The sequence below is a fragment of the Hypomesus nipponensis genome, chromosome 14, assembly GCF_054491055.1.
Source record: "Hypomesus nipponensis isolate SF chromosome 14, ASM5449105v1, whole genome shotgun sequence".
Classification (NCBI taxonomy): domain Eukaryota; kingdom Metazoa; phylum Chordata; class Actinopteri; order Osmeriformes; family Osmeridae; genus Hypomesus; species Hypomesus nipponensis.
Window position 1 is genome coordinate 10515112 of NC_140374.1, and position 282060 is coordinate 10797171.

Genomic DNA, 282060 nt, shown 5'->3' on the forward strand with positions numbered 1-282060 from the left:
TTTCAGACACTTTATACAGGCTCATATACTATGTTGCCAGCGGAATAATTTAGAATGGTGAAAAGACAGTTTTGCTGCAATGACGCAGTAGGTGTCCGTTATCACCCGATAATGGACACCCCTGCAGCCAATCAGAATAGAGTATTCAAAAGGGCGTAACCATGGTTTAGACATTGGGGGGGTCCAAATGAATACCCTTTAGTATAATTTTTTGGGGATAAATGGATTGCCTACAATTCTATATTTTTATGACAATTCGCACATTCAGAACATAGTTTCGAGGACTACATTGACCGTTTGAATTCACATCTAAAGGAATAGTGCAATTTCTCTAAGACAGTGACTGCCTGCATTGTGACCATGCCATTTTATCAGAAAAACAGCAACTCATGCTTTCATGAGGCTACTCGTTTTATTTGCTTTACACATTGAGCTCAGTATCAAGTTACTGTCTAAAAAAAAACGCATTGGCTTGGCTGCTGGTCCAGTTTTCTCCGCTATTTAGGTAACCTCAAATCCTCCTCTCCAACAAGTTAACTAACGTTAGCTACTTTCTTTGCACTCAACTGACTGACAAAAAAAAAAAAGTGTTTGGTAACGGCAAAACGGCAAAGGTGGATTCAAACGAAATCACACAGAGGGGGGATTCACACACTTATGTTTTTCTTAACAAATGGAAATAAACTGAAAATAAATAAGACATAACAAGAGACCGATCCGTTGACAGGGTTCATAAAAGGAGAACATATATTTTACATATCTTCTGCTGTATATTGGGGGGGACAGATTGTTATTTTCTCAACATTGGGGGACACACAACCCCTCCAAAGAATTAGTGGTTACGCCCTTGAGTATTCACCCGGACCATGGTATAAGGATTATTATTGCCCTCCTCTGACATCATCTTCAAAATGAGCAATATTGAAGAGTCGGCTGAATTTTACTATCCCGACGATAGGCTACTGAAGACATCTACAGCGACAACGAAATTGTTAACTTTCTAAAAGAGTCGTTATTTGTCTTGGAATTAAAGCCATTTTAGCAGAACCGTGTTGTCCGCTTTGTATCAAAAGCAATTGGGTGCTAGGCAACACCTGAAACACACTGTGAGAAGACTTGAGAGCTAGCTACAATTAGCCTACCATTTATTTTCATTTACAAAATGAAAATTGCTAAAAATGGCATATAATAAACAACTTACTAACCTTGACCGTTTCCCGGTCAATACGTTCAAGCCTCGGTTTGATATTTCCAGGCATGACCACACTCTCAGTTAGTAAGTAGTTAATATTCCCCTGAGCTGTAACACAGGAGTAAACATTTACAGCAGAGACAGCAGACAGTGAGCTCTCCAACTACTTCTAGCACATTAGCTACCATTTCACCAAAATACCATCATTCTACTAGGGATGGGCGTGGTTAATCGAATATCCGGATATCCTAAATTAAGTTAGTATTCGAATACTTTTTTCGAATACTTATGAGCGTAGTTTAATTTAAAAAAAAAACATTTTATTGAAAAACCGTCGCGTCGTGTTGTGAATTCTAATAGTTGTGATGTTAGAAAATGATGAAAACCATCAAAAAAGGTATAGGCTACGCCTGTGTTCTGCTGCAAGTCTCCTTTAATTTCATTTGGCGCTACAAGAAGCATAGTGTCCTGGCTAAGCAGTACCTCGCAGCAACCTCAGGTCCTGCAGTCTTTTCTACGCCGGCCTGCTTGTAAATCGACTCCGTACTCGCCTCTTCCCTGAGCATGTTTACATGCTAATTCTCCTGAATAAAAATGCGTATGGCTAATGCAGTTGTGGTTTATTTATTTTCTTACCAGTAGACATGTAGAGCTAGTGTAATCGGCTGTTTATGTTTGCATTGTGTGGTGGCGCACCGTATCCTATAGGATTCCGGTTCCAAGTTAATATCCAAGTTAATATGCAATAGTTCTCCGTGTGTGTCTTTCGTTTTTATCGAGGATAGCCTACCCAATGTGTTTAATTTAGTCCAATGTAGCCTACTTTTTATTTCACATAATAATAGGCTAATCGCTTCTCCGCCAAATTAAGAGCCTACGTCTGAAGACGCAGCGTTTTTTCAAGTTCATTGTCTTTTCGTCATGTTAATAAATTTATCTTTCATTTGTTTTCTTTATTCAACCCTTATTTAATCTAATAGCTTAACAGTCCCAATTATTGCCAGTATGTGTGGTGGTTTAGGCCTGTGTTTACTGTATGCTTTGCGTCACGTCAGGCTAATTACATAACGGAACCACATTAACAAAATAGATTATCCGGATATTCGAAAATAATTTTGGATACTATTCGAATAGTGAAATCAGTTAAAATCTCCATCCCTACATTCTACACCGAGTTCCCTAATATCAAGTTAGCAGTTTGAGATACCTCTGGAAAAGTTATCTGGTATAATTATAACAGTGGAGAACCTTCAGGGCCTTCTATGTCTTCAGAGAAGGCCTAAAAAATACATTTAAGGCTAATAATACTCATAATAAAGTATTCAATATATATTTTTTCTATCTCATTTAATTTCATACAATACATTTTTCTCTCACCTAGACATGTTATCCAATCAGAATCGTCCGTCTCTATTAAGGCACAGTTAGCTAGCTCATTCATTGGTTAGGACTTCACGAATCCCGGGGAAGGCCAAGCATTGTGTTTTGGGGTGAAGAGAAGGCCTAACGGGCAAATCGACCGATCATGCTTTGATTTCAAGTGAGCGGAAAAAAACGAAAGATCGTAGGCCTTCATGAAGTCCAAATCTCTTGCAGAGTGGTGAGAGCGGTTGAGAGACAGAGGCCCTGTCCACACTAGCACGGGTAAATTTAGAAACGCATACATATGTCTGCGTTTGCACCTCCCATCCACACTAATACAGCGTATTCGGACACTGAAAACTGAGTATAATGGCAGAAAACGAGAGTGACGTTGTTGCTAGCTGGATAGCATCGCCTTTTTCAAGGCGGCCTTTAAAAAGAAAACATTGAAATAATAAAAAACGGAAGACCACCTCCAGAACTGGAATTAAAAGAAAAGGTTAAGAAAGTGGAAAGGCATTTCAAGACCGACAATTATCAGAGATATCCATGGATGACTGGCTGTGAGAAAACAAACAAGCTGTACTGCTGGAGTTGTTTACTTTTTACAAATGACAAGTCATTCACCTGGGTCAGCAACGGATTTTGTCAGCCTTACAAATCTGACAAAGTCAGCCCACCGACATCAAGATTCTGTGGCACACCTGCAAGCTACGGTCAATTTGAAAACTTTTGGGGACACAAGAGTTGATCTTCAGCTAGATGAGCAGCCCCGTAATCATGGGCGTCGTCGCAATGTAACTTGGGGGAGTCACGTCCCCCCCAGTTAAAATAAAAAGTTGTTGTGTGCTGGAGCAGGGAAACATCTAACACATGCAGGACAGCGGCCCTCGAGGACCGGATTGTGACACCCCTGGTCTACTAGTACAGCGATCTTTCCATTGCTTCACAATTAAATCCGTTCCACTTTATCAGTAGGGAGAATACCCATAGCAATAGAATTCCACTCCACGTTTTCGAGACAAACCGCATCACGCACGCAGATTCAACTCCCATACTCTTTGATCGAGGCATCGCGCTTGCAGCTAGCACTTCAGACATGACTGTTCCACAGACGAGATGGACATAAGGTTTTTTTTGTCGAGGAAGAGGAAAGTAAGCCAGAGTTGACCAAGTTTTCCCTTCAGTGGCCAAAGCACCCTTAAGAGACATTCTCTGACTATAATAGAATTAGTTAGCGTTAAGTCACAAATATCCTTCTGCAAACATTAGGCTTATACAGTAGCTAGCTAGATAAGCAAGCTTGCAAACATTAGGCTTATAGCTAGCTAGATAAGCAAGCTTTTTTACCTACATCTAGCACTAGGCAATAGCATACTTTATTTACCCATTAGGCCCTACAAGTGGAACAGCATTTGATGATTTCTTAATCTGGGTCTGAAATATGTTGTGCTTTTGGCCGTGTTCAGACCAAGGCGTCTGTTTCAGGCAGAAAGAGATGACAGGGATGTTTTTTCCAAATAGCTACAAAATAAATTGCTTGTGTTTTTTTTATTGCCATAACAACCGTGAGCTAATCAGGAGTTAACCTTAGCTAACATGCTAGTTTTTCTAACAACTAGAAAAAAAGGAAGAAAAACCCTTTATTTCAGAATTGTCTTCCAAATTTAACAAGGTTTTTCAACTTGTAATTTTGGCAATTTGTAGCATTTCATTACATGTTAGTCTGTAACATCAAGGCAAAACTGATTCAACCATTAAAACCATATATCCTCTGAAAGCTTATAGCCTACCCTCAGGATGTTATCTAATGAGACAAGAGACTTGTCCTTCTCTCCATATTAGTATGCTGCCCATGCATAATAAATTTGGTATTGATAAATATGGAGTATATGGCTGATACTTTTTTGGGCTGTGCCATTTAGGGAAACGGATTCAACCACCTAACCCATGTATTTTCTGAAAGCTTACATCCTAAGGATGTGATCTGTGGAAAAGACTACAGGTTTGAACACACATCTGATCATTTCTGAACTGTCCAGTCATGCTTTAGGGAGATGCACATTTTTTATGTAGCCTACATAATTATTAGGCTTCTAAACTTACCAATTGGGAATTTGACACGCTGATAACATGATTTACATCTCAGAAATCTTCATATGAACAATCTACATTAAGCTTATGTCAATTATTAATATGGAAGAATGCTCAATGCATCTCCATGTCTCCTGATATAGCCTCGGTGGTTGAGATTGAGAGTGAGTCAGAGGCAGCATGCAGGGGCAGTGGAGACAGCTCTGTTGCTGAGGTGAGTGCTGAAAGGTGACAGGTAGTTAAAATGTCCCCTTGCTTATTGGGAAGTTTAGTTTTCAAAATATTTAAATGTCCAGCCCCTCAGTATATGTATAAAAATTATGGTAGTAATAGTTGTGGTAAATGCACCAGAATGCGGGAAATTGCATCTACATCTTTAAAAAAATTCTGGGGGAGAACCCCCGGCAAAATGTGTCCCCCCCCACTTTCAAAATGCTGCTGACGCCCATCATACCACGGCCCACAACAACAAGGTCAGGCAGAACAGTGAGATTAGGTGCGTTCGACATGGACTGCGGCTGCATGAAACAACCGGCGAGAGTAGCCGCTAGCAGTCGGGGAGGAGTTGAAAACGGCTCTGTGAAGTCGGACATTTCAGCTTCTCGTGGTTTGCTGCATTGACGTCAGTCACAGCCGATTAAGCGCTGTTTGCTTACTTTACTTTATTTATAATTAAACGTAGTCTTTCCGTTAGTGAAGAGGCGGAGTAAAACCCTTCAATAAATTTTTAATGCAATTAAACAGTTTGGTCCAGATTTGAGCATTGGCTAAACTGAAGGTGTCAGAATAATGACAAAACATTAAACAGTTTGGTCCAGATTTGAGCATTGGCTAAACTGAAGGTGTCAGAATAATGACAAAACACGCGTCAAAGTTGTCGTGTGTGAGTCTGGCCAATCATGAAATAGTTGTGTCGTCACTAGAACCCGTGCAGTTGCTCTTGAGAAAATGCGCTCGGCTACAGCCGTCAGTTCTCGAATCGATCTCACAGTACTTTGATGGCGACGTCACAGTGACCTATCCTCGGCACCGTCTCAAGTCGGACAAAAAGTCTAACCAGAATTCACTGTTTCAAGTCAGCCGCCTGCAGCCGGCTAGCCTGGCTCTTCCGTCCTACGTACTTCTGCTCAATTTTGATTTTGCTTCTGTACTCGGTCTGGCCATTTAGTACATAAGTCCGATTTTTCAAGTTAATTTTTAACCGGCCAATCAGCAAACAGAGGGATTGGCTGAGAACGATGATGTTGATGTTGTGCGCTAGTTTGTGTTGTAGTTCCGTAATGGCAGCGGAGAAAGATGCGAGCGAAGCCATTCGGTCCATTGAGCAAGAACAAGTTATGCTGAGTTTTGTTGGTGGCCATGATGTTGTGGCCCTCCTCCCCACGGTGTTCGGGAAAAGTTTGATTTTCCAGCTACTGCAGCAAGCTTTGTTACAGTAGTGGTGAAGGAATTGGCTAAGGCAAATGCTAGCGATTGGTTATGGCAGATCAGAGTGGCTCTGGGCAGATCCAATAGTTTTAAACTTCAACAGAGTACCCGCCTACAAGGAAGTGAACGCTTGTCAATGGAGCGAGGCCAGACTGTACAAATTAAATGTAGAGAGTCTGGTTAGGACCAGGCTAGCAGCTGGCTGCAGCGCTGCATGAAGTCAGTCCATTACGAACGCACCTATTGTCTGTGTCAGCATCACGGGGTGACATTCTGGGTGACTCCATTTTATATTTCCAGATTTGGGCTTTAGAGTATGTTTATTTAATTTCATCTAAGTAGCCTAAATGGTCTCACGTTTTCTGAAGTTAATGTCGAGAATGTTTCTTTTTGCGGAGAATGTTATTGACGTTATGGTCTACATCCTTGTCATCGTTAAATGATTGCACTTGCTCTTTCAATTAATCGCATTGTTGCTTTTATCCTCGATAATTTTTTTTCTTGGCGGTGATGGCCGAGGTGAAGGCCCAGCTGTAGTACTCACGGTTCTCCACTGAATTGTAACAAGCACACAGAACTGAGTGATGAGCTGCTGGCGGCGGAGGACGGTCCAGGTGCTACCGGAGGATGAACGGTACGGCTCTGCAAGAGAAGCCGTGTGTTGGTGAACCCCGTCTGTCTCTGATCCATGTTAAAACTGTCCGCCGTGAAATGGTCAGTGGTGCAGGCGGCTGTTGGAGTTTATCCAAAGCTTTCCATGAGCGTGGCTCTTCACAAAATCTATCCACCTATTTTTCCTTTCATTATCAATAGGGAACTTAAAGTTATAGTTACTTATAGTTCTTGCATCCAGGGAAGATGCAGTTGCGGGTGGTGGGAGACATCCTCAACCGTTTTAAGCACTCATTTGTTCCAACTTCTATAAAACTTCTAAATGCTGCTTGAGGCTGAAATCTATGTTTTTTTTGTTTTTTTTTATAGTGCCTTTACTACGGTATGTATGTGTTATGTTATGGGATATGTGCAATACTGTTATGTAACTGTTGATAATGTTTGGCTGAGGATGTAGGCTTTTGTTTGTTGTTACTGTGACTGTCAAGGCATTTATGATGACACACCACAGAGACCAAGACAAATTTTCCTGAGCGGGACAATAAAGTTCATCGTTGTGTATCGTATCCGGAAGCTAGCTAGCTAGCTGATGAAAGCTACAATGACAGTATGGCAGGAAGAGCCATTTAGTGATCCAACGTAGATGGGCGAAATGACGTAGATAGGGCATTTTTTTGGCTCCGCCCATTAAAACCTGATCTGAAAACGGAAGAGAAACAGTTCTTCGGTATAACTCCACATTTCAGTGCGACAAAGTTTTAGCGCTTTGCACATGCTTTCAGGAACTCGAGTCATTTCACAGTATATAATGTACTTAGAAGCAAAACATGGAATTTACTTTACAGGATCTCTAATTTATTTCAACAGATAAAATCAGAAGAATTGTTGCATGTTTATTTTGTTGTTGTGTATATTAGAAACAAAATAGTCAAAGCTCTTATATATTATATGGTTACATCTTTGTGGTACTCTCCACAGTGTAGTTTATAGTTAAGCATATTCAATTGATATACTTATTTTTCTTTGATTTAATAATCAAGTATTTGTTGATTTAAGTCCAAAAACATTAATTACTACAAAACCTTTAAACAAATCTTTACCATCATTTAAAATACTTTGTCTTTTAAGGGGCCTTGCTTGGAACCTTAAAAATCCTATGGAATTTTATAGCAGAAGCCTTCAAATGTTTGTATGTACTGTAGCTCGAGTCAAATCAACTGAATTTCCCTGTACAGTTTTGCAATGACAATAACATTTATAGATGGATTGAAGAATCACTGCCTTCATTTGAACTACTATTACTTCTTCTCACTTGCTGCTTTCCGTGACACCGTTTTGCTTATGTTTGCGTATTTATGCCGATCATTCCTGTGAATAAAAAAATGGGACAGTTCAAATTCTAAACATATAGATTGTGTAAACATGCCAAGCTTATGTGTGTGCGTGGAAGCCTTGCATTTGTGCTTGTCCATCTATGACACAGTACCTGTTCATCTTAACTTTGTTCCTGCAGCCCAGTCCTCCCTCCCAGTAGCTGGTGCAGGCCCCTCTGGTCATCATGCCTCCACAGCACATACAGGGCTTCCCATTGCTGTATGGCTGCAAAGGACAGATTCAAGGAAGTTCAAACTCTGGCTATCTCTGCCCGTAGGCAGCTCATAGGGCAGATCCAGTACATGACATAAGGTCATGAATGAGAACATAATGGGAGTGGTGACCTTGACAGAAGCATGACCCCTTACAACGGTGCTTTATTTGCCTAACCTGTTCTTTGGCACAGTGGCCACAGATCATCCTGCTAGCCAGCTCCATGAGGTGATCCTGGTCTTCATCATGGCACACATCACAGGGGTAGGCCCGACCGCAGCATGGGAACCTGGCAACACACGCAGAGGTGTCAGCTGGAACCAATTTCCCTGTAAAAAATAATGTTTAAAACACAACCAGTGCTGCTATGGAAATCAGCATCCCGGACCTTAGCCATCGATGACTCTGTTTGTAGTGTTTGCAGGATCCCTTTCCAGGCAGTGGTTTTCCCAGCTGTACTGCCGGGTCTCTTATACTCTGCCGATAGTTCAGTGAAGTGTTGCCCTGCCCTGCGAACCGCAGACAACAAGAATACCAGCCTTCAGATACCATATATTTGGACAAAGGAGAAAAACCAGAATACTCTCGGGTTAACCATCAATTGGCCCCTATAAAGTGTGCTCTGACCTAATTTGTCCTTAGAACATGGTGGAATGTACTGGAACCTTGTACTGTCAACTAAGACGCTCAGTTTGCTGTAGCAGTGCTGGCAGTTGATGGCCATACTCTGACCATACGAAAGGTTCTGAGAAGATAAAAGATTTCAACACATTCAACACATTAAGGTCCTTCAAAAATGCATGTTTTTCAGTTGACCTCACATACACAATTAGTATTGTAATTAGTATTTGTAATTTGTAACATGTAAGCTAGCTCACCTCCAGAGGGCCCTCCTGGGAGCAGCTAAGGCAGCCTATGATGAGTGCACAGTCCTGGAGGATCAGGTCCACAGGAACAGCATTGCTCAGGTCCAGGTATCCTAGCACGTCACTGTAATGGTGCAGCATGCTGGGTCTGAACGCGGCGCTGATCCCCGAGCTGCATTTCTCACACTGGGCCGTGCAGGGGCTCTTTGCACTCAACGTTAGATCTGCCGTTACCTTACACCTGACAGTAACACAGACCAGGGTAGTCAGATATGCTTGTACACCTACGGCATGGGATATGTGCCACTGTTGCATCAGTGGGGAAAGGCTGGTCTCACCTGTTGCACTGCAGACACAAGGTGATCTGTCTGGCAACCACAGTGGCTGTCTGCTCCCCCAGCGTCAGACCCAGCAGCTTGACCTCAGTGCCTCTCCGAGGATTACTGGTTTTGATATTCTCCACTGGGCCACCAGCTTCCTCCTCCTGGTCATCACATCCAGGGTCATCTTGGACCCCCTCTTCCTCAGTCCCCTCCTTCTCCTCTCCCTCAGCAATTGCAGTACAGGTGACAGGGTCAGCAGTGTCACTGCCGCCCTGCTCCTTGCACACCGCTGCCTGAAGCTGCTGGAAGGGCACAAACTCCAGGCCTGCTCTCGCTACGTCAAGGTCTTTTTTCAGCTACAGAGATTAAGACAGAGAAGGCAAATGAATACAGAGAAGACAAATGTTTGAAATCCCCCTTGAGTATAAAAATGGCGGATGGTAGTGCAAGGAATCCATGAGGTCATCATAAACATAAATCCATCATGGAGAGTATTGGGAGGGAAGCACAAGCCAGCCACTTGCTGTGTATAATGTTACTACATTGGCTCCATTAGAGCACACTAGACTTAAAGGCAAGGTAGGCAATGTTGTTGAGACTGCAATGATTGGACAGGATACTTGTCTATCTGTCTACCTACCTACCTCCTAGCAGTAGTCAAGCAGGCGTTCATGTGTTTTGGGGGTGTGGCTTTGAAGGAGGGGGTGGGATATTTATCCTTTCCCAACTCAAGCTAAAATGACTAGGTCTGCAAAACTTGCCTATCCTGCCTTTAAGTAATAGTTCATGTAGAGTAGAGGTAGAATAGAGTAGAAGTGTCTCACCAGCCTGGCTCCCTCCGTAAACAGTCTCTCTAAACTCCGGTCCAACCAACGAAGGAATGGCCGGAAGAGCAGCTCCACTTTCCCCATCAGCTGATTGGTGGCCTGCTTAGCCTGCAGCCACTCCAAGGAGGCCCGCTGCACATGCCTGTATGGACACAAAACAAATGTAAGAGAACTGACATCAAAGTTGTGTGTAATAACAGTATTCCTGCATTAGTTCCACCTACTGTCCCATAACTGAAGGCAAATCCTGGTCCTGGGGTATATCTATGGTGAAAATCTATGAAAAGATGATCAAATCTGTCTTAAAATGACTGTTGCATGAGATTATGACTGAAGTAATGATGAGGTAGAAATGTGTGTACCTCTTGAGGATATTTCTCTGGGAAGCTGACCATAACATCAACTTCTTTGAGGTCAAAAGGCTGTGAAACATAGTTAGACAGTTTGACAAAGGCCGAAACTTGGTCGGCCAAGTTTTACAAAGGCCGAAACTTGGTCAGCCAAGTTTTACAAAAGGGTTAAAAACAAAAAACATGTTTAAGTTGCTTTGTGAAGCATTAGGGAAATGCCATTATTACCCAGTCTGGATCTGTGGCCTCAATTGAAAACCTGTAGAAAGTAACTTGGCCATCGTCCCGTTCCTGGACAATAAGCTGTTCTTTGGGAAAACGCTTCGTCATCTGCTTAATCTCAGTGTCCCGCAGTTGTTTGGAAAGATCGTCTGTCAGATCACTGAGTCTGACTTCATGAGGGGTACAAGGAGCAGGTAGGCTTGGCCTGGCTCTGGCTACATCTCTTTGTACAGACTGGACCTCAAACTTGGAGAAATGCTCCGGATGCCAGAAACGGCACTTATCCTCCATGGAACAGAAGCCAGAGAGGAAATATCGACAGGGCCGGTGATTAGCTCTCTCATGTTTGGCTGGCCCAGGCCTGTGACCTACTTCTCCAGAGCTAGTTTCCTTGGCCTGTGTGACCTCCACAATTGGGCTTCCCTGATCTGTTTGCCTATTTGTACTGTTTTTTAACTCACCCTTTGCAGATCTAACATCTCTTTTTTGATGGAGGAAGTGACACTTGCTCCCAAAATTACAGTGGCGTCCCTGTGCGAAGAACCTGCAAACCGGTTGAGGGCCACCACGGGCTGGGTCTGTCTGACCCTTGTTCTCTTTCTCCTTATGAGACAAGGAAGTCGATAACCCATGGATGTGCAATGCTGATGCCTGTGTACAATGTACAAAAATCAAAGTTTCCTACTATTTATTTTACAAATAACATACACAATTACGTTACCGGTATTTGAACATGAAATGTATGATCTTTTTGCTACAAAGCAAGCGGACTTCATTTGGTTGAATAGCCTAAGCCATTGGTATAGAAACATCACTTCACGTCGACACTATTAGGACGCTGCTTAGACACAATGACCGTTGACAGCAACATAAGTGGCACACGTACCTCAAAGTTGCTCATGGTGGACTCTTCCTAATAATTTCGTACAATGTCGCATGCGAAAACGATTAAAATGTGTTACACGTTGTGATATATAGTAACAGGCTAGAAGGCTAAAGTACGATACAACACCTGACTCGTGCAAAACTGTGGTGTTTGTTTATTGGTTTCAGACCGGGGAGGTTTGTGCGTACGCCCCCTGTTGCAGTGGAGGAAAAGGACACTCAAGGATCTACACATAATGTCTAAAACAACCTTTTTCCTCCTCAGAGACGCTTCAGATCATCCCTCTTAGGCACAATGGAAATGATCACTGCAAAACAATAAATGGATCAGCTACTATGAAATCAGCTGTTCCTTTACTTACTTTTATTCACCACAGGAAATAATGCAAAGGACGTTTTTTGAAAAATAAAGCATTTTAAAGCATTTGGCTTATTAGACAAGTGTCCAATTGGAAACACAAATCTAGTAGCTGTGCATGCAATAGAGATTCATAGTGTGTACACTACGCATTGTATAATTCATTGTTAATTGATAGCCTATATTACACATTCTTACAGTTTCTTATGCAACAGTCTGTTCATACCGCTCAAAGGGTATTTTCTTGTTTTGAAACCAAGATTAAAAGCTTAAATCAAATTAAATTCTGAAGGACTACTTAAATGAACTTGCAGGCTCTTGTCAAACTTCCAACTTCATTGGTAATGAAGAGGTCGGTCATTAACCACTGTAGCACTGATTAACAATATAAAGATTACGAATAATAATGATTATATAACTTTTATACTGTTTTGAATGTTCTGAATATAATTAACAATGTTTGATCTATACCCTGCTATATTATCTCACGCTTGGTCATGTCCAGGAGAGAAATATGTAGAAATATCTATGAATTATGTTGCTTGAAGTATTGATAAACTTTCATTATGCTGTTTGCTAAAGCTTTTGCCTGCATATCCATAAGTTAGTTCTTTGTAAGATGCAACTAGGAAATCTTTGACACTAGATTGTAGGTCAGAGATCACAATGTCACCAAAGTGTATAATGCCATGCAACTTTGAACAAGGAAAATAGGAAGAACGTCAAAGCCATTTCTGGTATCCGTATCTAAAGACAAAAAAAAAGTTATCTAGCCCCATGAATGCGCCACGTCTTTTTGTGCTTGCATAGCTATGGTGACTGTCACCCCCCTCCCGTATTGTGATACTATTTAACCACCCTTTATTCCTGTATTCTTTGCGCAGTCCTTTGAGATGCTCAGCTTGAGTGTCAGACACCTGCACCTTACATATATGTAAAAAAATATTTTTATTTGGTCTTGAAATTGTACTTGGCAACTGACTTTGTTGACTTGGTACTTTCACAGCAATAGGGTAGAATAAGAGACTTCTTCAATAATAAACACCTAAAATATATCCAAGTTAATTTAGACATATTATAAGGGCAACCAGCCACTCTGTTGTCTTGTGTATACTTCACATTCAGATACCCTTGCTTTTAGTAAATGATTTATTGAACAGGAAATGGAAAACCCCTACAAGTGTCAGCGCACTCGGAAATACATTTCCATCAACATCTATGTTTAGTCAGAAGGGTTGATGGAGCATAAAGGTTGATTCCTTCTAAGCCTTAAGGACATCCAAAGACAAGGCCCAAAGCATTTACTGACAGTTGACAATAAGTACAGGATTCCATGAGTATCAACTGCCCTCATACAGAAGCTCAATGGGTCTTGCAGTTCTGGTGCATTTGAACAGAAAACCTAGGCACTGAATTCACAAGCCCTAACAAATCCTTATTACAATGTCAAATATTTTGAACTGAGGTTTAACACATGAAAAGCTGCTTTTGCTTTTTGAAGTCAAGCCAGGGGCCTGTGCAAAAAAAACTGCCATTCAACACACTGACTGAAGTGAGCAGAATAAAGCCAATTTAAATGTGAACATGTGCACTGGATGTACTGGAGCTGAAGCTTCTTAGTTCAGAGGCTCCAAAACCATTGTTCAAATATCTATATAAACAAAGAAAGAAACCAAAGAACTACAGAGCAATATTGAATCATGCAACAGTATCGATTAAGATATGTGCCTAACAACAAATGTATTTGTCTCAAACAGTATAAAGAAAAACACTGACAGAAGCTACATGTCTCACTCTGAACAAAAGGCTTTTCTGTTCATCGAGACATCAATTAATACTTTTGTTTAGATACTGTACAAACATGTTAGCAATGTGTCCAATGTTCTCAGTCGGGTGTGTTTTGGTGTAACTGATGAACTGGCGACGTAGCTTCCGGAGTTCAACCATGTTGAGACTTCGAGTGAGTTCTATGTTTGAAATCAGGTTAAAGGAAACACCAGGGAAAATCATTCTGAGCTGAAAAATACAGTAAGTGATCGTTATAATTACATATTGCTACATCAAACAACAATATCAAAAAGGGAAGTTTAAAGTGAGCCAGAGGAACAAAGTATCCAGCTAAATTCTCCTTTCCAACATCCCACACGCTTAAAGGCAAGCCCTTTCAGACGATTCCATTGATCTGCTGCTATCTGGAATGAACTTAATGATGGTGTTTGACATAGCCACGCAAACATATTTTATCAGGGGGGTGCTGGGGGGGGGGGGCTTAATGTAGCGGGGCAGTGCCGCATGGTGGATTTTCAAGTCATATAATTTTTTATTCTCATGCTGTCAGCAGGGGGTGCTGCACCCTCAGAACCCCTAGTTTCCACGGCCATGGTCTTTGATGCACATACATTCATCCACTACCCATGGCAAAATATTCTAAGAAGTCTGAGTATTTAATGTAGGCTGGCTAACTCAAGTCAGTTTCAGACATATGGTTAGTCATATGGTGGCAATACAATTAAACATGGCCAGTAACTGAACAATTATACATGGTTGGCATTTCTATCTATATCCTCGTAGGTGAACAACTTTAAATGGATTACATATATTACTGGAATGCCACCAGTAAAGGATATCTTTTCTGTAGCACCTGGTACTGCAATGAGATCCCCAGGAACACTTGTCTTCTGTGAGTTCAGAATAGCCTGAAATATGTCAGACTGCAGGGGTTAAAAGAGCAATTCAAGACCAGACAGAAATTCTGAACAAAGGGATTCAAAAGGAAAATCAGGGACACTTTTGGATAGAAATCCTCACCATCAATACATCTTGTGTGACCTTGTCCAGCTCATACAAAAAGTTTGTTGATGACAGTGGTTGCTGTAATTTACAGACAAAATAAATATATAATTGAATATAAAAGAGGCCATATTAAACCATGTGCATCATACCTCAACCATAGTTAACAATCAGCACAGATGATTTGACCCTGTTGAAATTGAATATGCAAAGATATATAGTCGCCTATTGTTTTTTATTTGATTGGAAGTGAGAATGAAAAAGACAGAAAGAGAAGAGAAAGAGTGACAGTGATCGAGTATGCCAAAGTGATCCATTTCTCACACTCTGTGTAGACTGGTTAGGAGGCGGGGCTTTTCTTTTGAAGATGGCATCTGAGATGGCTTCAAACTGAAGTGTGTCTTCTTTCTGAATAGTGAAAAGTGGGCTGTCCCATCTGTTTCTGGAGTCTGGTGCCTCAAACCTCAAAACTAATGCATCCAAGCTGCAAAAACAAAACAAATCTACATCATACATACACTAAATCATAACTCTGAGTGAGTCAAATGAACCACAACATACTTACATCTCCTGAGTGTACTGCTCATCAACATCCCTGTGTGTATTCCATGCCGAACTCACTTCCGCTGATGTCAAACAGTACACCTACGATACATAAAATGAGTTACTAATAATATACAGTACATTTTGAACAGGCTATACGTGTTGTGCAAACACTGATTGGAAATATTAATAATACGTTTTAAAAGGGGTTTATTTCTGCAAAACCCTGTAACTACTATACCCCTTTTTGTAAATATCATAATGCTGTAGGAGTGCATCTGTACTCACCAGACAGTGAGGCGTCTGTGTGTGTTTAATAAGACAGAAAAGTTCATATCTGTAACCTAAAGGATGAACAGGTGCAACAGTACATTTGAACTTAAGTGCTGTCAAAGTGAAACACATTTACCCTTAAACAAAGTGTGACATAAACCATAAAATATCAAGGGTTTCAACTATTAAATATGTACCTTTTATGTAATTCAATGAATCCAGAATGACAATATCATCCTTACTGACCTTCCTATTAATATAAATGAACACGATGACATTAACAGGCCTGTCAAGAAAACTAATTCGGAAACAACTTTGTTATTACATAAATATTTTTTATAAATGCCACGTGAACAAAAGTGTAATTTTAGCATCTCATACCTAGTTTGTGTAGCCGAATTTTAGACTAATTAACTCACCGCTCCACCTCAGCTCTTAAAGCTCCTCTCACACTTTTCTCACTCTGTGAATCTGTAAAACATTTCATCCAGGGGTATGATGACTGCACGAGCATATCAGACTAATGCTACAAAATACTCACTGCCCCATTTGGAAGCTCATTGGTATCTAAACATTAGCGTTACCTGCATACATGGCATTTCTCTCGATCCCCAACGTTCCATCTCCTACAACATAAACTTTTCTTTCTGTGTTCTGTTCAAAATAATCTTTTAATTCTACTGCCCTTCGTGTTTTCCCACTACAAGGGAAACCACACATTATGATAAGTGGCATGTTGTCTCATGTAGGCTACACTCTGTAGTATTGACTGTGAAACAACATGCAGCTAGCAGTCTGACTAACCTGAAACGGAAGTACTGTGATAGGAAGTAGGAAGTGTTTTTGAATCACGTGAAATGTAGCCTGAAACTAAAGAGTAAAACTGGGTTCTATACGTTGTCCCAGAAGTCTAGCAATTTTTTTTTTTTTTACGATTTTAGCTTTAGTCCGATTTAAAACGCAGTAACAAAATAGATTTGTTTACATTATTATTATTTATGAGTGGGCTTTCAGCATTTTTTTAGGAGAGCATAGCTGCATGAAGATCTCGACGAAATGCGCCCCATCGTTCGAAAATGTGTTTGCCTAATGGGGTGGCCTACTGTAAAATATTGTTTCCAAGGAACAACACGAAGTAACACTTAAGATAATAAATTTGAGGGAATTTTGGCTTAAAGTAGACTGTTGTGCCATTAGTGAAACATATGGCACGGACATATCGGTTCGGATGTGTAGCCTACAATCAATAAGGAGAATATTTTACATTGGTTAAGAAGTGAATTATAGAAGCCTAATAATAAACACATAATCTGAGAACATGTGAAAAACCTATCGAACACACGGACAATGGAAATTACTGTAGCCTAATATGTCAGTGCACAAGTGCATCAAGACGCACAAAGGAGACCAGGGAATTGTTTTGAATTTGTGTATTGCAATTCAAACATTAAACATATAATGTTTTTCGTATTGGTATTTAATAGCTTATGTATATAATTGTTCGCATTTGTACAGAAACCATATAAATTAAACGTTTTTTGTTGATAAATATAAACAATCAGCCATCAACATAGCCTACTGATGACGAAAACAGAATAAATGCTAAATATACGAATGAGATATTTTCCAAAGCAGAACAACTTCATCTGTTTTTGGTTGCATTAAATTGGATGATGGACGATGGCGTTTCTCAGTAATTTCACAGGAAGACCTGTCATCTAAAAAGTTAAAAGAATGCTGTAAATGTTTCCGAATATATTGCAAGAACAATTTATTGTTTGTAATGCATGTATGCATCCTCAACCAATCATTTTATAGCTTACCTGGGGCCTGTACTACGAATCAAGATCAACATGCTCTGGATTACTTTCAGTTACCCGGCTACGCGAAGCCTAACAATCGCAGTCACGATAAGCGGTACTACGACGGCAGTTATCAATTCTCTAACTCAACCCAGATCTTTCCAATCTAGAGACGTGCGCGTTCACATAAAGGGGCGGTGTTTGCACCGTTTGTCCAATCGCAAACATGGACGAAACAAGAGCCGCATATTTCACGAAGGAGGAGCAGACAATCTTACAAACTTTGTCTGCTCCTCTTGCGTGAAATATTGTAATACGATCATATCAGGAATACAGACATATAATATAGGCAAAATTCAACAAAGTCGCTGCAGCCAATCTGGCAGAAAATAGCAGCTGTAAATGCGTAAGATACATGACTTATTGAAGATGTGATCATACTTACATGTGTGCATTCCACAACGTTAAACTTTTGTTGCTGTATTATTTCAGTTGCAACCCTGCAGTGGCAACCCTGCAGTGGCAAACGATTGTGGGAGCAAATAAAAAATAAAACCATAATTAAAAACGGTAAGCCAATACTTGTACATATTTTAAGGCCAACAAGTACAAGGCTGAATTGCCTGAATTCGTCCCTTTTTTAGGATATCTATCAGGGTCACCCCATGATGGAAGGGGGCATTTCTTCAGACCCTGGTGGCAGCAGGTTGGAAGCCCAGGCATGTGTGTTTCAAGTAGCCTAATCTATGTGACCATGTTCATTCAACAATTATTTATGAATATTGTAGGAGTGAAATGTATTACTGTTCTCTGCAGTGACTGTCGTCCCACTGTGCCATACAGAGGTAACAGTGAAACTAATAGTCATACGCCAGTATGTATGCCATATGTGGTTGCTAAATATTGATACAATATACCATTTACTTTCTCATCCAGGTCCTAGATGATCAGGAAACTGTGTCTACTTGCTCATTTTGGGGGTACACTTTTGAGTTGTGTTTACCACATGCAACACAGATGATAAGAGTGTGTCTGTAATGACTTACTAATTGTGGTGGTCTCAACATAAGACACAAGTCCTTAAAGTGCTCATTTCAAATATAACTCAATTGATTACATTTCTATGGTGTTGAACTCAGCAGGAAGAGGAACTTCTTCCTCCCCCTGAGCCTAGGGCCTCCACTTCAAGGCCAAGACAAAGACACAAGGTATAAGCAAAAAACCACAGTAGTCAAATGGACACCTTCAACTTTCTCCAAGTGTGCCTTGCAAAGGGACAATGTTCTTCATTTGTTTCAGGTTGGAGCAGACAGTGTGAGGGCCCTGTATAAAAGAACCCTGGAGCTCGATTATAAGGTTTTTAATTAAAAAAACAAGGCTGGAGACAGAAAAACTGGAATATGAGAAGAGATCGTACACGACTGAACGACACTAAACTTAGTTACACTGACATATTTTTCCTGTTCCGAGGGGAGGGAGAACACATGAGGATGTATTTGTTAAACTTTTGTCTACGTTTTGATATTTTTATACCTTTTTGTGGCTTTTTTATTGTGCCTTTTGAATCTTTTGTGGGGGTTTTCACCACTTCTCTCTTTCAATGTCCTATTTATTATTTTTGAAAAATGCTATAAAAGTGAATGAAACATCAAAAATCCATGAAAGTAGTGAAATGATCATTTATGTATCACTTGTGAAGAGCTTTGTACAGATACCCATTGTTCTTTTTGGTTTGAAAGGTTTTGGTTGAAAGAAACCCCAATTTCTGATATGGAAATGATTAGAAAATGGGTCAAAGCAACCCAAGGACAAAAGGGTTAAGGGGAGACACAGTGAATAGGGATAACATACAACATGAAACCTCCCAAGTTGATAACTAATAGTATGTCAAATAATGTTTTCATTACTAGTTTCCTGTAAATGTAGGCCTATGTTTAAATGAGCAAATGATGACTTTGTAAAATATGATATTATTTGCCTACATTTCCAGAACAGAAATCAGAACATTGACTGAAAAATCTCCTTTCATTTTATCAACATATTAGGAGTCCAAAGTTTTTACAAAGGGCACTTTGAATATATATTTTTCATCATAAAATCCGTTCAAAATTAAACATTGCTCAGGTTCTCCGCATTACCCACACTATAAAACTAGCTACCCGTAGCGAAATAACGAAACGCTATGCATTCAGTCTGTGGGACTGAGTGCACAGCTTCAATGCGTCGCATTGGCAACATACGGCTCAAGAAGCTGGCAATATACGTAATTCCCTCTGCTAAGAATCTATATCTTTCAGAAAGATACTCATGAGGGAATGCAAAAGGGTTTTGTCGGTCTCTAAATGTTTTGGCTCTTCTGAACGCACCTCTCACTACAGTATCAGCGCACCAAGCTGCACAGGATCTACTATGAACGGTGACGACATTATCGTCAAGAATTAGTTAATGGGCGGGGTTTTCATACCGGTTGATCTCTGATCTCCAACTTATCCTGCTCCCGACCAGGTTAGCCGTTCAGCATATGTTACCATGGTGATCTACCCCGGTAACAAGTAATCCACCGTCGTAGTACAGAAAACCCTGGGTTGAACCTGAAGTTACCTCGCTAACGCCAAATCTTGATTCGTAGTACAGGCCCCTGGTCCGCACAACTCAGTTTGGGATTCAGCGCCATTTTCAGCAACTGTTGATGCGCCCTCAGGTTCTCCACTTTTGCGCAGGACCAGGGGCGCCCCCAGGAATTTCGGGCGTCATGAAAAAGGAAATATATATAGGGCCTATATATTATTTGATCGTTTCTATTAGTTTTTCAATTTTTTCGGGCCTCTGTCAGTCAGGGGCCCTTAGAATCGTCCTAACTTTCCCCCCCTATACGGCGCCCCTGCGCAAGACTGATAAACTGAGGGGATGATTTGGAGAAAACGCCATCCATACTTTTCTTACCCTTAAAATGGCCTGCGAGGTCACAGAATTGCCCAGAATTTATAACAATCTTAAAATTTTCACAATGGGCTACATTTCTTTAGGCTACCTAAAGCAAATGAACTCACCTGATGCCTAGATTGCCCCTTGGATTTACTTTAACCTTTGAAACTTTATTTCTTAGTTCAGTTAAATCGAGAGTCAATAAAGATGTCATAGTTATAAATGAGATTGCTACAAAAGAAGACACAAGTCCAGGGGCGGATCTACCGGGGTGGCATGGGGTGGCAACTGCCACCCTAAAAATAGCCTAGCCACCCCAGCTGCCACCCCAGTTGGTAGCTTTGAAAACAAAGAAAAGTTGTGGCTCATCTGACATTTGCGAGAGCAAATTTTAATATCTGACTGCAAGCGAATGCAGCATGAGACGACTCCACCCCCCTTCCCCACTCCGCCGAGTTGGACATTTGCCACAGCAAATTTCTAATATCCCACTGCAAGTGAATGCAGCACAACACGACTCAACCCCCCCTTACCCACTCGCGAGAGCGAATTTCTAAGCCCAAAAAAATCTGCTGATTTTTTAACATTTTCTGCGGTTATTCAGACTAAAAAACTGCAGAATTATGATAGTCTTCCTGTTCTTTTGTCGGAGCGACCGAAGATGTCCCACAACAGTTTGCCTTGGAATAGGCTATGGTCGATTGAATGTTGACGGACTTTGCAGTATTGCAGTATTGATCCATCCCTATAGAGATCGCCTGAACACTCACTGTCCCTGTCTATTCCTGTAATTTTGGTTGATAAGAGTTTCCGTGTCAATTCTTCAGGGCTGAATTTTACTTACGTTTTAATATTGGCTTTAGTCTAAAGCCGCTTGCACACTGCTCAGACAATCCCCAACTAGCCCCAACATTCTAAGTTGGCAGTAGTTGGTTGAAGTCTTTAGAATGTTCAGAAAACCAACTGCCAGTTCCACACTGCCCAGACTGTATCCAATTGTAAACAACAAGACACTTTTGTTGCCAATTTTTTTTTAAGACAAGTTAACAGGTTGCCTTGTTTGACATGGACGAAGTAGAGGGATTAATCAATGTTGTTAAAGTAGTCATGGTCTACCTGACTTTCAAAGCTGTTGGGCGTGTACAGGAGAGACAGCGATCAAGACGAGCCAGGAGGAGACTGTGGAGTAAACCATGGCTAATGCGACGTGAAAAACAGGGGGCATATCCTAATTTATGCAAAGAGCTCAACTCAGAAGATGCCCCAGCTTTTGCAAACTTTGCCCGTTTTGCGCCTCCAGCTTTTAAGCATCTACTAACCATGGTTACTCCACTCATTGCTAGAAATACACATTTCAGAGACTGCATTTCTCCTGGTGAACGCCTTATGGTTACTTTAAGATTCTTGGCAACAGGTGAGGGGCTACAAAGTGTCAATATAGGCTAATTTATTTGTACAAATTACAATACACTTTAAATGGGAAAAAATGAATGCCTAACATGGCTTTGTTTTACAAGGTGAAACCTTCCAGAGCCTTTCATACCAATTTCGTATTGGTTGCTCAACAATTTGTTTGTTTGTTCCTGAAACCTGTGTGGCCATCTATCAAGTTCTCTGTGAAAAATATCTCAAGGTAAGCATTAACAATTTTTCATATTATTATCTCATATACTAAGTCTGATAACTGCTTATTCATTTGAATCAGGTGTGTTGGAAGAGTGAAACAACTACAAAATGCAGAGCAGTTGGTCACCAGGACCAGGGTTGAGAAACACTGGCTTACAGGCACCGTTCAGCAAAATATGTAATCAAAATAATGTAAATGATGCATAAACACACAAAGCCATGAAAATATACTTGACAGTGTCAGTTTAATAAACAGAAAAAGGTTATGAATAAATATATTAACATATGAATGGTAGCCTATAATTTATAGAGTAAGCAGATATTATTGCAAGAAGAAAGGATTAATTAAATGCAAAAGGGTTGTCATGCTGCGACAAATGGTTTTGAGGGCTTGGCACATTATAGATGAGCTGACCTATCTGAGCTTGTACATATCTAAAATAACGTGGGTCGGACTCTTGAATGGCTCTAAATTCATGCTCTAAGTATTGACAGTATGCTGTTATGTTGACAGAACGTTTGGCAACTGCACTCCCAGTAAGTGTGTGCAGAGTAGCATTAACCATCTCCAGCACTTGGATATCTTTATCTTGCGCTTGTGTGTCTGGGGACTTCCTCTTGCGCATAATCAATGGCGGTGTCTTGTCACATGGGGCTGGTTCCTCCTCTCCCCTGTTTGTCATATCATCACTGTTGGCAGAATCGTTAGAACGGTTGTCCTCTTCATTCTCATTTTCTGTTTCTGTGTTAGATGAAGTGTCCAGTTAAAAAAATATTAATGTTAATATACTTTTTCCATTTAGTGCCCAAACACAACATCTGAATGGCTGGAGGTTGCTGATGGGTTCCAGAAAAAGTGGAAGTTCCCCCACTGTCTGGGTGCTTTGGATGGAAAACATGTGGCAATTCGACCCCCACCAAATAGTGGCTCAGTTTTTTATAATTGCAAGCAATTTAACTCGATAGTACTCATGGCCCTGGTCGACAGCAACTATAAATTTATATATGTGGACATTGGATGCAATGGCAGAGTGTCAGACGGAGGAGTGTTCAAGGGATGCACACTTCAAGAGTCCCTGGAGCGGCAAACAGCCAACATCCCCCTACCTGCTCCTCTGCTTGAAACAGAAAAGGAGTTACCATACTACATGGTAGCAGACGAAGCATTCCCCCTGAAACCATACATCATGAAGCCATACGCTAGGAGAGGTCTTTCTAAAGAACAGAGAGTCTTCAATTACAGACTGTCAAGAGCACGTAGAGTGGTAGAAAATGCCTTTGGCATACTGTCCAACAGGTGGCGTGTATTACTGTCACCCATCAACCAACGACCAGATGTGGTGGAAAATATGGTCCTTGCCTGCTGTGCCATGCACAACTTCCTCAGAGAGGAATACAGTGCAGTATATGATGGACCAGAAACAAACTCTTCTTTGCAGCAGGCTGTTCTGTCTGGGTCTACCAATCCTACTCAACAGGCTAAGATCACTAGAGAAGTCCTAACTGAGTATTTTAACTCAGATAATGGTGCTGTTGCATGGCAGTGGGACAGTATCTAGATATGTCCAGATGATCTTAGCCTGTTGAGTAGGTTTGGTAGATATTGCATACGTAAAATAAATAAACTCACGTTTTGATGGATGTTTGATTTCGACTGCCTTTTTTTCATGTGGATCTCAAGGAACTTCAGTTTCTGCAAGATCCAGGACTGGCGTGCTGTGACAAAGCCATCACTGCCTGATGGCTTTGCCTTAAGGTATCGACTGTATTGAGTCCTCATGGTCTCCATCTTTGCTTTTGCCATTGTCTCTGTAAAACAAGCAGGAGATCCAGCCACCATTAGTAAACTAAATGTTTATAATTGTAGATAATATGACAGAAGATAATGTCTTTTTTCTTTACTTTCTATCAGTAGTTAGTAGCTAGTATATCAAATATAGCCAGGTACATAGCTACATTTTGACCATTAAATATTCAACTGAATTTCCAAGTAGCCTGGGTGTGAATGTTACAAATAACCATCTGGGATCGGATACAGTTTAGACTAGGCCGAGCTACATCTCAGAGCGCCCCCCCCCCCCCCTCCTCCCTCCCGTGACTAAAATAAACTTAATTACATATTAATTGAGACATTCGTAACGCTAATTAAATCGTAAACTATTTTACAATACAATGTTGTTAGCCCTAGCTAGCTAAGATAACAGCTGTTACTTTAGATGACTTTAGCTACTCACCAGAGGTCCAGGTCTTACAATTTAATAAATAAATGCACTTCAGTTTCTGCCGCCAAACTGTCTTTTACGTAGGCCTACACTCTAGTGTTATGTCTCCATGACAACTAGCCGAGCTTGTGCACCTAACGTAAGCTAACAGCTAATTTCATTCAGTAACAGTACCTAACATTAATGCAATTATGCTAAAGTATCTTAAATCGGGGAAACTGACAGAAGGGACATCTGAACCTATCAGTAATAAAAAAGGAGACAGACAGAGAGAGAGTGAAGAATCGGAGGCGAGAGAAACGGAGAGATGTGCTGTGGAGAGACCGGGCTCCTCCTCTCTCTCTCGCCCACTCCCCAGCAGCATTAGCGGGAGAAGATATCGAGCGGGAGTCAGAGAAAAATGAGACGGAGCACACCAAAAAGGAGGAGGGGATAGCAAAGACAAATCGGGAGCACATAGCCAATCACGGAGTCAAGGTGAAAAAACAGGAAACGAGAATGAGCATCAGACTGGGAAAAAAGAGGAAACACGATGAAAATTATCTGGGTCCAGGATGCACATTGCCCAAAACCACACAGTGCGTTGTGTGTAGTAGTGCAAGCCCCCCACCCCTCGCCACTCAACGGCCCCAGTGGATGTAGGTGGTATTGCATTTACGGTTAGGTTCCCGTGTCTTCCGGTCGTTTATATTCTACTACCTCCAGTCAACATTTACAAAACAACCCCTAATCATTTTTGTTCGATTCTCCAACTTGGCTCATACTACTAGCTTTTTCATAGAATCATTTTTCCTGATTTTTGCTAAGATTGAAACCAATCCGAAATGGGTAAACTAGCAGCCCATTTATTTGCTTACGTCAAGAGAAGTTGCCTGCAAATGTGCCTGCGGATACTACGAGCACAAAAGTTCACATTGGCCGATAGCCGATTTACATTAGCTGAATGAGCCATAGACTTATATTGAATGAGCACAGGGAGAAATGGCTTGAGTTGCCTGCCTTGTTGTAGCAAGTTTAGCAAATCGTTGTCACACATAGGCCTACATGAAATGTTGTTAATATAGTTTATTCCCATTATTTTCAAACAGATTAGATTTTTCGTAAAAACGTTCATGACATTATGGCAAATATATTATGTTAAGCGCGAGCATAGATTGTTGACATGTCTATCTGGAGCAAAGACGAAGATTAATACTTTAACTGTTAACCACAATAGGAAATTATATATATATATTTAAATAATATAAGTCTTGCCTTCAGAAGCTTTTGTTAAACACACCCATTATTCTTTTTTTTGATTGTGTCATCAAGCTAGCAAGCAAGCCATCCGATACAATGCGTTGTAAATCATACTCATATCACGAAGAAAAAAAGCAACATATGTGATGAGTTTCATCTAGAATAGCCCTATATTTAGCCATATAGCCTAAAAAACAAGTGAAAGGAATACTATACAGTGACAGAATACATTTCCGTAAAATTTGCATCATGTGTCTGATTCTTATCGGACTTGTAGCCCATTCTGCCCATAGATTCTGCAACTGCAATGCCCACACGCTCGTAACCATATAAATCTATGCTCGCGACTGGTTATCGCAAAGTATGACGTGTACAGCTAGTTGTAAGCGTGCACGAGGTCTCGGAGCTAGGGAAAAAAGGAGCCACTGCAGAACCTGTTTAAGGAGAGCCTTGCCACTCTCTATTAAGCCCCATTGTACCGAATTTGGTTGCAGTTCCACCAGAGTTCCACTGGGAGTGATCGCGAGCGAGTGCATGTTGAATGGCAGTCTATGGAGCTAAACGGCTAAATTAGTCTCTTTTGCCTGATTGTCGTTGAGAAATCTCCGATTTGATTGTAGTTTTTGCATGTTCAACATGGATTATAGGTCGAAAGTAATGAACGAGTACTTATGTCCTTTTGATTTCTTACAGGGTGAGTCGATGTTGCCTATAACACGCTAGCATTCTGCTAATGAATGCTGATTGGTTAGTGAAGGACTGATACGACCAGAGCTCTTGCTTGATGGCATCCGAAGCAGAATCAGAATGTCAGAGCATTAGCAACATTAGCAACAACATTAGCAAGCCAAAACTCTTTCTAGCATGTGTATTGACAGGAAGAGCCTAACCTGTCAGCTGTGTTATCGATGCCCTGAGAGAAAAAAGTAAGTGACCAGAGCTTGCCGTAAAGCAGTAGCTCTGGTCGTACGATGTGTATGACTTCAATTACATTTTCAAAAGCTTTTTAGAACAAAAAGGCGACTTTAAAGAAATCTAACAGCTAGCAGTGTGTATTTTTTTTTGCCTCCCCTTTCGAATTCAGAATTCAAATTACTAGACAAAAATTTATATCCTGAGAAAAGTGGATTTTGAGGGGTATAGCTCCATAGACCTCCATTTATTCTGCACTCGCTCGTTAGCACCCTCACGAGGAACTTCAACCAGTTCAGAACCCGGAAGTTTCCCGAGAGTGGTAGTTCTCTCTATATTAGACATTCTCTGGCCACTGTTTAAAGCTAGACTGGCAGACACGGAAGTGGAAAGATGGCTGCGTCCAGTCTCGTGCTCTCGCATGCCTCACTGCGCCACTGAGCACTTTTCATAAAAATGAATGGGGACGCCATCTTGGAAGACAAAAGTAGCTTACTCTAGGTATATTAACTCTATGGTGCAGTGAGGTTCTGGCTAACAGCTGTCTGAAGCCCTCTTATTTACGTCGCCACCTGAACACCAAGCATGCCAGTGAAAGTCAAAAGCCCCTTACATTTTTTTAATCAAATCAAATTTTTTATGCGCTGTTTAGGCACTTTTTTACGTGTGTCTGTGTCGAATATCTGTTAAATATCGAACTTCAAACCAACTTTACCACGGTCATTCACAAGCCTAAAATACAATCAAATTATCTATGTCCATGACTGCACCTTTAGCTTGGGCTGGGTAGCCTATGTGCCCCACACATAACTGAACTGCCCGCAATAAAGGTAGGCTCGGTCGTTATCCCCAAAATAGCATTTTGTGGCCACGAATTAGCATTTTGTGACCATAAATTTCGGATGTCATGTCTGGGGCTCTGAGAGTTACAGACCTGAAGGCTCGAAATAAAAAGCATCATTGACATTGTTGACAAACAACAAGCTTGAAAAAATATTCATGACAGCTTGCTATCGCAGACTAGTAGGCTATACTTGGAGGACCCCCCCCCCCCACACACACACACACACACAAATATTTTTATTGCAGATCTACACGAATTACACAAATGAACTATGTTGGGAAAAAAAATGCGAATTTCGCCGAAAGGTGATGAGTTTGCACCCCTGAGAATGTCTAATATGGGATCATCTAACAATCTAATATGGGTTCTAATATCCTTCAACAGGCTCCATAGATCTCCATTCATTCTGCATTTGCCCGTGAGTGCACTCATATGGAACCAAAGTGGAACTGCAAACAGTTCAGAAGCCTGAAGTTTTCCCGAGAGTGGAAGTTCTCCCGTTATTAGACATTGGCCGCGTTGAAGGCTCTTAAGAAGGGTTCGGCTAAGAAGGAGCGCTATGATAGGGGTGTTTCCCAGACGCGTTCTTAACTGCCTTCTTAAAATCCCGCCAAAGAAGCATCTTAAGAAGCTCTTCGTGGGAGCTGTACACCGCCGTGGTGTTGAAACTAAATCAATCGATGCCAGGAAAATCGATCACCCTCCACTTTATCAGCGCATGAATCATGCACAACACTGTGATATATTGATATGAAAATATAAATGTGCTACGCTACGACGGGCAACGCACGCTGTCCGAAATTATCACAAAAAATGTAATTTGTCCCTCCAATGTTGACTCCATGGCTACGGCCTTGAGCCCTATACATGATAGTTGATATGGGTTGTGTGATGGTAGTGGTAGTGGGTTTATTGTTGGGAGTAGGGTGGTGCTGATATCAGTGCTTAGTTACTGGTGGTGACGGGGTGGGGCTGATAGACATCAAAAGAGATTGACAAGCTCCTCTCTGGTCTGGACACCAGCTTGGTGGAGTGCTGCTCGGGATTCGCGGGGGGCGAGGTTGGGGGCTTCATCTTCCGATGATTCCCCATCTTCATCCTCGGAGGCCGCTCATCTGCTCCAACGCGCACTGCTTTGTTGTGCAGCATGGCTGTGACAACAATCAAGCGGCAACATTTTACAGGTGACAAGCGCAGCCCCCCCGACGAACGATGGATACATCGGAAACGACACTTCCAGCGGCCGAACACCCGTTCAATGTGGGTCCTGGTGTGTGTGTGGGCCTCATTGAACTTCTCCTCCTGTGGTGTTGCTTGGTTGATCATCGGTGTCACAAGGTAACTCCAGAGAGGGTAGCCACTGTCCCCGAGGAAGGTGAACCTGCCGAACTCTCCTCTGCCAGCCTTCTGCCCTACAGCTGATTTGGCCCACACGAAGCTGTCGTGTGTCTCCTGGCCACCTGGCAACGATGTCCGTGATGAGGCCATCGTGGTCCACTGCCACCTGGGTGTTGATGGCAGCGTAATGTTTCCTCCCAATCCAGCACGGATCCACCAGGGAGGGATCGTGGATTGGGATCAGTGTGCCACTGCCATCGACGACACCGATTACCCGGGGGATCCCAGCCATGACATGAAATCATAGCAATGATTGGAGAAAACGCCATCCATACTTTTCTTACCCTTAAAATGGCCTGCGAGGGCACAGAATTGCACAGAAGTGATAATAATCTTCACATTTTCACAATAGGCTACATTTCTTTAGGCTACCTAAAGCAAATGAACTCACCTGATGCCTAGATTGCCCCTTGGATTTACTTTAACCTTTGAAACTTTATTTCTTAGTTCAGTTAAATTGAGAGTCATTAAAGATGTCATAATTATAAATGAGATTGCTACAAAAGAAGACACAAGTCCAGGGGCGGATCTACCGGGGTGGCATGGGGTGGCAACTGCCACCCTAAAAATAGCCAATGTGGTGGGCATTTGGATGTATGTCCGGGCATGGCGCAGGAGGATCGGTGTCACGGCCTCACTCCGTGAAACCGATGCCTTGCTGAGGATGGTGCCGTCCCCCACCACCTCCAGGAAGCTCCCTACTGCGTAAAAACGCAGCGCGGCCAGGAGCTGTACCTCCGGGCTTAGGGCAAAATTGCAGCGGGTTGCCCTCCGGATGTGTGGTGACACTAGCGTGACAAGGCGTTGGATCTCCAGACGGGGCTGTACTTGGACTGGACAGCCCGGTCCGACAGCACATTCAGTTAGGAGGAGTGCTTGACGCACATAGGCATTTATATAAACTATCTGGCTTCGCGCACGGCGACGCTGTTGATTAGCAGTGAGAATATGCTATATTGCAGCCATGGTGTCTCACTCGCGTGGACTTCAGCAACGCCTTTATATATATAGGGTGAATTCAGGTATATTGGGACATTTTTTGTAATTCTATCTTCTGAGTTTAAGTTTGTCATCAAGTTCCAAACATAACCCAATAAATGAGACATTTCTGAATTCCTCAAGGTATCCACATTATTTAAGTGTAAAAAATAAGTCTTCATAATATTTTAGAAATGCATGGCTCACTATTTTAGTGGAGTTGGCAAAAACAAATTTTAAGCAACTTGTTTGGTAATTTGGGACAGTGTGTTTGGTAATTTGGCACACAGACTCATGGGTGTAGATGGCTGTATTGAACAATAATTAAACAAATTAAAAAACATTTTAATGGATTGTTAACCATAAATATAACTCCTTGAACTCTTGCAATGCTCCCTTCATTCTGTTCCCCTTCCACAAAACACTTGTATTTGCCCTTTACTTTTCCGTTTGTTCACTCTCCCTTGCACTTCACTATCCCTTGGTCTGTCTGTCTCTTTCCTAGGTGCCATTATATTCCGCAAAATGAATTTGTTTCATAAATGAGAACAATTTGTAGATTAGACAAAGTGCAGAAGAGTCTACACCTACATACATTAAAAGTAAGCTCGGTTTAATGCTTGATAGCTCACTTAATATGTATTGTGACTACCACACAAGGCCTAAATATGTTTTTACTTCAAGGTTTAATAACATGGCCTTTATTAATACTAATTTTTCAGGATATAATTCACATAAAATAATCTGACCCAAATTACAAGGCCCACTACACACAACTGTGATGGTTATCAACCTTAGCGTCTAATTCCTTCTGCAAAAGTTGCCTAGGATACATCACTTCGGTTTTGTTGTGTTATAAATGTGACTTTTTCACTTTTAATCAGGTTATTTATGGCTAAACTATTGACACATTTCATTTTATACCCTAAAAATGTTGTCCCAAATTACCTGAAACATGCTGTCCCAATTTACCACACCATGTTTGGTAATTTGCATGGCGCAGGAGGATCGGTGTCACGGCCTCACTCCGGGTTGCCCTCCGGATGTGTGGTGACACTAGCGTGACAAGGCGTTGGATCTCCAGACGGGGCTGTACTTGGACTGGACAGCCTGGTCCGACAGCACATTCAGTGAGGAGGAGTGCTGACGCACATAGGCATTTATATAAACTATCTGGCTTCGCGCACGGCGACGCTGTTGATTAGCAGTGAGAATATGCTATATTGCAGCCATGGTGTCTTACTCGCGTGGACTTCAGCAACGCCTTTATATATATAGGGTGAATTCAGGTATATTGGGACATTTTTTGTAATTCTATCTTCTGAGTTTAAGTTTGTCATCAAGTTCCAAACATAACCCAATAAATGAGACATTTCTGAATTCCTCAAGGTATCCACATTATTTAAGTGTAAAAAATAAGTCTTCATAATATTTTAGAAATGCATGGCTCACTATTTTAGTGGAGTTGGCAAAAACAAATTTTAAGCAACTTGTTTGGTAATTTGGGACAGTGTGTTTGGTAATTTGGCACACAGACTCATGGGTGTAGATGGCTGTATTGAACAATAATTAAACAAATTAAAAAACATTTTAATGGATTGTTAACCATAAATATAACTCCTTGAACTCTTGCAATGCTCCCTTCATTCTGTTCCCCTTCCACAAAACACTTGTATTTGCCCTTTACTTTTCCGTTTGTTCACTCTCCCTTGCACTTCACTATCCCTTGGTCTGTCTGTCTCTTTCCTAGGTGCCATTATATTCCGCAAAATGAAGTTGTTTCATAAATGAGAACAATTTGTAGATTAGACAAAGTGCAGAAGAGTCTACACCTACATACATTAAAAGTAGGCTCGGTTTAATGCTTGATAGCTCACTTAATATGTATCGTGGCCTAAATATGCTTTTACTTCAAGGTTTAATAACATGGCCTTTATTAATACAAATTTTTCAGGATATTATTCACATAAAATAATCTGACCCAAATTACAAGGCCCACTACACACAGCTCTGATGGTTATCAACCTTAGCCTCTAATTCCTTCTGCAAAAGTTGCCTAGGATACATCACTTCGGTTTTGTTTTGTTATAAATGTGACTTTTTCACTTCTTAATCAGGTTATTTATGACTAAACTATTGACACATTTCATTTTATACCCTAAAAATGTTGTCCCAAATTACCTGAAACATGCTGTCCCAATTTACCACACCATGTTTGGTAATTTGGGACACCAAGAAAATGTTCAAATTAAATAAATATAAACATAATTTCAAAAATGTTTATTTTTATTTTAGTACACTATTACATCACACATATTGCTCAACATTGGTGTGCACATTAAATTGGGCCTATAAATTTTACAGCCTTATATTAAAATCCTCATAAAGCACATGTCATTCTTCCATAGAGTTAATATAACTAAAGACAGCTACTTCTGCCTTCCAAGATGGCGTCCCCATTCATTTCTATGAAAAGTGCTCAGTGGCGCAGTGAGGCAAGCGAGAGCACGAGACTGGACGCAGCCATCTTTCCACTTCCGTGTCTTCCGGTCTAGCATTAAACAGTGGCTCTTTTTTTCCCTAGCTCCGAGACCTTGTGCACGCTTGCAACTAGCTGTACACGTCATACTTTGCGACAACCAGTCGCGAACATAGATTGATATGGTTACGAGCCTATGTTACGAGCGTGTGAGCTAAGGCATTGCAGTGGCAGAATGGGGTACAAGTCCGATAAGAATCAGACACATGATGCAAACTTAACGGAAATGTATTCTGTCACTGTATAGTATTCCTTTCACTTGTTTTTTAGAAAGGCTATAGGGCTAAATATAGGGCTATTCTAGATGGAACTCATCACATAGGTTGCTTTTTTTCTTTGTGATATAAGTATGATTTCCAACGCAATGTATCGGATGAAATAAACTGTTAGCATGAACAGCTGCGTCTTTGTTCTCGCCAGGCAAAGAAAGCTTTATAGTTATTTTGGTAACCGAAATCTTCCATAATGCAAACTTAGCATAGCTTACTTTCTTCACACTGCCTTCAATGTAATATCAGTGTAGAAATATGGCCATGTGTTTTATATGTTCATCCTAACCAAACGCCTATTAATGGATATAACTTGATCTAACAAGACTTGGTAATAATGTAATAAATAAAAGCTTGAGAACTGTGTCTAAAATATACTTTATTGGACATTTGCCTTTGAAAGGGGAATATTCGAAGAACCATATAGGCTACACGACGTTTCCATCAGATGTAAGTGGGGGTGAAACATTTAGTCACCGAGGACCCATTGTCCCACAAAAGCAGTCTGGCTTGATGACACGATCAACAAAAGAATAATGGGTGTGTTTAACAAAAGCTTCTGAAGGCAAGACTAAAATTATTTAAATATAGGCCTATATAATTTCCTATTGTGGTTACCGGTTAAAGTATTAATCTTAGTCTTTACTCCAGATAGACGTCAACAATCTATGCTCGCGCTTAACATAATATATTTGCCATCATGTCATGAACGTTTTTACGAAAAATCAAATCTGTTTTAAAATAACGGGAATAAACTATATTAACAACATGTCATGTATGTGTGACATTTGCTTAACTTGCTGCAACAGGGCAGGCAACTCAAGCCAGTTCTCCCTGTGCTCATTCAATATAAGTCTATGGCTCATTCAGCTCCATGTAAATCGGCTATCGGCCAATGTGAACTATTGTGCTCGTGCCCTGTTAGTATCCGCAAGCACATTTGCAGGCAACTTTTATTGACAAGGCAAATAAATGGGGTGCTAGTTTACACATTTCGGATTGGTCTCAAACTTAGCAAAAATCGGGATAAATTATTCTATGAAAAAGCTAGGAGTATGAGCCAGGTTCGAGAATCGAACAAAAATTATTGGGGGAGATAGTTTTGTAAATGTTGACTGGAGTTAATAGAATAAAAACGACCGGAAGAGTCGGAAACCTAACCGTAATGCAATACCACCTACATCCACCGGGGCCGTTGCTTCAAGCCGAGGGGCGAAGGGTGGGGGCTTGCATTCTTCTCACGTCTTGATTTTCAGGGTCAACTTCCTGTTTGATGCTGACCCCCCCCCCCCCCCTGTGTGATGTCACCTACGTTATATCATGTGACTTTAGTTATATGCTTCCTAAGCAATGTATTAGCACCCCTAACTTTACCATAGCCTGTTCAAGGCAGAAGTAAAATACTTATTCCTTATGCTGTCCCAAATTACCTGATGTCCCAATATACCTTAATTCACCCTACTGGCAGGTGGAGCCTCTCTTGATGAGGTTCCAGCCGAGTTCAATTAGACCTGTCAGTTTCCCTGATATCTGTGAAATACCACAGGGTTGTTGATGTTTTTATATCTAATGTAAACTCATGCAGATGCCAAATGTTTGTGAAAACGTAATGAGTGATAGTAATAATGATTCATTTTATTTATGTAGCTAGAGGAACACATGGGCAATTATTTAATTTTATATCGTTATTTTTCTTCTTATGCTATTAGTTTTCTTGCGTCAGTGTTCTGCAACTGTGGGCGCACATTTATTATCACGCATGGTTTTAGTATTCCTTTGTGTCAGATATAACTTTCCCTGACGCGGCTGCAGAGAGCGTTTGGTCGCTAAGAAGGCTGTTAAGAGTGGGTCAGGCTGATCTTACATTTCCTTCTTAGTGAAAGATCTTCTTAAGCTAAGAACGACTATGGGAAACACGTCCTTCTTTCACAGCGCTCTTAAAGGGGCAATTGACTGGGTTTTGGGGGGTATTTCACACTGTTCCTCAAGAAGCTCTTAGCGCTTAAGAGCTTAAGGAACGAATCTGGGAAACGCGGCCATTCTCTATTCGTACAGACACTTCCTCCACACAGATTCTTGACATTTTTAGATAGATAGAGCGGTCCTAGGGTCCACCTAAACTCAAGAGCATGTGACATATGCATTGGAATGATCCAATGTTCCATATTGATCCCCAAAGCAATGCCACAAATCAATGAGCTATTTTATTGCAGTAAACATACCAGCAAGGCACAACGTCCTATACTGTACAAAGTTAAACTTATGTATTGGCTAAAGATGTGTTGCTAATATAGGGCTCATAGCTAATGAGGTGGTAAGTTAACTATGGTTACTGTATAGAATATCCAAAGTACAAAGTTATTTCTACAGGCAATACGAAAACAGTCAGATGTGAAAAGTATACATTTATACAAGTATACATCACTGAGGTTTAATAGCGTATGTGATGTTTAAATGACAAACACTGTTGTAACTTGAAATATAACAGTTCATACAATTGAATAGAAAATTCATAGCTAAATAGGTCAATGTGACCATTAATATGTAAATCCCCAATATCATTCATAAAATTCAATGAAGTGAGAGAATCACTTTTACATAACTAAGACACGGTAAAAATCTCAGAAGCTATATCATGTTGAACGTCACTGGCATAGCTTTGGAGGTAGGAATATGCACACTGGTCATTTTGCAGCTTCTGATATTTCACATGCACTCAAACTTTCCCCATTTGAACAACATACCTGTGCAATTTATCCTGGTTCCTGCTCTTTCAATTGACTCAAATAAATATCACACAAATATTACGTTCATTAGCAACACTGCCATTCCATGTTATTGTTGACTCTAAATACAAAATGTACAAATGAAGACAATGTCATCTTACATGCAACAACTACTTATTTACAATACTTGTGAGATTAAATTATGCTTAAAACACTTGGAAAATGATCATATTCATGGTATAATGTATTCCTTTTAAAAATTAACTCTCCTTTTTGTTTTTGGACAAATAACTCACTTGTAGACGACAAAATAAAAGTATTTTAGTCCGCTCGGTACAGCACTGCCACAACCTACAATAAACTGAATCAGCTGTGGTTTAAAGCCTTAGGTGAGATACTGCATGGAAAGTCAGCATAGAATGGCTGCTCATACCTAAAGCATGGCCCATTTCCTTTTTTTGTTCTGATAGATTTGACACAGCCTGAGAGACAAATCAACATCCCTGAGTCGGAGGAGTTGGGGTGTGAAGAATTCTAAACAATACTGTTACGTAGATTTGTTTACTTCATGCACCAGGACCTGATAAAACAGATAATACTATGCTAAGGCTGTAATGCAAACATGCTAGTAATTTAAAATAACAGATTAAAAATGTTTGGCTACATGTTAGTTCACACACATTAATTGAATCCTCCTAATTGTAACTAACCCGTCCCCTAGACTGAATAGATGGAACAACTTGGAATCGTAAGTGAAGGATTTGTTTGAGATGCATGCCTTCAAAAGACCAAAGTTAAGCTACTTATTACTGAAAACAATTGATACACTAGCAGCTTTCAAGAGGTTCAAAGTCATTTCTCATCTTATATCTGTTGTTGCTGGGAAACTGTTTCTGTTGACTCGAGGTGAGAGCTGTATGTGGAATTAGAGTCATTGGTGTTCTCCAAGTGCAACCTTGTAGTGTCTCTGCTCTGTGAAAGGACAGTGTCAACAGTCAGTGGCAGCAAGTTCTTCGTTTCATTCCCCATTGCCAATTTCAGCTTATCTCCTCGTTCCTCCTCTTCTTGCTCCTCCTCTCTGACCGCTGGCCTCTTCACCTTCTCTCTCCACACTTCCTCAGACTCTTTGACTTTGTGCACGATGAAAAGGTGTCGGTTGAGCGACATTTGAGATGCAAAACACAGTCCACAGTGAAGGCACTGAGGAGTGTTATCGTCCAGTTTGTGCTGAGGTATGTGCTGCAGGAATTGTGTCCCGTCATCTGTGACAAAGCCACACTTGGAGCAACGAAATTGCTTTTTCAGACGCTTGGCTGAGAAGCTTCCTGGATAAGTAACACATTCTTGTTGCTCTTTCTGGGTGTCCATGGCAGGCCTTTTGGAGATAAGCTCCTGCAAGTCAAACAGGACCCATAATTATTACTGGAACAACCTAGTTCAAAGTACAGTCTAACCTGTTAGATGTTTGTGAACTCACCTCTCCCAAGGTCTTACAAGCATCCTGTGTAGCTGTGTCTGGCATTAGGCTAAAGTCAGGGTTTTTGATACCATGCATCAAACTGATATGGTTTCTCAACATCACACTTGAGTTGAATATTGTCTTCTCATTTGTGCAATACCTTTAAAACGCAGAGCACAACAAGGAACAATAACATCTTCATACAAAAAAACTACACAGTAAGCACCAAATGTTTACACAACAGCCTAATGAGATGCAGCTGTGTGGTGTCAATATAACAAATAATTGTGCCCTAAAATAAGCTAAAGTTCTAAATAAATCATCTGAAACTGAATAGAAATACACATGCAATAGAATAGAATACACATGAAAGTAAACTATAAGCTCTTTGACTTATAGCTATTTTGGTGCTCACTGTATATAGGCTATGCAGATGCTTGAAGCAGGATAAGGTTAGAGGGTGTCCAACCACGGTGCAACACAACTACTTAAGCAGTCCCTACACATCAGCTACAGCGCTGGGGTAATTGGGGGCTACAGTACTTCATCCACCACTAACGAGTCATGCCCACCTGGGTACTGCTTGAATGCCAATATGCTCTTAGGATATCCCACCAGGTAACATTTCAGTGGAGAGATAAGGGACATGCCAGTAAAAAATGGTTTTTCATTCTGAATTCTTTGATCAATAACACAGAGCAGTTTGAACATAACAATAATTAATTTACCAGCAGATGTAAGTTTTCTTCTGTACATCATGGTCATTGCGTATGTGTCTTCTCAAACTTGTTGAAGAATTGAAAGATCTATCACACTTTCGACATGGATACCTCTTCAATGACTGTAAAAAAGACAACAATCTAAAGCTGCACTAAAAATATTAGAGCTGATCATGGACTTGGCCAGCTATTTTTATTTATCAAAGGCTTTATTTTATTATTACTACTGTTTCAGGCTACTAATAAATCTGCTGTGGACAATAAAGATGGCAAAATGTGGAAAATAGTAAGCTTTTTCATTCAATAATACTTCTAAGGTTATACTTCTAACAATTAATTAAATGCAATGATTGTAACTCCTCACCCTTCCATGGCTGTTCTTCATGTGGGATAGATATGCGTCACGGTCAGGTAGCCAGAGCAGGCACTCTCCACACGTCCAACCAGCACTCTTCACACTAGGCTTACTGACTCGAGCTGTCAAGTTGGCCTTCTTTCTGGTCACATCAGAGGGATCCTTCTGCTGACTGGGTGCTAAAGTAACATCTTTGTGTTTAGACGTCCTTTCAGTTGCTTTGGTATTTTTTCCAGGTTCCTCCCTGAAGATTCCACCATGTACACTCTAGAGAACAGAGACAAGAGCTCTCAAAGCAAAATCACGCTTTTGCACTTTAATGGACAAGGATTTTATGTCATTTGTTTAGTGAAACTAAAACTAAATGTTAAGTTAATTGTATCGTGACGGTACAAATGATTCATACAATAATGCCAACCTTAAAATGCTGCATTAACAGTAGCTTGTGGGTGAATACTGATGTGCACTCAGGACACTTAAATACACAAGTGGCAAACATTTTGGCATTTTGATGGAAGTGCTGAAACAACAACTGTTTCTTCTTGAAAACCTTTTCACAACAACACTTAAAGATTGACCTGTAACAGAAAAACCTAAATTAGAACACTCATTTTTTGTAAAAAGTGTTAGCAATTTCCTGGCAGAGCAAGTGACAACACTTACTGAGGAGACAATTTGCTGGCACTGTGCTTATTTTTCATATGCATTTTACAACCTTCAGAAGACTTGAAAGCAACTGGACAGATGAAGCACTTGTGGAAAACTTCACAATGTTTATCTTCTATGTGCCTCTTGTGCACATTAAATGATGTGAAAACCCTCTCACAGTGGAGACACCTGGAAGCAAAGTTTACATGTGAATGTAACAAATCCAATTGTAACACAATTGTATGACAAACTGACACACAATATTTAGACTATACAGTATGTAATGAAATCCAAGGCGAGATATAGAATCAGAATAAAGTTGAATCGCCAAGTAGTTTACACAAAAAGGAATTTACTTTGATGGGCAGGTACATACAGTAAACATAGAATAGTCTTAAAATCTTTAAAAAGTCTTAAAAGGTCATTTTTATATGTCTATACAAGTAAGAAATGAAAAACATTTACAACAAAATACTAACAATACTGTACAATATCAAATATGATGTGAAAGAGTGCATTCAGGCTGTGTGCCAGAGGAGCTTTAATATACCTGCGTTCTTAGATAAAGAGGAGAGGGGGTTAACTCACTTGTAGCCAGCCTTGCGTGCATAGTGTAGGCAGTTCTCCTTCACATGCTTCTGTATGTCCACAGAGCGACTGAGGGCACCACACTCGGGGCAGCAGTAAGGAGACTTGTGTGCATGGATGCGTTGGTGGGCTTTGTAGCTACACTTGTTGGGCAACAGCATTGAGCACACCTTGCACATCTATAAGACAGTGATTTCTTTATGATTATACACAGAGCATTTCTGAGCTAAATTCATATTTACTATATTTGTTATATCCTTCCCTGTCCGAATTGAAAATTGTGTTTGTTCAAGCACAATCAAATGGGTGCATGCATTGATCAAGTGTTGATCAGATGTCAGACAGCTTTTTGGCTTTTCAGCACCTAAAATGGGGTTTGGAATTGAACTTCAATGAAACAAGTATGGGATCATGCAATTTGAATTAGAACTTCTATCACCATACAGTAAATTATTTTCTTAATTTGGTTTCTAGACTGTTTAACCAAAGGAAGCCTATTGATGCATTATGGCTGTATTAAAGGATGGAACACACCAATGCTATTTCAGTAGGACAGTTACAGTATGGAGTATGCAGCCCACTCCACTGCAACATTATAACACCATGAATTATGATGACGGAAAAATAAAAATATTCCTACTAACCAGTCCATCCTTCTCATCTGAAAGCCTCTGGTAATGGCCTGCCAATGCTCTGTAGTCAGACAACTGTTCGTTACACTCCAGGCAACGCAGTCTGTGTCTGATGACTTTATCAGGATATAAGGGCATGACCGGTTGCCCTTTAGCTGAGCAAGACAGGGGCATGTGAGAGCCCACATCTAGCGACGACTCAGTCCTCAAGGGCACAAACATCTGTCGTTCAGCGATAGGCTTCATAACAAGCTGAGAGCACTGCATCACCATCCCTTTGTTTTTGTGTTCCCGTGCGTGTGCCAACAGGGCACACTTGTTGAAGAACACCAGCGACTTTGCACAGTGGGTGCAGGCAACCTCAATGTGAACACTTCTCCTGCTATAGTGATAGGCAAGACTCTTCTCCACGCCAAACGAGTCGCCGCACTCGAGGCAGCAATACCCACGTGGCGGCAAGCTAATGTTGCTCTCAGGTGGAGGATTCAGGTTGGGCACGTACGTTGGCACAGGGTTGGTATTGTTCAAGAGCCTGTTTAGGGTTCCTGCTGCCGAGCTGGGGATTGCAGTGCGTGGAGTAGGGGTCGCTTTCTTCACTTGGTGAACAAGAGGGACAGTGTTGCACACCACAGAAGAGATTGCATGTTGTTGGTTTTGTTGATGTGTGGACCGTGCAGTGACTGAGGCTGCGACACTGTGAGGGACCAGGTTAAGATTAGCTAAGTGCATTGCTTTGGGAAGGAAGTTTGTGTTGGTAGCATTCCCTGCTTGACAGAATGTACTTCTCTTCTGTTTCTGCCTCTGTTGAGCACCAGGTACAGATCTTGTTGCATGGCCACCTATATTATGAAAAATTGTTGGGGATGGTGTTATTCCTGTCTTTTTAGAGTTCCCCTCTGATTTCACAGGGGAAACTGCTGCTGATGTGGTAACCACCAACGCACCTCTGATGGGGACACCAATAGGATCATCGCTCGCATTGTGAGAGTGACAGGGAGATATACTAGAGTAGGGCTCGGTAATCATACTCTGGGACGGAGAGGAATCACAGGTTGACTGGACTTCCTCTGTTTCCGAATCAGGCAGCACACTGGTAACTGTGCGTTTGATTTCCCCTGTGGTGGTTTTGATGGTTTTAATTCTAACCCTTGGTATGGCTGGTGGTGAGCCAGACACCAGTGCAGGTGGAGAGGCTTTGTCACTGCTGTCACTACCAAGGCTTACAGGGCTGCCGGATTGTCTCATCATTAGCTTCACTGCCTCCAGAGGACTGCGGGGGCTTAGTGGAGAGAGAGTTACCTTCTGACTTATGGCAGTGGCATTATGAGCCAATGGTGAATCTCTCGGCTTTGTTTGCTCACTGGAATCCTTCCTGGCATTCAGAGCCACTAGTGCCTCTAGACATGAGGACAGTTTGGATGATTTGACAGACGGATTAGAGGAGGGCACTACTGGCTCTGCTCTTGTATTACAGTTCATCCCAACACTATGTTGATTATGTGTGGCATTTACAGCACTGCTTTGACAATCTGTTGTATGTTGATGTTCTGTGACATAGCTGTCAGGCTTCTTTTCTGCTTTGGTGGATTTTCCACTACATTCCATATTGTCCCCATGTGCATCACAGTTTTCTTTATGCCACCTGTCAGGCATGTACTGCTGTTTTTTCTGATTATCAGACGATGGTGGTTTGACAGATTTAGAGACAGAAACATCTGGGAAGAAAGGTTGCTCTTGTTTTGGACATACATCTTGACAATTCCTTTGTGTGTCTTCCGATTCAGGACTAGAAATGGGACTAAACTGGTTACAGGACTGGGAAAAGAATGGTGTTCCTTCTGGCTTGTGCTGGACGGGGGCCTTTCCTAAAAGTCCCCCAGAACTGTTACCATTTAATGTGGACATGAACGACTTTGAGGAGCCACAATGAGATAACTGATGAGACTCCATGAAGGTACCTGGTCCTTTGAACCCATTTTGTAGTGGTGGACCCAAGTGTTGTCCTTCTCTCTCTGCAAGACTATCTAGTGACTCCTGGCGACTTGTGTTTTTCACAATAACACTAACAGCAGGAACATCAGATGTACCCACAGTTTGGTGAAGACGTAATCCATTGTCCACACACATGCCTGTATGTTTCAGCTGGCCCTCCGCCTCGTCTTGACTATGCGGAAGGGTCTCTTTGGCATCCAAACTGGTGGCATCCGGGATGTCAAATGCAGCCAAAAGATCATCAAAGTCTGGTGTCTTCATGTCACCCATGTTTGGCTGCTTCCAAATACCTGAGGATGCATGACAAATATAAACATGATTTGCTGGCATAAATGCTGACATGTTAGCTAGTCCATAATGTAAAGAATAATATCAGTGAACTACGATGGGACGTCTGACCAAGAAAGACAAGAATGGTTTGCTGGATGATAAACTATGACTCAATTTTATTAACTAGCACTATAAAGCTATCACAATCTTACAACCGAAGTTACGGACTCAGCCTAATGTGTTAATTGAAGCATATTATGAGGACTTATTTGCGTATGGAATGTTAGACCAATTTACAAGCTAACAGTCTAATTGCTGTCATTTCTGACAGCTGTCTAGGTCGCTAGCAAACTAACGTAGTCTAACCAGCTAACCTAGGTATGCCCTAGCTAAGCTTTCGTTTAGTGACATTATGGGTCATTCGGAAGGTTAGCTAGGCTAATAACGTGCAGTTAAACAGACGTCACCTATTTCATGACAACCGCTTTGAACCCATTGTGTTTTCACTCCAACCTAGCCTCCTTCTCGGTTAGCCCTAGCTCTACGTTTGAAGCAGCACTGGCAACAAAACAGGCTAGCCTAGCAACTGCTAGCTAACGTAACATTAGCCTAAAATAGGTAGCAATAATCGCAGGTCAGGTGACAACCAACAGCTATCTTAGCTAACTAGATTATACTAGGTAACATAGGATAGCTAGCTAGATAGCATACGAACGTCAATAAGACTGATACATCACTAAGCAACCAGAACACTATCATTATACACCTACTAATTGCGTAATACGGCATGGGTGTAAAATTCGTAGCCAGCTAACATAGCTTAGCTATGCTAATCATTTTCAATACGTAGCTAGCTAGCTAGCCTCTGTGGTGTTTCGTGACAGTGTGCTTCTAGTCCAACTAGTTTAGCTCCTCCTTCCTTCCTCAAATCTACTACAGTAGAGATTTGTCCAGTGTTATGTGCGCAGGTCCGCCCCCACCCATGAGAGAAGTTCTTGAATGTGTTGTGTTCATAATAAGCTGTGTACTTTACTCACAGTTTGCTGTAGTGAAACTGACTTAATTGCGGTACAGACTCAAGTCAAGGGCGTAACCACGTATTCTTTGGAGGGGTCGTGTCCCCCCCAATATTGAGAAAATACCAATTTGTCCCCCCCCCAATATACAGCAGAATATATGTACTATATGTACTATATGTTTTCCTTTTATGAACCTTGTCAATGGATCGGTCTCTTGTTATGTCTTATTTATTATCAGTTTATTTCCATTTGTTAAGAAAAACATAAGTGTGTGAATTAGGGCTGCACGATTAATCGAATTTTAATCAGGATCTCGATTTCGGCTTCCCACGATCAAATTCGCGTGATTGAGCGATATTTAAAATGCGTCATTCCGTTCATAGAAAGCTCCGTATCATTTTTTTTTTTTTGCAAAGCCAATCTAGCGTTCCGTAAACCAATAGCGTTCGACATCGGCTGTGGCTGCATGAAACGGACAGCGAGAGTTGCCGCTTGCTGGAGGAGTTATAAACGTCTCCTTAAGTCGGAAAATTTGTCATTTTATGTATTGGGCTATGTTAAACTCTTTCTCCAATCTGCAGGCTGCAGCCGGCTGCGGCGCTGCATTGGGTCGAATACACCTAAAGTCTGATCACGTGCCTCTATGAGCCAGTCAGAGTCGTTCCCTGCACCATGCAGCTCAGTTTCTAGATGTAGACGGTTACAGACAAGAGTTACGTGAGGAAAATTCTGCAACAGATAGCGGTCATAAGGCTGCTATCTTAACAAAGAAAACAAAAAAAACTACCTGTGACCTGCCTTCGCTAATCCCTATAGCTTATTTTAGATACAGTATGAGTTTAGATAGCAAATACAGAGGATAGATCGAAGTTGAGTTAGCCAATGTCGTTAGCGATGCTAGCTAACGTTAGTTTGCTAGCTGTATAACATTTAACTGGGTCTTGCAGCGCTGTTTGATTTACTGAAATTATTCTGAAATGTTATGTTCTACTAGCCATTAGCCTACTTGAGCTAGGCACAGTTTTCCAATTCCTCTTTCAAGTAATAAGCCCCCGTTCAATTGTTGAGCATTAAATTAGATGCAAGGTCTGTAGAGATCTTGGGACTAAGCCACTCGAGCGAATACAGATCTGTGTTTTGCTAATGCAGAATTCGGTCTAATAAAATCGGTAAAATAAACGTATTGAGTGGAACATAACATGAAGTAACGTGGCATTTTAATTTGTGTGAGTTTTAAATTGTCTAGTGGGGCAAGTACATTTCTCTTCCACTTGCCCTACAAAAAAATCCACTTGTCCCGGACAAGCGAACAAGCCTTAATATCGAGCCCTATGTATTTGTTTTTTATTGATGGTATATTTTGAGTTTTATTCACATCCATTATGCAGGTACAATGCATTGTGACAATAACATTTGATAAGGTTAAAATCAACAAATAATCGTGATAATTAATCGTGATCTCAATATTGATCAAAATAATCGTGATTACCATTTTGGCCATAATCGTGCAGCCTTAGTGTGAATCCCCCCTCTGTGTGATTTTGTTTGAATCCACTTTGGCCGTTCTGCGTTGTCATGGTTACCAAACACTTTTTTTGTCAGTCAGTTGTAGCAGAGAATGTCTAATATAGAGAGAACTTTATGAACCGCCACTCTCGGGAAACTTCCGGGTTCTGAACTGGTTGAAGTTCCATGTGAGGGCGCTAACGAGCGAGTGCAGAATGAATGGAGGTCTATGGAGCTATACCCCTCAAAATCCACTTTTCTCAGGATATAATTTTTTGTCTAGTGATTTGAATTCTGAATTCGAAAGGGGAGGCAAAAAAAATACACACTGCTGGCTGTTAGATTTTTTTTCAGTCGCCTTTCTGTTCTAAAAAGCTTTTGAAAATGTAATTGACGTCAAACAAATCGTACGACCAGAGCTACTGCTTTACGGCAAGCTCTGGTCACTTACTTTTTTCTCTCAGGGCATCGACAACACAGCTGACAGGTTAGGCTCTTCCTGTCAATACACATGCTATAAAGAGTTTTGGCTTGCTAATGTTGTTGCTAATGTTGCTAATGCTCTGACATTCTGATTCCGCTTCGGATGCCATCAAGCAAGAACTCTGGTCGTATCAGTCCTTCACTAACCAATCAGCATTCATTAGCAGAATGCTAGCGTGTTATAGGCAACAACGACTCACCCTGTATGAAATCATAAGGACATAAGTACTCGTTCATTCAACTTTCGACCTATAATCCATGTTGAACATGCAAAAACTACAATCAAATCGGAGATTTCTCTACGACAATCAGGCAAAAGAGACAAATTTAGCCGTTAAGCTCCATAGACTCCCATTCAACATGCACTCGCTCGCGATCACCCCCAGTGGAACTCTGGTGGAACGGCAACCAAATTCGGTACAATGGGGCTTAATAGGGAGTGGCAAGGCTCTCCTTAAACAGGCTCTGGTTGTAGTGATGGGAAGTTTGGTTCATTTGACTGATTCGGTTCTTTGAATCTCGTTCAGTAAAATGAACGAATCTTTTTTCGAGTCATTCGTTAATTTCAATAGCCTTCCAGGCTATTGCATTTTGTACTTCTGTCGATCAATTTCATATGTCCTGTTAGTTAGCCTACTGCATCCAATCAGCGCTAAAGTGTAGTACCTACCCTTTCCGTTCAGAGTTAATGTAATGTGTTTTTGAGTTAATGTAATGTCGTTTTTCATTTGGGGGAGCGTGTTTTTGTATTGGGGGGACTTGACTCGTATTGGGGGCAGGGGCGCAGATGGAATTTTTGAACTGGGGGGTACCAAGCTGTCAGCAAATGATTCCAACTCCATTTGTTTTTTTGTGTAATATACATGTACATATATACAATGTTTATTGCAGCTTCAGTATATATAGGCCTACTGAAGTGCAATACTGAGGTAACAAAAGTGAGAACGATACTGCAATCCCCCGACCCTGTAGGGGGGTCCATGCTCCCCCGGAAGAAAATTTCGTAAAATGTAAAGTTAAACGCATCAATCTCGTGCACTTTGAGAGCAAAATTAAGAGGCTAGATCAATGTAAAATCTGTGCTCTTCTTAACAATATCATGTTATTTTAACCAACCCCAGCTGTGAGGTTTAGGCATTAGGTGAGGAGTTTGCATGCATGCAACATATTATTGATATATAGTATAGCAATAGTCCATATTTCATTTCAATTTCGCAAAACAAAGAAGACATTCTCAATTTTAAAATGAAATATAACGTAACTCATTTGAACCAGACCAGCAATATTTACCTTCATAAATTCTTCTTCAGGTCCTCTGCCTCGGTAGAGCTAGTCGCCTGGCTAGAACTAGCTTGCTAGTGCCATATATTCTGATTCTAAATCTGCATGTAGTTCATCCCGTAGTAGCCTATAATTTAATTTAACGTTTTTAATGGTAAGAGACCGCGGCGCACAGGGATGAGCGTTGTTTCAGATCAAAATTACAACGCAACATACGTCAGACACCTTAGATATGAGAGACCCTCTCAGATTTTTGACTTTGTTGCTTTCATGGGAGCTAGTCCTCACTCTATGGGAGCTCGGCTCCCTCTGGCTACCACGTAATTCAAGCACTGAATGAAAAGGAGTGAGCTAAACATTAGGCTACAATTTTAAGCAGCCAAAAGAACGGGCCTACTAACGTCATCTCCATGACAACCAGGAAGACGCCAAGCCTAAAAGCACTACTTTAATACTTTAAAATAAGCATAGTACACTTTTTCTTTTCAAGTGTTATAGTACTTTTGTGTGGCCAACGTCACACACGCTCACATCGCCTAATCAGCTGTTCAGTTATAACTGATGCTTGTCGCCTTACGTAGGGAGAGTGGTGGGGACGGATCGGGGTCGCTAGGAATCTGGGGGGGACATTTCCCCCACGTCCCCAGTGCCATCTGCGTGCATGATTGGGGGGGAGTGTTTTCATTTGGGGGATGTACTCATATCAGGGGGTGTTTTGCACTTCAGGGCCATCGTACTTAACCCCAAAAAATGATACTAAAAAGGTATTCATTTGGACCCCCCCCCCCCCAATGTCTAAACCATGGTTACGCCCTTCTACAGACTAAACATTTCATTAGTTCATTAATCTACTACCCACAACAAGTCGTAGCCTACAGTATATTTGTTGGGTCTTGCTTTCAAAGTGGAGAAAATGTTGTTTGAACTGTGAACAATGTCAACATTTTGCAGACCTGTGTCCTTTTTAGCAGGCCTGGGGCCTGTACTACAAATCAAGATTTGGCATTAGCGAGGTAAGTTAAGGTTGAACCAAGGGTTTCCTGTACTACGACGGTGGATCACTTGTTACTGGGGTAGATCGCCATGGCAACACATGCTGAACGCCTAATCTGGTCGGGAGCAGGTTAAGTTGGAGATCAGAGATCAAGCGGTATAAAAGCCCCGCCCACTAACTCATTCTTGACAATAATGGACGGATTTCCTAGCCTGACGTTGTCATACTCATAATTCTAGTCAGAATATGAGTCTGAAAACTCTCCGTTGGGCTGTGACTACGGGGCATGTCTCAACCGAACTCGTAAAACAAATGCCTCTACGCTCAATTGGATAGAGCTACAACCAATCAGAGCAACGTAATATGTTGTTTGTTGAAAACGAATTCAACCCAAGGGCTCTTTCATGACGTTGTTGATTACGTTACTGTTGATCATCTGTCCATCATCGTATAAAGCCCGCCCTGGCAATTTCATTGGTCCGCCCAGATCCTGGTTTTATGTAGTTGTTCCCAATACGAGACCCTCCAGACCCAACTTCCTGACCATATTTTTTGTGGGCGGGGAGAAGTTGGGCTGGCAGCCAGGCTACGGGTTTCCCAGATTTGTTAAGAAGCTCTTAACGCTAAGAGCTTAGGAGCGTACTAAGGGCGTTCTAGAGTGTTATTACAACGTTAAGAGCAGAGAATATCTAATATGCACCTGTTTCTCCCGTAGAGTTAATATAACTAGAGTAAGCTACTTTTGTCTTCCAAGATGGCCATTCATTTCTATGAAAAGTGCTCAGTGCCGCAGTGAGGCAAGCGAGAGCGCGAGACTGGACGCGGCCATCTTTCCACTTCCGTGTCTTCCGGTCTAGCTTTAAACAGTGGCTCCAGAGAATGTCTAATATAGAGAGAACTCCCACTCTCGGGAAACTTCCGGGTTCTGAACTGGTTGCAGTTCCACTGAAGTTCGAGTGCAGAATGAATGGAGGTCTATGGAGCTATACCCTTCAAAATCCACTTTTCTCAGGATATAATTTTTTGTCTAGTAATTTGAATTCTGAAATCGAAAGGGGAGGCAAAAAAAATACACACCACTGGGTGTTAGATTTTTTTTAAGTCACCTTTCTGTTCTAAAAAGTCTTTGAAAATGGCATTGACATCATACAAATTGTTCGACCAGAGCAACTGCTTGACGTTAACAGAGCCTGTTTAAGGAGAGCCTTGCCACTCCCTATTAAGCCCCATTGTACCGAATTTGGTTGCAGTTCCACCAGAGTTCCACTGGGGGTGACCGCGAGCGAGTGCATGTTGAATGGGAGTCTATGGAGCTAAACGGCTAAATTTGTCTCTTTTGCCTGATTGTCATTGAGAAATCTCCGATTTGATTGTAGTTTTTGCATGTTCAACATGGAATGTCAGAGAATGTCTAATATAGAGAGAACTGCCACTCTCGGGAAACTTCCGGGTTCTGAACTCGTTCTGAATCCACTTTTCTCAGGATATAATTTTTTGTCTAGTAATTTGAATTCTGAATTCGAAAGGCGAGGCAAAACAAATACACACTGCCGGCTGTACTCGTTCGTTCAACTTTCGACCTATAATCCATGTTGAACATGCAAAAACTACAATCAAATCGGAGATTTCTCTACGACAATCAAGCAAAAGAGACAAATTTAGCCGTTTAGCTCCATAGACTCCCATTCAACATGCACTCGATTGCGATCACCCCCAGTGGAACTCTGGTGGAAATTCGGTACAATGGGGCTTGATAGGTAGTGGCAAGGCTCTCCTTAAACAGGCTGGGTCTCTATATTAGACATTCTCTGACGTTAAGCTCTGGTTACTTCCACTTTTCTCTCGAGGCATCGACAACACAGCTGGCAGGTTCTCCCTGTCAATACACATGCTAGAAAGAGTTTTGGCTCGCTAATGTTGTTACAAATGTTGCTAATACTCTGACATTCTGTTTCTGCTTCGGATGCCATCAAGCGGGATCTGTTGTCGTAGTCAGTCCTTCACTAACCAATCAGCATTCTTTAGCAGAATGCTAGCATGTTATGGGCAACGACGACTTACCCTGTAAGAAATTGAAAGGAAATAAATACTCGTTCATTCAACTTTTGACCTGTAATCTATGTTGAACATGCGAAAACTACAATCAAATCAGAGATTTATCAACGACAATCAGGCAAAAGAGACAAATTTAGCCGTTTAGCTCCATAGACTCCCATTCATTTTGCACTCGACCGCGATCACTCCCAGTGGAACTCTGGTGGAACTGCAACAACATTCGGTACAATTGGGCTTAATAGGGAGTGGGCAGGCTCTCCTTAAACAGGCTCTGGCTAAGGTCTTTCGTGCTTAAGGGATTCCTTAAGTATAGACGAAGTTAAGGAGAAAACCTTAAATACTTAAGGGAACATTTAAGGAAACCTTAAGGAAAATACTTAAGGGTGCTTCGTGCAACCGATTATATTTTAAGGAAACCTAAACTCTGTCTTTAAGGAAAATCGTAATTTCAGGTGCTTTGTGCAACCGGCCCCAGGCACTTGTGTTTGAGAAAGGGAGCATGCGCGACAACTGAAAACGGCACTTTTTAATGCACGGTGTGATAATGTGCTTATTTAGATTAAAACCTACTGTAGCCATAACATAACAAATTTAACACACATCCTTTCAATCGGTGTGTGAAAAAAAACTCTGATAAAGCACATGTCATTCTTCTCACCTCTTGATTTGCGGGGTCAACTTCCTGTTTGATGCTGACCACCCCCCCTGTGTGATGTCACCTACGTTATATCAGATGACTTTAGTTATATGCTTTCTAAGCAATGTATTAGCACCCCTAACTTTACCATCGCCTGTTCAAGGCAGAAGTAAAATGCTTTTTACTTATGCTGTCCCAAATTATATAAAATCTCTCTCTCTCCCTATATATATATATATAGGGAGAGAGAGACTATTGACTATTGACTGACTATTGTTAAAATGTTTATTGGGCAGGTGAGAATAACTGACACCATAATTGAGACATGTTTGCGAATTGATCGGACTGGATCATATGTTAACCTTTCTGTGATTTGCGCAGAGCGAGGGGCCCGGTCAGTTCTTCAGGTAGAGTTCTCACTTGAGATCGAGGACGGGCCCCCTTTCGCCACGGGCCCTAGTGCAGCTGCACTCCCTGCACTCCCTATAGTTACGCCACTGACTCTTGCACTTTTGGGGTTTTATGTTGTTTAATTGTACTTGCACTTCTTGAGTTTCATGTTGTTTAATTGTAACTTGTTTAACTGCATGCTCTTATGGTTCTTCGCTTTGGAACTTATTTGGTTTTTCACAATGTATGCTTAATGTTTTGGCTGCTGGCAATGTTTGGGGCTACCTTGTTGTTATGATCAGTGACCAATGCTCTTTTGTAAAGCTCTCTCTTGGAAGTCACTTTGGATAAAAGCGTCTGCTAAATGCAAAAATGTAAATGTAAGTTGTAAATAATTTAATACACATTTTAATTTACCTATTAAAATATTTTAGCTACATTAGGCATAGTGCTGGCCGAGAACATAGGGGCAGAAAGAAAAGTTTTTCCCTTGAATGCTGTTTTCTTGTAGACTACATAAAAATACTATCAGTAATCAGTGAACTGTGCCCCTCTAAATGATTTGCAATGCTGCTCAAGTCATAAAAGTGTCCATTAACTATGTTATTCTCCAATGATGACTCATTACTCAATGAACAGAGACAAATGATAGCACTTTTGATTTTTATGGCACCCAGGAAGATCATTTGTATTTCTGTATTTCCTGGAGCTTTGAGGCTCTTAGTTTTTAAATTATTTTTTATTATATCATGTCCACTCACGTCTGTAGTGAATATAATCAACTTTTATCTGCTGTAAATGCAGTAACACTATTTCTATTGCTTTTTTATGTGCTTTTTTGATTGCTTATTAATGGCACATGCATGTGTTTGTATTTGATCAGCCTAAATTTACATTTAGTCATTTAGCAGACACTCTTATCCATAGCGACTTACAGTAAGTACAGGGACATTCTCCCAGAGGCAAGTAGGGTGAAGTGCCTTGCCCAAGGACACAACATCATTTGGCACAATCAGGAATCTAACTAGCAACCTCCTGATTAATAGCCTGACTCCCTAACCGCTCAGCCATCTGACTTCCAACAGCCTATTCGGCTACATGTTCAAAAAAGGGGTTATCCCCCAGAATGCATACATGCTAGCTCATTACTGACATCTAGTGTACAAAAGTTTAATTGCACTCCTGTTTAAACCATGGTAGTCTTGATATTTTTTCCTTTTATATATACTTGTATCTGTCCCAAAGCTATCCCTTGACACCTTACAGTCGTTCTCTGAGTGTATTAATATCGGCAGAAGTTGATAGTGAACCGAGGGTGATTGTTTTATGTTACTTATGATGTAACAGTGGTGGAGTGGCTTAACCTTTGACTGGTTGTGTTGGATTAATCTTCTGTATGTTCGTTCATTTCCCTTGTGCACATACAGTAACTCTCTATGACAAAGTGTGCTCATGTTAAACATTTTTCTAGTTTGCCTCATATTTGTTTTGAAAAATCAATATGTCAGCTATATTCCGTTTTGCTGAATACACTTTTGGAATATGTATCTAATTTCTAAATAGTTTTGGTGTGCAGGTAGCCTCCTATCTGTTATTCCATGTATATGGCAATTCAATAAATCAATTCTGACATTAGTCATGTGTGCCTCCTCTTACCTGTTACCTATGGGATAGTACCTGACTGATCACAGCTTCTCTTCAACTTGTCTGTTAATTAATAATAAGGTTTTCCAAGGAGGGTAGATAATATTTCTATGCACAGTATTTGTCCAACACAGAGAAACTTCTGTCCCTCAGAGAAACAGGACGCACAATGAGTAAGCCATTAGCTCTCCTTTTCTTGAATAGATTTTTTATTTAAAACTTTCTTACAAATGTTTCAGGTGTTATGTTTTGCTACATTCTTTACAAGTTAACCAGGAAGATAGTGAGGGAATATTTACTAGTGTAGATAGTGAGAAATGGCATGGGAAGAAATACCGGTTTTGCTCCCTGTGTTGTAGCTGAAATAGTTTATACTTTTTTATTTTTATTAACAAATAAGGAAACTTTGACTTTATTTTCAGCGGAACCTAGTGGTACACAGCTAAAGGTTGTCTCTCCTGCCAATGGAAATGGGGTTGAGAACCTCGGTTTTGAAATACAGGTATGTGTCAAGAATCATTCCTGTTTTCTGTGCAGTGCATTACAGCAGATGCTCTGAATATGAAAACGTTATTGTTTCTTTTAGGAAGACAACCTTTCAATTGCTAGCACTATCAAAGAGGAGGAGTCTGGAAAAGGATTGGGATCATTTTTGAGGTACAATCATTAAACAAAAGGATTTAAGACTGTAACTATGGGATTACTATGTGTGATTTATCATGCACACTTATTCATCAAAGTATATTTCTAACGTAGGGTAGGACATAATCTATCATCACATTATTGCAGAAAATTAAAATGTGATAATTTTCCACACATTTTAATGATTTCTATATAATCTGTTTTATACGGTAAGCATTTAATATGAATGCAATATTCCATATGGTTCAAATATGTACAGATTTGTTTACTGGAATTTCAGTTTGAACTGAGATAGATTGTATTCAGCTATGTTTGGTAACCAGTTCAGAGTTCTGGAACAACTTCCAAATATTATCTGCCCCTTCTGTCATGTCACATTTAATGAAATCGTTGTGTACAGGCTTCATATTTAGAACAATTTTTCAAATCAAGGTGCTTTTGTTTAGTAATGAAAGGACTAGCTGTTAGAACTGGACTGGCGTGTAGTGGGATCGGAAAACTAACCTCCTTCATTTGTACTTTAGCAAGATTTCCAAGCCGATTAATGCTGCAGAGGATTACTTAACAGCTCACTCAAAAACCATCAAGTACATTGTTCTGGGCATACTCGGAGCAGGTAAAGTAATGTTTATAGTGAGACTGGAAAAATCATTTTACCTATGAAATGCTTACATCAAGGACAGATTTTCATGTTTAGAAAAGACAGTAGTACTTATATCCCACTTTTTCAGATCTTCTCATATCAGCCTTTTATACTATCTAATTACCTACTCAACACTTTATGTATTACTAAAGTGTTCTTTTCTCTCATCCCAGTTTATGTGGCGTTTTTCATCACTGCCTGTGTACTAGACTTTCAGAGGGCTATTGCTCTGGTGGTCCTCACCAGTTTGGCAGTTGTCTCGAAAACCTACGATTTACTTAAAACTTACCAGGGAGACAATTTTGTAAAGTGTTTGAAACCTGCTTTGAGATGCTTCAAAGCCAACCAGAGATGGATCACATGGTAAGCAACTACAGTAATGTACCTAAGGAGTAACGCAATAACATTTATTGGTGGTTTCAGTGTCTCTGTTAACACCATCTGTTCTGGCTAATCCAGGGTGTTTGTTCTTGTGGTGGTGGGCCTGCTGGTGACCTGGCTGGCAATGGACACAAGCAAACGCCCAGAACAGCTCATCTCATTTGGGGGTGTCTGCATGTTCGTTCTGGTTATATTTATCTTTTCAGCACATAGGACAGCAGTAAGTACAAAAAGACAGTAGATTGTTTCCGAGGCTATGTAGCCACGTGTTAACTTGTTGTAACCTGTCATTTATTACAGTTTATTGCAGACTTTGGATATCCTTTATGCTTGTGGAATTGTTTTCGTTAGGTTGTAAGAAGTGATTCATGTTTCAATGACTTGGTATTTTCCAAGTCATCAGTTTTTAAAGTATTACAGGTATATGCTTTTCCTGCCATTGTATTAAACAATGTGTATTGTTTTTATTTTTAGGTGGCATGGAGAACTGTGTTTTGGGGTCTTGGCTTACAATTCTGCATTGGGCTGTTTGTCATAAGGACAGAACCAGGTTTTATAGCTTTCGAATGGCTGGGGAAACAAGTGCAGGTAAAAATGGACAACTAATCATGATAATACCATGACTGATTTGAAGTCACATGTTTATCTATATTTACCTTTTTTATGGTGTCCAACCTCTGGGTAGTAGTCCATTTAACAATAAAATCAGTGGCAAATATGCACAAACACAGACATCCTGTGATAAACCTTAAGACATACAACCTTAACATATAGATGTCAAGATACGTAATTATGATTTTGGCTATCTTTGCATGCAATACCTAAATAACATGCTTACAGTTCCACAAGGTTATTTTATGGGCATGCATTACATGGTTGAGACCTTTCTAAAATAGTTTGCTCTTCTTATGGGTTTCCCTTTCAGATATTCCTGAACTACACGATATCTGGATCTAAGTTTGTGTTCGGAGAGGATCTGATACTAGGCATCTTTGCATTTCAAGTGAGTGAACAATTTATCTCCATGCAGTTAACATACTGTACCATACGTAAACACCAGTTCATCATAAATACTTGCCTGATAAGAACACATTTTAATAACCCACTGTATGTGATATCCAAATATTTCTAGGCTTTGCCCATCATAGTGTTCTTTAGCAGTGTGATGTCAGTCCTTTACTTCTTGGGAATAATGCAGTGGATCATTATTAAGGTAAAAGTCCATTAAACAACAAACGCAAACTGCTAAGTAAGGTTTGGGCGCGTCTTAACTGTGTTTACGTACATACAGATCTCATGGGTCATGCAGATAACGATGGGAACCTCACCCACTGAGACCTTGAGCGTTGCAGGCAACATATTTGTTGGACAGGTACTTTGAACCAGACAGTCTCAACATGTCTGCCTTTGGTCTAAATGATGATCATCGTCATAACATTGAATACTGTAGATACACATTGATAAGACTTATTCTGATGTTTTTCCAAGTTGATCAGATTTTCCAGACAATCCTCATTATTTCTTTCTCCATCAGACAGAAGCGCCACTGCTTATTCGCCCCTACCTGAAGGACATGACCCAGTCTGAGATCCATGCTGTCATGACTGGTGGTTTTGCCACTATTGCAGGAAGTGTGATGGGCGCCTTTATCCTATTTGGGGTACGACCACTGCTTTGTTGTGCTATTATGGTTCATGTTTTCATAGAATACAATATCACAGAATAGAATATTACAAATAGATAATGTCGCTGAGGACTCAAACCACAAGGGTAGTTTTTGTACATCTTGGCAGAGCAGGGTGTCTGTAACTGGTGTAGTGAGAGGTTGGAGTCCCAGCTGTTTCTGATAGAAATGTAGTAATATCCATAGTAGCAGACTGTGTCACAGCAGGTTTGGAATGTGATTATTCGTTTTTCCATAGAATTACATAATACCATTTCTCTTTAAAACACAGATTGATGCCTCCTCTCTGATATCTGCCTCAGTGATGGCTGCCCCATGTGCTTTGGCTTTCTCCAAGCTTTCTTACCCAGAGACAGAAGAGTCCAAGTTCCGATCAAAAAAAAGTATCAAAGTGGATTGTGGGTAAGTGTTCATCATTTGTTCAGTGGAATTTCTTTGAAAACTACTCACAGTAATTCTTCATCGGATCTACTTTTATCTCTAGTGGTGAAAAGAACGTTTTGGAGGCTGCTAGCAGTGGGGCATCAGCATCAATAGGCCTTGTTGCTAACATTGCTGCCAACTTAATAGCATTCCTGGCTATTCTTGCTTTTATTAACTCTACTCTGGGTTGGCTGGGGGGCATGGTGGGATATCCTACTCTTACATTTGAGGTATGTGAATTTATGTTGATTTCTTGATGCATATCCATCCAAATTGACTTCATTTACAGTACACATGTTTTCATTCCATTGTATATATTACACTTTCTCGCCTGCAGGAGATCTGCTCTTATGTGTTCATGCCTGTGGCCTTCATGATGGGAATACCGTTTGATGAGACTACTAAAGTAGCAGAACTTATTGGTACAAAGCTTTTCCTCAACGAGTTTCTGGCCTACGAGAAGCTAGCTGAGCTGAAGAAAAACCGACTTGATGGACTTGAAGAAATCATTAATTCAGAGAGGATGTGGATCTCTGTAAGTGTATTTTTGTCTCTGTCTACTTGCATCAAATTTTGCTACTCTTCGAGGGTTCACACCTGCACTTACTATGGTAACTAATGTCACAAATTTGTCACAAATCTCATTTTGCGCTGTCATTTTTTTCTCTTTACACCTTTAAGGTGAGATCAGAAATCATCTGCACCTATGCTCTTTGTGGATTTGCCAATTTCAGCTCCCTGGGGATTGTGATTGGAGGCCTATGTAAGTACGACCCTGCTTGCTCCAGGGACTTGATGACATGTTCATTTACTTCCTATGTTAATAAAATCTGACAAAAGCCAATATTTTCTGTTAAAGCATCAATCTGCCCTTCCAGAAGAGGAGACATTTCCTCTTTAGTGTTGAGAGCCCTTTTCACAGGGACCTGTGTATCTTTAGTTAACGCTTGCATTGCAGGTAAGCAATTAGGCCTCTCTCCTGCCATGGTGTTCCACATTGTAACCTCCGTTGGATCTTAGACTGAGCAATATTCCCAAAGTTCAGAAGTATCTTGTTTGATTTGGTTTTCTTTATCGTGACTTCTGCTGTCTTTCAGGGATCCTCTTTGTACCTCCTCTCGACTGTCTGGATGTTTTCAGGAATTATGCGTTCAACGCCTCTACTACGAACTTGAACACTTGTTGTGACGATCTCTTTGCAAAGTAAGTCACAATTGTGAAATTGATCTACTGTAACAGCAAATATCAGAAGCAGGCCATTAATACATTTCACAAAATCTTTACAGAAAATATTATCAAATTAGTATGACTTTGCTAATTTCAGTTATCTTTTGCAGCACTAACAATGGGACCTCATTTGAGGGCTCTTGGAACACAGTGGCGAATGCCACTCTCTATTTTATGAAGTGTTGTGGTGTCTTTGATGCACCTAATTGTAGGTAGGTTGTTGTTGTTTGTAGAACAATAGTAGTTTATGTTGATTTCTGATAGATTTAAATATGCACCTACATACTGTATATATGTTTATGTATGTAAATATACACAATATACAGAATATTTATATTTATGTATGCAGTCAAAATACACCATTTTCTAATCTTACCTAAAGGTGAATGTAAACAATGTATAGATTAAAGCAACTATGCCAAGTGTACTGGCAAATATATACAGTATACATACATATTTGTATTATATTTTATTTGAGTCTGAGGATTCTTGTTGGTTACAAAATTCGCAATGTAAAAAAAAAATTGTAGCAAGCTTGATAATTAATTATTGCTGAAAATTTGATGTAATTAAGAATCATTTATGGGTTTGCATGCAAACAACTTGAGCTGAATAGCCAACATTTTAAAAATTCCACATCAGGCTATATGGAATGAACTCTGTGTCAAAATGGTTTACTAGAGATACTCTTTAATATTTTATAGTAGCTTTCACCTTCCACATTTAACCACAATGTGATTTATAATGATACAATACTGAGTCAAAAAAAGGATGAAAAGGGAATTGTTTGATATCACAGATAATCCATTACCTCTTTGCTTTACTGTATTTAGTATTGAAAATGATATTCAATCTTAATTAAGAGGATGAGAGGACATATTTTGGAAGTTACTAAAATGTACATGTAGAGTGGCATATCTATACTACATTCATGTTTATAAATTGCATTTACTGTAGTAAATCTGCACAGAAATGTATGGTATTACAACATGATTGAATAATCTCTGAAGAGTATCTATTGGATGTTTTACTATTTTATTTTACAAAATTGTCTGTCAAATAACATACTCAATAAAAGTTTTCACACAGTACACACCTTCTAACATGATCGCTCTCAGGCTCAGCACTCACACTTTCACGTATACACTACTGGCTTTGTCTACACCTCAACAGAATTATAAACAAACCACTTTTTTCTACAATATTTGAAGAATGCCATAAACATCTAAATACATGAGGCACTATAAATAAAACTGTAATGTGATACATGCAATGCAGATCAGCTGGAGGTAAGTGATTCTAAATCTTAACAATGGATCATTCCAACAGTCTGTACATCAGTCTCATACTTATGTCTTAGTTCTGAAAGCTTGATCATGTGCCTACATGATATAATCTGTGTTTCTGTGAACCAATTTCTACTCAACACTGTAAAGACTTTGTCAGTACATTTTCACAACATTACAACAACCAATAAAGGAAGTAGGCCAATGGGATTGGTGGATTGTACTTTGAGTTCCACGTGTGACCCTGTTGTTTTCCAATTAAATCTACAGGAATTCAAATAGTTAATCCAAAAGCTACCAAAAGACATGTTGGCAAAGATTACACAACTATTTGTTCAAGACACAAAATGTATGCAGTTCCCTAGCACATGCAGGTATGTGCAGAGATTTTAGAAATACAATGCTACAGAAAAAAAACTCAGTGCACATGTAATGCATGCTGCCTTGATTCAGACAGGTTTAACAGTTGGTTGACATCATGAGTAAATAAGACCACATGTTACCAAGGCACATAGAGTACATGCCAGTTGTACAGTACATGGTTGTTGGTGCTTTTTTACTTGTTCCTGCATCAGCAGTAAATAGTGTGTTTATTTAGCACCACTGTTTTGAATACAACCTCAAATGTCAATCAGAGGTCAGAATATGGACTCTGGAGACCTGTTCCTCAGTGCTGTAAACTCCACCTATAAACTCCATTCAGTTGAGAAGTTATCTTTAAGCTGGAAAAGGGGCAATTGTGTAACAGTAAAGTCAGCAATTAGGTATTTCACAGTAAAGTTACACAACAACACGATTGGTCATTGACCTATTCCCTGTTTTACACATAAAAGATTCAATACTTATTGCTTTTGTTTTGATGGTTGCTCGGGTATATGAGCTTTTACATCTTCGTAATGTGGAAGCCCCAAGGTAACCTACAATCCTCTGTGTTTCAAAATCAAATGAAAGTTGGGTTCCTGTTTCTGTCCTGTTTCTACCTTATGGTGACATCCTTGGAAATCTCAACCGTCTTGGGATTGTCTTCTGTCTCCTCCATCTTTCGAACAACTTTTGGGCTAGAGTTGTTCTCTCTGACCATCTGTGGACTCGAAGTGGCTTTTTTGGCTGTTTGAGGACTGCCCAGTCCCTTTCTCTGGATCTGGGGACTGGAGCCTTGGCCTAACTTGCGGTGGAGCAGGGGGCTCCTGGAGCCTTTTATCTTAAGGGGTTGCTGCAGGCTGTCCATGACTTTCAGGCTTCGTAGACCAAGAAGCCCACAGTAATAGTTACACTGATGCTGAGTCAAGAACTGTTCAAATACATTAGGAGAGCCATTGTCTGTAAGACCTTGATACCTGCAATACAGACATACTTCAGAAAATAGTATAATATGAGATGGACTATGAGCAATGTTTCACATAATAACAATCATCATACAGTTATAAAAAGACCTCAACGAGTACAATTCAAAGAACAGTAATACAGTTATAGATACAAACCCTTTAGACTTGGTAGCCACTCTAACATTAGTGATTTTCATTCCAACTCCTAAAAAACAGAACATATAGATTATTTTCTTATAACAGTACCTCAACACTGTTTACCAAATACATAATTAATCTTGATTCAAAACCACTAACATTGTGAGTCTTACCTTCTAGTTGAGTGATCAGTAAGTTGCCATGTGTCCACTGGTGGATCCAGTGCTGGAAAGTGCAGCATTTCTGTTCCACCTCAGAAATGGTTCTTGTGATCAGTCTGCCTTTTGCATCCATCAGACAGTACTTCAAGTAAACTCCGTTTACGTCAGCCTCCACTGTGGCATACGGCACTGAGTTTGCAGGGCGGTACATCAGATACTGAGGAATCACTCTGTTGGGATTCACAAAAATAAGTAATTTGTACAAGCGCAAATAAAATGTACAGTAGGTAAAAGGTGGAGATATAATCTCTTAGAAATATTCCTAATTTGCTTGTATAATTAGCTTGCTGGATATTTGAAGATAGACAAGAAAAACTTTTTTTTAACCATATGAAAGAAGTAATATTAGTGGCTTGTAGTATTTGCTTACTCGAGTGCAAAGCCAAACGTTTCAATCACCCTTGCCTCAGCAGCAAAGATTTTACAATATTCCCGAACCAAGTTTTGGATTCTGCACTCCTAGAGAGACAAAATGTACAGAGAAACATGTTTTTTCAATCAAAACCCTACATTTGCCATATTTGCTGCATAGATTTGTACATTTTGGGGACTGCATTAATAGTTGTAGTCTGCAAATAATCAAGAATATGCAACAAGTAAGCTCCAGTATGTGGACTTGCAGTCATAGTCTTTAGACATTTATACAAACCACCAGACGGTCCCACTATACAAACTACCAGACAATAACTTTGGTGACTGGGACCGTCTACTAAAAGGACAATGATTCATCTTACAGTTTCACTTAACCCTTCTGTTATGTTCAACCTTATGGAACAGCAATAATGTTCCCAGGTCAAATTGAGTTGGCGCCTGTTTTAACCATCCCAAAGTACAAAAACATTTTCACCATAAATATTATCTTTAGCTCAACTACTATCAATTTAGTCAATATTTAGTTTAATGAAAATGTTCACCCCTAACAGACCATGGTTTACCTGAGATTTTTCACTCGTTTTTATTGTTTCTATACTTTGGCAAAACCAAGACATTCAACATTTGTTTTCATTTATTATTATTTTAATAGGGCCTTTACATAAAATGTTGTATCTCCCAATTTCAAACTTATGAATTAGGCATATTTTGTACTGTAGTTTCTTTCCTCGCCTGAATGCTTGATTGTGGTGGATTTTCTAAAATCTAGCACAGAGGCCACTATAAATCCATGTAAAACCAGACAGCCTATTGCCTATAACCAATGAATAGTTCATTATGTGTCTAATGACTGATGAAAAGTCTGTCAGCTTCCTTAAGATTGACAATAATGATAAGTAGGTTTTGAAACACTTGAAATATACATTGAGGATGGGTACAGTGGCACTCACTTGCTTGGTAATCTCTAGGTTTCTCTCCATAAGGTTGCTCTCCTCTTTGGTCCCATAGGCGATGGGGTTTTGCACTTTTATGATGCAGGTACTTCCAGACTCAAACACAGGGTCCAGGCCGTAGATTACCTTGACCCTGCTGGCCTTGTGTTTGCAGCCTTCACCCAGATGTGCCTCTTCAGTCATTATACGGCCAAAGAATTTATCACCCCAGAGGCCTGAGTCTGCCAGACCTTTGGAGAATGTCAGTGGGGTCATCTCTATCTCCTCTCCCACTGTAAATGAAGAGAATATCTATGACTATCTTAGATACTAATATATTGCCATTGCAGCAATATTGTAAAATGGTTCAAATAATGCAAGCCACAGAGGACAATCCTGAATAATTAATTTCTAATTGACTGAGAGGCCTACCTTCGGAGTCATCACGCAAGAGAAGCTCTGAGAGAACTGAAAGATAAGAGTAAGACACATTCAGTAATCCTATAGAATATTTTGATAATTTGGATTTCAAAGTTCCTTTCATTTGGTACAATTTACTGTCAACGCTGAGTAGGAAGTCAGTGGAGTCTGTGCCATATTCATTCTTGATTGTGCAGCCGTACACTCCACAATCTCGGCTTGATGCCTGGACAATAGCCAAAGCAACTTGGCTTTCATCTCCCCCGCTAGGAAAGAGAGAGGGATAAACATGCTAGCTTAATGATGGTTTATTGACTCTGCATCATCTTAAAGGTTTAGGGCCCACAAGAGGTCGCTTTGAAACAGACAGTGATGTTGCATGTGAGCGTGAGTGGGTTCTGCTGAGTCTGCAGTCAGAAGCACAGATATAGACTTTATTGCCCCCTGGTGATGGTGAAATAGTGTCAGTTTACACTGTTGCTGTCTAGTCAAAGATTCACCTCCCTATGCTATAGGTGTGGGGTTCAAGCTCCAATTAGCTCTCCAGGAAAAACAATAGCATATGGGATATGCTTTGACTCTGCAGTTCCATCAGAGCTGGTCTTTATCAGACTGGATATAATGGGGTTATTCACAATTTGATTGATAGTATTATATAAGAAGCTGTTATAAAAGTTGTCACATTGACATGGGATTTACCTTCTCTGAACCTCCACTATCTCCTCCTCATCCCTGTACCATTTAATAGTGGAGTCACTGAGTACATTAAAGAACTGGCACCACAACTTCAAGTGTCCCGAGACATCTGTAAAGAGCTCTCCTCTGATCTTGCGGATAACCTGAGGAGCTAATTGGTGAGAGAGAGGTGACTGCCAGGGATCCAAGGTAAACATATACTGTAAACATTCTTATGTTTCCACTTCCTTTAGCCCATGCCTACCAACATGCAGCATCTATGACCCCAGACACACACAATACTCTCACAGTGATTATTTACAATGCAAACTACTTAATATAATAGATTTACATTTTAGTCATTTACATTTAGTCTGATTGAAGAAGTCACTAAAACATCATGGTGGAAATATACTTTTAGAATGGTGTACTGCTTGGCAAGTGGTTTTGCATACCTTTGAATGGGTTTAGTTTCTCCTTCTCCACAGGTTTGGTTTCGTTAGCTGGATTTTCTGGCTCCTCAACTGTGGTTTCCTCCAGGACTCTAGGGACGTCCAAAGTGGTCTTCCTGCGCGCTAACAGAGGGGAGCGCCTCTCCAGTGGTGGGGTTTGAGAACCAGCAGAGGCCTGCAGAAATGCTGCCCTGCGAGCCTGGCTGGGGGACATGTAGGGGGTCTCCTTCTTACACTGGACATCCAGCACGCCTGGCCCGACCATGGCACTCTCTCCCTCCACTCCTTGAGTTTTGGGGATAAAGATCTTGCGGCGAGCTCCAGAGGCCAGTTCCTCAGGTGTGGCAGATCGGATCTGGGACAGACTGTCCCTGCGTTTCAGTCTTGGGCTGCTCTCACAGGACAGGGAGGATGTCGGCGTAGATCCGCCACTGAGCTCATCCCCTGTTTTGTCACTCTGAGAGGAGTCACCCACGGTGATGGAAGGGATGGCCATCCCCCCTGTACTGTCTGTTGTGGGAGCAGCCTTGGCCAGGAACCTGCGCAGGCTGGCAGGACTCATCATAGGGGGGGTTGGGTTCTTAAAGCCAAGCCCATCAATTTCAGGTTCAGTCTTGGTCTCTCTAGTTGGTTTGACCCTATCAGATGCTGTAATACTGACTCTATCTGTTGCTTTGCTTAATGAGGGTTTGATGGATACCACTTCTGCTGTTACGCAGGAAAAAGAGGGAATGTTGTTTGATATTCTCTCTTTCTCTGTTTCTGTGTCCTGTTTCTGATCACCATGGCATTTGTCAGTGTCAATGGTAGTAATTTTTTCAAGATCACTCTCGACCCCCCACAACATTTCAAGCAACGATTCTGATTCGGTATTCTCAATTGTAGGGGGCAGTTTTGTTTCACTAGGACTGTCCTCACAAACAGAAACAGAAATAGGAGGCACCACAAACAAAGGGCTTTTGGGTCCTTCATGCGGCAGTGGTCCATCAAAGGCAGATGGCTTTGCAAGGGAATGATCATCATCATCTGTGAGTTTAAAACCATCAGTACAGGAGATATTTATTGTAGGAATCCACTGATTCATAACAGAGAGACTTGCACTTTGTAGATTATTTGGCTTTTCTCCGATGAGTGTTAGTGTTTTCTCATCTTGTTGCGCAACTTTCTGTACATTCTTTGCGGCTGGGAAGAGATCATTATCCTGCATCCTTTCTTCAGTGGGTGAAACACCTACAATTACAGGGGATATGGCTGTAGTTTTAACTTCCATCTCTGATGCATCTCTTTCCTCTTTAATTAGGAAAATGGCATGCTCTGATTCCGAATCAGTGAGCCAGAAAGGTTTCGATGGTATTGGCTCTCCAACTTCTGATTTTATTATTTCAATTGATGGTATTGCAATGTATTCATTTGGCTTGAATTCAGATAGATCTTCCATAACAGAATCAAATATTCTTATTTCTGGAACATTCTCTGTGAATCCTCCCAGGTGAGAGGTGTTGTCAGCTGGCCTGCTGACAGAGGAAGACAAACTAATTTCATCATGCATGCTAACATTGTCTCTTTCTGGCTGTGTCTCTAAATGGTTGCTTGACTTATATTGAACATCCAACTTTGTCTGTCCTTCCAACTGTTCACTTTCAACCGCATTCTCATTATTAAAGGTAAATACTTCATTCATGCCTTGTATATTCACATTCTTCATATACAATTCATTAGCCTTCTCCTCTGCCTTGGTAACAACCGGCACTTGGGTTTCTGCTTTCAAGATAGTTTCTTCTTCACTTTCCCTCAAAACTGGAGTAGCATCTTCTATGAAATTGTAATCACCATTCCCTATGCATTCCTCAAAGATTGATGTTTCCTCTAGAGTCTTCTGTGAAACTGAGATAGACTCATCTGTTTTTGAACAATGGTTTTTGCTTTTCTCTGTAATACACTCCTCTTGTGACTGAATCAACACATTTTGTCCCAGAACAAGAAGAAGCTGTTCTGGTTCAATTGATTCAATTGTTGGTTCTCTTTCTATTAAAGCAGGTGTTTCTGAATCAATCATTTGTATGCCGTCTTCTACATGTGGCCATGGCTGAATCTCTTCCATGACCTTCTCTCCTTTATCCTGTATACTTTGATAATGATTCTCTCGTATGTCATAGTCACTTACAATAATGTTTTCATCAACGTGCATTTCTTTAACTTCCATTTCAATGGTTTCATGGTTGTCTATCTCAGTGGTTTCATGGCTGTCTGTGAAAAAGACAGAACAGTCCGGAAGGCTGCCACTGAGAGCCACAGTGGTAGGATTCGAGATGTGCCAGCCTGATTCCTGGGTTGACTCTGGGCTGGGTGTATATTCACATGGATCCTGTTTGGGTGCAGCTTGAGTTTCACCTCTTTCCACCTTATGATCCAGCTCCAGTGACAACACTTGGATGTTGACCTCATGAGGGTTTGGGACAACAACCTTGGTGACTGGGACCGTCTGGTAGTTTGTATTGGCAACCTTCAGATGAAGCAAACAGACCTTTTTAGTACAGAATACCTCAGTAATCTATACAAACTTTGTAATAAACTCCATAGAACATACAGCTACAGTACACTGCTGTATCTACATACATCATAAGCCTGGGCAGTTAAATATAATTCCCTTACAACTGAGAATCAAATTATAGTAATTTGTGTAAATGCATTTCATGACGTTTCCTCATTCACTCAGGTTACATCACTTTTGGAAGGTAAATGGTTTCTATTTTGTCCTCACAAGGAAACATCTTAGCATTTGGTCATGAAATGAATAGTCATCATCAACAACAAAGAATGTAAACAACAAAGTGTTTAAACAAATGACAATACAATCACATTACGTTCTGCACATCATGCAGCTACCGTACATTGGAACATTTGTAATGTTGAAGGACAATATTTAAAGGGACTATTTGTGATACTTTCCAAGGTTGTTTGGAGATTATGAGAGTAAGATATTGATTGACGGGGAATTCCCCAATATTTAAACAGGTGTAATTTCAACACAAAGACCATAAACTCACCTCACTTACTAATGTCACATGCTGAGCACATATTCATATACTTTATTGCCTCATCCTTCAAGCAATGTTTATATTAATGTTCCCTGAGTGGAAGCGCAGTATTATACAACAATGTAACATCCTCTCAGAATGTAAATAAGAATCAGTGTCAGATTACACACGGAAGCTAGCCATGAGCAGTTCCTTGAAAAAAATAGGGAACTGAGGTCACATTCAGGATTTTTTGGAGCTCTTAGAATGGTTGATACAACAAAAGTTGAATCAACTTTTGTTGTTTCACATCTATCGTTGACAAGATGTGCTCGAAAAGGGGAGTTGCAGTTCCACATTATAGAGAAATCTGTCTGCAAAACCACTGCTTGGCAGGTGCTAAGTGTTTTTGATACAATTTCTGCAAATGTAATTTTTATTGAACATTAACACAGTAGAAAGCAGAGTAAATTTAATAAGCTGCTAAGAGACATAATAAAGTTAATGCCAAAAATTGTCCCTCTAGAATGGACATGTGAATTTCAGTTTACATTTCAAAAATGAACTTGCTACTTTTAGTTTATATACGAGAATATAATTTCAACGTAACTGCCCATTAACAACATTAAAATACTGTAAAAGCAGAGTTGTTCACTGCTCAGTCACTCTACAGATTGAAAGGGCTGCTTTCCTCCCTCCCAGATAAGAAAGATTTATTTTAAGGCATGGGGGACTGGGGGGTGTATGGAATTTGGTCAATGTGAAGAGGTTCAACGTCCATGCTGGAACCTGCCTCAGACTAGCTCTATGCTCCTTTAAATACTGACTGTTAGGTCCTGTGTCTGCACACGGTTCGCAATGTTGTCCTGGGTTGGACGTTGGTTTTATCATTGTGACACACAAAACTAAACTAATGATTTGTCTCCAGGCCAGGCCGCTCACACTTTTGCACATAGTATGTGGTTTTATACACTCTCCTTCCCCCAGCTGACATGTTTGTGTTGGTGGGTTCATTGATTTCCCCACTATATCGTGCAAAATGTTGCTCTCTCTCTCGAGTGATTGTCACACATTGAAACCCACACTCTCTTCTGTGCAGATAGTGTAATAGAGTATGGCTGATTCACTTGCCCTCTCACTCCTGATACTTCCCTTCGAGGGCTAGTGTGCTCTCTCTGACCCACACCCAAGGAGATAGCTGACTACAAAAATAGCTTACTTATCACTTATCAGATTTGGCATTTAAACACTGTAGCAAAGTTTAGTACTGTGGGCCCCTGTTACAGTTTGTTTGCACCCAACATGTTCTTAGGATCTGTGCTCAATACTTTGTCTAGCTTTGGCTATCGGCCCAGATAAAACTAAAATCTTGTAACATTAATGTAGAACGTATAAATAGCCTTTAGCTGGCTGTGTATGGCAGTGCTGAGCTCTATTCAGCAACCAATAGTGCTGGGTCTTACACTGACAGCAATATGGCGAAACTCACCTCAATGGAGCTTGGAAGAACAGACAAGGATACATTCTGTGGTCTGTCACTGCCAACTTCCAAACACATGTCAAGAATGTTTTTCTCTTCAGAATCAGCTACATCCTCTAGCGGTATTTCAAAAGTTTTAGGCTCATCCTCTGTATGTGGAATAGTAATCATGTGATTGTGCTCATCTGGTGTCAACTGTTCCAGTGACACTGGCTGTGTGTCTGACACCACAATTCTTGGAGCCTTCTGAGGCTCATTGACCTCCAATGGTACAGCCTCCTCTTTTGGAGGAACATACACTTCTGGTTTAACAAACAGTTCCTGTGGATGATGTGGAGGAGGGCTGGGGTAAGGTTGTTTAGGCACTACAGGAAAATCTCTCTCTTTCTCCTCACTGCTCTCCTCATCATGAGAATGACCTTTCTTGTTCTTACCAAAGAAGAAGTCTTTGACACTGTGGAGCACCGAGGAGAGGGATGCCTGGATGTTGTGGTGATCTGACTCCTTGTGTGCCTTGGTCTCCATCTTTGCCCCTGAGGGGAGTGCTCGTGTTGTTCTCTGTAACATTTCTCTCTGCCTTGCGCACTCTTTTTCTTTTTCTCTCCGTTTCTCCATTTCTAGGTCTCTTTCTTTTATTCTCTTACGTTCTTGTTCTTCTGCTAGTGCCCTTTCTTTCTCTTGCTTCTCCTTCTGTATCTCGCTTTCTTTTTCCATATCGACAGCTGCTGAAGAGTTATCCACTTGGACAGTCTTTTCTAACCGTGCAAGATTGTGTTTATCTTCAGCAACCTGAGAGTGAAGAGTCTCTGCCATGAACTGAGCCAAACTAAGTCCTCCATCATAGGAGTTTTCCCCCCCGTTGCCCTGTACTGTATGGTTGCTGCTGAAAGCCCCAGGATCTATACCATTTGAGACCTTACTCTTCTTCTTTGCTAAGGTCTCTATGGTTGAGTTCTTGGTCTCAACCTTTTCTGAATCAAGGTCAAGGTCCTTTTTGGAGGCCTCAGCACTGACTCCATTGGGTTCTACAGAAATAGCTGTAGGCCGTTCCACAACATCTGCAACCTGGGCCTCCTCCTGTGGTGCTCTGGGAGCCTTGGGGGGCTCGGCCTCTTCTGGAGACCTACGCTTCCTTTGAGAACGGTCAGGGCTGCTCCTGACATTCTCTTTGCCCCTCTTCCTACTCTCTTCCAGCTCTCGCTTCTTGTTCTCTGCTTTCTGTTTCAGCTTGGCAAAGAATCGCTGGTGAATCTTGTACTCGCTCATTGTACCCACTTCTAGAACTCCAGAACAGGAGACAATTCCCTTACTGTTGCAGGCTGAGGCCTGGTATATTGCCGCATCATCCACAGTGCAACTGGTAAGCAAAAGAGAGAGAGAGACGTTTCTCATAATTGTGAAAAACAAATGTGACACATTTTTTTTATATTTAAGTAATTGTGACATACTTGTAAATATGAAGTGTGTGGGTTTTTCCATTCTTCCCAATTTCATATTTTGGAAGACCACAATATCTGTCCATCTCCATGTCATCTTTGTACCAAGTCAGTTCTGGAGCAGGGTAACCTGAATATAGAAAGGCATTGCAGATAATGAATTGCAGACAGACAGTGCAACTGTGGAGTAATCCGTTTTCACCTTATGTTGGATCTCAACCCCTAAGACCCATAACTTCAAACTCAGTAATAACCAACTACTGTAGCAACAGAAAATCTGGTTGTGTTTGTTATTCAACCTTGTTTGACAAAGAAAAACACATAATAAAAGAGTTTCTTAATAAACGTCTGCTACGGGTGTGTTTCAGACGGTTGCATCATCTCTGACATGTGCAAACACATTCTGCTGTTGAGGTTGAAAATAGCACCAATGCTTGTGCCTGCATAAAACAGTCTTAAAACATATCTTTTTTTCTTTTTATATCTGGTTTTATACATAGAAATGTTGAAAACATGAACATTCAGGGGAATATCAAATCAGGGTACCTGAAACCACGCAAGTAAACTTGACATTACAGGTCTCTGACACGGCCTTAGATTTCAGTGTGATATCAAATGAAGGCTGGATATCGTCAGTCAGCTGAGCCATGACAGAACATAATGTACTCCTGTAGAAAAAAAGAGTATTGCTTTAGTGTGGGTTTCAGGTATCTGCTATCATTTGCTCTTTCAGGTGAAAGAGCTTGACAGATCTGAATAACGTTATCCTCTGAATAGCCTGTTTATTGTAAACATAAAGTCCTTATTCATTCAATTGTTAAGATGGAAAGGGAAAATAATGTTAATGACAGTTACAGATTGTGAGAAAAAGTTGAAATAACATTCAAGTTTTGTATTAAATTTAAAGAGTTACATCCAGTACAAAGGGAGTCACAAACAAAAAACACAACCACCATAATAGATGCTTACTTAAGTCAACATGTTCATTTACAGCATTGTTAAAAAGAGACATTGTTTCATACTTGGGGTTAACCAGGACGTTGTGGTTAAGAACATGTTAGTGGGAATAGGTGCTTTAAGAGAATGGTTTACCTCGAAGGTCTGTAGTGAGAACCTGTGTACCTCTGACTTGAGTAGCTATTTAGACATAAGGCAAATACAGGCAGCTTAGCTTATCAGTCATGTCTGTTGGGTCTGTCTGAGTGTTCGACAGCCAACTCGCTCTTGCTACAGTAAATGACATGATAGCTATTCTAAAAAGCATGGTGTAATAAAGTGTAGATCCACCTAGGCTCGGGTTGCAGGCTATTGGTTATAGGCATGAAAACCAGGAAGATGAGATTGTACACAGTACCTGTTTTCTGGCCTGACGTTGGAAAGGTAAGGATTACGGCTCTCTGAGCGGCCATTGGAAGAGCTGATCTCGTCCTCATTATTAAAGCTGCTGGACCTCCCGTTGCCAGAAAAGGAGCGGGTCATTGGTCTTCTGGAAGTCATTGTCCAATGGCAGGATTTGCCAAAATGTTAAGTCCAATGTAAAAAAATATCTACCACCAATGGCTAATCCTTTGACTCACAAAAGTTAGGCTTGATTAGGTTGCCCCAGTTTAAAGTTGCCGGGTTTTACCAGTGAAGTAGCAACTAGAAAAGAAGGGGGAAAACCTCAATGATTATGTGGAGTAAGAGGATCCTCTGAATAGTAAATTGAGTCTGCAGACATCTCTAACAAAACAACATGATAGTTACTATAAAACCCAATGTTTTTGGCTACTACTGTGCTTTGAACAAGCCGTTGCTTTGGATGAAGTTATATATAGGAACAGCCATCAGCATGTAGAGGATAGTCAGTAGTGAAACTTAATCTTGAAAAACGTTCTCACTTCCAATATAATTAATTCCAGTGGTAAGATTAACGTTTTGAAGTCAAACTAAATAGAATTTTGAACTCACTATTGATGTTTTCCAGTGTCCTTTGGTGCCGGAGTCCCAAAAGCAAAGCTCTCAAATTGTCAATCATGGAAGGGCAAATGGTGCCAGCATGGCCCTATTTATAGCAGGCCTACAAATAGGTGCAAGTGCACATCACATTTTCCGAAACTAGCCATAGACAAGTAGGTAGGAAGCCTAAAGTGAAAAGGCAGTATTTCCCCAAACTAAAAACTGTTACTATCAAAAATTATATAAATCCTTTCAGGTGTCCACCACATTATGATAGTCCATAATAGTCAGTATGAAACCAATGTTTAAAACCACTCTTTGAATGTTTAGCCATATACCTACAGATCGGTGATGCTGTCACTGGGATGGAGGTGCAAAGCGTTGTAATGTGTTCTACCATTCTGAGTGTACTTTTTAATGTTGGGGAAATTGTTTTATGACGACGCCTTTCATCCTATGTATTCTCTGGTGTTAGGGAGAGTCCATATTTGATACGGTCTCTCTGTCCCAAAACATCCTCTCCTGCGTAGAGGTTGTAAATTCAGTCATGTGACATTGCTTCATCTCCAAAAGTAAAGTTACTCCAACATCGATTTAGATTAGATTATAAGAGGTGGTGTTTTAAATTCCTTCAAGTTACACATACTTGAGACATATGAAAGTGAAGTAAAAGAAAGTGAGCTCAAGTTCCTTTTGAATTTTAAGTGTCCTTAATTTTTATTGTGTGCACATATCACAAGGAATAATCGCCCCTTATAAGCGGCAAATGCTGTGCTTCACACTAAACACTTTCAATAATATTACAAATACGGCCAAGCAAACAGTTAATGCGTTTCTACTAAATTAGCTTACATTGATTTCGAATTTAAAAAAATTATGGATTTATTCATTCTGTGTAATAAAACCGACGCATGTCAATGACTATTTTTTTTCTGAAGAAAAACGTCACAGTACCGTAATGGTAATAATATAATGCTCATTCTTCTTAACTCTTTCTTGTGGGTATATTTACAGCTGATGGACCATTGCACTTCTATAAAATGCTATTTAATAGTGAAGCGAGATAGAGATGGTGAAGCGTTCACATAACTTCAAATGCAACACAAATGATTGATTTTAACCCCTTTATTTTGATATTGTTAAAGAAAAGAGTACATATTATGTGTATGACGGTATAGCCCTACCCATTCTTCCGGGAAAAGATCACGTCATGCTTTTTTTCTAAACAAAGTTTTGTTCATTTTTCTCATTGGGGAAATATCTTCAGATTAGATTTGAGATCATCGAAAAGTCTAGAAGTTCGGTCTGTTCTTTCATTGTGTCAGACACAATGTGTCGTAGGTCAGGTATGTAGAAACACATATTCACTCAACTAAGACCTCTATGTTGCAGGTTTGAGTTTCCCTCATTATTTTTGTCTACTGTTATGTAGGACATTGAGGCGTTCAGTATAATACATACTTTACGATTTCTGTGATGGGGAGGGCAGCTATTGTTTCTTAATAATGTATGTTTAATAATGTATATAAATATAATGTCTTTCATTCTATGTACAGTCAGAATAAAGTTTAGATATTTGTAGGCTATAACTTTATGTTTTAGACAGGTTATAACCTCTCTAAAACATAAAGTTATAGCCTACCTGTCTAAAACATAAAGTTATAGCCTACAAATATACCTTTGTTTGAGATGCTAGGGTCTTGATTACTGTGGTAACATATATGCAGTGATGTCACGTGAATTCAAAATAGGAAGTGATTTAAAAAGCTCTTTCTGTTTGACCTGTTTGATTTATATGCATGACATTTGTCAACAGAACCAAACAATTCCAATCATGTTTTTTCTCTACAGCAAAGGCAATTCAATAATGACTGATGACATTGATTCAGACTAACGACTAGTAGCAACTGTTCACTGGAGTGCTGGAAATCATGATCAGAGGTGTGTAACTACTGAAGCAAATACGCTTGTTATTTATGATCAATGCTATCATGTTGTCCAATGGAACAAATGTTGTCCACTTTCAGACATTGTCATTGTGCAGCATCCTGTAGCTGTCTGTGTACCAGTAAACTACAAGGTGACTCTCCGTGTTCGGGCAGAAGGAAAAGGAATCCTGAAGTACCAGTGGTTCAAATCGGATGTGGAGGAGGTATGTAGTGGTTCATTTTCATTTCCAGGTTGTTTCTTTTGTCTCATTTAGTCTGGCTGTATATTTAGCAAACATATTCAGAGAACAACCAATTACATTTTAACGGTTTTGAAGGTACTTGGTGGGACTGAAGCAGATCTGACAATCAAAGCTGTGAAAACTCAATTATACGTGTGTCGTGTGAACGACCATGACTCCAACTGCGTGTTCAGTGATTGGGTCAAAGTTAAAGTTTTGGACATCGATGAACCAGGTACATGGTTATTTACCATCAAAACATGCTGTTAAAAGTCTCTACATCATTTTCTGAAAACATTTCCAGTCAGGCATATGTGGTTACTTTACCTAAATAGAAAGATAGAGATAAATACAGTTCACAGAAATGTACATAGATTATACAAATGGACAGACTTGTAGTGCACATTTAAAATGTCTATTTTACATTTAGTAGGATTACAAATGTTTTTTTAATTACTTTTTATAATCCTAGGTCTTCCAAAAGCATGGAAAGGAGAGCCCCATATTGCTGTTCACCCAAAACCCAAGACATTACTTCAGGGGGAGAGACTGACGCTTCTTTGCTCTGCATTTGGTATACCCATGCCACAGTACCAGTGGTACAGAAATGGACATCCTCTGCACGACAAGACCACTGACACACTACAGGTAGGTCAGGTGGTTGACACAAGCTACTGCTTATTTACTCCTGTGCTGAAGTGTCAATTCTATCATCTTACAACCAAGTACCAAGTAAGTTTTAATTGTGACTCTTTTAGATAGAGAATGCAACAGCAGACCATGCAGGATCCTACCTGTGCTCTGTCTCTAATATTGAAGAGGAGAAATGGACCGAAGCAGTAGATGTGACAATAGGTAAATTGACACAATATTGCTCATAAAATGTAACTACTTTCTGCAAAGTCATCAAATAGGTCTTTCCATTTAGCAGTATTCAAGGTACTTTCCCATTTCCAAGATTGTTTTAGAAGGAAGTTGTTTGATTCTATAAGCAGCATGCCTCTGTAGACATACAATGAAAACACGACAAAGTGAAACTAACCCTTGTATATGGTTCCCCTTTTACAATTTGGCATAGATACAGCCAACAGAATTCTACATGAATAGTTGTTTGTGAATGAGCCTAAATGGTATCTGAACATCCTCACGTTGTGTTTGTTAATTATTGAAATAGGATCATATTGATTTATATTTAGCTTTTGTCTGTTGATTTCCTATCGTGCAGTAGGGCCAGCTGAACAACCTCCTGCTACAACGCTTACAGGTATGGGTTGAATAAAATTCAGGTTTAGCTATTTTTAGATGACAATTGAAGCTGTGCGTTTATTTGGTATTTCCCTTTTATTTGTGGTTTCATGATACTATAATTAGGTTCCTGTAAAGATGTATCCTTACAACCTGTTAATTTTTTCCTCCAGCAACTGACAAAGTGGCTTTGTTGATTGGCAACCTGAATTACTTCCATCACCCCGGCTTGATGGCCCCCACCATGGATGTCCATGAGCTGGCCAATCTCCTGCAGCAGTTGGACTTCCGAGTCGTGTCCCTACTGGACCTCACCAGGGAGGAGATGCTGGCTGCCATCAAGAAGTTCCTGCAGCTTCTGGACAGGGGGGTGTACGGTAAGCATCTAGAGGAGGGGATTGCAGCTCTGTGGAATCTCCAGGTTTCTCTTACATTCTAGCTAAATGTTTATCTATTTACTCTCGGTGTAGTACACACTTCTTTTTGCTAGTGTCAAGTGTCAGAAAACTATGCTCCTGGCCAAATAATGTATTGTATGTGGTGGGGTTTAAATGTGTGGTTGAGGGGGAAGATGAGGTGGAAAGCAGAAGTGTGCACTGTAATGTTGTGAACTGCATGCCTTGCTATGTATAGCTATTTACAAAGACACGTAGGACTTTGAGATGGAAGATTTATTTAGGGCCTGTAAATACTTTTTAGCAACCTTCCAAGATGTCAGCTTATCTACTTTTTATTTTTGAGCCTGCTAACAAGTTCTGAAATGTCATTAGGGTAACTGAGCACTAAGTACACATTATGTTACGAGGCTTGGTAACATTTAGAAAATTCACAATTTAGTTTGACTTGACTGTCTGTCGGCTCTTATGTGTCTCTTTAGTAATACTATCTCAAGTAGTCCTGTTCACCTTTTCCACTGTCTAATCCTGTGTTGAGTATACTGTTGTTGGTTATCTATATTCATTATTCTTAAGAGACATGTAAGCATGGGAGTCAGGTGGCTGGGCGGGCAGAGCATCGGGCTAGTAATCTGAAGGTTGCTAGTTCGATTCCCGGCTGGTGCACATGTTGTTGTGTCCTTGAGGAAGGCACTTCACCCTACTTGCCTCGGGGAGAGTGTCCCTGTACTTACTGTAAATTGCTCTGGATAAGAGTGGCTGCTAAATGTAAATGTAAGCGTTACAGGAATAAACACAATCTTTTCATACTACATGTCCCACCCCAGCACTCTTCTACTATGCTGGCCATGGGTATGAGTGCTCAGGAAGGAACTACCTGGTGCCAATTGATGCTCCACAACCCTACCGGCAGGATAACTGTGTCTGTGTGCAGAGGGTCATGCATAACATGCAGGAAAGACGAACAGCTCTGAATGTGGTACTACTGGACACCTGCAGAAAATGGTAAGGCTTCTGATGTTTCAGTATATTTGTTGTGCGAGACAGCCGCATATGTATTTAAAAAAAGGAGGATGATATTAATCTTGTATCTTGCCTTTGTAAACTAGGTACAACCAGGATTGTAAGGTGTCTGAAATCAGGCCTTTAATTCCCATGGGAAACACAGTGTATGGATATGGCACGTAAGTATTCATCTAACACCAAACAATGATGGCCAAACTATTTAAGAATCTGACCGAAGCAGCCATGCAATACTGTTTGACTGAGAACTGATGGAGGAACTAACACCTTTACAGGTGTGAAGACGCTGAGGCTTATGAGGTCCAGGATGGAGGGAAGAGTACTGGGATCTTTACCAAGTACCTGAACAAACACATCCTGAAGCCAGAGAAAGTCACCCATGTCCTAGAGCAGGTGTCTGAGGGTCAGTGTTTGCCGAAAAGGCTGTGGTCTTAGTACTTTCCTTTAGGAGCTTACTTAGTGCTGTACTGCATAGTTAGTACTGTAACCCTTTTCAAAGAGAGTGACAGAAAAAGTTCAATTCAACTCTTTCTAAGGCTAATCACAAGCCAGTCATTTAAAATCCTTAAGAAAATGAAAATAGGTTGGTGTTGGATGTGTTAGTAAACAGAATGACTATGGAATGTGTTGTTCGTTCTTATGGTTGTAGGGAACATATGTTGACATTCACTCTGTCACTGGCTGCTAGCCTGGCTGTTTACACTGCCCCTCTGGAGTAGTTGGGAGTTGGTGGGTGTCATGCTGTCCCCCTGTTGGGTGCTTGTTTAGTTGTTTGATGGGTCTCTCTGGTAACATGACTTTGTGAGACAGTGCCACATCAGCATGTGACCTCATTCTCTGGAAATTCACATTGCTGGCTGGAGAGCAACAGGAAACCCGAGAGCTGTAGAGTTGAACACAGCTGTTCAGCTGTGTGCCTATGCCCCCTTCCACTGCTATCATCCTCTGCTCACACAGTCACTAGTAAACCAGGCTGTTGGCTGCGTTTTAGAACACTGCCAGTGTGTGATATACAGACAGATGAAGAAATGAGAGAGAGATATATTGCTAAATGAACCATACCTATCTTTAAACGTCACCATACAACCATGCCAAGAGCAGGTCCAGCATTTCCAGGGAGAAAATGCCTTTGTTCATGTTGCCTCAGACCTATCAGACCAGGAAAAGGGTTTGCATGATGACTGGAGTTGGCTGTCTTCTCATCCCTAATGGGAACAAGGTGAAGACAGCTTACCTAAAATACTACTGAATTCAAATCCTCTAAAATGCTCAGAGTATGCCAGTATCCAAGGCCTTTAGGACAGTTGCCTGTCTGTCCTCACAGGTTGATATGAATTCCACCTTGATGTTTCACATTTTGTGGGTTTTTGATTTTACTCAGAAATGATCTGTCAAATGAAATGTGTGATTTTCAGTTCCTCTTAAATTGTACCAAAATGGGAAACTGTTCTTTTTCTCTTCCTCTCTCCTCCCCAGATCTGGGTAGAGACCCTCTTGTGATGGGAAAGCAGGCTGTAGAGATCAAGCACATGCTGAGGGAGCCTCGTTCCCTCACAGACCCTATCAGGACCACAGGCCATACAGGAGAGCTACACCTGAGAAACATCTGCTGGAGACAGGCCAACGGTGAGCTCTAAGAAACAGCCCACCTCTACATTAATTTATTCTGGCCTTTTAGACAGATCAGTAGACTATTCCTAACAAGTCAAATAATTGTTCATCAAATCATTTAAAAAACATCTATGACCAACAGGTTTGTGTTTTCAATTTAATCTGTCTTTCCCTTATCTAGCCTTGCTCTCAGAGATTTTCTCAGGCATAATACCAATGCTGCATTAGGTCATTGTCTTGCTGTGTGATATCATCCCTCTCAGAGCTACCATGTCAAAGGCTGCTGGTGTTTCCTTGTGGAGCTGAGATAGAGATCAGCTTCTCTGCCTTGTTTTCAAATGTCATGGTGGTCTTTGCCAAGGTGAAGACCACCGGTGCCGTAGCCGTGGACTGCACTGTTAACCTCAGAAGCACACCAGTAAGTAACGTCATAAATCTTAACTACTGTCGATTCTGTCACACAACTGTGTTTAAAAGGCAATATGGACACAAATGACGTCAAGTGTGATGTTTTCAGGAGAAAAAGACTACACTCTTTCCTGTTGCTTTTACAGCCCTTGGGTTGATACATTCTAGCTGTGTAGATACATAAAGATTGCATGCTCTAAGACTTTTGTAGGTATGCAAAATACATGGACATCTTTGTTTGACTTTATTGCACAGACTTGATTGCACCACATAGTATTTCCGAGTTTTATTCAGAAATAAATCTCGATGCATCTCTTTTTACCATACTCTTTCAAAAGATAGTAGGAAAACGGAAATTAACTTCTTATCCTCAAACCAATTATTTCCTTGTACATCCTGACACCTAGTGGCTGAATGTTAGTGTTCTTGGTGAGGATCTTAAAGATGCTGTAAAGCAGAACTGAAAATTAGTTTTAAATTCATCATACCTCAGAAGAATGTGTTTTCTAAAACTGGTTGTTCCCATCCTTGATTGTGATTGGCTATATCGCGTTCCATGCCGTTGTAAAATCCAGCATAACCTCACAGGTTGTCCTCATAACATTCTTTAACATTCCATATTACTGCGCATCGAATATTTCAAATTGAAAAAGACGGCAAGATGTCCATCTGGCTGTTGCGTGGCAACGATTTATGTAGGAACTATACTTTGTAGTAGCGGAAGAATGACGGTTTATTATTAAACTATTTTGTTTCTAATTGTTTTTATTGATGAAACCATATCAAATATTTGTAGTAACAGTTTTAGAAAAGCAATAAGCCCCGCGAGTCCGTGGTTTACGCTGATTTTAGAACAGGTAAGGGGGTTTTCGGCACTCCGCTTCGCGTCGTGCCTAACAACTCCCCTTACCTGTTCTAAAATCAGCGTAAACCACGGCCTCTTGGGGCTTATTGCTTAAGTTAACTACCCTTTCAAATTCGAAGAAAAAAAAAGACAAGTATGTTAAATTAGGCTTTGAAATCGTGAGAAAATCCAATAGTATGAACCTGCAGATCCGCAGACCCGGAGAGTTGCAGTTTCAGGACTGCAGTTTCAGGACCGCAGTTCTAGGACCCTGACAGCGCCACCTAACGATGTCACTAGATCGCAACAATATATTTGATTGGTTTGTGAGAGGCAAAGAACAAGGAAAACTGGCATATGTGATGTTTGATGAGACAATTATATAGAAATGTATAATATTTGAAAATATGTTCAAATAATATAGAAAGGTATAATATTTGAAAATATGTTCAAATAATATAGAAAGGTATAATATTTGAAGATATGTTCAAATAATAAACATAGTATAATTAAAGAAATTATAATCACATAAAATTAGAAACAAATGTACATATTCCATAGGTGTCAAGATCCAGTGTAATTTGATAAAATGAAGTTAGCAAATTAAGGAAGATAAAATAGCTTAAAGAAAAGGTGGAAATATATCAACGTGGACAGGTGTGATGCCTGGAGTGACTTTAAAACGTTTTCTGGGACTACAGAGGACCAATGTACACCCTGCAACATGGGCCTTAAGGATTGGGGCACATTTGCAGATACTCTGAACTCGTTCTAGAGTTGCTTAACTTCGCCAAAGTCAAAGTAACCACATCTGTTGGGAATACAACTACTAAACATGAGTAAATCCTTGATTCACACTGCAGATAATTAAATCCCACACACACACAGGGTCCTGTCTTCTCCCCGGTCAAAATACTTGTGCAATGTACGTATTGTACGTATGTAATTCATTTCATTTTTTTAGTCTATGCTCTATTATACATAGATATCAAAGTTATCTGAAGAAATTTCAGTTAAACTCTAATAAGTTATACTTTATTTTATTTCATGTCATCATCACACAAAAAAATCATTGTGTAATGTGGGATGGATGGGGCTGCGGAGGATCCACTGCTTCTTTCTCTTCTGCTGCTGGTGGTGAACCTCTATGGTGGATGGATGGGCTGCATGAGGATGCTTCCTTTGGTGTGGATGGGCATGCTAGGACGAACTGTTTTGTATTGGACATGACTCAAAACATTGACCACATGTTAGTGGATCAGATCATCTTTCATATACCTGTAAATACTGCACTTGGCTGTGTGCATGCTACATTTTGTATGTGTCTGACACCACAAAGTTCTGGAAAAGTGAAGTTATATTCTATTCTATTTGCTATGGCTTTTGCAGTCACTCAATCTCAACCACAAATGTGTAATGTTAGAGAGGCAAGACACAAGGTTGACTCTCAGGGCAGATTCAAGATACACATTGTCATTTTTGACAATTGTTCAAAATAAACATTCACCACTCCATCCCCCCTCCATATCACTCCATCTAAACCTCCATATCAACATCCATACATCTTCATACTTCAATGAGAGACAGAAGCAAGAACAAACAACAAACAAATATTTTTAAAAAAACATTGTGGATATTTGAGTTTTCCTGACCCTTCAATATTTAAACCCCAGATTGTGAAGTCGGTAACTAGTTGAATGGTCTCCCTTTTGTGCACAATTGTTTAGATATCCCCCTATCAAACTCCTCCACTTTACTGAAATAGTACAGACAATATTACTTCTAGGTGAGCTTAAATATCAGTTACACTAACAAAGTAGTGTACATTAATTAGCATTATTTAAGTGGTTGATAAAAAAGGTATTAATAGTAGATGATAAAGTTGTATGGCATTGTGCAGAAAATGTACATTCTCTACTTACCTCCGATGATAAACTGGTCCAGAGATTAAGACCTTTTCCTGCATCCCACAGGGACAGATTCCTCAGCATACTGTATTCAGGCCGTATATGATGGCCTACACAAATTATATGGTAAATTTTTAAGACTGTAGGCTGCAGATTTCATTTAGCTGACAGATCAAATCCACTTGCTTTTGTAATTTTTTAACGTTTTATTAATGTGCTGGCTTTATCATATAAGACAGTTTACAGTAGTTGGGCTTGCCAAAATCGCACTATGGTTTCAATATAACAAAACAAATAGTCTAAAAATTCCTATTGCATATACTCATAAACTAATTCCGCATAGCACAAGGTGCAAACAACCTTAGTCTTGTCGACGTTTCCATCGGGAAGCTTCTTAAAAATAAATGTTCCCTGAAGCAAACCAGGCGGCTTCATAGCTGGATCCATGTTGGCACGTCACGTTTGATGTGATAATTTAATACACAAGGCATACACACAGGTTCGAAGACTCGTTTTCGCCCCCTGTAGTGCAATTTGGCTAGATATACATCCGCGCTAAAATATCAAGGTGAAAGTCATCATAGCTTGCGTAGTATAGACCCAGCTCCCAACCCAACTTTGAGAATAGATTAACGGCGATATTTTTTTTATCGCCCGATAAGAGTCTCACATTAACACAGCACGTTAACGCCGATAACGGCCCACCACTAATTTTATTGGGAAACCACAAAGACTGTGGCTCGAGATACCGCAAAGACTTGAGGCCTGTGTTCAGAAGGGTTTTATTACTTTTATTGCTTGTATTATTGTTTTTATTGATTTTATGTAAAGCACCTTGAGCTGCAAATCTTGTATGAAATGTGCTATACAAATAAAGTCTCATTATTATTGTTATTATTAATATTATTATATTATTCACACACAATTTACCCTTTCCCCAAAACCTTTAGGCAATGGAAGACATATTTTCTGGTCCTAACAGATCAGATGAGATGGACTCTATGCTGCTTAACAACTCTGAGAATTCCGACTGTAGTCTTAGACTTTGTGGTCTTCAAAAGCTCCAGGTATGAATACATTCCACAAACCTTGTATTCCAGTATGCTATTTGCCACTAACATTTTCAGTACACTACTGTTTATGTAAGGAATAAACTATATTTTACTATATTATTTTGTGTAAGTCACATTGTGACTTATGCCATATCTACTGATCTATCTTCTTAGGAATCCCTGATGATAAATGTGGAACTACACTATACTCATAAAGACAACAAGCTACGACAGAAAGAAACCAAAGAACTGGACACTGGAAGACCTTTGGTGGCATCCTGCAAGCTTTACAAGAAAAAGCATGCAGGGATGGCTAAAAATCAAGAGGGTGTCCCTGCTCAAAATGTTGGCCATATTTCATGTAGTATGCAGCCCCCCTGTCAGGTGCTAGGACGTGCTAGGCCCTTTACCAGGAAGGCAGAGTGTGCTGTCAGCGTTCCTGCTGCAAGAAGCAATGAACCAGAGGAGAATGATGAGAATGAGCTACAAGACTTTACCTTTTGACACTTCCTCTACCTTGAACATACTACACAAGCGTAATCAATACATTTTATTTGTTGTGTGTGCGTTTGTGCATGTGTGTATGATGTTTATGAAAGTATGTGTGTGTGCCCAAGCATGACACTCAATGAACCATTATTTATTCTAATCTTTAAAAAGAAGGGATTTAGTTAAGTATACAGACAAAATGAGCCTACAACCTTTGATTGTTTTCATAAAAACCTGTGTTTTACATAACATTATGTTTTACATAACTATCTGTAAAATATTTATGACCCACCCACCAGTCGTTATATTGTGTTATTCGTGAATCTGGCGGATTGAGGCATAGGCGAAATGGGCAGCCGCCAAGGGCGGCATCTTGACGGAGGCGGCCGCACCAAAAATAATATCGGAATTGGGAAATTTGGGCAATCAGTTTTCTATCGCTCATTTGCACGTCACGTCAATAATGTCACCGTGTGGGACTGTTGGACAGGCTGGGGCTGGTTGTTTGCCCAGGGAGCCATACAAGCTAAAACCGCCACAGAAGGCTCTGATCAAATAATTCGAAAATGTGTAGCCTAACTACCCTTGTTGATGATCGTTTTTGGACTTGGCTATACTTTAACTAGTCGTTAGTTTAGTTAGATAGCTATAATAAAACGTTTTAAAAAGGGATCTAGTTATCGAAATCATACTACAAGTGGTCATAAGCGCTGATTTATGTTTTCCTCCGTGGGTGCTCATGGGTAGCCTGGCTCTGCCCTCCTACGTACTTCCGCTCAATTGTCATTTTGCTTCTGTACTGCGTCTGGGCTTGAGGTATATTGGTCAGATGTCTTTGGTAAACTTTTTAACGGTCCAATCAGCGAACAGAGGGAGTGGCTGAGAACGATAACGTTGATGTCGTGCGCTAGTTTGAGTTGTAGTTCCGTAATGGCGGCGGAGAAAGATGCGAGCGAAGCCATTCGGTCCGTTGTGGCAACGCTGCCGAATATCCAGAAGTTAAAGCAAGAACAATCTTTGATCTCCACGGGTTTGTTTGATTTTACAGCTAGATCCGTTAGTAGTAAAGGAGGTGGCTAAGGCGAACGCTAGCAATTGGTTACGCCAGATCCAGAGTGGCTCTGGGAAGATCCAATAGTTTTAAACTTCAACAGAGTACCCGCCTTCAGGGAAGTTTAGGGGCGCACGCCCGTATGAACATATAAATGTAGCCTACTATCAGTCTGGCACACATGGGTGCTCAGTATTTTCCGTGGTATCGGCGCCTATGTATCCTGTGTTCAATTGAAAAAATATTATTGGGAAAGAGGAGCCAAATTCCAAAAAGGAAATTCAATGGCCTATAACTCACTGAGGATCTGCGGGTGGGGGGCTTGGCTAAACACAATAATTGCAATATGTCGACTATTATTACATGTAGTCAACACGAGGGGGCTGCTGTTTATGAAAACCCACGGTGTAGTTTCTGAACATCCGAGGGTCTTCGCCGCAGTCAAGAATGCAGAATGAGGCGGGGTTGGATAAATGGCGGAGTAGGGTGTCCGGAAGGCAGTCACCAGACAGGGTGTGTCTGGTGCATAGACTTATATACAGTAGACACAGCAAGCCTGCTCTTTCAAGATAGCGTCCCCATTCATTTCTATGAAAAGTGCTCAGTGAGGCCAAGGACGTAATTATATGGGGGGACAGGGGGATACGTCCCCTCCAATATTTAAAGAAGGACAATTTGTCCCCCCCAATATTTGTTCATACTGTATGAATATGCGGGCAATTCGATGACTGCTAGTAGCCTACGTCTTTCTTTCCAGCTCCGAAAATATCAAATCCAGGCCAGTCCCTTTCCCAAATCCATTCGACTTGCCTTGCACGAAACCCATTTCTCCTGAAACCCATGTCTTGTTTTCCCTATAGCTTATACACCGTCAATGAGTGAGTTAGCAGCGCGACATCCGACAGACATTTGGCACATATTTATGGATGGTAAATATCCAGTATGTGGCTAACATAATCCCTGAGATAACAACGAGGTGAATTACACTACAATTTTGAATTAGTGCGCATTTAAATTGCAATACTATACAGCTTGTATGGGACTTTTGACAAGCTAGCCGACAGCAACCTATACAGAATAGCATGTGGCCTGGCTTTACAGCAAACTGGGATAGCAGCTTTGACAGCTTTTGGGCTACCTGTTCTCTGAATTGGGCTATCTAGCAAGTTATGCCATTCCTGCCATTTGTTCTTTTTAGCCTTCGTAATTTTCTTCCCTATGGAATTGCGTTGCTGTTGTATTTCGCAGTATAGTGGCCAAAAATGAACAAGAGAGACTTCGTCAGCTGACATCCGTAATTTTTTTGGGAAAGAAAAATAAATTAAGTTTCTGGAGATTTAAGACATTATAAACAGAGTAGTAGTTAATTTAACATGTTTTAAGGTACAGGACACCAGACTGACATTGATAGCTCTTAACTGACATTGGCCGGGTTTCCCAGATTTTTTAAGAAGCTCTAGAACGCCCCTAAGAAGCTCTTAGCGTCAAGAGCTTCTTAACGAATCTGGGAAACCCGGCCATTGTGAGTGAATGTATATGGGTAAGATGGGGTAATAAATAACACAGAAAGTCCCACAGCTGTCCCCCCCAATGTTTGATTGACTATTTCGCCCTTGAGTGAGGCGATGAGAGTGCGAAACGGACCGCGCCATCTTTCCAGTTCCTGCTCGTCCGGTCTTGCGCAGAACAGTGGCTCGTCTTCTTCCAAGCTCCGAGACTCGTGCACGCTTGCAACTAGCTGTACACGTCATACTTTACGACATCCAGTCGTGAGCTTGTGAGCTAAGGCATTGCAGTGGAGTTAGAAAACTGGCAGAATGGGGTCCGCTCAAGAAGCAGATACATCATGTGAACCTTCAATGCTATTTCAATGCTAAATCAATGCTATTAGTACTGTATAGAATTCAGTATTCACTTTCAGGCCTATTCTAGATGGAACATATGTTCCACGTGGTGTCTTAAAAAGTCTACAATTCGGAACTTTAAATTTAAGGCCTTAAAATGTCTTAAAACCTGCCAGATTTTCATCCGAGGTCTTGCATTTCTTTAGTCAGGTCTAAAAAAAGTTTTACCCTTGTTCATTTCCAGATACGCTGGCCGCAGAAAGTTATAACAAAGAAGCAAAAAAGTATTGAGTTGTAGCCTACAAAGCAAAGCTTTAGTCTGTGCTGCAAACAAAACGAGCAGAACGCTGCCTTCAGAATGTTGGTTCGGTGTGTTGTAGTTATTTCTTGGGGATATTGGTGTTGGTAGCCTAGGCCTACGTACGCGGTGATAAAACTACAAATCCTGTGATAAATGTAATACCTCCCCGCGAAATACGTCTGCGTCCCCCCAGAGTTTGTTAAAGTTCGGGCAGAGAATGTCTAATATGGGGAGCACTGCCACTCTCGGGAAATGGCGCTCACCAGTGAGGGCAGAATGAATGGAGGTCTGACTCATTTCTAGTTCATTCGGTTCCATAAAGCTAGCTCAACGTCGTTCAAACTCGGTTACTATGGTAACTTATGCTTCGAAACTAGCCTGGTCCGGGGCAGGCCGTGTTGTTGCTTAACCAGACGTTCCTGTAACACTGACCCAACGAGAAAACGATGATTTACCACAAACATTCTCATTTTCTTTTTCTAATAAGTTCAACATGTAGGCTACATTTATAGAATATCAACTTACATAGCATACATAGGCTACAACATTTAGCCTAATGCATTAAACAATTTGATACACAATATAGCCACATTAAACATATGGCTATAGTGGTAGTTTGTGATTTCAAAGGTTAAGGCATCAGGCATAGGCCTATCTCAATCTAAATGATCAGAGTAAAATTATCATAGCGATATAATTGCTAACAGTATCCTACAATTGCAAAACAAACCTAAATCTATAGGCTACATCTATCCTCCATTTTCCTGACACAGCAACCATGTTAAAAAGTTAGGCTGCTGGGGAATCTATTGATCAATAGTAGGCTATTTATTAATTTTTTTGTCAAAAAAGTCAATTTAGATGAGTTGAAAGGGTGTCTGTTTTTTAATCAACGAAGTAAAGGTTTAAAAAAGGACCTCGACCTACGTAGCCTATAGTGACGTGTCATTTTAGTTTGAGCCGTTAATGTATGGATGTTAGTTTGTGATTTCAAATGTTTAGGCATCAGGCATAGGCCTATATCTCTATCTAAATTATCAGAGTATAATTATCATAGCAATATAATTGTTAACAGTAGCCTAAAAACCTAACAGTAGCCTACTACGAACCTAAATCCGCCCTCCATTTCCCTGACACAAAAACCATGTTAAAAAGTTAGGCTACTGGATGTATTGATTAATAGTAGGCTTTTAGTTTGAAACAATGTCAAAAAAGCCAATTCAGATTAGTTTAGAGGGTGTTTTTTAATCAACGAAGTAAAGGTCTAAAAAGGTCCTTGACCTACGTAGCCTATCGTTCACAACGTCAATCATGGCGTGTCATTTTATTTTGATTGAAGCGGTGGATGAGGGAGCTGTCATTGTACACGATTTAAAGGGAACGTTCTTTCTGGAAGAAGTCATGTAGCCGTGGGTATTGCTTTTGCCGCGGTGGATTGTATGATCCATGTTTTACCTCTCGAGCTGCTTAAGAATAGGGTGCACGCGTAATTAGTTTGACTACTTAAATATGACTTGAATTAGTAGGACTGTTAATTTTGACAAATTAAACTTATTCAAGTCTTGTTTAGGACTTTAAGTCTATTTTTTTTTTGAGCGGCCTTTATGGAACAGGCCCCAGGTCTCTACTTTTAACCATAAACTGCAAATGTGTGAGTGACAAATAACACAATTTATGCTGTAATAATAAATAGTAACAACTTTTTAATCGAGGGTCTTTGGTACAAGCTTTATGCAACGTGTTAAAACTAGGGCTGTCAAAGTTAACGCGTTAACGCAATCGCACTTTAACTCCATCCATCCATCATCTGCCGCTTGTCCGGGGATCGGGTCGCAGGGGCAGCGACCTAAGCAGGGAGGCCCAGACTTCCCTCTCCCCGGCCACTTCCACCAGCTCTTCCTGGGGGACCCCGAGGCGTTCCCAGGCCAGCCGAGAGACATAGTCCCTCCAGCGTGTGCTGGGTCTTCCCCGGGGCCTCTTCCCAGTGGGACGTGCCCGGAACACCTCACCAGGGAGGCGTCCAGGAGGCATCCTAATCAAATGCCCGAGCCACTTCAGCTGGCTCCTCTCGACGCGGAGGAGCAGTAGTTCTACTCTGAGCCCCTCCCGGATGACCGAGCTTCTCACCCTATCTCTAAGGGAGAGCCCGGACACCCTGCGGAGAAAGCTAATTTTGGCCGCTTGTATTCGCGATCTCGTTCTTTCGGTCACTACCCATAGTTTGTGACCATAGGTGAGGGTAGGAAAGTAGATCGACTGGTAAATAGAGAGCTTCGCCTTTCGACTCAGCTCCTTCTTCACCACGACGGACCGATGCAGAGCCTGTATCACTGCGGACGCCGCACCGATCCGCCTGTCAACCTCGCACCCCATTCTTCCCTCACTCGTGAACAAGACCCCGAGATACTTGAACTCCTCCGCTTGGTTCAGGATCTCCTCCCCGAGCCGGAGATGGCACTCCACCCTTTTCCGGTCGATTACCATGGCCTCAGATTTGGAGGTGCTCATTCGCATCCCAGCCGCTTCACATTCGGTTGCGAACCGCTCCAGTGAGAGCTGAAGGTCGCGGCCCGATGAAGCCAACAGGACCACATCATGTGCAAACAGCAGTGACCCGATCCTGAGGTCACCAAACCGGACCCCCTCAACACCCTGGCTGCGCCTAGAAATTCTGTCCATATAGGTAATGAACAGAATCGGTGACATAGGGCAGCCCTGGCGGAGTCCAACCCTCACCGGAAACAAGTTCGACTTACTACCGGCAATGCGGACCAAACTCTGGCACCGGTCGTACAGGGACCGGACAGCCCCGATCAGGGAATCCGGTACCCTGTACTCTCGGAGCACCTCCCACATGAGCCCCCGAGGGACACGGTCAAACGCCTTTTCCAAATACATTACATACATTACATTTTGTCATTTAGCAGACGCTCTTATCCAGAGCGACTTACAGTAAGTACAGGGACATTCCCCCCGAGGCAAGTAGGGTAAAGTGCCTTGCCCAAGGACACAACATTTGGCATGGCGGGGAATCGATCCGGCGAAATCCACAAAACATGTGTAGACTGGTTGGGCAAACTCCCATGTACCCTCTAGGACTCCGCGGAGGGTATAGAGCTGGTCCACTGTTCCACGGCCAGGACGAAAACCACATTGCTCCTCCTGAATCCGAGGTTCGACAATCCGACGGACCCTCCTCTCCAGGACCCCTGAATAGACTTTCCCAGGGAGGCTGAGGAGTGTGATCCCCCTAAAGTTGGAGCACACCCTCCGGTCCCCCTTTTTAAAGAGGGGAACCACCACCCCGGTCTGCCAGTCCAGAGGCACTGTTCCCGATGTCCACGCAATGTTGCAGAGTTGTGTCAACCAAGACAGCCCGACAACATCCAGAGCCTTAAGGAACTCCGGGCGGACCTCATCCACCCCAGGGGCCCTGCCACCGCAGAGCTTTTTAACCAACTCGGCGACCTCAACCCCAGAGATAGAAGGGCCCCCCCCCGATGTCCCCAGACTCAGCCTCCACGTCGGAAAGCGTGTTGGTGGAATTAAGGAGGTCTTCGAAGTATTCCTTCCACAGATCCAGGACGTCCCCCGTCGAGGTCAGCAGTGCACCATTCGCACCGTATGCAGTGTTGACAGAGCACTGCTTCCCCCTCCTGAGCCGCCGGATGGTGGTCCAGAACCTTTTTGAAGCCGTTCGGAAGACATTCTCCATGGCCTCGCCAAACTCCTCCCATGCCCGGGTTTTTGCCTCCGCGACCGCCAAAGCCGTGTACCGCTTGGCCTGCCGGTACACATCAGCTGCCTCAGGAGTCCTACCAGCCAATAAAGTCCGATAGTCCTCCTTCTTCAGCTTGACGGCATCCCTCACCTCCGGTCCACCACCGGGTACGAGGGTTACCTCGGACCGCCTTGCGGCCGCAGCTCCGGTCAGTTGCTTCAACAATGGAGGCCCGGAACATGGCCCATTTGGACCCAATGTCCCCGGCTCCCCCCGAGGCATGATCGAAGCTCTCCCGGAGGTGGGAGTTGAAGTTCACTGTCATTGCCCACATGAGCATTGAAGTCCCCCAGGAGGACGAGGGAATCCCCGGGAGGAGCGCTTTCCAGCACCCCCCCCAGAGACTCCAAAAAGGGTGGGTACTCTGAGCTGCCGCTTGGTGCATAAGCACAAACGACAGTGAGGACCCGTATTTTTTTTTCCAGTTTTTTTTCAGTTTCAGACTTTTGGCCCCGATTTTGCGTAGGGCGCGTGGCTTAATTTAGTAAGTTTCACATTTCATGTTTTCAGATTCAAAACGTATTTTTTACGGCTTCATTTTTTTTTTTGAGTTTCAGTTTTTATTTTATTTTTTCAGTTAATTTTTTCAGTTTCAGTTTTTTGTTTTCAGTTTCAGACTTTTGGCCCCGATTTTGCGTAGGGCGCGTGGCTTCAACTCAGAGGCGGGAATTATGAGTGACAGCCTAACAAAGAGGCAGAAGACTCGGCAGTCGGCATGGCGTCCGCTCGCCAACACAGTCTCATACCCCTGCGCAGGGCCGATGCTAGGAATTCTGGGCCCCCTGAATTCTGCCCCCCTTCCATAGCTGCAGGAACATATTTTATCAGGGGGCCTTAATGTTGTGGGGCAGCAGGGATGGACTGGGAGTAAAAATAGGCCCTGGACTTTGATCCAGACCGGCCCACCAGAACAGGTTGTATACACCACCACAGTGCCCTACTAATGCATGCACATATTTTTTGATGTGTGTTATAAGCCTATGCCTGTAACAGAGGGAACCTGACCCCTGCCACAGCTCGGGGACTCTCAAAGGCCAGGGAAGGGTGCGCAGAGCAAGGAGTGCGAATGAGGACACAAACAAATGGTACCAGCGGAATACTAAGGCTTTATTTTGTGCCACCATGGTAGAGTAAATAATAATGGTAATGGGGAAAATAATAAACAGGGACAAGCGGAGGGCTGGACAGGACCAAAGAAAAGAAATCAACATAAAGTTCCCAAAGCTAAACACAAAGCAACTGACACACAAATTAGGTTTCCTATCCAAAAATACAGCAGTGGTCTGCCCAGGTCTAGCTGGTTTATATAGACAGTAAGTAAGTCCTACGGGTGATGTATACCCCGGGCAGCTCTAAACTACTCCCCAGCCCCAGAACAAAAGAACAAGAAAACTGTTCTGGACAACACTTAACACTACAAACAAAGCAACTCAACACAACTGGACAAAGAAAACAAGTCAAAAGGACAACGGTCAGCACAGAGGGTAATCCAAAAAACTAAACACAAAAGTAGGCCTTACCCACACACAACACTGCTACAGTAAGCCAGCGACTTATTCCCCCCCCCCAAACAAACACAGAGTGGCACAATATATACTGGTGGAGGGATGGTTGATGACAGGAACCAGGTAAACCGGATTATGGAGAGGAGGAGTCATGCATACTGTAGGTGTTGATGGATTGATTTTCGCCACCTATGGGGAACAGACAGCACAGCAGGGAACACACACAAATACAACACAGAACACCACAGACTGGGGGTCGTAACAATGTGACGCTAGTTTGGTAGTTCTATCCTTAATCCTTAAACTAAATGAAGACAAAACTGAAGTCCTACTATGTGGCCCCAAATCTAAAAGAGAGATGCTTACTAAGAATCTAGGAGGTTTAACCCCCTGGCTTAAACCAGAGGTGACAAGTCTCAGTGTAATCCTGGACTCAGATTTGAATTTCAACTCTCACTTTAATAAAGTGACCAAAACTGCTTTCTTTCACCTGAGGAAGATAGCAAAGGTACGACCATTCATAAACCAAAATGATGCAGAGAAGTTAATTCATGCTTTTATATCCAGCCGGCTGGACTACTGTAACGCACTTTTTGCTGGTCTTCCGAAGAAAACCATTGAAAGACTACAGCTCAATCAAAATTCTGCAGCTAGATTATTAACCAAAACTAAAAAGAGAGAACACATAAGTCCTCTCTTAGCTACATTACCCTGTTACCTTCAGAATTGACTTTAAGGTCCTATTCCTCACGTATAAGCTCTTCACGGACAAGGACCTAGCTACATTGCTAACTCTCTTATAAACTACACACCAGCTAGAACACTGCAATCATCAAATGCAGGCCTATTAGAGGTCACCGGAAGCAGTCATAAGAAGATTGGTGATGCAGCCTTTGCCAATTACGCCCCAAAACTATGGAACAAATTACCCATAAATATTAGGGAAGCAAATACGCTGGACATTTTTAAAAGACAGCTTAAAACTTACCTTTTTACCAAAGCATTTAACTTATTTTTTATCTCAGAAGGGTTTTACAACTTTTAGTAGTTATATTATTGTTTTTATAGATTTGCTTTGTATTCCCGCAAAGATTGCGGCTTCTGTTTGACTTGCACTATTGCTTATGTGTTACATTTTATCTATTTTGTTGAGTTATTGTATTTTGTTATTTTCTAGTTTTTATTATTATTATTAAAATTGTACTTTATTTTCCTTTTTTATTTTATTTTAATTGGGAAACCACAAAGACTGTGCGAGAGTGCATGTGTTTTGTGTTTCATGTGTACATGTTTCACTTGTATTATTGTTTTGTTGATTTTATGTAAAGCACCTTGAGCTGCAATTCCTGTATGAAATGTGCTGTATAAATAAAGTCTTACTTACTTACTTAATTAATGCGAGCGTGCGCAACGTGCGAGCCAAATTTTTTGGCCTTTATTTGAGTGCAAAATAGTTGAGCTTTATGTAAAATACACATAACCGTTTTTCAATCGGTAAAACCTTGTCTAGTGAAGGTGATGTCTTTTTTTCTCTTACTTTTTCACTTAAGTCATATCATTTTGAATTCTCGTGCTGTCAGGGGGTGCTGCAGTAGCCTGACATTGTCATACTCATAATTCTAGTCAGAATATGAGTCTGAAAACTCAGTTGGGCTTTGGCAATGTGAATAAGTTAACACTGTTGGTTATTCAAATATAATGAATCATTATTTGATTATTAATGTCCAAATAACACTGTATACAATATGGTAGGAGGGTTAAACTTGCTAGCCATATAGGCTACAAAATGAATGAACCATTCTCTATGCAGGAAAGACAGCATGAAAACACTCAATATGTAGAGCAGGCTGAGGAAACATCATCAGGGCTTCAGATGAGGTTTATGATAATAAAACATTTTGTTGTTCAGCATTACAGTCTCATCATCACAGTCTCTTTTTTGGAGAGTGCATTTTTTAAATTATACAGTTATACTAGCTTTTTAGGGATAGTATACAGAATGGCATCTCGATTTGCGCTCCGGGGGGAGGGGGGAGGGGGGAGGGGTTGATTGGTGGATGTCCCCACCAAGTCTGAGACCAAACCTAAGCCCTTGCTCTGTAGACAGCAAGGACAGTCAGTGACTTAAGTAGACTATAAATACTTAATATATTATTTAATTTCATATTGATTTTGTACACATTCATGATTATATTTTATGGAACAACTGATGAAGAACTAGCATTAACATTAAAAAATCTAAATTGGCTTATCAATGCCATAGCTCCCTAGAGAAACAGTTTCTCTTCATTATTGTATGAGGACGGCAAGCTGTAAGATCAGCCCCTGCTTAACATTAATGTTCCCGCTATCCCCCCCCTTTCTGAATAAAGTTCGACTAATCAGATTTGTTGATTTCTGTTGCTATGAAAACCAGTTTAGCCAAGCTAACCAACATTGTTTTAGCTAGCTTACATTACCATTCAATCGCAAAACATTAGGAAAAATAGCTTGCTAATCGGGCAGAACTTGTTAAATGCATGCATAGCCTGAGTCTCACTGCAAAAGTACAAGACTTGAGAACACTGTAGGTGTAAAGAGTTTATAATGGCAATTTCCACATGGCCATCACCAGCCCTGGTAGCTCGCCGTGATCGTATAGTGGTTAGTACTCTGCGTTGTGGCCGCAGCAACCCCGGTTCGAATCCGGGTCACGGCATTGCGAAACAATGTCACGGCACAAGGGTTGTCTTTTTCTCCCCGGACATATTATTTATTTTCTCCCCTATAAAAGAGAAAGAGAATAGTCAGTAGATATAAAATAAGCCCGTAGAAATTCATAGTTTTACCAAAGATTGGGTCATAACACCAGGGGGAGCACGATACCTTCAAAAGTATGTTGGGCGATTTTGAAATTGTAATAATTTCTAAGGGCTAAGACAACATTAACCTCTATAAGGCTTACCTGTTAAAATCTTTTTTTTTGCACCATGAACTGAATCAATTGCATTTACCAGAGTGCCAATTTCATATAGGTTCTTATTGACGTCAGTCTGGTCGAAGGATCCACCCCCTAGCTGAAGTTGCATCTGTGAATGGTGAATGGTCATCCGTCGCTCGACTACAGAATACTTGTGTGAATAATCGTTGATCTGGATGCGGCCATCCTTTTATTCCTTTCCGCACTGGAGTGGCCGCGGTGTGTCCACTTCATGGGATAACAATGTGCTGCTTTCTGGCAGTAAGATTTTCAGCAGCTTTTCGGTTGAGTGATTGGAAAATGTGGTTTATATGACATTACTTACACGCTGTGTTCAGTGTATTGTTCTGGTCCTAAACGCATACCAGCAATTCTGTGAGAAGATGTTGAGCCGATTTATGAGTGGCAGCATCAGGAATCTTGAGAGAGAATACAACTGCACCGTCAGACTACTGGATGATACGGAATATACATGCACAATTCAGGTCAGTCACCTGTACCTACCCTTCAACTGTTTTTATTCATGCCTCAAAGGTTACAAATATGCCGGTGATCTGATGCGCTTGGCTCCCCTATGAAGAAGGTCTGGTCCCGCCGTTGTAGCCCCGTATTAGGCTGCCTGCATCTTTTGTTAGGTAGTCCATGTAGGCTATGTTTCTACGTGTTCGGTAACAACATGAATATCATTTGATGCTATGAACTCTAACTCACTGCTAAATTATCTAGTAATTCAGCGTAATTGAGTTAGAAAAGTGCTACGTGGAATTGGATTAGTTACTTTGAGGAAGAAAAAATAGCCTGCGGTAGCATTGCGATTATTTTACAACCTACATCCAAAGCCTTAGCCTATAAAACGACGGGTTGTTCAAAAGGTATAGTCAGTGTGGTTTTACCTTCTAACTTGATTCTTCAGGAAAATGGTTGTTTAACCTTCCAACAGGCTGGAGCTAAATGCTGTGACCGACTGAAATGTAGAAGATGATCAATAATGATAGGCTACACAGGTTTCTAACCCTAGATGACACAACATAAAGAAGTAAAATAAGTAGAATGTTTCACATTTCAAACCATAGCTAGATGTTTAAAAATCAATTGCATTAACCAAACATCCATAGATTGTTATTATGAGAAAGCAAAAGCAAATATTTTGACAAAATCTGTTTCCTATAAGTGGAGACAGCAGGTCTACAGAAGTCACAGGTTACTTTTTCTTTAGTCTGTTGCAAGTCTGGCTTTGATGGTTGCTTCGTTTTATGTTCAGTCTGAAGTACAGGCAGGGGAGAGGGCTGTTCAAAATCAATTACAGTACATTTGTAATTTTTGACGGGAAGCTCTGAAGTTATGGGTTTGAAACAAGTAAATCCCAGGAGGACCTTTACAATGATCAAAATGCTTGGAGACATCCCACCAATCAATCCCCTTGATAACTTACCAAAGAAACATTTGTACGGTTCCGGCACTATGTTGGTTACATTATAAGTTAAAACAACATCAGTTGTTACTTTGTAGTTTATTTTTTATTACATTGTGGTAGAGCACAAACACCAGGTATTTAACCAATAGTCACATGTCTAAACTGGTGCTTGAGCTGGGAAGGTGTACCGTTTGCAGCATTGCTGTGGGATTTGGGTGGGTGACGTCATAGGGACGAAGGAAGGGAGTGATGAAGCAGAAAGCTCTTTCTCTACCCTGGCCGATTGGTGTCCTCTCCTCTTTTGGCCATCTTTAACATGGAGGAGGTGCCAAGTGAACAGTCCATCTGAGCAGCCATGTCAGTACAGGGCCAGAGAGCACGTTCCTCATTTAGTTCTCACTCTGCCCTACCTCCAAGCTTGCCAGCTTGCCAAATACACCCAGGATTCCAGGACACCTAGGCATGGGTGGGAGCAGTGAGAGGCGTAACTGGGTCATTCTCTTTCTCTTTTCTTTCTCTCTTTCTCTTTTTACTCTTTATCTTTCTTTCACGCATATCTGTTCCCACTGTGCTGAGATTTAATTCCCTTTGGACCTGTTTTCATTACACTCTGATCTCGTCCCTAAACAGTTTAATGGCTTTATATTCTGATCTGCCTCTGGTGCAGGCTGGCCTCTTTCATCTGACGTCAAACCAACTCAGGTCACCCTATGAAACTATGTGTTATTTTCATGATAGGATTGATGTTCTGTTTCCATGGATGGCCATCATATTATTTTCAGACCAAGGCGATGAATAGACAGTATCTATCAGTATACCGTCCTCATACCAAACCAGAGGTTTCTAGTCCTAAATTAAGAAGTAAAAGGTCTTTGGGAAGCGTTGGCAGCCATAATGCATGACTTTAAGTTTTACTCTGATAAATTATGGATCCTTACTCTATGTTGGGCTGAGATATGATGAGTGCACACCATCATACAGCTCTGCAGATGTAGCTCTTGCAGCAGTTAGATAGAAGTCCCACTATGTAACCGCTAACCTCTCTTATTCCCTGAAGCAACATCCAAGAGCCAGTGATGGTTAGGATTTAAAGGCTTTAGCATCTAATTGGCACAGAGAAGTAAAGAGACACTATGAGTCAACACCTTTGTTTATAAATGGATTTTCAACTCTTCATGCATAAAATGTAAGTTCAGATTTTTTTTAACATCAAATAACAAGACGCACAAGTGCAGATAAAATGTACTTCACCAAACTTTAATAAAAGTATGTCCTAAAGCAAAACTAAGTAAACTAACTAAAACTTTTTTAGGTTTGTCAAATGTCAAATTAAAGTGACTGAGAGGGATATCTTCTCTCAGGTTGTTGGCCTATGTTGTGTATCCAACTGATATACGTGGGCAGAGGCAAGTGCAGCCTGGGAATCCCCTAAAGTCTAGAAACTTCACTTACTTTTTATTAAAAGATAGACTTTATATCCTCTACTCCTTGTTGCAGCAAGTGTAGCATCTTTTTGAAAATCATGCCCCATGTCAGATACATAAAGGATTAATGTCCAGGGTTTATACTAATCTGTTTGTGAAGTGGTCAATAGACTCTGTAAACATTGTTTCATAGCAAAGACTTGCATACATACAGTAGGTAGCATAGTACTTTTGTGTGTCGGTGATGTGATTGTTGATTTTATTGGAACTGTATTTATTGTGTGCTTCTGTGTGCTGCAGTTTTACCATATTTAATTCTAGAACATTCTGCTTCAGACAAGGACTAAGAAGCCCAAGCTCACCCTAAAGCTACGACAAGAGGGAATAGTTTGGGACAATGATCTCTGGAGTGTTTCCTTGCCTCTCCAGAGGCCTGTGTCCGTGGTGACAAGACAGGGGTTTGGGGGTCTTACATTTTAAAATGGTGCCAGGGTCTCAACTGTTGCTATGGTGACTCCCCAGTTACACTACCATAATGTGAGATCGCTCAAGACATATCCCATGACAACATCCCCAACCATGGCCAAACAGTAGGTGACCATCATAATCATAGATATTTAATAACTTATTCACTGGATGCTATTGGAATGGCTACAGTAACCAACACCACTTTCTCTTTGAGCACTACCCCCAAGCCTGTCCCAATGTTTTTCTAACCCACTTTCCCTCTTCCCTACAATAGTGTTCTTATGTGGAAACATCCAAGGCTGGTGTGTACACTACCTTTACCCTAGACAGCTGTGTACTGTCTTTCCCCTAGACACAATGGTGCCTTGCTGGGACACAACTTTGAAAGGCTAAACAACTACTCATGGTCTTAAACTTGAATTGTCTTATCTTTGTCCTCGTAGGTTTGTCTTTTTACTGACTTCTTGTGTGAATTACATTTCAAAGTCGGTGCTTGAATTTTCTGGTCACTAGAATTTCCTCTGCTTAGTCTGGCAACCTAGACTAACCTATTTTAACCGCCTATTTTGGCGATCTGAAACGCAAGTATCAAAACGCAAAGCGCAAGTAACTTTGTGGGCGGGACTCCGCCGCTGTTGCTATTATACCGGCGGGATAAATGACTTTGCGCCTGGCGCAAATCTAAAATGGGTTGGTCCGAAGTAGCTACATTACTAATTGGTGTGGTTTGGGCGTAACGTGCAATAAACCAATCAGAGCGTCAGCTCACATTCCCTTTAAGAGCAGCGCTTGATCCATGGGATTGATATTATAACGGCGGGTTTGCCAGGCGCACGCCAGGAGCAGTTCACAGCCGAGGAGACCGACGTTCTCGTCAGGGCTGCAAAAGATAGAGAAATGACATTGTATGGGAAAGGCAGAGCAGTTTTCTCATTGCACTAAAATGCCCGCTCATGCTGTTCATTCAAATTCTTATTTTTATATATATTATTTTTTTAATTGTTGAGCAAAATACATAGATATTTCTCATGAAAATCTTTTTACAATCATTGAAGAAATGTAACATGCCATTAATCAAAACAATGTAATGTAGCTTTGCAGAAAGAAGACCCTGGCCTCGCCAGCAGTGCGCACTGACCAAGCTTGCGCCCTTAAAATAGCATCTGAATAATACGCCATTGACTTTTGACCATGTTTTTCCTGGTCAGTGGCGGAATTGTTTTTCGGAAACTGCAAAATAGCACCAGGGAACGTTTGCGCCAGAATCCGCCTCCTTTTTCGCTGAACCGCCCACGGGAGCGCAAAGTACTTTTGACGTGCGTCTGTGGAGGGGAAAGTCGGCTTTGCGTCGAGTGCAAACTAGGAATGACACTTGCGGCGTTGATTAATTCAATTGCGCTGGCTGCAAGATAGGGCCCTTAATGTAGTCCTGCATATAAATATGAAATAGAGGGTTTTCACCGACGTCACGTTCTGGGCGATAACCCGTCCCGGATGCGCGGCCATATTGGAGGCACTCGATGTAAACAACTGAACGGAGTACAACCAAAGAACGTATATTCTATACTCTTTGGTACAACTGTAGCCATGTCTAAACTACCGAAATGGTCATCAAAACGCGTCCAAGATCCAAAGGCATATAGGGAAGGACTTGGACCACAAGAAAAGGGTCGATATTTTGAGAAATTAGGATTTATTGGCGGTGCAGATCCCTACCAGTTAACCTAACTCCCTCTACTTGGATTCGTGACGACCCGGTGATTCTGCCTTCAGTTGGATATCCGGATATTGTTAACTACCTTTCTCGCCGAACCCATACACATGCAGTAGTTTAATATGAATTATATTATGTCAGTGTCAGCTTTACAGTAAAATAAGCACAGTAAATACAATAAAAGCAGTAATTGTTTTTACTATTTACTATTACAAATATTATCAAGAAATTATCAAGACTATTTACTATTAAAAATATTATCAAGAAATGTGCCGAACAGATGTTGTCCAGATTTTCCCCTCGTAGATCTTGGTTGAGCTTTGCCAACCACAAGCGCCTCCTATACTCAGATAATCTCTGGCATTCCTCTTCCTGGTTTTTAACAACTTTTGGAAGTCGATACTATACCAAATGTTTTTCTCGATCTGTCCTATTGGTACAACCTGAATCACGGCAATAATTCAACATTTTCCTTGACGACGTTCGGGATATACTTCAGTGCCAGTGCTTTGTTGTGATGCGGAGTGCCTCCAAGATGGCGACTTCCGGTCTGATGACACGTCGTGAAAACCCTCTATAATAACCCATATTGCTATACACATATTCAGAACATTCTCAAGTTAGGACCTTCACAAAGTTTATGGACTGATAAAAGTACACAGCAGAGGTCTGTCTGCATACAACCCTCTCCAGTAGTGGAATTAGAGATGGCCTCTTCTCTGAATGCTTGTGGTGTCCTGCTCTCTTTCTCTCTCTCTCTCTCTCTCTCTCTCTCTCTCTCTCTCTCTCTCTCTCTCTCTCTCTCTATCTCACTTTATCGCTCTCCTCCCTTCTGCGTGAAAGTGTTCCTGTCTAGACTCCAGTAGCCACAGACATGGTCATGTGTCTGCCAGTGCTGCAGGACCAGCCGTGTGTGTTTATGTGCATTTCGGTGATCATGCTCGCTGCCACACTGTTGCTATACTGTGTATTAAAAATTAAAATGTGTGCTAGGTCTGAATGTTTGATAAGGAGTAACCTCCGGAGTGCATTGCTAGTGTTTACCAATGTCATGGTGCAGCCGTGCTGGGATTGGCTGGCTGAGTGGTTGGTTGAGCGCTGAATGGCTAAAGGATTACGTTGATGGCATGCCAGAGGAAAGACATGGATGAGAGCATGCCATGCCAAGTCTACGGTATCCACATCTCTCATGTGTTTCATCTGGGATAACAGACACTTTTCATGCACACTCAAAGGCATTACTGGCAGATCACAAAACAGTCTTTTGATGTCTTGCAAGGTTAAGAGGCATTCCGTTTCACTACTCTCTTTGAATCTCACAAATCCGCAGTGCTCTAATAAAGTACTATTGGGACTGCCTTGCACTGTTGGTATGCATGTGTTTTTGTGTTAGGGCTGTCTTCTTCCAATCCCCTGTGCCTCTTTCTGTATATTTATGCGGGCTGGTCAAGATAGATGACAGCCTAATGTTGTTTCTGTCAGAGTATCGATTCCATAGAGCAGCCTGCTGTGATCTCCATACAGAGTTGATGTTTCAGTTGGAGACATGAATACCAAATCTAACATATCCATCAGTACAATGAATAGATAATAGAATAGAGAGAGAGATTAGAGAGCATGGGGCGGCTACCACCATAGAGCCCCACCCAGACAAAGTGCAGTGAGAGCCCCCAACCATCACAGCACAAAAAGATTGCACAGCTTATTGGTGCTGTTTAAATCCTTTAGTGGCGTTGTAAATTACATGACACAGTGGACTGGAACCCTTGGAGGGTGGAGGGAGAGCCAAATCAGACTCCTTTAGGACCAAATCTCTGTTTTCAGTTCTGGTTGGGTATTCATACTCTGGGAGGTTTGGACACACAAATGTCTGTGATAATTTTGTTCACATTATGAACAAAACATTTGTGAACTGAACAGCCTCTCTCATATCAAACAATTATTACTGAGATGTTATTGAATTGTATAGTACAGTTGATGATGATGTTCATCAATTGTTCTCCCATTGTGTTTGCTGCAGTTTATGGATATCTTCCTTATTTGTAGTTAGATTGGGACAATGATAAAAATAAAATGCATTTTATTTATAGTGAAGCATTCATTGATGAGGCAATCTCAAGCGTGTTACTAATTTTTATGAGTGCTGATAAAAAAGTGTTTTAAAACAGCTCTAAAGACATCTATTGATTGGGTCCTCTTCGATATTCATTCTTCGAGTTCCACAGTCATGGGGCAGTGGAACAGAAGGCCTGGTCCCCAGGCTTGTTATGGGAGGAGGAAACTTGTTTCTTGACCTGTGGACTGGTGGGAGGCACTTTACATTTAGTGGTCTTCTCATGTGAGATGGCAGTGGCTTTGACATGGGTATACGTTATTGTACAGTATGCGTGTTGGCAGTCTATACAGTAAAGATATAATGTGAATACCCATGCCACCCAAAGCCAGGCCCTACCTCCCCTCCACTGCCCTGCGTTCCTGCTGCTCAGTGGGCTTTGGGGCTCTCTACTGCAGGGGAGAATCCAGCCTTTGTCTGGGTCTCCCTCCAGGACCCTGTGCGTCTGCAGACTAATGAGGGAAAGCAGTGATGCACTGCTACCATGGAACTCACCATGGCAGACAGCAATTCTCTCAGTATCCAGTTTGCATGGCTGCTTTGGGTTCTGTCTGCAAGCTCCTGTTTGACTCAGGTTCCGGTCAAAATATATGATACATGTGGAGGGTTGGATTCTAGATTTGAGGTTTGGGTGGATTTTTGGGGGGAGTTTGATTTCTTTCCTTTCTGTCAAGCACATGCACTTAGAAGACATTGTAGGAGTGGCAATAGAAATTACCCCCTCCCCTGATGTCGTAATCCTCCTGGGGGTGTGTGAGAAGGTTGCTTGACTGGAGGTTAAGGACCATCAACACACAGGCCAGTCAGGCATACAGACAGGGGTGGGTGGATGTCATGAAATCAGACCTGCCCTGAAAGCACAGCGTTGACACTCTCAGGCAGAGCAGCAGAGCCATGGATCAGAGCGAAGCTGAAAGGTGAATAAGACGACCCTAGTCATGTGAGCTCAGCCTAGAAAACAGCTAGACACGGCCACAGACATCACTGACTGGCTCTTCTACTCTTCCTCCTCTCCTCATCTCTGTCAATCTCCGTGTCATATTCGAGTTAGCGTTTGCCCAGCGGGCGGCTTCTCTCCTCAACATCATCAGTCTCGTTCTGCCTATTTCCTCTCCTCTGCAGGGTTTCTTAAGCTAATGATTTCATTTTCTCTACTTTGCCCTCTCGCTTTTCCTCCTTTTCTGGGCAGCCTCGGTTGCTCTTGTTCATCGCTGTCCTCTGTATGATTCAGTTTCTCCCTGTCTCTCAGCAGAGGCTAAGGTTTTGAATGTGTCCACTGTTGCACTGAGTGGGGGAGTAAAACAAGCAGGACTTTCTCCTGCTTGTTTGTGTATGTCTGGCCTGTCCAGGTGCTGATGTGTATTGATAGAAACCATTATCTCTCTGTCATCTGTGGCTGTCAGGAAGCTTCTCACACCTCACCCCACCCTGCTGGGAAGACCCTGTTACATATACAGACACACACACACGCTTGCTTGCTTGCTTGTAGTTGTCCATCGAGGCCGATGATGACGTCCACTTCTGATTTCACCGGTGGATTCTCTGATGACTGTACAGTCCTATTCTGGATCCACAGACTTTGCCACATGTGGGACATGTGTATGTGCTAGTGGTGGTACTGGCAACCTTGGCTGGGTTTCCTCTACGCCTTCTTTCCCGCCTGTCCTGTCTCCTGGCTGTCCTGTCCTCCTCCAGCGCTTCTGTCCCGTCCCGGCACACCTGGCGCCAGGTGTTACGGTCAGCAGCCAAGCCCTCCAGGTCCCCAGGTCTGATTTTACACCTCTTCAGTGCTGTTTTTATCTGATCTTTATAGCGCTTCATCTGCCCCCCAGCAGAGCGTTGGCCTTGGGCGAGCTGGCCATACATAACTTTGTGAGGCAGCCGATTGAGGGGCATCCTTATAACGTCATTGTAGTTGATGGTGGGTGATGGTGGCCTCAATGCTTTTACAGCCTTCTCTCCTGAGGATCTCAGTGTGTGGTACTCGGTCACGCCAAGTGGTTCCTAGCATGCGCTGGAGACAGTGGATGTGAAAATGCTCCAGGAACTTCACATGACGGCTGTAAGTGACCCAGGCTTCACAACTGTAGATGACGGTGGTGATGCAAACGGCTTGATACACAGAGATTTTTGTATGGAGATATAAGTTCTTGTTTTGAAAGACCCGGCGCCTGAGTCTCCCAAAGGCAGCTGATGTTGACACACACACACACACACACACACACACTAATTGTTACACTATCTCATCATAATGTAATTACTTTTCATTCTTTCACCCAATAGTCCAGCATGTTACATTCCAACTGGCTAAAGCTAAAAGAGTAGTGTGTGTCTGACAAACTGAGAAGCTCCAAAATGTGAATGGCTGCCTGTTCAGGTGTCTAAAGCAAAATAACATACAGTATTTTGTCATTGTCCAAAATATAGATTGAGTTACAGTTTTTAGACACCTAATTTTCTCATACGAAATGATGGAACATCACCGAACAGTACTAAATAATTTAGCGTGGCCAGTGGAAGTGGGCACAGAAGGGAGATTTTAAACAGTGCCACTTGCAAACTGTGCTGTTTGGGCTCTGTGCTCTGTCTGGTGTGTCATGGTGGTGAAGAAAATATTTTCATATAGTTTTTTTTGTTGTTGTCAAGAATCAGCAGGATCAGTTGTCCAGGCCTGTGTTTACTGTTTACTGTGGAGGAGGAGGGTTGATGTCTAGCAGTCTGCTTAGAGTGGCCAGGGAGGCAAGCCATCTGCACTCCTCCAAATGAGTGTCTAGCTCTCAGAGAAACATACAGTAAAGAGCTTGATGTAATTGTGGAGATGTGGCTGGGAAGCCGCAAAGAGCTGCCTTGAGAGTATGGCATCACTTCTTCTCTCTGTGGATCCAGCTCTCTCTTTCTCCTCTCCCTCTCCCCCTTTCTCTCTTTGTCACTGTCTTTTATCTTGGAGTTGAAAGGACTGACAAAGCTCTCATTCTCTCAGGTGTGTCATGGCTCACAGTTGAACAGATAGCTCTTCTGAAAACAAGGAATCTAAAGGCATAGGAAGAGAGGGGGAGAGAGAGCTTGGGAAAATGTGTGTTTTGGTTCAGCACAGCACACAAGCTGGTTTGTTATTGTTTTTCTGAGTTTTTAAATCTCCCATTGACTGTTTTAATGTTTTAAGTCACAGCTACTGAACAGCTGGTAATTTTCCACAGCGGCGCAGATTTGGTTTTCCGCTGGTTGAATGAACGGCACACAGTTACTTTGTTAATGTCTGTGTTTGTGTGTGTGTGCGTGTTTGTCTGTATGTGTGTGTTTTACCTTAGCCATGAGTCTGCATGACTAAATGTTATTTATTATTCCATGTCACTCTCAAATGTAGCCTCCTGGGGTGATTGGTGATTGGATACCTCCTGTAGTCACGCATGTGACTGGGTCTACAGATTGCACCGGCAGCAATTCATTCATGCAATCAGCCCCTCTCTTTGTGTGTGTGTCAGCGCAGCAGTCAGAGGAGATGAGTGTCTCTGGAGAGTCTAGGCAAAAGCACAAGGTGGAAACAAAGAGGCAGGCTACAACAAGGACCAACCAGGCTACATTACCACTAACAGCAAAAACAGACATTATTATAGCCATTATACTGTATATTCTGTGAACTGGAAATAAATATCAGGTTACTATATATTAGCTGCGCTGTATACAATACAATTCAGCATATCAGTGAGGCCTGCCTGTGTAAAGTCCATCAACATACTAGACACATTTGCTTGAGTAACATCACACACACACAACTGAGGTTTGCACAAGGAAAACACCTGAGTTGTCCCACCAATGACACTCCCACGCGAACAAAACATTCATCAATGGGCCCCCTTAAATGTTTAATTATTTAACTGGGACAACATTTCATGAAGTTCACAGAACGTTTCTAATAAAACAAACACAATTTAAACATGAATGCAAACAAGGATAAGAAAAAACTATTAAATCAAATCACACCAGCTACACTTGCTTCACACATTTTGCATATCATAACATAACTGCAGAAATTAGCCTAGATACTGTTCACCTGCTGCTTCATCATGTGTGAGGCTGGAAGGAGCATGGCTACGTCTGGATATGCGGCCAGGGTGTCCCTACTGTCTGCCCTGCTTCCCCTGCCCCTGGTCTCGGTGCTGTTCATGCTGTCCCTCCCACTGCCCCTCCCTGGCGAGGTTGACAGTGTGTGTCTGACCATGTCTAAGAGGAACACGAGCAGTCAGTAGAACAGGCCTGTTGTCTGGCTCACACCCCTCCTGTCCCTTCCCAACCTGCCTTCCAGTCTCTGTCTGCAGTCTTTGTTCTCAGGGAGGAAAGATTGGGGGGGCTGAGAAAGCGCACAGAAAGGTGGGGGAGAGAGAGAAAGAGAGGGGGACAGAGAAGGAGGGGGGAAGAGAGAGGGAGGGGATAAGGAAGTACCCTCTGATTGCACCACATGCGGTACTGGTTATTATGTAGTAGAGTGAGAGCATGGAGGGCTCTATCCCATGGCAAATCTACTTCTTTCATTGTGTCCACCTACCTTTATCTGTTACACTGTTTTTCAGGGATGTTGAGGATGTAAAAATCAACACAGCACACAAACAGGAGGACCAGAAATTGTACTTTGCAACTGCTAAGCTTTGAACAAATTGATTGATATCACAGCAGAAATTGCTGATTCAATGACAGTCCTCTAATGAGCTATACTTCCATTCTTGATAGCCCAGTGGCTAATATAATGTATTTTGTGCTCAGACCTGGACCAAGATGTTACAGATGAAAAGGAGAATGTATGTGTGTGTGTGGTCTCTGAGGGTGTTAGTCCTCTGACTGACTGCACAGGCCATCTGACATCCATGTCAGCCAGCTGTGTTACCCCCTATCCTTCTGCCAAAAATAAACAACTAAATTAAAGAGTAGAAATGTCATTATTGATCTGTAACTCTAACACTGTTTCTTGCTTAAGGGTACTGCATTTATTACACTGTTTTTCAGCAAAGCTCACATGGAATGCTTGTAGTATCTGATGAAATCCATCAATAATCTGTCTAACTGTATATAGTTGCTGTTTCCAGACAAAAATATCAAATATCAGGCTGTACTGTACAGATGTGTTTGAGTGGAAGTGCCCTTTAGAATGCATTGATTCAGGGCGACTTCTGTGTACTTGACCCTGTCTCAGAGAGTAAGGGTGTGCATGAAAAACTGACCGACCTACTGTGGATGTACAAAGGTTTTGTGCGGTAACATGCTTAAGCACATGGTGTATGTTCACCAACAGTCACTGGCAGACTTCAGCCCCTGCACGGTCCGCAGTCCGAGGTGGGCCATATGGCAGGAGAATGGGAGTCAAAGGGATTGTTCCAGCAGCTTTTTCCCTCGCTCCAAGTGAATAGAGTTCCCCCAGGCCTGGAGACAGGTGCCACAGGGGAAAATAAAAGGCTGTTTGCACAGCTACCGCAGCATGCCAATCCCTCAGCATCATTTGTAGAAGAGCATGATTATTTGTCTCAGGGCCCTGCTGTTGGCTCTACATTCAGCCCAGAGGGAAAGGAAATAAAGGGATGGGGGGAATAGTGAGAAGACGGTGTCTGCTTTGCATTATTGTGTAGATTCACTTTCTGTTTCAAATGTTTCAAACGGTTTTTGGTCTCAACAGTTGACAAAATTCCTTTAAAAAGAAGCAGATTATCTCATATTTTACAAGGATTGACTTAAAATAGAATATATTTTAAAGAGGCTGAATATTAGATTGATGATTTATTATTAACTAAGTAGAAAGTCTAGGGATTTAAATTGCAAGTTGAGCTTGTTTTCCAATACTACTAAACAATGATCTCGTAGGCTGTTGTTGATGTTCTAATCGGAATTCAATTGGAGTAGAAGAGTCCTATCAATACAGAGATCAATAATTCCAGTGCAGGCAGCGTGGTATCTGATGGTGTGCTGCGGTCAAGCCTGGAGTGAGCAGAGCTATTTTTAGCCTTAGCATCCCTCCAGTGCAGGTAGATAGATTAAACTCTCGCCAGACAAGATTGTCTTCTACATCATTGTCACACTGCCTCAAGCACTATATGGATAGTATAGTTATATAGCTATTCTATATAGCTAAATTAATCACATTAGGTACCCACGCTTCTGTGTGTATGGTGTGTGTGGTGTCTTTCTGTTTTTCTTTTCTTTCTCTTTTCTTTTACATACACACAACCTCTCGCCTCCATAGAGGCTGACTCACATTCGCACACACCTTCTCTGACACTGCCCTAACACATTTTCAGAAGTGATGCTCTAGCTAAGGGCCGACCCGCTGTGTTATTTTGAACCATGCTAGTGGGAGCCAGTTTAGCAAGGCAGGGCTGCGCTACCTAGCGTATTCTGTCAGGTGTGCTGGGGCGATGGAGGGATGAAAGGAACTCTGGCATGCTCCTACCCTAGCCTGAGGGAGGCCAGCCGGGAGAGGAAGAGTGGAGAAGAGCAGAAGGAGGATGACTCACACACACCCGGACCTTATTCTGACTCATGGACTCCAGGAATCAGGCGCAATGCCCCTTCGCAGTGTTTACACTCCCATCATACTTTGTCACTTTGACTTTATCGACAAAACATACTGAGGCTTTGCTTTATTTTGGTTCCCTGTTTCTGTGTCTAGTTGTTAGGTCAATACATACAGTTGCTGCAGTGTCCCACCACTCTTTACAGCCTCTAGCTGCAGTTCAGAGGCCCACGAATCCCTGCTGCTCTACTGTAATGTGAACTGTGGCCTACCATGACTGAACTGTTGCACGTCTCCTTGACCAGTACTCTGCTTTCGTACCTCCGGTGGGCTATGCTAAGAGACTTCTCACACAGAAGGCATTAACTGGCCTCCATTATTAATGAGAGTGGCTAACAGAAGAGTGGCAGGCCAGATTTGTGGAAAAGCCCCCAGGAGTGCCCTTAAGGATCTTTCAGACATCCCCATTACTCGTCCACCTCAGGTAGTACCAGCCCCTGCCTGCCTATAGCCATGCTAGTGTCACTCGAAGAGAAATGGGGTTGACCTAATCTGCATGCGCTGTGAATGTCTTGAAGAGGATGAAGGCCCAGATTATTTACAACAATAATGTCTATCTTTTTATGTAGCCTCGTAATTAGAACCAATATCATGTGGTGTTTGACCTCTCAATTAGCACTTGGCTTTGAGTGCAGATCTAATAATACTGGTAAGTTTTCCCTTCCTTCCTACATAGTCTGGAATGCTAATTGAACAGCTTACTCTTGGAGCTGAAGGCTTGAGTGTAGCAACATACCCAGAGGCAAACTGAGAACATTAAAGGGGAATAACAAGTCTGCTGGTGCCACAGTCCCCATATAGTGCCAGAACAGGAAGTGGGAAGGGAACAGGAGGCACCATTATATCAGCCTAATTACAATATTGCCTTGTCTTTTTTTTCAGAAAGTTTTATCTAACTTTCCTAAATTATAAATAAGTGAAAATTATGAATTATGCATTTGCTATGACTAAGCGATGCTGTTTAGATATCTGAGAATAGATACTGGGAAGTTTAGGATGAATTACTTATACAAGAAAGGTATTCACCATTTGCTGATCCAGTGTTGATAATTGCACATTAAAACATAAAATCGGCACATTGCAAAGCACTTGACCTTTAATCCACCTTATCAAAAGATCACTGAAAATGATTGTGAACAATATACAAGCCTTTAGGTTGTGTCCAAAACTGTGTCCTTTCTACTAGTTTTATGCAGTTATTATCATTCTGTTGTCAGGGCCTATCTGGACTCTGACTCTGGGAGACAGGTGATCTCAGCCAGTACCTTACCATCCAGTGCACTCAGGCCATCTGATTTATCGTCATGGTCCCCTCAACCAGATATCAGCCACATGTCCATAGATCTATCCTTCTATTTCTTCACACACGATGAAGGTCGGTTGTTGTGTGTTGCTTATCTAGTAACAGCCCAAATGTCTCGCAGAGGTGCTGTGTTCCTTTGTTGAAACTTCAGTCATGCCCTCTGATGTTCAAGGTGTAGGACAGCCTTACTAGAATTCTAATAGCTCGGTACGTGAGCTCTATGCGTCTCCATTACAGACGAGGCAGGATAATACATATTTCCCTGATTTGGGGCGTGCTTAGCAAAGCTCACAAAATGATCATTATAAACACAATGTTAATAAACCGGATCCTATGTGTTTTACTTATTAATGTTTACTTACATTCAATGCTATGTTTATCAGTAATAGCTAAAAACTTTGTGTCATTTTAGCATTACATATGTAACATCCCCAAAATAGATTTTCCCTGTAGACCTTGTGTTAAATTTGACACCAAAATGTTTCCTCACTCCCGTTTATGGAGGCAAAGATGAGTTTCCTGTTCTTATAGCCCTGCTGAACATAGCATCTCTCCCCCAGGACAGAGCTTGGCAGATTGCTCTGCTCTACTTTCCCTTGTTGCGTAGTTGTGGCTGCCATGGCTGGTGTTGTTTTTCATCCTGACTGACACTGATCCACCGTTCAACTTAAGCAAATGTAAACAAACTGGATCTGATGCCCTCCCCAAATGGCCATGGATATCTGCTAGAGTAGAGGCAAATCGAATAAGGCAGGTACATGTCTGTCTAATAAACATTATTCAATCCAATATTTAGTGATTTAGCAATATTATGTTGTTTTTGAATCAGCTAAATGAATAAAATGGCAACATAAAGTTGTAGAGAGGTAGATCCAGCTGTACATGTACTGTAAAAGACAAATTACAGGCCGAGTTTGAGATGAAAAAGGGTCTTGGAATCTCCTCTGTCTAGCCATCTGGGCCATACTGGACCATCAAAGTCATTCATCAAGGTTAGGACCTATAATTCTCTATTTGCACTGGGTGAAACATGGGGTTGGGTGTTCATCAAATCGAACTCAAGCACTCTCTGGCTATGTAACAAATACTCTATGTCTGTGTTTCAACAACAAAACAGATGCAGCTGACAATTTAGGATAGATATTGGCTTTTCAGGTCCAACTAATAGAAGACATTGTCACACTAACAAGGAAATGTCAGTACTCTATATCTTGGCTTTGTTCCTGTCCCTCAGTTATATACTGTAGTAGCCAACTTTATATTTTTTGATTCATGGCGAACATGCAGGTCTATTCCAATCTGACCCCATGTTATTATGCTGTAGTGGATTACTGGATCATCACTCAATCAGCATGTTTTATGTAACCACTGTCCAGAGGATTATGGGAATGCATCATTCCGGGTCTTTAAATTACAGCATTAATGAAATGCTACTTACGTATTACTCCTTCCTTTCCTTGAAAAGGAAGTTTGTTTTTGGGTAGTGTGAGGTGTAACGTTATTAATGATGTCCCACTGCAATCCTCTGGAAATCTTGAAAAGATTGTGTACTTTTACACATCAGAAGCTCTAAAAGCAACTCAAATGAGCATACAATGTTTTTATGAAAATCCCTCTCCTGGGGTAAGTCTTCTCTTTTATCTGTAAAGGCCCAAACATCAGCCTTTTGAGATAACATTACCACCGTCCTTGGATTGCTGGGATGCTGTGCCCCCTTATCACCATGGTAACCGTTGGTTTCATCACAGTTCCCCAGCTGTGCCGTGTAATGCATGCCTAAACTCTCGGCTCCGGGCTACGTGCCTCACCGCCAACACCTATGTGACTGCAACTATTCACCTCCGACTGCACCCAATGAGACTGCAACACACTGCGGCACAATTCCGCTCAGAACTTTTTCAATACCTTCCTCTTATGAGTCATCCTATGAGTTAAGATGCAGATGGAGAGGGCTCGAAGTGAGACGCTGAAGCATTCTCACTCTGACCACTTCTTCTGCAATTGTTATCAGATATGTCACATCTAATGCTCTCTACTCATATCCCTGGGCAGGCTGCAAAGATGCCTCACTGCCTGTATTTACAACATAGAGAGCATCAATAAACACTGAAGAACCACAAGTGTCATGCACCCCATTGGGAGCAATGACGCCTGCGGATGAAAGCACTTATGTTCCTCCTGTAATTACTGACTGAAGATCACTGCTCTAGCACTTCCTAGGGTACCAGGGCCCTAGCTGGCCCTGCACTGTTGCTAATCCTGGAAGAGCAGGGCGGCAGTTTTCCCAGTGTGCCAGAAGGGTGACATTAACCCAAGCAGGCTTAAAAGAGGAGAAAATCATTTCAAAGGGCAGATTGCACGCCCCTAATGGGATCAGTGTTTTGGGCTCAAGGTTGGTGGTTTGCTCTCTGGTACCAGGACTGGTTGGGATTTGCAATGAAGCTTAAAAGGTTCTTGAAAGTCAAATATACTGTCTAGTGACACTTATTGAGGGGTGTTTAGTGTATATCCCCAGGAAAGGTCTAAAAAACATCTAGTTATCCTTCAAATGTCATTGCCACTTGATTAATGGCTACTTATAAAAGGTTTGAAGGGGGTTTGGCATTATCAAATCAGTAGAGAATAGCTTCAGTATGAAGATGTGTCTTTAACCTAGTTGGGCTCTAGCCTAAGGGAAGGTGAGAGCTTAAATGATCTACACTTTAATCACTGTCAGTGGGCCAATGTTGCTCCTCCTCCCTACAGATGGACAGTGTGTGTATGTATATTTGTATGTCTGTTCTGATCAACCATCTCTGCTGCTCCAGTCGACCAAACACACCCATATGGACCATACCCCTTTAGCCTGTCACAATTTACAATGTACTAGCACATGCACCATAAACATTATGTATGTAGGCCTATGCTGGTAAAGAACTGCTGAGTATGTCTAAAAGATTTTTACTCTCGGGAAAAAAAAATTGTTACTTGGTTTCTTACAATGAAACAAAGCCCATTAAAGATAAGTGCCTCAACTCAATTTTAGATTACTCTAAGACCTTCAGAAGACTCAGACAAGGTCTTCAGTTTTCCGTTCACTGTGTGCAGGGATTACGTTTTGATGAGGCATATTCGTCGATGATGGGCTGTAAAAGGAAAAATAAATCCGTAATTTGGCTGGATTAAGCCAGATGTACTCATAGCCCTTCTGTGGTTTGAACTACACTGGGCACAGAGGGCTTCCTTTGAACACCTCCATCTTTCGTCATGGGTCCACCACCCGTTCATCTGTCCTCCATTAGCACCAGTGCAGTAGTGGCCGGTCAGTCCATTTGACCGCAGCATGATAAAACCCCTGGAATGTGACACGACAACCTTGAAGTGCAGAAGCTACTGTGTGTAATGGCTCTCAGCAATGCGAGGTGACTAAGGAGACTGCAGTGTTTGAAGCCACTCTCTAAACACAGAGCTGAGCAACACAGATGTTCATCTAAACCCTAACCTTCTACTTAGAGGCAGTGAGGGACTAGGCACCCTGGAGGCTAGCCCTAGCCCGCTCCCTGTTACGTAAGATGGAATCTGTTGTCTGTGCAAAAGCTAAAATAAAAACGGCAGTGTCAGCAGGCACTGGTACATGCAGCTTTGAAAGGTATACAAATTAAACATTTACAAATTGAGTGTATTAAAAGTAGTGAAGGCTGTCTCCCCCACAGGGACTAGTCACCGCCTACTCCTCTGTCAGGATCAGCAACGTGTGGACTGTTTGTTTTCCAAAAATAAAAAGATGGAGCATTTTTTATGTTTGAAAATACTGTCTCTAAAATACTTCCCAATGATTTCACCCATTTTGGGTTTGTCATGTGATTTTCTGTCCTTATTGTTGTCATTTAGAGACGAATATGGCATAAAATAAAAATCTTCGAAAATACATTTTGTGGCTTGCCAGGATTGTTTTGATGATCGAATTCCCTGCTATTGCTAGATTTTGCTGAGTGTGTCCGTTTTGCTCCTAGCTGGAAACGGCATTTTTATTTTACGATCTTTCATCCCTCTTGTACTTGGTGGCAGTTAGTAAAGAGGAGATGATACCGGGTTCACACTTCCTTATGGGACCTCCCTTTCCAGGTTTTTGTCGTAGTTGATGGATAGCCTCCACTAAACCCGCCATATAGCTTCATGCTTTGCTCAGAATACATGTTCTTTCACACGTAGTATAGTCATATCTTTTAAGTCTTGTACTTTGTAGACTTGAAACCATTTACCACAAGGTTGGATTGATAAAATAATACTCTCTCCCTGCAGAATTTGGGGTGATGAATATATTTTTTGTATCTTCAGTTAATTGACTCCTGTGGGTGACGATTGGTGACAATGCAAGTCTAGTACACATACATGTACATAAGAAACACCAAGGACCTGCAGGAAGCAGAACGTGAATTAGATAAATGATTATAGTGTATGACCAAATGTGATGCTGGGACAAGTTCCTAAGCACTGATATTTTTGACTTGGCTGAGTAGTCAAGTCAGCTTTCTCTCCTAAATCTCTGAACTCTCATCTACTCCCTCCCTTTGGAGGCTTCCTACTGGCTCCCTGCAGTGCAGCATGATGTCACAGCTTGGCTCCCAGCGCAAAGCAGAGACAGAGGAGACTGGGAAGATAGACTAGAGGGCCTGCAGCGAAAAGCACATCCTGCCATGCCACCATAGTCTCAGTCTGACCACATGCCACCCTGTGCAGCCAAGCCAGGGAACACTATCTTCCCCCGGGGGCAAACAAAGACCCCTTTCAGGCCAGTCCCCACTGTGGCCACCCAGAGCAGAAGCAATCTGTTCCTCTCGACTGCTCTCTGTGAAGTGACCTGGCCTCTCCGCGCTACAACGCTGCTGCTTTGTGTAATGCCTGAGCAGCCAGGCTGATTTTGTCCTATGATTTCCTGCTCTGACCATCTCAGAAAAGGGCACATGCTGTCCAGCTGAGAGGAACAATTCTCTATGCTTCTGCAGCATCGCATCTGGAATATTCTACACAGGCATTTACTTGAGAGAGGTGTGTGCCCTATACTCTGGAGAACCAAACTAGCTAGCAAAGTTACTTCATTACTATTCTAGCTTGTGGAAAAAAACAAGACTTAGACAGTTTACTGTCCTTGTTTGTGAGGAGTTTTCCATAGCGTCTCAGTAAAAGTTTGTTGATGCGTTCAGAGAGCAGGCCTGACTGCAGAGCAGGGCTGGAGAACTCTGTGCTAGTTTTTGCATGCCAATGCTAACCCTGTCTACCATCCCAGGCAGCTTCAAGACCGGGTAGCCTTGTGCGTGACTGACGAGGTCCAACAAGGGATGCTTACACCTGCACTCCCCTAAGCCCGCTAGGCAGATGCCACATCCCCTGTCTGTCAGCCAACCACCTCCCTGCCCTGCCTACAGCACATTCTTCATCGACCTGATTCAGTCACTTCTGTCACCTGCTCAGGTGATCAGATGATCTCTTCCCCGTAAACAAGAAACCCAGTCTGTCAGCACCCCAGTTCTTCAAATCAGCACTCAAAGGAATAATGAAGGGATCCATCTGTTGTTTTTATATATGTGCAAATGTGCACACAACTGCTCCTCCAGAAAAGAATAAAAGACATTTAGGCAAAGCATTTCATTTAAAGTGACGCTCAGGCATTTATTTGTGCTGGTCTGACAGGTTTTGTAATTTGAGAACGAGTCTCTAGCGTAATAGGATGTATCAGCATGTTAACTGGTTGGCCTTCAACGACCACTCTTCTCTTCTCTTTATCAATACTGACTTGGTTTCCTAACTGCTAAAAACAGAGAAAGCTCTGACTTAGCCCTAATCTAATTTTAACCTCTGCTGTATTCTGAGTGTTGATAAAGATGAAATGAGGCACATTTAAGTGACGAAAACAGGACGGATGCTTCTATGAATTAGTTATAGCATCTTTGCAATTTGTATGAATGGGTGTAGCTTATTCCTCCACAGCGTCTAAATAAAGTGTATGGAGTTCAAGGTATTAGCTTCTAACTCATCCTTCTCTGCATCGCTTTTCTTTGGGACTGTATATCCACATCCTGTCATTACATCCATGTAGTGGAGGAGGCACTTCGACCATTCATCCCCTGAAGGAGCTGACACAGCCATCTTAATTAGAAATGTTAGATTAGGCATGCTCTAAGGAAAATGAGTGAATCGAAACTCATTTGGAGGGGAATTGGATCGTTTGTCTGTGGAAATGCTGCAGTCATTGTTGGCTATTCAGCTTAGGGCTTTAGAATTGTTCATTTAATACAGTGATGGAATGGCAGGCGGGCGGGCAGGAAAGGGGAGATACGACAAATTGTCCAGAATTTCTCCTAAACATTTTGAATGTTCTCCAAACTAAAATCACAGCTGGAAAGCAACTCCTTAAGCAAACTCCCAGTGAGAGACAGGTGTCTAGGAGCATCCTCTGCTCCAGGCGCTGTGCTAAACTTGTGTAGTGTGTGTGCTTTGGGAAGGCCCTGTGTTGGCAGGGTTTGCTTTTATGAGTGAAAATGTGTGACTCTTTGAAGATTCTCCACCAGCAGGACTGAGAGCAGAACATCTCTCTTTTTGTCTCTCTTTTGCCTTTTGCTCTCCTTTTTTTCTCTCTCATTTTCACTCTCTCTCCTCGTACTCTTCTCTACACAGAAACAGATTCATGTATCCATTTGTGGAAACATGAATACTGTTAACTGTGTGCTGTACAATGGTATGTTTGTGACTGAATTAACATCCCTTTAAATGTCACTGTTAAATAGAAGAGCAAATGAAGTCCCAGTAAGGAAAAATTACTGAAATAGTTGATAAAATTCAAGTTCTGTTTTTTTTAAGCCCCTTTTTGGGTTCTATAAAATAAAAATTAAAAATGTTAGCTCCACTATCAGATTCGACTCAAAATAGCCTCTTTTAATTAAGTGCTCCAACCAATTAAGAAGCACTGTTCTGTTCTGTTGAGCCCGTCGATTTTTCCCTGTGGTTAACTTCAACCAAGGTTAGCCCTAGAACAGCAGTGAGCTCAGATCTCCCTCTCAGGTTTACAACATGCTTTTGGTTTGTTTACCTCAGATTGGTAAAACAATACATTCTGCTCTGGTTATTTTACTGTAAACTCCTGTGTCTTACAGACTATACAGACTAGTGAGCATGAGTAGATGCAAGAGCAGTGACCATGATCCATGGCAGGGGGGTAGACAACTATACCCAATTATAGACAAATGACCAAGTTTTTCACTCAAGAAAAAATATCACGCTGGGTGCTCATTTTACAGAGATCAGTGTGTTTTGTGGATTTCAACAGCTTTCAGTGCAGAAACCCCCATACGGGGAAGGAGCTAAGGATGTTCTATGCGAATGTACACTGTAGACTATCAGTATATGCAAATAAAATATTGAAGAGGGTATATTCTGTGTCTATGCAGAGGACCACTCTCTGATCATTCTTACATACAGTAATGTTTATTTTTGTTTCCTAGGGAAAGACATATCTTAAGAGCTCAGTTATGTAGACACTTTATTCAAAGTTTCCTCATTTTGCTGTTGCAATCTGCCCCTTCAGTTTACAGTGGGAGTATTTGTAGTCAGGGATCAAGCAGTAGAGCTGTAAATAAGTGACATCACAGGAAATCTCTCAAATAGTCTGTCATTTCAATCCTGGACAACCATCTCACCAACTCTGTTAATCTTGCCCTGCCTGGCTATTTGATTATAAAGTACAGAGATGCAGGGCATTCATGCATGGCACTCGCTTATCCCCCTCGCCTCCTTACATGGCTGTCATACTACATCAACTAGAGGGATGGGATAGTCTAGAAATCATTCTACTCACTCACGTCCTTCAAGCTCTCAGGGAACAGATCACTGGAACAGCATGCAGCAATGTTACCTCAATCCATAGAGCTGGCCAAAAGTGATGACACAGGAATTATGAAGGAAAAGTTCCATGCATTTTGCTCATAGATTACAATTGAGAGGCTTCATGAGAAGATGCTGTGATTGTGATGTTATCTAGGTAAGTGGGGGGGGGGGGCTATGGGGGGTTGTTCACCCCCAATCATTCCAATGTGTCCAAAAATACTGCCTTGCACAGAGGTTACATTTATTTGGCAAATTGTAGCCTCAGACTTAGCCTTTTCCATTGTTGTTGAAACATCTTCTCTCCAATCGTTTGATAGTGTCCAACCATTCCTTGGGAACTGTGACTTCCAAGTAGTTTTGCCATTTTATGTTCCAAAACTGAGGCTGCATGTTAAGTTGATGGGACTGGTGATGTGGGGAAGACTTAACGTTATAGAGCAGGTGACAAATCGTGTTGTGTTTTCACTGGGCCACCCTGCCTCTTATCATTTAGAGACTCACCACAAATGTCCTTTGGTGACTATCAAAGAGGGCACAGTGTTGGAGGGCACTGAAAAGTCTTGGAGGCATTCAAGTGGTTCTTTGTTTCCCAGTAGACCATCCATATGTGTGTGACCAGACTCTTGTGCTGTAATTCCCCATCTTACTGGTGGTGATGAACTTGTGTATACATCTCCAAAAATAGAGGCTGCCATGCTAAACATTGCATCTCAAAATAATCCCAGAAAATCCAGAAGCCATAATTAACCTTTGCAGTTATATTGACAGCACAGAATACATAAGAACATAGATGAGCATTTAAATTTCAACCTTTAAGTCCCAGTACGGTATCACAGAGACACACATTTGAATTCTGCACCGATCCACAGGTAACGCATGTCTGAAATGTCCCTTGTGTTTTTGTTTACCTGTTATTGCAGTCTACAGGGAAATTCGCTCTGTGGATGTTTGACATCTCATTAAATTTAGCAATGGCTTGTATCAAAGGTTTTTATCTTTGAAGGAAAGCAGCATGTGTTTGTATGTGAGTGAATTTCTAACAGAAAACGTCCAATCAATTGTCATTGTACTTGAAAGTGTCATGACACTGGTTATTTTCAAAATTATTTTCTAAATATCGATGTTTGTGTCCCTTTTACTGGTAGTTCCAACTGGGTCTCTGTATGCAATCTACTGATAGTCGAGTTTTTCCATCCAAGTGTAGCCTAATCCTGTCCTTCCCTCAATCTCACCCATGGAGAGATAGTGGGAGGCAAGCTTTAAAATGACTTCCTCCTTCAATGTGATAGACAAATCTCATTAATGAGAGGACACCCTGTCAAGGCAATTGGCAGCCTGGGCGTTTAAGTGTAGATCTGTGTATCTGAGCTGCGCAGTATGTGCTGTTGATATATGCATCATACAAAGAACCATTCCAGTTACTATATATCATGGTTACTGCCTAGACCAATAACTCTGTCAACTTTCATGATAACTGTTTACAACAGTAACGAGAATAAATTCAAAGATTGTTATAGATTGCAATTACATTGGTTCTGAGGTGTTGTAGCATATTGGTTGATGCACGGTGAAATTAAATCAAAATAGCGCCTACTGTAAACAAACATCTCGCATTGATTACAAGGATTAATATCAGACATGTAAATGTTGATCCAAGTTGTTCCAAGTCCCATAGCGACACCACAATACAGAACTGCAACACAGCAGCATGTCGCACACACAGCGATGTCATGTTAGTGGGATGTGTCCGGATAACTCTCTTTTGTGAGTCTTGTGTTTTCCAGATGTGCTGTAAGGCACCGGCAAATGAAAACGTTTCCCAGACAGGACTCCTGAGTCATGAACTCCAGGTGCCAGCTGTGATGGATCTCTCCACCTACTCTGCCCTAACAGCCTTTCTGCTCTCCGAGCATTGTGGGAAAGGGATACTTGTGAATAGACGACCAGGAGAATGTCTTGTAGACCAGTATTTGTAACTGTCTTTATAGAAGATAGAGGTGCTGAACAATGTTAATGGTTAAAATATTTGTTGGTAGCACTCTGAGCCCCGACTGATGCTTGCTAATGTCTCCTCTCTCAAGGAAGCGCATGGCTCCTGTCATTTGGTGGCCTTTTCTACAGTGTTTTTACTGACTACTAAACTCAACCATACTAAATGCATTAGTTGGGCTTGGGGTAGTTCTGCCGCTGTATAATAGTTAATTGTGCTCACTGAGAAAGTGTAGTAAATGGCCTTAGAACACAACCCATTCTGCACAATTGGTGTCATTCTTAGGATTAGCATAGACACAATAACTAATTCTTTGGCATCTGTGCAGCCCCGATAGTCATGCATCGGAATAGTCTCTCACATGGTGTGTACGGTGTCAGGCTGGGGGGCTATGACTCAATGTCTCTAATCCAGACTGCATCAGCCCCCCAAAACTGACATGTTCTCTCAGATGCTGCTGCCTGTCTGCCTGTCTCCCTGCCTGCCTGTCTCTTTGTCTCAGTGCCTGCCTGTCTGTGTCCCTCTCTCCCTGCTTGTCTGTCTGCCTGTCTCCCTGTCTGTCTGCTTTCCTGACTGTCTGTCTCTCTGCCTGCCCATCTGTGTCCCTGTGTCCCTATCTCCCTGTCTGTCTCCCTACCTGTCTCCCTGCCGGTCTCCTTGTCTCCTTGCCTGTCTGTCTCCGCCTCTTTGCCTTTCTCCCTGTCTGTCTCCATATCTCCCTATCTGTCTCCCTGCCTGTCTCCCTGTCTTCCTGCCTATCTCTGCATCTCACATGCAAACTGTTCAATCAGGGGGCTCATAGTATTATCAGAAGCATGACTCATACAAGTTTTTTTCTTTGCCTGACCTTAGTAGTATGATCATTAGTATGGTTGGCATTATCATTTTCATAGTAGACTACTCCTTATGGAACAGGGTAATCTTTCCAGTTCATAATGACTATTAAGAACATTCCCCCTTAACAGGAGATAAAGGTTTGCTATGTACAAGGTATGGTGAGCAGTGAAGGGTCTGCAGATGGTCACTAGTTACACATTAAGCCTGTAGTCTGTCTCAGCCCTCGGCCCTTTTTAAACAATGAACCTCCTGCAAGGCTAGGCACCACCCCTCTCCTCATCCACCACGTCTAACCATGCCAAAGCAGCTGTAGACTAGCCTTCCATTTGCCCTTTGAATCTGGCCTCTTGTTTGTAAAATATGCGTAGACACCCACTGTGGCTAATTGTTCCAGTTCCATTGCACCGTTAGTTTTGCATAATTGGTGCTTTTACAGAACCGCACTGACCCCCTCCTAACAGCACTACACCCCCCCCCCCACCCAACAGCACTAACCCCTATGAACAGTACTAACCTCTTCTAACAGTACTAACCCCTCATAACAGCACTAACCTTTCCTAACAGCACTAACCATCTCCTAACAGCACGGAACCCCTCCTAGCAGCACTAACCCCTCCTAACAGCACTGACCCCTTCCTAACAGCAAGGCTGCATGCTCTTCAGTTCTCCTGCCTCCACACTCCCTGGCTATTGTGACGATGGCTTGATTAACAAGTACCAGTATCTGCAGATTTCATTTGTTATTGTCTTGACATTTTAAATGATCTTCCTTGAATTTTTTCTATCCATATTGTTTCTCTTACAAAACTGTCCTTTAGGCTGCCACTTAAAGAATACGCTGAAGCAAATACAACAGATAGTGATGGTATTGTGTGTCTCCTTCTATAAACCTAAGACGTCAGATCTGGGGATGAAAAGAGAGAGCGTGCGAAAAGCAGGGCAGTGGAAAGTCAGCTTTCCAAAGAAAGAGGGCATTTGTTGTTATCTTTTGCCTGTCAAACTGTAATTTCCCACCTGAATATAACAGGTCTTTCTGTTGAAGAAAATACCTCCCAAACTGCTTGATTGTTTGAATCCAAGCCACTGGAGAATTAGCTCTGTGTAGTGGGTCCTAAGAGTCTCTTCACTGTTAGCAGAAAATGGAAATCAGTGCAAGACTGTTTGCAATATAAACTGGATGATAAGCTATGTGTTTTCCAAGGTCAGGTCCTTCATACATTTTTGTCTAGTTTCTTCAGACCTCTGTGACTCAGATCTCTAGGATCTCTTCTCTGTTACAAAATATTAGTTACCAAAAAAAGTTTTAACATTCAGCTGTCCAAGGCCTGATTTTGCCTAGAGAGATGATGACAGACACATCTCTTAGTGTCTATTCTGTCTAAAGAGTGGCTGCAACCGAGTGTACTTAAGTTGAGGCGAGATCACTATCTTCTATAGCACAACTGTATTGAGTCTATTTCTGTGTCCAAGTGTGTCTGTGTGTGTGTGTGTCTGGAACAGGCTGGAGGGTCACTCAATGGAAATATTTGTCTTTATTTAAGTGACGTCGCTGCATGCTGTCATTTTTCTCTTGGTGTAGGTGAAAATGGATAGCTAGTGGTGGGTAGCATGACACAAGTCTCTACTGCTCACTTGGTCAGAGCAGGAGGGAAGGCTCTCTTCCTTTTTGCATAATTGAGAGCTTTTTTGAGCTGCCCTGGCTATTTTAATACCTCTGTGGGTGCCATGCCAATGCATGGTTCCTAGAGTGGAATTTAAATATTTTTTTTCCCCAGCTCATCCATATGTATAAGCTTGATTCTCAAATGCACATGAGCTTCTTCTTCTCCACTTTGCAGCAGTTTTCTTTTTGAAACGTGCATTTGCAGCATGTTGGATGATACAGCTAGATTTCCAATAGTAACACACTCAGGTAGCCCTGCTGATTTCTCCTGTTTAAACGTCTCGCAATTCAGTGCATGCGTTGCTGTCTACCAAGCCCCTGTCCAACAGAGTCCATCTCCCATCACATAAAACCAGCCCAGTATACATTCAGCTTTGCTGCTAAAGCTGTTTCTTATGAAGGAAACATCATCATTAATGTAGCCAGACAATAGAAACCCCCTCTAATGTGAGTTGGAAGATCCAGTAGGCTTGTTGATTAGATAAAACTGAACAGTGAGTGGGTGGAATACTTGATTTTACATTTACATTACATTTAGTCATTTAGCAGACGCTCTTATCCAGAGTGACGTACAGTAAGTACAGGGACATTTCCCCAAGGCAAGTAGGGGTGAAGTACCTTGCCCAAGCACACAACATAATTTGGCATGGTCCGGGAATCTAACTGGTAGCCTTCAGATTACTAGTCCGATTCCCTAACCACCCCTAACCGCTCAGCCACCTGACTCCCTACTGATTTGTCTTACAGTGCTGTTTAAAGGCTTAAATTCTTTGTTATCTTGTTAGGTAGACTTCTCTGCCCATGGGTGGCGTAACAGTTGCAGTTCCATATGTGTTTAAAGAAGGATGCTTGGCTGGAACTGGGAAGCAGGAGGGAGTGGAGAGCCTCTGGCTACCTCAGCTCATCATGCAAAAAGGAGAAGGGGGTCCATGGTAACACTTTACCCCCTCCATTGTTTCCACAGCCCCAGGACAGATCACTTACCACTGGTGAATTCAGCCATGAAAATGCAGAAAGCTGTTTGGCCTTGGAGACTGGCTCCCTGAGCATACAGGCGTGAGAGACCTACCTCAGCAGTCCCCAGCCCCAACCCCAGCCCCTGCCTTTGCCTCAGTGCCAGTCACAGTTCTGCGTGTCAACGTTATAATGGAAACCCCAGGGAGATGCAATCTCCTCAATAAATGATTCAGAGAGACCAGGCTATTCACAGAAGTCAGACATGTCTTGCTATGACAAGGGCAAATCTGGACCGGGACAGGTCAAGGCTCCTCCCCCACTTACTGCTCCTCCGGCCTTTTTTGATGACTCGTCTCAAAACTGACACAGAGTGGAATATAGATGTGGTGTTAAAAACTATGTCTGGAGATGTCCCTACAGTATCTACAGAATGGTTAATCTGGTTGGAAGTAAGCATTGATCCTTTACTCCATGGAATAATGCATGTTTTCTTTGCTTGTTAACACTGTATGCAATGTGTGAGATTAATTACCTAATAACAGATTGCTAATGATAAACTTTACAATCCTTTAAATAAATGACTGTGTAATTAGAAGTATTGACCTTGAAGCACTCAAACACTTGTTATTCTAAGGGACACTTATTGTTAAAAATCTCAATAGCCTGATTTCCTCCTCATCTGCCAATTTATCATGCAAAAATTTTTTTTTGTAAGATATTCATCCTAAATATTTTGTGGTAACAAGGGTACATGAAATGTCTGTTGCTTTCAGTCTACTCCAGCTCTGTTGCTCTCCTCGTTCAGCTTCCTGTTTCTGGGGCAAATTCCGACCAACTCTGCTTTATACCCGCCGTGTTTTGATGGCCCACTTTCTGCCTGCATGAGGTCTGAACAGCTTGCTGTTTCTCTAATGGTTGGCAACATGCTGGAGGTGGTAGGTTGAGTCTCCAGATGCACAGTAACAGACAGTAACTGTTTTGTCAAACAAAGGTTTCTTCCAATTCATGTTAAGACAGTAAGACTTTCAGGCAGATTCACGGTTTTACAGGGTTTTGTTTTAGTGTGTCAATGAAAAGTTTCAATAAATATTGCTGCTTTATTTTGTATTGTAGTAGAAATACATGAGCATATTGTGTAATGGATCTTTACCTTGTTGCCATGATTGATGTGGGTGTAATTTGGATATGGTGAATCTGTCTGATCACAGACACGTCCTAACCCTCCTGCTCAAGCGGACTGCTTATTTCCCTGCTTTGGTGAAAGAAGGAGTACTGCCACAATGACTTAGTGAAATGTGGCTATTCACAACATACTAATGACACATTTAGTGTACAGTACATAGACCTCTGGTGCTTTTAGCTCACTTTGCTCTCTGCACTTTTGTAGTATCTGAGTTTATTTGGGGGTCTCTATCTCAAAGAGCGAATCACCAAAAACGTTTTTAATTAGCCACTGTCTCTGACCTCACAGACCCTAACTTGTCTTTCTTGACTCAAGCTCTGTGTTCAGCTCATCCAACCTCTCTGCAACCAGCGCTAATTTGTGTTCTCCATGGTACAGGCAGCAGTGTGTGTCATCCCCCAGGTGGAAGGTTCTCTAATTGGGCTAGAGGGACAGTCCTGGGCAGAGGGCTACTGGTGTGGTTATGTTTGGAAATTTAACTACAGCTTGCTTTTTCTGAGAATTGGTACATGAGATGAGCACTATGGCTTCTAACAACAAATACTATGTGAGTATTCTTGAATGTTTGCAAACATGGAAGACACGCTTGATAATAAGTTTGAGGTGTGTCGCTCAAAGTAACAATGTTCATGCTTTCATGCTTTCATAGACCCACTGTAGCTCCTTGTCAGCGGACTTAAACAGTTCCACATGTCAACTCAGAAACGGCTGCATACGAAAAGTCATCGTACATTAGTGCCATAATATAATCACATCAATAGCAACAGTGGTCAAAACAGATTGATGACGGTGTCAAAGTACAAAGTTGTCAAGTCATTGACCTATCCACAGAGCAACTCCTCAAACAGCCACAACAGTTACTACTGTAGGAGTCAAAATGCAATGAGAATGGGCTCTGTGTTCTATCGTGCCTTACATCCCCATTAAAGCCAGACAATGGAAATCTCTAAGGGCTCTCTCATAGATCAATAAAGCTTAACCGCTTGATAAATGTGTTGAGTGCTTGAGAATTCATTTCATAAATCTATCTGGTAACGATCCCCTCCTTACGACCACATAATTTTAAGGGCTCTGTTTCAAGGAATCTATAGATTCCTGTTGTTGTGGTGGAATTAGACTAGGCCCCAGGCCTTTCTAAACTATCAGGCCACTAGGCCCCCAAACCCCCATACCACTGGACCTCCAGACCTTCAAGCCCCCAGATCCCCAGTTCACCGTGCCCCCAGCCCTCCAGGACCCCTGACACCAGGCCAATAAGCCCTGGGCTAAGCAGGCACATTTTGTCTGGCTGAGTTGGCAGAGCCAGGGCTTGAACCCTCCATTAGCTTTACATGACATTAACCACAGCAGTCACTAACCCACCTTGAGCACAAGCAACAATGGAATCAGTTAAGGATAAAATTGGGGAATTATTTAGGGCTCTACTGTTCAAGCCTGCATGTGCACACTCACTTGAACACCTACACAAGTACTCATAGCCAATTGCATCAGGTTTACTTGCCCCTCTTAGCATCAAGTGATAACATCATTTATTAATGGTCTGTGTTCCTGTTGTGACATGGAAACCATTTTAATGATTAATCTGGAAGGAAAGTGGCCATTGTACCCATGGGGACCCTGTGGAATAAAGGACCATTCTGAATGGAATGATATTACTGGTCATTGATATGCAAAGAGAAGGACATTTGATAATTAAGCATGGCCACAAAACTGATGCCTATGTATTATAGTTTATGTCTTTGTTTGTATTGTATGTTTTGTATTTTATGTTTGTGGTCGCGGTGTGGACCTGCGGCACAATGGACACTCCAAATATAAATAAGTGAAATATAAAAAAGATTTGCTTTCTAAATTAATGCAGGCCTTCAGGCTGAGTCATACCAGTGATATGAGGGTGATATGTTTCTGTTGGCACAGAATCCCCCTCTGGGTGAGCCATTGTTCACTAAATTACAGTTTAATGACAAAATTAAGACTACTGCCAACAGAGGGTTTACCTCTAAACAGCAGGAGAGGAAATCAGCTTATACAGTACAGCGGTTTGAAATGGAATAGCCACCTTCACACTCATGACACAGCAGAGTATGGAGTATGGAGGCTTATTGCTCTAGAAGTACATTCGGATATCTGCCAAGGATAAATCAACTCTCTGGACAGCTGTACAGTACTATACAATCGAGGAATTGTCATACAGTTTAAATGTTATCTCTTTTTTGACTCCTCAAATGCAGTAGGAAGATAGCAGGCCAGACTGCAGCCTTCACCGGTGGGTTCTAATGATGGTTCAGTCAGGCCTCTGCTGTTGTCGTCTTTATCACTGACTTGCCAGCCCAGCTGAGAGGTGCTCCATTAGTTTTAATTAGGAATTCACCAGCGTCCTTCATTACACCCTTTCTTCCCCACCACACAATCATACAGATCCTGCAATTAGAGAGAGTGTTGGGTGGGAATAATGCAGCTGTACGCTGTGTGGTGTAGAGACACAGAGAGGGGTGGCGATGGGTTGGGGCAGGTGTTGGGGCGGGTATCCACTCTAATTCTACATGCAATGGTTCTCCTAAGTGTTCGATACAGTTTTTCTTTTTTCTTCTTGTTGTCTCCTTGCCAGGATTCTCTGGTGATTTTGGTGGACAGAGCATCACAGATCAGACCATTTCCTGTTCTTTGTTCTCAAAATGTCAGTCCGTTGGACTAAGTTTATCTCGACATTGTTCCGTTGCATGTTGTGCATTTGTCGTGCAATAGCAAAACACAGAAATCTGTGTTTCTGTTTGGGTCAAATATACAGGCTTTGATGTCACTGTGAAGAAGTCACATGGGGGAGAGAGTCGGGTGTTTTGTGAGGGCATCCCTGTGCTGAGGTCTTGATGGCTGGCGATAGGTTGGACCCCCTGGGCGGTGCCTCCATTGCCACGGCTTGTCAACCAGTCAGTTCCCACTGACAGGCCTTTCTCCTAATGAAGTGTCTGTCAGCCAGAGTAATGTCATGAAAGACAGTGCTGCCACTTACTGCTCCTCTGCTGCTGCAAAGTCAATCACAGCAGATCAACTGGAGACAATGCCGAGTTGCTCTGAAGGATGACCTTGACTGTCCAAGCGACCTTGACCTCAAGTGACCTGCTCAGGGGTGAGCCTGCTCTGTCAGGGGGACGGCCAGGTTTTGGCCAGCGTGTTAGTCACGGATGGACAGAGAGGTCACCACCTCCTCCCTCTGTGGGGGGGTTCATTCAGGGAATCCTTCTCTCTCCCATCCTCCGCTGCTCAGTGTGCTTGGCAAGCATCAAGTGTACTGTACCGTACGCTTTCAAGGTCCACTACCCTCCATCTGTCAGACAGACAAAAATAGACTAACAAAACTCGGCCGTCAAAGAAAGCGGGATTCATTTAGTCTTTTTTGTGTCGTCTCTCAGATCACGAAAGAACGTTAAGATATCACTTCCACACAACTGAGATTCAACAGTATGCATGCATGAGACACACCAGTAGCGGCCCAATCCGTCACACAGTCTATCGAATTGACCTTGAAGTTCAGACCCCTGGCACTGACAAGTGAAAGGCTAGAGAGCAGAATGTGATGTTGTGGACAGTTGTGCCTTGATTGACCCTGTTACAGATCTCCATTCAGTCATTCCTTTTACTTCAGTTGGAAAATATTGGTGGATTTCAATTGTGTTTTCGGTGGCTTAGAACTGTAGCATACTGACTACTGAAGAGGGGCTATGGGACTGACTAGTCCTGACTGCTGTAGTCTAGAAGCTCTTCCAGGTGTCTCAGTTGTGGGCCTTAAGCCGTGTGTCAGATTGCCCCTATGTTTCTCTGCATTTTAATCATCCCTGGGTCTGCTGCTTATTTAAATAACATCAGAAGCCCTCGCAAAGCTCACCCAGCAGAAAAACAAGAATTTGAAAGTGGGAACATTTTGTGTGAGTATTTGTTAGAATATTATTATGGGTAAACGTTTGCCTGAGTGATATTTCAAACATTCGTCAGTACTTGGATAGGGCTTTCAGGCCAGTGAGAGAGGGAGGGCCACTGGTTTAGCAGGTGGGCTGAATCTGCTTTCCCCATATCCCCTCTCTCTCATCTGCCTTTCTTTAGCTTTGATCTCCTTGTAACACATTTAAATCTCCTTATACATGATCTTCAGTTTGCCATCAACCAGACGCACATCTCCTCGGAGAAGGATTATGTGTTTGACCAATCATCCCTACTTATAGTGTTGATCATGGCAGTGGATGTGCAGGGTTTTTATCTGGCAGCTACTGTCCATGAAACCACATCGTACCACACATACTGTATCCTACTGCCATGGTTAGTCTTCTGTTCAGTCATTTCATAATATCCTGTAGCATTGCAGGAAAACTTTCTCTGATACAGATATGTGTATGATTTAAAATGTTAGTGAGAGACGACCATCTGTTTGCCTGATAGATAAAGATCTTATCTAGGGAGAGTACTGGTTGCCACCTGTAGCTGTGTGATACTGGGCATGGCTGTGCGGTTGGTAAAGCAGGACATGGATTGGGAAGTGGTGGCAGAAACCAGCTTCCAGTGACCAGGCCTCCCTCTGTGATGCTGTGTGCCCGCCAGACTGCTGCTCTGAAGGCAGTGTGCCCACATGGCAACGAGTAGGGGAGGGTCACCATAGGGGGCCAGTGCGGCAGTCAGACCCTGCCTGATCTCAGCACTCTTAATCCACTCCCTATCCTGCCCTAGCTAAGAAAGGACTTGGGCCCAGACTTTACTGATTACTTTTACTGGCTGAGTTCACGTTAAATTAATTTAAAAAATTGTTGAGAACATAAGAGCCAAAGTTGCTAATCAGTAATTAACAACCTTGTTTCTCCACTCTTTCGTTTGCTGAATCTCTTACCCTAGCTTTTTTATTTACGGGGACAAACATTTTGTTTGTGTGTGTGTATGTTTCTACCAATCAATTCTACTGTGCTGACTGAATGCCCCTGTCGTAGTTTTTCTCAGAGCTCCTTGATGACTGTGTTTCTTTTCTCCTGCAGCGGGACGCAAAGGGACAGTATCTGTTCGACCTCATCTGCCACCACCTAAATCTGCTGGAGAAAGACTACTTTGGCATCAGATATGTTGACCCGGACAAGCAGAGGGTGAGTGTGTGTCTTGTTTGTGAGACAGAGACTCAAAGACAGCGAGAAAGACAGACAGGTAGAGAGAGTTACACAGGTTCAGATTGATGATATATGCTCTCCTTTTGCTTTCTCACAGCAGTTCTTAGAGCAACCCTCCTTCCATCAGCCCTCAGCCCAGCATTGGTGTTATTACTGCTCTCTCTGAGATGACTTGTCTCTCCCCTCCACTGCTTGATTCATGAAGAATTCACCCTTCCTTTAAATCCTGCTTTAGTCATGCAGAGTGGAGACAGGAGCCAGGCCCTGCTGATCCCCCCTCTCCTGGGCTGTCACTCACTGCTATTTTAGTGTCTGTTGTTGAGGAAGGGATGGAGAGAGAGAGAAAGAGAGAGATTAAGAGAAGACGCCAGGGTGAAAGACCCTTTGTTGTGGTGGAGGTGGGGATTGATGGAGCAATCCTTTCCAGAAGGACAGCAGGATAAATTGGAGGTGTGATGTACAGATGACAGAGCAGGCGTAACCTTCACCACTTTGGGGAAACCAAACCCTTCCATGGGGGGGGTGTCTGTATTACCTGGAGCCTTACCGTACAGACTGCTCAATTAAGCTTGATGCATTCAGACACTCTGGTAGATTTCCATTTGCTGATGATATCACGACATACAAGCTAGAACTGTGACGTGAAGAGATGTGATTTATCTGACGATTTAATTGACGATTTCAATTAGTTGGAGGCTGAGCAAACCCTGGCTTCCCAGCATATCTATCATTCCTGGATGGAATGTACCTGCCTTATCTCATATAAATACATATTTTTATACACCTGTCTTCTTGTGGTTGCAGCATTGGTTGGAGTTTACAAAGTGTATTGCCAAACAAATGAAATGTAAGTATTTTTGGCGACTTTTTGTTCTTTGCTATGATATTTCAGTAAATTGAGCAATTATTATCATTATCTCCATGGGGCTCTGATTATGCATGTATTTTTGAATAATGAATGCATTTGAATACAGATGGTAGGACCTGTATTGTGATTTCACAGATCAAGATCCTCCCTTTGACTGTGATTATGGACAGATGATCTGCCCTTAAAATGACTCTAATAGAGCATATGAATACACCTCAAAGGTCTTTCACTACTATCTACCTAAGTGTACTACTGTGTAAATGACGTACTACACAAATATTGAAACTAATCTGTTTAGAACTATTTGTCAGTCTTGATCCAAAGCTTTGTTAGTTTTGTTTAGTATGTCAAACATACAGAATCAATCATGTCTACAATGTCTAAATCCCACTGTTTTAACATTCACACTGTTACAATAACAGTCCTTTTTGCTAAGTCTCTCAGACCTCAGTACATCTCCCCAAGCCTCCAATGCTAAATGCCCTCTTTTCTCCCTCCAGCCCAACCTCCCTTCACCATGTGTCTGAGAGTCAAGTTCTACCCCCCTGACCCTGCGGCTCTGAAGGAGGAAATCACCAGGTAGGCCTAACTGCATACCTCCACCCTGTCTGTTGCTCTGGTCAGCTGTCGTGTTATTCACTACTTTTCCCTCTACCTATATTGTATTGTGAGTGTACTGGGAGGCACGTGAATGGAAGCATAACATCTCTGTGAACAGAAGCTTTCAATCATGCATAATTCTTGTTGTTTTTACCTCTCCCATTGGTCTTTGTTCTCTGGAAAGATACTGGGCTGAATGCACACAAAGCTACTTCAATACACTATTGATATTATTGAAGGGGCTTCATAATTAAAAACCTGAGAGTACTAGGTCTAAAAACAATGTGATAAATATTCAACTATGTTACACAGTTCGAAGGAGGACTCTCAAAGTTGGGAAGTGTGTAAAAGCCTTTCACAGTACACCCTCTTAAGTAAGCTGGCTGCCTGGTCTCTGAGATGGATTTAGCCATTCTACTAGCTGGGATCTGAGTTGATATGGCTGGCTGGTGAGAGGAGGATGGAGGACAGAGGGTCAGTGCCTTTTACTTTAGCAGCTTACTCTAAATGATACATGATTAGCCCCAAGCTAGCTCATACTGGGATCACTTTTTTCTCATCTCTGCGCATCGTCAGTGCAGTCTGCAATGAGGTCACCCAGAAAACCCAGCCCTCAATAGAGACCTAAAGCACCCTCTGATCAGCCCAGATTTTCCCCACCTGATGTTGACAATGTGTAGATGGGGTGTGAGTATGCTTGTGAATGTGTGCTCTTTTAGAACAGGTGGGATTGTGTCTCTGTAGGTTTGTCAGGGCTTATGTTTCTCCAAACCAAGAGGTGCATGTGGCCAGTCTACACAAAGAGGTTCAGCTGCTTGTATTCATTATGCTTCTGAGAGAACAGCCAGTTCACTCATTTAGGGTTGAGACAAAAACAGACTTCAGAGCACATAACGTTATTATATCGTAATGAATAGTGTGGATCATAGATGAGTGACAGGGTGCTGATGGATGAAAATTTGAAAAGCTAAGAGAGAGAGAGAGAGAGAGAGAGAGAGAGAGAGAGAGAGAGAGAGAGAGAGAGAGAGAGAGAGAGAGAGGGGGGAGAGAGACACAGAGAAGAGAGAGAGAGAGAGAGAGAAAGAGAGAGAGAGAGAGAGAGGGGGGGGGAGAGAGACACAGAGAAGAGAGAGAGAGCTGGTGAGATTGGAAGAAGGAGATCAGACAGAGGAAGTGTTGTTGTTTCTGGTTGAGGGTGTTTTGGACAATGTTGCCACTCCACTTTCAAGTGAGTGTTACGGTTTATCTCCACCTATTACATTTCCATCATAATAACCATAATTCCAGGTGGGTCAGTGTTCCAGCGTGATTGATTTGAAACATTGAAGATTTCAATTAGTTGGAGGCTAAGCAAACCTTGGCTTCCCAGCACAGCTATCATTAGCCCTAATTCCAGGTGGTTCAGTGCTCCAGCCATAGCAATGGGAGATGGCTGGAGCTGCTGCTGCTGTGGGTTGGGAGCCACTCACCATCTGGGTTCCAGGCTGGAGGACAGAAGAGAAAAACTGTTGACAACAGCAGTTTTTATCTTCAGGGCCTGAGTAGGATACTCAACCTCAGTGAAGGCTCTGTTCCCAGAAACAAAAAGCTAATTTCACCTAAATGAAAAAGAAATATTCAAAACGCCCACAGGGAAATCTCAAATCAACATCCTTTTGATATTTCCGTGTTGAGAGAAGTTCCATTTTTATGGAGGGCTTTTATTTTCTGAAAGTATATCTGCCTAGAAATACGTATGCTTCTTTCTCGTAATAATTGTCATGCTGCTCTGACCCGAGTCTCTCCGGCCACAGATATCTAGTGTTCCTGCAGATCAAAAGAGATCTCTACCATGGCCGCCTCCTGTGCAAGACGTCGGACGCTGCCTTGCTGGCTGCTTACATCCTTCAGGGTAATGGGGGCTGACAGGTGGAAATGGCCCACACCACTCACAGCACTGCACTTTTCACATGACCCTTACCCCCATCCACCCCCTATCCACCCGACTCATCCAAGCATCCAGCATGAAGAATAATCTCACTGGGGGAAAAAACCAATGAACGACATGATTTAGTTCCACAAGATAAAGTTGGTTTCTTATCGGTTTGCATCCCAAAAATGCCCACTGGTTATCTTTTCAAACCGATCACTGCTGTTTATTTTAATGCATGAAAATAAGTATGTGTGTGTCCCATGCCCCCAAATCATGCAGCTCCACACTATACCTAGATTGTATTGTTAAACAATCCCTATAAAATGTTACAGCCAAGCATTCAAAACGAACTTGTGAATGTATTATGTTCTACAAGATTCCAGTTAATCAGACCAGTTTATCAGTTGCTATGAGCTTTATCTTCTGGCTCTGTAGAGGTACAGAATGGTAATCAAACACAGGCATGTGTGTTCACGCACATACTGTCCTGTAAGTCTGCTTAAGGCCACAGAAGATGCAGTGGTAGAGGGCAAGCAGTCTTCTGTCAGGTGCCCTGTCAGTATCTGCTGAATTAAAAGATCTCCCGATTGGTCAGAAGAATTGTCAAGGGAACTTGATGCTGCTCTTGAAGTCACTGATATAACTGCGGCTGTTCAAGCTATCGCATTTAACGAGCTCTGCTCACACGCAGGCTGCTTGTTTCATCGCAAACACACAAAGTGTCATGGCACTTTGCTCTCAGTAGAAATTGTGTGTAAACCCTCCCCATAATGGTCAATAACTATCTCCCTATGAGGACATGTCAAAATCTTCAAGATTCATGAGTTACTGTGTAAACGCGTGTTTCTTTCCTCCTCCAGCTGAGATCGGGGACTATGACCCAGGGAAACACCCGGAAGGATACAGCTCCAAGTTCCAGTTCTTTCCCAAACACTCGGAGAAGCTGGAGCGAAGGATTGCAGAGATACACAAGACGGAGCTGATGTAAGGACCAGCCACTATTTCCTCAGTATGGCTTCTTGTAACAAAACACATTGTCACACAAGCTTTAGTTTCTACCATCGTGCTCCCGCTCATTACAGTAGGGAATGGGTCATTTGTTACTTCAACTATTTGATTGGCTGTAGATCGAAAACCTTGACGAACCATTGTCTGGGTGGACAAGCCAGGTCAATTGTCTACTGCTGCTGCAGAGAGCAGGGCTGAGTTAGCTGAATGACATCAGCAAATACACCTCTTCCACAGTCATTAGTGTCAGGATCACCATGCTAACTTTGACAGAAAATGTAGTGTAATACAGACATACATGGTGACTATGTGTAGACACAAAACACACTCGTTCTAGTCAACCCTTATGCTATCTGATGAAGCACATCTTAGGTGATTGCACGGACAGTGCAACTGATCCTTTTAGATCGGCCTCAGAAATACTAGTGAGTCCACACACATAATAGTTTAACCATAATGGTTCAGCTATTTATCTTAGCAAAGTGCTTTTCCTTTGTTTGAACTGCCACTAGCCTGCACAGAAATGAGAGCCATTGTTGGGCTGATGAAAAGCAGCAGCAGTGGGTACATTAGCTCAGGGTTTTATCAAGGTTGATGTTATCCTTACAGACTGAAGGAGAGGAGGTCACAGGCTAATAGAGAAGCTAATCTGCCCAGTAACACTGCTCAGCAACCTGGTCAATGGATATGTAGAACATAAGTCATGTCCACACCACAGGGACATGATTACACCAACCAAGCCTGAAGAGTAGAGGCAGAGCATGCTGACAGAGATATTTGGGGGTTGGGGATAAGCATTTTAAGTATCTGGAAAAGAGCAAGACAAATGTTATGTATTATTATTATTACTACTCTGCTGCCCTCTAGTGCAACATTTGTTCCTCACCCTCAGGGAAGTATATACCTTCATTCTTTGTTTAGTAGGGAATGTATTGGGATATTAGGGACGCTGAATCAAGGGCGCAAGTGATTCAGAGATACCGTTTCAAATGTTTTACTGTTGGTTTCGCTGCTTCTCCTGTTACTGTACACAGCTAGCTGTGGAACAATGAATAGTTATAGAGTGGTTCATTGTTAATTAGCATTGTTAATTAGTAAAGGTATCAAGGTGGCATACTTGGTCTGTACAATCAAAGAGGCTTGCTTGGAGGGGCATTGCTTACTGGCACGCACTACTGCAGTACATTTACATGTTAGTCATTTAACCGACATTTTATCAAATGCAACTTTGAAAAAGTACATTTGTCAATAGTATGTAAAGTGACTGTTTGGCATAACCCTTACACTGGAAGTACAGAAGTGTTTGGTGCAGTTGTACACTATGTATTTCTCACCAAACACTGATGTCCAGATGTTGTGTGTGTTGATGCTCTATCCCAGCGGACAGACCCCTGAAACGTCAGAGCTGAATTTCCTGCAGAAAGCCCAGATGCTAGAGACATACGGTGTGGACCCGCATCCATGCAAGGTCAGATCCTTTTGTAAACAAACACCATGCTGCTCACTCACAAGTAATGTGAATTGCCTGTCCAGGTTAATCACACCAGCTCTGTGTTGTGTGCCCCAGGATGTTTCTGGAAACCCAGCCTTCCTTGCCTTCACACCGTTTGGATTTGTCGTGCTACAGGGGAACAAGAGGGTTCACTTTCTCGAATGGTGAGTGTCGGCAGTGTTGTCTTATACACCGATGTATCTCCATATGCAACTTGTCTACATCCTCGTATACTGCCCATAGGCAGGTTACTATGGAGAAGGACCGGAGACTCGAAGGATGAGCTGACTTAATCTATGTACAATATTCACAATGAGAAACATCCTATTACATGCCTACCAGCATGTATGTTTTCGCCATAGCTGGTTAGATTGTCGTAACAACAGAGGGCAATATATGTCTGTGTCCTTGTGGCCAGCACAAGGGGCACCACAGACATACACACACCGGGATACAAGTGGCTAATTACCTCAGCAAGCCACTGCCAGTTTGCACTCACTATGCCAACAAGCTGGCAGGCTAAACCTCAACTGAGGTCTACTGGTGTTCACAATAGCCACAGAGAAACACTCAACTATGCAGCGAGTCGATACAAACACAGGTCTGCACCACATGTATTCATGGTTAAGCTCTATGACAGCGGTCATATTGGAAATCATACCGGTCAGGTAAACAATATTTCTGGTCATTGATTTCTATGTTTTGTTTTTGTTTACTTTTAGCAGCCAAGCGCTGGGTTTTTCTTTCAGTGTCCCCTGTGTGTTGTCAGCAAAACCAGATATGTTCCGTTATCCGAACACAGCTCTTTTGCTGAGACCTGTCTGTGGTTGGGATTAATATTTAAACAGCATCTCTGGCTTTCTGTGCCGCTTGCGTAAACGACTCTCGTTTCTTTGTGGTTAGGAACGAGGTGACCAAACTCAAGTTTGAAGGGAAGACGTTCCATACATATGCATCGCAGAGAGAGGTGAGATTGAATTCAGGAATTATTGGGAGGGGGGTGTGTTGTGTTTCGGAACACCGACCGTGTCCATCCTTTGACCTTTATGTCTTGACAACACTGTCACATTGAAATACCATGTTCTAGTCACATCCCAGCATGCACTTCACATTTAGTCTTTGCAATGATAACAGGACGTTCTGCTGCTCTGGTTTGCTAGTCAGATTTTTATATTTTCCTGCATGCCCTCTTACATGCAGGATCAAAAGTTCATCTTGACCTACTTTGCACCATCACCTGAGGCCTGCAAGCACCTGTGGAAGTGTGGAGTAGAGAACCAAGCCTTTTACAAGTGAGTCTGACTATTTAACTGTGCTTTCGTATCTGCCCTGCAAGATGTGTTCTATGCCGTCACCCTGAGGTGATTTGAGAGTTTCTGGTGGCTTGTCAGGGACGTGTGCCACAGCAGACCTTTAGTGAGTTAGTGGGCTCTGGGGCAATATCTCCATCCTTACCTCCCCCCATGATATAAGGGCTGCTGCTCTCTTCTCTGTCTCAGCCGTGACGAATGATGACTATGTCTGTCCTCTGTCTGTCTCCCTCACCTTGTGTGAGATGATAGAAACCCCCACTCAACTCCCATACCCCCATCCTGTCCACAGCACCAGCACCGCAGAGGGTGTGCTAATGGATGGGCTTGCCATTCGCCTTGGTCGCCTGGAAAGGTCAACCGTGTGGGGGGTTGAGAGGGGGAGTGGTGGGGTGATTTAGGGGCAGGGGGGGTGGGGTGGGTGGAGAGGGCAAACCAAGGGCAGCCCCCAGCACCATCTGGTACAGAGTTAGTATGATGGGATGATCTCATGGATGAGCAGAAGGGCTAATGCACTGTAGCTTTGCATGATGTTGGCAGAAGAAAAATATCCATCACAACAGACAAATAGGAAACAAGATCATGGAGCTCCTCTAAGAAATATAACATCATATCACACATATAATGCAGAGAATTGCTTTTCATAACCAGTAATATCATTTACGCATTTGTGACTTATTCAATATGTCTTTACACATTGTCTGCACATTATATATATGTATTCAGCTCTGGAAGGGATCCAAAAAATGCTATGCTATAGATAAGTAGACAGGCAGTGTCTTTGGTTCTCATCTTAGTGTCGAGAAAACGGCAACACTCTAGGTAACCTTCAGTCAGTGCTTACTGAAAAGAACTATATGCTTAGCAATCAGAGCTTTGTGGTCCATAGGGAAATTATTAATATTTTCACCTTGCCTGCTAGAAGATTTTTTTCTTGAATGCTCACATTTTCATATAGTCTAATTTCCTTTATAACCTCACTAAAAGTCCTTCTTATCTTATCTCTTTCCTACCTTGTTTTCTCCATCAGACTGGACAAGTCGAGTCAGGTGCGGACGGTGTCCAGCAGCAACCTGTTCTTCAAGGGCAGTCGCTTCCGTTACAGGTACGCTCCAGTTTGACGGGTGACGTGTTGGGGAGGGTAAGGAAGGGCAATGCAGACAGGTCACAGCTGGGCTAGGGTAGGCTCTCCTGGGAAAGCAGCACACCTTCTGGACCTGAGCTGACACCACGCACACAAGAAGACAAAAGTGGCATGAAGGAGATGTGTGTGTGACAGGATATTGAACTGTGTAAAACAATTATACATTGAGTTTTTTCAAGGTTAAACTACCTGTTTGGGGATGAGTTTAACCTGGTGGGCAGTGATTTGGCTCAGTTTAGCAGGTACATTTGATGACATTGCTCATAGCACTTGTCAGAGGTGTGTGTGTGGGGGGGGGGAAATCTATTTGTCTATCTGTCTTGAGTTTGGTTTTGTTTTCATGTTTTACAGTGGACGAGTGGCAAAAGAAGTGATGGAGCAGAGCGCCAAAATCAAACGAGAGCCTCCAGAGATACACAGGTAAAACAAGAGGAGGCGAAACACCATACACTTGAGTTTCTCACGTCTTTATCGTGGTCCCATGATGATTCTCTTCTTGTTATGCCCTGATGGAGTGTGTCGCTCATCTCTCGCCCTCTGACGTGTGTTTACTGTATGTGTGTGTGTTTGTGGGTCCTGTCAATGCCTCCACAGGGCTGGACTGGTTCCGAGCAGAAGTTGTCCATCCATCACTCACGGCCCTCGCCTCACTAGTGTACCGAGGACTCGCAGGAGAGCCGTTCACATATCTATCATGGAGGGTAAGATCTCATCCTCCCCCCAGCCCTCAGCACGACCACCGCCATTCAGCAGACACCCCAGAAAAACCTTTCCAGGCTACCACAGTGTTGGTGTCAAAGGTCATATTGTTTACCAGAAGAGGCTTTAGGAATATGGCTCCATCGTGATTTTTTGATTGGCTTGATCGGATTAAACTCTCCTCCGCTGGACAGTGTACACATACAGCATCGGTGCCTTTGTATTCATCTGGGGGGTTTAGAACAAAGCTGTGCATAATGAATTAGGGCACTATGAGAGGTGAGTGTGAAATCCAAAGAGTTTTAAATGGATCAGGGTTTTGAGTCTATTTGAGACGCAGTCGCCCTCCCTTCTGAAAATATGCAGATGGACACACACACATACACACACACACACACACACACACACACACACTGTAACCTGAGCTCAGCCCTGTCCATACTTGTGGTAGGGGAAGGCCAAGTCACAGGTGTGGGTGTCAGTCAGACTGCTCTATTTCAATGCCAGCTCTATCAGTGTGTGTGTGTGTGTGTGTGTGTGTGTGTGTGTGTGTGTGTGTGTGTGTGTGTGTGTGTGTGTGTGTGTGTGTGCGTGTGAGTTAGAGAGAGAGAGAGAAAGAGAGAGAGAAAGAGCCAGCCAGACCCCCTACAGTCCCAGGGTTCAGCCCTCATGGGCAGGTGGTCTCTCTCAGACTGTATTCTGTGCTCTCCTCCCCAAGACTAACCTTGCAGGCTCACACTGCAGTGCAGGCCGGGGTGGATAGGAGCACCGTGACACTTAGAGGTGCTCTGCCATGTATCCTTTTCACAGCTGATCTCCTGCCTCTCATCCATACTCTACTGGGACTACAATAAAAGTACACCTGTCTGCCGACAGCCTGGCTGAGTCCTGCTGCTGTGGGAGGGAGAAAGTGAGAGAGAGAGAGAGAGAGAGAGAGAGAGAGAGAGAGAGAGAGAGAGAGAGAGAGAGAGAGAGAGAGAGACAGAGATAACTGCTGTGTGTTCTTGCCAGCTCTCTTACGAACACACCCACTGTGTGTGCTGACGGGGTGTCTTAACAGAGTATTAATACCCCAGGCTGCCGTAAATAGCCCGGGCCTTCCTCTCCATGTATGTCACTGTCCTGGGTGGAGCTTGGACAAGCGCCGGCCAGCGCTGACCCCTGCAAACATTGCTGCTGAAACAGTCTCTGAGCACCTTGCAACACGGGCAACTGGGGGACTACCTATCGGGCCTACCAAAAGTTCCACGCACAGCGAGAGAGCGTTCAAGACAGGAGGGGGAGCAGAGGGACGCGTGTGCTCTAGCTGTAGAAGCCACTAGCGTCAGCCAATATGGTGAAGTGTCTGATCCGCATCACCACCCGGGTGAATGTCCACCTGCGCATGATCAACCACTGCTACAGGGATGTGAAGGTGCGCGTGCTGAGCCTGGGGCCACGCATGCTGGGCAAGGCCCTGGGCGTGCTGCCCTTGTACCCTATCCTGACCGGGCTGCCTGAGTCTGCCAGCGCCTCACCCCTGCCCCGATCGACCACACCTCTGCCTTGCACCCCGACAGGTAGAGTCATCTCAACACGGGGCCCATGGGACTGTGTTGATTACATGCCGCCAGGTGTCCTATGGGTCTTAAATCAGCCATACATCGTCAATGTTGACGGAATGGAAATGGTGCTGTGCCTATTTATGTCGAGGCTTTTAAATCACTGGGCTCATGGAGGTCCATGGTGAATTGATATTTAGATTTATACATTGAGTCATTTATTGGAATGTTGGTTCACATAGTTAATATCCTGGTTTTGATTTAGAGTTTGTCTGGTGAGAGTGAAGTACCATGATTTGGTGATGAGACTGTGTTGGATTTTTGGTTTGTTGAGAAAGAGAATTTTGGCTTGTGTCTACCACTCATTTGGAGGTATGGATATTGCCTGTAGAAATCTGCCCTCCAACCAGCCATACCCTGGGATACCATCACCGCACACTTTTATCCTTTGTGTTTTTGATTTGACAAACCCTAGCACCTAATCTTCTCCTTGGGATTCTCGGATGAAGATATTTTCATTCTGTGTGAAAAGCACACATATGGCAGTTCAAATGTGCCTACATCAAAAGATTAAATGTTAATCCTTCTCCTTCAGAAAGAAGGTATGATATTTCTGCTGTAGCTTTCTGAGGAATGTGACAGTCAGCGTGACTCTCCTCTGCACAGACATACTGTACTGTAGAGCACTGTAATGTTTAGCACTTTTAAAAAGAATGTCAGAAGGCACACTTATCGTACTGTGTATTTGTTTCTGGTTTTTGTTTATTCGTTGGTAAATTTGTGTTGTTTATATGTTTTGTATTGACTGTCTTATCTAGCAAAATCTAATGTAGGATACACTTCCGATCACTACACCCAGTTGAGAGCCATGACATGGTTCAGCTGTTCAGGAAGTAGATTCAGATGAAAACAAGGATATTTTACAGATATTAAGAAGCTTTTGAAGAGGTACTGCACTCAAGCATTGACGAAATTAATTTACGTCAGTCAGCACTGATTCATTTTGGTGCAGGTCTCATTTCAGATCTATTTTATGAAGCATGAATTATGATTCTTTCCTCTTCAGATTTCATGGGGCTCTTTTTGTTAATTATAACTCTGTGCTTGAATTGAGCAATACTTTGTGTTACCTGTATTGCCATGTTATCAAGGCTTCTGCACCCTACAGCACTATTCTGAGCCAATATACTAAAATAAAATAAGCATACTTCATGACCTACTGGCGTACGATTGTGGACCATGATTGTGGGGTTATCTGATTGCTAATGGTTTAAACGGGATGTTGATACCCACTGCATTGATGCAATGTTGAAAAGATCTGAAACATAATATTTAAGGACTAACTGTTCCTCATGAAGTGGAAGCCATTTTGTAATGTATATTTGGTGCTGGTACCCTCTGTGTCAGGGAAGTCCATGTTTATTTACTGGACTGAGGCTGGTGCCTGAGTGTCTGCTCTCAGTAACACAGCTCCTGTGGTACACTGAAGCAGCAGACTCTCCACACCAATTGAGTGCTTCTATAGTGTCTGAATCACCACCCCCCATAGACAAATATTCTTCCACTGACAGGCAGTCTGGGCTCTGTTCAATTGATAGGCTTTTTGTGTTGATGTAATTCAACTCTGTTGTGTCCATGCTTCCACCATCTTCTTTCCCCCTCCCAACCATCTCTCCCCCAAAATACTCCACCCTCCCTCTCTTTTCCCTGTCCTTCCTCTGTCTTCCTTCCTCCATTTCTGATTCATCTCTCGCACATCTTGACAAATCTCCCCTCCTTCTTTCCTCCCATCCCTGGCCAGGTCTGGAGTCGTTGCGTGACAGCGCCCACTCCACGCCCGTGCGCTCCATGTCCCACGGAGACTCCTTCATGCCACGATCGCGGAGCCAGGCGACCGATGCCAGCGATGGGACGGCGGTTATCTCTGACGAGGCCTACAGCCCCTCCGACAGCGTCCTGCCTACCCCGGTGTCAGACCACAGTATGGAGCTGGCAGTCTCGCGCCAGATTAACGGTGCCCCGTGCAGTATTGAGGAGGAAAAGGAGTCGGAAGCAGGCACCCCATCAGTGGGGGAAGCAGGCGAGTTGGGAGCAGACAGTAAAGCATCACTAGAAGGCCAAGGGGGGTCTTCGGCACTCAGCGAGGTGGAACAGGTGAATAAGTTTGTTTTAAGTGTCCTCCGTTTGCTCCTTGTGACCATTGGACTCCTCTTTGTCTTGCTCCTCCTCCTCATCGTCCTCACCGAGTCCGACCTTGACGTTGCATTTTTACGTGATATCCGCCAAACCCCCGAATTTGAGCAGTTCCATTACGAATACTTTTGTCCCCTCAGGCGGTGGTTTGCCTGCAAGCTCCGCTGGGTGGGCGAGTTGCTCATTAACAAGTGAGAGTGAGGCCGTAGCACGCGTAGCCCGTTCGGGGGTTTGAGAAGACCATTAGGACTTCAGAGAGGAGAGCAACCTCTTCCCAGCCATGAACCCAGCTTCTCTCATGATATCCTGCAGACATACCCCTCGGACCACTCCTGGTAAAACTGGGCTAGGAGCTCTCTCTCTCTCTTTTTCTTCATTTTTTGAGTTCCCCCCTCTTTTTTTCCTATTACGTTTTGTTTGTTTTTTACAAAGCCAGATGACATTTTTGCATTTTTTTTATTTCAGGTCATTTCAGGTATTTTATTTTTTCAGAAAATATAAACGAAAAAATACAAAACTGAAATCAAAGACTGAAGTATTTTAAACAGTTCCTTTTAGGAACAAGACATTAAGTTGCATCAAATGAAACTTGCCTTCATTCAATATTTATTGTATTTAACAGAAGTTGGCGTAAGGAAAGAATGTGATGAAAGGTTCAGAGAATCAGGGAAGTTGCAAAACCATAGAATTCCTTTACAACAAAGTGAGAGAAAAATTCACTTTGTAATGTGTATGCAGATGAAAAAGCATCCATCACAACCAGAATTCAACTCAATGCTTTAGTTCAACAAAAGTAGGCCAGAAAACCTGAAGAAATGAAAACAATCTAGGTGACATCTATGAAAGTGCAAGTTATTGTTATGAGTGTGGTCAGGGTGACAATGCCAAATGCCTTTTATGGAAAAAGAAAACGTTAATGACTGAAGAAAGTTTTTAATTATGTGAATTGTTTTTAAGAAAGTCAATGATACTTTAGTATAAATGATGTACAAAGTAGAAGCTGTGAAGTTCAGATCCGTTTTTTAAAATTTTATAAGGGATACAGTTAAATAAAGCAGTAACAATGTTATGTGACCCAATAGTGTCAGCAACTGTTAGAGAAGTGTTCATGCTCAAATTCTTGCAACCCCTCTGCGCCAATAGAATCAGTCTAAATACTGTAGATGTGCAATACTGCTATTGTTTTAATACTTCAGTACTTTTAAATGTGCACATTTGTTTAGTCATATATCTTTATTTTATTTTATTCACTTTTCTTGGTTATTGTTATGAATTAGAAAGATTTCTTTATATAAAAAAATCGATTTATTTCAGTTCCATATCAGCCTTGCTCTTAAGTTTGTGAATACCATACTATAATTGATTGTTAGAAAAATAACAATAATGTACTTTTTGTACAAAGTAGTTTGTTTCCTAATATATTGACAGTTTTCCATGTATATTTTAACAGAACTGAAATGTTATTTTGTTATTGAAGATTAAATTATACCTTTTTTAGAGCTGTTTCAAGTTAGGTCAAGCCTTCGGGGAAATATTGAAAGAGGGTCTAGAAAACAGGGCTTTTATCCTGATCCACACTCCACTGATCCCACCTCTCCGCCTCCACCAGCAGCTACAGTTTCTTCACAGTATGCAAATATTTGTAATCATCAAGAAACACCTTTAATGGCCCAATTTAGAAAAGCAAGGCACAGCAAATGGTTGGCAAACAGTATATTGTCTAAACTGTAGACCTGACCCTAATATCAACTACCACAAAAATCTGGGTGTCTATAATGTGTTAATACCTTTTCACAATATAATACATAAGTCTTATTCTGTAGTTTGAGACTGATGCTGCAGATTCTTTTGCCTCGATTGAAGGAGCAATAATTCTGCTGTAATAGCTGCTGGTTTCTGGGTAAAACCTGTTTCATGCATCCTGTGTCTGGTACAGGTATAGCTGAACTTGTTTGTGACTGTATGTTGGGATGTAACATAAGTTTTAGTTGGTAATAAGAACAGTTGAAAGACAGAAGAAGATGACAGAATATGATCTTATTTTTTGACAAATAAGAAAAAAAGTATGCGGGCGGAGTGTAAAAGAGATAGAGTTACAGGGGACGTCAGAAGAAGGGATTTTGAGAAACTTTGATAGTGACCAGAGAGAGAGGTCAAGACGGCACATACTGTACATGAGCTCCTGGTGGCGCGTGACCTTATTGGCTATGCAGCATTGCCTGTTTTGGCTTGTAATTTAACACCGTAACTCCTACACAGCTGCTCCACTGAGCTCCCAGTGGTGCTGTCTGCTCTGGGGAGACCAGCCTGCTACCACATTAGCCGACTCCAAGCTCCATGAATACAGATCACAACTTGAAGTGTCATACGCATTCATGGATACAGATTTACAGTACAGCTGAAGAGAGCCACAACCTTATTTATATTTTACTGACACACAAAGACAGCTGATAAACTAGCAGGAATAACAACTTAAAGAAACATTTTAAGATAGAGACTGTAAAATATAAAAACAAACTAAGAGGTTGTTCATTTTATGTAATTAACACGTTTATGCTATAAAATCAACCAGTTATGATTGGAAGCAGAAACTAAAGATTAGCTAATTGGAAAGATTGTCTTTTTTCCTTGGTCTATTCACTTACTTTACAATCATTTTTTGGAGCATCATGTAGCATTAATGGTCTTTCCATGCATGCAACAAACAAGGCAGCATTATTCAATGAGCAATAATCAGTTAAATTGTAGGAGCATGTGGGCATGAATATAAGTTAATATGGAAGTTTTACGTTGGACATTGTTTTTTTCGTTGTCAGACTGCTTTGAAGAAATAACTTCATTTTCACTGTCCACAAAACACCAGAGTTATCCAATTTGGTTGTCTGATGATAATAATGTGAAATGAAGACAGCTAACTTTTTGTCAGTAATTACAGCATTGTGTATTGGTATTTATTTATTGTTAGCGCTCTTGGTGAGATTGTACCTGTAAAAGTTAACAGTTAAACAGTACTTCAGTGTGACCAAGGGGTTGTTCCTTGTGCCTCTTGTTCAGTATCTAAACAGCAATGTACACAACATTACCAAAGGGGCAAATAAGAGAATGGAGAGAAAAATGCAGAGGATCTATACAAGGTGTGGGCTAAACCCTTAAATTTCACGACTTTTAAAGGGAAACCACTGTTTTGTCCCATATAGAGTTTGTTCAGTAATGTTGGGTGGATGAGTCTGAACATGTAGGTTATAGATTATTGGGTGGGGACTTACAACAATGTCTTATGTCCAGGTGAAGATGTTTGCTGTATCTGTCTTAATTTTTCTGTAAAGGAATATTGCAGCTGAAAAACCTTGAATCATTGTTAACATCTTGGTCTGGTGTCATGTTTACATTTCTTTAACTGATTTCTCATGCGAACTGACAGTGTGCGTATTAGTAGTAGGCCTATGTTTCTGAATAGCTGGTCGTGAGTTAGACAATAGCACTGATTTTGGACATGGACCCTTAGATTAACTTCATAGGTTCATTTTAAATTGAACTACCTTGGAAGTCAAATGAAATGTACATTCAAAGGGAAAGTTGTTAAATGCTGGTGCACTTATAAAAGCAAGTATTTTGAGTACATTCACAAATGTAATCATTACGCAAAGTTACAAAACATTTAACTAAGCATCTATTGATGCTTTTCAGTTATACAATACCAATGCCACATATTGATAGAGAACACAGCTACCCAGCTGAGGGGTAAGCCCTAATGATAGTCACCTTATAGGCTTTTGCCCCACTCTTGCCAGCTTCCCAACAGATTCTAACACAACTGTGCATATACATGTAAATATGTGTATATGCATATCAGTGTCTGTAGGCGTTTTGTGTACTTCTGTATCCTGCATCTTTCTACCAGAAGTTGCTGTTTATTTACGTAATATATAAATATACAAATATATAGAAATCCATGTGCCAAATCCAGTTCTTGTTCAGTCCGATCCATTCCAAAACCCAAGTTTGTACTGTAGGAAACCTTCTGTACAAATCAGTATGAAATATTGTTTCTCTCTGATAGTCCCTTGTAACTGGTGCCAATAAACTATTCAAACTTGAAATAAACATTGAATAAATATGTGTGGCTTCTTGTGATGTGTAGTTCTTCCGCATATGTTGAATTGATTGGAGTTGAACACATGTTCAACTCTGCAGTGCACATCTTTGACTGGTAAATATCTCACACAAAGATTGACATATAGAGGAGTAACCAGACATTAGATAATGTGGTGCAGTTCTCAGATCTATGAAGATGAATCAAGATTAAGGTATCAATCCCAGAAATCATATTCAAGTAACCTTTAATAAAAAAAATTAAAGAACATTGCATAACTGTACAATTAAATACAACAAATCCATCCATCCATTTAAAGACAAAAACTGCACAAAAATAAAACACATTTGTACAAAACAGAAGTCTAAACTGTCAGACTATCCTTGTCCTTGCCAATACATGATAGCTTGTCTAGTTCAAGTGTGAGAAGGCTGGTTTGAGAAAAGGTCTAGCGTTGGTTTGAGGTACAGGGATGGCCATGAAGCCTGGCCTCCTCCCTACTGGTCCTGATGGTGATGATGAAGATGCAGCCGGCCTGGTGGAGCCTCTGCCTGCAGACTGGCCACGACCTCTGGAACTGGACGTCCAGGATTTGTTGCGACTATAGCCACTTCACAACAGAATCACAGAACTCAGTGAAACAAAACTAAAACAACTTATCAGATGGAATATGAAAATATTTTTTCAGTCACAGTACTACACACACCTTTTGGAATTGTAGTTTTGGTTGCCGTAGGCCTTCCTTTTTTTGGATGTATTAAAGGCGGGCGCTTTCTTTCTCTTCTGTCCTCTGCCTGTTGTGTTGCTAAAGTAGCTTGACGATCCGCTGTCGTCATTGTCGTCATCGCCCTCGTTGTCTCGTGTCATGTCTATCCATCTGTCAGTGTTCCCTGGGTTGGCGCCCTGCTCGTCCTCTGCTGATAGGGTACAAACACCAGCACGAATCAACACTTTGGCTTCCAGAAACTTCCAGAAGTGGGGTCACACACGGTGTGTGTGTGTGTGGGAGGGTGTGTGTGGTGACTGACCAGGCAGCTTCCACTGTGAGTATCTCTGCAGCAGCTCGATGACCTCTGCCCCGTACTTCTCCAGCTTGTCCTCCGTCACGCCGTCTATCTGCAGCAGCACGTCCGCGTCTGCCGACAGCGTCTCTGTCGGCAGGAAACGGAAGAAAACACCCGGTCACTAACTTAGTACGGGTGTACCAAAACTGAGGAGCTGGATTGGTTCAACTACAGCAATCCTTTGAAATGTTTGTGTGTGTGTAGGATTCAGAACTCACCGGCTATCTTCTTCAGAGTGGCAAAGGAGAAGATGTTGTAGTAATGAATGCCGAACACCTTGCCCAGCTTCTTGCACAGCTCTGTGAGCTCCTGGAGACACTTCTGGACCATCTCCTCTCTCTGAGAGACGCTCTTGGCCACGGAGGCTTTGTGTTTCCTGATGCTGGAGGCCGACTCGGTCTCAAAGAACTCCACCTGGGGGGAGACACGAGGTAGTAGGTAGTACACTGGTAGGCCTGGTTGAGACGATGGTATTGATCCACTGCATCAGGTATAATACAGATTGTTCCTTGGCACTAACTGCTGAAATGCTGTGATAACTGTGCTCTTTGATTATCTGCTGTGCTTGCAAGATGCATACATTCTATGTTACTTTGGATGAAAGATGCTGATAAATAAATAAAATGTAATTTGTGTGAAGAAATCCATCGAAAAAACGCAACAACAAAAAAAATCAATTGAAAAGTGCACTGAGGCAGTTTCATATTTAGTAAACAGGAACTGAATCTATGGCTGGGTTAATTATACACCTATTTAGTTCCATAAAGCCAGTGTGTGTGATTAGTATCTATTCGTTGAGCTGACCTGCATCTGTCCATTTAGCACATTCATGGCCTTCGGTCCAGCAGAGATATAAGCTATGGCCTGGCCGTTGCTGCCAATAAAAAGGTCTTCCACTAGGATGTTGTCCAGCACCAGCTTCTTAAACAGACGGTCTGCGTTGTGTCTGGACAAGGCTGCTCCCATCCCAAACATCCCTGTCTGCACCTTGGCATTGTTCTTACCTGGCAAAGCCCAATGCAAAAACACAAACATGAAAATCGTCTGGTCCTGGACATTTTGAAACGTGAGTGAGACTATTGTTCTATCTGCAGGGGAGTTCATAACTGTACCCTGAAAAATGTCCACCAGCATGTTCAGGGTCAGTCGGTTTTGGTTGGAGGACCTGCCGTATCTACACCCCACTTTCTCACAGTGCTCCTGGACAAACCTGACGATCTTCTTCACGTCCTCAGTCATGTTCCTCTGTTTGTAATGCTGGAAACACAGACAGGGGAATCAATCGCCTCATTTTGTATGTTTTCATCATAATGCATGGTATTGAAGTGATGTGTAAACTTTAAGCTTTAAGGGGGTGAAGAGTGTCTCTGTGGGCTGGCCCTCACATGAGGCTTAGCACAGTTGTCGCAGATGACGTCCGGGTGGTCTTTGCAGAAGCTGGGGTTGAATTTGTGCTCTCCAAAGTAAGCCAGCAGCTGAATCCTCCTACAGTCCATCACATTTTCACAGAAATGCACCATGCTGTGGAGGTTGTTGAAGTGCGTGGCTTTCGTGTCTCGGTTGCCATCTTTATCCACTGCGGTCAAAACGAGAGAAGGGAGTTACATTAACGACATCTGAATGTCCAATGAGCAATTTTGAAGAGGACACATTAAAAACACATGGAATATCATAGGACACGGGTGACTGTGATCAGAAGCCTTGAAGGCCAAACCAAGACGGGACCCTGGCACGACTGGTTTCAGATCTACGTACTGCTGATGATTCTCTTGATGCGGATGACGTCAGTGTAGGAGTAGAAGAGGACGCAGTTGGAGATCTCCCCGTCCCTGCCTGCCCTGCCGGACTCCTGGTAGTAGCCCTCCACAGACTTAGGCAGACTGGCATGGATCACATAGCGTACATCCGGTTTGTCGATACCCATCCCGAAGGCTATGGTGGCACATATCACCTGCAAGACCAGGGAACACGTCGTCAAATCCTGGAGATCCCGACAGAGTAGATCCGACGTCTCGTCTGTTGGCCCGAGAGCGGGCCCCTCACCTGGCATCCGTCCTGGTTGATCCATTTGTTCTGGACGTACTCTCTGTCGTTATCGTTGAGACCTGCATGATAGGCCAGTGCCTGGATCCCTGCCCTCTGGAGACTTACTGCCATGGTGTCACAGTCATTCCTGGACAGGCAATACACTATGCCCGAGTCTCCTGCACGGGCCAAACAGAGAGGAGAGCAGTCTTGGTGGTACTAATCAGAACACAACTAGACCACCTCTGGGCACTTCAGGGAGGGGACTCTTACGTGGATAATGCTTCTTGATCCAGCCGATGCAGTCTTCGTCAACCTTCTTGGGTTTTTTGGGCAGCACGACATACTTGAGGTTGGTCCGGTTGAAGCTCATAGTGAACCTGGGAAACACACACAAGGGTTTCCAACAGCTGCCTGTAACACAGTTAGACAATTGGATTGGTGGCTAGACCAAGACCGGGCTCTGTGAAGGACGTACAACTGGGGCCGGCTCATCTGCAGCTGGTTGAGGATGTCCTTCTGGACGCGGGGGGTGGCGGTGGCAGTCAGGGCCATGATGGGCACCTTGGGGAACTTCTGCCTCAGCTCGTGCATCCGCTTGTAGTCAGGCCTGAAGTCGTGACCCCACTGAGAGACAAGACGACACGGCACTGCTCAGCCACGGCCTCCGCCTTCACATACACACATAGGGACGGCGGGCCGCGGGTAACTTACCTGACTGACGCAGTGAGCCTCGTCGATGACAAAGCGAGCCAGGAGGCCTCGCTCGTACAGGTTCTCCAAGGCGCTGATCATCCTGTGACTGGCACACACCTGGGGATGAAGACGCGCTCTCAGACACGGCTCGGGATTTCCCACAAGGCTCGGCAAACCATGAGAACCGCAAACAGCATTTCAAACTGTGATTTAAAATTGTGATTATGTAGGAATGTTCAAGGCTCCTACCTTCTCAGGAGTGGCGTACAGCAGTTTGATTATGGGGTCTTTCTTGGACAGCTGCATGTAGATGTTGGCAGCTTCTCTATCAGTCTTTTCACCAGACAAACTTGTGGCCGGGATCTTTTATGTAAGGATATTTGAATTCATAACCATCTCAAGATCAGAAGAAACATCCAGTCTAACAGCTACTGCACTACCCTATTTAGACAGATCAGTATCAATACATGACACAACACTGCTCTTTATGCAAAGAATATCTCTAAATTCCATTAAGTTCCAGTAATTAAACTAAAACCCGAAGGCTAGTATACCTCACTGGGTATACTGGTTTTAGCTACTCAACTGTTTCTCTTTCATTCTTTGGTATTGTGTTTATATTTAAATACAATGTATAGATTTCTATAATCCACAAGGTTATTTTGTAATATATGTCAAAATCTATGTGTTCCAAATAACACATAGATTAACATATGTTAACATATGTTCCAAATCTAAATAACAGGTCAAATGACTTACATCCAGAGTGGTGAGCTTTTGAACCTGGTCTACAATGAGTGACTTCAATGGGGAGATCACTATAGTGACCCCTGGGGACACACAAGCAGGCAGCTGGTAGCACAAGCTCTTACCCCCACCTGAAACATACAAACACACCATCAGAAAAACAACATGAGTTCCTTGTGAGGTAGGTATGAACTACTCAAGTATGACGTGTGGTATGCAACTTCATCAACGACCCACCAGTGGGCATCAGAATGAACGTGTCCTCTCCCAGCAGAGCAGCATTGATAGCCTCAAGCTGATTAAAGCGGAACTGATGAAGACCAAATCGCTTGTGGAAGATCTTCATCATCTCTGAAGCGTGGGGGAAATTGAACCCTCGGAAGCGATCATGGGCAGGATTTCTATATGTAGACTCTTTAAAAACAAAACACAATATGACAAGCAGGAAGGAGTACAAGACAAGAAGATATACAAATATTTGTAGACAGACAGATCTCAACTCAAATCTAGCACTTCCTACCTGGAGAGGAGATCTTTGGGGCAGGCTTAGAGGCAGGAGCTGGAGTGACTGGTCTCTTCTCCCAGCTCAACTTAGTGGGTCCTCCCTCCTTGACTGCTGACGTCACGGTGCGGGAGTTAAACCGAGATGTTGAAGAGCTTGCCGCTTCATCAAAGTAGTCAGGGATGTCTGACTCATTCAGGTCATCTATGTCAAAGTTATCATTGAAGAAGTCATCGAGCTCTGTCTCTACTGGAGCCGAGGCAGCCACTGCTGAAGCACTGTTCTCCCATCTGCTCTGCACAGCTGCTGGTCTCTTAGGAGAGAAGAAGAGCTCAGGGACATCCAGGTCATCAATAGTTACGTCTGTAGGCAGGTCACACGGTGTCGAGAGGACACAAGCGGATGGGGAGTCCGTGTTACTCTGGCGTCTAATTAGCGGTGTCCCCTTTCCTCCTCTGATGTATGAATCGGCTATGGTGTTGGGCTTCCATGACGTTCTGGGAGTCTGAACTTCATTGATGAGGCAGTCAGAGTCCTCGAACATACTGCTGTTGTAGTCTACTGATATAACAGACGTCCTGCTAAATGGTTTCTTGGAGGGGTTCCTGGAGGACGTAGTGCTGGGAGTGGGAAGTGAAAAGGAAGGCTTCTCTTTATCGCTGGGTTCCAAGATCACGGTGCTGTCTGGCTGGGTCTTGATTACAGACGTGTCACTTCCCTTGGCAAGAATCCTTTTCCTGTGGGTAAAAAGATGCTTATGTTGACATGAAAAGGTTCATTTACCAAGTACTGTCTCAGTGTAGACACATAAACGGAATACCTGTGAGCCCTGAGGAGTAGCAGTTCTGTTCCACAGGACAGGCCTATTATGGCATGCTCAGGAATGGAATCCACAAGAGAACAGATGGATTCCATGATGCTGAAGAGCTGGTCATCTGTTTTGGAATTAGTGACTATGGGACCAAAAGAAAAGATCACAGACGAAAACAAAATGCGTTAAAAACGAAACATTCATAGTAATGGGGAAGGTTAGAAGAGAATAAACTCAACTCACCACTTTCTTTAGGATGGGCATCTGAGACACTGTGCAAGCTTGACACAGACTTCACTGTTGAGACAGGGCTTATGTCTGTACTGGCTGAGCCAGCAGGTTGCAATCTGGAGACACTACAAATCAAGCAACACATAAACACATCAGTAAAAACACTGTATACTGAGCAGCTACCGGATTCCAATGAGTTATCCTATGAACGGCACCTTCTCCTAGAAAAAATGGAAGGACTGTGCTCTTCAGGTTGGGGGGATGGAGGGATGTAATCCAAGTCATCTTCTGGTTCCTTATAGTCAACATCTATAATATCTGGGTCAACCCATGTTTTCTTATGACCTAAAAAAAAGACAAGGAGAGTAGAGAGAGTCTCTTTACAGATGCAATCTCATGCTCGTCAGCCAATAAAACGTTGACCAAAATAAATACTAATACTGTCTCACCTGTCCGACTTTCTCTGGCTGTACTGGTCTCAGCAGTAATTTCCTCTTCACTGTCACTCAAAACCGACTTGGATGGAGCAGTGGGCCGTCTCTTAGCCATCTGAATAGGGGAATCCTTCTCCGGTGCCCACTCTTCAGCCTGGGTGTGTGTGTCTCTAGGGCAAACATCAGGGATGCCTGCAATGGGCTGTTCTGAGCCTTCTGTAGTGAGCTCTTTCCCAGCACGAGGATCCTTTTTCCCAGCATGGCTGTTTGCTTCCAGCTCTAGTCCAAGTCCTGGGATGTCTTCATCTGTTCTGTTCGTTCTATGTGGTGCTTTTCCACTTGAGAGGGTTCTGCCTGGGCTTGGTAAAGCCTTTTTGCCCTTGACAGGGGTTTCAAAGTCATCCAAATCATCCCAAGCATTCACAGGAAACCCAAATGACCCGTCAAGTCCTGCGGCTTTGCTGCCATTGCTAACAGTGAATGAACTGTTCGACTTTGTCAAGGCAGGTCCATCAGACGCAATGGACGTAGGCAATGTTGTAACAGACTTGCTTTGAGGATGTGAGCTGAACACAGGAGTGCTGGAATCCGACTTGTATTCAGAGCTTAGAAAGTGATTGTTGATTTTGACAACTGGTGGGTTAGGCTTGGTTGAAAATATCAAAGGAGGTTTAGTTATTGCGTTGTTTTGAGGGATGTTGACACTCTTGTAAGCCAAGACATTTGAGTTGTTTACCTTTGAGGGTATTTCCACTTTAGTGATGCCTGATGAAGACTTCTTTCTGAAACAAAATGATCTGGAATCAAATTTAAAAAAACATTTCAAATTAGATACAAGTTTCCAAAACTTTCCATCACGTTGTGAATGTGGCAATTAAACATTAGCAAGTTTCCCAAATTAATATATTGGAGGTCCATGGTGTTGCCCTCTGTGACATGCTTGCGTGTCAAAAAGGGCTATACAAATACATTTGATTTGACTACACTAACTGTACTGGCTAGCAGTGGTCTGCTGTTACAAAAATACCATGTAAATACCTACCCCGGCTTTGGTTTAGCTAACGCCAGTCTGCTCTGAGCTGCATTACTATGCTTCTGGAGCTGCTCTTTCAGGTTATTTTGCGGAAGACAGGACATTGCAGCAAGCTAAGTTAAAGTCAAATGAGCCAGGACACGTAGCTTTATACATTAAATGGATACTGTACTGTGGTGTAGCTACTGTTGCTAGCTTGCGACATGTTGTCATCTGTTGTCATTGCTAGTCGAAGTCACAGACGCGTTCATAACGTTTAAACATGTTCTTTTTTTTGTTTTAAAAATCGTATATTATCCGTTTTATCTCCATGATATATTGTCGTCCCGTCCTATGTAGAAAGACAACATTTAATTTGTAGTCACTTCAGCTTGAAGCCACAATAACGTAGAAGCGGGACTAGCAGCTCCCTCAATTGAATGGACGATCATTTTTGCGCCTGTTTACACAGCTTGCCATTGGCAGAAATCTTCTTCCTGGCTTCTCATTTGTTTCCTGTCTGCTGGTCATTGTGGGAAATGTAGTCGCATCGGCTCCTTATCGTCCAGCCCAAAAAATAGTTTTACAAATTACAAAAACGAAAGCAAAAACACATGCTAGGATGCAACACCGGGAAGTATCAAACTGAGGCTTGAGCGTATCGACCCAGCCTAGCGAGGTACATCCTGTACTGTCGTATGCTCAACAACTACTACCATGGGCGTCAGCAGCACGTTGAGCGTGGGGGGGGGACACATTTTGCAGAGGTGGCCTGGGGCTTTCTCCCCCACAAATTTCACGTATTCTGGTGCATATACAATTAAAAAAAAATCAGATCTCAGAACACGTCTTTGACAAGTAAACTACCCAATAAGCATCTTCCTTAACTACCTGTCACCTTTCAGCACTCACCTCAGCAACAGAGCTGTCTCCACTGCCCCTGCATGCTGCCCCTGCCTCTGACTCACTCTCAATCTCAACCACCTATATCAGGAGACATGGAGATGCATTGAGCATTCTTTCATATTGATAATTGAAATAAGCTTAATGTATTGTTCATATGAAAACTTCTGAGATTTAAATCATGTTATCAGCATATCAAATTTACAATTGGTATAGGTTTAATAGCCTAATAATTATGTAGGCTACATTATAAATGAGCACCTCCCTAAAGCATGACTGGACAGTTCAGAAATTGTTAAATGTGTGTTCAAACCTGGAGTCTTTTCCACAGATCACATCCTTAGGATGCAAGCTTTCAGAAACCACATGGTGGTTGAATCAGTTTCCCTAAATGGCACAGCCCAAAAAAGTATCAGCCATATACTCTATTTACCAATACCCAATTTATTATGCATGGGAAGCATAGGCCTACTAATATGGAGAGAAGGAGGTGTCAAACGTCTCAAATTAGTATTTAGGTTACCTATGTGGACTGTGGTGTCTACTGACGATGCATCCTAGGACATTGCAGGTGTGGTATTTATTAGTAATTGAAAACAGTTTAAATACGTGTGATTGATGACAACATGAACAACTCAATCAGGTATTGTCCACAAACAGAAAATGTGACCTGGATGCTCTATTGAATATTGATGAACCACAGGTATGAGAAGAAAAATCAAACCATCTAATTTTTGCCTTTAAATGATTACAATAATTGGCTCCACATTGAAACACCTTTCTCAGCTGTCAACCAATCAATATCACACCAAAGGTAGAGGATAGGATGAGCAGGCAGAGAGTCCACACATGTTTTTCCCACGCTCAATGAAGAAATATCTGTGAGGAAAAACACCAAAATATTAGCAGATGTTTATCACACACATTAACATGCTTTCCTGGTAGCAAATGGGATTTAGTTTCAAATATTTCGATGATGTATAATATGTAGTAGACCTATTACCCTTTCATTCCCCAGCTGGGTCCCCAAGAGTTCTTTACTATCCAGTAGGGGGTGGCGTTGTCCTCATCATATCCAACAGCCAGCACTGCATGGTTCACTGTGTCGGTAGTGTTGTGACATTCAGAACTATTAAAAAGGAAGTGAGATTTTATCGCATAGAAAAAGGAAAGCATTTAAATCCTGCTTCAAAATGCCTTTTTTATTTTTGATGAGTTGACATTCCCCATTATAAAGGAACAAAAGTATTCTCACCTACTGTATACACCACTGTGGTAGTGCATGAAGTCTGATGTCACCTCATAGGCCATGCTAACAGGGTTAAGCCTGGCCACTGCATCCACCATACCCATTTCATCGTACTGCCACAGAGAGAAAAAGACAAATAAATACAATGACTCGATGGGTCACTAGACCAGAGCATATAGATCAAATGTCTCTTACCATTGTGATGTTGACCACATCCTTAACAAACGCAGCAGCCCTTTCAGGTTTGAACTTGCACGTCCCATCCTAATTAATACACGTGACAATTTGTAATCATCTGTATCATCATAAGCATTATTTTCTGAGTTGTGTTTTGTTAAATGTATTGTTGACAAACTTTGGCTGTGTAGGGGTAATCATCCTCGGTCATGAGTCCCTTGTTGTATTTGATGTACTCAAATGCTTGACTGGGGAGGCCACTGAAAGGGGAAAGACTTATACAGTAGAAACATTTCATACAGAAAGGAAACACCAGTGCCTGTGCTGACACTCACCCATTACACCCATGGTTGTTGAATGCTTGGGCACAGTCCACCAGTTGTTGTTCTGACTAAAGAATAAAAAAACAGAAAGGCCAATAAAAACAACTAATCATTTACACATGTAAGAGTTATCAAATGACACAGCTTGTGGAAAGGGCCTTTAAAAAACATACTTTTTACATTCACACTGCATTTATGGACTCTAATGTGAATACGTCTAACAGTATAATTATGAACAAAAGATAGAGTCAACATTACAGTTGACCGCTAAAAATAAGACAGGTTTGTGATAATGACTAGCGATCTCAACAAGCAAGTGGTACTCATTGAGAAGAATGAGGAAATAAAAATAGCTAACCAGCTGTAAGAGTTTTCCTGTTGAGATGGCAGTAACTGACTCCAGACAGCCAGTGGTGGAAAAAGTCCAGCAGCTACCATAAGGCCCCTAAAGTCCAAAACAAACCCTTGTATTACTACAGTACCCACAAGTAAACTAAACTATAAAATAGTTCAGTATGAGTGAGATCATGTATTTCTTGGAAGTGCCATCAATGCAGTATTGCTTCATGTCTTTATGTTTACATTAAAAATAAACAACACAATAACATTATCATACCTGGTTCTTCACATTTGTCACATAATTTCCATTCTTCCTCCAGTCCACTGAGTCCGGGTAGTGTCCTTTGCTGCTTACATGAGTACCTTTGGTGGCAGAGCAGTTCTGATGCAGACAGACAGATACAGTTTCAAGGCCAACTGATACATTCATGCCTCAATCTCTGGCATTATGTTTGCTGCTATTAGACCACTGATCACATCATGTGTAAGCATATCATACATAGCTGTACACCATATACAAAGTATATACCTGCGGCTCAGTCAGGAGGAAGGAACTTCTGAATTCATCAAAGGTCATGTCAGAAAACGTATTCAGTCCCACTAGGTAGTGAAAAATGAAAGATCTTCATTGGCCAGTGAACAGATTGAACGAATTAATCTGAATCACAACAACAAACGGCATCTATTTTTACTTCTGTACTTGTGATTTTCTTCATTGTGCCGCTCAATCTTCATTTTGTTCTCAATGAATATTTGAAGTCTGTGGTAATATTCCTCGATGTCATATTGTTTACTGTGCTGTAAAATATTGAAAAATACAATTTTATAATTTTACAATTAAGTGATCAGAATCTTTCGAAAAACTGGCCTAAATGTAGCCATAAATTGAACTTCCTTACTTCCACATGCAACCTTGGGATAGAAACGGGTATCTGGACAAACATTGGAATTCAGAGCTTTATTTACCTGCATCATCCATGACTTAAAGTTATATTCGTTTGCAAAGAGAACAAGACTGTTACGATAATAACTCAGAGAATTGCAGTTTTAAATATCGACACAATTGTAGATTCATAAATAAAAGTGAAAGTATAACATCGACTTCACACAGTTTGAACTGGAGTGGGAATACTCGGCATTAGGCTATTTATCTTACCTTCTTCTGAAAACCCTTTTGAAATAGCATATTGGACGGAAAATAAAAACATGAGCGTTAAAAGTATTGGCGTCATGCTTGCTTGCTTATTATTTTAAGTTATAGATGAGACCGGTAACACCGCTGGTTGAGACTACTCTCTTTGGTCACACGGAGTATAAACTATTCTGTCTGTAGAGGGGGAGAGGGAGAAAGATCACTACTATCTATAAACACTCATGAGACAACAATACCCCCTGAGATAGAACATATTTATTAGCAAGAGGTAATCAGGAAACATACATTTTTATTTATTATTATTATTTTATTATTATTATTATTTTTTTACAAAAATGGAAATATTACTTAAGCCTTTGAAATAAACATAAGGGTTGAAATATAATTCTCATACCACTGGATATTGCTAACAGCAAAACGTTTGTATACTATCATTTATATGTGCACATAATGTGTATACAGAATGAAGCATATATTGTATTTTAGTATTCTTACACTCTTACAGTGTTGCATGCCTGCCACATGAGCTTTAGAGGTTTTTAGACTGAACATGAAAAAAATGCATACAAATATTCACAGAATAAGCACTACAATACTATATTCCTGCTATAAAACTGACTATAGACAGGATTACAGTATCAATGCTAAACACATGGATAAACTTCTTAATCATCTTTTGAATTTGTCCCTTTTTGTTGCATTGTGTATATGTATTTTAAGCACAATGCATTTTTAAGGTGTACATTATTCCAGATTAAGAAATATGTTAGGCTGCATATACAAATGTACAGCACATACAGTATCAATTAGGTGAAGTAACAGCAAAGTAAAAAATAGGTCCCCATGTTCTTATAAAGTGTATTCGTCCTCCCTTATACTACAAAAATACCTTTAGAGTGCTGCAGGCGGGCTCATTCATTTTTAAACAACAATGCACTGAAAAGAGTGATAAACTGTCACGTTCCACAATCACTGGAACAGAAAAAAGGACACAGATTGCCTTTTTATGACATAATCGCAGAACAACTTTGTACTTTATGAATATCACCAAACCTGGAAAATAGATACATATGAGTGATTTATTTTTCTTTGTGTGTCCTCAACTTACTTTGAAATCAAAGCAAAAGAACATATTTGCAAAATGTAAATGAATCATTACATGCTCTGAGAAAAGCAGCAAATGTTCCTCCTTAACCACTGTCACACTGGAAGTACCCTTGTATTTAAATATAATATGATCTTATTACTAGGATGTTACAATATGACATGGTATTACATTAATGAGAGCATATCCTATGAAATATTGGTTTACTGGTTTTGCACAATAGAGGTTTGGATGTCTGAAATGTCATAAAAAGGTTTCATCATCTACAAAATTGCATTATTCCACAGCCAGGGACTTTGCATGTGGATCACAACCTGTGAAGACAACTCATGTCTTTGTGGATATCAAAAAAGTTCTGTGTTCAGGTGTACCAGGTTTGACTGGGAACCATGACTGGACAAGTTATATAAATTCTTAGTTGAGATAATAATTGTTTGTGATCTTTTACCTGGTTTAATATTAATCAGTGTTATAATGCTACATAAGAGGCAGATAAAGACAATACATCAATTTTTAGAAATAATATTTTAGTAATATATATATATACATTTAGACCCCACCCTTATGTGTGTTCACAGAGTTCAAAGTCTACAGTATGAAGAAATGCAGATCAATGTAACTGATCACAAAAACGCACTACTGAAAAATACTTTTATGCTCGCAGTCATAATTGAAGCCTGATAAAATGGTCTGGAGGAAAATAGTATATTCCAAAATATAAGACAAATACATTTTCTTGGTTACCACTAAAAAATAAATATACAAATAAGTGCAAAATATGTAAGTCATGACATAAACAGTTCTGTATTGACTGTACATGATAGGAGTTTACAGTTTATTTAAGAAGTTGACTTTGGGACACTGTCATTCTCGTTAGTTGGGCACTTTGGGCTCAATTCTTAGAGAGGCTTCATACAGGCTTTCTTCATCCAGAACCGAGCTGTTATCCAGTAAATACTGTGCTGCCTAAACATGGACAGATGGACACTTTTAGCAAATTCACAATAACAGTTATCTCTTCCAAAGCACTTCATTCACTGCACTTTCTTAGTTTCTCTGTGTCTAAATTATGAATGCGAATGCACATTGTATCTGTCATGAAAAACATTAAATGTGTACCTTTGGCTGATGATCGATCTTGTATGCTGTTTGCTGAAACTGTCTTATTTCTCTGATGATATGAGAAATCTGTAGTGATTGAGGGAGAGATAGAGAGAGAGAGACAGAGAGAGTGTGAGAGAGAGAGAAAGAGAGATAATCACCATATTTCCAAAAACAAGAACACACAGCATCATATTTTGCTTGATTAAAGAGACAGCATACCATCCTCATCTTGGAAAAGTTCACCAAGTTGTCTTCAGTGTAATTGGGTGTGCCTTCCTCAATAAAGGCCAAATCAGTGAGGTACATCCCCAGGTATGGCACACACGGAGGGTCACAACTGGCAGCAGGGACACAAAAAAGCATTCAGTAACAACCAGCTAAAAGTGTTCTTCTGAGGTGTTAGATAACCTACATCAGCCACCATGAAACACTCACTTTTTCAAAGCCTCCCTCAGATTTTTGAACCTCCCTTCTGATGAAACCAGCTTCTGTAGCTTGTCAATCACAGTCTTAGTCTAGTGGATAGATTGTGACATTTTAGAAGAAAATTATACTTTTACCTTTGGCATGAGTAATACTCAAGAAACATATGGGCCCCACCTGCTTTGACACCTTGAGCCAAGTCTTCTTGAGACGGAACACAGAACTGCGGTTAAGGGAGGAGGTGATTTCCAACACGGCGTTGTAGTTATGGAGACAGCGGCAGATGTCTGCTACCGCCACCCACTTCTCCATCACCGCAACCCGAGTATTCACATCTTCACAGCGCAGGATCTCTGTGGCTATGAGGTTGCTGATCTGTCTCAGAGAAGATGACAGGTGGGCCATACTGACTAAGCATCAGCTAAGAGCAAATCAAAAATCAGAAGGTTGCCAAGGTTTGATTCCTGACCGTGCCAAACTATATTGTGTCCTTGGGCAAGGCACTTCACCCTACTTGCCTCAGGGGGAATGTCCCTGTACTTACTGTAAGTCGCTCTGGATAAGAGTGTCTGCTAAATTTAAATGTAAATGTTGTTAGATGAGGATGGTTGGTTGATACCTACATCGTTGAAGTGCTTTGTTGTTTTCATTATGTAAGGTGTTTTCTCATTTTTGTTGTTCTTCATCCAGCCTTGACCGAAGAACTCTCTGGAAGGTTCAAAAATCAGGCAAACTCTCAACAGACGGTTTCTCTACCCTAATAAGAACAGTGGGGCCAAGACTTCTGGTATAGCACTGTCTGAGAGTAGAGTTAACAGGCATTTCACTCACTCATAAGGGATGACCTTGAACACCAGATGGTCCATCAGAGTGAGCTGCTCAGCTATCTCCAGGGCAGAATGGTTCTCAAACGGCTCTGCCTTGCCTCCCTGAGCCTGACACACCAAACGGCACATACCTTAACTGTAAAAATTTCACCACAGATGTGGGATATGCCAAATAACTTTCTAGTTGATTTTCTAGATCCTTTTAAATGGGGATAAAGAATGTTAACAGCGGGTTCACAGGCTCAATGTACCTAAAAGATCAGTGCCAAGTAAGGGTTGTCACACTCACCAACTGTATCACCTCCTCTAGGCTGATCTGATTGTCACCAGGGTCGTCTTGCGTGAGTGTTCTGCCAGGCAATGTAAACACATTGTCAACTACTGTGCTGCAGATGAGGTCTACTTTTTGAGTTGAGCTGAACTGTGTTTACATGTATTCTTATTCTGTAGGATGGTACTGTAATGTGGGTACCTGATGATGTTGGCGGCAGCTTTTCTCTCCTGGGTCAATAGCTCAGGATCATGCATCACTTCCTCCAGGAAAGCAATGACCTTTGACCTCAGTTCATTGTTACTCTCAAAGTCCTAGAGGCACACAGAAATTCCACCAAAGACATGAGTGGCATGTGTTACAATACTATAGACATTGCATCCCACCAAGGAGATGCTTAAGTGATAGTAGCAAAGGTGTAAAAGTTTGAGTGCTGGAAAAAAATAATTTGATAGTGATCCCAACGATATAATTCTGCTATATAGCTATCATTATTGTTGTAGACTCAACAATTCTTTAAACTATATCTACATCGTTTATTTCTCGTCATCGTCTTTGGTGTGAACGGGCCTTAAGAGTTATACCTGTGAGTGCTTGGACACCCAGTGCCTCAGAACATTGAGGACTCTGTTGGTTGCTGCTCTCCTGATGACAAACTCTTTGTCCCCATTTCTCTGGTCTGTTGGGAACCCTGCAGAAACAGAAAATTGAACCATCCACAATAAATTGCACCATACAATGATAATTTATAAAATTACATTTGGAAAGAATATAATTCCTTTTGCATGCAGATGAGGTGAATGTCTGTTTGTTCCCCTACTGTATGGTAGCTGTTGAAAATAACTTGTCTTGAATTGTATCCACAACAGATCAAGGGCTTTCAAGTCTAACACATTCGGCGCGAGACTCACGCATTTCAGCCATTTCTCACACTCTCACGCATCACCTTGAATTTCTCACGCATTTCAAACATTTCTCATGTTGAGAAGTAAGGGATAACTTATAACCCGCTATATACAATTCAAGGACAATCCTTCAAAACTTGTACCTGAACTGGCCAGGGACATGCGTCTGTACTTCTCCTTGGTAGGGGTGCCCTCATTGGCTCCTGCAGTGGCGATGGCAAAGGCGGAGGCTGCTGACAGGGCACTGCGGCTGTTGTCCAGCTCCCGATTGGATGACATCACCATGCCATTGTTGTATGAGAAAAGTGAGAACTCTACAGGGAGACACAGTCCCAAAGTGTCACACTTGGTTCATGTCAAAGGGTCGATACAAGGGGTTTACAGTGTGAAAGAAAGGAAGGAGGAAACGAAAAAGAGATGCTTCCCTTTTTGCAAAGGTCTAATTTAACAACTGTTTCCTCAGTCAGTCTATGCAAATGTTTGTGGTTTTCATGGGCCTGCTACAAGTTACTCCAATGGTAGCAGGTACAAAGGCAGATGATCTGATCCATTCAAAGAGATCAAAGACAATGTTCAAAATACTGTGCTGCGTGTGAATGAAGTTTTATACCAGATTATATAAGCCTATATGTCACTCTAATTAATCGTGTGGGTATCTAGGCTTTGTTTCCCTATCTGATGCGTCCAGCAGGGGGTAGTAGCTTCCTACTAAACACTATTCCAGAGAATATGAAGACCCTACATGTGGCTTTGATATTCAAGATGTGTATGCTATATACATCAATATAAGAATAATGGGGCCATCAACTGATTCTCTACCGCCCCTTTGGAAATACTGACAACCTAGAGATATTACATGTTGAACAACGTCAGTAAACAAACAATTTAAATCACATATCATTTTTGGAAGACTAAATGATTTAAGAAAGCAAAAAGCATTATATGCAGTGTATGAGATTATAGATGCTGTCTTTGGAGATGTTACAGCTCAGATAAGAAGCTCCAAAGACTTGATGAAACAACGTTGTCACTGGGGGCGGAAAAGGAAATTGCACTCATACTGTAGTTTCTATGGCACAAGTTTCCTTAACATGCCTTGCTTTGGCTTGGCAATATCAGCCTTTTTGAAACAAATACTTCCTGGAGTATGCAATTTAAAATGACATTGGCACTATAACATAATGTAATCATGTGTGTATGTGCTTACATAGTAATAAATAAATACAAATTAATACAAATACAAATTAAGTCACACAGCATGTAGTAGACTGCAGGGCAATATAGGTATTGTTGAGCGGTCTTCAGAACTCAGATTAGGAGAGACTGAAAAGAGTATCATTGATAAATACAGTGCATGTTTTGTCCTAGAAAAGGGATGCAGATGGGTAGCCAGCATATTGTTCCAGAATCTGACAATAAAATGACTATGAATCATGACAACGCAGTCTGGGACACAATGTACCTGAAGAGTTTTTGCATTTGACATTTTTTGGGGTGGTTGGTGACTTGATGGGAGACGTTTCCGGATCTGCGTCATCATTCCGGTTTTGGTCATTGTCACTCTCCTCGCGCACTGAGAGATCTACAACCAGGGTACAAAGGTCAGTTAGCGGAACATTTAGAACACTGGTGCAAACCTGAGGCCTCCATGGCGAAGAAACAATCTTGAGCTTTTTTTTGTTTACATTTTGGACTTTATGTCAGTGCCTGGTCAGAGGTTTCCCATGTCCATCCATCAACAGCTAATATACCTGAGATCTCCTCGGTCTTGTCTGCCTGGCCCTCTCCCTCGTCAGGGATCTTGCTGGTGACGGGGCTGGTGACATAGAGCTTGTTGATGTCTAGGGTGGTCTTACTGAAGGGTGACATGGAGGAGTACATGCTTGCATAGCCGTTTGAGGAGCAGCTGAGGGCTGCCAGGTCCAGGGCCTTTCCACCGGTGATGATGGGGATGTTGAGGGAGAGCTTGCGCCGGCGGTTGGGTGACGCTGACGAGGTCTTGGCGAGGGCAAGGGGAGGGGGGGAAGAGAACTTACGGCTTGCCCTGGGGGACTTGGGGGGCTCTCCGTACAGGAGTTTGTTGTTCTGACTGCTGGCAAAGAACAACTCCAGAGACCTGCGACAGAGGTAGACAAATACATTTCAATGTAGTCGTTGTCAGTGACATGGAGATAAGACACTGTGTGTTCACAGCCCGTCTTGTCTTTGCTTGATATGACAGACTATAATGTTGTGGTAAATCTCTCCCACTCAGTGCCACCCTCCTGACAACCTCACGCCTTTCCATAAATAGCCCAGCAAGTGACAACACAGCACGCAGCCTCGCTGCTGACACAAGCAGCCGCGTGGAGGTGGCCTACAGAGACATGTCAGGCTCTACAGGAGAGTGTGCTGCAAGGCTTGGGCATGGGGAGTTCCCCCTGATCTGAGCCTTGGACCTGGGCTCTCTCTTCTCGCCTGGAGAGGTGGTTGTGGTGGTCAGATCCACAGTAATATGTCACGCAGCATCAATATTTCATCCTATAGATGAGGGAGCGTCCACAGATGAGGGAAAGGGAGGGTCCTGCGGCATGGAGACCCGTTGCTAAGGTGACACCAACAGAGCCCTGCGGATACGCTCGGAGACAGGAGGGAGAGTCTGGGCCCAATTACTGCCTTCTCCCATGGAAAACACACCAAGCTGACATACTCACTGACGTGACCTCTGCACAATTCTCCTCACCTCACCTTTACTGTCTTTCCCCCACTCGCTCCCTCTCACTCTCTCTCTCTCTTTTGCACACACACACACGCACACACAGACAGACACACACACACACACAGATATACACACACACAGTCCCAGTGAATGGTGGATGCTGTGGGCTGTGAAAGCGAAGCTGGGAGGGTATCAGCAGTAGACAAGAGCAGAACCAACCAGCAGGAGGCTAAAGGCTGTGAGGCCTGTCAGGGGCTGTTAGCATCAGCCACACAGTAACTAGCTACATCCCTCACTGCGTGGCAGAGGACAATGCTCGTGACAAGAGTTTTACACCCCATAAACAGCTAGAGCTACAACGTCTGAAAATATGTATGAAAAGGATCGCCATAGATCTAGTAAAAGAGCCCCGGTGGGGCGGCTGGAGTGTGCTGACCGTGCTGGGATGGCGCTGATGGGTTTGCGGTAGATGGTGATGAGTTTGTCCAGCACCACGTCAGCGCCGGTGAACACGCGGTAAGAGTGCAGGAAGGTGTTGAGGAAGTCGATGGAGAGGAAGCGCAGGTCTGTCAGCCTCTCCAGCAGGCGTTCCACGCTGGCATAGCGGATCTGCAACACCTTGCAGGAGTTCATCATCTTACTGAAGCGGATGTCCACGTCGTCGCAGTACAGGCTGGCGTCTGACCTGCGCAAAAACAAACAAAAAACAAAACGACGTAGGTCTGTTAGAGGGAGAAGCGCGCTGTTGCCAGATGTCTAGGCACACATAAGGCCACATACACAAACACGTACCCCTGCACACACACACACACATTACATACATCCAAGTCACACAAACGTCATACTCACTTTATCATCTGTGGAACAGTGACTTTGGAGTTCTCCTCAAAGGCATTCATCATTAGCCCGTTGCAGCGAATGTTGTCAATGCACTACGTACAAGACACAGGTACAGAGGATTAGGGAGTTTTTAGCCAGGCCAGTGCTGTCGACTTCCAAGTCCTAAATCTCACTGCTAAATATGAGATGAAGGCAATCAGACACACCTGGCTGATGTCACTGGTCCAGGCAGATTTCTCCTGCCTTGAGGAGGCCACCAAGATGACTGTAAAAGACTGACTGTCTTTGGGCTCCACCACCACCTTGAAGTCCAGGTGCTCCATGTCCTGACCATTCTTGTCTGACTTAGCTGTCAAGGGAAGAAAAAACACGAAGGCACAAACATACAATTTATCCGATTCAATCAGAGTCAGACTGCACTTGAAGAAATCTAGCTGCAATATCCGTGTGTTAGATTAGGGGTAATATATTATGCAGTAGTCACACACGTATTTCAGTGACCTACTGTATTCCAATAACGAAACAACAAGGTACTTACCCTCATCATCTGTCCCCTCAGGGTCCTCCATGAGAGTACAGTCAATAAGAGAGACCACTCCATTCTGAGAAGAACATAGAGTACACTTCAGCTGGGAATGTACTCATTAGAATAGCATAAAACTGGAATAACTACAGTGTGTCTCATTAGCTACCAAATGAGTGAGTGTGTGTGTGTCTGTAAGAGAGTGAGAAAGTGGTCACAGCAATTGATAAAACAAACATTTCTGGCTCTTTCATCCCCTGAGATTGAATCCACTAACAGTAGCTCTGGGGATTCCGGTTAGCTTATCCAAGTGTTGAAAAGAACCTCCTGTAGCTAGCCCAGCAGCTCAGGCCCACCTTAGTGAGGTGCAACTTTCCCCCGGAGCCTCTAGTGCAGATGATTAAATGCTTTGAGAAGAGGAAGCACTGCCTCTCCCCCTCTTTCTTCAGAGACAGAGAGCCGAGTCGCCCACGGGTGATCTTACCCTTCTCGCTCATAGGTACCTGGATGAGAGACCCTGCAAGAAAGGAGGGAAAAGTAGCAGAGTGATGGGGGTGGGGTGGGGGGGTGGGGTGGAGAGGAGAGGAGATTTAACGGAGACATGAATGAGTCTTGGACAAGTATGCAGAGTAAGAGGTGCAGGTGCATCGAAATGTCTGTCAAAGCCGTGGGGGGACAAGTGACATTTCCAATCCCTGACTCATCATGGAGTCGCCTCATAAGAGTCTAATTACACTTGGAAATTACAGAGCCAGCCCACTTTGAGTACATGCTGTTCTTTAGAGGCAAACAGGATTAAATAGCCCAACCCTTTGGTTAAGTATTTCCTCTCTGGTGTTTCAGAGAAGGTTTGAAGTTGTGGGGACAATAGGATCTGGCGGTATGACAGGTGAGAGGTGGCAAATCCACCAATGTAATCCTACCCTTATCTAAAAACTGGGGTGCTTTGAGGAGAGTCTCCCTGAGGTCGGAGACCACGTTGATGGCTTACCTTGTCTCACAAACGTCTGGCTGGTGTCAAGGAGAATTTCACAACCCTCTACGATCATCCGTTCAATTGCCAGGTTCTTCCTGATGTTTTCTGTCTCGCTCACCTCATCATGCATTATTCTAGACAGGTGAAAAAAGGTTGTTTTTAAGGAGTGTATTTAAAAGTTTGTTTTTATAGACAGATGCGTTTTGGATGTTGCAGTGCGTGCCTACCATTCCAAACTTGCTCAACTGATATGTTTTATACTGTATATTGCATTCATGTGAACATGGCTGGGCTGATACCTGGATAGTTCCTCCAGCTTTGATTTGGCATAATTCAGACTGTTTCTCTCCACATGCTCATGGGGTGTATGGGCCAGAAGCTCATGGAGAGTCAGGATATAACGGGGGATCTAGAGTCACGGGGAAAGAGTACAGACAGGTAAGTAAAATATTGTACAATAATATACATACGGGACAATCAAGCTTGCAAGCTTTGGAGCTTTTCAGACACCCACAAAAACACACAAAGACACAAGAATACAGACACAGTACATACGTACAATATACACACATACACAGAAGCATATCAGTGGGGAGTTCTTCACATTTACAGTCATCAGCAAAAATTTATAACCAACACAGCAGAGCCCAAAGAAAGCCCCGATGGAGCCGACTGTGCTAAAACTGCATTGCTTGCCAGAAAAGAGCCATTATGAAATCCTGGGCTTCACAAACAACCACTTTATGTGGTTATGGAAAACACTACAGAGATGTTCTGAGCAAAAGGCATGTGAGACAAATGGCTGCTGTGTTGCTAATCATCGAAGGAGCCTCATGTCTGTGCTGGGTGGTTACAGCTAGCGTGAGAGATGGATGGCCAGCTAGTGAGACAGGCAACTACAAGCATAATGGGCCCACCTGGAACATGGGGTAGGTGAGAAAGGTCTCCAGGGTCCTCTCTTCACAGTCAGGCTTGGCTTCATACTGCTTTAGCAGTTTATCAAAGTCTCTGTTCTGTTTGCAGTGGGCCAGGATTTGAAGGCTGTACTGGTGGTTACGCACAAACTCCTGGTAGATGTTTAGCATGGGTAGCAGGATGTCAAACAGGTCAGCTGTTGAGAGAAGGGACAATACAAATACACAGATACCAGCCTAGTCGAGCTATGGTCTTGAAAAGAGCTGATAATAGTTGGGAATGTTCTTATTCAGACAAGTGAAGGAAATACAAATATGCTTACCTAAAACTAACGTTGGCCAGCTTGCTATTCTTGCTTTTAGCCCCTGATAGAATATCTGATGCAGAAACATGATTGTTTCACTGAAATAAAAAACGGAAACAATAATGAAAATGGAACAATCATCGAGTGCAATCTCAATATGAACGATTCAACATCATGAGAAGAACGATTAGATTGCAACAGAACATCAGAAAATCTACAAAAAACAATTAGAAGCTCACATTGCAAACTGTGTTTATGAACAGTACAGTGCGTAGAGTGGTCAATAACAAAGTGAGCCCCCACCACTCTCCAGATACCACAGTGAGAGCCCAGAGAGAAGAGCAGAGTGTTCACAAACTGCCCACACACCTGTTAAGGAAGATACTGCTGACGTCATCATGGGTGATGGGAGGCTTCTTGGAGCTGGCGGCCATGCGCAGCGGCCGCAGGAAGTTGTTGACCAGGATGTGGAGCTGCTGGACGTACTCGGCCTCCGCCTCCAGCATGCTGAACACCACCTGGTTCCTCTTCCTCATGCTCTCAGCGTGCGGAGAGCGGATATAGTCCTGGATGATGGTCTTCCATTTCCTTCTGCAGATCCACCCTCGCAGGAAGCTCTGCACCTAGAGAGCCACAGGTATCAAAATGGTTGGGAGTTGCTGATTCATTTAATAGGGATGTTTCTTTTTGGGAAAACACAGATTATAATTTGATTATGATGTATATATATATGATATATCGAGTTATATAATTCAAATATAAGTATTGGGTTTTACTTTTTTGATCTTCTGAATTTCCGAGTCGTTGTCTATGGGTGCTGCTGTAGGGCTGGACTGGACCTTCTCATTGTCTTTGAGTAGCCCGTTAATCTGCAAGGGACACATCCACAGGATACTAATTCTCACACACTCACAAGCACCTCCAAACTTCCTTCTCACTTTCCAGCATGCTAACAAAGTGACTAAATCAAGCAGGATTATAGCTTATCAGAGTTGACATCAGAGCCATGTTGGTGGCAACAGTAACACTGTTCATTTGGCTAACATCTCCGAATCAGCACTTATTGGGTTTACTAGGGAAAATTGCTATGTGCAGAATCATCTTGTACAATAAACCTGTAGCACTGAAAAACTGGGTGCTCATCTGATGCTAAGTGTCTCAATTTTCTTTGTAGAAACTAAAAGAGTTTATTGTTTGGTTTTGTAGAAGGGGAAGGGGGACAATATATATAATACAGACCTATTCATGCATATTCAGCACACTATTTCATTCCAAGCCTCACATTTGCAGATTAAAATGAATGACTATTTGATGTGTAGAATACAGGAGGGAACATAGCTGTATTAGATGGGTTGTTTATTAGAGGCGATGCACCATGGAGCCTAATGGGCCAACAGATATCTACTTGAGAGACAGAAGGACACTCCTTTTCCTCCTCTAAATCACACTGTTCTTTGGTACAGGTAAGATGAATTCATATACACAAAGAAACACTGTCTTTTGCTATTTTGGTTCAATCAGAGATGGCACAATCCTAGAAATACTATGCATTGTACTGAAAATAGTCAATCGCTGTTGAGTTGAAAACATTAATAATGAAACCACATTCAATTTAAAATATTACCTCTGATTTCAGGCGTTCCACTTCTATTTCTCCATCCTCTATCTGTTGTCGAAGTTGCTTAGCAACCGTTTTCTCTGTCTCAACAATCTGAAGTAAATGTAAATACTTCTGCATGAGCGCCTCATGCTCAGTAGCCAAGTTCCTGTAACTGTGGACACATTCACGGACACAGCGGTCATGGACTTAAAAAGTATTGTACTCTGTACCAACCACAAATGCACAATCCATGTAACCTGCATGCTCTGAGCTCATGCATGATGTTGTTAATGTCAAAGAACCATGTTTCATTTCGGAAACCGTTAATTTATGCTTGGGTTGAAGGTCTTTAATGTTCAACATATCTTGTTCAAATAAAAATGTCAAATGTCTCTATTAAAATGAGACAATAAAATGTCTCTGATAAAAATGTGGAAAGCTGATGTTCAGCTACATGGTGGTTACCTTGCATGTGTTATTGCAGCCACCCATTCATCACAGTCCTTTACATCCTCTGTACGAAGCTCCAGGGCTTTCTGGTTCTCATGGGTGAAACTGACAGTGAAATAGTACTGAAACACAAAAAGAACCGGGTGAAAAGCGTAGACGAGTAACTCCTCATCCTAAAAGAGTATCATTGACTGTTCATTTTTGTCAGTGTTCTAAATGAGAGCCCACATTTTGACTGCAAGAACACAAAACTGGCTAAGTTTGGAACGTCACATGTCATTATTCGGAAACCACCTAGTCATGTTCTTTAGAAATGTTAGCATCTTTTCCTTTTTGCTCTCAAGACAGGGGAGTTAGAACCACAAAGAGCTTGGGAAACCCACATCTTCCTTACCCACTCAGGCGATCGATGAGGCGTGCTGAGGGAAGCCTCCCCCTGCCTAGCAAGGCTTTGGTTCCCATGAGGCAAGGAGGAGACTGGAGGCATGACCAATTACATAACTGTGCACTACCTGTTACCTAGCAACTCGACTCAGTGCAAATGGATAAGCTCTTTGCGCTGGTCTCACTCCCCTTTACTGTAGATAAGCATGCCAGTGTCTTCTCCTTGCTAAATTCCCCAATCACAGTCACCCAACAGCTTTTTTACTGTGATCAATCTTTAAGTAAAAAATAATACACAAAAAATCTTTTTTACACACTTTTTTTACTAAAAAGTATAAAAATGTCAACAAAGCCAAACCACTTCAATTTCTCTCACTTTTCAATGTACAAACATGTTACCATACTGTCTGAATAGCAATGACTTTAAATACTTGAAGTAAGAACCATCAAAAGAACATTCACATCTCATCTTACCCATGTAAACCATGACTACAGTTACAAATGCCTTTCCTGACTCTCATCTGTAGCCTGCAAATCCTCCATGTTTAACAGGTTCTAGCTGTGTAAACCTGCACCATAATTATAAATGTATGAATACCTCCATCTTCACATTCATTAGGTATTCATCTTTCCTTCAAAGAAAATCTATTCCTGCTAGCTGAGCGAGTTTGCTTGTCGCTGTTGAAGTTTCCTTTTATCAGCTTTTAAGAGCATGGAGGGTAAAGATATGTTTAACACCCTGCTTCATGCTTTGTTTACAGCTGAATCATGCACTTGGTGACAGATGCACACTTGTTTCTTTAGTTTAAGAAACCTTATAAATACAACTCATCTATTTGTTTCATGCTACACTATTATGGAGTCATGCAATTCTTTGTTAAGTGCCCTAAATGAGCACTCCAAATCGACAACAGAGGATTGGTGAAACTATGTCATACATCCTCAAGAAAGTGCAAGAAGACGTGAATATCCGTGAACATGTGCTCCTTGTGAATTAAGTTTCATCTAATGGCCTATGTTTTAGGTAAAACAATAAGCGGCAAGTATACAGTAAACTGTGTGAAGGATAAATAAAATGTCTTATTGTTCTATTATGCCTTTTGTCCCTGGATGTCACAGACTCACTCACATAAAAAAAGAACACAGCAGAAAGACATCAGCCATTCATTCCTCCCTCACTGCTGACTGTGTCTATGAATAGAGCCATCTAAAGCCGTTGGATATACACTGTACCCCAAAGAGAGATGACTGTGCTTTCTATAAATGGGTTCTGACCACTCCCAGATAGACTGGTGCTCAGGACAAATTTAGCACAGATAGTTGGTTGGTTGGTTGGTTTAATAGAGGCACATCACAAAGCAGTTTTCCACAGTCACTGCACCCAATCCTCATCATTCTTTTAGCTTCTAATGTGGGTTGCCATAGGAACCATGGGCTAAAAAACATTTGTATTTTTATTATTAATTATAGAGCATTTCTCTAGAAAATATGTGTGCTTGCTAAGTCAGAATGGTTTGGACCCTAGTGGATCATGTGTGTTGAATTATACTGCAAAAGGCAGCATTTACAAAAGTATAGATGAGCAAAATTGAGGTATTCTAGAGGCAAAACATGGCCTACTGTTCAGAGTGACACAATTTCCTCTCTCAAGGCACTCAGAGTTCAAGTGTAATGCAGTACTATGCAATAAAAGGAGGGATGCAACAATATACATTTAGCATGTTTCTGATAGGAGCGGTTTTCATTCCTTTCTGGCAGAAACTGGTAGTGATAAACATTACCCCGTCCAAGGCCCAGTGCTTTGTCAGCACAGGGGCAGCTGCTCACAGGAAGGACCCAGACTAGCTTTGGACTGCAGACATTTTCAGACAAGGAGAGAGCCTGTGGAAAACTGTGAGCTGAGAATCAATCTCTATCTATTTTCTACCTGTCTAATCTCGACAAACCAATAGCTACCTGTAATTGAAAAAACAGCATCACTGCACAGCTGGTAGTCTAAAATTATAAAGGCAAAAGGTTAACGATCATGGACTGGCAGGCAGGTATACCCTAGCTACAGTAGTCAGTTTTAATCTTTAGCTAATCTTGATCCATGGAATAAAACATTGAATCATTGAAACATTGAAACATTGAATTGATAATGAGAACAGTTACCGGAGGACAGTTGAACTGTGATATTTATATAAACAAGACTAGCAACAAATTGTTTTGTTGATTTCAGATCATCTTGGCAAGACATAGCTTGATCCTATGCCAATCTACTGATCCTTGTCTTCCTTGTGGATTATTAGTCACCACTATTAATTGGGAATAATAGCCTACACTAACAAAAATCATGTATAAATCTGATTCAATTACCAATGAAAGCTTTATGTTGGATATTGACTTCACTGTTTGCAAAGAAAAACGCAGTTGCCAAGATATGATGCTATTAATATCAGAGTGAGAGTTAAATCGATGCTGTACGTCAAACAGTACTTACTCCTGTTTCCCGCAAGATGGCGACTCTGTGAAGCGATCGTCTTATTTTGCGCATACAATTTTATTAAAGAGGATCTTCCAAAGAGTATAAACAATGACAATAAACTAGCTGACATATTTATAAGTAAATATATCACTCTGAACATGCAAAACATTATTCAATTAATTGCATGATTGGTCAAACATTCGAAAAATATAACTTAATGCAAATAGGATGATGCTAAGAAATAGCTATCTTAACCAGGAAAAGCTATGATATTTATTGCAATCATCATTACACAAGCCAAGACACAGAATCCAATAAGGTGTTGATAAGGGAGTCCTTAATTTAACTCAAAAAAAATCAATCATTCAAATGGATGCATGAAGACAGTAAAAATAAGTCTGAAAAATGACAGCACAACAATTTAAAAATGCAAGGTGTTTAAAAGAGACTGAATTGAATTGTTTGCACTTCTGAAGATCGGGTGCAGCATCGATTATTGCGCATTCCCCAACTATACCTTTAATTTATAATTCACACTGTTCATTTTAAATTAATGAACAATGTAATGAACTTTGTATGTGTGTGTGTCCGCTCGTGTGTGTGTGTGCGCGCCTACGTGTGTTTTTCTTACCTGCTTTTCTAAACACTCTTTGGCTGATAGTGAGGATTTTGGTGACGGCGCCCTATCACATAAGCACCCCTCCAACAGGTATAATCCCGCGGGTCGAGAGCTTGACTCGCTCTCAAAATAGAACAGCATATTTTGTAATAAAGCAAACCACTTTGTGTGCCATTTTGTATTGTCAGAGCTCTTTTTGCTCAAACAGCCTCGCCTCGTGCCATCCTTCTTTGCCAAAAGACCAAGGAAGGTAACATGGCCATCATTGAGACGTATTCCTTTCTGCATTTTGATCAGGAGACTTTGGTTGAAAAAAGGTAGCTGGTCCTTACATCCTTCTAAGCCCCGTCCTAACAGAGAAGGACTTTTGCGGACCACCAGTAGCCCGCTCTGCCGACGCATTCACCGTATTGGCATGAAGTAAAAAAGAGGACAACATATTGAAGAATGCATGACTGTCATCCCAGAGTCTGAAAAGCTTGTTGTGGTTTCCAACAAGTCCACATTCGTTGAATAAAAACAGAGAAAAAATACGTCTTTAGTTCAATCTACAAACAAAGAAAGGGAAAGAAACTGTGTGCGAGGTGGTTCGTTCAATTTTCACGACATCTTCAGAAAAAACAGTGAGCTCCGTGCTGAGCCAGGCAGGCAATGAATGTCACGTGGCATGTCCTTAGGAAAGGAAGGCAGATTTCAGGACCTTGGACAGGGAAATCGCAACAACCACAAAGCATCCTAGATTTAGCATCATCGTATGAACTTGTTTGCTACTCCACAGAGATGAAAGTAGACGCATTCACGCCCTCAAGAATAACAACATTTAACAATAACCTATTTTGATCAGATTTACTGTTCAGCGACAACTTGTTTCTCAAAGACTTTAAAGTGTAAATGTATCTCAGTTTTACTTATTTATTTCCAGGAGATAGCACAATTTGGGAAAAGTGCAGAAATGTGTCAATAAAATTGTCTCTTGGCAATAGAAATGTATTGGGTGTTAGTCCCGTTGCTTTTCCTTTCTACCTTGTGACATTTGGTGGTAGAGAGGGTTTAAGTGACAGAAACCAGATGGCTGAAGATGTAATGGTGACCTACATTGTTCTCATGGGAATGAGATGGAGATTGCCCTTATGAAGTGGATAGTTCTATATGCAGACTACACCCAATTTTACTGAACATTCTAAAGGATTAAATGACAGTTTGATTTTTATTTAAACCTGAAATTGTATTTTCACATGTCTGTTAGTGCAGAGGTTAATGAACACCAATTTACATTTCTGAAGGGTATGTGGTTTTGGTAAGTCAAAAGAACCATTGCTGAAATGTAATATAGAACTTTTCTTACTTGTCAGTGCAGGAGCTGATGATGTGAAACACCAAGGTTGAATAATATTTTGGTGTTTTTTATTGTAGGCAATAATCTGACAATGCCTTTATTGCACGGTCTTCTTTATTATTTATTCTAAAAGAATACAAATAAATGTATTAGCCTTCAATTCACACATAAAGCAAAGATCAAGATGCCTAAGCTGGGATCATGTAATGTGTGATGAGACTGGCCTTTCTCAGTGACTGTGCCTATATCAGAATATAGAAAAAACACATCTATCCTTTCCTAACATGGCTTTGCTAGGTAAACCAGTCCTTACCAAACCACTGTCAGGGCTTGTTTTCCCAGCCTCATAATTTGCTGTACCAAGTTATCATATACATAGTTGTTCACTGATGCTTTTTTATCTCTTTGTCTGTCTCACGATCTGACAATCAACAAGGGTATATAAATATTGTGCATTCTTCTATTCAATACAGTTCTTGGATGGGTTAATTAGTGTAGACAGGTAACCTTGTCTGCTCCACAAATTACTGTGTAGGTTCATATAAACCTATGTAATCCATATTATGCTCAATTTACAGTTACAATTCACTGACGATCCCATTATCTGAGCTTATTTGAGCTTGTGTCACTATATCATGTGACTTGTGCCAGTAGTCTGTGTCCCTGTGGTTATATAGCTGGGCTATAAAACATGTTCTAGCACACAGGCAATATGCCCCTCTGAGCACCCAATTTGTTTGAAAGGCACAAGCTCTAATCTGGTCCTGTCAGCCCTCTTGCTCCTTCTCATAGGAGATTTATCTATTACTTCATCCTGTTGTTATCTGCTCTCTCTCAGATCCATTCTCTCATAAATCGTTTGCTACACTGAGGCAGCTAGTTAAACAAACTGTCCTCTAAATTAGCTATTCATACGATAGATATGAGCTCAAAGTCAGATTCTTAACATTATCGTTTAAACTCTATGATGTACTGTATTTGCGTCAATATATATATATGCCAATCCTTTTTTTACAATAAATGGATTCAGTGCAAACTTTAGCCACCTATCAGTGAATTATCTTTACGACCCATTTTGAATAGATTTGCATCAACGTACATGCTAGAGTTTGATAACACTGGCTGTATTGTTGGTGTGCTTTGACAGTGCCAAGCTCTTGTCTGGTTGAAACCTCGTACAACAGGGCAGTTTGTGTTCAGTATACATCCTGTTCCACGGACCCCAGGACACACATGTGACACCTTCAGTTATGCCTCTTAATGTGTCTCTCTTTAACGTAGACAAATGAAAAAACTGTGACACTTTTGAAGTAAACTGAATCAGCATTATTCTGGTAGCTAAGGCAACGGCTGTTGGACCTTCAATCAGGGACGACTGTGTTGCTGCTCTCAGGAAGCTGAGCAGCTTGGCAGCTCTGCTGGAGACCCCCCCTCCTTCCTCCACCTCCCCCCCCTTCCTCATCCCCACACACTTTCCCCTCAGTCACACACATTTCATAGAGGATGACGTTTGCTAAAACCAGTTTAACCAGGCCGGTTCTTGCTAACTGTCCGTTAGTATAGCAAACTCATGATCAGCAGAAAGGCATTTCTTCTAACCTTTCCTTTGCAGTTTATCGTCCCTATCTTTGAGCGAAATTCCTACTGTGTGTTCTGCAAGCCTGACAGTAATGAAGGCATGAAGGCATCATTCAAGCTGATCCTATTACACACCCTGAGACCTGGAGGATGAGGATGTAGCTTTTTTGTCAATGTGGTTCTCCCCACTATAAGAGCTTTATGTGGGATGATTCCGCCAGGAGTCCCATTAAACAATATATATTAAACAAGCTTGTTTTAGAAGCTGTTTCCGGGATTTTAACAGTCCCCTAATTACTTTTGTTGTCATATTACATGTTCAGGGTGGATGGAGTGGCCAAATGAAAACGAATGAGCAAATACACATTCAAAAATGCTATACTGCTTAAACAATTGGTAACATTTTAAATCCAGGAACTTTTTATGACTTAGTTAAAAGGTAAGAAGGCTTTAGTAAGGCTTTTTAGTAAGTTAGTAAGTCTTATTAAGACTCGTTTATGTTAAAAAACATTTTACAGTGGGCCTTATTACCTATTTAATTACCCAACAGTTGTCTCATGCAATAAAATGAACCCTAGCCCTTACTAATATAGTTAACACTTACATAGTCTTAATAACTATTAATGTGTGCTTAATAAGACTATGTAAGTGTTCAAAATATTAGTAAGGCTTTATTATCTATTAATGAGTGCTTAATACAAGCACCTGAATCAAATGTGTTCCAGATCAGAGGGAAGAATCTGTTCCTCTCTCTGAGTTATTCTAGAACTCCGGACAACTCAATCATGACAGAGTTGGTGCCAGTATCAAGTTTTGGTGACACACATTGCCAAAATCATGCATGGTCTCAGAATAGCACTGCTCTACCAGAACTACTTGGAATCGTCCTAGATCTGCAGACAGAGATGAAGTGAATCTTGAATGTGTCAGCCATCTGTTGGTCCCACGGCTGCTCTGCTCATCTGAGGCTGGTTGTCCTTTGTCAGGACCCATTAGCAGGCCTGCCACTCAGAGTTGACCACTGTGGGAGTGGGGAGGACCAGGAAGCTGGAAACACTAGTTTGGTTGTTTCATTGACACAAGGAAATCCAACTGCAATTTCATGAGCTTACCTCCAATAATTCCCTTAAAGATGAACACATAGTTGTTGTTTGTTAACTGTGCTCCAAGACCAGTTAAAACCCATCTTACCAACCAGCATTTCTGCCTTTTTAAGATGTTTAATAATTCTCTGTAGATTACATAAAAATCTCTTTCTCCATCAGTATAGCTGTGGTCTGGACTGGTCCTCAGAGTGTAATTAGTAACAGTTGGACAGACACACTGATACACAGGAAGACAAAAGACACTTTAGATTATGAACAACATAAATGATCCCCACTTGTCAGAATATGCTTTAGTCAGATATTCTGGAGATGGCTGTGCCTCCAGAGAGGTGCAGCAGGGCTGGTTGTGTAACTGCACCGAGGCAGACGGCAGGGCAGCTCCTTAAGGCTCTGAATCTTGGTCACATGTAGGAAGTATGGCGCTCTGCTCATGCAGATGCTTGCCTGGGTGAGCCCTTCCCGACCAGAAAGCCCTCGTGTTTACTTCCACTTCATTCTCACCATAGCCATTGGCATACTTCTGCAATTGCACAGGCTGTTTCTGATGAGCCAACAGCACCACTAGAAGTAGTCCTAATGATTGAAACTCAATATATGAACCCTCCACACACATCATACCATTTGTTCGTGATGTTTGACATAGTATTTTACAACTACCATGTTGTATTACCTCCATGAACATTATTCCAAAATGCCACAATTCAATTTTTGTGTGCCCTGGTGAAAATCAGAATGTTGCTATTTCCGGAACTAGGATATGAATTATAGAGGAAAGTACCCAACAATGTACATTCACTTCCTTATTGACCTAAGTGCAGTGAGGCAAATGCTCTTAGTGTGCTGAGAGTGTGTTATGAGTGACCATGTCCTGCAAGGAGAGCTATAGGTGGCAGAGACCTTGGCCCAGGGCATGGTGGTGGGTGTTAGATACTGCCTGTGGGCTTACCACCTGGCTGCTGCCTTCTCCAATCAGCATGGCCCACCCAAAGTTCTTCCACAGCAGGTCGGTAATTGAATTTTACACATACCACAGCCTACTTAACTGTGCAGTCTTCAAGGTTCTCCAGTCCCATTAGGTTATGATTTTACTACCCATTATACACATGGTCATGCTTCATTTAAATTCTAACCCTACCAAAACATTGTATTGTGTATTCAGGTCATTTAAAAGTATTTCATACATTTATTTCCTTTCTAAAATATGATATTTGAACAACACACACTGTGGTGGAGAAGTTTCATATCAATGTTCCATATTTCCCCAGTATCTGGGGTATTTCATCTTCAGAAGCACTGCCATCACAAGGTTTTCCATTCATTGCATGAACAGGTGGTGTAAAAGGAAGTGCAGTATGTACAGATGCTTGATGGCCAGGTTACCAATGTCAACTGAATAACACAGTCTTCAGTTTTGCTAATGTGTTATTTTAACATTTTTCTATCATTGTTCTTTTCCTTTGTCTATAAATGAACATTTGTAACCATTTGCAGATTATTGTTGTATGTGGACTAAACATATGGATAATATGTGGGTCAGATGGCTGACCGGTTAGGGAGTCGGGCTATTAATCAGAAGGTTGTTGGTTCGAGCCAAATGACGTTGTGTCCTTGGGCAAGGCACTTCAACCCTACTTGCCTCAGGGAGAATGTCCCTGTACTTACTGTAAGTTACTCCGGATAAGAGCGTCTGCTAAATGTAAATGTAAAATGGTATGGCCTCCATTTTTATATGTTCTGTCTCTGATGAACTATTTGTAAGTTCTCATCCACTACCAGGCTTGAGTGTCGGAGAGAAGTGGGCCTATTGCACACTGTAGCTCTCTGATGTGCAATTCTACAATAGAAGGCAAACAAACAAACCCATTAATGTAGGCCAATTATCAGTGACTGTGAATGAAGACATTAATGCAGTGTGGCAGAGCCCAAGAAGGGAGGGAAAGGCAGGGTGTCTTAAAGCCCTCCCGTTCTCCAGAAGCTAATGTGCACTCAGAGGGTACACGCAAACAAGTCTGTCTGTTACATAATCAGGCAACCAGGCAGCCAGATAGCCAGACAGCAAGACCATTAGGCAGTCAGGCCACCATGCCACAAGGCCCATCTTCCCCAGAGCATCCTTCCCATCTCCAGCTATACTACATTTGTGTTTGCTGTTTGGTTCATAGCTGGAGTGAGTAAAGATGAATTGTTAATTTTGGTTTACACTTTTTCCCAAACACCTTCTTCCCAAAGGAACGTTTGATAGTTAGAAATGTTTACAACGTGCTGGATGGCTACCTGGATGATCCTATCCATACTCATAACAAAGATTATTTCAGTTTGTTTTCAGACTAAAGCAGTTTGATTAATTCTAATCCAACCTGTATGCTGTTTAAAGAACACATGTATTATCCAGGTACTCATACCTCATGCAGATGTCCACCTCACACTCCTGCTTTGCGTCAAGACACTTCATACATTTACAATAAGGTATTATTCAGACAAACAACACTGTGCCATTGCTTGAGAACACACAACCCTGGGTCTTGTTCAGTATACAGTAATACAGACAGTGGCATGAGGTTGTGCTGGTGGAAAGTTTGTTTTCTCACCAGTCACACCAGACTCCTGCCTCAGGCCCTGGATGAGATATCTCAACCTGTCTCTAGAATGCCAATCCCTGGTATAATAATCCTAGTATCATAATGTTTTGTGCAAGTAGGCAGATATATATGTCGTTTTCATATTCCCAGTATAAATAAGGAAGGTACAGTATCGTTACAAGAGTGTCCAGGGCAGGCTGATGAATTTATCCAGAGAGGTAGATTGGTAAAGGTGCAGACAGACAAGGAAATGCGGTTGATACCTGTTAGGCATACTGATAGAACCATGGCCTCTGCATTCAAGCCATAGATCACAGGTGCACAAAGGACAATGTGCCATTATGGCTGGCAGACACAGATTCCATTTGGATGTGTGAGGTCAATGAGACAGCCTGCAACGGTTATTACCAGTCTGTTCTCTCCAGCAGTCAATCACCATGAAATTAACCAAAAGGATGACAGATGCTGCCAATCAAGGAAAGGTTGGTGAGGTCAAATCAAAATCCATACGCTGACCTTTTCCTTGGCGGCCTCTTTTCAGAGTACCTATCAGTGCATCAGGGCTATCAATGGGATCTAATGAGTCCTAATGGTCAGAGCCTGGCAGAGGACCATCACTTACACCACAGCTTTGCACTAGCCAGGCCAGCCAAGGTTATGCACTGTTGATGAGCACTCTCAATAAAAATGCTATTATTTGAGGTGAAGCTGTACATCAGCAACCTTCCACCCCCATCCCCTTCCCTCTGACCCCATCTCGGCAGCCTCTCAAAGTCATTGCTCTTTTACTTGTCTGTCTGACATTTAGACCGTAGGGCACATGCTGTTCATTTCACAGATTTTGTTTTATTCCTGGTGTGATACACCCATAAATTCCTCTCGATTCTTGTTGTAGAGACATTCTTCTCAAGGAATGTTTTGCTTGTTAATGACAAATCATGATCACGGTCTGGCTGAGTGATTTAGCAGCCCGGTGCAGCATTGAGGACCTTCTGCCACCAAACTCCACACAGTAGAGATCCTCTACTGTCATACTTGTTTATCGAAATGCCCTTTTCAGCCTTCTACAGTAAATAGGCAGATCATTAGATCTCCAGCTGGTTATTTGTTTACAGTGGACGTTTATGGCTTACCAAGCAGACTTATAAGGTATGCATTTTTTACATTAAGATAAATTCATATTGTACAGAAAGTATGTGAAAAATACAACTATATTTACAATTTGATTCAATTTTTTCCAGAAGTACTTACAGATGTCATGTACAAGTGTCAACTACAACCCCTACTCAGAGACAACATCGAGTCATTGCACAGTAAATGTACATGAAGCCTATTCTAAGCTCATACACAGAGAGGGGAGTCATGAAGTATGAAAATGTCAGTCCTTATTATTGTTAAATTAATTCTCCCTTCAGGAAACAATCCAGTGCAGTGGATCTTCATGTCTGCATTTCATACATCTAGAATCTAGATGATCTACATTTAGAAATCTATTTGTGGATGGATGTGCATTTCCCCTGGTCGTGGCCCTAAGAATGGATCTGCTGCGTTTGAGTTTAATAAGCCTCTCTCAGTCTGCCTTGGTTAGTCTCAAAGCCACAGGAAGCCGCCTGCAGTACAAAACAAACCTTCCAAAACTGATGGAACTGGACAAGCTAGGGCGAGGACACGAGTCTTACAATTTTTTGTCCATAGAATTCCCTAGTTTCTCATGTGTAACAATCATAACTACAACTATGTAAATGGTAATCGACTTGACTCAGTTGACTCGTGAATTTGCAGGTGTATAAATGAAAGCATCAGCATTGGGCAATCCCAAGAAAAGAACAGGCCAATACACCTGTAGTCGTGACAGCCGTTGTAAAGGACGAAGCAATATAGCTTAAAGGTGACACTGGAGAGACTATACAACAATACAAGTGTGATGAATGCAGTTCAAAGCTGGAACGTCAGATCTTTAGTTTTCCAGGTCATCCTCTTATAGTACCGATCCCTAGCAAAACCCTTCTGGCTGGCGGAGTTTCCGGGCAATATTTAGATGGCTGCATGTATTTATTTCAGTCTGTGTTCTGAACACATAGCCTACGGTCTAATTACACTCACAGTCTACAAATCTTTCAATCCTCCACAGACTGCGGAATGAGCTTCTGGTCCGTTGAAGTCGTCTGATCAACTGGCTCAGTCTGGGGGATAACAGACGTTTGGAGTCAGGCTGCTCTTAAATTCACTTCTGACATCAAATCTCAAAATGTGTGTATGGAAGACAAATTAAGTGTGTGAGTCTTCTTGGTTGACAGCTGATGAAACAAAGGTTGTGAAAGATGTATCTTTTGCCTCTCAACTGTACCTGTACTTGTTACCAGTGTGAGTGAGTGGGAGAGGAAAGAGCATGAAGGAGATACAGGAAAAGGAAGAAAAACACAGAGGGGGAAGCATAGTTGACTTCCTCTGCCGTTACTTACACCTGCAGTAGGATGCAATCTCCATAGCAACAAGACTTGGCAACACTGTTCAGCGCTGATTTTTGAGGTTGTGATCCTTAACTTCCCCCTTTTTACTGCAGTGTTACTTGAAAATGCATGAATGTGCTTTTTCGTCACTTTCTCTGTCCTCATGCTTCTGTGGCTAATGCCAAAAAGATGGCCTATGTCATTCATGGTTTTCAGCAGGAACCATTCATGTATACAGTACAGAACTATAGGTTACACATTCTGTCTCTGTCTCCTATACACACAATACAGTTTAAAGTAGAAGGTCTTAATTGAATAGGTTGATATGTTCATGTGAGTTGTTAGGGCTCCTCAAGGCACTGTTCTGAATTGAGGATTGAAGTCACCCTCGATTCACCCACTTGAATATCAAGTATGGAGTCATTTCAGTGAATTTGAGGCTGGTGGCTGACTGTGTTCAAACAGTGGTTGAAAAACAGACACGTGAGACTTTAGTTAAAGATGGTTGATTCATCTTGGGTGCAGTTGTGTTCTCTAAAAATCGAAAAATATGCTGCATGCAGTTAAACTTACCAGGGAGCACCTACAGTTTATATGGCAACCACCTTTGCTGGCTCATTCACATGCATCTTACACAAAGTGCAGCCTCATCATATATTCTAATAATGAGCTTGATGACAGCCTTACCAATGATCTACATGACATCTCCATCTAGTGGCCATCCAACAGTAAAACAGAGCATTCACACATTCAGGCCAGTACTATAGATAGGGCACAGTGCCTGCGATGATGTCGGTGACACACACTATGTATGGAATTATAGATAAATAGTGCAGTTCCCGTAATACAGCTGGTAATGACAGTTCTTCTCAGTGGCTTTGGTACCTTCATACCAAAGCAGCTGCACTAGATCCGCGTCCTTGTCAGACTCCGTACCATTAACATCCGATTCTGAACTGTTGTCAACCTCGGGCTGAGGTAAATTTATGTTCTCATTTTCTCTAACTAAATTAGAATTACGAGATCGCTTACTTGGCAGAAGGAACCGCTCCATCTTTTCTTAATAAAATTATATTACATTATGAATGAAAAGGAGTAGCATGTGCCTGCAGAGCTGGAGAGCTGCAGAATTGGATGTTGCAGTCCGCTGATGCGTTTGCCGCGGATGCAGAGACGGCAGTTAGCACAACTGCAAGTTCAGTTCAAATTACGGATTGAGGACAAGTGTGTATATATATATATATGATTCAAATGAATGGTTGTTAACAGGTTTCTGCAGAGCTGGAAACGACCTATTCATTTGAATCAGGTGTGTTAGCAGGAAAACATCTAAAACATGCAGGACAGGGGGTCCCGAGGACCAGGGTTGGGAACCACTGATCGAGCAGCACCGCCCCTGGTTGCTAGCTTTGTTACATTACCTGTCACTAATCACCCCCCATAAACTGGTTTCTGTAAGCATGCCAGTTGTGCGTTCACCTAACAGCAGCAGCTGCCGTCTGCCTCTATCACCAGATTTGCCACAAATTCACAGACATTACTGGCGATTTTAAAGTTGCGTCTATTTTGCTGCTGTAGGCTAAGAAAATAAAACCTTTGCAAACTTGCATGAAGTGGGATTCGATCGCACTAGAACAAAAACACATCACTTCGTTATTCCGCTGCTTAATAATGCGTAGCCTACTGTTCACAAATATTTTTTCAGCCAAATATTCTTTCAGTCACGTATTTAACTACTTGTCCTTGGCATTCAGGCAACATTTTGTTTTGGGTTCATCGAAAACAACTCTCTCCTCAGGGCCCTTTTTTCATGTGTATCCGAGGTATTAGCGCCACCGTCGGAGGATACTGTAGGCTATTTATATTAATAGGCGAACTTACATTGAACTTCGGTTTTAGCATAAGTCAAAAGTGTTTAACATAGTGGAAATTAGTATTCAAGGACCCTTCTCATCAAAGTACCGTGAGATCGATTCAAGAACTGCCGGCTGTGCAGCCGAGCGCATTTTCTTAAGAGCAACTGCACAGGTTCTAATGACGACACAGCTATTTGATGATTGGCCAGAGTCACACATGACAACTTTGATGAGTGTTTTGTATAGACGGCTTTCACGGCGCGTCATCAGACCGGAAGTCGCCATATTGGAGGCACTCTGCACCCTGGTGTCCGAGGGCTCGACGTATGGCCTCTGCGTCGGCTGGGTCCATGGCGGCCAGTTTGTACTGTCACGGCTGTACTGAGGACCCAAACGCACGACACACAAGGTACTATATATGCGCAGACTTTTATTGAGAGAGAACGGTTGAGGGTAACTGGTGGATGGTGGAGCGGGGTACCAGCAGGACTGGAGGAGGTGATCTGGTGGTGGAACAAGAACAAAGGTCAGCACAAAAAAAACCAAAAACCACGGAAAGCCAGGAATACAGATGTGGGGTCGATGATTCAACAAACTGGCGAGTAGTGGGTGACAATCCGGGGGTTTAAGAGCTGTGGTGTTGATGAGGGAATGGGCCGCAGGTGAGGTGAGTTACCGGGAGGGAGTGAAGAAGTGGAATGGATGACTGGACCTGGAAGAACAGACTTAGGGTGCTTTCACACCTGACATGTTTGGTCCGTTTCAATCGGACCATGGTCCGTTTTCTCTGAAAGTACGTTTCGTTTGGAGAGGTGAGAACACGCATTCGAACTCTAGTGCAGATCAAACAACCGAACCATGGTCCCCCTAAAAAGATGGGACTCGGTCCGGTTCCAAGTGAACCATGGTTCGGTTCGCTTTAGGTCTGAACGTAATTGGACATAATATTGACCTATTCCAGGACGCAAACCAAAATGTAGTGCATTGTGGGTTGAAAAAGGAATTTACACTTGGCGGAGACAGCCGTGCCACTCATTAGCAGCGAAATTAGTTGAGGGAAAACGTGGGGGAATGATGAAGTGAAGGAACGGCAAATATGGGCTGATGATCATACTGCAGAGATACTTGTGGAGACACATTAGAGTAGCAAGGTATTTAAATGATTTAGTGATATACTGAAATAAAGCATCATTATTGCACAGTAGACCAATGTTGGTTGAAAGTTAAAAACTTAGACAGCTAAAAGTGCGTGATGTTCTATGGAAAAGTGGTAGCTCGTCAGACGAAAACATATAATTCCCATGGTTTGATAACCTGGATATAATCCTGAGTAAAAGACCAACGAGCAACCCAAAAAACGTGGTCGTGCAACACCAAATCATAACAATTACAGATAGTATTGCGATCGGGATACGCTGCTGTTGCTCCATTGTTGTTCGTGACAAGGAAGTGATTTTCCCTCACACATTTTCTGCCCAATAGATTAACAACCTGTGTGTCATAGTTCTTTTTTATGTCATTGTTTTTTTTCAAACGTTGGTTCGCTTAAAACAGAACCGTGTCAACACTAACTGGACCTAATGAAAAATGCAACAAAGTAGCAACTCATCCACCGATTCGGACCAAGCAAACTGAATAATAGGTGTGAAAGCACCCTAAAACCCGGTCTGGCCTGGCCCGGGGACACTCCGCATCACAACAAAGCACAGGCACTGAAGTATATACCGAATGTTGTCAAGGAAAATGGTTAATTATTGCTGTGTTTCAAGTTGTACCAATAGGACAGATCGAGAAAGTTTTTTGCAACATTATCGACTTCCAAAAGTTATTAAAAACCAGGGAAAGGAATGTCAGAGATTATCAAGTAAAGGAGGCGCTTGTGGTTGGCAATGCTCAACCAAGATCTATCAGGGAAAAAACACGATTGAGAGTCACTTGGCTACACCTTGAGTATTGCAATGATATCATACAGTTAAGGTTAGGTTGGTTAAAGATGTTATTGCATTACTTACTTTGGCCTTCACAACACAACGGTCATTGATAACTTAGTACTGCGTCTCCCTCACCCATCAACACACCATCTGGTTATAGGCCTCCTAACCTTTGTAGGATTTAAGGGCTTCCGCTGTGTATGGGCTCGGCGAGAAAACCAGGTAGTTGACTTTATCGGATATGCAACTGAAGGAAGAATCACCGGATCGTCACGGATCCAAGAGGGAGCTAACGCTAACTCGTAGGGATCTGCACCGCCAATAAATCGTAATTTCTGGAAATATCGCGCATTTTCTGGTGGTCCAAGTCCTTCCCTTTATGCTTATGCATCTTGGACGCGTTTTGATGAGCTTTTCGGTTCTTTGAACATGACTACATTCACTTAAAGTATCCAAAGCGCATAATACTCCATTGTACTCCATTCAGTTTTTTACACCGAAGCTGTGTCTACTAACGCGCACTTGTGCACTTCGAGCACTGACTTTCAGTGCTTAGGGCGCATCACTCACAAAACCACCAGAATTCAGTGCACTGAAAGTACCCGGATGGCGCACTGCAAACGGTCCATAAAAACAGTGTACAACAATGGACACTACTCGCCCTAAACGGGCGCCATCTTGGCTACGTAGCGGAAGAGGAGGAGCCCTTTCGGCAGCTTTTTCCACTTGGGGTGGAGAAGCGCGTTCATTTAGGCAGGTTTCGCGGGTATCGCAAGCAGATTTGCGTCCGTCACTTCCGCCAAGTGTTTAACGCAAGTGTTCCATTTGAGACAGCGACGGAGTGCCATTCCATTTTATCAGCGACGGAGTGCACTGATAAGGGTACTTCGTAAAGTGCGCGGTAGTAGAGACAGCACGAGTGCCTCCACAATGGCCGCGAATCCGGGTTACCGCCCAGAACGGGACGTCGGTGAAAACCCTCTATTTATTCTGACACCTTCAGTTTCGCCAATGCTCAAATCCGGACCAAACTGAATTTACATGTTTGTCGAAGAAAGGGTTTTAGTCTGCCTCTTCACTTACGGAAAGACTACGTTTAATTGAGTTCTGGTTGTATTATCAATCTGCATTTTGGAGAAAGAGTTTAACATAGTCCAATACATAAAATGACAAATGTCAGTGCACTGGTTCTTGCAAGTTCTAATGCCAAAACAATTAAATGCACTAAATGCGCTAAAATGCAGTTTGTCAGCGATAAAGTAAGCAAACTGCGCTGATCGGCCATGAATTACGTAAAAGCAGCAAACCATGAGAAGCAGGAATGTCCGACTTCAAAGAGACGTTTTAAACTCCTCCCAGACTGCAAGCCAGTCGTTTCATGCAGCCGTAGTCCATGTCGAACGCACCTAGGTGCTTCCCAAGTATGTAAAGTCCTCAGCATAGTCAAGAGCGTGCTCGTTCACTGTGATTGGTGCATCTGGGGTGGCATTGATACACATCACTTGAGTTTTGGGTGCATTTATTTTCAGCCCTACCTGTTGAGCAGATTTGTTCAGTCTGTCAGTTTTCTCCTGCAGGTGGATTTGCTTTTGTGCAAGGACAGCAGGATCATCGGCAAATCTAGGTCTTCAAGTTGGGAGAACAAAGTCCACTGATACCCCTGGGTCTGTCAATTGTGTTCCGCATGACCCAGTCTATTAGCCTGGTCCTAACCAGACCCTCGTACATTACATTTGTACAGAGGGTCTGGGATCTCTCGATTGACAAACGTTAACTTCCTTGAAGGCGGGTCCTCTGTTGAAGTTTAAAACTATTGGATCCGCCCAGAGCCACTCTGATTTGCCATAACCAATCGCAAGCGTTTGCCTTAGCCAACTCCTTCACCACTACTGAAACGGAGCTAGCTGCCATAGCTGGAAAATCAAACTTTTCCAGAACCCCATGGGGAGGAGGGCCACAACATCATGGCCACCAACAAAACTCAGCAAGGAATGTTCTTGCTCCGGCTTTAACCTATATTCGGCAGTGTTACCACAACCGCAGAATAGTTTTGCTTGCATCTTTCTCCGCCGCCATTACTGAACTACTCAAACAAGTGCACAACATTAACGTCATCGTTCTCAGCCACTCCCTCTGTTCGCTGATTGGACCTACAAAAAATGTGTTTCTGGAAACCGACTTCAGAGCCTAGCTCCCAGACCTACTACTGAAGCGAAATCCAAATTGAGCGGAAGTACGTAGGAGGGCAGAGCCAGGCTACCAGTCTATGGCAATCAGGAAGAGAATGGGGGAAATATTACACCATTGCCGCACACCAGTGTCCACATTGAACCATATGGATGCCTCACCTCTAACAATGACGCTTCATTCAAAATGACGGTAGCCCCATGAGAGTGACCAGTTTTGGGGGAACTCCCTCAGCCCTAACAATCTTCCATAGGGTGTCACGGTGTAGGCTGTCAAAGGCTTTGCGAAAGTCGATGAAGTTGATGTGCAGTGGAGTGTTACATTCTATGGTATCTTAGTTTGGCAACAAGATGTTTCCAATGCTGACTCAGTTTTTCCGCTTTCCTTAGTTTCAGCTTGATAATGGTTGTTACGAGGTAGTGGTCGCTGTTGGCATCGGCTCCACGGTAAACTCGAACATCTTGGAGAGACCTACGCCACTTTCCATTGATCAAGATGTGATTGATCTGGGCTGCGTTTCCCGATAACGATGGATTGTAGCTGTTACGAGGGTTCTCAACAATCAAAATAACGATCCATCATTATTTCTTACGTGCGTTTCCCGAACATGCTCGTAAGGAGAACCATCTGAGCTGAATGCTCAGATTTTGGCATATGAGAGCCTGAGGTGGGGGCAGGATGACACCCAGGCAGCCTTTCATAGGTAAAATGGTAATTACATAATGACAACGTATCTATAATGTCTTGAGTTGAGTCATTTATGCTGTACATAACAACAATTCATGGTAATATAGATAGCCTTCTTCACTGTGTGTACCAGTGAAACTGAGCTGGGGATAATAGCAATTGTAATGCATAAGAATGATTTCTCTCAATATGCCACTCATCATTAATAAAGCCTCTTCATTTTACTTCCACACGCAACCATCAATTAGTGTCAGAGGAGAGATGGGATGCCACTCAATTTACAGAATGTCACCGAGCATGTGTCTCAGTACAAGTGCTTTTGCTTTTAGCGAGCAGACTGAGTAATCAGAACGCAATTAAGTGAAGTGATATACAGGGATTGGCAGACAGGGTACAGTGCAAATGTACTGTGCACTCTCTTCTATTTTGTTAGCTATTATAGCTACATATATCTAAATTGAACAATGCATAAGGTACTTTATTTGTATAACAAAAAAACAATCTGATATCCAGTCTTATCGAGGGTTGTCTCATTGTGTCCCAATTAAATGCAGTGTTAATGTATTGTCATGGGCATAGCAAATAAAAAAATAAATCCATTGCAACTGAGTTCCACTCTGTGTTGTCAAAAAATGATTAGGCCAAAGACTTGCGTGATATGTGTGCTAGAATCCTTAATACCCCAAACTGAATGGTGCACTGTAAATGCTTTTGGGACCAAATTGTATTTTCTTGTTAGAGGCAGAATCAAGCTGAACTGTGCCACACAAGTTTGGATTATGGTTCTGACCAGTGGGGCCAGTGCCCTGGGGTCTCAGACTGCCAGGGATCCCCCTGACTTTTCGAAAGAAATTTAACGCATTGAACCTCAGTGCGGACAGAGCAAGCTGGCCACTAGGCTCATGGGTGCTTATTGCCCCCCCAGCCTCCTCACTGCTTATAATGTGAGGCCCCCCAGATCCCTTTGGGTTTAAAACGTGAGCTCACCACTAGGGTCTTTAGGCCCCTTGGGCTTTAAGCATGATTTGACCACTAGGCCCCAGGCCTCTTGGTGCTTACAGTGTGAGTTGACTACAAGGGTCCCTAGTCCCCTCGGTGCATTCATCGAGTATAACATCTGATCTTCTTGGTACAGTGCATGCTCAAAACAAACCTTTCAGAGAGCCTCTAACTAAGCCACTGGTTGGTATGCTACAATATGCTTTGACATGATACAAGTCAGTTCCTTCAGTTCATTCACCAGGATATATTAAAAGTGGTGTCAAATTATGGCAAGCCGTTCATTGGTTCCCAACCCTGGTCCTCAGGGACCCCCTGTCCATGTTTTAGATGTTTCCCTGCTCCAACACCCCTGATTCAAATGAATGGTCATAAGCAGGCTTCTGCTAAGTTGGATAAGACCCATTCATTTGAATCAGGTGTTGGAGCAGGGAAACATCTAAAACATGGACAGGGGGTCCCTGAGGACCAGGGTTGGGAACCACTGCATTACTTGACTGTTACTAGCTATCCCTTTATTAGAACTAGTTGCCCATTTTCTGTAGCTAACTGCCAGTATGATTCAGCTTGTTAACAGACAGCTAGTTGCCATTTTTGCATGCTAGCAACCCTTATAACCAAATTTGCTGCACTAAGAAGCCAGATAGTTAACTAGCTAAAGGCCTAAAACTTAGCTGTTTAACTAGTTAGGTGGCACAGAATGTAACTATTTCATTAGGTGGCGTTTGTTTGCTGGTATTTGTGAAAAGGTTATTAGATAAAGCGGTAGCTAGCGAAGTATTAGTGCCATTAGTTCAAAACTGCTATTAGTTCATAACATTAGATTCTGTGGCCATGGGAATAAAAACAGCTTGTTAAATAACCCAAACTAGTGTGCTTAATGCACATTGTGGTGGTGTTACACACTAGCACAGTGTTAAGTGGTCATCATTTAATATTGTTGTTTATAGACCCAGACTGTATGTAAAATTGTCTAATCTTTAAGTATTAATTATGGACAGTTTATTGACTTATTAACTTGATAGAACATAAGAAAAATACAGAAGGCAAGATTAAACAAAGGCAATATGAATAACTAATAAAAATTGTTTCTTTATGAAGTTGATCTATGATGGTAGGCTCGAGCCTCTTCCCGTTCCCTGGCTCGCAGGCCAGCCAGCAACGCTGCGCCCCCTCCCTCAGTGAGAACGCACTCAATTAAAACATTTTTTTTTATACGGCTAAATATATGATACCTATTAGAAAGCTACGATTCTTGTGCTTTCATTGAAATAAACCAATTGAAGCTCAACTCGCAACAGCAAGTACCGTCAACGTCTTTGTCCGGTGACCGTTCCTTCAACAATGCCAAAGAAAAAAGTTTGACTTACCTACGATTACTTCGGAATGTTCCAGGTATGCACACAACTCATCAAAACCTCATCTGCTTACATTCCTAAAGGTCCAAAGTATCAAACCATGTTGAGTATTTGTCCAAACAATGAATTATATCCAGCGGCGTAACAATGACTTGGCGGGCCCGAGTGCAGATCTCACCAACGGGCCCGTTAACCGACCTATCTCAGGCGAAATTTTAGTGATCTTAGCGAGGCGCATGGAAATGTACTTATTATCAGTGTTGCGTCTGAACACGTTCATGAACTCGCTCATAATTTTGGTGAACGTGAACTGTATAGCCTACTGTATTACTGCCTGATGAACGATACTATGCAGTGGACGCATTCATTCTGGTGTCTGTGAATGGCACATTCACTCTTTTTAATTTCGTTTAATAAGGTGCCAGATTTCTATAGACTTCCAGAGACTTTTTTGTAGCCTTCAAAATAAAAGTCGATTGCGCAATATGTCAGTGTTCTATGAGTGCCAATCCTGGGAATCAGATAAAGCACTCCAATGTGTTCATGCTTCAGTTTTTGTGTTTCAGTATTACTAATGAGGGATTTAGCTGTTATATATGATAGTTCTAAGTACCACCTCTCATTATAGATAACAATTATACCTTTTTATACTAAGAATTTGACCTTGGTTACAAGGGTCATTCTGGAGTCTCCAAAAGAAAACGCCTGGATGTACTCTTATAAAAACCTTTGTCAAATCTGAATATATTATGGTATTATGTTTGACTTTTGATTTTAATTGGGTAAGGCTTCAACCTGTGGTACAATGCTGTCTTCCAGCTAATACCTACCACCTCTAGGCCTCTTCAGGCCTCTGTTTTCAACACAAACTCTAGGAGGAAATAGAAACTTTCACTTTCCTTGTGTTCAAGCTTCTATTACTCAACACCAGTAGGACTGGGGTCCTGACAACAAGAAACATAACTTCAGAGTGTCAGCTTTCAAAAGAGTCCATTTACATGCATGTACTCCAAATGGTTCAAGAACAGCAGTCAATTTACTTTGGGTATGCTGTTTAGGCGTTTGGGAACATTTAACAGGATCTAAAAGAGGCTAGCCTACTGGAGTTTTCTCAATGTCAAAATAGGACATGATATTCATCTACCCAGAACGTCGTAGCCAGAGCCATATAGGCCCTACATTTTTTTTCTATATGGCTCTGGTCGTAGCTAATAGTGAGATGAGGGCTCGTCTTTTGTTGGGAGCTCATGTAGTCGTTGACAAATTAATTGTTAAAAATAGCCTACACATTGGTTTTGTGATGCCAAAAAGCTTTATTTATCACATGCTAACGCATATAAGAGACTAAATATATATTTGAAAATGAAGGAAAACACCATAAATGTTTTCATTAGATAGTTTTTAGATGCATGGAAGTAGATAATAGTAACATCGACATGCAAATTGTCGACAGCCCTTGAGCCTTTTTCCCCTTCCACACCAATGGGGTGTGGCCTATATGCAATAGTCTCCACCAAGTCTGACTTATCAGAAACCTTTGTTGTTCAGCCAATGAAAATAAGTTATCTTTAGAATATCAAGCAACATAATTCTCCGTGTCAGGCAGGTATATGAGACATTTCTTGGTAGGAAAAGACACAGACAGATGCCCATTTTCTTGTTTGGTATGCCACAGTAATATATTGAAATACTTTTTTCAAAGACAATTTCAACAATTCCTCCTTACAGCCTTTTAAAAGGGTTTGAGTTTTTTTATGTGCTATTTTATTTGATCTGCTCAAAGCTGCCTTTAGGTATAAGTACTATGAAATACTTCCACTTGATTGTTTTAATAACTGTATTTGTTTCTAGGGGCCTCACTAGACCATGGTCCGGCCCTGTGGCCAAATGCACGATAACATGCTCTACAATGTTTTCAATGAAATGATTTTACATCATAATGTGAACTGAACATCATAATGTTCAGTGTCAGACATAATAAAACATCTGCCAACATCCACACCATACCACACCATACCACATATTGGCTATGGCTTCTCTTTGGGCATTTTGACTAATGCATGCAGTATATAAGGACATTGACTGTCAATAAAGTTGAAAGTCAAACACTGAAAAGTATCAATTATTGTCTTTCAGTCTCTTATTGGAGCAAAAGAAAAAGAAATAAAAAAAGCCCTTGTCCCTGAAATAGAGAAAGACATCCTCATGATGCCTCTTATCCCCCTTAGAAATAATAGCCCATTGCTAAATTTGTAACCATCAACAATGCCCTCTGCTGGAGAAGATCTGCATTACATTCAGCATGAAGTTGTTTTTGAGAGAAGCTTTCTAGACATCGTCATGGGCACATCTAACAGAAGCCCCTGACAGCCAAGGCCCTATCCATCCCTCCTCTTCTTTATTACCTTCTCGCTCCCTCTCTCTTTGTCTGTCCCTCTCTCTCCTCTGTCACTCTCTTCTCTCACTCTCTCCCTCTTTCTCACTCCAACTCCCTCTCTTTCTTATGGCACCCATAGAGGGAAATACCTCGGTACCACAGCAAACCCTTATCAAGCCTCAACACAAGTCAATACCTCTTAATGTACAGACAAATAGGGGAAACCCCTCTCTGTTGAAAAGGCAATCATTCAATTATAATTCAATGTGATCTGATAGTTGTGGGGTCTCTGGACTGCCCTGGGCTCTCTCTGGGGGGTGGGGTCTTCTCTTCACCAATATTGATTTTGTTAGTATGGTTTTGTATCCATCAAACTTGGGCTCAGAGTGAAGAAGTTTATCTGTTTGTCTTTGGAAAAGTGATAACAGCAACAGGGTGTCGCAATAGCTGCATCCTCATTTTTGGCACTGAAGTCCTTTTATGTATGATAAACATTCTATACGATACCTGTCTGTCTTGTCAGTGTGCTGTACACTGTCTGTCGTATATTGCCACTCCAAAACAGTTATTTCACTTTACCTCAGTATTGAGGTGAAATTCTAGACGTTAACCTGAAATGCCATAGTCGGTGAAATGTGAAGAATTGTTGCACTCTGGTTTTTTCCATTCATTCTCTGATAATGTGTGCACTGACCCCTACTTTACCCATATAATGTGATCTTTAGTCCTTTGGCATACATGAATGGGAAGGGATGTTTATCATCTAAATGTTACAGACAAATAACAATCGCATATTTTTGCAACCTGATCACAGTGCACAAAGTCTCAAATGTCAAAATCAAGCAGAACCCTTTCAGACGCCAACAACATTTTTCCTCCTAATGTACTGTATTTGCTGATCTATTCTAAATGATCACATGCTTCAGACTTTGATTGAAGCATTGTTAAATATATGAATGTGTGGGTGCATGTGTTTCTCTGTGTGTGTGTGTGTGTGTGTGTGTGTGTGTGTGTGTGTGTGTGTGTGTGTGTGTGTGTGTGTTTGAGTGTGTGGTATGCATGTGTGTAGACCTCCTAACTCCTACACTGAGCGTGTGGACAGGAGTCCTTGGTGCTGCTGACTGTGGGAATGCAGCAAAGCTAATCCCACAGGAGAGTGCAACACTGCAGAGGAGATGCTTTAGCAGATCTCCCTTCATCCGTGTGACTGCGGCTGGCGGCTGGTGTGGAGAAGAAATCCGGAACTGGATCAAGAGTGCGCCAGCCATGTTTGTTTAGCTGAGGACTTTCACACCGAGGGGAGGAACTGGGCTGAGATAACCAGCAGCAAAGCACACAGAGACAGTGGGCTGCTACTCCTCCGCTTCCTTACAATGGCATGCAGGCGTCACTAGATAGATGGTCAGAACAATTTACCAGACCATGCAAATGGCCTCAGGGCATGTCATTGCGCGCCCAATATAAAATACGTTATTTTTTAATCTTCATGGAAAAGACGTGTATACATTTGTGAAGTGCTCAGTCTAACCATTGTCTGTACAATGACCAGTATCTTCTGTGTCATGTATGATTGTGTCCGCTGACACTAAGAACTGAACTCTAACCATTCTGACACACACACACACTAAATGCAGAGCATGGGAAAACAGACAGCTTCATGGATGTTGCAGAGGGGTCATGTTGGGGACAGAGAATACCTTCTCATCTGAGATGTTAACTGTGTGTAGCCTTTTCTGCGGATTTGCTGATTTAGGTCTCAAGGGACTTTGAAGGCATGGAATTAACATTATACTTTTCGTACAGGTGTATTTATAAAAAATCATATCGGTCGTATTAATGATGCCCCTATGGTTAATAGTTTGTTCATCTATAATAACAGTGACATAGGTATCTACAGTACAGGCACAACGGATTGCAAAACGGTATTGCGAATACACTATATGAGATATTGAAGAAAGCCTCAAAGCCATATAGATTCAAATATACAGGCGTGTCAGAGTTCAGTGGGAGATTTGACAGGTATGTGGGACTGGATTGCACAGCTGAGCCACACCTGGGAAATACTGTTCTCCATCCATTCCTGGGGTCTGGCCAATTCCCCTTGTACACCATCGGCCAACCACCAAAAGACTGTCCAAACACAGATCAGTGACTGGACCAAAAATGCCAACGTTGAATATAGACCAATAAGAGACAGGATACAAGAGAGGCAAGGTGGAGCTAATGTGAAATAAAACTCTTCAGTGGGGTGTGTCCACAAAGTTACTTTGCCATTGGATGTGAACGAGCACTAAAAGGATACTTCTATAACAGATCCAGTACCAGATGAAAACTGCAATTCAAACTTGATTCTTTTGAGATTTGCCAAGATGAAAATCCACTATACTGCAACTTTGTTACCAATACTTACTTTCCAACGACTAATGCTGTATGACAAGAGGTCCTGGCTCTGATGATGTGAAGACTAGATCAAAATTGTAGTGGGATTAAGGTCCAATAGGGTTTTGGGTTCACAGTCTTCAGTGCATTCTCCATTACAAATGTTTCGCTAGTGTGTATTGTTGTTGACCACATCTCCTTATCACTTTTTCAGCCCAGCTATCCATTCTGTATCCGTTGGACGGAGAACTGATAAGGGCATGTGTCTGACACTTTCCTTCACTGTTATCTGGACACAATGCAGTCTGCTACTCTTAAAACATCAACCTGTCCAGCCAAAGAATCATTGCTGTATTATTAACGGTCTCATTTCGACAATTAGAGATAGTCTTTAGTCAGGATATGCTACAACTTAGATTTTGCTTGTCCAGAAAAAAACAAATTTACCATTTAACTCGGTTCAGTTAATATTTCTTAGAATCTGACAGCTTCCTACATGTCCTTAATGAACCCTTTTTGACAGACGTGTTGTGCCTTAGAACAGTCATGTTGACATAAGCTACACATGTAATGGATAATCTTAATTTGAATGTAAAATGACTAATAACTGACAGTCAGAAGTAATTTATTACATTAATCTAGGACTCGGAGGAAAAGAACCACACTGCACATCTACAGGCTGGAAACCAGCTTCCCAGGGTGAGTGATGTGTTACTATACATGCTGATATAATCCCCACATATATAACTCCAATTCTATGAGATTGATTCCCGGCTGTGCAAAATGACGTGTCCTTGGGCAAGGCACTTCACCCTACTTGCCTCGGGAGAATGTCCCTGTACTTACTGTAAGTCGCTCTGGAAAAGAGCGTCTGCTAAATGACTAAATTAAATGTATTATAAACTGTGTGAGATATTCTGCCAAAAGGATATCGTTAATCAACTTATTTGGCGCTGTTTTGTTGAGTGATTCATAACGTCATATGTAAATGTAACCTCAACACAATGTCCATTTTTAAATGGATTAACTGAGTGTGGAATACTTATGAGAAACCCATGAACACATCACTATTTTAACTTTCTGATGTGTTTTCTCCACTGAGTGATTTCAGACTGTAGTTATCTCAATTAACACAAGAGGGTATTGTTCCTCAATTTTTGAATCTGTTCATTGAATCAGGTACAGTGGAGAGATACAACCCCATCAGAAATATGGCACAATGACCCCTCAAGGAGAGGAAACACAATCATCTTAGATTAGTCAAATCCAATATGATTGGGAATTACCTAAATCACGGTTGTCCCTCACTGTTATATAGACAAGGGCATAGTTTGGAAACATGGATTATTAACCTGGGGTTTAAGTATCTTGACTTGTCAGGTGAAGGGCTCTTTATCTGTGCCATTGCTGATTTTGCTCCCAGCTAACATAATTCAATTGATTGAAGAGATGGGGCCATAACTACTGATGGAAAAAAGGCAACAACCATTTCTAACTGTTGAACTTCAAAAACATACTATTGATTACATTTTATATAATGTGATAAAGCTGAACTCTCATTCCATTCAATGTAGTTTTTTTATGATTGAGAAGAACACCAAGGAAGTCATTTGAAAAGTCTGTGTGTAATCATCATGCTACACTCATAAAATAGAGAGTCCTGAAATAAATGTTACCAAATAAATGTCAGTTACAATTAACAATAGATTTGAGTTGTGTTATCAGAACTGTGCTAACATTGTTGAAAAAACATAGAGCACCTGCTACAGACACATGCACAATAAATAAAAAACATGTCGTGAAAAACACTAAACTGGAGACTCTGGTTCATCCTTTCTTATCTCCCCCTCCTTTCCTGTAACTATGGAAACCATATCAAGAGACATTCTTGTAATTGAGAGTTTGATTTTGACGCACTCTATATTGAACATTTTCATTCATGGTGCATGAGAATTTTGAGAACAAACATGTTACATCTGGGTTACAGTGACAGAGGTGCTGGGGTCCACAATGGCTTGAAATTCGTCAAGATAGAAAATGTATGTAGTGCAAAACACACAGGAATTGCACATAATAATAACTATCCTATTCTTTACAATACTATTCTAGCATATTATATGCATATATTATTCCTGCTTACAAATCCTCAACATTCCCATCACTGAACTGTGATATTGTCGACGATTCAACGGATGTGAGAGGGGTGGACCAGTGACCACTGTGGACAGGTGTGGACAGTTTAATAGTAGCATCAGCTATATGTTAGGATTTCAGGTCATGCGCTGACAGGCAGAAGAGCGAGCGCTAGCTCTTTAATTAGAGACACGAGGATGGAAACCCGTCACCATGACGACACAATGATAAGATAAAGGAGATAGTGGATGGGCTGTGGGAGTTTCTTGAAGGAGGGGGAATGCAACATACTGTCATTATATAATTTGCATGAGAAAAATGTATACAATTATTTTGGGCACCACAAATGTTAGAATATGAATCAATTCAGCTTTGATTTAAGTGTGTAAAGGAATGGATGAGAGAAAACAAGAGAAAAGGAGAGAGAAAAGCAGAGAGACCGAGAGAGACCAAAAAAAAAGAAAGAAAGAGGGAGAGACAGAGACATTACCTTAAATTGAGTGGGTGACACCTCTCATTCCAGACTAATAGCAGACCACCCACTGGTGCTTGGAGCACCCCACCACCATCTGCTCCCATGTGCTGAGAGTTCACCAAGGCGCCCACTCTTTCACACATACAGCACAGAACCATGCAGTAGCAGACATCTCAGAACCTCATCAACTTCAGTACACATGGACCACCAGATCAAGGACCAGGCTCACAGTGACTCACATACACCAGGAGGATGGTTCCAGAGTAGGTTCAGAGGGCTCTTGGTGGAAGTGCAGTGATTGGGCAGACTCACCACACATATTGTTGTTGCTGGGGACAACAACTCGAAAAATCTTCCTGTTGCACTGGCTGCATGCCACCATATTTGCATAGTGTTAATGAGAGCAGGTGTAGCAACTATGATAGCTCTAACCACCTGTGAGTGTAGATGTCAGTCTACCATCACAGGCGAGTAAACACTACTGACACCACTGACTAGAAGTTAGCTCTCCAAAAAAACTAACTGTAGCCATATCTACAGTATCAGTACCAATAGGGCATAGACAATATCAAATGTAGTGGTTCTTTTTGAAACACAATATCCACCATCATGCACCATTTACATTTTATTAATTTATTTGAGAAGTAAAAATATTACTGGTAAAAAAATGATTTGTTACATTTTATTTGATTATATACATCTAAAAGTATGCTTTTCTATCAGTGAACTAAATGGATAATGATGAAGAAAGTGTTTTGTCCGTCTCTTCATAAACGGAGTGACTAAGTTTCATTGAGTTCTGGATTTTAATAAGTATTATCAATCTGCAGATTGAGAGAGGAAACCAGACCTCTGACAATAAATGACAAAAAAACACCAGGCTTAGGTCTCAATCATGTCTCTCTCCGCTCTGAAGGCCGGAGGACCATCTTTTATAGGGAACAAGAATGTAAACATAGATAGTGACATTCAGGCAGTTATGACGTTACAACAGTCTCAGAGAAAGAGATTCACAACTCCCAACCCATGACCACTCTCAGACTAGAGAGATCATAGTTGTAGCTCTCCTTGTAGTCATGACAAGGGACGTTTACCCAATACTTTCTCCTGACCCCGAACATCTATTAACCCTGACAAAAAGACACAATCTACTCTTATTAATAGCAAGCTCACATGAGAACATGCTAACTAGTATCCAATGACTAGTTCTATTGATTAGTGAATAATGTAAGCACACAGGAAATCCCTATTTCTTTCACAATAAACAGATACAATATAGCAATTTATAACATTCCACCTAAAATAGAGGGCTAAGGTTGTAATACAGTTCAGAAGACCTTTTATGCAATGCTTAAACAACTACTAAACTACTGCTATTTTAGTTAATTCTTTCTTCCTCCAAGAGAGGATGTAATAAGATGTCTGGAGTTCAGTCTTCTGTCTCCAGCTGCTTCAGTGACATTGTGTATGTTTCTTCTCAGTACGCCCAGGGATACTGACAAGCCCCCAGAACCGGATCACAAGCAGTCTGCTAGTGACATCTTCATAACTCTATTTTTCTACCCAAACAGGAAGCCTGGCATAGCACACACATGCTAATGAGAGATATTCTGCCATGCCAATTTCCTCACTGAACTTCCCAGTTCCTTATGCTAAACTGTCCCAAAGCAGATAAACCAAAAGAGAAAAGCAGAGGGGACAAACCTTTTGAGACCAATGTTGTTTTCCTTTCAGGAGAGAAATACATAGCCTACAGTGTTCTCCCCTAGAGGGACTGTGTTTTCCCTTGCCAAGTGTTAAATTAATTTTTACTGATGCCCTCAGTAAACAGTGTCATCCATACTGTTTATCTAAAAATGATGATGAATGTTTGTGTCTGGGGATACAATGCAGTAATGGATTGCCTGGAGCATTGCTGCACTTCTGTCTAATTAAAACTCTAGATTAGAATATCCATATATTGAGCTATCCCCCAGTCTCTGACTATGATAGCATCCTTTAACAGAGAGACATCCTAGATAAAACACAATTGACCTTTTCAACTGTGCATGACATTGGGGAGAGAGGCGAGGCACTCTGAGTAATGGCAAAGTTAAATGAAGAGACCGTACATGAGAGTGAAGACAACAAATTGGAAAATACGGCACTTTGTTCATGCTACATCAATTGTCTATATCGGATGTTACCAGAAATGTGTGCAGGCAATTGTATACCAATTTGACTATCATCATGACTTGTACAGTAGGCTACATGCATCCCATAATTTATGAAACCAGAGAGATTTTTCTGTTACTGTTGTTCATAAGGATAACCAATTGTACTATCACAAAGTCAAGATTGTCTTCTCTGCGATTGCAACGTAACTAGTGCAGTGCCCGTGATGCAGTCAGTGCTTCAGATTTCAGTGAAACACACAAATGCATATTACTTGAACTATAGATAGAACACAGTGCCCGTGATAAAATCACACACACAGATTTCTGGAATTATAGATAGATGCAATGCCCGTGATGCAGTTGGCGATAACATTTCTCCTCAGTGGCTTTGCTACCTATATTTTTCAGATCACAATTGAAATTCTCTGTAATCTCTGAAGTACTTGTTCAACCTCATCTATTCTAGTCATTCATGCACATCATAAAAGCAATTTCTGATTTTTTTAAACAACTTGCCAATGCTCTAGTACATTCATGCAAATGATAATGTAGCCTTCCGTTGTCTGCAGTTTTTTTATGTTATCAATTGCTTATGTTACGTTGATCAAAATGTATTATATTGGTTTTCTATGAAATTGTCTTACCACCACTAACATCTAGACATTTAGTTCATAACATAAGTAATTACATGGTTGAGCCAGTTGTCATAATTGGAGCCCTAATTCACAATACAGCACTGTACATTTGCAATGTGCTGGCAGTTTTGACAACAGTAAATACAATAATTTATGCAACAAATTTTACTGATCTATACTGAAAGTATGTCCCATTTATATTGTCATTCTGTGCACAATGGTTTAGGCAGTTGTCATGATGGTAGGCCTAATTTTCCATACAGTGCTTGCATGTAGGCTAACAGTTCTGCCTAAGAGAAGTTTGTTATGTTTAAATAAACGTTTGTATTTTTTCCTTTCTGCTATGCAATGCTGTAAATTGTCTTCTATTTTATGTATTGCATTTGCATAAATAAGACACTTACGAACCGAAGAGACTGAATTCGTACGAACAGTATTCCTGTTATATGCCCGTTTATGGATTGAAGATTAAAAGGTTGTCCAGCAAGTGATGATGTCTAAAGCAATGAATATCAAATCCTTGTCTTTCTAGGCTAAACCGTTGCCTTGTCTAGACCCATTCAAGTCTACACAGCAACCACCATTGTATAGGTGCCTTCCAGCTACACCTGCTGAAATAAACCATCCACTGTAGTATTTTCTCAGTTTGCGAGACAGTATTTCAATAGTAAAATAGTCTTGGATTTTCTGTATCGCACCATAAATAATAAAAGTCTTATGGCTGTTTTCGGTTCACTATATTTTGTTTTGGCTCGCCAGAGCTTTCTTAGTACAGTTCAGTCAACTCAAGATGGATAAGTCCAGAGCGAAGATAGCAAGCCAAACTGGCTGCAAATTATCTTGTAAATATCTCGAAATGCTTATGCAAACTAATCTTGGCACTGTACTCCGTTGGATTTTAAAAAGGACAGCAAAATATGAATTTTGCAGAGTGCCCGGTTCTTGAGATGAATCCATTCTAATGTATGTAGGGGGCCTACACACAAAGACACACACAGATTTCCTTGCATTATTAGAAAGAAGAGACGACAGCGTGCATGAATGTTCAGCACAGTGAATTTCAGAAGGCAGGGATTGACGCTGGTTTATGTCCTGCCCTGCCATACTGCATCCTGTTGCGCCATATGGGCTTTAAAAACGATGCAAACAAAATGCTGAACTCTGACTGATTACACAGCTCATTGAGGAGGATTCTCTGGTCTGAGGACATTTTGTTACTGAATGAGATTGAGGAGGTGAGCCGCGCTGCTGGAGGAGTGTAAACAAGAATAAAATCTCTGTCTCTCTTTCCCTCCACGTTAACTCTTTTAACAGCGCTGATCCCACCTCCTTTCATCTCGTCGTAACAAATAGTCTAACTAACGTATCCTTGAAAGATCATGTTTAATTTAGAAACGTTTTGGACGACGTCCGTGTAATTAAAATGAGCAGCATCGCTTTTAAGCAGCTCGTCTTCAAGACATCAGACGTCAGTGCCCCGAACATTGCTCAACAGTCAACATGTCAGCACTCACTACTGTTTATGTCTGTGGCAGTGAACGTGGACGCTCTTTAGTTCATGAGTATGTCTCAATTTGATTTGATATGGACTGGAAGACAAACTGAGACACTCGGAACATTAAAATGCTTGAAGGAGGGTATACTCTAGTATTGACAGTGCACCTGATCATTTGAAGGTGTATAAACTAGTATGAATATACTGGAGACTAGAGTAACTATTGGGACATTTGCAAGCCAAATACTGTAAACATGTTTACATATTCATCATATGTATCCTGTGATGATACATAGCAACGTTAGTGAGGAATAAAGAATAACAGGTAATCCATTGAAAATGCCTATGACATTGTGATGTTAAAAGGATGACACCATATCTAAGTCGACCATTCATATGTTTTATGATCCCATTGGAACGATTGCTTACAAATCGAAGGTTATGCAACCAAATAGGCTTGTGAGTAGTTTGTGTGTCAACATAGAAAAACATGATAGATACTGACTCTTATCTTTGCCTATGTGGGCTTCATATTTGAGTCCATATTAGAGTGCAATTACATTATAGTCTATGATTTTTGCCCGTGTGGTGGTTTGTGTGAGGTGATGTGTACGTGTGGTGTGTTTGTGTGTGTGTGTGTGTGTGTATGATCATCTCCCCTAAGAGAAATGATCAGAGAGCTGGTTTTCTCTAATGATGCTGCTCTGGGCTGACTCACCTCTCGGCTGACAGACAGTTCTTGATTAGTTTCTTCAGGATAAATGTCTGCCATTTCACCTCTCTCTCTCCAACGCTACATCTCAAGGGTCATTGATGGCACCTTCCTTCATTTGGTATATTTATAAATCCTGTCCCCTTACCTTACTGAGCTTCTACACACACCTAGGTGTGCAGGAAGGACTTAGATTGAGCCTGACCACAAACCACTGCATAGGATTAAACAATACAAACACATTTCAAATGTTTTTATTGTTTTCATTACCTATGAAGTCCTGTCAGAAGACCAGTTGAAACATTGGTACGTTAGTTATGTTTATATTGTCAAGTCAAATAGAATATCTGCTGTGTAGGAAAAAAATATTGCTTTGTGTATTCCACTTTGATTGTCTTCGCTTGTAATTACAACATTTTCCAAGGCAAAACTATTTATTTAAAAAAATGAAATGAAAAGACAAAAACATGTTGTCTCTCTAACTCTCTTTTTAGTCCGTAATTTTCATAAACTCAACACAAAGATCAGAGAAAAGTTGTTTTTAGTTTAGGACAGCAAATAAAAAAAAGACTGATCTTAAAAACTTTGCTTAGTATGCATGTCCCCTGTACATTATTATGAATAAAGTACAATACTATTAGTAGATTTACGTAAGGTACTTAATTTTGTCTGGGTATTCTATTAATCATGCCAGACACGTATTTTGTATTTTGAGGATTGAGGGATATTAGCCTAAATCTTAGACTAAAATAAATCACAAACACATAAAACAAATAATTGTATTAATAATTTCATAACACAACCTCCCATAAAATGTTCAGAAACTGAAAAGGTTGGACATTTTGGAACGAACTACTGCAGTAACATTTGTATTTTTTTCTCGGAACTATTCTTAAACAAAGTTGGGAAAGATCCCCTTCCACCTGCAACTGTTTGTAGGTTCAGCAATTTATAAACCTTTTTTTTCCCCTCAAAGTGACCTCATTTAGTGACAGTTGAAAAATCAACAGCACCACTGGAAGAATCTCTCTGGTGTATTGGCCTGGATTGAAGAATCACATTAATCTTTCCCCAAATTCAGGGACAAAGCATTAGGGGTGGAAAACAGCCCTCTGACCTATTAAAAGATAAAGCAAACTAAAAGTCAGATGGATACTCGTGTGTTACTGTAACAAACAGACTCCCAAGACAAAGGGCACTGGATCCAAGTGCGGGGTTATTTGGGCGTACTGTAGTGGGACTAGCAGAGGTCATACACAGATATCAGAGCCAAAGGGGAGATCCAAAAGGGTACACAGGTCACATGCGTAGGTCAAACGGGGTCGGACTGGGCAACGAAGGCAAGGCTTGTTCAGGATCCACAGGACAGGCAAGGGTCTGGATCACAGCGTCTAAGAATTGTACAGGTGGAGCGGATATGAGGTCAGGGGCAAAAACAAGGTTAGTATATAACAGAAAGTATATCCGAAAATTGCCCAGAAATGTCAGTATAATGTTACCAAGACTCAGCAAGGAGTGAAGGGAGTGACTGGCTTAAATACACAGAGCAAAAAGGAGTGGACTGATTGCTTTTCATTGTTTGCAGGCGTGAAGAGGGAGTGCCCTCTCGGGTGATGATGGTCTGAGGTAGGGGGACCTGATTGTCACAGTTACATGGATATTACTGTATGTCATTTTATTATTATCATAACCATTATGTCCTTCTACTAATTGCTCTGATGATAGGCCTCATGTGGTGTTGGGGTTTAGATCTTTACATGCAAATCAAACATTATCACACTAGTGCACTTATATGCACTATTTGTGCACTGATGAAAGTGTCTGCTGAATGAATACATGTAAACGTAAACATGACAGCTCTTGGGCGGAGAACCCCAACATAACATAACCTACAGTTACACTCCAAAACTGAAGTGTTTGAGTGTCAATGAGAAAGTTGGTTCACAGTGCTAGACATCCAGCCATCAAGCCCTTATTCCAGGGCTGCCTCCCATGCAGCAGAAGGGGTGTAAAGGAGCAGTCTTCTAGCCGACATCAGGAGGAGCAGCAGGAGAACCGGAGACTCAGCAGGGCTGCTTTATTTATTTAGGACACATCCTTTCCATCTGGGCCTGCACCCAGGGTGTCACTGGGACAGGCACAGGCACATCTGCCTACAGCTGAAACAGGCTCCTGGCTTGTGCCTGGAAATGGGACATTACTAAGGCCATGCAGTATGACTTCACCCTACTGTACGAAATGGGAATGATGGAAAGAATAAACATGGATCACTCATCAATTTTCTGAGTCAATGCACTGATGGTAGGGGCAACACTCAAGTCACCATAACCTCAAGTCTACCTCAACTGTACTACCCAGGAAACTTTTCACAAGTTCAGTAATCACACCATAGATTGAATAGATAGCTTTTATTGAAGCAGAGCTGGTAGCAGGTCCAAGCCCAATGGTGAAGGAGGCTGGTAGCAGAGCCGAGCCTGGAGCGGTTGGTGGAGGCCGGAAGCAGAGCCGGGCCTGGTGTCCGGGCATGGACTCGGGGTGTGGCGGAGAGTCCTAACGGGTCACGGCCGAGCAGCAGCTCAAGCAGATCCCCTGGGAAGCCTGGATAGATGACAGGGAGAAGCAGCGACAAAAGGGAAGGTTGGGAGGGTAACAACAACATGCTAGCACAGGGACCAGAGGAATGGAAGATACTTTATACAGAACTCTTAATTGACCAAGGGGAGTTTGGTCGCATTCTTCCGTGCTTTACTGGGCTGATGCATATTAGTTTGATTGGAGAAGGAGGAGTCTTGGTGTGCTTCCTCCCGAAGTTTAGTTAACCCTTTCAGGCCTAACTCCATATCGTCTTTCATAGTGTTTTCATAATACCATATTAGCACTCTTCTGTACTTATGCATGTAATTTATTTACATTACAGCTTTTGTATTGTGCATATCAATACTGTGATCTGTGCCAGATCATTGGGTTGGATCATCGTCTATATGGCATGTATCAATTTCAACAGTATTAAACAGTACACATTTACACATTACTGTACATGGGAAATTGATTGAAAAAGACTGGAGCTGATTCACAGTTATGCTTTTACTAGTGGTCTGACCAATAGAATTACAGTAAAATCTTTTTGTTATTGTGATATAGAAAGAATAAAAACAAGGGGCGCCAAGGGGAAAATACGAAATTTGAAAGGGAAACAGGAAATATTAGCATTTAATGACATGCAAGGAACCAATGTCAAGATGTTTCAAGGGGTAAGACAATCCAACAGGGAACCATATAATATATTTCTGATCAACATGATGTAAGCAATTGATAATGTAGGAAACAGCAGACACTTGTACATAATAATTTGTATGAATGTACCAAAGCATTTGCAATTTTTTCAAAAGAATGTGCTTTTATAGATATAGATATAGCGCAGAAGTGACTCTATGATGGAGTAGGTTTGAGAATTTCTGTTGTGATTCGAGAAATGTACCAAAGTGACTGAGAAAAACTGTAAGAAGAAGATGGTTAGCCATGATGAGGATCATTCACTGTGTTTTGTTCACGGAGGTATGTGAGGTTTATGTGTTATTTTTGCCAGTGTTTCTGTGTGTCTATATGCGTATTTATTAATTATGTGCATAGGTGAGTGTTTGTGTGTGGGGAAGAGGTGTGTATGTGTGTGTGTGTGTGTGGTGTGTGTGTGTGTGTGTGGGGGGGGGGGGGTAATTGCAAGGAGCCAATGAAGAAGAGCAATGGAACATTTGCATGCCTTTGTCTTAACCAATGACTGTAAAGAGCAGTTCTGCTTAAATAGCTAGCTAGCACAACATGCTAGCGGACAAACTTTGTAGCACAATGGCGTGTGATGTTTTTGTCTCCTTGTGGGCCGGCCGCAAGTAATAAAGCTTTCTTAAACTTGTTCACCGACTGACTGTGCAATGCTTGATAGATTAATATTTCTGACAGTAATGTAAACTAAAACTCTGTGTTCTGCATTAGCGTCTGGAGCCTGCTGTGCTAGACTATGACACCTCACGGATTGTGTCGCTGTCATTAAACCAAGGAGCACTTCAACAATCCCATGCATGTGAAAACCTTTGATAATTTCAAATTAAGATATATCCAGCATAAAAGGTGTCTCTCTGAAGACATGCCATTAAGTAGAGGGCCAGAATAAATGCTAGAAGATGCTGTGGGGAAACATGACAGTATACCAGGGCTCTATGAGAAGATAGATCAAGTCTTCCCTACTGGTTACTGTCCTGCAATGAATATATTATTTACATACACACACACACACACACACACACATTTTCACACATACTGCACCATCATCATAATGAAGACCACGATTACAAAAAAGTTCTACAACCAAAAAACAAAGCTTTTTTTGCCAGACAGAGGAGCAATTCTGCAAAGTCTACATTTAGAGGAGGTACCAAAAGGGAAAGGGTGGTGATGAGTCATCTCATTGTGATACTGACACGATCGTGCCACACAGAATATTCCTGAGCTATGTGTTTACTCTGCTTTTCTCCACCCCTTTTGGAAAGCGTTTCATTATAAATGAGTCTTTTGAAAAACAATGTGTGATATGTGTTATGATATTGTTCCTCTGAGCCAATAGGGAGACAGCCTTTAATTCCCGTCTGTGGTTGAGTGAGCCGATGAATGATAGACACCACAAACTGCTCTTGTATTTAGAACACAAAAACGTACATACCCATACATAATATATGACTGTGCCATCATCTGACTGTAAAACAAAATTGACGTCCCTTTCAAACTATGAAAGAAAATGTCTGAGCACGGCTATGCCAACATAATATTCGTATGGCAAAACATATGTGTGGTCCTCTACTGCCCATAAGCAGAAGCTTGCTTTGTGGGTAACACCCAAACAGACTCCATGGAGAAGTGTCGTCTCTCTGTGCTGTGAGGCAGGGATAACCTGGTCTTATCTCTGTATGCTCAGTCAGGTATGAGAGCTCATGGACCTGGGGGATGCTGGCAGCGATTTCACTCCTGGACCCCTTGAGAACACGGGGAATTCACAAACCTTGAAGTGCTAGGTGTTTCATTACATTCAGCTGGTTTTGTACTTTCCTGGTTTGTAATATGCAAATGATATTCACATACCTTGTTACTAATCATCGGTTTTCTATGAAAAATATGTTCAATTAGACTGTATAAGAATTATAATGAGTGAATAAGTTATTTAAAATAAGTCAGCAATCAAATTACCTTGGAGGTAGATTAATCCATGCAGTCTCCTGTTTAGTACAATTAGTTTGGGAATATGGATTAAAAACAAGCAGGGCTGGGTCTCAGGCCGAGAGCAGCAGTCTATCACATTACCTCCTGCTGGTATCTCTGCTCCCAGTCCTGTCTCCGCCTGCTGGGACAGACAGCAGGATACAAACCGCACAGCCAATCATGCCACCAGCACCACTCAGATAAAGAGAGGGGCCACGCTAGGGTCTTAATAACAGCACAGGGCTTCACATATTTCAAGAATTCCCATTTCTCAGTGATTTTATGTGTTCAGGGGGAGTAAAACATATGAAAACATCTTGCCGGTAATCTACAGAAAGGTCAATGCAGATCAAAGCTGTCTGAGATGTTTGTCGTCACACTCACCTCCTTCAGGATATCCATCCTCCTGAGTGAATGTGAAACTGTAGGCAATATGAGAAGCAAAAGGGATCTTCTCTGTGGTTGTAATTTAAGCAATGTGATAGGTCTCATTGTGTGGCCCCATGGCCTCTTTCTCAGAGCACAGAGCAATAATTACTGACTTTCCATTCTCCTCTGGTACCTGCCAGTACTGCCCACCCCCTAACATGGCTGATTAGAGCCAGCTGCAGCAGGCTGCCTCTGCTAGCCTTCCACCTTCTCTTATCTCTGGAAGCAAACGAACAATCAACTCACCCCACAAAATTCCCATTCACCAGCACCCTATTGTGTGAACAGGCTTATGACCGATCAAACACCTTCCTAAGAAACTCTGAAAAGATAAGTGTAAGAGCTTTTTCTTGGGTTTAGTGCATGGTTTCGTTATTGATGAACATTGATATGTAAGATGCTTCCAATGTTCCTAGGTACTATGAAACTAGAAGTGTTTTATGGTCTATTGTTAGTGCTGTCACTTTAAGAAGACTGGATCTGCAGAGGCCACACTGATTGTGTGTTACCCTGTCATGTCTCTTTCCGCAGACGCGACCTGACATCCTCGAGTGAGGATGGAACAAATGTGACGTCACCAACAACAACAGAAATGGAACGAGATATTTTCCCTTTTCCCACCTTGCTCTGCAGAGGAGGTGTATTTTGGTCAGAGTGTCGAAGACGTCACAGTTCCTGGGGTGTGAACCGCAGGCAGACTGAAGCTCTCTAACTAGCTGTCAGAAAAATGCACGCACATGCACACACACAGGCACACACACGCATGGACAAGCACAAACACACGTACGCGCGCACATATACTCTGACAACACTTCCCTGACAGTTAAGGCTTTCTGAACTGCTAAGAACAAATCAAAGAACTTGTAACTCCATGTTATTCGACTCTGAGCTCGCATTAGTTTCTTGTCAATGCAGGAATGGAAATCAGACCTTGAATGTTGAGTATCTCTTCATTTACATACTCTGTTAAAGAAGCACAATAACATGTTGAGCAGACACTGTACTTAGGAAAACACTGACCAATATCTGTCTCCACCCACTAGAGAGCCTCTAAGTCAACATACTGTAAGACATCCCTTCCAATCCCATTTCATCCTAGTGGCTTTTGCTTTACAAACTGTCATTGTGCTGTTATTGATGCTTACAATTAGGTTTTGACTATTCTATGATGATAAGTATCGATAACATTTTTTATGCACAACTAGAAGGAGTCCTTGCTCAAGGTTGCAGACTTGATGAAGCGAATTGGGTGTGACACGTCTAACTAAAACATCCATTTGGGAACAAATAACTCCAACTGCCAGAAAGCGGAACACCTGGAGAGTATTACACCAAAAGTATGTGTTCTAAACCAAACCAGAGAGAAACCCATATCTAACAACTGTCTGAAAACTATTATTCTCTTGAACAAATTCCTGTGATTGTCTTGGGCTAGAGTGTGACCGATTTATTATAAAGGTTTGCTGTTCCACACACAACACCTCCCAATAGGAGGAGTTTACTGTTAATGAGCAACCAATGTTAAACCTTTAGGCTTACTGCTTTGGAAGGATTTTGAAGCAAAACTGAAAATACAACACAGAGGACATCAAAGCACCCACTCTGCAAAATGAGCAACAAACTATTCACCAATCTCCTAGGATACGGCCGCCACACACAATAATCACCCAGCAAAATTGTTGCCTGTATAATGCTCTTGAATAATGTTCTTCTCACACAATTACGGCTTGCCGAGAGAGGGGCAGGTGTTGGTCCGCACCATGAGATCTAAGAGAACGAAGGAAAAGTAGAACCATTTCAAGACTTCCGGCATTAAAAGAAAGCTCATCTCAATATCAAAAGATACTAGGATCTGAAAAGGATTGCTTCTTCAAGGCATACAATCATAAGTAGAAGACATGTGGGATGGGTAATTGATTTAAAAAAACGAATGGGAATATTTATCTCAAATTGAGCGTATAGGGGATTTATTAAGTTGGTGCTGTAGAAAGCTGCAGTCGGGTTCGTGGCAGTTCATTGCTGTCACAGCCCACACATTCACTTGATACAATCGTTGAGACACCAAATGCCATGAGAATGTCAGACTCACTTTTTAAAGAGACAACTTGCTCTGAGGAATACAAGCACCACCAGCAATACAATACGTATGAAGTATTGTATTGTCTGCTATAGGAAATACTTTTTCAACAAATGTTGTAATAAGGTTTGGGTTAAGGTGAGGGCTAAGGTGTAGTCAGAGGGAATTGATAAATTACAATATCTGATTGTAATAACAATAAAAACACATCTGAACAGCCCCTTTGCCAAAATACATTCCGTTAGTATCATTCTTTCAAGACTTGCTACTGTATGATCAGTATCTTGGTCAAGTTATGATGGTATTTTCAACTGTGTCATTTTGTTGTGGTAATTATACACTTCTAAAATACCACGTCAAACCTGTAGTCTTATTGTGATAGTTCAACAGAACAGTAGTGTGTTGTTTTAGTAACAAATACCAACCTGAGTTTGATCCATATATAGACCGAATGCTACTTTAGCCTGTTGAGTAAAACTGGAGTGTGTCAGAGCAGAGAGGAAAAAAGGTTATATTTAGAAGGAGCCAGTGCAGCAGGTGTGATGTGAGATATCTGAAAATGGAAACTGCTCCCATGGGTGACAGAGCTTATTCTCTCTGCTTTGATTATTTATTTTCCCTTTAATATGCTGCCGACGACAGCAACATCAGGGCAAGGATCATGTGGAGACTGCTGACGTCCCTGTAGTTCCCCTGTTAATGAACGTGTCTAAACCGGTAAGCTTGGGGATATGGTTTTGCCCTGCAGATTGATCCCCAGTCCATAATCGCTTTTGCTGAAGGGACACCATTTTAAGTGTGGATGGATGGGTCTAAATAATAAAGACTGTACCCTTTTCCACACATTTGTATTATTCCAATATACATACGTCAACTGATACATAACCCATCTTTAATGTGCACTCTGGAAATTGTCAGCCATGTGCTATAGTACCGAATGGCAGGTAATATCAACACTAAAATGTATACCTTGAGATAACACCATATTAGCAAGGGAAAATTGGATTAAAAAAACAATGCACCATTTGCCACTGTCCTCTGCTAACACCCATTCTGATATTCTTCCTGTCTATTAAAATTTACAATGTGGATAATGTTTTCTGCTCCATAAAAATGACTATTTTTTACTAATTACACCATCCCTGTGTCCATAGGATTGTGTTTTTTCCTACAAAGGCCAGGCATGTCTGATAGAATTGAAAGAAGGTGCAACATTTGCTGTCATGGATGTAGGTGACTCCCTGTTGTTTTCAAAATCACCACCTTCTCCTTGTGTCTTGCAAACAGCAACATTTCCCAGGAGTCTGGAAGTCACTATGGGATGTTCATTGGGATTATTGACTATTGGAGTCCTGAGACACCAGAAATGTGTTTAGATGGATGATAAAGTGATTAGTCAGGGTCACGGACGAAAGGAGCTGAGGGTATATGGCTAATGACGAATTGGGGTTTGGCATTATTCATACAAATAAAAAAAACATCGAAACCATATTTGTGTAAATGACATAAGTCTTCATGTTATTTGGTGCAGTGTTATTTTTCTGATTACCTGTTCCTTGCAGAGCTGAAAACATCATCGCTCTCATCAGAAACTGCTTCTCTGCTGTCTCATAGCAACCTAAAAATAGAAATGTCCCTATTAGGCTCTATGTCTGTGATGGCAGAAACAAGTTTTGGCCTCCTTACTTGTGCTGTAAACATTCAAGTTATCATCCAGTTATCAAGAAGGCAATTCCCCAAAATGACAATAAATTCAACAGTTCTTGAGAGTATTGTCATTATATCCTAAACAAACACGTGATTTATTGGGCATTCGGACATGACCTTACAATAAACATATTCCTGTCTTATCTATTTCATATGTTTATGGTCCACATTAGAGATAATGTAATTCACTGGCCTTAGGGGCTGATTTTATTAAAGTGATGTATCCGTCAAACATTTAAGTAATTTGCATTGATAGCTTAGGTAGCCTATAATTCCAGTCAACAAAACCTTACAACTTTTTGCATTCTAAGGAAAACAGACACGTTGCATGTTCAGACTTTGAGAGTTTAGGCAGTAACCGGTGCTTCAACACCCACTGAACGGCAAAAAAAAAAAAAAAAAAAAAAGCAACAGGGTAATACATAGTTTCATCAAATGGCTGAGGCTACTATAGATTGTATCAGGTAAATGTTGGACTTTTTGAGGGAAAAACGTTTTGCGTTTTACAATTGAACAATTATTTGTTTTAGGCTATAAGCCAACACATTAAGCTGCTACACGACGTGGATAAAGTGAAACAATGGGAACATTTTCACTGGCAAAATGTTTTTTGTTTGGCATTACAGACAAAAAAAAGTATGACAGAGTTTCTTACCAGACGCTATTTTATTTTTGTCGATGGTACTCTGACGTCAAGAAAATGCACGTTTCATTCACCAAGCAAAGTAAGTTATTTATAACCTCGGCGTCTTGAGGTTGTGATTCTTGAGTGCGCAGTGAAAGGAATGCTGCCTATTGGACTGATACAGTGCGTTTCCATAACAAAAGCTAGGGAGCTCACCATAGCGCAAGAGATGTATAAGCCGATGATAAACTAGGACAGACAAATTGGAGCTCCGAATGAAACATGGAAATATACTAAAGAACTACACGGGGGAAACATTTATTTCCATTCTTTATGATACATCAGGGTTGCTAATAACAAAACCTTGGGGCACCTTTGAACATGACAAACCTGCCCTCTGATCAGGTAAGACACGCAAACTCATTGAAAAACTCTTTGATATAATTTATATGATCATGTATATTTAATAAATGTAACATATTTGAAAACATGTATTCACACTAAGTAATTAATGGAACACTAATTAAGGTTCCATGTTACAGAATTCACAGCCTCCTTCTTCAACATAAGCTTCAAATAAATAAGATTATTGGACTAGTATGTGTGATTATATGAATGCCTTGATAATAATTACCATGCTGTGCTCTCTGCTATTAGTAGCGATTTTGCAACGACGAAAGGCAATGGTTGATGGTGCGCGTCGCAAGTTGTCCAATTTGAGCACCATGGACAGCGACTGGGTGGAGCGAAAGCGCACAGACCTCGTAGCCTTGCCCTTCTCCGATTTTGTTGACACCATCAAATTACAAACCCATAAAAACCTCATATACCTTAAGTGTGTTTTTACCACTGTTTTAGTTTCTCTGCCAGCAAGTAAAATCTACGCGTTGGTTAATGTGATTTATTTTCTAGCTGGTCACAGTTGGGTCATCCACCAAGGGCAATATCTACAAATATGGAACACTTGGATTAAGACTTGATTATCAAAGAAGAAACCAGCAAAGTGTGACTTACTCCAACCAATATAATCTGCATTCTGATTATATATTATCTTAATATTATCTGATATTTCAAAAAAAAAAGCCTTCACTATTATAGCCTGTCTTCTGTGTTTGTTTTACATAAATTTACATACCTGATTTCCAGTAAACAACAGTACAGTTAATCTACACCATTCCAGTCCCTAAATAACAGGATAGTAATCAAAGCAAAATCATTTTGTGTCATTGTTTTACAAGAAAGTTCCGTTAACTGAGAATGAAAAGTTAGATGCCTTGGGTCCTGCCTATTGTTATTTACCTCTTCATTCAAATCCTTCACCACAGAGATAAAAACGTAAGGCGACTTAATCATCGTAGCGACTTCATACTTCTCATCAAAGACCCAACCACTGTGTAAAAAACAAGTTTGCTGCGCACAGGCTGCCACCTAGTGGCAAATTGTACAAACACCTAAAGTCTCTGTTTCCTTGTGGCAGTGACGAGTTGGCGATTACTGATGAATTAATGAGAGGGACAAACAATATGTAGACAGAGTAAGGTTGTTGACATGTGATTGGCAGTGAGTAAACTGTGTGATGTAATGATTTTGTTCTCAGGGCTGGAGGTTTTGACTGCCTTTTAATACTGACGGATATATCTGTGGTTGTCCGGGGCAATGGCAGACATCCTGGAGCTGCGAACAGACGGGAATTCTCTCCTGAAGGCGGTATGGCTCCGACGCCTGAGACTCACCAGGCTCCTGCTGGAGGGGGGCGCATACATCAACGAGAGCAACGAACGCGGAGAGACCCCACTTATGGTGGCCTGTATGTCAAAACACAGCGACCAGCAAAGCGTGAGTAAGGCAAAGTTGGTCAATTACCTGTTGGACAACAAAGCGGACCCCAATATACAGGACAAGGCGGGCAGGACAGCTCTGATGCATGCCTGCATCCAGAGAGCGGGACACGAGGTAGTCGCCCATCTACTAACAAACGGGGCGGACCCCAGCCTGGAGGACAGGAGTGGGGCGTCTGCTCTTGTCTATGCTATCAACGCAGATGATAAGGAGACCCTCAAGCATCTTCTGGACGCATGCAAAGCAAAGGGTAAAGAGGTCATCATCATCACCACCGACAAGTCACCATCAGGGACCAAAACCACCAAACAGTACCTCAACGTGCCCCCCTCCCCAGAGCTGGACGAGCGCGGCACCCCCACGTTCTGCACCTCTCCCTCTGATATTGACCTGAGAGCCTCCTCCACACCTACCTTGCCTGAGCAGCAAAATACTATCTTCAGTTTTCAGACAAAATTGAAAACAGCCTCTAGCACAGCCGCAAAGCTTCCCAACGGGCCCACCTCACCCGCCCGACGCCCGGCCAACCCCAAACGGGCGCGCCTGCCCCAGCTGAAGCGCCTGCAGTCCGAGCCCTGGGGGCTGATTGCTCCATCCGTTCTTGCAGCCGCGGCTCACGAGGAGAGCAAAAGGTCCCCCTCGGATGAGGACGTCGTCACAGGCATCAATGGACTGTCTCTGTCCAAGAGGTCAACTCTGTCTAGACAAAACAGCGTAGATGGCAAGGAGGGGCTTTTCCCTCTGGTCAGCGACCAGCCCACCAAGATGACTTCTTCATTGTCGGTCCCTCCCACTTCCAAAGGGGCGTATGAGCGCTCTTTGAGCCAGCACCAGCCCCTGGCACGACGCAGCACAATCCCAACCGAGCATGACGGCAGTAACACTGGTGGACCTGCTAGTCTGAGAGACACGGTCCACAGAAGAAGACTGGGCACTGATCACTATGACTCCGACTCACAGTTGTATTCTGACTCTGGCATAGTAGACTCTCCAAAAGTTCCCTTGGAGCGGAGAAAACTCAACACGTCTCCTCTGGCCCTGCTGACCAGCTCCAGGGAGTCTCTGGACAGCAACACGAGCACCTCCTCTCCCAGCACAGCCCGCCGCCGCGCCCCTGGCCTCCTGGAAAGGCGGGGCTCAGGGACTCTGCTGCTGGACTACATTTCCCATACCCGTCCTGGCCACCTGCCCCCTCTCAACGTGAACCCTAACCCTCCCATCCCTGACATTGGGTCCAGCAGCAAGCCCTCATCTCCTCTGGCTACAGGATTCAGATCAATAGCTCCAGTAGCACCAACCTCACCAAAGAGAGGCAACCTCCAGACCAAGAAGAAACTTATTAGAAGGCACTCTATGCAAGTGGAGCAAATGAAACAACTTTCTACTTTTGAGGAAGTGGCCCAGCAGTGATAGCACTCTGTGTTTATGTGTTGCATTTATGCCTGAGTTTTCTGATCCTGATGGCAAAATTCAATTTGAAATGATTATGGATGTTGTTTAATTATCAATCATTTACCACCAATTCAGATTTAAACTGAGCAATACATCATGAAATATCAGAAACCATTATTTGAATTTTCCATATTTTAGAAACAGATTATTAATTTATTTTTCATGAAGAAAATGAACACCATAACAAATAAGTCTAAATATAATCATCAGGATCTGGCCCATTCCTCTTTGTTAATTCATTAACACCTGCAGTATGTGGAAGACAGACAGATGGCTCCTTTGTAGCCAGCAGGCCCTCTGGCTGTGCATACTGTATGTCATTAGTACAACATGGAAAATGGACTTAGTAGAGAAAGGAAAATGTCCTTGTCTTTTGTATGTGCTGTAGCTTGAGTAAGACATTGGTTTTGACTGTTCGTAGCAAACTTGTAAACAGTGCCTTCAGGAAAAGAGAAACATAGGGAATATAGAAGTTGTATTTAGCATTCATAGTCATTCATTATGCAACCAAAAGGTGTAGTGTTTCAGTGCTGATGGTTAAATGCCCATTATGATCAAAGCTATACACAAACCATGTAGTACCTAATGAGTATACACAAAACATGTCTGAATGGTAAGCCTTAAGTAACAGATAGCAAGTACAGTTTTATGAAACAGGACCTTTGAATGTTGAGATTAAAATTAAAAGAAAAATATATTGTTGCTTCGAAGGTTAAAACCTTTTGTACAGTAAAATAAAGCACATGTAGTTCAGTATGATGTATTCCCGTTCCATGACAGAACAGCGTAATTCTTGTTCAATACAAACTTCAATACAGACATTGGTGATCTTTGTCAGTTAGAATAGCATTTTACACTTTATGGCAATCAAGCAAAGTTAAGGTTAATATTGCTTCCATGTAATTTAACTGTGAGACATTTCTTCTGTCTAAAAGGCTCATGATTAACATAATATGATGCATAGTATTTTTGTATGTAGTTCGCTGTATATTCTGAATAAATGTCTAAAACATTTATCAGATACGTCCTACTTCTTGAACACAAGAACAAGGTAAAAGCAATGTACTTAGGATAATATGAGCTGACTATATTGACATTTGATCGGGTGACTGCTCTATTGACTATGCTGGGGTCCCTCCCCATTCATCATAGCAGACCAACCATGGAAGCACTCAACTCCCACAGCTTCTTAGCAGCTTCATCATCCTGGCCTTGTGGGGCCACTGCTTTAGGGACACAGTCACTACAGCCCGAAGAAAAAGAAGAAGTTTTCAGTGATACTGACAACATACTGTAGACCTACGAAAACAATATTTTAAAATGATTCCACTTGGGAATGTCAACGTCATACATACAAAAGTAAGGACCACAGATTTATGGTGTCTGACCTGTAGTAGAGTCCACTCTGGTTGTTCAGGCTCTCCTCTATGGCACAGTAGATGGAGGTCTGGGCTCCCTCCGTTGGGGACTTGATCAGCAGCATGAGAGGCTGGAACACCACTCTCTTCCACAGTGGCATGGTGGGCCAGAAGTGCCGGCCCAGTTCAGTGCGGATGACGCCCGGGTGGAGGCAGTAGGTGGTGACTCCGGTGCCTGTATGCAGGAGATATCATGCCCCTTTTCTGTGAATCGCAAGTTATTTCAAATCCCAAACTGGGTTCAAACTTGGTCTATGGAAAAGTATCACACAATTGTTCAGTTGGGTAGACATGATTTAAGTTTCAGTTATCATGCATGCCTGTCACCAGCGACTACATAACTAGATTTAGATTAGATTGAAATTACCTTTAAGTCGTTTTGCCAGCTCCCTTGTGAAGAGAACATTTGCCAGTTTACTTTGCCGGTAGCTTTTCCAGGGACTATAATCCTTATCTAAATTTATGTCATCAAAATGGATTTCACCTGTCAAAAATAAAGTTGCAGTGTATGATCTCGAGAATAATATTATAATATATATAATGGATCTTTAAATTCCTGTTGGCTAATCACAAACACATTCTGTTCCAACTGTACAACGACACAGCAAATAAGACAAAAGACAATACCTTTCTGGTGAGCTAAACTGGAGACATTGACAATGCGACTTGGAGCTGATTTCTTTAGAAGATCCAAAAGGCAGTTTGTCATCAAGAAGTGGCCCAAGTGATTCACACCAAACTGCATCTCAAAGCCATCTTCAGTTTGCCATTTTGGACAACTCATGACACCTGTAAACAAAACCACCAAACCAAAGTAACAGTTATAAGTCACAATTGAAAATGTTTCAGTTGATGTGGTATTTTACTTATTAGGTCTTAAAGAGTTTTCACCTGCGTTGTTGATGAGAATATCGAGTCTTTCTTCACTTGCTAGGATGTCTTCGGCTAGCTGTCGCACTGACTGCAGTGATGCCAAGTCCAACTTTTTGACAATCACATTCCTGTTCCCACTCCTCTGCCTAATGTCTTCTGCAGCTTGGTTTGCTCTTGTCATGTCTCTGCAAGCCAGAATGACCCTTGCCCCTATGGTACAAAAATCACAGTGAGCCCAGCAATTTTAAAACGTATTCAGATGCTTGTTGCTAGTGCCAGAGAATGTTTAATAGGGAGGGAGACAGGGAGACAGGGAGACAGGGAGCCTGTCTACTCTGCTAGTGCTCACCCCTGCTAGCCAAATCAACTGCTGTTTCTTTGCCAATGCCCGTGTTGGCTCCAGTGATCAGGACAGTCTTCCCATCCAGTCGAGCTTTGCTCCGACACACCCCACCTGACATCCATCTTCGGACAGCAAATAGTCCCACTCCTGTCAGCGAATACTCACACGTTTATATAGTTGGAGATTTGTAGGCTACAACCCCTACCAAACATTCTATTTGTCATATCTTCAATCTATATCTGTCCAAAAATAACAATAATATAAGCTTACCTGTAATTGTCACTAGAGCAATCGTTTTGGGATATCGTCCAACAAAGATCTTCAAAGATTTCGCGTACTCCATAGCTTTAAAATTCGATTCTCTGTAGATGCAGATGATTCACTGGCCGCGTACAGTACGTTGTTGCTTCATCGAATGAATAAATCCCTTCTCACAATCTCTCAGAGTAGGAGAAGCAGTAACTTTACTGTACGACCAAGAAACAACGCGACTTGTTACACAACTTGTACACACAGACTATACTCGTCCAATGTCACTTAACGCAGTAGGCTTCCGCTGAGGTCAAACCCACCAGAATATTGCAATCCTGTCGCAGTCTCTTACGTCACCAACTAGCCTAGTTGCTTGGTGAGATTTTTTGTCGATAAAGAAGGTGAAAAGTCACTTAATCGAGAGACAAAGTAAAAAAGATCTCACCAGAAGTCACTTGTATTGGCTCGCTGAAATGTCACTATCACGTGATGACGTCATATTTTGCGTCAATAGGTGTGTTCGACTTCATCAGAGCCTGTTTAAAGGTGACATGACATGCTGTTTTTGGATGCTTTTATATAGGCCTTAGTTGTCCCCTAATACTGTATCTGAAGTCTCTTTCCCGAAATTCAGCCATGGTGCAGAATTATAGCCACTACAATAGTTCCACAATCAGCTTTCCTCAGAACGCGCTGTTTCTGTGTCTGTAGCTTTAAATGCTAATGAGGAGGAGAGGGGCGGCAACATGCGCTAATGTTTACAGGATGTATCGCAATGACTCGTTGCCCTCGTTGCTGTAAAATGCCTCGAATTTAGCCATTCTCATCTGATCACTCTGGTTTGCAGAGGTGCACACTCAGTCATTTCAATGTGGAGAAAGCCGGATATTGCGAGCCATAACACCAACAGCAGAACGGTTATCCAAATAACAAAGAAGTGTACAACACTCGCTACAGCGTTTGTATTCACACACACACTTGATGCCATTTATCTTTACGTTAGCAACAGTAACTCAGCTGTTAGCTGCAGAGCTAATGTTACAGCCACATTCTAAGGGTAGCAAGCTAGGTAACCATATACAGTAAAGAAACCAAATTATATAGTGTTAGTTAACTTACTTGTCCAAGGTTTGTAGCTTGACCAAGGAGATTTAGTGATGATCCAGAATTTAATTTCACCAAGGCCAGCTTTGAGTTGGCTCAAGTTGAGGAAATGTTTGGAGCAGACATACAACACTTTGGGAAGTTGTGTCGGCGCATTTCCAGCGAAAATACAATTAAGATAGGGGTTGTGCAGAGGCTCGGATGAAGGAACAGAAAAAAAGATGTGTGCTTGCATTTGTATATCCAAGCACTGAGCAACTGTTATGCTTCGTTTGTTTGCTTGCCATGATGTCTCTCTCCAGGAAAAACCGATATCGCACTCGCCCTTGCACGGTGGTAGCTCAGTTTCTCATGGGCGGGCTAGATGATCTGGTCGGGCAAAGCAGAGAGAGGGGAGGTAACCTTCCCCCTATCTACGTCACTAGGGGGAGATTTTCAAACAGCGCAATTGAGCCTTCATTTTGTCAAAGGCGGAGAAGAACACGCAGGGCTTGGTTTACACTTATCGAAAATTCTAGCCACTGGGGGACCAAAGGCAGGCTAGGGGAACTCATATTAATGTTAAATAACCTTATAAAATGAAGTTTTCATGTCATGTCACCTTTAAGGAGAGCCAGAGAATGTCTAATATAGAGAGAACTGCCACTCTCGGGAAACTTCCGGGTTCTGAACTGGTTGAAATTCCATGTGAGGGCGCTAACGAGCGAGTGCAGAATGAATGGAGGTCTATGGAGCGGTACCCCTCAAAATCCACTTTTCTCAGGATATAATTTTTTGTCCAGTAATTTGAATTCTGAATTCGAAAGGGAAGGCCCAAAAAATACACACTGCCGGGTTTTAGATTTTTTGAAAGTCGCCTTTCTGTTCTAAAAAGCTTTTGAAAATGTCATTGACGTCATACACATCGTACGACCAGAGCTACTGCTTGACGGCAAGCTCTGGTCACTTACTTTTTTCTCTCAGGGCATGACAACACAGCTGACAGGTTAGGCTCTCCCCTGTCAATACACACGATACAATACACACGAATTCGGTACAATGGGGTTTAATAGGGAGTGGCAAGGCTCTCCTTAAACAGGTTCTGGGAGAGCCTTGCCACTCCCTATTAAGCCCCATTGTACCGAATTTGGCTGCAGTTCCACCAGAGTTCCACTGGGAGTGATGATCGCGAGCGAGTGCATGTTGAATGGGAGTCTATGGAACTAAACGGCTAACGGCTCTTTCGCCTGATTTTCGTTGAGAAATCTCAGATTTGATTGTAGTTTTTACATGTTCAACATGAATTATAGGTCGAAAGTTGAATGAACGAGTATTTATGTCCTTTTGATTTCTTACAGGGTGAGTCGTTGTTGCCCATAACACGCTAGCATTCTGCTAATGAATGCTGATTGGTTAGTGAAGGACTGATACGACCAGAGTTCCCGCTTGATGGCATCCGAAGCGGAATCAGAATGTCAGAGCATTAGCAACATTAGCAACAACATTAGCAAGCCAAAACTCTTTCTAGCATGTGTATTGACAGGGAGAGCCTAACCTGTCAGCTGTGTTGTCGATGCCCTGAGAGAAAAAAGTAAGTGACCAGAGCTTGCCGTAAAGCAGTAGCTCTGGTCGTACGATGTGTATGACGTCAATTACATTTTCAAAAGCTTTTTAGAACAGAAAGGTGACTTTAAAACAATCTAACAGCCAGCAGTGTGTATTTTTGTTTGCCTCCCCTTTCGAATTCAGAATTCAAATTACTAGACAAAAAATTATATCCTGAGAAAAGTGGATTATGAGGGGTACCGCTCCATAGACCTCCATTCATTCTGCACTCGCTCGTTAGCGCCCTCACATGGAACTTCAACCAGTTCAGAACCCGAAGTTTCGCGAGAGTGGCAGTTTATGGCGAGCGGAAAGGGACATGGATTATGGCGAGCGGAAAGGGACATGGATAACCTGCCTAAGGACACTGTCGTTTGACATCTACTTCTGGATAAATTGCAACGTCGTCAGACCTATTTATGGATTACGTACTTGTGGATAACGTCGTCGCCATACTTTTACCTACATTTTAGAGTCAATTTATAGCTATAAAGTTTTTGCCAGTTCATCATTTTCGAGCTTTTAACACTAAGCAAAGGCATTGTCAGAAGATGACTTTAGTCGTAGCCCGACATTAAAAACATTTTATAGTCGGATGCCTGATCGCGTTGTTGTACCCAGTCAAAGGAATAAACACACAGGAACATCATGAACATTCAATTGTCTAGCCTCAGACATTATCTGACTTCATGCAGCTACGGCGGCGCCGACAGACGGCTGCAGCCATAGATATATAAGGTTGCAGCTGGCTGACTTGAAGGAAGCTGAGAACGCCATCAAGTCAGCCGGGCTGCAAGCGGCTGCAGGCGACGCCGGCGTTGCATGAAGTTGAATACGCCTAATGTTTAGATCTGTGGATGTACTACAATTAAAGTAGTGTCCATCCCTCTTAATAGTTAAAACTATAGTTTGGCTTTTAATCAAATTAATTTCATAATGAAGTTATGCAACATTTTTTAATAGATTTTCGTGGTGGTAAGTTATGTGTAGATATTCGTGCAGAGGCAATCTATATATTTTTTTTGGCTAGCAAGGCAATATAGGCCTACTACATAGGGTTGTTGAATGGTCACCTGGCCAACTATAGCGAAATGTTTTGATCTCCTAAAATCCCACAATAAGCAATTTCTCCAAACTTCATCCAATAGAGGGCACTGTACAACCACTCGAATTATTAAATGCAGTTGGAGTTTTATTCCAGAAGATGGCATTGTGAACAATTGGTTTAAAAGTCGCTTGAGGCGAATAGGCTATGTTTATCAAGATTGGAACTTACCAAAAACCTTAGGTGATGAAACTACTAGTCTCTCTAAAAGTGCTTATTCACGTTATAAATTAGTATGCACTTCTAGAGGAACAAACTATTTAAATTTGGACAGAATATAATTCTGGACCTGCTTTAAATTGATCCTTTGAAGAGGGATTTTAATGTGTCACCACCGTCACATCACCATCACATGCTCTTGCTACAGACGACAGTTTAGCACAGAGAAAAGTAAACCGTTGGTCAAAGGTCTAAGATACAGTTGTGACCTCTGACCTCAAATTCTGCTGGTTGACACTTGAGATTGTGAGCTATTGGGGTCTGTCACTAAATTGCATTCCAGACTGTGGGGGAAACCGAATTTACACTTCCAATTATTCATATTAAGACGTAGCCTTTAACCTGACAAATTCTGTCAAAAGAAAAATTACATAAAAGGTGGGATATTTGTCCATATTCTGCAAACTACAGCCAATTTACATTCCATATAATTGTATGAAAATGTATAATACTGTATAATACTGTATAATACTGCACAGTGTCATTTAAATCAGAGAAAAGGCCTACATGTAAATGGTTGAGTGATATTATCTGCAAAAGCTAAATCCTGGGTTTATTTCGATGAAAAAGTCTGTGCACTACTGATGACCTTTAATGTCTGACTTCTCACATCATAAAGACTTGGGAGGTGACCTGCCTGGTCTGGGCTGAGGCCTGTTGGCTCACCTCCAAGCTTCACTCTCACATGACTGCGCACTTCCCATTCTTTCTCCCAGTATGGTATCCCTCCCCAGCTAAAATTAGAGCCAGTCAGTAGAAAAAGTAATGTGAGATGAATATTTAAGCAGTTTAGCAATTCCTTTTTTACTTTATAATAAATCAGTTTTTCAATAAAGTTGGTAGTTACTTTAACGTAGCCTATTTCTGCTTCTGTGCACAATTCCTATTTCATATCATTAAACTTAAAGATCAATGACCTCGGCAATCTCATAATGGCGTTTGTATAGGAAATAGGAAAAGTCATAAAAGTAGGCTAATTTACCACCGAATGGACATTATACTCTTTCAACTTTGCAAAAGAAATGACACTCTCCCGACCTTTCTATCGAGTCAAGCGCGCTTGGCCAGTGTAATAGCCGAGTCCCTCCTCTGATTTTTGACGTAACTTTGAGCCCGTTAAGGGGGGCGGGGGAGGTGCTGTGTAGGCCTATATTGCATTGCTTGGTGCACCATATCGCTCCTTTACGCTTTTAGGTTTATCGGATATCAACTGCAACTGATTTGGGCAAGACATGGCTGGATACTTGAAGGTCCTCAGCTCTTTCTCAAGGTCTGCAGTTACTCTTTCCAAAAACCCTGCAGTGCTCGCACCAGCGACCATCCAGAGTTTGCAACAGAGGAACTGTAAGTTTCAGCAATCCATATGCTGACTTGGAGCACAGGTTCAGTTTGTTTATACTGCTTTAGCCTTAAAGCAAGTAAACGCACCATAAAATGTCATGCTTGATGAAGATAACTCAGAATATTAAATATTGCTGAGTATAACTAGCAGCATTAAGAAAGTTAGATAGGCCTACTTTTCACGCACTTAAAATGTACATTGCTAAATGTTTGTTGTTTGTAAACAGATTATAGCAATTGTGAGGTTCTACCAGCGACAGGACTAGATGTAGCAAACTAACGGTAATTAGCCTACTTCTTCAGGCAACTCAGAAACACTGATGGTGATGTGGTAGCTAACAAGCTAGGCAGCTAGTAGTAGGGTATACCGAGCGAAGAGTCTTTGTCTCCCACAATTTTACGGCATCCATACACAAACGTATTAATAAATCCATAACGTTTCCCTTCGTTCGTTTTAAACTTGCAAAGCACGACCATCGGTAATTTGATTGGGAATGTGCAACTAACAAAAATACCAAAAAGTATGAATGTCTGACTTGACCAACAGTAAACGCTAAGATCATCATGGAAAACAAGCAACATCCCCCAGTTTTCAAGCCGAAACAGTTCACACTTTTGTGGTGCATTTAAAGCAGTTTTTTGATGGTAAACTGATAATGTAACTTTTCCAAGGTCAGTTCGGAGACTGACTCGCTGAAATGACGAGACTGTGACTTCGACAACAATGGCCGCCACAAGTGTTAGCTTTTTCAGATTGTAGGCCATTCTGACTGCTGATTTGCGATCCAATCTTTGTGTTTTTCTATACATCTCTATAGTGTTGAAACGGCAATGCACTGATGTTTTAATACTAATAAGCCTAATGTTAAGACTGTGGAAAGACTCTCAAATATTAGCATTTTTTGCAGAAATGCATGATCTGCTCAACTTATAATACTTTATCGATCAGGGGAAGTGCAATTCCTAGCTTTGGTCAGATATCTGCGTTATCCCAAAGAGCACTCGCCCTCTATGCAACTTTGAGCCCTCTGACAGCTGAAGGGCACCTTGTTCACAGAGTTGCCTCATGGAAAACTCAGCACAGGGCTATTTCAGAATTGTGATGTGCCAATAATATGAAAGTCACCTCACTCACTTGTGTGTTTGGTACCATCCAGTTGGGTATCTGTGAGCCTTAACAGGCTCTGAACAGATTAAAGGCTTTGCTACTGTTAAAACAACCCACTGTCTATCCATTTGGACTTGATATCATTTTGTAGTTTAATGGTCCATGTAGTTGAAAAACAAAGCCACACACTGTAACCTCAAGTGTTGCTTTGAAGACCAACAAAATGCTCCCTATTTAGGAATAATACAAATGAATGACTTGTGAACTGGTGTCCCACTGCGTTGTTTGTCTTGTGCAGCAATTTAACAAGTTGTTCATGAATGGTGAATTGGAAGGTTTGTATTCTCTTATTCCAGTCATACTGGATGCTCTTTTTTTAATTGTCGGTAATTACAGCTTTTAATACATCCCAGTGAATAGTTGGGTGTAGATTTTAATGGAGATTATGTATTGATGAAATGTCCTATTATTACCTTCCAGCATAATTTCTTCTGTAAATGTACTGCTCTTCACAAGTTTGTTTAGAGAAGTAGGCTTATTTTACTCAAAGGTAGTCCACTGTACAATTTGTCTTTATGAAGTCCATAAATGAAGAGACTAGGCAGAAAATTTGATCAGGTTTAATGTTATAGATCTCCCAAAAGGATCGTCTGGAGCTGTGTACTATATCTGATGACCTTTTTAAAAGCAAAGTAAACATAATCTGTGACTGCTGAGCATAGTTGAATGTTGCACACCTTTCAGACCAATAACTAGGGGTTTCCTCTTGTTCTGAGTGGGTCCCATTTATACTAAACCCAGGACATGGGTAATTGGTTCTCTGTTGATGCCTCTCAAGTTGAGCTAAGTTTTTTTTTACCAGCTACACCTTGTTAGTGAGTGAGAGGGTCAATCGATGCATCTCGCCTGTTTTTGAGATGAATATTCAGTTGAGCGAGCAAGCAGGTAAAAAAAACAAACAATAAAAACTTAAGACTTGCTATAGGCATTTTCTTTATGTTAACTGAGTACCTGACAGGAACTTAAAATGTCCAACTGACAGGTTAAACTGTATGAAAAAAGTATGAATACAAAAGTCCTCACACTTTGCTGATATGTTTTCAATGCAGGTCTGGAATTTAGTTTGTTGTTAGAACTAGGGTTACATAATACTATGAAGCCAACCCCCATCCCCTCATTGGTGAATCTCTTGCCTATTCAGATCTAGGGTATTCTGTGATTCAACCAAATAATCTGCTTTACCCATGATGCACAGCGTGGCACAAGTGGGTCATGCAGAATGGCAGAAAGGAGGGGGAACATGTCTCATTTTGTCCACACTTCAGTGTCAGTGTGTATACTGCATACCTCGAGTCTGCTCAAAACACTGGCTTTTTTCCCCTGGTACATTTTCTAACAAAGGGCAGTGTTTTCTTATCTCTGCTTGCAAACACTACATATTGTGAAAACTGCTGCTCAACACCTGCATTTGGAAAGGCTAGGGTGATAGTCCTCTGACATGGTCCAGTCAGGACTTTATAGAGTTCAGCAACTGTCTGTTTTCACAGGTGTTGCCAAGGCCCTAGCGCTCAAGTTACAGATTAGCTAAAATGTCTGCTCATGCCACGTGTATCCTTGTTCTGTAGGTTATACCATGAAGCATGCAGATCAGATTTAGATGGGCGCAGTTGGCAGTCTTATGAGTCTGGATCATAATTCTCCTTATTGCCGCCATTTTGTTTGGCCTCCGAAATATAAACACTTTTTGTATGTTAGCAGTGGGAGCATTGGCAAGAACATCCAACTAGTCACCGGATTCTGTTCCACCTCCCCTGAATTCCCGTTCAGGATGGTCCATTGAAGCGGAGTAGAGTGGCATCTCAGTCAAATCATTTGAGAATGTCTTTGTGGCCATGTTTCATCATGAAACATTCCAGTGTGAAGACAGTAGTGTGGTATTTGTGCCAGAGGTCACATAGAGCATCATCACACCTATACCCTTTATTTAGGGTTTGTAACTGTGCATTTGTAATGCAGTCTATTCATGGAGCTTTTTCCAGTTGTTTTTATTGTAGGTGTTTGACCATCAGAGACTCTGCTAGTGCTAGTTATTTTTACCTCGTGCAGTCCCACAATGTAGCCGCTAACCAAAATGTTATATGGCACTTCATGGTTGTTAGCCATGATTTTAATTTGTTTTAGACTTCTTTGTACCCCAAATAAGCCATACTATTATTTCGGACTTTCCTTTTCACTGCTGTGTAAGGCATGGGTGGCAGGATTGCAAACTTATGTGTTGTTTTGGTTGTGAACAGATGCAGACAAGCGTATCAAGGTGTCCCAGCCAGTGGTGGAGATGGACGGAGATGAGATGACCAGGATCATCTGGGAGTTCATCAAAGAGAAGGTGCTAACCCTGGGGTCCAGTGTTGGAACACGCAGACATGAGTGTCTATCCTCCCCCGAAGCAGAAAGACAGACCACTGCTATTTGACTGTTCTATTTTTATAGCACTGACTGACATGGAGAGTGTGAGTGTGTGTGAGAGGGAGAGAGAGAGAGAGTGTGCTGGTAGATCATGTCTGTGATGCGGGGGAGGGGTTAGCAAGGTTTCACTCACTCACTGGCTGATTGCCTCTGAGGAGAGCAGATGGTGTGTTGGCGCTGGTTTAAAGCATGGAAAATCATGGTCGCAACTGTTGTGGTATTTACATCAATATTTAATAATATGTAACAAGAAATGTTTGTGGAACCTTTTTTGTACATTTAGAATTTGAGGGGGGGGGGGGGGGCGGGGTTTAAATAACATTGGTGATATGGTATGTTTTGATGCTCAGACTGGCATTCATTTCAGTGGCGTTTGATTATAAGTCACTCGCATACCAGTCAAATGTAAACTGTATGGTATTGTGTTAGTGCTGAAGCTACCTAGGAAGGACATTATTCCATTGACAAGGGCAACACATTGAAATTTTTAGGAGGCGATCACTCATCTGTGTGTTCTTGACCTGTAGCTCATCCTGTCCAACGTGGATGTGGAGTTGAAGTACTATGACCTGGGTCTTCCATACCGTGACCAGACTGATGACCAAGTCACCATTGACTCTGCCATTGCCACTAAGAAATACCACGTAGCAGTCAAGTGTGCCACTATTACCCCTGATGAAGACAGGGTTGTAGGTATTTGATGGCATGACATCAGACATTGACAAGTCAGTTTGTGAAGCAGTGGAATAATAATAACAATAAAGGTAATCAATCTGATTCAATGAATCAGATCAGATGAGATGAATGTCAGAATTAGAGTAGGTCTACATTAAATACAGGGTACATTTATTGATTAAACCATGTACTAGTTATATAACTGATCAGACCAAATACTGGCTCTGTGAAGTAATTATCAAACAATCTATGTTAGAAAAAAAGGAAATGTCTCATTTTAGTAAATGTTAAACTAACTTTAATAAAGTTATTATTGGTTCCTTTCGGAGATAAAACATAGTTACTTCAGACATAAGACATGGTTACTATGAAGGGTAATCGCTCTTGAGACCCTGTTCCTGTAATTGTTGAGTGTAGATGTTTGTTCTGATAACTTGTGTTTTCCACCAGAATTTAGCCTGAAGAAGATGTGGAAGAGCCCTAACGGAACCATCAGAAACATTCTGGGCGGCACCGTCTTCCGTGAGCCAATCATCTGCAAGAACATTCCCAGGCTTGTTCCCGGTTGGACACAGCCCATCACCATTGGCAGACATGCTTTTGGTGATCAGGTCCGATCAGTTATCTTTGAATTGCAGAAACACTTGCAATTGAAAGGATTTATGTTTATTTTTGACGTTGTGTATGGTTTGTCTTACAGTACAGAGCAACAGACTTTGTTGTGGACCAACCAGGCAAGTTCAAGATGATCTTCTCTCCTGCTGATGGCAGCACAGGCAAGGAGTGGGAAGTGTTTGACTTCCCTGCTGGTGGCTGTGGAATGGGAATGTACAACACAGATGAGGTGAGTTATACAAACAGGTTAAAGAAGGTATTGATTGCTTTATTTAGAGAAATCGCTATTTTTATATAAAACGAATATCATTACGCCTTATTTCTTATTCTTAGTGGAAAAAAAATGCAACATTCTAAATGGGTTACTGTGAGTTTGCAGCCTCACCGTGCATTGGTCCACCGTTTCTGAAACCCATGCTGTTAGCCATGGAGTAACCTCCCATGAACTTGATTTCAAGCTGTTTGTTGACTATCCAGAACACCGGTTTGTTTGGTTTTACGTCAAACGTCAGTTGCAGTGGACTTTCAGCTTGTCAAGGGGGAAATGAAAGTGTGAAGTACTTCTGGATGTCCCAGGGGTAAGGGAGGTGGGGGGAGGTTTGTGTGTGTGTGTGTGTGGGGGGGGGGGTCGGTACTAATCAGAACAATAGCGAGACGGTTTTTAACCTCTGAATGGATTGTTTGACCTCAACCTGTCATGATTCTTGCTGTCATGCTCTTTTTGTTGCCTTAGTCTATTACAGGCTTTGCTCACAGCTGCTTCCAGTATGCTATTGGTAAGAAGTGGCCTCTCTACTTGAGCACCAAGAACACTATTCTGAAGGCCTACGATGGCCGCTTCAAGGACATCTTCCAGGATGTTTTTGAGAAGTGAGTCTTCTTTTTTTCTTTTTCAAGCTTTATACGTTTTTTTGTAAAAACGTATAAAGCTTGGTCTCAAACAAGCATGATACCCCACAGTACTGTTCCATGTCCTCCTGTGCCAACAGGAACTACAAACCCGAGTTTGACAACCTGAAGATCTGGTACGAGCACAGGCTTATTGACGACATGGTGGCCCAGGTGCTAAAGTCCACTGGAGCCTTTGTGTGGGCCTGCAAGAACTACGACGGAGACGTCCAGTCTGACATCCTGGCTCAAGGTGAGACATGCAAACTCACACCCAGCCACATGGCTAACATGTTTATATGTTTGACTTTGGGTGGGTGACCTTCCGTTGTGCTTCAAAGGCTTCGGCTCTCTGGGACTGATGACCTCAGTGCTGGTGTGTCCTGATGGCAAGACCATTGAGGCAGAGGCAGCCCATGGAACCGTGACCAGACACTACCGCGAGCACCAGAAGGTTTGGCTCATTCAGTTGTTGTTTTTTAGGTCCCATGACCATTTAAAAAAAGTCTTAATCTTTTAATCAACATTACTCATTAACTCAACATGTTACATGTCAGTCTGAGTCCGTTCACAGTAGGGCTGTCAAAATTGCTCAAAATGACGTTCGAATATTTCCTTAAAAAAAACATATTCGAATTTCTGGTTGCGCATTAGGTACGTCAATAACAGGACAAGTTAATACAACGAAACATAACTACTTGTATACTGTAGGTAGGCCTAATTTATTTAAGTAAAAAAAAAAAAAAAAAGACAAATTACCTGCACAAAAATAAGTAAATGAACTAATGGCCAAGACCGCTGACCTTGGCCTCTCGATCGCGCACACGCAGCTTTTTCTCTCTCTCTCCTGCACCGTCGCGCTCTCTGCGCATAGCGGTGTAAAATGAACGACAACAATAAACAAATGCTGAGTTCTGATCAAGAGTTTTGTGTGGGTAATTTAAGGTCGTGATTCTTGTCCCAAATATGGCAGGCTTCATTCAGTGATTGAAACAAATATTGATTACATTAAAGTTTTACAGTGTAGAACCGACATGATTGAACGCTCCGAGCGAGCTGTGCTGTGGTAAACATGGAGATGTACGGCCGAATCCCAATACTCCCCCTTCCCCTTAATTTACCCCTAGCCCTTGGCCCTCGAAACTAAGGGGGTAAGGGCTACATAGCCCTAAGAAATGGGACGCCACTTGGTTACAGTTACGTCATTTAGCACGTATCGATATATCCAAAGCAAGTAGTGTTATGCACTGTTATTAAACGAAATTCGCTGCTAATGGAGTTGACTTCAAACTGTAGACATGCTAGTCAAAGAAATGCGGGACTGTTGTGCAATTCAGCACTGTAACATTAGCGTACCAAACTAGCGATTTTTAGAAACGTTTCAATTAGGAAAATGTATATGACTGACTGTAGGCCTATATAACACAAAACAAGACTGTCATAATTTTTTTATGAATTATTTAAGCCGAAAATATTACATTTAGCGGACTCTGGATGATCTGGCCGCAATTGTTGCTGGTCGCGCAGTTTTCACACAGCCATAGGTTTCAAGTAAGCTCCCGACCTCACTTGGTTTTAAGGGGTGTATACCCCTTCGTCTTAGCCCTTCCCCTAGCTCAAAAAGAGTATTGGGACACCACTAGCTCTCACGGGAACGCGCAAAACTAAGGGTAAGGGGGAGGATTGGAATTCGGCCGTAGCCTCAAGTTGCTAGTTGTTGAATGGTAAGCTAACTCTAGCTTACATAGTTTACACACTACTTTAGCTGTTGGCTCAACAAGTTTACCATCAATTGACCAAAATCCGAAATATTTCCGGACATCACTCTTTAGATTTTTGGGGATTACAATCACTCTCTCTGCTGCAGTCAAGCTGGGTTTTCCACTTTCTGCCATCTTCCATGCAAGTCAACTGTCAGCAGTGACGCTCAGGCGCGCGCGCGCCCACCCGCAAAGCAGACAGACGCGCTGCCGCTGCGGTTGTTTTTTATTTTTATATTTTTTTTTTACATTCGAATAGTGATTTTCACATTTGAAATTCGTTTTTTTTTACCACTATTAGAATGTTCGTTGACAGCCCTAGTTCAGTGACTTGCAAATGGTCTACTTGTTAGTTGTGCATGAAGAGTGCCATCTAGTGGTGTAAGTGACAACGTTGCTATGGTGATCTCATGGTGGAATCATTTTCTTGTTTGTGATTTATGCCTTACCTCAAAGGGTTAAGATTAAAGGGGGGGGGGGGGAGTATATTTTAAAGTGCACACATGTAAACTCCTCCACACTACCTCTGTCTGTAGGGAAGGCCGACCAGCACCAACCCCATCGCCAGCATCTTCGCCTGGACCAGAGGGCTGGAGCACAGGGGAAAGCTTGATGGGAACCCAGACCTGATCAAGTATTAAAATCACTACATTTTAATCTGCATATGTTTAATTTCAATAATGGATGCTAACGCTGGGTTTGATTGCCAACACCAAATTCTACTTGACACCAAAACGTATGACCCACAGGTTCTCCCAGACTTTGGAGAGAGTGTGTGTCGAGACTGTAGAAAGTGGCGTCATGACTAAAGACCTCGCTGGCTGCATCCACGGCCTGGCCAAGTAAGCTCATCATCATAACGTATACAACCGATTCATTTTTTACTACAATCCCATTTTGTCGCAGGGATTCTATATATCCAGGAGGGGTGGTTGGGTGGCCGGGACAGACAACTAGATGACTGAGCAGCCCGTAGATATGCATATTATGGATTAATTGGTATCATTCTGTCTTTCCTTTGCAGTTGCAAACTGAACGAGCATTACGTCAACACCACTGACTTCCTGGATGCCATCAAGAACAACCTGGACAAAGCTCTCGGCAAGTGAAGGATTCAAGAAGTACAGCAGCTTGAAAGTGACATTGTCATTTAATGTTTTTGTACCTCATTTGTAACTTAATAGGTCAAGAAATCCACACACATACTGTCAAAGGAAGAAGTACTGTGTAGAGAATGATGTACTGTGCCCTTACTGTAGGTTCCTGCACCGTCTTGAGCTATTATAGCTAATGACTCCTTCTCCTTTTGCCATGTCCTCACCTCCGACGTTCTATTTTTGTATTGTGAAGTACTATCAAATACTGTACCATAAGTTGGGAGTGATGGCCATGTAAAAAATACTTGCTAATAAATCTGCCTGGTTTAATCCTTTGAATGTGTTCAGACTCCAAACTTCTCAGACCATAAAGAAAATGCAAATGTGTAAAGGTAAATAAATTTATTATTTTACAGTATTGTCTGATACACAACATTTTACATACAGCTCTATTGACAGCATATCCACATCAATGTGTAACAATACAGAAAGCCATTCAAATTTCAAGATGGTTTTAGTCCCCCTTTGTTTCAGCATTACAACAGTGATGGAATGAACACAGACACTGGAGAATTCACAAATTAGCATGTTGGATAATAAATGCACTATATCAACATTGTAGGATACCTTGTTTGCAGGTTATACATTTGAAAGCCTAAGCACTGGGAAAAGAAATATATTGTGAATATCCCAAATCATTTTCTGCTGGGTCCATGGCCCTGTCACATGTTGGGAGGTTGTCGTTCATCACTTTGGACCAGCGTGGAGCGTGATGGATGGCGTGCTCTCACAGACACACAGGGGCACTTAATATTTCTGTCCAAAGTTTTGGGGACAATTCCTTTTGAGATTCATCCATGAAAACCCAAACTGCAATAAGCATGCAGAGTTTACATTGTTCTTGAAAAATGTTCCAGTCTGTCCCATTGAAGCCTGGGCAGGACATGAATTGTGAAGTTTTTAGAAAAAGCTGCAGCAGGCTGCTCTGGAATAATCTTTTGGAAACATCTGAGGGTGAAGAGAAGAAACCCTAAATGTAATTACATGAGGTCTGCTATTGGGCCACATTAAATCAAAACGTTCCAGTTTTGCTGGAGACAAGATCAAGAAGAGGGCCACAAGGATTGCTACCACCTTGGGCCGGAGCATTGCGACTGAATTATATATTCTTTGGTACAGTGGCTGCAATAACAAGACAGCTGAATTGCAATCCTTGTGGTGAGTTATATTTTGCACCTTCCTGTTGGGTTTTGGATAGTAAAATTGCCTTCTCCAACTGGTGATCACTGATACACTTGTTCCCTGCCAATGCAGGAACTTCAGATCAATTTGTTCACAAACTCATTCAGTGCCAAACAGAGGAATGAACAGTTTTTTCAGTGCCATTCATCAATCATAGTACAGAATCAGACAGTTTTAATCATTTGAGGAATATACTCAAGTAAAATTAAATATAAACAAATCCTATGTAAGTAGTTTTTAGAGTCAATGAGATGTAGCTCTAACTAGTCACAGTATGAATCTGATACAGAGAGGAAATTGTTTGCCTGGAATTATGACACCTGCTGGAACTGAGGCTTTGGTAAATTACATGAACGGAGTAAACCCGCTCACTTTTGTGTCCACAGCCTTCAATACATTACTAATAAGCCAGCCGACTTTCTTAAAAGTGATGGAGATCTAAGTAAGTGCATTAGATCATATTAAATCTATATGCATTTCCCAAGAATGTGCTTTGCTGAGTACAGCTCTTGGGGTGTGTTGTATAGTCCCCAGTGTTGACATTGTGAAACTGCAAATTTGACTAAATAATAATGTTTCAGTAGATTCACAAAGTTGTTGTCGTAAATACAAAGGAGGGTTGGGAGGGCAGTGTACAAACTTTAGAACACGAGAATAGAGATTCCAGTGCATATAAATGTGTGTATCCTGCCATGTTAACCCAATGCCCTTACAGAAAGTAAAAGCCCATTGTGCCTAGGTCAGTAGGAGTTTATGGCGCTACCCTTTTATTAGTTCACACTTTTATGCAATTTGTAGACTCTTTAAATAATTCATGCAGTGTTGTACCGCCCTGCACCCTTTCCATAGCTGCTGTAATACTCAATTTCAGACAGTTTAGCGATGTCTGGCGTATTGTTGCTTGCCAGGTTCTCTCGCTCGCTGAATTCAAAGCTCTCCTCCTCGTAGTCTTCCTGACCCTCCATGTCTGCAGGGGTTTCTGAGGAAGGAAACACAGGGACAGAAAATATGAGCCCACCCTGTCCTCTGACACACACACAAACACACCACCGCTACCACTGACACCCAGTCTCATTAAAGACAGCAGAGGGCTCCTCCTCCGTGGCCTCCATATCACTCTCCACTGATAGAGACAGGCATGTCTAATCCAGGCACTGCTATATTTACTAAACACACGGGGAAGGAGTGCCTAAGAAAGCACCAAAACACTTGGCCAGCAGATTACAGTACATGCTGAGTCAAAGTGCATTAGGGACTGGCTAAGTGACAATTAATACAACATAGCTGTCAAGGGAATATGCAAATGTGTGGTGGGAGGCACGTCTTGTGATGCTCTGTCTAGTATTGCCGGAAGAAAAAGCGTATCAAGGACTAAGAATGAAATACATTCTTTATGATTGACTGGGTAGAGAGGTGTATAGAGAGTTCTAGAATAGAAATAGCTACCTTGTTCCTCTATGGAGGCGTCCAGTATGCCGTGTTTAACCTTCATGTGTCGGCTCAGGTTGCCCTTCAGGTTGAACTTGCTGGTGCAGTAAGGACACTTGAAGGGCTTGCTGCCAGCATGGAGGTGCATGTGGCCCAGGAGGTTGTACATTCGGTTGAAAGACTTCCCGCACACCTGGAGGGAACCAAGAGGACAACACAGGTCAACCCCCACCACTCTGTCACAGCAGGACCCAAGGAAAGTTCTAGCGGGGTTGGCGGCTTACCTTGCATTTGAAGGGCTTGACGGGCAGGTGGACGATCATGTGCGTCTTGAGGGTTTGCTTCTGGACGAAGGTCTTGAAGCAGACGTGGCACTGGAAGGGCCTGATACTGGTGTGGATGAGCATGTGCCTCTTCAGGTTGGCAGAGAGGGTGAACTCGCGGGCGCACACGTCACATTTGAACTCCTTCATGCCCTGGGGGAACAAAGTCAGCCCCCATTTGAATTCACCTCGGTCTAAGGAAGCATTTTGAGTCGTCACAGGTTGCTTCAAAAATGATCCACAAACTCTGCAAACTTTGCAAACACTAACGACAGAAATCTGGAAAACCTCCTCTACGGTGTGTTGTTGGACTCTTACACACTGGCTCCACCATGTGTTGGCTCTATGAGAGAGACGCTGTCTAACTATCATATTTAAACGTGAACACAGACCGACATTTGATGTGAACACTTCATCTCACTGAGACAACAAATCACAGTGGAGTGAATAGATTAAACCCAACAGAAAACAGTAAAGCTGTAAGGCCAATGTGTATTTACCATGGCTAATCTGACACTTGAATTGAGACCAGGGCTCTAGGACTGGGATTAACCGGCAGTCATAAATGGAAGTATCTGTTGCCATACACACATGGGTGACACACCTTACAACACAAAGCACATGCACTCAGGGTGAACCTAACACAAAGACACAAGGACTTTGAAGTCTATGTTTGAGTAGCGACAGGTTTTGTCTGGATACAAGGTCAAATTTTCAACTAGAGTAAACTGTGAACAATTATTTTGAGACTGGTCGTTCTTTAGGTCTAACAATCTTTGGCTGTGCTTTGACCTGGTCTGACTTTGGCTTGCTCTAACGTTTGTCTCGAACGCAGTCAGGGAAAGGTATAATATCATGGTTTGAGAACCAGTGGGGTTCAAGTACCTGGAGCTCGGGAGCCTGCACGGTCAGTACCTTGTGAGTGAGGGCGTGCTGTCGGAGGTGGTGGATCTGAACAAACTCCATGCCGCACTCTGGGCACACGTAGGGCCGCACATTCTGATGCTTCATCAGGTGGTTCTGCAGCTGGCTGCGATAGGCGAATGACTTGTGGCACTCGGGGCACTGAAAGGTGGCGGGCCCCTGGTGGCTGGTCTGGTGGCGCTTGAGGTGGGCGTACGTGGGGAACTCCATGCCGCACTGCGAGCAGACGTGGCAGTGACCGTTCTCGTGCTTGCTCTCATGCGTGCGCAGCTCGCTGGGGTAGGCGAAGCCGCGGCCGCAGAAGCGGCAGCTGTAGGGCTTGACGTCCGAGTGCTGCAGCATGTGCCTCTTCAGGTGGCTGGTCTGGGTGAAGGCCTTCTTGCAGACGGTGCACTTGTGGGGCCTGGTGCCTTGGTGGGTGAGCAGGTGGGTCTGGAGGTGGCTGGGCTGCTTGAACAGCTTGCCACAGTGCAGGCACTCGTGGGGCTTGATGCCGTTGTGGCCCAGGATGTGGGTGACCAGGTTGTACTTGGACGTGTATGACTTCTCGCACATGCGACACTTCCAGCGCTTCAAGCCCTCGCCCACGTCCACGCAGTAGGATTCGTCGATCTGCACGTTGATGTCCAGGCGGTCGATCTGCATGCGCCGGGCCAAGTGGCCCTCCGGGTCGGCCCACAGCATGGCCTGGGCCCCCTCCTCGTAGTCCCCCGGCAAGGCCATGTCGGCAGCCTCGTAAGCCACCTCGCTGGACTCGTAGTAGCGACTCATGGGGGGACTCTCGCTGTCCCTACCAGTCTTGAGGTTCAACGCTTCCTCCTCCTCGTCCTCCTCATCCACCGCCAACTCCTGGCCCCCTCGCTCCGCTCTCCTCGTCTCCCTCCTCTCCTCCGGCCGTGAGTCCTTCGGCTGGCTGGATGTCTCCTTGACACACACCGGGCAGCTCCCACAGGCCTGCTCCTCTTTCACGGGCCCCCTGTGGGGGAGGGCTTCCTCCTGTTTGCTCGGGCTGCGGCCGTTCACCATGTGAACGCAGGGAGGAAGGCTGGCCGAGTCCAAACGCTCCCCTTTCACCTGAGGGGTGCGTGGGCTAGGGGGCTTGTGAGAGGGCTCCCCTGGATCCCCTTCCCTCCTGGCCCTCTTGGTCCTCCCTCGGGGCCCAGGCCTCCTCCTCTCACTGCCGTGAGGCTGGCTCTCTTGCTCCCCCCCAGGTTCGGCCAGGTAGTCCCCGTTGGCCCCGATCAGCTGGTCAGCGCATTCGTACTCCACTCCCTCGGGAGGTGCAGGGGGCCCCTCCCTGGGCTCTCCCATGTAGAAGCCATTGGGAGCGATGGTGGCTCCGAAAATCTCGTTTTGAGAGATGAGGCCCAGCACAGCAGCTTGGGCAAGGGACAGCACAACCACAGGGTCTGTCTGGGTCCCTGCGTCCACCTGGCCCTCCATCACCTTGGGGTAACACCGCACCAGACGGCCACTCTCCTCCTCCTGACAGGAAAACAAATCATGGGTCATCATATACGACTTACAAATACCTAAAACAATAATTAAACAAGCAAGTAAACACATGCCACTTTTGTTTGACGATTCTGTAATAAATAAATAAATAGATAAATAGATAAAAAGCTTACAATTTACAAAAACTTTTCTATACATGATACATTTCTTTAATCAAAAGCAGGCAGGGTGGATAAAAAAATTCTACTTTCTAAGTGTGGTTATACTTGAAGTATTTGCACACTTAATGTTATATGCGACTCCTTCCTATTCAACTCCCGATGATAGAAGAAGGTTTTCCAGGGGTAGCCAGCGAGAGCTGCATTCTGACAACGCCTTCCTTCTTTGCTCTGAATCCACCAGAGAACATTAGATTGAGGAGATAAGTCAGATCTCTGCTAGCTAGCGCCCTGCTTCCTTCCTCGACGGGCTGTAGAATAATATGGAACACAGAAAGGGATGCGGGTCCAAACAAGGAAGTGGACTTCCGTGGACTGTCCACAGGACTTCCTGTGGGGTCTGGGGCAGCTCTAGTGACCATGTTGGGCTCATCGCTGGGCCTATCAGCCCCATTCATAAGGAGGAGCATGTCGAACTAAACTCAAACCTAGGAAGGGCATGTGTCCACTAAATGTTTGAAAAGGAAAAACAATGGAATGAGAGTGAAGAACTAGTGAGCTGCATCCTCATGATAAACGAGAGGTAAATAGTGTACCCTTGTGCTTCCAGGTCACTCCACACAAGAAACCTGGCTGAAGGGAAAATTTATGAGGAAGCCAAGACTCCTGTCTCTTCTTTATACACCATAGAGCCTGTGCTTGCCTGCAACCTTTCATAATACAATACTGAGGAGTGAGACAGGGAGCGAGGATGGAGATAGAGGAAAAGGGAGGGAGAGATAGAGGGGGAAAGAAGGGAGGGGTAGGAGTGTGTGTGTGTGCGTATTTGTATGGGGGGGGGAGAATAGACCTGGATGCCCTGATAACCACGTCATTTATAATTACTGCTTTTAAAGTAGTCAGACAGCGACAGACTGTGTATTTGTGAGAAAGAAATACAGAAAGAGTGAGTGTGTATGCGAATGTGTGTGTGTGTGTTTGAGAGTGTATGTGTGTCTGTGAGAGATTGAGTGTGTGTGTGTGTGTGTGCGTGTGTGTGAAAGAGAGGGAGGGAGACAGAAAGAAGGAGAAAGAGATGTGGGCGGGGGAGGAGTGGAGGGAGGGAGAGAGAGAAATGAGATGGAGGGGCTGAAAGATAAAGAAAGAGTGGGGAGGGGAGGGGAGGGGAGGGGAGGGGAGAGATTGAGTGAGCATGTGAGAGAGAAGAGAAGAGAGAGAGAAAGGAAAGGGAGAGGGAGGGGTGTGGGGGAATAGGAGAGACAGAGAGAGACAGAGTGAGTGAGAGAGAGAAAGGAGGGGAAGTAGAAAGGGGGAAGAGGGAAAAAACACGACAAAATGAAAGGCAGACAAAATGAAAGAGAAAGACCAATGAGAGGGACACAGAAAGGTAGGATAGTAATTGCAAGTCCATGGCTTCACATTCAAAGTTGTGTGTGGAAAAAAAACTGTTTTGAACAAAACACCAAACAATTACAAGAAAATACCAGAGGTGTGACCAGACGAGACTAGTTACACGTCTACTCTTATCTGTAAAAGATGTTCTTGCTGCAATACTCTTTTTAACGTGAAAAGTAGTCTTTCTACCTTTACAAAAGAGAGAACAACACCTAAGAATCAGCCAATAAACTACTCTCTTAATTGCAATTGTAAACACAGTCAAGAGTCTTGAGGCAACAAACTCACCACATTGTTCCTGGTGTGATGTTTGAGGTGTTTCAGGGATCTCATCCTTCAGGAGAAATGAGTGGAGTAAAAAAATCCAGCTCCTATTTATATCTGTGGGAGAGTGGGGCGGTCCCACGGCTCATCCTCCTCCTACTGTTGCTGTTATCAGAACTGACTGTGCCTGCCCCCCTCCCCCCGCTGCACCACCCCTTCCACCACAACACACACACACACACACACTATCACCCCATTTCTTTCTCTCTCTCTCTCTCTCTCTCTCTCTCTCTCTCTCTCTCTCTCTCTCCCTCCCCCCTTCCTCTCCCCCTCCCTTCTCGCTCACTTCTCTTTCTCTCTCCTCTGTCTCACACACACACTCTTTCTCTATCTTTATCTTTCTCTCTCTCTCTCTCTCTCTCTCTCTCTCTCTCTCTCTCTCTCTCTCTCTCTCTCTCTCTCTCACACACACACACACACACACACACACACACATACACACACACGCAGGCATACATACACACACACACACACACACACACACACACACCTTATCTCTCTTTCTCACCACATACAATTCACCATGACCCTTCAACACACATTTCTCTTTAAGGCACATAGAAACACAGGCACTATCTTCTTTTAATCACTTATACTTTGCAATTCCTTTTACACGCATGTACTGAAAAACAAACAAGTCTAAAATATAATCTGAAGCTTCTCTGTGTGCGCGCACAGACACACACACAAATGCAAGTGTGCGCAAACACGCACAAAAAAACATTGCACACACACAAACACATTCAGTTTGGGTGGAGGTGTGTCTGTAACTGGCTAACTGTCATACAGATAGTGTCTGAAATATGCTAAAATACTTAACTTCTGGACAACATGTCGTTTGCTGGCTTAATTCCTTAATTTTATTTAATTAAACAGCAAGACTGTCTGAAGTGAAACATGTCTGAGTTCCAGTAAAAATGAGTGACAAAAGAAAAAGAAGAAGAAAGGAGAGAAAAGCAGTTAGGAACAGGAGGGAGGGAGGGAGACAGACGTGGGGGAGAGAGAATAAGGAAGAAAGAGGGAGGGGGAGTGAGTGAGGCAGCGAGGAGGCAGGAAGGGGGGTGAGAGACAGAGAGAAAGAAAAAGAGAGTGAGGAAAGAGGGATGGGGGAGGGGGAGGGAAGAGGAGAATGCAGCAAAAAGGAGGAAGAGGGGAAAGGAGAGATGGGGGAGGGAGTGCTAAAGCATAAGAAAGGATGTGGTAAAAGAAAGAAAGAGAAAGAAAGAATGAGAGAAGAGAAAGAAAGAGAGGAGGGAGGGAGGGAGGGGGAGTGCTCACGAGGGGGTGGGGATGGGAAGAGAGATAGAGAGAGGGAGGGCTGAAAGAAAATGCAGTGAAAGAGGGAGAGGGGGAGGGAGGGCTAGAGGAAAGAAGGAGAGAGAAAAAGAGAGAAGAAAAAGGGGGATGGTGGAGTGTGAAAATAAAAAGAAGAGTCCATCAGCAAGAGAGAGAGAGGGGGAGTGCAGAATGAAGAAGGGGTGGGGGGTGGGGGGGTGAGAGCAAGGGGAATGGAGAGAGGAAAGGAGATAGAGAGAGGGAGGGAGTGAAGGGAGAGAGACTGAGGAAAAGGAAAAACAGCAAGGGAAGACATTAACTATTGAACTTCCAGATTTCTTTCAGGCTGTGTTTAGACACAGTGCGGCACAGTACCTGCGGACTAATGAAAGGGTATGTGTGTTCAGCTAGTCGGTAGTTAGACCTGATCTGGGTAATGAACCAGGTATGCCCTCATGACCCATGCCCACCTTGAACTCTCCCCAACACCAGCTCCAAATCCATGACAAAGTCCTACTGTGTCACAACATCCCATACGCGTTCAGCAGCCTATTTGCTGTAGATGGACACATGTCAATCCTGATCCTGGCTGTATGGTAACATGCTATGCCTAAACAGTTTCCACTAAATAACAGGAAAGGGCAAACCTTGAAAACCTTGATCAATCATCAGCGACTGGGAGTGCTGTGAGAATGAGAAAGTCAGAGAGAGAGAGAGGTAGAGAGAGAGGTGGTGAGGGGAGGGGAGCGGAGGAGGGAGGGAGGGAGGGAGAGATAGGGAGTGAGAACGAGCGAGAGGGAGGGGGAGAAGGAGAGATTGAGTGAGGGTGTGAGTGAGGGGGAGAGATAGCAGGAAGTCGAGGGGAGAGAATGGGAGAGAAAATAGAAGGAGAGCAGGGGAAGAAACAAAGAGATAAGAGGCAGAAAGACAAAGAAACCACATGGAAGAAACAACAAGGGACACGTACATAAAACAACACACAACCAGCCTGTGGGGAGAATGAAGAAGAACGAGAAAACTAAAGTTTGCGAGGAGGAACACACTGTATGGTGTCTATCCAGACTGGCTTGGTCTAAAAACCAGGACCTGTCCACTTGTCTGTCCTGCTAGGACGTCTGGGGCAACGGTGAACATGCAAGGAGTTGTTTACACACAATGAATAATGAAAGTCTACCTCTCTGTGTGTGTGTGTGTGTGTGTGTGTGTGTGTGTGTGTGTGTGAGGGTGTGTGTGAGGGTGTGTGTGAGTGTGTATGCGTTCTCACAGGTTTCTACACGCAAAGTGAGACAGACAGAGGGAAGTGAGCCACGACTGATCTCTCGATGGTAAAAATGCTGGGACCAACTAACTCTGTGTGTGTGTCTGTGTATAGTACAATAATAGGAAAGAGGCCAGACATTCTCTGACACCCACACACACACTTTCAGTTCTCTCTGAGACCCTGCTCCTCAGAAACACAGGTCTAACATGTAACTGACTCTAACCATGTCCCTTTACACTTTCAAACCAGCGGGTTCTTAATGTGCTGTAATCTGGGAGAGGGGATATAGATATGGGTCAGATTTTATAACCTCCAGAGGGAGAGACAGAAAGAAAGACAGGGAGAGTAAGTGTGAGTGAGAGAGTAAGATAGCAAACATTGGTTAGCTTTACCTTATGGGAGGTGACTTGTAATAAAGACGTCGAGGGGGGGATGTGTGTGCGTGCGTGTGTGTGTGGGGGGGGGGAGGGCTGTGTATGTGTGCGCAAAGGAGAGGCTGTGTATGTGTGTGTGTGTGTGCACCATTCACAGACTACACAGAGAAACATCCAGTCTCTCTGCAGTACACTTAGACAAACATGGCTATGACAAAGCTGAAGTGGAAACAAGTCCTCTAGCTTCAAGTTAGTCCTTCACCATATATACTCCTGTCTCCCTAAGCTACAGTCAGTGCTCTAGATATCTTCATTCAGCACGGTGACACCACTATGCTAGAATCAACACAGATCGTAGAATACATTTTACATGCCTACCTACCATCTTCCAAAAGGGGCATGAAAAGCAAGTCTGACTTTCCGGTTGCATAAAAGCAACAGCACCAGAACACTATCTAGGCCTAAACCAGGATATTCCAAGTCAGCAAGGTAATAAGGGGGGGAAACCATACAGGCAGGAAAACACTGTGTGCTTTTGATGGCCTATAACCTGGGCTGGTGTACAGTTCACTGTGGGTAATACTGCTGATATCTCTCCCCATGCCTCCCACCTCAAACCCAGTATGAGAAGTACCAATCTGGACCTTCACCCATGGCCATCAGCTCCACTACCAGTGATATCCCTTCACTTCTGCATGGCATACCGATAAAATAGTGTGCCTCAAGCATGATTAGCTGCCGCAATTAAACCCCCCCCCCCCCCCAACCCCACACCCTCCCCGCCAAAAAACACAGCATGCTTTTTCATAAGCAGAGACAATTGCACAGCTTGAGTCTAAGCGACGTTGACGGAGCATTGCAAACTGTCTACCAGGAGCCACACCCTGGCTGGGTGCTTGTCTCCACTCAGGTCAGGCCCAGCCAGGGACAGACACATGGACAGGTGGGCACGGGCAGTGTTCATTATTGCCTTGCTAATGGCATCACCATTAAGTATAGAGACAGTGCAGAGCTGCTGGTGACAGACGGACGTGAATTCTCCACTCAGAGTAAGTTGGCCTGTAGGTGACTCACTGGCTACATTTAGTTATGCAAACAAACATGCATTTGCAGAAATCCCAGCAAAACTGATTCAATAATTACCATTTCAGTATATATATATTTTTTTGCTTTCAACCAATGAGTGTTATATTCTTTCCACAAATCATTCTCACAGACACAGGGAGACAGGATGCAGAGATGGGCAAAGCCAAAATCCTAAATAAAAGATTACTCCCCTCATTCAGTTCTGGGGTACTAAATGGAAAGACAGAATATTAGCAATGAAATAGCTCTGCTTGGAGACAACATTGGAGAAAAGAGTGTGGGGAGAGCTTGAAAAAAAGACTGAATATAAAGGAGAAAAGACAGAGTTGAAGGAGGAGAGGAGAAGAGCATTCAGCAAGGAGGATATAAAAGGAACAGAGAGGGGGGCGAGGGAGTGAGACAGAGAGCTATGGAAGGAAAGAGAGAAAGAGGAGAGAGAGGGAGAGAGAGCATGAGAGAGCAAGAGAAAGAGGGGGGCATGGGAGAGCAAGAGAAAGAGCGAGAGTGGAGAGAGAGTGAGGAGAGAGAGATCAAGAGAGAGGGGGGAGGGAGGGGGAGTGAGTGAGTGAGTGAGAGAGAAACAGAGACAGAGGACGAGAGAGAAAGACAGAGAGAGGAGAAAAACAGAGAGGGGGAAGGGAGAAAGAGGGAGAGCCACAAGAGACTCAAAAACCACAGAATAAAAACCCTCTGTCTGCCAGTAACTCTATATAGATATACAAATATGAATCTTAATGTATATATACACGGTATTTGTCCGGGAAGAATGACAGTCCAAACAAGAGCCCACCTCACACACCTCAAGTTTATTCAATAAGTCACTTAACACAATGTGGCACTAAGGAAGATCTTTAATTTTACTCAAATTACAGTTTCACAGCAATCCGAGGCTGGATATGAAATGACCACGATGGTGTGCTCCCTTCAAAAGACATGCAAGTCTCTCACTCCGTACTTTATTAAAGGTATCCATCATAATCAAAGTACAGTGTTGGCTAATCGCTATATCTTCCTGTCATTATGTGTGGAGAGACCTAACCTCTCGGCCCACCTTTGGAAGGTGCAGACAGTATGATGTCATTGTGGCCCATGCCCTACATTGTACCAGGGCTCCAGCTTTACTCAAGGTTAGGCCCACAATGAACCAGTGAAACCTATTAACACTAGAGGTCTCTGCAGCGCTGTATATTGGGAAGAACCAACCAGATTCACACTGGTCTCTAAACAGAGAGCATAGGGACGAAGCTGATGGCCCTCTCTATGGTCCTCACTTTCCTATGTTATCCCTTCACCTTCCAGTAACAGATTTCAGTCCGAATTACTTTTCTTTCGTCCAAGTTTCATTCTTTTAAATCAAACCCTTTGTCTATCTCTTCTTTTGTACCTTCCTCCTGTTTCCATGGTTACCCCTCTCTCTGCTCTGTACACTATCTATCTCTTCCTCCGTTTCCCTCTCTGTCTCTCTCACTCTGTTCTTATCTTTCTCATTTTGCTTTCATCTCTGCCTCCCTTCCTCCTGCTTTATCCCACACCCTCCTCACTCCGGCTTTTATCTCTCTTCACTTTCATCTGTCTTTCACCTTTCTCTCCCCTTCAAGCCTGCCATTCCATCATGCTGGTTTTCGGTTCTTACTTATGGAGAGAAAGTTTTATCGGTTTCCCTGTCAATTCTGCATTTTTAATCATTTCCAATTTATCCAACATACTTTCCAATGCCAAGGAGGTGTGCATTAAATTGTCTGAGCCAACAATGTGCGTGAATGTAATACAGAAATGGCTGGTGTCACTCATTCCTCGATAATTATGAGAATGCAATGGTTTCTAGCAAGATCTTTTGTAGAGAATATTGGTTTGGTTTACAAGTCCCCCTCCGTATTTGTTATTTTCATCATATTACATGTCTCTGAACAGGAATTTATTGTGCTTGTAATTTTGTTTTGTTTACAGATATTGAGACAGAGTGCAATCCCAGATGTGTCATCTGAGTGGAGTCCCATTGAGACTGAAGCCTATGAGGAGGTAGTGCTCTTCTCTGTGGCAGCAATTCCTGCATCCTGTCATCTTTCTACAGTGATGAAGATGTTCTTGTGGAGCATGCAAGCCTCCCTCTACGAGTCTCTGCTGGGAGATTCAACATTCACCCAAAACTGTGGCAGTTTAACACACTGCCCCGTCACACGTCAACCTGCGACACTGAACCCAACACCACTTAGCCAGAACTAGGCACTGAGACATACCAGCTCGAAGCAATATGCCTCGTTGATGTTTGAGAAGATCCATCACCAAAACATTACACGTTCAAATAGGTGAGGTTGTACTGTCTTATGAAACCCATTTACTTAAACTAGATCCGTCAAGCAAGGAGGTGTACATGAGAGGGGGAGTGTGCCTTCCAGTCAGTGATAAACTCATTCCAAGAGACACTGCATGTGGTGTGGGAGGAAGTTTTGTGCTGCAGCTTTGACTGAAACTAACCTCCCTCCCCTCTCCCTCTCCTTCCCCTTCCTCTTAAAGTACCACAACTATTCAGAAAAGAGAATAAAGAAAACCTGAATAGAGGAAGAGAAAAAATGGGGTCCCAAGGCGAGGGAGAAAAGAAAAACAATGAAAGAAAACAGGAATGAAAAGCAGCTATAGAGAAAGAAAAGAGAGAAAGAAGGACAGAGGGAGGGTGGGGAGACAGAAAAATAGACAGAGCAAAGCAAAGCGAAATAGAAAAAAAGTCTTGAATGTTCTGAAAGATAGACATGTTTCAGTGGAAAAGCATTTCGAAGAAGAAAAAAAGGGTTGGGGAAGGAGGAACAAATTACAAAGGAGATGTGCAGAAATAGAGTCCAGTTAGCAAGATGGTGCTGTCAAAAGGAAAGATGCTCTTAACAGAGCGGATGATGTGGAACAACACATTGAAGATCTGACAAACAAATGTACTTATTATAATAGCCAATATTGCTAGTTGCCAACAAAACCAATACAAATATGCAAAAACAGTACAAACAGAGTTGAATGTCATTCACATTCTGACAAAATGTTTCGCTTTGGATAGATATTGCCATACAGTCAACCTGTGCAGGGGAAATATACTGTGCATTTATGAGTGATGGATGTAATCATATGAGTCCATCTTCCTTCTATTTGACAGTCCTAGTAACCATATTCACTCCTCAGCCAGTGTGGCCTCCAGGAGGTTAACTCTGTCTACAGGCACAGATGATGTCATGATCAAGAATCTGATACTGGATATCAGCAATGCAATCTGTAATTGAAAACACTGACCTTCCAGCTCTATTCTGGCAAAGTTGCACGTGACGGACAATCATAATTGTCCAGGCTATTATGAAGGATTGAGTAATGAGAGGGAGACATGAAACATGCTTCACAGCTATTCACACTAAGGCTTTCCCTTTATTAAACTAGTAACCAGTCCTTCAAATTACACACAGATTATGTTTCTTTGACAAAAACGGTTATACTTCAGGTAATTCTTATTTAGGATAAGTGTGTTTAGCAAACATTGAAATCAAATCTAATACAAAAAGGCATTGCCATCCAACGTTTTGACCCTGTAGTGAGATCCTTATTTTTTTTAATGTGAAATGGCTCTATTCATTCTGCACTACAGTCATGTCGTGCAGTGACCTAACAGCAAATGTGGAAGAGAAACATATAGGTTGGAAAACCCACTGTCCTTTATTTATACTAGCTGTAAAAGGCTGATCACATCAGTCACGCTTATCTCTGAATGGACTTTACAAGTAACTCACAGGACTGGTTGTTTGATCCATCCCACCTTTGAGGGTTGCTAGGCCCAAACATGAGAAAAGAAGATCAGAAAAGAGTAGGTCGCGGCCACCAGCCAAAATACATACCAATACGTATCGAATTAGTCAGAGTATGTCTGTTTAACTGTGTAATGGGATCGGTAAGGTAGCTCGCTAGTTAGAGATAGCTAGTAGCTAGTTTAGCTGTAATTTGCCGTGGAGACAGTGACTTTTTTTCCAACTTTACCGAACTATTAAATAGCTCGCTATGCTTAATGAGTAATTGTACTTTTTGTAAACGTTTAAGCAAGTTTGTGTTGCAAAATACACACTTGAAAATAGACCTCACTCTAGCTTGAGTACACATAGATATGTCGTTTTATTGATGCTGATGTGAAGGAATAGCCATGTTAACATGACATAATTATGTCATGCACTATAAGGCTTACTATGGCTTTAACTCGTTTTTTTTGCGCCAGCTCTTTTTTTATAGGTATCCATATGATTTAAATGTTGTATTAAAAGAGCCCGAATTCGCGACACTGGCTTCCCCCCAACAAGCTATTTCTCAATGAACTAGTCAAATACGTTTTACTAGTTAGATGTTCTGTTAGTAATCAAACAATATCTTAGTATTCAAACAATATCTTAGGGGGGGGGGGTTGATGGTCCCACCAGTGTTGCGCAAATGGCCTCTATGATGTGAAAAGAGACTAGCATAGAGGGCTCGGCTAAACCAGTTAGATTTAAAAGTCACCTTGCCGTTTCATAGTGAGATCAGAAGTTGAGTTTTCATAGCTGTAAAATCACCAGATTCTGCACTTTCAAAGTGATCATGCTTTAAAAAGTATTTTATTGACTGTTCTTTTGTCCATCTTACCTCCAGGTGCATTAAGGGCACATCCACGAGATGGCGCTGGAGGTCCTTTCAAGTCCTTTCGGCCTGAACGCACAGAGAACACAATCGAGAGCCTATGAGGTGAATGCACGTCTTACAAATGTAAAGATTGTTGAATGACAGTACGATCACAGAAATTAATGTTTCCATGTTATATGTTGTGATGAAGCATGTACGTCCATTGTAATCACCTTTGTGATATATGGCGTCAGTGTTTAAAGAAGACAATCTGAAACAGCTGTTTTAGCATTTGTGAAAATATCAGTGGCCCACATGGTTGTTCTTTTTATGCTAAGCAGGCATAAAAACCTTTCATGCATTGCTGCTAAAATTGTGCTGATGTGTTGGACTGAGCAGAATACTTCAATATTGTAGAATTATAGTCAAGTCCACCAGAGGGAACTCTCTGCCCTGTTTGAGTGCACTTGTTTCCAAGTGTCTCCAATCAAGAAGCAAGTAGTTTATGGGTGAGGCAGTGGCAGATTTAGTGATTTGGGGGCCCCAGGCAAAGACAGGCATGGGGCCCCCTCAACTCCTATTCTCACTCGTTTAAATTCATAAAATAATTATTAATATAATAATAACTAGACAGGGTACAATTTCTAGAGAAATTGGGTTAGGGTTAGACAATTCGGGTTAGGGTACAAATTCCTAGAGAAATTGTACGGTGTGCTTGCTAGCGTCGGTTGTAGAAGTGTCTGTTTATGAACTGTAATTCTTACAACTGATATTATACCATGGTCTGGGTGAATACTCGATTCTGATTGGCTGCAGGGGTGTACATTATAGGGTGATAACGGACACCTACTGCGTCATTGCAGAAAAACTGTCTTCACCGTTCTAAATTATTCCGCTGGCTACACAGGAGCCTGTACAAAATATCTTAAATATGTAACCATAACAACAGTGACGTAGTCAAAGCCTCCATTTACAATAAGTGAAAGACTTTAACAAGCAAACTTGTATTTACAACAATGAGTGACTTCAATATTTATTTTAACCTATTTGAAAAATGTTTCTTTTCTGAATGTAGTGTGTCAGTGTCACGTAACCGCTCATCTCACATCCCATTCGCTATTTACCTAGTCAATCTACTTCAGACAGTCTGCGGCTAGTAGCAACTCTACACATGGCCGATTATTTTCTTCTTAAAAATCTTGATTTTATTTGGGGACAATAACATGGCTTGATGGCTGGCTAGTCTTGTTGTTAAACATACTGTCAAATTATAATCACTGATTGGAGAAAATGTCAACTATGATGCGATCATCTCACATCCATTTGCTATTCAACTCGCTCCACAGGCTGCGGCCATACTGTAGCCCTAGTACTAGTAATTGGCCGATATTGTTCGTGAAAATCTTGATATTGATTTTGGGACAGTGACATGGCTGGTTAGCTAGCAAATCTTATTGTCAAACATACTGTAAAATTATATTTACTGTTTGTCAACCGTACACAATGTTATTGACTTTGAATCCTGCTAGCATAACGTTAGCTTTTGGGCTAATAGCTCAGCCAAAGGAAAGCCGGTGTTGGTTCTATTAGCTGAGCGGACTATAAATATCAGAGTTGGCTAACGTTAAAAAACGTTAGATTTCTATTGCAAAACGCCTTAATTGACTTTGAATCCTGCTAGCATAACGTTAGCTTTTGGGCTAATAGCTCAGCCAAAGGAAAGCCGGTGTTGGTTCTATGAGCTGAGCGGACTATAAATATCAGAGTTGGCTAACGTTAAAAAACGTTAGATTTCTATTGCAAAACGCCTTAAAACATAAATTAATGTTTGTAAAAAAAAAAAATCGTTGGCAAGTGACCATGGTATAAGCGGGATAATGCCCTTCGAGGTGTCCAATATCATCTGATAACGGACTCCGCGGCGCGTCGGACGGTTCACGCCTCCGCATCGTCCGTTATCAGATGATATTGGACACCTCGTCGGGCATTATCCCTTACATAACGTCTTGAGACCGCGGCGCAGAGGAATGGGTAATGAGCGTTGTTTAAGATCAAAATTACAATGCAACATACGGCAGACACCTTAGATATGAGAGACCCCCTCAGATTTTTGACTTTGTTGCTTTCATGGGAGCTAGTCCTCTCACTCTATGGGAGCTCGGCTCCCTCTGGCTACCACGTAATTTGAGAACTGAATGAAAAGGAGCGAGCCAAACATTACAATTTTAAGCAGCCAAAAGAACGGGCCTACTAATGTCATCTACATGACAACCAAGAAGACACCAAGCCTAAAAGAACAAACGCCGGCTCCAAAAATACTTTAAAATAAGCATAATACACTTTCTTTTCAAGTGTTGTAGTACATTTGTGTGGCCAACGTTACACAAGCTAACATCACGTAATCAGCTGTGCTGTTATAACTGATGCTTGTCGCCTTATGTAGGGAGAGTGGTGGAGACGGATCGGGGTCGCTAGGAATCTGTCCCCAGTGCTATCTGCGCGCATGGGCGAAAGAGACTAACCCAGCACTCGCTCGCGATCACCCCCAGTGGAACTTGGGTGGAACTGCAGCCAAATTCGGTACAATGGGGCTTAATAGGGAGTGGCAAGGCTCTCCTTAAACAGGCTCTGGGGACACGTTTAGGAACAACAGTATACAAAAAAACACACTTGTACCACATTTGCATAGCCAGTTTTGATAATACTTTTAAAGGGAACCAGATAGGAGGATTGCACTGTTAAGTCAAGTTGTGACTTCACACATACACTGTTTAAACCGATTCATCCAGAATCCAAAGAAAGAACATTATGGTCTGCCTTAGCTGTATCTACAAAGCTGACAGGATAGAGAACAGATATATGTGTTTCATGATAAATGGGTGTGAGAAGGCATCGGTATTACAGGAGACCCTAGTGAGACTGACATTAAACAGATGAGGTTTAGAAGAAGAGAATGCATTGGTCTCCCTCATATCGCATGACAAGCCTTTGCCTAGCCTCAGTGGCATGATGCAGCAGGACAAGGAAGCAGGCGCATAACATACTGTAGACTTCAGTACTACTGTTTTATGCATCAAAACATACTCATGTCTGACCACGGCAAGCCACAGTAGGCATATATGCACACTAATACCAAATACTTAAATTGACTTATGTAGATTTTGCATGTTTAAAACAATATTATTGACATTCCCTCGGGGTAGAGGTTGGTCATAATAAAGTAGTCTGGTGGTTGGGGGGCTCTGTGTGATGTCATAGCCTGCAGCTAGAAGCTGTGCAGATGCAGATGTGTCCTAGACATGACTGTTGTTGATTTACCTCCACACTGCCTACAGGGTGAAACCCATCAATATTGTTGGTTTGCTTCAAGTACACACACAAGGGTGGTAGGCTAGCCCCCATAGTAGTGAGCTGGATGAATTATTGTGTAATATTTAGGGCAGAATAACAAAAACTATTAACTATATTATTATTTAAATTGAATATTTATACCATGTTGAGTTAAAAGAGTATGTTGTGTTTTTATTTCAGTGCAGAGTAATGTAACACAGTCAAGCCAGCCAGCATAGCAGCTGCATTTCCCCCCAGTATAAGGTTTACAGCTACAGTCGCCTAGAATCAAAAAGCCTTACATCTTACCTTTTCCACCTTCATCATAACCCCGTACACTCCCCTAACGTACACTCCCCTATTCTCATGCTTCATGTTTTCGGCTGCCTGCAATGTTTGGGGCTATCTCGTTGTTATGATCAATGACCTATGCACTTTTGTAAAGCTCTCTCTTGGAAGTCGCTTTGGATACAAGCGTCTGCTAAATGCATAAATGTAAATGTAAATTAACAATAAACAATATGAATTAATCAACTCAAAAGGACATATAGCGGCAAGTATATTTTCTGTAAACCTTGTGGATACAAATCTGAACACAGTATTAATCATTATGCAAGCAATGTGACTTAGCTATTAATTTTATTTTTAGCACATAACCTAAGCTGTATACTGTATTTAGTGCTATGTTGAGGTCTGTCATTTCAGAATGGCCAAGCTCTTACTTTGCATTGGTTTTGAGTAAAACACACTGAGCTTTTGTTTAACTCACACTGTAAAAAAAACCAAATTAAATTACTGCACTTTTTCTGTAAATTATACAAGTTTTTTTCTGTATTTTTGAATGACAGGAATTGCAGATAGAAAGACAATAGCAAACTGTAAATTTATAATTTTACATAAGAATTACAGCCAAATGTTGTTACTTAAAAATGCACTAACTAACACTAAAATGTCTGTTTTTTTTTACAAATATTATTTACAATTTCACAAAAATGTTCTGTTATAACACACAACTTCACTTTATCAAAACTAGCTATTTTAACAGTTATATTGCTGATATTTACTTTCATCTCATGGACAAATAACTTAATAACATAATTTTTGGTTTAGACATAGGAACCTTGAATTGTGAACTGAGCTCGGGTAGTTGACTTCATGCAATCCAAGCATGCACCAGTCAATATCAAAGACTACAAAAGCCTGCAAAAGCCTTTTTGGGTCTATCTCGTTGTTTATGATCATTGACCAGTGCACTTTTAGTAAAGCTCTCTTTTGGAAGTCTGCTAAATGAATAAATGTAAAGACACCAGAGTAGGACAAAGGAAATTTGATTAGATAGTTGTGTAGCGGTAGCGCTCGTGTTACCCAGAATGCCCCGCGGCAAGCTGAAATGCTACAGAGTTAAAAGTTTAAGTTTAGTTAGATAAGCATTGTTTTGAGTATTGTTGTTGTGCTCCTTCTATTTTGATATGTGTAATGTGATGGTCTGTAGTTTGGATACATTAAGTGTTCACCCTGAGTGTGAATGTTGTCCAGTTAGATGGGGATCTAACCTGTCTTTAGACCTATGCGTATGGTGAGATTTAATGCTCTTCAATTCGTACAGCTAGCCAGTGTTACTGAAATCTGATGCGCCGGGGAATATCTGTATCATCTGGATACAGCATCTGGATGGTGTTGTGCACACGAGTAGTTTAAAATGAACATGTTGAATCATGATAACTTATTTAAACTTTATTGATTATTTTTATTTATTGAAAATATAGTTTTTTGACAGAGAAGTTGAATTAATAAAAATCATATTTTCCGGCAAAAAACAGCCCATAATGTGATATTACAGATATATCTTGTACATTTGGTACTGAAAAATTACAATTATTTTACGGTTAATTAATGTTGATGATTTTTTTTTTTTTTTACCATAATTTAATGGGTATAATCTGGCGTCCTAGCTGCCAGATTGTTCGTGTTTTTTTACACTGTTTTTTTTTTACAGTGCATCTGAATGTATCTAGTACCTGTTAGTCTTTGAAAAGCCTCAGGAAGAGCTTTTTGATATAGGGTGTATGTGCGTTTCTGTGTGTTTCTGTGTGAGAAAAAGGGGGAGTGTGTGTGGCGGAAGGATGTCAGTACTTTAATCCTCCCACACCAGCCCCCCATGCTACCAGGCTACAGATATCCATCCACTAATCCATGCTACAAGGGTGGTAGGGATACTTTGATTTCTCTGATGTTGTCTCAAAAGATAGATTTTTGTAAAGGCTTTACCTATAGAAATTACGTGGATCACTGCGGTCAGTTAGGATATCGACAGTCGCAGATATTCCTAATATAATAACATACATTAAAACCAATGAGTTTACAAGGAGGAGTGTTTTGACGATTGGTGTTTCAGCTTTTCATTGCACCAATGCTTCAAAAAAATGGAAGGTGTAGTCTTGAGTAACTAAACAAATAGTTGTGTGCATGATAAATATTTTGTGATCGCTTAATGTCTTCTCAAGCAGTGGCACACATCAGGTATTCTATTCTGACTTTCTCAGAAAGAAGTCTTCAGAAAAGCCCAGGCCCTCTGGGATGTAGAGAGAAAGAATAGCTGTTCATTTAAATGCTTCCAATAGATTCTCTGAGAGGTTTCCATGGTGATTTAATAGACATAGCATTTCTGAAAGACCACATGACAGTCTGAAGAAAAACCTCTCCAGAATAACAACTGTAATCATGTGTGCAGTCAGTTTGAGATTGTTAGTATAAAACATTTTGAATGCTCATTGTAGCCACAGTGGCACTGGTCATTTACGTTTTGTGAAGTTACATGCAAATAAATTCTTACTCTGTGCCTAATGTTAGATTTGTGAGTTATCATATCTTCAATTAATTTATTAAACATTTCAATAAACCCCAGTATCAACTCTAAAGGTAAGACAAAGTAATATTCTTATCAAACAGAGATCTAATACCCAGGGTGCGGATTACGGTAGGGTTTGGGGGGATCTGACCCCTCTAATTAAGACTTGGACCCCCCAAAAGAGGTAAAAACAACAGGTTGGGGGGGTCGATACACAGCCTGGAGAAGAAGTTGACCCCCCCGATTGTCATTGTATAATTCGCACTCTGCTAATACCTACTGTATACAAGATCATAGCCCATTTACATAATACTTATTACCCCACATCCTTAGTTTTTAAATGGTTTCCAAAATACCAACTACACATAATAAAAATAGGACATTGAAATAAGAAAAAGTTCAGTCTTTTAGGAAAGAAAATACCCAATGATTGTTGTTGTTGAATGTAGAAAAACAGTTGCTGTATATCCAAGAAGGGCATGTCTAGGTTTTATCAATTTAGAGACCCAATTTAGTCTGAGCTGCAAGCAGCATCAGTTTGAGGATATTGGCCTATCCCTTCGAAACGGAAGATGCATCTCTGAAATACGTTTCCTAACAACCTTTATTGTCTATTACCAGGCAATTATGGATTAAGTTTCAGATAATTAGTGATGCATCTTGTTGATAAACAATCAATGTAGCTATTAATGGAGATTCAGACATTGCAATATACTGTATTATAGTAAGAGAAAATCCCTTATGACATAAGTCATTAGTCAAAACCAGTTCACAGAGGTATTGTCAATGAACGATAGTGTATGTATGTGCGTGCATTGTCTACAGTCAAAATAGTCTTGGGGATAAAGAAAAAATACGAAAGTGCCCCTATGAAATCCCAATTATGCAGCAACTGATTTTTATCTACATTCATCCCATTATCTTCCATATGGTATATTTCTAATCAGCAGGAACATTCTTGTGTGCCTCCTGTATAGTTAGTGCTCCATTTCCGCAGCTAAGCCCCCAACCATGACCAATAGACAATAAAAAGATGTGATTGAGTCTCCTGGAGCCACACAGACACGAATAGACTACGATGTTTAACAGTAGGTCTCTTTCAGAGAAATGGATTGCAATGATGTATGTCATGAATGAAGTAGTCTAATAATCTGAATGTTACACCAAATCAGATCAGTCACTCTGTGCCAAAGAGTTTGTTTTCTATTATATAAATATTACAACTAAATTACATGAAAGACTGTTGTAATCCTGTGGAAGTTAACAAATAACTACTTTCAGAATGCAAATTTACTTTTTGTTCCTGCATGGCAGTCTCAGTCAGAATATTGGCATACATAATACTGTATCTAATATCTCTCATCGCCCCACCTCCTGTCCCCTTGATCCAGTCCCCTCCCCTTTCTTTCAAACCATCTCTCCCTCCATCATAACTTTTGTTCTCCATGTCTTTAACTCTTCTCTTACTACCGGCACTTTCCCCTTTGCCTTCAAACAGGCCAGAGTTAGCCCTCTACTCAAAAAACCCTCCCTCAACCCAGCCGTCCTCCAGAACTACAGACCTGTATCACTGCTACCCTTCTTTTCTAAAACAATTGAAAGCGCTGTATCTAACCAACTGTCAAACTTTCTCTCTCAGAACAACCTGCTTGACCCCAACCAATCGGGCTTCAAGACTGGCCACTCCACAGAAACCGCCCTTCTGTCAGTCACCACTGCTCTCCAGTCTGCCAGAGCGGCTTCAAGGTCATCCGTCATCATTCTGCTGGACCTTTCTGCAGCGTTTGATACGGTTAACAATCAGATTCTGCTCGCCAGACTTTCTGAAATGGGCATCACTGGCACTGCACATCAGTGGATCTCATCCTACCTGTCGGGAAGATCCTACCAGGTCTCCTGGGGAGTCAAAGTGTCAGGACGCCGCCAGCTCTCCACTGGTGTCCCACAGGGCTCCGTCCTTGGACCCTCCTCTTCTCTCTGCAAAGTGTCAGGACGCCGCCAGCTCTCCACTGGTGTCCCACAGGGCTCCGTCCTTGGACCCTCCTCTTCTCTCTGCAAAGTGTCAGGACACCACCAGCTCTCCACTGGTGTCCCACAGGGGGACCCTCCTCTTCTCTCTGTACACCACCTCGCTTGGACTGATCATTACTTCCCATGGATTCTCCTACCACTGCTACACTGACGACACGCAGCTGTACCTGTCGTTCCCCCCGACTGATCCAGGGATTTAAGCTAGGATCGAGGCCTGCCTCGCAGACATCTCCGACTGGATGACCAAGCACCACCTCCAGCTGAACCTCGCCAAAACAGAACTTCTTATCATCCCGGCCAAGCCCTCCATCTCCCACGATCTCTCAATCACCCTGGGATCTGCGACGGTGACCCCTTCATCCTCTGCCAGGAACCTCGGGATGACCTCTCCCTCACAGCCCACGTTGCTGCGGTCTCCCGGTCGTGTAGATTCACCCTCTACAACATCCGGAAGATCAGGAGATACCTGTCTGAGCATTCCACCCAGCTGCTAGTCCAAGCACTTGTCCTCTCAAAGTTGGACTACTGCAACTCGCTGCTCGCCGGTCTCCCAGCATGCGCAACCCGCCCTCTCCAGAGGATTCAGAACGCGGCGGCCCATCTGGTCATCTTCAATCTACCCAGACGCTCCCATGTTACCCCGCTCCTCATCTACCTACACTGGCTTCCCATCACGGCCTGTTTCAAATTCAATACTCTGTTACTGACCTTGCGAGCGGTGAATGGGACTGCACGCGACTACATCAAGTCTCTCCTCCAGCCTTAAACCCCCACCCGCCGCCACCGCCGGGCTTCTTCTGACAACCGTCTGGTGGTCCCACTGCTCAAGAGCGCCGGGTCCCAACACAAGCTCTTCTCCTGTCTGGCCCCCCAATGGTGGAATCAACTCCCCACCTCCATCAGGGACACTGACTGTCTCCCCACCTTCAAGAAAAAGCTCAAGACGCACTTGTTCCGGGAGTACAACGGCACTTAGGAATGCTTGGCCAGACCTGATGTCAGTTTCACAGTGACTCTTATTGAGAGACTTGTTGCTCTTGTTTACTACTACTAGTGGGTATACTACTCTTAAGGATCAGAGGCTGAATCTCTCCTAGTTGCTGGTGTTCTGTGGTCTTGTTCACAAAGCTCCTCCACAAAGGCCTTCTAGGTCAATGATACTCATCCAACCAGTGTTGGGCTATTTATCAAGTTAAGCTTCTGGGTTAATTCACTCTTGCTCACTCTGAATTCTATCATTCCAAGGGATACTAGCTACCTATGAATTACTTAGTGTATTTTGAACTCCCTTTTGTTCATCATTAAATATGTACTGTGTGGTTTACTGTCTCCTTGTCTCTCATCTACTGTAACTTAAAGTCAATATTTTACAATCATAATCTACTGCTGCACATAAAACTACAGGGACATTTTGAGTTCTGTCTCAATCAGCTGCATGGCTTCTCCTTGTTAATGCACTACATACAGGCATGAACAAGAAGCTGGCACAGAAAGGCTGTTTGCATACTCTGGGGGATTTTGATCTCCGTTTAATTATGAGTGAATGACAGTGTTGAGCTCTGGGTAAGCCATTTTGTTTTAGATGGCCCTAGCGTTTACGATGGTCAAGAACTCGGATCACAAGTATGTTAAAACTAGGCCAATGCAGCTGTTATTAGTAAGGTAACTGAGGTTTTAAGCATGTCTAAGATTAAGAAGTCTAAGAAGTAAGGTAGACTGACCTAGTTTGTTAAAAAAAAAAGAAATCCGGACAAGTTTGTTTCCGATGTGTAGACATTTTTATGTTAACCGTACTGTCACTATGCAAGTACGTACTGTATGACCCATTTCACATATGTGCTGTATTGTGTGTAGTACACTGAACAGCAGGTGTTTGAACACTAAAAAAACATTGTTTGATGTGTGCATCCTTGTTGTTTCTTACCCCTATTGGTCATGCAGATGCCTCGTCAGTAAAGTGTTGAAGGCAAAGATAACTATTGTGTGAAATAACTAACTACCTCCTTGCTGTGGTAACAGCAAAGCTTGAACATTTCAACAAACGTCTTCTCCTTCGTGCACTAGATGCACAGCACTTTCTATAGAAACAGAATTGAAAGCAGAACTGGAAAGTGATATATACTTAGATACTATGACTGATGTTGACTGGTGGCACATCATCCATTGTCTCTTAAGTTTCCATATTAAAAGCTCATCTTTGACTTTTTCATCTGTGGCATTCTTATGGCGTGAAAATATTGTCCTTTTGTCTTTTTCCTGCCCTCAAATTGTCTTGTATATAATAGTTTTGTGTGTGTAAATTGAAAGGCCCACACATTCACTATGGGACCTGTGGGGTATTCCAGGTAGTGGGTTTAACAAACTTTGAGCCTAACCCTTAACTCCCTTAACTTGATCTACTCTAAAATGGTAAACTCCGACTTTTCGGTTCCAGAAAAGCTAATTTGTTAAATCAACTCAGAGTACATCCACTCTGAGTTACCCGTCGACAAAAAACGTTGTCCTACTTCACCACACTTCAGATATTTTATTACGTGTTTATGCTCAATCTGAGCACATATTCCGGAAAAAAACACAGCAAAAACACAGCTGCAGCAGCGTAATTTCGGTTGCATATTGACCCCCTACAATCTTGAAACAGATTTGCTGGAACACCAGTTACAGGACAGTACATGGTCACAGGTGAATCATGTAACAAGGAACAATAGCTGATAAAAATAAAAACATTTAAAATCTATTTATAGGCAATGATGAAGGACAAATACAATTTCAATGATTTGTTTTTATTTCAGTGCCAAAAAGCATTTGGTCGGTTCTGAGTGCACGTCCACGGTGTGTAACATTAGCGATGTAAGGGCTGAGAATGTTGAAAAAAATAAATTATTGAGTGTGACGGGGAACTGTAAAGTTAACTTAGGTATTCATCAGGGAATTTAAGCACATCGAATCCCAGTCTTAAAATCCTCTCTTGGCGTATAACTAAGCAAATTACATTTTGTCCGAGACCGGTCGGCTGAACCAGGAAGGGACACCCCATATCTGCCAACTGTTTCAGGCTCAGAAAGTGGGAGGGGATTGGTAGAAACGCAGAGTTTGTCATGGAAAACCTGCTAGCGAGTAGGTTAGGTTTACAGAGTAAGTTATCATGGACACTGACCAAAGGTTTTTGTTACCTCTCTTTCTGGAACGGAAAATCCGGAGTATGCCTCATTTCAGGGTTAACCAACTCAAAGTTTTCACTAAACCCGCTTTCTGGAATACCTTCCTGATCTTCCCTCCACCAGGAGAAAACTCAACCACATCTGACCTTCCCACCATAAACATCATGATGTAGCCTTGTGTCTCTGTCTCTATGGACGACATTGTTCCATGATCTAGGTGCAGGCAGTGAATATCGATATGTTAAGAATGTGGTGTGTCTGTAAAAGTTGCTATAGAATCCTTGAAACTTCTATATGTCTTCCATCCTACAATACATGTGCAATAGCTGAGTTTTTGTTCTCAAGAAAGTAGAGACTCGGATGAAAGCGATAATAAAAGGGCTGTAATTGAAGAAGGGGAGCAGATTTGCGGGCAGATTTTGAACACAAAGGGTATTTTAGATTTGCATGCTGTAGGCGTCCATGCATGGATGTGTAATTATTCCGTGCAAAACAGCGTTATTGGACCCGTAGGGGCCCAAGCAAGCGTGAGGATGAGGGAGCTTGACTTATAAAAAGAAATCCGCAGAAATCATCTCTGCAGGCTCCCCCTGACAGTCTTCACAACTCAGTCCTGCACTGTCAAAATAAATCTGCTCTGATGATGCCTCATTGAGCCATTTCAGTAAACACTGGAGGGGGGGGGGGGGGGCAGCAGGCGATGACGACACGAGGCATGTGTCTGTCAGACGGACAGAAAATTAACTGACGGGGTGTTGGATCACAGTATTCAAGGCAAGGTTTTGACATCTCTGTGCTGTTTTGTCATCTCACGTCCGTTTCAGAACCGGGACTTATTTTTACTACTGTGCCTAAATGTGTTGTGCGTCAGTGTTTGTAGCAAAGACCTTGCAGCTGAAGGGATACAGAATGAATCATTGTTTTACAGATATTTTGGGGGCCTAATGTTGAGAGACAGGAAAGCGGGAGGAGAGAGTGGAAGACATGCAAGAAATGGCCCAGGCAGAATCGAACCCGATCCCCTGCATTATGGCCTCATCTTCAGTGGTGTAAGCCCTACCTGGTGAGCCACCTGGGCACCCTATGAGCGGGCCCAAACGTAATATGCAGATTTTTTTCACATTTTCTGTGGTTATTCAGTCTGAAAATCAACGGAAATCTGCGGAATTCCGCTAGCCTTCCTCTTCTTATGTCGGAACGACCAAAGTTGTTCCACAACCGTTTGCAACAGACTTTGCAGAAAAGTATTGATCCATCCTCATAAAGCAGAAAACTCCCTGGCCCTGTCTCTTGCTGTAATTTGGGTCGTTAAGTGTTTCCTTTTCAATTCTTAGCATTTTTGGCTAACGTTTTAATAATAGAGACGTAATATGAGTTGCAAAGGGTATTTACATTTAGCCTCAGACCATTGCGTTCTACTTGAAAATCTGCAGGTTTTCGTCAGAATTCTGCGCCCGCGTATTTCATTTGGGCCTGCCTATGAGGCATTGTTTTAGATGGGAACATTACCAGCATTATATACAAATATTTTGAAAAATACTGTACTGTTTTGTAGACGGTTGGTCCATCACAATATGTATGCTATTGATTCACTCTTGGCCTCATTTTATAGAAGACCTCACAATGAGACATCAATTCTCAATGCGGATGTGTGAAGGCGTCCTCACAAGTCTTTCTGTCCTTGCTGAAAGTAACCCAATTCTTATCCAGTTCTTTGATTGCCTAATATGTTGCAGGCCAAGTCCTGTCCCTAAGTGGATGTCTCTGTTTTAGAAACCACTGAGACGGGTCATATCAAGGTTTGTATACTTTTTTGCAGCTATGTCTAATGTGGAAGACAAGGGACTTTATTTGGCTTCCAGAATCCACTCTCAGTGCTCTCAATCCTTTGAATGAAACCACATGTCGGACAGATCAGACTTTGTCTTTGCTCTGTTCTTCAACCACACGTAGCCATAGGGAATGGATATGCCATGTCTACCACATCCTCAGCCCACACTCATCTTCCTTGTACACCGAGGTCACAGTCATGTATTTCTGGATTATTCTCAAACATCCAGTTAAGGAACAAACAGCAATTATGTAAGGTTAGTGTCAAGGTCTACCTGAGTGTTTAATGTACACAGTCTCGCCATTCGAACAGAAAAGGCGTCAGACTGCATTTGTTGTTTGTTAAGAACACGAGTCTGTCAAGTCCATCTTGCTATGATTATGTCAACACAAAAAGGCAGCAATAGCTCTGCCCTCCACTCAGACCAATGACATAGCCTGCAGCTGGACTAGTTCCTCGTCATTAATCAGAACGACAGGATCAATATCGAGTCTCCACTCGCAGCACAGGCCTGTTCCTCTACTAGTCAGAGGTCCTCAGATAACAAGCCCAGGCTCTCTGTCTTCCAGACTCACTACCACCAAATGTGACAGAGGGACCATCTGTCATTGGGTCCGTAGAGGAAGCCACATAAACATTAGGGAGAGGGACGGTCTGTTTTTGGAAGGACAATTGATGAGATTAAAGACTTTTAACGACATTGTAGGGGCATTTGGACAGTGCCATCCTTAAAGCTGCAGTAAGCAATGTTAAAAACACATTCAAATATGAGAAACAGCACCTCCAAGTCTTGAACTTCTGAGCGTTCCTCCAGCTTGAGTTTGATTGACAGTTGCTTCACAAAATAAGCCAAGGAGGAAGGCCCACCTTGCCAAAGGTGATTGGCTGAAAAGTAATAGGAAGTGATATGTTTGTGTTGCCAAACAATTTTCAGAAGGGCTCTTTAGATTATACATACATTTTATGTATGTATGACAAAACTGAAAAATGTATGTACCTTTAAACATTGTATTATGACAACGGTAATGAGGGATTCACGTTTGCCTTCTGCGAAAAGGATTAACCTTTTGAGTTATTTTTGTAATTTGATCGCAATCCATGGTATTTCCTCTATTATACTGCTGTAATATGCCATCTTCCTGTAGCATATTAAGATTTCTCATTGGTAGCTAAGCCTAATCTATAGCATTGGTATTCCTCTGTCGTAGGGATTAGAACTGTTGCTACAGTTATGTCCAGTACCCCCTGTGTTTCCTGGGAATGTTAGCAGTTGTCACATTTCCCAGAGGCCTTTGAGTGGTGGCCACGCGACCCAGCTGCGAGCAGTGGCTACTGATCCGCCCAAGCTGTTTTCTGGGGTGAGCTAAGTTTAGAAGTTTGCAAAAAGGAGTGACCTGTAAGGATTATGGGCAAGGCAGTAGAATGAGGTCTGTGTGGTTGAGCTGGCTGGGAGAGACTCTCCGGTGTGTCTTCCAGGCTGTTATCAGGCCTGGCACAGGACCACAGACAGATGTACCACACATTCACTACTGTATTTCAATCAGGAGAGACCTGGATAAGTGAAATATATTTATTACAGAATAATAAATGAACTACAATGTTTGGAGCTTGGACCCCGCGGGGAATTATATAAATCAACGGGCGCCTGCCCAACGCCCGAAGAGAATCCCCCGCGGAGGCCAGACACTGGTGGCGGTGGCACAGCCGACGACCAATCGAGCCGAAGATGGAGACAGGAGCCGGGCGGCGACGGGGAGGTGGAGGGTCGCGCGATTGACGGCATGAACAAACTACACAGGGAGAGAATCGTATTTAAAGGCACTGATCCTATGATGTCATGTATTGTAGGCGGCAGCACTAATCAACCTGAACCCTAGTGACCGCCCGACCCGGGAACGGGGAAAGGAAGGGCGTTCTTAGCGGGGGGAGTGAGCAGTGTTTACTACGATTGAGCCCGAGTGCAGGGATCGGTCTTGCCTGACTGAACTTGCGCTATGCTTCATTTGACCAGATCCCAGCACCCAGTACAAATGCTTTTTATGATGGAAACAACACTCAGTATGTCCCCAAGTCATGTTTCCTGTGTGAGGATATCATGAAAAGTAGATGATGATGTTGCCATTCATCATACTATTGTGTGGCCAGAATCTGAACTTTAGAGCAGGGGTTCCCAACCCCTACGAACCGGTATGCATATTTGAAATATGTTTGCAACGCGGTAACATGTCCATTCAGCCAACTCGCTCAGCTAGGCATCTATAGAGCTAAATCAGGGCCAAATGTTTTGTTAATTTGAAAAATGTATATAGTTGAAAAACTAAAAATAAGTGTACCAATTTTTATTTCAGTTTGAATAACATTTAGATTATTTTTCACTTTTATATTTGTTTTCAGTTCCACATTTCATGTTTTCTGATTCAAAACATATTTTTTTTTACGGCTTCAAATCTTTTTTTCAGTTTCAGATATGTTTTTCACTATCAGATCAGTTTCAGACTTTTGGCCCCCAATTTTGCGTAGGAGCCATAGCTTCAACTCAGAGGGACGTGGAATTATGAGCGACAGCCTAACAAAGAAGGTAGAAGACTCTCCTTAGTCATGTTGCCTTCAGGAAATGGTGTTACTGCGAGAACTATGACTGAATGCTTTCTATCCACCATATTCATGTAATTTTTACTAAACAAACTGATGCCAGTGACAAAGTTCCATTTAAAAAATGTTTTGACAACACATGGTACCAATTACACTGTAAGAGCAATAAACTGTGCCAGATTGTGCGGTTCAGCAGGAACAATGATTTCTCCCCACTTCCAAATACGACTTTGAATGTATGCACCACAGTATTCACTCGGCAGTCAGCATGGCGTCCACTCTGCCAAGGCAACATGCTGGCGTCAGTGCACCATTTTCTGAAGGCAACATGACTGAGGAAAGTCTTCTGCCTTCTTTGTTAGGCTGTCACTCATAATTCCACGCCCCTCTGAGTTGAAGCCACGCCCCCTACACAAAATCAAGACCAAAAGTCTGAAACTGAAAAAAACAGACCTGAAAGTAAAACAATATTTTAAACTGAAAAAAAAGATTTGAAGCCATAATCAAAATATGTTTTTAATCTGAAAACATGAAATGTGAAACTGAAAACACATAAAAGTGAAAAATTAAAATAAAAAATGTATTCAAAATAATTCCAGAATTTTACCCTAAATTGTTTTCAAACTGAAATCAAAATTGGTACACTTATTTTTAGTTTGAATACATGGTTTTATTTCTCAAGTTTTAGACCAAAACTTAAATTTTTAATTTCAAGCTTTAGTTTTTCAACTATATATATTTATTTTTCAAATTAACAAAACATTTGGCCCTGATTTAGCTCCATAGGCTTCCAGTTGGGGTATCATTGCAAATAGCTGTTTTTCAATATCTAAGACAGTGGCATGTGAAGATCCTTTCTGTAAGTGATGGTAACCGTAAGGTGTTAGTTAATGTCTGAATGTCCTGTCTAGTGTAAACACATGTCCTCGAGCATCAACAATACATCTGGCTTGCCCCCAGGATTCACTTCTGTTCCTGAAAGTTAGAGAAACCCTGGCTTCTCGGTACATGTTAACCATGATTTGTTTCCTTTTTCTAAATGACAAAATAGCACAATTTATTCTGGTCTTGTTAACCGCATAAGCCCTCAAAACCATCAGAGCATCATTATGGAGTCTTGTGGCATTCCATTACATCAGCAGGAGATGTCTTTTGCCTCGTCAGTGTAGAACAACAGGATGTTGCTCAATGTGGTCTTTCACTATGCTGCGACATGTTTAAAGTCAAAGGATTGTGCTGTGTTGCTGTTGTGCTGCAAAACCCTACAAGCATATTGCTGACACATATTTGATAACCGTAAAGGTTATGAAATAATGGTTTAGACCAGTGGTGTTCAAAGCTGGTCCTTGGGGCCCACTGTCCTGTATGTTCTAGATGTTTCCCTGCTCCAACACTCCAGACTCAAATTAATAGTCAATAACATGCTTCTGTAGAGGTTGATAATGACCCATTAATTTGAATCAGGTGTATTGGAGCAGGGAAACATCTAGATTCTAGAACATACAGGACAGTGGGTCCTGAGGACCAGGGTTGTAGACCACTGGTGTAGACAGTTGTGTAGTTGAAACATTAGTCTCAAATGGAAACCCAAATGCTGCTGTCATGAAAATGGTATACAGATATTGTTAATGAAATTGGTAAAAGCTCCACAGCAGCTTTATTCCAGAGATGTTTTCAACTTGACGACGGAAGTGCGTAGAATGTTCTATTTTGGATGTTTAAATGGGCTTTTCCGTACCATTCTCCCTTGGTCGAGCTCTCAGAGTTACGTATGCCTCACAAAATTCCGAGCTTGGTATGAGGAGTGCAGTTGGTACCTTACAGTTTGAGTGGTTCAGATCAGGATAGCCCAGCGTCGCACTGAACAGCTTATATGAGAACCCAGTAATGCACAGCATTTTCACAAGCCCACCATGGTTCCCAGGGTTTCTAATGCTGAGTGACTGTCCTGGTGGAGAGCCTACTTTGCTGTTTATGTACACCACATACTGCGTGTAGTTAATATTTCAAGAAGAAAGATTGGACGACGATGGCGAAGCAGCTCTCGTATAATGAAGTGAGACGAGGCACCGTGTAAAGTCTGACAGTTTTCAGCTAAACTGAAGCAACTGTTTGCATGCCTATGAAGTTTGTCCCTGGAGTATTTCTGTAGCATCATTTCTTTCTGCTGCTAGACATTCCTCAAGTCTCTAAAACAAAATTGTATCTGTTTACTTGGTTTCATTACCCAGTGCATTGGTATGATTTCATACTGTAATTAACAGATATCTCTCTTGGGTTCAATTGTTGGGGATTGTACAGCTGCAGTATGATTGGTTTGGCTCTATAATTTTTATTTCAGAATTTCTTAATCATCAGAATCTGATTTAATCATCTTCACATGAGCAAGGCATTGCAATCTGTGTAATTGTTGTTTACTTTTTCCTTCTCTCAAACCGCATTCCGTTTGTCTAAAATGTGTTTGTTTTGTTATACAATTCACATATCCTAATTCTGTTAACAGCAAATTAAATGGGTCCAATGTCCCTCTTGAAATGGATAGGAAATGGACGTATGTATGAAATGGGATGCATTTTATTTGTTGCTGTAGTAGTTAATGATCTTATAGTAGAGTTCAGTCTGTGAAAAGTGTGATTATGTACCAGACTGATTGGCGGACCGTTTTGAGCACTGCGCATGAAGATGTCACTCAGCATGCCAGAGCAGTGTGCTTTGTTCACAAAGGAGGGGGCTAATGAAGCACTGCTCTCTTGCTGCTCTCTCTCTGTTCTGCTCTCTCCCTGCTCTCTTTCTTCACTCATCCTACTCTCTCCATGCTCTCTGCTCTATTGGCTCTCTCGGCTCTCTCTCTCCTCTCCCTTTGCTCTGATATCTTCTTTCTCTCTGCTCTCTCCCTGCTCTCTGCTCTTTCTGATCTATCCTTGCTCTCTGCTCTCTCCCTGCTCTCCTGTGGATGGATACATGGACGCAGGGGCTGACTGTCTGCAGCAGCTGTGCCGACACCTGCTGTTATCATCAGCAAATAACTGAACAGTTCTACAAGGGAAGCTATTGGGTATGGTATAGCTCAGTGGGAGAGCATTTGACTTCAAATCTAGAGGTTGCAGGTTAGGAAAAAGGGCTAAATTAATCAATTTCCATTTTCATAGGTATGTCTTATTTACCTTGAGGGGAATCACTCCTGAACAGGCACACACAAGCCTTCTGAGCATTGGAGTGTCTCTGATGAGCTAGGTCACATTGAAGAGGCAGATCTGTAGCACAGCTTGTCATTAGAACTGCGTCGGGCAGACAGGCGTGTTAGCAAATAAAGAGGCTGGCATTGTGTACATAGCCCAGCGTGCCCTGACATACCTACTCTTTATCTCAGGCCCTCAAATTACCAGAACGCAAATAGCCCACCTTGCTCAGACTGAGACAGAAAAACAGAATAATGTGCAGTTTGCGAGGGGGGTGTCATGGAGACGTACAAGAGAGGGCTGGATCTGAATACAGAGTGAGAAGGTTTAATCTTGCCGGGGGAACAGCTGCACTCATCAAATTTGGTTTGTTCCTAATCTGGAGAGAGACGAGGTGAATACAGGTAAAGCACCCTGACAGTACAGAGAAACACTCGCCATCAGAAGAAAGACAGTTATGTCAGAAAAGTACAATATGCGATTGAGCAACAAGATGTCGATTAAATGTGAGGGACATGCTGTATGCAAAACGCCCATGTTAAAAGGGGAAAAACTCCACACAATGTAGCTTCCATTAAAAGAGGAGTATCATGTTGCCTTTGGCAGGACACTGTTTGTAGGAACTGTCCTCCCTCTCACATTATGAAAAGTGTTTGTAAACCCTGGAGGTACATCATTCTATGTCATGGTTTGTTTGAAGTCCTCCAGGAAGTAATACGGGGCACATCCAGGTCTCATTGTGAAACTGACAATGTTTGTGGTAATGGGACTTATTTTTACCTCAGAATGTGACACGCCTAATGTTCCTTAGGGGGACGAAAGTGCTGTCTGAATGGACTGTGAACATTACTACTGTGTTGCCTTGGTAACATAGAACAGGACACTGCAGTGTGAGGTGGTGGAGGAGGACGTGTGGGTACCTGAATTTGCTATGCAGTTTAGATAGGAGAGGCTGCATGCTCTCACCTTAATGGTCTCATAAGGACTAACAGCATAATAACAAGATATAAGTATAAGTTTTGGGACACCTTTACTACAAACACCATGAATTCTTGTTACATTTTCATGTGCAGGGTGATGATTGACATCCATTTATGTAGCTGAATGGTATGAGATTCTTTTTTGAAAATGGTATTGTAGGAGTTTTTATATTGGTCAAACAACCTAAACTATTCCCCTGGGTCTAAAGAAAGATGTAAACTGGACAGTGTATTAATACAAACCAAATATGGTGTAATTGTAGTTATTTTAAGTAGTTAAATTAGAGCAAGAATGGTAAAAACTAAGTTACATAAAATTGACATTTTAATGATATTGCAAATAAATTACAAAGCAAACATGTTACAAAATGAAGGTTTTAAATCTTACTCACCATGATTATTGTTATTCGGAGATAGAAAGAGTAAGAGGTGAGCAAGGAGAAGGAATAGGAGAAGTCTTCAAGAGATCAAGAATCTAGAGAACATGAAGACATCTGTAGTTTTTGACCAGAGCAAACCTGGAGGAGTAACTGGATATGATACTTATGGATGATTAATACAGTCAGTCCCCTCGCTCTCATTCCAAATAAACTCTGCATTCAATTGTTATGACATTTTTAATACGTATTCACCCTTGCTCCCTTGTTCCCCCATACAACTACGATTGCTTATAACAGCGCCACTGTTTCAGAGGAAATATCTCCCTAAGACTAAAGCTGCTAAAAACTCATACTGGAATTTTGGACTCCTAAATATCAGATCCCTATCCACAAAGGCTGTTTTGATTAATGACCTGATGTCTGAATGCGGTCTGGACCTGATTGGACCTGGCTAATTCCTGACGGATATACCCCTCTGAATGAAGCGTCTGCCCCTGATTTTGCATACTCACACATTCCTCGTGCCTCTAAGAAAGGTGGCAGTGATGCTTTAATTTATTCCAGATTCAACCTGAAATCTGTGAACACCTTCAAAACATTTGAAATAATTTGCATGAAACAACTATTAAAGAGGAAAAACCCTACTACTCCTGCCCCCCACCCCTCATTTTGTATAGCCACTCTGTATCCCCCCCAGGCCCATATTCCCTGTTCTTACAGGAATTTCCTGATTTTGTTGTTGATTTTTGACTGATAACATCCTAATCATGGGAGACTTCCACGTTCATGTGGATGACCTGACAGATCCATTAAGCAAGACCTTTACTGCTCTTATTGATTTCAAAGGCTTCACCCAAGCGGTCTCCAAACCTACTCATCTTCACTCACAACATTAGATCTAGTTCTCACACGGGAAATTGTGATTACTGACTTTCTAGAATTCTTTGACCACGAAATCTATGCTATCATGGACAAACGACAGATTACCCGTAGACAAATTACCATGAACACAGAATCTTCCTCCGCACCAAGCATGCTGCATGTTGAGGCTCTCACCCACTTCAACCCTATATCTATGGAAGCATTCCTAAAACTAAAAGATTCATCAAAACCCACCAGCGGACCCCCTACCTGCCAAACTTTGTAAAGGAACTCCTCCCTATGCATGAGACCACCCATGGTATTTTTTCAAGGCCGTAATCATAATACATATTGGGGGGGGGACATCCCTCCGCAATATTACAAATCTGGTCAAAATGTCCCCCCCAATATATTGATATGAAAATATAAATGTGCTACGCTACGACAGGCAACCATGCACGCTGTCCGAAACTATCATACCTAAATTAATTTGTCCCCCCCAATGTTGACTCCATGGCTACGGCCTTGTATTTTTTTATGAATGTTGTAACTGCCCTGACAACTTTAAACAAGTAAAATCAAAATCTGGATCCCGGATGTCTACAGGCCAATTTCAAATCTGCCATTTCTCTAAAAGATTCTTGAAAATGTTGTGGTACAACAGCTCACTGAACACCTCTTATCAAATCAGTTTTATGAACCCCTCTAGTCCGGATTTCGTCATAACCACAGCACTGAAACAGCACTCGCCAAGATAGTCAATAATCTATTGTTGGCCTGGAAACAGGCTCTATTTCTGTCCTGGTTCTCCTGGACCTAAGTGCAGCATTTGACACTGTGGATCATCAAATTCTCCTGGAATGTATGGAGAACTATGTCGGGATCTCAGGTACGGCACTCCAGTGGTTTCGATCGTATTTATCTGACAGATCACAATTTGTCCACTCATTCAGGAGCACTATTGTAAAATACAGAGTACTGCCGGGTTCTGTCCTAGGCCCTCTGCTATTTTCCTTTGCTCTGCTAAATAATTCTAAGCTCCAAAGTAACTTTTCACTGCTACGCAGATGACACACAGCTATACATGTCCTTAAAGCCTGGAGAAGTACCACAAGCTTTTGAAACAAGTGTCTCTGCAATAAGAACATGGATGACAGCTAATTTCCTACTTCTCAACTCGGATAAAACAGAGGTGCAAATTTTTGGACCTAAAAAACACAGGAAGAATCTGTCCAATCTCACCCTGGACCTCAACGGCATCAAAGTCTCCCAAAGCCAGCTTGCAAAAAATCTAGGAATCACAATGGACCAGACTTCTCATTTGAATACCATATTAAGGGCATCCCCAAAACTGCATTTTTCCATCTGCTATCTACTTAACATTGCTAAAATAGGAAATGTCCTCTCAAAGGATGATTCTGAAAAATGAACACATGCTTTTGTTCCATCCGGATTGGACTACTGCAATGTATTATTCTCTGGCCTCCCAAGTACCTACATAACATATTTTGCAACAGGTGCAACATGCTGCAGCCAAACTACTGACATATACATCTACTCTTGCCTCCTTACACTGGCTCCCTACGCAACCCCATTGGTACTTTTCTTGATGTATATATGTATGTATATAGATGTATATATATATGTATGTTTCTTGAGAACTATGCTTAGCTTGTGTTCTGCACCTCTCTTTCACCAACCGTCCCTGGAGGAGGGGATCCCTCACTGAATCACCAAGGTTTCTTCAATTTTTTCTCAAATGAGTTTTCCTGGAGTTTTTCCTTGTCTTCTTTGACAGTCTAGGTTGGTTGAGGGGCAGTTCTATGGGCATAAGTAAAGCCATCTTTATGGAGCTAAATCAGGGCCAAATGTTTTGTTAATTCGAAGAAAAAAATCTTTAGTCGAAAAACTAAGTTTGACATTGAAAATGTATGTTTTGGTCGAAAACGTGAAAAATAAAACCATGTATTCAAAGAAAAAATAAGTGTACCAATTTTTTTTTTCAGGTTGAATACAATTTCGATAACATTTTGGAAAAAAAAATAATAAGTTATTAATTTTCATTTTTCACTTTCATATTTTCACATAGTTTCACATTTCATGTTTTCAGATTCAAAACTTTTTTTTTACGGCTTCAATTTTTTTCTTTGTGTTTCAGTTTTTTTATTTTGAGTTTCAGGTTTTTTTTCCAGTTTTTTTTTGGTTGACTTTTGGCCCCGATTTTGCGTAGGGGGCGTGGCTTTAACTCAGAGGCGGGAATTGTGAGTGACAACAAAGAGGCAGAATACTCGGCAGTCGGCATGGCGTCCGCTCCGCCAACCCAGTCTCATACTTCTGCGTATCTATCATCTATGACACGGGTTTACACATCCATTTAGCGTGCCATACATTCGCCAAATCGCTGTTTTGCGTGCAGTTTATACTAAAATTCCTCCCAGAATTTCTATCAACAGAAAATGCGTCTCTATCACACGCAGAACTTTATCAACTCTTTATCCATTATACGTCATCCTTCAGACTCGGATTTTACGGAGATTCACGATATCGAAGCTTCCAGCTTTTTACACGTTTTTGTGGGGTAATGTTCACCTCAACCACCTTTAAATAACAACCAGTAATTAGTATTTGCCACCAACACCAAGCAGCATTCTTGTAAATATAAATAAGAAAAAAAGAGTCTATAGACTACATCTTATATTTCCTGGTGTGTGTGCCTAGCAGTCTATAGACTACATCTTATATTTCCTGGTGTGTGTGCCTATCTTTTTTTCTTATTTATATTTAAATAAGAAAAAAATATAGATACAGGCCACGTTCTTGCCAGCTATGGAAGGGTGGGCTGTGGAGATGAAAAAAAAAGATTTCTGATTTAACTCTTTATAACTCGAGACAACCATCATCTCAATATTTACCACACACGTGTATTAGTGATCTCCGATTTGGCGAATATATGGCACGCTAAATGGATGTGTAAACCCGTGTCATAGATGATAGATACGCAGAAGTATGAGACTGGGTTGGCGGAGCGGACGCCATGCCGACTGCCGAGTCTCCTGCCTCTTTGTTAGGCTGTCACTCACAATTCCCGCCTCTGATTTAAAGCCACGCCCCCTACGCAAAATCGGGGCCAAAAGTCTGAAACTGAAAAAAAAAACTGAAACTGAAAAAAAAAAACTGAAACAACAAACAAACTGAAACACAAAGAAAAAAATTGAAGCCGTAAAAAAAAGTTTTGAATCTGAAAACATGGAATGTGAAACTATGAAAGTGAAAAATGAAAATTAATAACTTATTCAAAATTATTCCAAAATGTTATCGAAATTTTATTCAACCTGAAAAAAATTGGTACACTTATTTTTTCTTTGAATACATGGTTTTATTTTTCAAGTTTTCGACCAAAACGTACATTTTCAAACTTTAGTTTTTTGACTAAAGATTTTTTTTTCCGAATTAACAAAGTATTTGGCCCTGATTTATCTCCATACCTCTTTGACATTGCTTGTAAAAAGGGCTATATAACATTTGGTTTTATTTTGATAGACATGTATATCGGTTGATTATCTAAAGACAAGGACACACAGACCCATGGATGAGTTGTAGAATTGGTCAGGTTGTCAGCAAGGACAGCACCTGGAATTTTGTGTCAGTCTGCTGTGGCAGATTCCATATAAAGATTATTTGGCTGTTGTTCACAACCGTTTTATCTTTGCTGAACTAATTCAAGTAGTAGTAAGTAGTGTAGTTTTACTGTTTGTATTGTATTTCATTATTTTATGATTCTATGCTTTACATTTGTATTTTACATTTTTAAGTTTAAATTTTTCTTCTCCCAGTTCTTTGAAAGTCACTTTATAAACAAATACTATTTGCTACATACTTACTTACATTCAAATATGAAAAACAGCGCCCCCAATTCTGAAAAAGTATAATATTAATACAATTATCATTTTCAGTTTGTGCATCCTGAAGTTTGTGCATCCTGAAGTTTCAGTTGGGTCCATTACTAAAAACAAACGGACAGTGTGTGTCATGTGTGTCATGTGTGTCGTGCGTTCAGCTCCGCCTTTTTCATCTCTGAGACAGCCGATGTGTCTCTGGTGCGTCCCGGCCAGGGCAATGCTTGGCGGTAGATGACAGGCATTGTCAGAGAAGCTATGCTGTGCAGATCCCCTTCAGGGCAGCTGTCCCTGTCCAACAGATCACTACTGTGCTCTGAGGACCTAGAGGTCACAGCCAGCCCCACCCCTCTCCGCTGGTGTCCCCCAGATTCAGGCAAGGGTAAGGGTGCTTCTCTGACACGGTGCCAGGGGTGGGGCTCTGTTATCTCCTGGCCTGAAGTACTGCTCACGCCAGGGATTAAGGTCACCATTCCAAGCTGCAACTGTGGCTCCTCTGCCTCTTACTGACAGCACCAAATGCATGGCCCACCCTGTCTTCTGTTGAGCTCAGAGCACATGAAAGAAGGGTTTAGAGCCTTGATGTCCTATTGAATGTCTAGTGCCTATCTACTAACTTAGATGTCAAACCTTCACAATGTTGAGTGACAAAAGCTGAATTGGTAGCTGACGACATCTGGTTGTTGTCAAGCTTTATTTTATAGCAGTTTGGACGAAGGGAACCACACTTGAATGTTAAATCGAAAATCCTTGTAGAGATAGGATATTGCGTTTTTGCCCTGGGCCGAGCACAAGGCCATCTGAGACTGAAGGACAACGAACAATGACGCCATATCTGTTGAAGTTACTGCAGCCTATCCCTCTTGGTCCAGGGGGCAGACATAGACATACTTCTCCTTATCTAACAAGGAAGGTCAAATGTTTGGAATATTTAATGTTCTGTACAGCTCCAGATCTAGAACCAAATGTGCAATTTTTTTGTGGTTGTTTTTTTTTTTTGCTGTTGTATTTGTTCAAATACATCACCAGAGCATTGAAAGAAGAGAAAACTAGACTGGAGAAGTCTACAGTCAGCATTAGGTCAAGCCTTGCTGGGAAGGCCTTGCTTAGAGCTGAAACCCTAATCCGAACTGGGAATGTGTTCTAACAATGTGGGCCATCTTTTAGTTAGTGTACTAATGTTAGCGCAGGACAGCCCTGTACTATGGAAAAATAAAGAGGGGATGGTAAGGACGCCAAAAAAGTCAAGTTTTTGATGTGTGATCCTATCCTTCTAAGAATATCTCATTGACTGTCTGGCCAGAAACCTTTTTAAGGTGTAGTAAGCATGTGCATGCATTGTGTTAACCATGTCACCATTGATGTGGTGGGCTTATCTCAAATGATTGATGCATGTGAGGGCCCAGATATCACTACACTAATGATCTTGTCGCCTCCACATCCTCTCGTGTGAGAGGGGATGTTGAAAGTGGGCATGTCATGATGGTTGATTGTTTTTGCCTCTGTTCAGCGTTGACAGAAGGGGCCAACTAATCACCTTTGACCTTTTTAATTAGGGAAGTGCTCTCTGGGGCTAGGGGCTAGGATGCTACTGCTAAGTGTGATCTATCAGCACTGTGCTGCTCAGTGACCTAGCCACTTTTCACCCCATGTGTGAAATCGGAGTAATTCACAGATTTCCAATCCACTATGGGATCTGTATTTTCATTTTTTAAATTAGCTAATTCTCAATAGCTGCATTTTGTTTTTTGTTACACAACCTCTACCCTAACAGAATGCAGATTCTGCTGTTGCTTTTTGTCTTACTTGTCATTTAACACTGTAAATGTAAATGAAAAGTAAGCCATAAGAAGGACTATTTGTGTTTAATTTTGAAAGTGATATTTGCTGCCTTGGTTTGGATCTCCTCAAGACCATTCCCTCTGCTTCAATGCTGTCATTGTTTTCAATTTTCTTCTTACAGCGCAACAAATGTCATGCAACTTTGTTACCGCGCAATTCGTTGAGTAAGTGGTTTTCATTGCAGTGGGAAATAGGACACTATGCGTTGTAGCAATAATATTTCAAGGTCGCTGTCGCCTGCGGTTACAAGGGTTCAAACAATTTGTGGTAGCAGGGGTCAGGTCCATCTGGGGTGCTGTTTATATCAGGGGGACCCCCTTCCCCGGGCCATGTCATCGAAAGAATAGTGAGTGTCACACACTGGATGACATACAGTCCTCTTGTCCGAGATCAGTTCAGCATTCCAGTCAGCCTACAACACTCAGCACGGTTGGAATGTGAGAGTAGAAAGACACATTGAAAAGACTTGCTCAAATTGCTCTGTAACTGGTCATACTTATTAAAATATTACAGTTCACACACAATGCCACACAGTGCACCATTTATATTGTGGTTCTGTTTGGGCATATTATCACTCAGATCCTGTTATTGTTGGTGAAATCTGAAGGTCACATCTGCAAGGTCATATCTGATACCAGATGTATTCCATCTTTGTCAAAATATCAGTCAAGAAGGAACACCTGGTTTTAACTATTGGAATGCTTAAGCCTACCATTGTGAAATACATTTGTAAGATTTGCAGACATTTCAATAATTTCTCAGACTGCAAACATTAAGTAAAGTCACTGCTTTGAGACCATTCAGGGACTCCTTTCAAAGCATCTGGTCATATTTCATTGTTGAACTTATCTCTGACACTGGCTGCCATCTCATCAACACTGGAGAGATAGACAACCTCCCATTTTGACCCCATTGTGAATACAATGAGACAACTGTCTCTTTCAAACAAAGATGCAACAGTTTGTGGACTTGAATCACTCTAGTTGAGTTAAGTCACTGGGATGTCTCTTGTAGGTCTGTTGTGTAGATGTGTGTTGAGAGGGCGAGGGGGGTTCTAAGGCTATAACCCGATGGATGTGGTTCAACTTGGAACAGCACAATAACTTGATCACACAATGACAGTTTGGAGGCTGGTGCCTTGTCTCTTTTTCCAGTCGAGTGAAACAGGGACAGCAGAGAGGGGGAAGCAGTGCTTTTCACACCAAGGTCCCCATTCTCTTTCACTCCAAAATGCCAATTGATTCGGTTCTTTTCAGTTGTCTCCATGAATCAATATGACACAAGCAAAGAGAGAGAAGTTCAAGGGGTGTCAATACTTCCTGTAATCTCCAGGTAATAATAGCAGGTCGACTGAAGTGTGCTGTCTGCCAGTAACAGCTGGCTCCAGCTGGGGGGAGGAAAGATGGCTATTTTCTACCGTTTACCAAATGTGCCGTGTCAGGAACTCTTCATCTCCCCTCATGGCTTGGTGTGTGTGTGCTTTGGGCCTGCATGTCTGTATGCATCGTGTCACAAAGCTCATACTATCTTGGACTTAATCTGTTGTGGGAAAAGTTATCATCAGCTTGCGGTTTTTGGTGTGTGTGTATGGGTGTGTGTGTAGGGGGGTTAACAGCTGATGACTGGGAAGGGCAGAACCATCGTGGGTCCCAGTGTCCCCAGCCAGACGGTCCTACCACATCCCCTCTGAGCCTCAGAAACACACACCCAGGACTGTTCACGCTGCAGTTTTCTCGCCAGCTTGAGCATATTGACCAGAATTCGATGTGACAGGTTGCCTTAAATGCAATCATCTTCGAGCAGATGTTGACAAACAATTCAATTGTTTCAATTCTTCATTGATGGAAAAGAGTCTTCAATAATCTTTCCATAGGGCTGAATAATAGCATTCATTGCAAGCGCCATGCTCACACTGTGGACTGCAAGACTTTGTGTACTGTAGGAGAAGACTTATATCCGCACATATACAGTACACACAGTCTTGCAATATGGACTGTCTAGATACACAGTTCAAATGTTCATATTAATTTAGACAGGAGTTATGAGCAAAAACGGCTACAGCAGAATTGTTAATACCATAGCATCCAGCTGTACCACAGTGTTGATTGTGGGATCGTTTTGGAATGATCAGCCTTTTGTAATTAAGCCAACCAGCAATTAACAATGTCATGTGGAGAGCCTGCTAGGGGTGGAGACTGGTGAGGGGTGGAGAATAGTCTTGCAGGGACCTCCTTCCCGCAGCCCTCTCCTGCTCCCCCAGCCTTCCACAGGATCAAGCTATGATGTAATGCGCCTTGCTGCTGATAGAGCAACCCCCCTCTCCTGCTTTTGATTTCTACCCCTCCCCTATTCACTAGCTGCTGCTGCCGGTGCTGGTGGTAGTGGCTGTGTCTGTCTGCCTCCGCCTGTGCGTGTGTGTGTGTGGCTGTGTGCTGGTTCAGCTGCAGCCCTGGGCACCTCTGGGGATCCCTGCAGAGCTTCTGTTCCTCCTGTCACCAGCCGACCGCGAGAGCTGCTGCTACTGAGCTTCTGCAAGACCTTGTCTTCTGGTGAAGGTAATTCATCTGGTTCATGACAAAGGAAATGCATTGTTACTAGTGGGGAAGATAAGGTAGGCGATTGGAGCAATACCAGGCTGGTTTGGTGTCCACTAAACTGCTCAGTGAATGGGTCTGGGTGTTGAAAGCTTCTCGACGTGGCAGCGCTGGCTGCTATGGCAATAGATTGAATCCTCCCTGTGGCTTCCTGTGTGTGCATATAGTAAGGTGTTGGTTTTCATGGTTGAGATGAGAAGGACTTCGGTTTTTAGACCTAAATCAGCATGTCTCCTGGTAAAGGTGAGCCCCTTTCTCCATGGCAGATTTCACTAAGGATTACAGTAAGCTGTTTTTCCGCTCAATTATCTCAGCTTCATTTGAAAAGAGCAAGACAAGACAAGATAACTGAATATGCGCCTCAAATCTTGAATTTACCTCACTTAGTTGGTATTTTTACTTTGATTGACCTTTGTTTTATTCTTAAACACAGTCGTTTTATGTTAAATGTATAACATCTGTGAATGATTTTGATTCTATAGAATTAGGGCGTGTACATGAGAGATAATCAGCAACAAGATTTCTGTCTTCATTTAGGTCAAGTGATTTCTTCTAAAAGTGGAAGAAGCTCCGTCTCAAAGTGCCTACGTCATCAGTATCACAGAAAAACTATGATTAGAACGTTTTGCACGGTGGCGTCAGTGACTTTCTCATTTTGAAATTAGCCTAGGAATTAGATGTGGTTGCCCTGTGTAAGCTATAGTACCATAGTAGCAATGTCAATATTTAATGTCTTGTCTACATGTGGAGATATTCATAACTAATTCATCCATCACTTTTTTCCTGTTATATCAGCAGTGTAGAATACCTTTACCCCATTCATACACGTGTTTTATCATACATGAAATACCTTTAATTGCTTATCATAGAGACTCGTCACTAATGCAGGCACGAGTGCTATCATTTTCCTTATGTGGTGGTGAGTTAATTGATCATAATTAATTGTACCCTAAAACTAACCTGGAAGCTGGAGTCCTTTGTGTAGAAGACAGCAGGGAGCCAGTGGCTTTGGTTGGTCAGGTGAAATCATGTGGTTCTTTTGGGGGGTCACTTTTATGATTTCCCCATAGGGAAGAGGTCATATTTACAGTGAAGGTAATTGGTTCCTAGAGACAAAACAGACACCATGCACAATATCCTTGGGCCGATTGCCAGATCCCCTTCTTTTGCCTTGCAAGAGAAAAGACCATAACCTCAGTATATGCAATAGACAGCTCAAATTAAGAGGCAGAGTCCTACTTGTCATTTTAACCTTCATTTTTATTGCCTGACGGGCAAAGTGATGTTAACCAGGAGTGAACCAATTGAGTGCCCATTAAAGTGTTATTTTAAACAGATATATATTAGCTCAGATTGCTTTCCCTGGCAGTTTTCACAGAGCAGAATACGCCTGTGGTGGTGACATCCTCAAGCTAATCCAGGCCGATATGAGGAGGACACTATTGAGCTGGGCTCCCTACCGTCATGTTGATCACTCCTGCTCATCCTCAAAGGAGAAGGTTTTCTAAACGAAGATGTTTGCTCATTGAACTTGATTTGTTCACTAAATATAGAAGCACGGCAGCAGGTGTTTTGAGTAAATCTGCTCTTGGGAAAGTGGCTAACCCATAAATAGACTTATGGAAATACCTTTCAATTAAGAGGCTGAGAAAATGCCTCACATGTTGTAGAGTTGTGTACGCTGTTGCTGTATAGTAGTAAATAGCCTTTCAGTTCTCTTGTTCCCCAACAGAGTCTAATTGATATTTTACAAGCAGATCTTGAATGAAATCTAAATGTAAACTTCATCCTTCAGAGAGATTTCTTAACTACATTAGCTTCTTGGAGAGTGTTGCTAAACATTTGAGTCTGTTCAGAGGAGAAAGAATCATTATCATGATTCTGAATTTATTAGGGTTGCCCCCACAGGCCTGGCCTGTATCAGACACATCCAATGGCTGTGGCGCACAACTGGCTCCCCAGCCCTTCTATCAAGCCTTCACCTCTCCTGTTCTTTACATCTTCGATTCAGCCAGCAACCAGCAGCTGTAGAGCTAACCCCAGCCTCAGCACTAGCAGCCCCAACTCACATTCCAAATGACACCCTTCAAGTTGGGATGGGATGTCTCCATCCCACCTCTCTTCCATACGCGTTCTTCAAACGTTTAAGAATCATTTGTATGTCTTGTAATTTCCCTCTACGTTCGAAGCGGTATGTCACACGATACTGTTACATGCCGTCAGCAGGGTTAAAGTAGCGGGACATGAAAGGGAGCTGCTGTTGCCTTTGATATGGACGTGGAGGGCCACCTGAGGAGCAGACGAGAGCTTGGGGGGAGGGGGAGAGGGAGGGGAGGGGAGGGGAGGGGAGGGGAGGGGAGGGGAGGGGAGGGGAGGGGAGGGGAGGGGAGGGGAGGGGAGGGGAGGGGAGGGGAGGGGAGGGGAGGGGAGGGGAGGGGAGGGGAGGGGAGGGGGAGGGGAGGGGGAGGGGGAGGGGAGGGGGAGCGATAGAGAAGGAAAGGGGGAGAGAGAGAGAGAAAGAGAAGTAAAGGGGGAGAGTGGAAGAGGGGGGAGAGAAAGAGGAAGTAGAGTGAGAGAGAGAGGAGAGAGAGAGAAGAGAGAGGGGAGAGAGAGAACGTACTGTGGTGAACACATGACTGATGAAAGAGAACAGCAGCGTTTTTAAGGCTGGTGACTTACTGGAGTGACATAGCATTTGGGCGACAGAGGAGAGGGGCATGCAGTAGGTAGTGTAATGAAAGGACACAGGACTGACTCGTTCAGATTACCATAACCATTGGCTTGTCCAACTTGCCAGATGGCATTCAGCCAATAAAGTTCCTCTCTCAGAAAGACAACTGTAATTCAACTCAAATGTGACTAGTGAGGAAGTTGTGACACCTGACTGATGTCACATGGTAATGTTGACACAACCCAGGGGGATAACTTCCTGGAGAGAAAGCCAGAATGGCTCAATACAATTTGAGCCATTCATACAACAAGCAGTGTAGGAGTGGACTAAGCATCCTGTACATTCCCCAGTCACCTGCCTGTGTGACACAGTCTGTGTTAAGCCACATCAGGAATGACTATTCAGTCAGGCTTCGGGCTTATGATGAGTCACTTACCTAAAGCAATGTGACACATTGTCACTCACAAGTACTATTTTGTTGCAACAGAATCGTATTAACCTCAACCAGTGGAAGTTGGAAATTCTTATCTACCCCAATATCTTATTTATCAATTGAGCAATAATTTATTGTACAGTAAGTGGCAGCTGTAGCCAGTACAGTTTGTATTGGGTTATTGTCAAACACAATTGTCTACCTTGTAGCGCTATCTGTCT

At 42.1% G+C, this 282060-nt stretch overlaps 14 protein-coding genes, 1 long non-coding RNA gene and 1 other non-coding gene across 39 annotated transcripts; 6 read left to right on the plus strand and 10 right to left on the minus strand.

The window, feature by feature from the left end:
- Positions 1-7568: 7568 nt before the first annotated feature.
- On the minus strand, positions 7569-11896 carry LOC146258556 (uncharacterized). Of its 2 annotated transcripts, XM_084673231.1 has the most exons (13): positions 11750-11887; positions 11325-11514; positions 10870-11148; positions 10654-10713; positions 10516-10568; positions 10289-10433; positions 9480-9820; positions 9154-9382; positions 8903-9020; positions 8664-8784; positions 8453-8564; positions 8175-8287; positions 7841-8056 (listed from the first exon to the last, which is right to left on the minus strand). In XM_084673231.1, the coding sequence occupies exons 2-13, from the start codon at positions 11493-11495 to the stop codon at positions 7987-7989; spliced, it is 1812 nt and encodes a 603-aa protein (XP_084529357.1). In that variant the 5' UTR covers positions 11496-11514; positions 11750-11887; the 3' UTR covers positions 7841-7986. The 2 variants fall into 2 exon arrangements, with proteins under 2 accessions (XP_084529356.1, XP_084529357.1); XM_084673230.1 differs by having other exon boundaries at positions 7569-8056; positions 10870-11514; positions 11750-11896.
- A 1341-nt stretch (positions 11897-13237) lies between these two features.
- kti12 (KTI12 chromatin associated homolog) lies at positions 13238-16548 on the minus strand. Its single transcript, XM_084673240.1, has 9 exons — positions 16297-16548; positions 16132-16183; positions 15910-15962; positions 15728-15783; positions 15462-15541; positions 15221-15380; positions 14915-14977; positions 14731-14802; positions 13238-14074 (listed from the first exon to the last, which is right to left on the minus strand). The coding sequence occupies exons 1-9, from the start codon at positions 16445-16447 to the stop codon at positions 13934-13936; spliced, it is 828 nt and encodes a 275-aa protein (XP_084529366.1). The 5' UTR covers positions 16448-16548; the 3' UTR covers positions 13238-13933.
- Positions 16549-22040: 5492 nt separating this feature from the next.
- LOC146258558 (uncharacterized) lies at positions 22041-29766 on the minus strand. The gene is made up of 3 exons (XR_014729641.1): positions 24300-29766; positions 23696-23874; positions 22041-22807 (listed from the first exon to the last, which is right to left on the minus strand). It is a non-coding gene; the product is annotated as an uncharacterized LOC146258558 (long non-coding RNA).
- A 4885-nt stretch (positions 29767-34651) lies between these two features.
- Positions 34652-42996, minus strand: znf592 (zinc finger protein 592). 6 transcript variants are annotated; one of them, XM_084672644.1, is made up of 9 exons: positions 42893-42996; positions 39606-41875; positions 38962-39140; positions 38389-38562; positions 38144-38303; positions 37735-37992; positions 37380-37492; positions 36670-36811; positions 34652-36584 (listed from the first exon to the last, which is right to left on the minus strand). In XM_084672644.1, the coding sequence occupies exons 2-9, from the start codon at positions 41853-41855 to the stop codon at positions 36057-36059; spliced, it is 3804 nt and encodes a 1267-aa protein (XP_084528770.1). In that variant the 5' UTR covers positions 41856-41875; positions 42893-42996; the 3' UTR covers positions 34652-36056. The 6 variants fall into 6 exon arrangements, 5 of the variants coding, with proteins under 5 accessions (XP_084528770.1, XP_084528769.1, XP_084528768.1 ...); XM_084672643.1 differs by lacking the exon at positions 42893-42996 and adding an exon at positions 42323-42768; XM_084672642.1 differs by lacking the exon at positions 42893-42996 and adding an exon at positions 42626-42763.
- A 9037-nt stretch (positions 42997-52033) lies between these two features.
- On the plus strand, positions 52034-57522 carry slc28a1 (solute carrier family 28 member 1). Its single transcript, XM_084671805.1, has 18 exons — positions 52034-52037; positions 52287-52366; positions 52451-52521; positions 53031-53122; positions 53323-53512; positions 53609-53750; positions 54005-54118; positions 54456-54533; positions 54663-54743; positions 54822-54902; positions 55065-55190; positions 55486-55616; positions 55699-55867; positions 55975-56172; positions 56319-56400; positions 56497-56595; positions 56735-56840; positions 56975-57522. The coding sequence occupies exons 1-18, from the start codon at positions 52034-52036 to the stop codon at positions 57078-57080; spliced, it is 1950 nt and encodes a 649-aa protein (XP_084527931.1). The 3' UTR covers positions 57081-57522.
- A 360-nt stretch (positions 57523-57882) lies between these two features.
- On the minus strand, positions 57883-70979 carry alpk3a (alpha-kinase 3a). 6 transcript variants are annotated; one of them, XM_084671635.1, is made up of 15 exons: positions 70569-70801; positions 69973-70259; positions 69711-69755; positions 69165-69286; positions 68631-68748; positions 67192-68539; positions 62689-65188; positions 62258-62405; positions 61697-61824; positions 61571-61606; positions 61157-61431; positions 60205-60293; positions 59787-60004; positions 59632-59680; positions 57883-59487 (listed from the first exon to the last, which is right to left on the minus strand). In XM_084671635.1, the coding sequence occupies exons 2-15, from the start codon at positions 70113-70115 to the stop codon at positions 59127-59129; spliced, it is 5580 nt and encodes a 1859-aa protein (XP_084527761.1). In that variant the 5' UTR covers positions 70116-70259; positions 70569-70801; the 3' UTR covers positions 57883-59126. The 6 variants fall into 6 exon arrangements, with proteins under 6 accessions (XP_084527761.1, XP_084527759.1, XP_084527758.1 ...); XM_084671633.1 differs by lacking the exon at positions 70569-70801 and adding an exon at positions 70899-70979 and having other exon boundaries at positions 61571-61824; XM_084671632.1 differs by having other exon boundaries at positions 61571-61824; positions 70569-70804.
- A 766-nt stretch (positions 70980-71745) lies between these two features.
- Positions 71746-86603, plus strand: malt3 (MALT paracaspase 3). 2 transcript variants are annotated; one of them, XM_084672325.1, is made up of 15 exons: positions 71746-71902; positions 72408-72497; positions 72584-72708; positions 72823-72961; positions 73199-73374; positions 73485-73581; positions 73952-73990; positions 74145-74348; positions 75194-75371; positions 75476-75550; positions 75665-75792; positions 76866-77015; positions 77264-77418; positions 81110-81226; positions 81386-86603. In XM_084672325.1, the coding sequence occupies exons 2-15, from the start codon at positions 72488-72490 to the stop codon at positions 81713-81715; spliced, it is 1923 nt and encodes a 640-aa protein (XP_084528451.1). In that variant the 5' UTR covers positions 71746-71902; positions 72408-72487; the 3' UTR covers positions 81716-86603. The 2 variants fall into 2 exon arrangements, with proteins under 2 accessions (XP_084528451.1, XP_084528452.1); XM_084672326.1 differs by having other exon boundaries at positions 71810-71948.
- Positions 86604-92808: 6205 nt separating this feature from the next.
- On the plus strand, positions 92809-92880 carry trnah-gug (transfer RNA histidin (anticodon GUG)). Its single transcript has one exon. It is a non-coding gene; the product is annotated as a tRNA-His (tRNA).
- A 253-nt stretch (positions 92881-93133) lies between these two features.
- On the plus strand, positions 93134-144655 carry frmd5a (FERM domain containing 5a). The gene is made up of 14 exons (XM_084671800.1): positions 93134-93626; positions 127639-127743; positions 128569-128611; positions 129133-129211; positions 131026-131123; positions 132005-132128; positions 133533-133620; positions 133720-133808; positions 134548-134644; positions 134845-134936; positions 135985-136059; positions 136450-136518; positions 136693-136799; positions 140140-144655. The coding sequence occupies exons 1-14, from the start codon at positions 93453-93455 to the stop codon at positions 140724-140726; spliced, it is 1827 nt and encodes a 608-aa protein (XP_084527926.1). The 5' UTR covers positions 93134-93452; the 3' UTR covers positions 140727-144655.
- A 199-nt stretch (positions 144656-144854) lies between these two features.
- blm (BLM RecQ like helicase) lies at positions 144855-152717 on the minus strand. 5 transcript variants are annotated; one of them, XM_084671799.1, is made up of 22 exons: positions 152177-152711; positions 151871-151916; positions 151150-151780; positions 150916-151045; positions 150713-150825; positions 150479-150611; positions 149677-150395; positions 149394-149570; positions 149169-149287; positions 148659-148772; positions 148428-148526; positions 148192-148340; positions 147987-148093; positions 147732-147892; positions 147444-147639; positions 147074-147264; positions 146801-146945; positions 146493-146692; positions 145907-146102; positions 145653-145775; positions 145331-145541; positions 144855-145234 (listed from the first exon to the last, which is right to left on the minus strand). In XM_084671799.1, exons 1-22 carry the CDS (start codon positions 152269-152271, stop codon positions 145036-145038), a joined length of 4254 nt encoding a protein of 1417 aa, XP_084527925.1. In that variant the 5' UTR covers positions 152272-152711; the 3' UTR covers positions 144855-145035. The 5 variants fall into 5 exon arrangements, with proteins under 5 accessions (XP_084527925.1, XP_084527924.1, XP_084527922.1 ...); XM_084671798.1 differs by having other exon boundaries at positions 151871-151931; positions 152177-152710; XM_084671796.1 differs by having other exon boundaries at positions 145331-145538; positions 151150-151931; positions 152177-152717.
- Positions 152718-153487: 770 nt separating this feature from the next.
- Positions 153488-156432, minus strand: ctsh (cathepsin H). Of its 3 annotated transcripts, none has more exons than XM_084672163.1 (12): positions 156294-156432; positions 156037-156069; positions 155830-155935; positions 155667-155737; positions 155415-155519; positions 155157-155243; positions 154811-154866; positions 154654-154735; positions 154494-154562; positions 154305-154411; positions 154053-154178; positions 153488-153928 (listed from the first exon to the last, which is right to left on the minus strand). In XM_084672163.1, the coding sequence occupies exons 1-12, from the start codon at positions 156321-156323 to the stop codon at positions 153853-153855; spliced, it is 948 nt and encodes a 315-aa protein (XP_084528289.1). In that variant the 5' UTR covers positions 156324-156432; the 3' UTR covers positions 153488-153852. The 3 variants fall into 3 exon arrangements, with proteins under 3 accessions (XP_084528289.1, XP_084528291.1, XP_084528290.1); XM_084672165.1 differs by lacking the exon at positions 156037-156069 and adding an exon at positions 156104-156135; XM_084672164.1 differs by lacking the exon at positions 156294-156432 and having other exon boundaries at positions 155838-155935; positions 156037-156057.
- Positions 156433-156650: 218 nt separating this feature from the next.
- On the minus strand, positions 156651-172989 carry LOC146258567 (ras-specific guanine nucleotide-releasing factor 1). The gene is made up of 27 exons (XM_084671916.1): positions 172714-172989; positions 169247-169353; positions 168806-168953; positions 167958-168050; positions 167551-167804; positions 167200-167279; positions 166880-167073; positions 166262-166371; positions 165978-166096; positions 165343-165503; positions 165002-165065; positions 164670-164812; positions 164473-164555; positions 164060-164308; positions 162677-163041; positions 162388-162507; positions 161069-161239; positions 160605-160711; positions 160222-160334; positions 160039-160099; positions 159754-159857; positions 159546-159630; positions 159100-159297; positions 158935-159014; positions 158719-158836; positions 158515-158583; positions 156651-158361 (listed from the first exon to the last, which is right to left on the minus strand). The coding sequence occupies exons 1-27, from the start codon at positions 172987-172989 to the stop codon at positions 158269-158271; spliced, it is 3765 nt and encodes a 1254-aa protein (XP_084528042.1). The 3' UTR covers positions 156651-158268.
- Positions 172990-214868: 41879 nt separating this feature from the next.
- On the plus strand, positions 214869-216461 carry ankrd34c (ankyrin repeat domain 34C). The gene has a single exon (XM_084671934.1). It carries the CDS (start codon positions 214869-214871, stop codon positions 216459-216461), a length of 1593 nt encoding a protein of 530 aa, XP_084528060.1.
- A 156-nt stretch (positions 216462-216617) lies between these two features.
- LOC146258569 (retinol dehydrogenase 12-like) lies at positions 216618-221064 on the minus strand. Of its 5 annotated transcripts, none has more exons than XM_084671939.1 (8): positions 219408-220165; positions 219144-219284; positions 218813-219004; positions 218549-218710; positions 218289-218405; positions 217892-218096; positions 217665-217746; positions 216618-216942 (listed from the first exon to the last, which is right to left on the minus strand). In XM_084671939.1, exons 1-8 carry the CDS (start codon positions 219478-219480, stop codon positions 216847-216849), a joined length of 1068 nt encoding a protein of 355 aa, XP_084528065.1. In that variant the 5' UTR covers positions 219481-220165; the 3' UTR covers positions 216618-216846. The 5 variants fall into 5 exon arrangements, with proteins under 5 accessions (XP_084528065.1, XP_084528064.1, XP_084528062.1 ...); XM_084671938.1 differs by lacking the exon at positions 216618-216942 and adding an exon at positions 220509-221064 and having other exon boundaries at positions 216962-217746; positions 219408-219604; XM_084671936.1 differs by lacking the exon at positions 216618-216942 and having other exon boundaries at positions 216962-217746; positions 219408-219604; positions 219710-219900.
- A 3502-nt stretch (positions 221065-224566) lies between these two features.
- Positions 224567-233686, plus strand: idh2 (isocitrate dehydrogenase (NADP(+)) 2). The gene is made up of 11 exons (XM_084671370.1): positions 224567-224745; positions 228145-228236; positions 228844-229009; positions 229442-229602; positions 229692-229835; positions 230340-230476; positions 230596-230747; positions 230836-230948; positions 232791-232888; positions 233004-233096; positions 233279-233686. Exons 1-11 carry the CDS (start codon positions 224634-224636, stop codon positions 233361-233363), a joined length of 1353 nt encoding a protein of 450 aa, XP_084527496.1. The 5' UTR covers positions 224567-224633; the 3' UTR covers positions 233364-233686.
- Positions 233687-233738: 52 nt separating this feature from the next.
- On the minus strand, positions 233739-240642 carry znf710a (zinc finger protein 710a). Of its 2 annotated transcripts, none has more exons than XM_084671368.1 (5): positions 240565-240642; positions 237260-238753; positions 236306-236497; positions 236040-236214; positions 233739-235572 (listed from the first exon to the last, which is right to left on the minus strand). In XM_084671368.1, the coding sequence occupies exons 1-5, from the start codon at positions 240607-240609 to the stop codon at positions 235406-235408; spliced, it is 2073 nt and encodes a 690-aa protein (XP_084527494.1). In that variant the 5' UTR covers positions 240610-240642; the 3' UTR covers positions 233739-235405. The 2 variants fall into 2 exon arrangements, with proteins under 2 accessions (XP_084527494.1, XP_084527493.1); XM_084671367.1 differs by having other exon boundaries at positions 237230-238753.
- Positions 240643-282060: the final 41418 nt, after the last annotated feature.

What these genes read in the sequence shown, in the direction of transcription:
- LOC146258567 (XM_084671916.1), bottom strand. Translation starts at nt 172,989, where the DNA reads ATGCAGAAAGGAATACGTCTCAATGATGGCCATGTTACCTTCCTTGGT. An exon ending in ACTGTTCCACAGATGATAAA is followed by an intron (nt 164,309 to 164,472) that starts GTGAGTATGACG and finishes GTTTTTGCGCAG; the next exon opens with GTCAGACGCCAGCCTGTACT. An exon ending in ATCAGCGCCATCCCAGCACG is followed by an intron (nt 163,042 to 164,059) that starts GTCAGCACACTC and finishes CCTCTGTCGCAG; the next exon opens with GTCTCTGGAGTTGTTCTTTG.
- znf710a (XM_084671367.1), bottom strand. Translation starts at nt 240,609, where the DNA reads ATGAGATCCCTGAAACACCTCAAACATCACACCAGGAACAATGTG. An exon ending in ATCACACCAGGAACAATGTG is followed by an intron (nt 238,754 to 240,564) that starts GTGAGTTTGTTG and finishes TTTTCCTGTCAG; the next exon opens with GAGGAGGAGAGTGGCCGTCT. An exon ending in CGCCTCCATAGAGGAACAAG is followed by an intron (nt 235,573 to 236,039) that starts GTAGCTATTTCT and finishes TTCCTTCCTCAG; the next exon opens with AAACCCCTGCAGACATGGAG.
- ctsh (XM_084672165.1), bottom strand. Translation starts at nt 156,369, where the DNA reads ATGACGCCAATACTTTTAACGCTCATGTTTTTATTTTCCGTCCAATAT. An exon ending in CACAGTGGTGTATACAGTAG is followed by an intron (nt 154,179 to 154,304) that starts GTGAGAATACTT and finishes CCTTTTTAATAG; the next exon opens with TTCTGAATGTCACAACACTA. An exon ending in CCCAGCTGGGGAATGAAAGG is followed by an intron (nt 153,929 to 154,052) that starts GTAATAGGTCTA and finishes TTTTCCTCACAG; the next exon opens with ATATTTCTTCATTGAGCGTG.
- LOC146258556 (XM_084673230.1), bottom strand. An exon ending in AGGCCACAGATCCAGACTGG is followed by an intron (nt 10,714 to 10,869) that starts GTAATAATGGCA and finishes TATGTTTCACAG; the next exon opens with CCTTTTGACCTCAAAGAAGT. An exon ending in TTACGGAGGGAGCCAGGCTG is followed by an intron (nt 9,821 to 10,288) that starts GTGAGACACTTC and finishes TAATCTCTGTAG; the next exon opens with CTGAAAAAAGACCTTGACGT.
- kti12 (XM_084673240.1), bottom strand. Translation starts at nt 16,447, where the DNA reads ATGCCACTTATCATAATGTGTGGTTTCCCTTGTAGTGGGAAAACACGA. An exon ending in GAGAAATGCCATGTATGCAG is followed by an intron (nt 16,184 to 16,296) that starts GTAACGCTAATG and finishes AATGTTTTACAG; the next exon opens with ATTCACAGAGTGAGAAAAGT. An exon ending in TTCATTGAATTACATAAAAG is followed by an intron (nt 15,784 to 15,909) that starts GTACATATTTAA and finishes TTCATCCTTTAG; the next exon opens with GTTACAGATATGAACTTTTC.
- slc28a1 (XM_084671805.1), top strand. An exon ending in GGCTGGGGAAACAAGTGCAG is followed by an intron (nt 54,119 to 54,455) that starts GTAAAAATGGAC and finishes TTTCCCTTTCAG; the next exon opens with ATATTCCTGAACTACACGAT. An exon ending in TGCAGTGGATCATTATTAAG is followed by an intron (nt 54,744 to 54,821) that starts GTAAAAGTCCAT and finishes ACGTACATACAG; the next exon opens with ATCTCATGGGTCATGCAGAT.
- alpk3a (XM_084671633.1), bottom strand. Translation starts at nt 70,115, where the DNA reads ATGACTTCCAGAAGACCAATGACCCGCTCCTTTTCTGGCAACGGGAGG. An exon ending in ACGTTTGGCTTTGCACTCGA is followed by an intron (nt 60,005 to 60,204) that starts GTAAGCAAATAC and finishes GAATCCCAACAG; the next exon opens with AGTGATTCCTCAGTATCTGA. An exon ending in ACTGATCACTCAACTAGAAG is followed by an intron (nt 59,681 to 59,786) that starts GTAAGACTCACA and finishes TCTGTTTTTTAG; the next exon opens with GAGTTGGAATGAAAATCACT.
- idh2 (XM_084671370.1), top strand. Translation starts at nt 224,634, where the DNA reads ATGGCTGGATACTTGAAGGTCCTCAGCTCTTTCTCAAGGTCTGCAGTT. An exon ending in TGATGAAGACAGGGTTGTAG is followed by an intron (nt 229,010 to 229,441) that starts GTATTTGATGGC and finishes GTTTTCCACCAG; the next exon opens with AATTTAGCCTGAAGAAGATG. An exon ending in ACTACCGCGAGCACCAGAAG is followed by an intron (nt 230,949 to 232,790) that starts GTTTGGCTCATT and finishes CTCTGTCTGTAG; the next exon opens with GGAAGGCCGACCAGCACCAA.
- LOC146258569 (XM_084671939.1), bottom strand. Translation starts at nt 219,480, where the DNA reads ATGGAGTACGCGAAATCTTTGAAGATCTTTGTTGGACGATATCCCAAA. An exon ending in AGTTGATTTGGCTAGCAGGG is followed by an intron (nt 219,005 to 219,143) that starts GTGAGCACTAGC and finishes TTTGTACCATAG; the next exon opens with GGGCAAGGGTCATTCTGGCT. An exon ending in GCTGGCAAAACGACTTAAAG is followed by an intron (nt 218,097 to 218,288) that starts GTAATTTCAATC and finishes TCCTGCATACAG; the next exon opens with GCACCGGAGTCACCACCTAC.
- ankrd34c (XM_084671934.1), top strand. Translation starts at nt 214,869, where the DNA reads ATGGCAGACATCCTGGAGCTGCGAACAGACGGGAATTCTCTCCTGAAG.
- malt3 (XM_084672325.1), top strand. An exon ending in TCAAATCGGATGTGGAGGAG is followed by an intron (nt 72,709 to 72,822) that starts GTATGTAGTGGT and finishes ACGGTTTTGAAG; the next exon opens with GTACTTGGTGGGACTGAAGC. An exon ending in AGCAGTAGATGTGACAATAG is followed by an intron (nt 73,582 to 73,951) that starts GTAAATTGACAC and finishes CCTATCGTGCAG; the next exon opens with TAGGGCCAGCTGAACAACCT.
- znf592 (XM_084672642.1), bottom strand. An exon ending in GCCAGCAAATTGTCTCCTCA is followed by an intron (nt 38,304 to 38,388) that starts GTAAGTGTTGTC and finishes TTTCTGTTACAG; the next exon opens with GTCAATCTTTAAGTGTTGTT. An exon ending in TGTTAATGCAGCATTTTAAG is followed by an intron (nt 37,993 to 38,143) that starts GTTGGCATTATT and finishes TCTGTTCTCTAG; the next exon opens with AGTGTACATGGTGGAATCTT.
- frmd5a (XM_084671800.1), top strand. Translation starts at nt 93,453, where the DNA reads ATGACATTACTTACACGCTGTGTTCAGTGTATTGTTCTGGTCCTAAAC. An exon ending in GGCTGCTTACATCCTTCAGG is followed by an intron (nt 131,124 to 132,004) that starts GTAATGGGGGCT and finishes TTCCTCCTCCAG; the next exon opens with CTGAGATCGGGGACTATGAC. An exon ending in TGGACCCGCATCCATGCAAG is followed by an intron (nt 133,621 to 133,719) that starts GTCAGATCCTTT and finishes TGTGTGCCCCAG; the next exon opens with GATGTTTCTGGAAACCCAGC.
- blm (XM_084671795.1), bottom strand. Translation starts at nt 152,271, where the DNA reads ATGTCCTGTCTTCCGCAAAATAACCTGAAAGAGCAGCTCCAGAAGCAT. An exon ending in CAGATGAGCCGGCCCCAGTT is followed by an intron (nt 148,094 to 148,191) that starts GTACGTCCTTCA and finishes TGTGTTTCCCAG; the next exon opens with GTTCACTATGAGCTTCAACC. An exon ending in TGCTAAATGGACAGATGCAG is followed by an intron (nt 146,103 to 146,492) that starts GTCAGCTCAACG and finishes GTCTCCCCCCAG; the next exon opens with GTGGAGTTCTTTGAGACCGA.